This window comes from Camelus bactrianus, chromosome 22, assembly GCF_048773025.1.
Source record: "Camelus bactrianus isolate YW-2024 breed Bactrian camel chromosome 22, ASM4877302v1, whole genome shotgun sequence".
Lineage (NCBI taxonomy): Eukaryota > Metazoa > Chordata > Mammalia > Artiodactyla > Camelidae > Camelus > Camelus bactrianus.
In genome coordinates, this window is record NC_133560.1 from 21,564,247 (window position 1) to 21,848,260 (window position 284,014).

General features: G+C 49.1%; 7 protein-coding genes and 2 non-coding genes across 15 annotated transcripts in view; 3 read left to right on the forward strand and 6 right to left on the reverse strand.

Annotated features, from left to right (window-relative positions):
- The first annotated feature begins 720 nt into the window (after nt 1-720).
- On the forward strand, nt 721-76,834 carry CPAMD8 (C3 and PZP like alpha-2-macroglobulin domain containing 8). 5 transcript variants are annotated; one of them, XR_012501623.1, is made up of 42 exons: nt 721-1,036; nt 3,996-4,147; nt 5,818-5,840; nt 10,847-11,012; nt 11,089-11,141; nt 13,904-13,921; nt 14,316-14,370; nt 15,437-15,550; nt 16,643-16,727; nt 19,219-19,327; nt 21,520-21,747; nt 23,519-23,689; nt 25,735-25,863; nt 29,402-29,585; nt 31,173-31,345; nt 31,957-32,106; nt 32,502-32,663; nt 33,979-34,121; nt 37,387-37,449; nt 39,619-39,850; nt 41,901-42,054; nt 42,370-42,500; nt 47,074-47,125; nt 51,015-51,313; nt 51,977-52,202; nt 53,785-53,961; nt 58,127-58,208; nt 62,006-62,162; nt 62,285-62,359; nt 65,225-65,390; nt 66,491-66,577; nt 66,670-66,806; nt 67,141-67,296; nt 67,406-67,468; nt 68,193-68,377; nt 70,124-70,211; nt 70,986-71,060; nt 71,817-71,922; nt 72,011-72,121; nt 72,809-73,018; nt 73,304-73,416; nt 75,769-76,834. XR_012501623.1 is itself a non-coding variant. In XM_010972108.3 (42 exons), the coding sequence occupies exons 1-42, from the start codon at nt 789-791 to the stop codon at nt 75,788-75,790; spliced, it is 5,535 nt and encodes a 1,844-aa protein (XP_010970410.2). In that variant the 5' UTR covers nt 722-788; the 3' UTR covers nt 75,791-76,834. The 5 variants fall into 5 exon arrangements, 4 of the variants coding, with proteins under 4 accessions (XP_074206600.1, XP_074206601.1, XP_010970410.2 ...); XM_010972108.3 differs by having other exon boundaries at nt 722-1,036; nt 73,299-73,416; XM_074350499.1 differs by lacking the exon at nt 66,491-66,577 and having other exon boundaries at nt 73,299-73,416.
- Nucleotides 29,824-29,896, reverse strand: TRNAT-GGU (transfer RNA threonine (anticodon GGU)). Its single transcript has one exon. It is a non-coding gene; the product is annotated as a tRNA-Thr (tRNA).
- TRNAA-GGC (transfer RNA alanine (anticodon GGC)) lies at nt 56,601-56,672 on the reverse strand. The gene has a single exon. It is a non-coding gene; the product is annotated as a tRNA-Ala (tRNA).
- Nucleotides 76,835-77,263: 429 nt separating the features above from the next.
- Nucleotides 77,264-79,137, reverse strand: F2RL3 (F2R like thrombin or trypsin receptor 3). Its single transcript, XM_074350502.1, has 2 exons — nt 79,008-79,137; nt 77,264-78,741 (listed from the first exon to the last, which is right to left on the reverse strand). Exons 1-2 carry the CDS (start codon nt 79,114-79,116, stop codon nt 77,693-77,695), a joined length of 1,158 nt encoding a protein of 385 aa, XP_074206603.1. The 5' UTR covers nt 79,117-79,137; the 3' UTR covers nt 77,264-77,692.
- A 3,407-nt stretch (nt 79,138-82,544) lies between these two features.
- SIN3B (SIN3 transcription regulator family member B) lies at nt 82,545-118,361 on the reverse strand. Its single transcript, XM_074350503.1, has 19 exons — nt 118,225-118,361; nt 117,877-117,983; nt 116,450-116,603; nt 109,756-109,956; nt 106,306-106,449; nt 101,462-101,584; nt 100,257-100,346; nt 99,697-99,815; nt 96,176-96,383; nt 94,646-94,762; nt 93,315-93,553; nt 92,400-92,583; nt 89,530-90,133; nt 89,172-89,341; nt 86,568-86,741; nt 86,195-86,287; nt 84,997-85,091; nt 84,565-84,769; nt 82,545-84,427 (listed from the first exon to the last, which is right to left on the reverse strand). Exons 1-19 carry the CDS (start codon nt 118,327-118,329, stop codon nt 84,197-84,199), a joined length of 3,363 nt encoding a protein of 1,120 aa, XP_074206604.1. The 5' UTR covers nt 118,330-118,361; the 3' UTR covers nt 82,545-84,196.
- A 2,912-nt stretch (nt 118,362-121,273) lies between these two features.
- Nucleotides 121,274-186,479, reverse strand: NWD1 (NACHT and WD repeat domain containing 1). Its single transcript, XM_010972105.3, is given in 22 exon segments — nt 121,274-127,275; nt 128,207-128,312; nt 130,036-130,586; nt 132,316-132,592; nt 133,882-134,036; nt 136,773-136,863; nt 141,390-141,662; nt 144,134-144,342; nt 150,221-150,343; nt 153,082-153,279; nt 157,752-157,910; nt 158,825-158,942; nt 159,738-159,897; nt 161,194-161,397; nt 168,456-169,728; nt 170,327-170,624; nt 176,802-176,918; nt 178,674-178,708; nt 178,711-178,759; nt 182,657-182,754; nt 184,424-184,535; nt 186,049-186,479. Coding segments are annotated over 20 exon segments (4,710 nt in total). The 5' UTR covers nt 182,669-182,754; nt 184,424-184,535; nt 186,049-186,479; the 3' UTR covers nt 121,274-126,973.
- Nucleotides 186,480-199,914: 13,435 nt separating this feature from the next.
- On the reverse strand, nt 199,915-221,491 carry TMEM38A (transmembrane protein 38A). Its single transcript, XM_010972104.3, has 6 exons — nt 221,276-221,491; nt 206,621-206,777; nt 206,211-206,395; nt 205,351-205,438; nt 204,211-204,328; nt 199,915-203,263 (listed from the first exon to the last, which is right to left on the reverse strand). The coding sequence occupies exons 1-6, from the start codon at nt 221,397-221,399 to the stop codon at nt 203,039-203,041; spliced, it is 897 nt and encodes a 298-aa protein (XP_010970406.1). The 5' UTR covers nt 221,400-221,491; the 3' UTR covers nt 199,915-203,038.
- Nucleotides 221,492-222,415: 924 nt separating this feature from the next.
- Nucleotides 222,416-232,138, forward strand: SMIM7 (small integral membrane protein 7). 2 transcript variants are annotated; one of them, XR_006720746.2, is made up of 6 exons: nt 222,416-222,529; nt 222,612-222,653; nt 223,144-223,196; nt 226,365-226,455; nt 226,548-226,870; nt 231,050-232,138. XR_006720746.2 is itself a non-coding variant. In XM_010972103.3 (5 exons), the coding sequence occupies exons 1-5, from the start codon at nt 222,504-222,506 to the stop codon at nt 231,063-231,065; spliced, it is 228 nt and encodes a 75-aa protein (XP_010970405.1). In that variant the 5' UTR covers nt 222,426-222,503; the 3' UTR covers nt 231,066-232,138. The 2 variants fall into 2 exon arrangements, 1 of the variants encoding a protein (XP_010970405.1); XM_010972103.3 differs by lacking the exon at nt 226,548-226,870 and having other exon boundaries at nt 222,426-222,529.
- A 9,297-nt stretch (nt 232,139-241,435) lies between these two features.
- Nucleotides 241,436-284,014, forward strand: part of MED26 (mediator complex subunit 26) — a 44,264-nt gene continuing 1,685 nt past the window's right edge. The window contains exons 1-3 of one of the 2 annotated variants that reach the window (XM_074350513.1): nt 241,436-241,802; nt 282,282-282,356; nt 282,959-284,014. The exon at nt 282,959-284,014 is cut by the window's right edge and continues 1,685 nt beyond it. In XM_074350513.1, coding sequence (XP_074206614.1) covers nt 241,731-241,802; nt 282,282-282,356; nt 282,959-284,014 — 1,203 coding nt within the window. In that variant the 5' untranslated portion in view covers nt 241,436-241,730. Of the gene's footprint in view, nt 241,803-272,910; nt 279,454-282,281; nt 282,357-282,958 lie in introns of those variants that run through there. The other variant, XM_010972102.3, reaches the window with a different exon arrangement.

Sequence of the window (284,014 nt, forward strand, 5' to 3'; positions counted from 1 at the left end):
GGGAGGGGCAGGAGGAGGCACCCCTCTCTCAGAGAAGGAAGGGAGCTAGCTCTCCCTTGCTATTTGCCAGAGGGTAAAGGGAGGCTCAGAGATGGAGGGGCCTGGCCTAGGGGATCTGTGGATGGCGAGGGTAGGGAGAGGGAAGTGAGGACTGGCAGTCAGGCGCCTGGGAGCAGCTGCGGGTGTGGAAGTTTCGCCTCCTGGCCAGCCTCATTTTCCCCAAAGGGCTCAGCTCCTCAAACCACGTGCACTGTATAGGTTGCTGGGTCCAGGCTGGGGCAGCGGTTGTGGGGACGGGGGCGCCCTGCCGGGTGTGGGGTGAAGACGGCCCGGAGACACAGCGCGGCCCAGGGTGGGGCGGGCGGGGCTGGTCCATGAAGGGAGGGAGTGCGAGGGGAGGCGGCCAAGCAGGGCGGTTGGAGGGGGGCAGTCCAGGGAGGAGGCGGGTTCAGAGAGAGCGCTGGGTCAGATTGTGGGGGTGAAGAGGGGTACAGGTTGTGTCGGAGAAGGCGGAGGGGGATGGGCCGGGTCCCGGGATGCGTCCAGGCAGAAGGCGGGGCGGGTCCCAGGAGGGAGTGGAGGAGAGTCCGCGGAGGGAATGAGTCCAGGGAAGGGAGCGGGGGCGGGGCAGGGTCCGCAGAGGGGGCGGGGCAGGAGGCCGGGGAGGGCGCGGCCGGGAGTGGGTGAGCGGGGCGGGTTCGGGCGGGGGCGGGCCCGGGGACAAGGCGGGTCCGGGGAGGGGGCTGCTCCCCGGCTGCCCCAGCCTGGCCGGGCGCGGAGCGGGGCGCATGGCGCCGGGCTCACGGCGCGGGGGCTGCGAACAAAGGGCCCCCGGCGGCGCAGTGGCGACGGCCGCGCTCGGACCCCGGCCCTGGCTTGGCCCCGGCCCGGCCCCCTCCCGGGGCGCGGCGCCCCACCAGAGCCGGAAAATGTGGGGCGCCCTGCTCGGGCCGCTGCTCCGGCTCCTGCTGCTGCTGCTGCTGCTGCTGCTGCTGTCGCCGCGGGACGGCGTGCGCGCTGCGCAGCCCCAGGCCCCGTGAGTAGCCCCGGGGCGACCGAAGAGGCTGGCTGCCTCCGCGGGGTGGGGGTCGCGGGGACTGACTCAGAGAGATTCAACGACCTGTCCAAGGCCACACAGCCTCCGAGCTGGGCGGCGCTAGAGCCTTGACCCCGCAATCCCCGTGGGTCAGACTGGGAAGGGGGAATCCTGAGGCTTCAGAAGTGGCCCGTTGAGGTGCAGGGACTCCTCAGCGCTAAGGCTGCGGGGCCACCCCACCCCGCCTCGCCCAAGGCTGTCTTCTTGGGTGGCAATTTCTAGTTGTCCGTGGCATGAAGGTAAGAGGTGCGTGTCTTGGCTGAGAACTGAAAGGAGAGACCTACCGTTCCGTTTAACTTGAGAGGGCGTGGTGGTGATGGGGGGAGGGGGGAGGGAATGCTTGTTTTGCTTACACATTTTTCTTGAAGTTTGCTTACACAGCTTCTGGTGGGTCGACACAGCGAGGAGGTGAATTAACTGGCTGCTAAGGAGAATTTCCCATGAGTTGGCTTCCTAGGGAATACTCCCAGACCTGCCAAGTTTGGGTGAGCCCTTCGGGGTTGTGGGGCTCAGGAGCCCTGCCTCCGGCTTCCCCAGCTTAGCCGCTGGGTCCAACCCCGCCGATATGAGCCTTGTTCAAGCAGCCCTTGTATAGGAGTTCCCAGAAAGCAGGTCAGCAGTAAGACTAGGTGGGCGGAGGCATCTCCAGCGCTGCTCCTTTGGATTGCAGTTTGAAAAGTTGGGACACCATGCTGCCATTCCAGCCATGGGATTTACCTCCCTGGACCTTGTGAAACTGAAATGGCCAATTTTTGTCCTGATGCTTTCCAAGCTGGCATTCTGTTAGAATAGCAGTTCTAAGCCAAGGGGCGATTTTTGTCTCCCTGGGGTCATTCAGCAACGTTTGGAGGCATTTTTGGTTGTCATGTCTAGAGGGAGGCAATGCTGCTGGAATCTACTGGGTGGAGGTCAGGGATGCTGTTAAACATCCTGCCATGCCCAGGATGGCCCCTTACCACAAAGCATGATCCTGCCTGCAGTGAGAGACCATGCCTGATAAGGACCAAGTTCAGAGTCCCTGTGTTGCAGTGTTTTAAGCAGTTCTCAGGAATGTTTGTCTCTGACTAAAGTTGCCCTGGGATCTTACCTACTGTTGAGTGAAATAGAATCCCCAGTGATGGGAGACACACAATGATCAACCCAGGGTTCCAGATTAGCTGGCCTCTAAGCCAGAGCTGTGGCCCACCAGCCTGTAGGATCCTGTTTTAGGAATAGCCCTGCATACCCACTTCTCTGATCCATGTGGTTTTTATGTGAGGACTCCCTGGTGCCAGAAAGTCCCGTGGCTTTTGCATACTGTTTTAAGACCAATACTGCCTACACTTTACCAAACACCATCTTTCCCAGGATGGGACCTCCCAAGACCAAAGGAGAAGCCAGTGTCAGCCCAGATGCCAGGGGGTGCATCAGGTAGACAGTGATCGGCTGGTGAGCGCTCCAGCGGCTGCAGTTCCTGAGCTGCAAGGAAAGTTAATTTGGTCCCGTCAGGTTCTCTGGGCCTTTGGGTGGACGCACTGACTCGGTTCTGTTAAGGGCTTTAAAAGTGCCCAAGGAAAAGGCAAACCAGTTTAGTGTATTTCCTCCAAATGTTCTTCCACGCTCAGCAGGTGCTATGTGGGAGGCCCTAAGGGTCAGCTGGGAGCCAGATGGAAAGATTCTGTCCTGAAGGTGGCCATATTTCAGTGCTGTGGTGGGACAGGACACACGGGAACTTGGGGTCATTGCCCGTGCAGGGCAGCGTTGGAGTCAGATAGTGCATAACATGTGCCTGGGGTGGTTGCGTGCTCCGGACAGTACAGTTACGTACCCAGGATCATTGCACGCCCTGTGCACTGCTGAGGCTAGACACTGCACGGAGGACCCTAGGGGCGTTGCCCCCTCTGATCAGTGCTGGAGCTGGTGCTGCACATCATGTATGAAGCATGGGTGTCCCCACATGTTTTCCCTTTCTCCTGTTCCCTTCTGGGGCCTGTAGTTCTGCACCGTTGGAATCATGCTGCCTTTTCTGCCAGGCCCTGGGCATCTGCCATTGCATTGTGAGCAGGTCACGTGGTTCTGGATGAACCTTTGTGATTTTCCACTGGAGGCTGCAGAATAACAGGAGGCAAGTCAGGTGGGGAGGACCTAGGCCTCCAGGTTAGGTACCTTAAGGGGACCCCGGGGCCCTCTCATACCTAGTTGTGTCATCTGGTGCATGTTTCTTCTCCCTTTGCAAGGTCAGCTTTCCCACCTGGAAAGTGGGATAATGACACCACTCTTTCAGAAATGTCTTCACAGTCAAGCTGAGGATTTTCAGAAAGAGTGGGCTGTTTTGATTCCATTGTACGTGGTGCTTTTCCTGTTTCAAGCCATTTAGTTTGTTTTCAGGGTCTTGGTCTTAAAATTAATACTGCAGGAAGCTCCTTGCTTCTTTCTACTGGGTTCCAGAGTCTAGCTGCCTGGGTTTATATCCTAGTCTCTTACTGACTCAGACACATGACTTGGCTTTTTTGGGGCTTCCTTTCTGACTCATAAGTGAGAGATGTTAGCCTTTCTCACAGGGTGTCTTTGAGGATGAAGGGGGATCCTATCAGTTACTCAGCCTACAGGGGAGTGTTTTAGTTTGTGGGTGTGGCATGTGCAAAGGTCCCGTGGCAGAAGGAGCTGAGAAAAGAGACCAGAGGCCATAATACAGAGATCGAAGTGGGGTTTGGTGTTGGGTAGATCCAGAGAAGCCAGATTCTTATGGGGGTCTTCCGAGGTAAACAGCCTCAAGGACACACAAAGTGGCAGTGCTGTCAGTGTGATTGGGCATAGGTGGGAGTCCACCCAGGGTGCACCCTGATTCAGCCAGGTGATAGTGAGGCTAGGGGTGGGTCAGACAGCCTTTGGCCTTCACTGTGGTTCTCCTCTCTTGCAGGGGCTATTTGATCGCCGCACCCTCTGTCTTCCGCTCAGGAGTGGAGGAAGTCATCAGTGTGACCATCTTTAACTCCCCAAGGGAAGTCATGGTCCAGGCTCAGCTGGTGGCCCAGGGCGAGGCGGTGGCGCAGACCCAGGGAGCCATCCTGGGTAGGTCCCTGGGGTGCCTGACCAGGGCTTCCTCTCCCTTTGCAAAGTGGTTTTTAAGGCTCAGGCAGTGTTGGAATTGCTTTGCTTCCTCCCCACCCAACATCCAGAACCTTGGCAGGGGTCAGAGGGCGGGTTGCATTCTCCCCACTTTGTTGGTGGAGAGAGTAAGGCCCAGGAGGGACAGCCACCTGCCCAGTCTAGGAAATCAGAGTGCACTGTTAGCAGCTCAGGTTCAGTGGGCGCAGATCTGGGCACCCTTTCACATCAGCTTTGGCTGGAGGTGGGAAGGGGGCCCAGAGGGAATCTTGTGACCTTCCCAGACCTTTCGTTGAGCTTCTAGCACTCCTGTGGTGTTAGACCCAGATCTGGGCTCACCGCCAGCCTGCCACTGAGTTGAGGTCAGGCGCTGAGCCAGCCTCTCCCCATCCCCTCCGTAAACTTCAGATAACAACAGCGCTGGCCTCCTGGACAAAAGTGCCAAGAGCAGGCCCCTGCCTCAGGGCCTGTAATCTAGCAGGGCAGGTAAATCATGCTTCGTGCAGAGTGTGGTGTGGCCACAAGAGGTGCCGAGAGAAGATGTCAGGCCTTCAAGGCTTACAAGGCAGCCGTTGTCCCCTGGGGATACGTCGGTGAGACCAGCTTGAAGGGAAACTAGAACGACTTAGGTACAGGAGGAGTGTAGGCAGTCTCGACTCCCCGGGCCAGTCCTGAAACCCAAATCAGTTTGGCTTCAGCAACAGAGAGTTTATGGGCTCTCATAATTAGAAGACTCGACTGGCATAACTGGCCGAGTCTCCCAGCTCCACTTCTGGGTGGGCCTCTGTCTCCTCAAAGCTCTGAGGGAGTCGCAGTTGTGGGACCTCTGGGGAAAGTTCCAGGATTCCTTCTGATTGGCCCCGGTTGGGGCATGTGCTCAACCCTGAACCAATCCCTGTAACCAAGGGGAAGGCCTGTGCTGATTGGCCCATTTTGGATCACGTGCTTGACTCTGACCCAATCACTAAGGCTAGGGGCAAGGTCTGTGTAGGTCTGCACGGAGTCCCAAGAGAGATGAGCAGAGCCCCACCAAGACTCATGAATTGGGAGCTGGGCAGGTGGCTCCTCCAAGGAAATTGGCTTATGTTAGCAGGAAATGGGGAATAGACACAGGGAGGCAAAAATAGTGGATTCGTAATCAAGTCCTGGAGGCCAAAGAGCCCGGACAGGTGTCAGAACAACAAATGACTCAGTTTGGGTAGACTAAAAGGTTGATGGGAGACGAGTTAGATCCACTGGAGTGAGGTCCACTGGGGACCTCAGTCTCCTCTTCTTTCTCTCCACCCTCCTCCTTGTTCTTCACCCCCGGAGTTTTCTCTTTGCTCCCCTCACAGCTTACCTTGGACAGGGGCCAGGGGTGAAGTGAATTAAGTATGCAGGCTGGCCAACTTTCCCCTGAATAGCTCGGCTTTGTCCATCCTCTCTGGTCTTCAGTCCTGGCCAGCTTGGAGGAAACCTCTCACTTCTGCCAATCCCAACCCAGCCCAGGCCAGACCAGCACGACCTAGGGTGTGTGTTTGTCCACAGAAAATCCTTCTGGCTTAAGAAAGCCCCAATTAGTAAGGCTGCAGCTCATGGAGGCAGGAAAACACAGCTCCTAATTTAACTGTTCTTGTTTTGTTTTCATTTTTTAGATAAAGGGACAATTAAACTCAAGGTAAGCTATGAATTTTTAAAATCAGAAACTCTACCTTGGAAGTAAAGAATTGAATTGGAATGGAACAAGAGAAGTTGCATGTGTTGCGAGAAAAATCAATAATGGTGATGTAAAAAAAATGAAGAAAAACTTTAGAAAAGGGGAAAACTCACCCATAATCTCATCGCTCATAATTTTCACTTTTTCATGTTTCCCATAAATCCTTGTCTGCATAAAGACATTTTCTTTCTTAGTTGCAATTAATGAGTATATTGTGGTCTTTCCTGGGATTTTCTCGTAACACATTGCATAAATATACTTCCATGTGTCCAAGTCTCTATATTGTAATTTGCATCTTATTGTAAGAAGCATCCTACTGCATCTTTTTTATATACAAATTTACTAACAACCCTCCCACCCCACCACACACACATCACTTGTACACAATTAGATTTTTGTTTTCAGGGTTTTGATAATGTAATCCAAAAGTTGACAGCATCTTTGTGCGTAAAGCTGTATTAGCATTCTGGATACCTGCCTCAGGCTGAACACCCTGAAAGAGGAACTACCAGGTCAGGATCCAATCCTCTTGCTGGGTCCTGTTTTGTCGTAGAAGACACAGCATGGCACCACCGGCTGTCCATTAGAAACCAAATTTCCCACAGCCTCGTTGGCATTGAATATTATTACTTGAAAATTATTTTACATCCCAGACTGCATGTAGGTAATTCTATGACATGGGTTTTTAAACTGGAATCCTTGGATTTCAAGGCGGTCGTAAGCCCTTAAATTGTCTGTATTTTCTGGGTTAGCTAGTCCTTAACGTTTACCAGATGCGCAAAGGAGTCCCTGCAATGATGGGCTAAATGGACAATCATTTAAAATTATAATGTGTCCTACCCTGGTAATCAGACTGAAGTCTGAGGCGGTTCCTCTTCCACCAAATGGGATGTTTCATTAGTGGCTAATTGCTGTAGGGTGGCGGTCTTCCTGCCCTCTTGTCAATGTTAGAATTCTTTCTCTGGAACTCCCTCCCAGAGGTGGTTTTTACTGTGTCTGGAGACATTTTTGTTTGTCATAACTTGGGAGGGTGGGGGTGGGGGTTGCTACTGGCTTCTGGTGGATGGAAACCAGAGATGCACCTACAGTGCACAGGACGGCCCCTCCCCATCCAGCTCCAGATGTCAACAGTTGGGAAACCCGGGGTAAACAGGCTAGAGACACCCTTGCCGGCTTCCTATGAACAAGTCTCTTTTCTTGTGACTCAGAAAGCAGGGCTGCCCCAGACAGGAGTTAAGATTATGCTCTATCTGGGGCCACGGCACATGAGGGGGAACTCTCTACAGGATAGATGCTGTGAATTTGTGTAAGAAACCAATGAGGGGCCGTATAACTCTGGGAGAGGGGTCAGGGGATCTTAACACTAGACTAGAGATTCTGTAAAGGGTCTTGGGATCCTCAGCGTTTAGAATAGCTCTGGTTAAGCCTATCTCAGTGCTGGGGGTGGGGTGGGGAGGGATTCTACCCCCCGCCCCCAGGGGCCACTGGCAGGATCTGGAGACATTTCTGATTGCTGTGATTGGGGGTGAGGGTGCCACTGGCATCTGGTGGGTGGAGGCCAGGGATGCTGCTCAGCACCCTGCAGTGACAGGACGCCCCCCTCCCCCACCACTGCAAAGGATGATCCAGTCTGTTTAACATCAGTCGTGCCAAGGTTGAGAAACTGCTTGTGGAACCATGGTGTGGGCATCAGACGAGAAGCTGCTCTTGTGGATGTCGGACCCCCCCCCCCCACCAACCCATTGCCTCCCCCTGACTCCCCAGACCTACCTGCCTTGGGGACCTGAGCACTTCTGAGTACACATTCTGGAGGCCCGTGCCGTGGGGACCCAGTGTTGGCTGCCACGGGTGGTCCACGTCTAGTCTGTGCCTCACCCTTATTATCTCTGCAGCGAAGATGGTGGGTAGAGGCCCATGGTGGGACTTTCAAGAAAGCCTAACTAAAACCTCGCAGGGTTTGTTTTATTCAGATTTTTTTCAGACTTACCTGTGCATCTTGGTAACAAATGTCTTGAGCATCTATTAAGTCCCAAGCACGAAGTCATACACGTTCCCTGCTCTCAGCCACCAGCCTTACTGGTGACAGGCAAAGGGTGGGTCAGACCATAAACCCCCGATTATGTGAATATGATCCCCTCAGAGAGTAGTAAGTGTTCTATTTTATTTTAAAATATGTTGGAGAAAGCGAGTGCTGAGGAGGGCAGGTAGAGCCACATTTTATACAGCAGGAGGGCCCCCTCTGAGCTGAAACCAGGAGGAATAGACATGCAGGGATCTGGCGGAAGGGCATTCTAGGCAGAGGGAACAGCCAGTGCAAAATTCCTGTGATAGGAAAGTGGCAACAAGAGACAGCCAGTGGCCTGGAGTGGAGTCAGCCAGGAGCCATCATAAGTGATGGGAGGGAGAGTTCCAGGGTGTGGGGTCAGCCCTCACCTGAATTCCTCTGCTTTGGGTGGTCTCTATTTCTGAGAGAAATCATACCATTCCCACCATCCATGGGTGTCTGTTGCAGACCATGCCTTTAAGGTCACAATCACCCACCTGCACAATAATGTGTTGGAAGCTCAGAAGGTCCCGTGAGTCTGGTGGCTCCTCTCTCGGGTATACTTGGATGCCCACGGAGTCCAGTAGTCTGGGACCCACACCCAGAGCCCCAGGGGCCTTCCTGGCCTGGAGGGGCTGGGTGCTGAGCGTTCATCTGGGTGGTGGACAGGCCTGTGGTGGCACTGGCCCCACCACACGGCCTTTCCCAGAGGGCAGCTGGCCCCAGGGAGCCTCTTGCTTTAGCTGGGCCCCCCCACCCAACCTTTTGCTCTGAGCTCCCAGAGACGCCAACTTTGCTGGGTCATCTCCCCAAGGGATCTTGGTCCCCGAGCCCTTGGCTGTCACTGGTGCTAATGGAGTGAACATGAATCACTGTGATCGGGGGTAGGGGTGGGATCAGCTCAGGCTAGAACATTCCGGAAAGACCTGTAGGAGCTGGCAGGTGCAGGACCGGGTAGGACTGCCACTTTGCACTAAGGAGACTTGATTAGAAATGGCGGCTTCGCCGCTTTTCAGACCTGGGGCAAGTCACTTCATGTTCCCAAAGGTCACATCTGATCCTTCCGGTTCTCAGGGGCAGCCTCTTGTCCCCCAGCACCCTGCCCCCCAGAACACGGCCCCCATGGCCCCCGCCAGCTCCCTCCTACCTGCCCATGCCCCTTTCCTCTCAGTGGCCTGAGACTTTTTCCTCCTTGAATGAAGGCCTTTGGCCGATGCTGAGAGGTTTCCAAAAATAGGGGCAGATAAGGATTTTTTTTTTTTTTTTTATCAGAGTAAGGGGTTTATCCTCCGGTTGGTCCTGAAGGTTAACTGTAGTTAGGAGGGACCCCACAGGCCTGAGAAGTCCCATCCTGAAGGTGGCAGGGGGCAGGCAGGGTCTCTCTGATGTTATTCAGAGCAGACAGGAGGAGACAACCAGAGAGAGGCGCTACAGGGATGGAGGGTCCAGGCACACCCCAACCTCATCCATAAAATGGGCACGTGGGTGTGAGGACGGGTCAGATAAGTCAGCAGAACACTTAGCATGGTTGTTCACTGTGATGGTGACCAGGGCCTTTTCACCTCTTGGGGAACTGCATGGGTGGATGCTGACAGACGACTGGAAGAGGAACACCCCACATTTGGATGGTCTTAGGAGCTGGGGGCACATGTAGCTCCCATGTGAACTGTCGACCACATAATGTCCACCTGCCAGGCTTCCAGGGATGACCTCGAGCATCACATTGGTGGCAGGTGTTCACATCTGGGGAGCTATGAGTTTTGTCTGCTTTAATCCCAAAAGGAGCTGCTGTAGGTTATGACTCACACACGGATGTTCTGCTCACCACCTAAAAAAAATAAATAAATAAAGGAGGGGAAGTTATAGCTCAGTGGTAGAGCACATGCTTAGCATGCTTAGAATGCACAGGGTCCTGGGTTCGATTCCTAGTACCTCTATCAAAAATTAAATAAAATAAAATAAAGCTAGTCGCCCCCCTCCCCCCTCAAAAAAGAAAAACTAATAAGGTGGTATTATATAGGGGAGCTTCCATCTCCTGAATGTCAGAAACTTTGCCCTAGAAGCATCTGAACTCTGGGGAGAATCCTTAAGACTGCAGTGGGGTTTCTTTTTGGTTTTTTTCCATCTCTGTGGCAAAAAAAAAAAAAAATTTACTACTTTAACTATTTTTAAAGTGGACAATTCAGTGGCGTTTAGTACTTTCACCATGTTATGCAACCACTACCCTTATTTAGTTCCAGAATATTTTCATCACCCCATCCCGGTGAGTGGTCACTCCCCATGCTCCATCCCCCTCCAGCCCCTCACAACCACTAACCTGCTTTCTGTCTCTAAGGATTTGCCTGCTCTGGACATTTTGTAGAAGTGGGATTGTGTAATGTGTATGCAGTGTTTACAGGGGGACAAAGCACAGAGGCATGTATATCTATGTATGATGTATACACACATGCACGTACTCATATGTCTGTATGTATGTGAAGGAGCTGGGGTCTCCATCGCTGCCAGCTCCCCAGCTGTGGCTGCATTTGGGTAAGACGGGAGATGGTTCTCGTAGCTCTGCAGTGGTGAGAACATCTTTGCAAGCTTGCAGTGTCAGGCTCTGTCATGTTAGGCTAGACCAGGTTTCTCTGTCTCGGTGTTGCTGACACTTGGGGCCAGATCATTCTTTGCTGTGGGGCTGCCCTGTGCCTCTCAAGGTGTTGAACATCATCTCTGGTCTCCACCCACCAGATGCTGGGAGCACTTGCTCCCTGCAGCCATAACACCGTAAAACATTTCCAGAAACTGCCAAGTATCCCCTGGTGGGGGGACGCAGTCGCCCCCAGGTGTGCACCCCTGTCCTCGACCTCCATGCTGCCTTCACACCCCCTGGGTCCCTTCCAGGGTGACACCTGCTTCCCAAAGCTCTGTGCTCTGCCTGCAGGTGCCTACCGGCCTCCGGGGCCAGGCACTCCTGAAGGTGTGGGGCCACGGCCTGCGGGCGGAGGAGGGCCCCCTCTTCCACAACCAGACTTCGGTGACCGTGGACAGTCGGGGCGCCTCTGTGTTCATCCAGACTGACAAGCCGGTGTACAGGCCCCAGCACCGAGGTGGGCGGCCGGTGCGGGCCGGGGGGAGGGCCAGTCACGGCCTGGAGCTGCCACACGCCTCTCTCCTTTCTTCCAGTGCTAATCAGCATCCTCACCGTCACCCCAGACCTGAGGCCCATCAACGAGAAGGTGAGATCAGCTTCTAAAACTGGGTGCCTGAAACTCACACACCTGGGTCTGCCTGGCCAGGGCCACCATCAGAAACTGGCCTCTCTCCCCTGCCTCTTCCAATTTCTACTTTTATTCCTAGTTTCTTTCTGGGGCTCCATGTTCCCTGGGGGGGACCCAGGTTGGGGGGCATCTTTGTGACAGAGAAAGGCAAGAGTGGTTGTGCTTCCACAAGGGGTACCAGTGGCCCCTGCCAGTGGTCAGCACCCCTCCGTGCCCCGCCATGGCCCCTGATTTGAAATCCTAATAGCCTTGCATTTATTTAATGTTTATTAGAAAGATACTATATAATCACTACTTCAATTGGCAGTAATTTCAAATGTACAGAAAAGTTGGAGGAACAGTACAGATAGCTTCCTGTAGACCCTTCATGGAGTCCAGGGGTCGGCAAACTTCCTGTCAAAGTCCAGGTAGTAAATATATTCGGGCTTGCAGGCCAGAGGGATTCTGGTGCAACTTGAAACTACTCAGCTACAGACAATTCGTGAATGAATAGGCTGGGCTAGGTGCCAATAAAACTTTATTTACACAAGCAGGCAGAGGGCTGGATTTAGCCCAAGGGCCATACTTGGCCAAGTCTTGACCTGAAGCCGTGGTTCTTAAACTGGAGGGGGCAGCAGAGTCACCTGCAGGGCTTGTTCACACACAGATTATTGGGGTCTCCCCAGAATTTTTAATTCAGGAGCTTCGGGGAAGGGGCCCAAGGATCTGTTCAGGTGGAGTCTTCCCTGTTTCTTCCCCAAAAAGTCATTGTTTCCCCTTGGTAATCAGTGAGTAATCTGTGGGGGACGCTCGAGACTGTGGGCACCCTGTTACCAGTCAACGGGCTCATTTGCTACTCTCAGCATCCACAGATGAGTCCAAAATTACGTGAATCAAAACTTGCTCTGATGGTTGCAAAGTGGTGATTTTTCCAACTCTGTGGCTTCTTCTGTATTTATTAGTTGGCATTCTGCTTCAAAGAGGTGCTTTCAGAAGTTGTTGACTGTAAAGGAAGAGATTTAAGTAAACTATACATGTACATAGCAAAGATGGGAGCGTGGTCTGGGACGACTTCAGTTGAGGGAACCGCGATGGGCCACGTGTACGGTGCTTAACCGTGTGCCAGACACGAGCACGCTCTGGCACTTGGGGAACATGACTGAGCAGAGCAGGCTCGGACCCCACCCCCAGAGGGCCCGTATCCTGGAAAATAATCCTGCAAAGTTCCCTGGTGGGTCCCAGCCTAGAGCACAGTTCCGATGGGTACTGTCTCGCTTTTATCATCCCAAGTTTCTGCGCTACTTTTTCATTGCATATTTTAATGCCCGTGTTTTTGATGCATCCTTGCAAACTCCCCTTGGTGCCCATCTTCCTTCTGTCCAAGGAATGCTTCGTACCCAGCCACCCCCTCCTGGTGGATGTTTGCTTGTTTCCAGGTTTTGGCCATTGTCAGGGATGCTGCCCTGACTGTCTTTATGCTCGAACCTTCTTTTCCACTGGCCTGTCCTTCCTCAGGCTCAGTTGGACCCCAGGAGTGGGATACTGGGATCCACGGCCCTGACAGTGTTGAGGTCCTGAATGTGTGTGTTTTTGAGTGGACGGTGCCTGGATGTTGGAGGGGGCTGCCTGCCCACAGCCCTCCCCAGGGAGGGGGGGTTGAGGCTCAGTCACTGGACATCACCCCCTGCCCAGTGTCCAATTTTTGCCAGAAAGGGCTTCACGCAAACGATGGGAGGAAAGGGACCTGGATCTGTATGTGCAGCTGCTTATTTTCCTCTGGAGGTTGGTTGAGGGCCCAAGAAGGCTAAATCTCAGGATGCTGAATTTAAAGTGCAGAGCTTCCTTTGGGCTCAGCATGGACACCCTTGGATGCACAGGGACCGTTGAGCTGATGGGTTGGATCCCATGTTTACAGGGTTAGCCGTGCGTGAGGGCACAATGCTGGGATCAGGAGGCACAGTTGTGCAAAGTAGACTCCACTGGAGAGTTCTGCATCTCGGAATCAGTGTTGACTCTTCACTTCACTTTGTTGATGTTCACTGGGTAGAAGCCAGGCTCTAGGCAGGTGCTGGGAGTTTGGGGAGGAACAGGTGCGTTCCAGGCCTCCTGGAACCTGGCGTGCGCCACCTGCCGAAACAATGCGGTGGCAACCTGGGTGGTCTGCCTGGAGGAGTTGTCCTTAGTTGGGGTGCCGGGGAGTCTGGAAGGGAGGGCAGGGCTGTGATGGGGAGCAAGGAACACAGAGGCCCCAGGTGGGACTCAGCCAGCCTCATTGTCAGTGGCAACTGTATGAGTTTGCTGGCTGATTTAAAGGACAGAAATGTATTCTCCCCCAGTTCTGGAGGCCAGAGGTCTAAGATCAAGGTCTGGGCAGGGCTGGTTCCTTACATGAGCCAGGAGCAGAGGATCTGCTCCAGGTCTCCCTCCTTGGCTTGTCACTGGCCGTCTTCTTCCTTCTGTGTGAGTCTGTGTCCAAATTTCTCTTTCTCATGACACCAGTCCTGATGGATTGGGACCTACGCTAGTGACCTAGTTATTTTAACTAATCACTGCTATAAAGACCCTTCTATACGGTCACATTCTGAGGCACTGAGGGTGAGGATGTCAACATATGAATTTGTGGAGGAGGGGGACGCTGTTCAACCTCTGACAGCACCTGTCCCAAGGGATGAACAGTCAGTGCGCATGGAGGGCTCAGGACTCATGGGAAGGTTTGCTGACCACCTCTGTCTCTGTTGCAGCTGGAAGCCTACGTCCTGGTGAGTGGCCTCCCCCTCCACAGCCTTGGCTCGGGGATAGTTAGCTTGCTGTCTGCAAGATCTGGTCTGTCTTTGCCCACCACCCACTCTCTGGGTTAATCCCTGCTGGCCCCTTCGCCCTACAAGTCTGCGACTGGGTTGAACCCTGGGACAGACCGAACACATGTCTGTCCATCTCTTTGTAGATTTGCACACAGCTCCCTAAACCAGGAGGCAGGTCTGCCCCTCTGTCCCCTTGTCCTCAGACAAGTCCCTTCTACGCCCTGAGCTTCCGTTTGCTCTGTATAAATAGCTGATTTTGGGGTCTGCCCTAGAGAGAGGGCTTGGAAGGTCCCCATGCACGTGGGGCACACATGGGCTGCCCTGAGTTTACGGTGGGTCTGTCCCGCTGCAGGATCCCAGGGGCTCACGGATGATGGAGTGGAGACATTTAGAGCCCTTGTGCTGCGGTAAGTCTCTTTTCCAGTCCTTTCTCCTAATTCCTTCTGCGCTTTGAGGGCTGTACCTTTGGGTGGCAGATGCGAAAAACTTCCTGGGAGAATTGCACGTGCTGTCTGGGCACCTGCAGCTCCTTCACGGCAGCCTTGGACTCTCTGCCACGTTTCTCTGTGCCTAGGATCCAGCTGGGGCTTCTCCCGTAACTCAAGACCTTTCTGGAATATCAGGACTTTGTTTGTTGGCACCCCGACCTTCCTCCCACTGCAGAACTTCCTCCTCCTCCGCCCAGCCTGAGACATTTCTTTTCCAGCGAGGAGTCAGAAGGCTTTGCTTTGGCTGAGAAGCTGGCTTTTTTTCTATCTCTATGACAGTAAGGGCCGTGTAATTGACATCCTTCTGTGCTTTGGCCCTAAAGGAAGCGGAGCCCCATGAGAGGGGAGGTATAGGGGCGATCTGGGGAGACTGAGGACAGCTGTGCACCCTCAACCTGGGAAATGCACAAACATGACAGACCCTGAGTCCTGCCTGGGGGCTCCTGGACCCCGCATGCCTCTGTGAACCAGGGGCCAAGTAGGGGGTCTCTGGCCCATACGTGGGCCATGGTGGATTGTGCCGTGTCACCCATGCCTCTGGGTCCCCTGGCCTGGACTTGATCCTTCCCCATGTCCGCTTACCTCTTCCCAATTCTGAGATCCCTGAGGAGGGCTGCCAAACTGGATCAGGGTTCGTGCAATTCTCCAGCACTGAAGGAATGACTAGCTGGGGAGCAGAGTGGATGAGCTGGGTGGCCCGTCTCCCTGTCTCATCCAGCTCACCACCTGCACCTGGCCTTGGCCTCAGGGCTCCCCCAGGAACTCAAGGTGCAGTCTCTCCCAGCTTCCCCGCCTCAGCCTACGGGAGTGCTGCTTCTGCGCAGACCCCCACCAGCCTGTGGTCTCTGGCTTCCCCGAGAGGCTGCACAGGGCAGGGGGAGGCACAGGGTCCCCGGGGCACCTCTGCCCTGACCTCACCGCCCAATGCCGGGCTCTCTGCACATGCACCTGCCCCAGGATGAGTGGGGCGTCTTTCTTCACCCAGGCATCACCAACATGACCTTCCCCTTGTCCGACCAGCCGGTACTGGGAGAATGGTTCATTTTTGTCGAAATGCAAGGCCATGTGTACAACAAGTCCTTCGAAGTTCAGAAGTATGGTAAGTCGGAGAATCTCAGGTTCTAGATTTTCAGATAGAGGCAGACCACAGCCTCAGTGATGACACGGATGACACGGGGGGAAATGACAGACACCTTATTCACTGAGGGCTCAGTAGGGCCAGGCACCTTGTGGAGGGCTGGGCTTTTGTCATGTCCTTAAAAAAAAAATTGTGATAAAACAGATGACCTTATATGAGTAGAATCATACAGCTTCTGTCTTTTTGTGAGTAGCTTATTTCACTGAGTGTAATGTCTTCAAGATTCATCCCTGTTGCAGCAAGTGTTAGAATGATCTTTCTTTTTAAGGCTGTCATTTTTTTATTCTTTAATCCTCATCCTGAGCCGATGAAGTATCTCCTTTTACAGATGGGGAAACTGAGGCTGAGAGAGCTGTTAAGGAAATTGCTCAAGTAACAAGAGCTGGGGGGTGACCCTGGGCCAGAGCTACGTACTCTGCTTCTGTGCTGAAATTCTCCCTCATGGGGTCAAGGGTTTCTCCCTCTTTGAAGAGGAAGGCCCTGGAAGGACAAGCCGTAGAAGTCAGGGTTATGGGCTGCAAGCACCGGAAGCCTGGTGCAGACTGAGCGGACAAGAGGAAAGGGATTTATAGGCTCGTGCTGTAAGCGCTCAGGACCAGGGTCTTCACGTTTCCTCCATTCTGCTCCCTGGTGTCCATCCCGGGCTGTGCAGGGTGACGAGATGGCTAGACTCGCCCAGGACAGCAGAGAGTGACCCCCTCCAGCCACAGCACCCTCAGAATGCCCCTAGAGGGTCCAGGAACCTGACCACTTGTGCACCCCTGGGATGGGCTGGAATTGGCTGCGCTCAAAGCAGGTGGCCTACGATGAGACATGGCCCCCTGAGGAAAACGGGGTGCTGGTCCCCCAAAGATAGGAAACAGATCTGGTGGGCAAAATCCCCAGAGAGCCGCCTGTGCTCAGCAAAGGGTGATGTGGATTCTCATTGTGTCAGCAGCACAGAGGTCCTGGACTTGACTTTGTGGTCCTCCCTCCCACACCTCTGGTACCTTCTGAGGCCACCCCAGTGATGGAAGTCACCCCACCTCCCTCTTCTCTGCTCTCTCCCTTCAGTGTTGCCAAAGTTTGAGCTGCTTATTGACCCACCGCGGTATATCCAGGACCTGGACACATGTGAGACTGGCACTGTGCAGGCCAGGTGAGACAGAGGCGGCTACTGTGGGAGAGCCCTCCATACCCTCCGTGGGCATGCCCCTCCCCTAGGGCACACTCTCAGGGATGCCCCTCCCTGGACATGCCCCTCCCAGGCTATGCCCCTTCCCTAGGACATGTCCCCCCAAGACATGCCCCTCTCCTAGGACACACCCCCAGGCCATGCCTCTTCCAGGCAGGCTCCCAGCTCCACCCAACTCCCGCCACAGGTTGCACCCACAGTTAGTGGGCTGACCCGAGAGGGATTTCTTGAGGGAGTTGCTCACCTAATGACCAGGCTCTTGACTGAGCCCGACATGACGGTCGACCGGAGGGTGCCAAGAGGTGCTGTCCCTTTCTGGGGCCCCTGGGAGAGCCCTAAGGGGCTCGAGTTCCCCTCCTCCAGCTCTGCCACCTGCCGCAGATTCTGGGGGAGACGTTCTCTAGCAGGTGTCTCCTCCAGCTGTGTTTTAAAATCCAAGGATGTGCTGGATACACACATGGGTTAGTCTAGAAAGTACTATCAAAATTCCAGCCATTATTGTTTTATTCACTGTGGTCTCCCATTTTGCTCCTGTGTCTCAGGTGTAAGGAGGTGTCCGCTCTGCATCAAGCCTGACATACACACATTTAAGTTTCGCCAACATGGTTTTAGTCCCATTCTCCGGGTGAGGAAACTGAGGCTCAGAGAAGTCATATCCCTGGTTCAAAGTTGAAATCCCTGGGCACTTAGTTCCAGGCCTCCCTGGTGTCCACAGTTGCTCCATCCTTTGTGCTGCCCTGCTCTATCCTGTGGCCAGCCCCAGTGGTTGTCTCACATATCCTGCTGTTTCGGATCCAGAGTTCCTCTCTGACCCTTGGTCTCTTTTTCTTTCTTTCTTTTTAAGATTCCTTTTTTAAAAAAAAAATTGAAGTATAGTTGATTTATCATGTTGTGTTAGTTTCAGGTGCTCAATACAGCGATTCAGTTATACACACACACACACACATATAAGTCTGTTCTTTTTCAGATTCTTTTCCCTTATAGGTTATTACAAGATATTGATTGTAGTTCCCTGTGCTATGTAGTAGGCCCTTGGTTTTTTAATCTATTTTACATATAGTAGTGTATATCTGTTAATCTCAAACTCCTAATTTATTTCTCCCTCCCTTTCCCCTTTGGTAACCATAAGTTTGTTTTCTATGTCTGTGAGTTTATTTCTGTTTTGCAGATAAGTTCATTTGTGTCATTTTTTTCAGATTCCACATATGAGCAATATATGTGATATTTGTCTTTCTCTTTCTAACTTACTTCACTTAGTATGATAATCTCTAGGTCCATCCATGTTGTTGCAAATGGCATTATTTCATTCCTTTTATGGCTGAGTAACATTCCATTTGTATATGTATATACCATGTCTTCTTTATCTAGTCACCTGTTTATGGACATTTAGGTTGCTTCCATGTCTTGGCTATTGTAAATAGTGCTGCTATGAACGTTGGGGTGCATGTATCTTCCAATTAGAGTTTCCTCTGGATGTATGCCCAGGAGCGGGATTGCTGGATCATATGGTAATTCTATTTTTAGTTTTTTAAGGAGCCTCTTTAGTGTTTTCCATAGTGGCTGCACCAATTTACATTCCCCTCAACAGTGTAGGAGGGGTCCTTTTTCTCCATACCCTCTTCAGTGTTTATTATTTGTAGACTTTTTAATGGTGGCCATTCTGACCAGCGTGAGGTAATACCTCATTGTACTTTTGATTTGCGTTTCTCTAATAATTAGTGATGTTGAGCATCTTTTCATGTACCTGTTGGCCATATGTATTTCTTTGGAGAAATGTTTATTTAGGTCTTCTGCCCATTTTTTGATTGGGTTGTTTGTTTTTTGATATTGAGCTGTATGAGCTGTTTGTATATTTAGGGAATTAAGTCCTTGTCAGGTGCATCGTTTGCAAATATTTTCTCCCATTCTGTGGGTTGCCTTTTTGTTTATCGTTTCCTTTGCTGTGCAAAAGTTTAATTAGGTCCCATGTGTTTATTTTTGTTTTTATTTCCATTCCTCTCAGAGATGGATCCAAAAAGATATTGCTGCAATTTATGTCCAAGAGTGTTCTGCCTATGCTTTGCTCTAGGAGTTTCAGAGTATCCAGTCTTACATTTAGGTCTTTAATCCATTTTGAGTAGATGGATTTTTCATTTTTGTAGATGGTGTTAGAAAGTGTACTAATTTCAGTCTTTTACATGCAGCCACCCATTTTAGTTTTCCCAGTGCCATTTATAAAAGAGACTGTCCTTGGGTCTCTTTTTCTGTCCAGCATGAGGCTTGGTGGATGATCTGTCCTCTCTCAGGGCTGCAGGGAGGGCTGTAAGGGTGGAATGTGGCATGGGAAGTGTTCCTGTATTAGCCGTTCTGCCAGTGACCACATCCTAGGGGACTTTTGTGAGACTGACCCCTCCCCCGCTGTCCCATGGGGCTCTCCTGCTTGTGAAACTTACTCCCCTCTGTCCTTTTGTTCCAGGTATACCTTTGGGAAACCTGTCTCAGGGACCTTAATGATCAACATGACTGTAAATGGCGTGGGGTACTACAGCCAGGAGGTGGGGCGCCCTGCCCTCAGGACCACCAAGGTGAGGAGCAGGAACCCAAGCTGTCACCTGGTAGGTCCCTTCCCACAGGGCCTGCCCCCACCTTCAGCTCTGTAACGATGATAAAATTCCTGCGGGTCAAACCTAGAGACTTTAGAAAATATAAAAAAAGAAGAAATAAAAGTGATTTCTCCTCCAACAGGCAGACACAACCTCTGTTGATATTTTGCTGTGTTTCTTCCTAGCACAGTGCATGTAAAGTTTAAAAAAAATGCCATACAATTCAAATACCCATATTGAGTGTATGATTCAATAGTTTTTAGAATATTCACAAAGTTGTGCAACCACCACCACCACCATCCAATTATAGAGTATTTCCTCTGTCTCCACAAAATCTCTTATCTTCTTTTGAAATTAATCCTTGTTTCCATCCCCAGCCCCTGACAACCACTTACACAGCTTACGCCTCTATGGATTTCTGGACATTTCATATAAATGCAATCATGCACCATGTGGCCCTTTGTGTCTGGCTTCCTTCCCTCAGCATGAAGATCTCAATGTTTGTCCACCTTGTAGCATGTATCAATGCTTCCTCTCTTTTTACGACTGAGTAATGTTCCATTGTGTGGATGGACCACATTTTGTCTATCCACTCATCAGCTGGTGAACATTTGAGTTGCCTCTACTTTTTGGCTGTTACGGATAATGCTATGAAATTCATGTACAAGTTTTTGTGTGGCCAGATATCTTCACTTCTCTTGGATATGGAATTCCTGTGTTATGTGGTGTGCATTTAAATGAAAATCACCAGAATAAGAATGAGCAAAGGCCATGTGTTCAGAGCTTGCTGTAGCAGGGGAGTCAGCTGCCATCGTTTGTGTTTGGCTGGGACTCAGAGGCAGGTGGAGAAGTGGAAAAGCTTTATAGTCAAAGAAAAGGAAGGCTCCAGGTGTGCTGTGATGGGACGCTTTTGGCGTGGGGCTATCATGGGCGGGTGACTAGAAGCAGGCGTCCAATGTGATTGGTGAAGGGTGCATATTTGGCTTTTCCCAGTTGGTCCAAAGATGGAAGTGGGTGCAAAAATCAGGGAAACTGTTAGTTATTAATCAAGTCCTGGCCATTTGGGGCTGGTTGTTATGGAGATTACTGTTTGGTTGCTATAGAGATAGGGGTATGACTTCCTACAAGTCTGAGTTGTAGATAAAGTCAGCCCTCCGTGTCTGCAGGTTCCGCTTCTGTAGATTCAATTATTCGATTTGCAGTTGGTTGAATCCGTGGATAGGGAACCCGTGGATTGGAACCCGCAGATACGAAGGGCCAGCTGTACGCATTGGCTTCTTTTGCTGGTGACTGTGGACGGGTCCGAATCCTCTTTTTCTGTATTATCTGGCCCTTGTCCGTTTGTGTATTCAGTCTCTCAGTGGTGACCATGGGTTGAGTTGTTTGAGGAACTCACAGATTATTTTCCAAAGCGGCTGCATGATTTTGCATTCCCGTGTGTGTAAAGTTTGATCACCTGGTTTTTGTTTTTCTTCTTCAACTTAACGTTACCTTGTGAGTGGCCTACGATGTAACGTGTGCACACGAGTCCTGGAGATTCTGCGCCTCTGTAGGGCCTCCAACACTGAACCTTGTCAGCACCACCTCCCTCCTGCCTCCACCCGAAGCTGCTTCCTCATCCCTTTGCTGCCTGGGATGTGTCCTTCCTCTCTGTCCTCGCGACTTCTCTTCTGTGGAGTGGACACCCTGGCCCCTCACCTCTTCCGAGGCTGGTGCTGGCGTCCTTGGTGTCCCAGCCGTTCTCCCTGGAGGCTATGCCTGGTGGCCCTTGTCTTAATTTTCTCCTTTATGGAATAATTCACTTCACAGCTGTTTGTGGACTTGGATCATTTGCTAATTATGCAGATAGGGGATATATGGGAGGGTTCCATGCCCCGGGCGCGGGAGGGGAGCCAGTGCTCCAGAGTTCAAATCCCGGCCTCACTATCTGGCCCATGGGGTTGCCTCACCTTCTGCTCAAGGAGCCACCCCTCCTCTTCCTAGGACATGGTCTATGTCCAGCGAGCCATCCAGTCCCAAAGCAGTGACCTATGGCGTAGGTCGGGTGGGTCACTGAGTGTCCCCCTGGCCCTCTAAGCAGCCAGAGAGGCACCTACTCGAGCCCAGTGTTTGAGACTGTCCTTCAGAGCCACTCCATCTCCAGGTGGGCACGACCGTGTGTTTCCTGCCCCCAGATCCACGGCTCCCAGGACTTCAACATCTGCGTGAAGGACATGATCCCGGCCGACGTCCCCGAACACTTCCGGGGCACAGTCAGCATCTGGGCCATGGTGACCAGTGCGGATGGGAGCCAACAGGTGGCCTTTGACGACTCCACACCTGTCCAGAAGCAGCTGGTGGACGTCCGATACTCCAAGGACACCAGGAAGCAGTTTAAGCCGGGTCTGTCCTATGTGGGGAAGGTAAGCCCGGGGCCTGATGCCCAGCGGGGACTGTTGAAATCACTGCCTCCCACCCCAGCTCCCGCCTGAGGACCACTGAAACCACTGCAGTGCATGCCATGGCTCGGCTGCAGACCGCGTGCTTTGCGCCTGCATAACTTTTGCCCTCTTGACACCAAGGGGCTGCTTTGCTGAGCGTGGTGAGAGCTGCTACCCGGGGTGAGAGGCACCGAACGTTCTGCTCCACCTAAAAGCCTGGTTTACTTTATTCCGTATGGTTAGACATTCCGGTACCTAGAGCATTAAACCAAGATGCTCTGTATCCGTTTACTAAATCAGTTCCTCGAAAACAGTGCCTCATTTAATTGGGTTGATTTATCTCTGGATGACCTAACATCCAAGTCCCTAGAAACAGATCCCTGTCTCTAAGACAGACTGATTCAGATCCTCCTTGGGGAGGAGTATTTTGAACAAGCCCCTGCTTCCCTCCCATTCACCCCATCATTTTTGTATACAGTAAAGTTTGAGCTGACCAGAAATCTGAGATCTTTATCTTAATTACTAAACTGGGGCCTCTGGGTTTTAATTGAAATTGTAGGGTGCAAGGCCAGTGGAGCCGACTATCACCCTGGGGGACTCTGGCCATGCCCTCTGACCCCTGCCTCCACCCTGCACCCACACCCTGTGCCCACTTGCCTTCCATGGGTCACCCACAGGATCCTGGTGGTCTGTCCTCATGCTGTGTCCTGGGACTTCCCTTCTCTCCTCCGTGCTGAGGTCTCAGTGGGACTGCCCTCACTGTCCCATGTACAGAGACACAGCTTGTGTGCCCCTGGCTTTGAGGGTCCCAGTTTGAGTAGCAGCTAAGGCTCCGTGTGTCAGAACATGTATGAAGGAGGGGCTCCAGGCTGTCCATTCAGTGAAAGGGGAGTGTTTCACCTACAGCTGAGAAATGATCCACTACCTGCGTTGAAGAATGGAGCTGAAGCTGGTCACACCATTCCCAAATACCTGCACAGTTGAGGGGTGCTCCAGGGTTCTTAAGGAACCACTGACCATATTTCTTTCACAACATCCCCATCTTCTGAACCCCTCACGCTGACCACTTTTCTTACTGCCTGAGCAAGTGAGGTCTAAGAGTCACATGGAACCATCTCTAACACTTCCCACCCCATTCCTACCCTAGGATGCACCAGGCAAATGGCAGCATCTGGTGATTTGTACCTTGTGACTTCTTGGCCAAGTCTAAGGTCATAAAAGTTGCCCACTCTGTTTTCTTCCAAGTGTTTTATAGTTCTAGCCGTTACCTTTAGGTCTCTGATCTGTTTTGAGTTAATTTTGGTATGTGGTGTGAGGTAGGGGTCCTGCTTCATTCTTTGGCATGTGGAGGTCCAGTTGTCCCAGAACCATTTGTTGAAGGAATTATTTTTTCCCCACTGAATGGTCTTGGCAACCTTGTCAAAAATCAATTGACTATAGATGTGTGGGTTTATTTCTGGACTCAATTTGATCCCCTTGGCCTCCATGTCTATCCTTATGCCAATATCACACTGTCTTGATTACTGTTCCTTTGTAGTAAGTTTTGAAATTGGAATGTATGGGTTCTTGGTTCTTCTTTCTCAGGATTGGCTTTTCAGGGCACCTCACAATTCCCTCTGAATTTTAGCCTCAGATTGTTGATTGCTGCAAAGAAGGTGGCTGGGATTCCCGTGGGGCATTGGGTTGGGTCTGTAGATCAGTTTGGGGAGTGTTGCTACCCTCAACTCATTGAATCTTTGGTGACCCCTTCCAGGTGGAGCTGTCCTACCCAGATGGCAGCCCGGCTGAGGGGGTGACAGTCCAGATCAGGGCAGAGCTAACGCCGAAGGACAATATCTACACCACTGAATCTGTTTCCCTTGGTGGGCTGGTGGGGTTTGAAATCCCCTCCATCCCTATGTCAGCTCAGCACGTGTGGCTGGAGGTGGGTGAGTCGCCTAGACCCTTGTGATTCAACCAGCAGGTGGGGACTTGGTGCCTCCCCCAGGCCCGCCCTTGCCATAGGGAGTTCACAGTCTGATGGAGGAAGCTGATTGGGGATCAGATAACCCAGCAATCCTAGAGTGAAGGGGAGCTGAGAAGAGGTGAGGGGATCTGGCTCCTCAAAAGGGATCTTCCAAGTGGACTCCTGACGAGGGGGAGGTTCAGCCAGGCTGCTTCCAGGAAAATGGAACAGCATGTGCAAAGACCCGGAGGTCCACAACCAAGGACACTTGTGGTCACAGTGCTCCCTGTGGGCAACATGTCCTTAAAGATTTTTAATAACCAGAGATCTCCAGGCCACCCAGACTTTTTATCAACTGGCTACAAATTTGAGGGTTCCCACTACCCTACTACCTTACAATTAAAGATTTTTTTTAATGATTGAAAGACATCCCTTAATTTCCATGGTCTTTTAGTGACAACAAACTCCCCAAATGACTACCACTACCAGAATTAGCTGAATAATTTTGTCTTTCATAGATAGCTGACTAAAAATCAGCATTTTCCAAAAATGTTACTTTGATGGAAAGACAGTCGATTTCAGTTACCAAATACTGCTTAGAAAAAGGTTTTTAATTTTTTTTTAAAGATGAACCAACTTTAAACTTTATTTTTAAATTTATGTATATAATTAACATGTAACATTATATTCATTTTGGGTGTTTAGTGTGATGAGTCAGTGTATATATTGTGAAATGATCACCACAAGATGTCCAGTTAGCATCCATAGTTACCATTTTTGTTTCTTGTGATGAGAACCTGTAAGATCTATTCTCTTAGCAACTTTCTCAAATGTACGATGCAACAATGTTAACTATAGTCACCATGTAGCACCGTGACATCCCCAGGACTGAGTTTATAACTGGAAGTTTATATCTTTTGCAGTTACAGTTTTATTATAGCAAAATAATGCAAATTGGAACCAACCAAAGAGAGAGAGATGCATACATAGGGTGAGAGCTGGGAGGGGCCCAAATCTGAAGCTTCCTGTGCTGTCTCTGAGGAGTCGGGACCCATCACCCTCCTGACAATACACACAGAGAACTGCCAGTGGGGATGCTCACTCATGCTTTGGGGTCCCCAGTTTTTATTGGAGTTTCACTGCATAGGCTTGATTGATGAATCATTGGCCCCATTGACAGAACTCAGTCTCCAGCCACCTCCCCTCCCTTGAGGTCAGGTTGCTATCACATCACGTGGCCTCACAGCCCCAACCCTCTAATCCCATGGTTGGTCTTTCTGGCATGGCTGTCCCCATCCTGAATCATCTTGTTAGTACATATTATCAGGACCCACTGTGAATAGCAAAGCCATTCCCATCACTCAGGAGATTCTAGGGGTCTACAGGCTACCAAACATGGGCCAGCTGCTTTATTCTTTATCACACAGAGGTCTTAGCTACCCCATCCCTGCTTTTGGTGTCTCCCTTGTGTTAACCACACTTTTCCAGCAGCAAATGAAGGCAACAGATTCGAACTCCCAAAGGAGTAAGATTAATATAACCACCAGTCCCTAGGGGTTGCAGGGGTTGGTTGGAGAGTTCCAGGTGGAGCTGCATCCAAAGCCTCAGGGATGCTGTTCAGCACAGCTACTCCCTCTCCAGACTGCCATCTCCTCTGAGTTTACATTCTAGGCAGGTTGTTCCCTCCCAGAAGCCACCGGGGCTGCCGGCAAGCCCAAGACATGGGGTTACCTAACATGCTCGTGATGGAACTGTTTTTCAGCGGCCATGTGGGCCACCTGTCCCTGCCTGAGCCAACCCCCAATTCTCTGTGGCCAGTCTTGGACACTTGCTTCCCGTGGAGCTGGAGAGCAATGAACTAGTCACACTGGACCCCATTCTCTGAGAACTGGGGAGGGGGTTCCACAAAGGGAAACTGGAGCACGGGAGGGTCTTGCTGCAGGGCAGGGCAGACAGAAGCACCCAAGAGACCCCCTTCCTACACCAAGCGCCTAGGCCTTGACCAGGTTCTCTGTCTTCTTCAGACCAAGGTGACGGCCCTCAGCGGAAAGCCCGTGGGGAGCCAGTACCTGCCCAGCTATCTCTCCCTCAGCAGCTGGTACTCCCCCAGCCAGTGCTACCTGCAGCTGCAGCCGCCCTCCCGCCCCCTGCAGGTAAGACTTCCAGGTGTGCCCTTCCTCGGCAGGACGGGGTCCAGGAAGCAGCAAGCAGCACGCACGTGCCGCCAGGAGACCTGCACGGGCCCCAGCGGGGCTGATGCTGATGCTGGACGCTGGGCTCCCATCCCTCCAGCAAAGGGGGTATTCAGCAGATTGAATGCCCATGACTTATTTACAATGACCGTTTAGGCCTTGGCCCATGTGATAAACATCACAACTGCCCTCAGGGTGCCATCACTCCCACACCTGAGATAGGACCCCGGCTGTTGGCCCTGGTTCCCCACTGTTTCGAGCTTCTTATGCGAAGGCACCAGAGTCACCCACCAGACACTTGCAGACACCCTGGGTGCAAAGATGAGATGAACTGAGAGCCGGGTCTCCTCTTAGTTCCTCCCGAGTCTTTTACTCCATGATCCTGATTTAAGTAAGATGCGCAGAGATGTGTGTAGAAATATGGATCTGTAAATGCTGCGCAGAAAGTACAGAGAGTTCCCACGTACTCACCTCCCCTGCACACCGTTTCCCTGGTTATTAGCATCTGTTAAAATTGAGGAGCCGTGATCAACACGTGATTATGAACTAAAGTCCACAGTGTTCATCAGGGTTCACCTTGGTGGTGCCCATTTTATGACAGGTGCACAGTGTCACGTTCCCACCATTGCACTGTCATCCAGAATAGTGTCACTTCCCCCCAAATCCTCTGTGCACCACCTTTTCCTCCCTCCACCCACCCCCGACCCCTGGTGACCGCTGAGCTTTTCACCATCTTTATACTTTTGCCATTTCCAGAATATCATAGAGTCAGTGTCGTACAGTGTGTGGCCTTTTCAGACTGACTTCTTTCGCTTAGCAATTTGCATCGAATTTCTCCTCTGTGTCTTTTCATGACTTGAGAGCTCCTTTCATTTTCGTGGTGAATAATACTGCATTGGATGCTTTGGAGAAACTGTGGTTTGTTTGCTCGCCTGTTGGACAGTATATATATATATATGTATGTTTTATAAAAAGCAATCCATTAACCCTCCTTATTGACAGTGCGGAGGGTTGAGCCTGGCGGCCATGGGTGGTGACAGGCTTGCCAGCATTGCTTCTAATGGAAACCACTTGCTGGGGTCTCCCAGGCCCTACCCGCCCCATAAATCTTAGATACTCCCTCTCTGAGAGCGCTGCCCAGACCCGAGGCCACGAGGGGCCCCCGGGATGCAGCTCAGAGGAACTGAGGCGCCAGGCTGCCTGTCCCCGAGTCTTAGTGGCCCTCCGTGGGGGTTATGTGAATGAGAAACTCCGAGATCATGCCCAGCTTGGCTGAACATGCTGTTCTTGTTTTAATGCTGTTCACCAGTGGTGCAGCGTGGGGATGCTGGCATTGGCCGCCTTCCCATGGGAGCAGGAAGGAGTCCTGTGTCCCAGCTGCCAGCTGCAGTTCCCAGGAGGTGAGGACTTGGCTGGGCCACTCAGACTTTCCTCTCGGAGAGACACCTCCATCCTGCTTGAGTCAGGTCAGCAGGCTCCAGCTCCCCGACCCCCTGCCCCAGACTGTCATCGAGGGGCCCAAGGTGTGACCTCAGGGCATTGAGACAAGAGTGGCTTGGTCTACTCCAGGCTCTGTGTTGGGGCCTTCTCCTCTTCCTCCAGCACCAAAAGACATGAAGGGAGGAGTTGCTCTGTAAATGGAGGCTGTCACCCCAATTTTTAGGGTTGCTCTAATGCTACAAGGTAGTTCATGAGAAGAAGAAAAAGGTTGGTACTCTTTCCTTCTTTCTTCCAACATCTCAGACAGAAGGGGACTTTTGTTTGGATGTTGTTATGAGGAGGATATTTACAAATTTAGAGAGAAATGAAAATAGTATGATAAATAACCACATGCCTTTCATCTAGATTTATGAATTAATATTTTGCCTTCATCTCTATACCCACCCAGTCATCCATCTACCTCTCCACCCACCCATCCACCCATCCTCCACCCACCCATCCACCCATCCACTTACCCACCCATCCATCCATTCATCCACTCACCTATTCTTCCATCCATTTCTCTCCATTTTTTTTGATTGCAACATTTGAAAGTAAGTTACAGATACCATGATGCTTCACTTTTAAATATTTGAGCATAATATGTCTTAAAAATAAGGACATTCTTCAACATGACCTCAAGGTCATTGTTACATCTAAGAAAATTGTATTCACTCAATCATATTGTTTAACTCACAGGCAATATTCAGATTTTCAAAGGTCTCCTCAAGATAGTTTGTATATTGTGTGTACACACCTGCACAGTCATGTGCACACGTGTGAGTGTGCATGTGTATGCATATCTTGCATATGCATGTTTATGCATGTGCATATGTGTGTGCTCACCTGTGTGTGCATGTGTGCGTGTTTCACTCGGAATCAATTTTTGAGTTGCATTTGGCTCTTCTGTGTGTGTAATTGCTCTTGATCTGAAACAGTCCTTGTTCCTTGTCATAATCATGACCTTTGTCAAGAATCCAAGCCTGTGGTCTTGTAGATGATCCCACATCTCACTGATGTTGGGACGGGACCAAGCCCCAGTTTCTCCCTCTGAAAACTTGGGGATTATGATAAAACCCAACTCACTGACTATACATTCAATGAGAAAGTCCAGCACACCGCTGGCACTGGCATCTACGAAGTTAGGGAATAGTCCCCAAGACCATCTTCCAGCCTGACACCAGTTGCAGAGTTTGGGGTCACCAAACCACTCTTAGTTTCTTTCATCTCTAGAGGGATTCACAGAATCGCTGGAAGCTGTCATACTCACAGTTACAGTTTAATACAGTGAAAGATACAGATTAAATTCAGCCAAGGCAAGAGAATCATAAGGCAGGGTCCAGGCGACTTGTCCTCTTTTTCACATAGTCAAGGACAGTTTTACTTTGCCAGCAACAATGTATGACTACATACATGGTGTACTGCCAATCAGGGATGCTCACCTGAGCCTCAATGTCAGCATTGCTTCTAATAGAAACCACTTGCCGATGGGTCTCTCCGGTTTTTATTGAGGGTCAGTCACAGACATGGCTAACCACCTGCCTGGCTGACCTCAGTCTCAGCCCCTCCAGAAGTCAAACTGACACAGTGTGGCCCAAGTCCCCACCATAAATTATACTGTTAGTATCTAGTGTGGCCCCAGACCCCAGATAAACAAAGACTCATTAGGCAAGACATTTCAAGGCTTTAGCGATCACCTCCCAGGAGCAGGGGGAGAAGGCCAGACCTCTCCTTGGACGAAGTTCAGTTCTTTACAACACCTCGCTGAGAGTTTCCATACCCTTATCACATTTCAGCCACATCACAGCCCCATTTACAGAGCATCAGCTGAGGCTGCCATGGGGATATGGCCACAGCCGGGACCACATGCTGGGCACTCTGCTCTGAGGTCGGCGCTCGTCCCTCAGCTGTCCTGGTTTCCCTGTGGCCCCAGAGTGGCCTTTTCCCCAGGACAGGCTGTGGTATTGGTGCCGGGCTGTGGGTGCCAGGCAGGGCTCCCCATGCTGCCTATCTCTCACAGGTTGGGGAGGACGCCCATTTCCCTGTGAAGTCCACTTGTCCCTGCAACTTCACTCTGTACTATGAGGTGGCTGCGAGGGGCAACATCGTGCTCTCAGGCCAGCAACCTGCCCACATCACCCAGCAGAGAAGCAAGCGGGCAGCCCCGGAGAAACCTATTCGCTTAATGCACCTTTCCGAGACAGGTGAGCCAGACCACAGGCTGGAGGTGGGCATCTCAGCAGGGAGGGATGAGCAGGGCGCAGCCAGGTGGGGAGACTGCCTCCAGGTGGAGGGCACATATCCCAGAAAAGATGGGGCTAGGGCCAGGAGGGTGGGCAGTGACCAGCAGCTGGAGGCAGCCCCTCTTTTTCTTTAATGTTTATTTTAAAATATTTATTTATTTTTTGGAGGGTGAGGTCATTAGGTATTTATTTATTTTAATGGAGGTACTGGGGATTGAATTCAGGACCTTGTGCACACCAAGCACACGCTCTACCACTGAGCGATACCCTCCCATCCCTGGAGGCAGCTCCTCTTGAGACCCTCCTCACTGCCTCTCTGCACGGGATGGAGCAGTCCAGCCATGGCTAGGCCCCTACACGGGCCCACAATGTACCATGTTGCCATCTGCCAGCCCCGCTTTCTGCCTTTGCTCAGACTGATTCCCCAGCTGGGAGTCCTTCCCCTCCCTCTCCTTGACTCCACGTGCTACTCACAAGACCCACCTCCTCCCCTGGGTCTTTCCAGCCCCTTCCTCTTCACAGCCCCCCTGCCTAAAGCAGGAAGGTGAGGACTCTGGACACTTGAGAGCAAGATATTCTTTGTGGTGGGGGCTGTCCTGTACACTGTAGGGTGCTGAGCAACATCCCTGATCTCCACCCACTAGATGTCAGGGGCCACCCACACACACACAGAATGATGACCTGAAATGTCTCCAGATATCGCCAGTGTCTCTAGGGAGAAAGGCGACCCCTGGGTGAGAATCACTGAGATAGGCAGAGAAATAGATGAATAAATAGATACATTCGTGGAATCATTAATAGATACATTGATAGGTGATGGATTGATAGAGGCATGAATGGATGGATAGATAGATAGATTCACAGATAGATTCATCAGTAGATAAATTGATGGATGGGTCAGTGGATGGGTGGATGGATGGATAAAGTCACAAATGGATGGATTGATAGATAAATAAATTCACAGATAGAATCATCAGTATATAGATGGATGGATGGATGGATAGATTCATAGACGAATCATCAATGGATAAATTGGTCGGTGAATGGACAGAGTCATGGATGGATGGATAGATAGATGATAGATGGGAAGGCAGGCAGACAGGAAGCCAGACAAGGTCTTTCTTGTTCTAAGTCACTTTCTCACCCTCAGCACTCCTCATGTTTGGGCTGGATTTTTCTGCCATTGTGCACTGTAGGGTGTTGAATAGAATCCCTGCCCCCACCTATTAGATGCTGTTAACACCCCCACATTGTGACAACCAAAATTATCCAGGGTCCCCTGGGGAGCAGCATGGCCCTGACTGAGGACCACTGACCTGAATGGTGCTTTGGACATCATTGTGTACCCACGTCCTCTTGGGTTTATCTTTCCTTCCAGGTGAAGTAGTAGAGGATGTGAGTATCCATGGAGCACTTGCCTTGGGCCAGCCCCGGGTTGGCACCTCCTCGTGCTACATCCCATGAACCCCCGGGGCGGCTTGGGGCATTGGTGGTCCCTATGTGGGATGCGGAGTTTTCATGTCTTTCCCCACCTTTGACTTGTCCTAGAGCCCCCTCCAGCCCCAGCAGCCGAGGTCAGTGTGTGTGTGACCTCTCTCCGGCTGGCCGTGACCCCCAGCATGGTCCCCCTCAGCCGCCTGCTGGTCTTCTACGTCAGGGAGAATGGAGAAGGGGTGGCTGACAGCCTCCAGTTTGCTGTTGAGACCTTCTTTGAAAACAAGGTAGCGCATCGGGAACCAGCACGGGAGGGAGGGGGGACGGGCAAGCACCACTGAGGCTTGGGGCTCCAGGGTGCCCAGGCTGGCACGGGCTGTGCACAGCTGTAAGTCAGACTCCACATGCTGTAACAGGCAGGACTTGTAAGGGCCGCCCTACCTTCAGGAATAATTGGAACCTAAGTTGTATCTTCACTGGAGATCCTCTAGAAGTCACCCAAATGGGAATTGCATTCATCTCACACAGGGAAAGCAGTCAGCTGTTCTCTGTCCTTGCTGGGCTCCAGACCTAAGGGACACTGCTGATGTCCCCAGAAGTGGGGCTCAGCCTCCCACACCCTCCCCCTGCACCCTCCAAAACTGGCTGCAACATGTCCTCTGCTGCCACCCGTCTCCCCGTCTCTCCCTCCCCTCCCATCTTCTGCATGGAGTGTTCCAGTTGCACCAGCCTACTTCCTGTTACTTTGCCTCCCACCCTTGTCCTCACCTGGACACCAAGGCCAGGGTCCCAGCTGAGCTGGCGAGGACCGACTCTCATCGGAAGGCGGGGAGGTGGGTGGGTGGGTCTGGAGAATTTAGCCAGGCTCCCAATCTCTCTGTTATATATTTGGGTCCAGGTTTCACTGACATATTCAGCAAATGAGACCCAACCTGGGGAAGTCATCGACCTGCGGGTCAGGGCTGCAAGGGGCAGCTGCGTGTGTGTCGCTGCGGTTGACAAGAGCGTCTACCTGCTCAGATCTGGCTTTCGGCTGACTCTCGCCCAGGTGAGCAGGGCCCTTGGGCGCTGGGGTCCGGCATCTATGTGGTGGCCTTTTCCTTTACAATAACGGAAAAGCCCTGTGTAAATGCAGATTCTCTCCCTCCATTGGGCTCATTCTCAGTGAACTCCATCCTGTCGCTGCTTTGGTGCAGTTGAAAGATCTCTTGTTATCAAACCCATCAGACCCTTGCAAGGTGTTGTTGTCCAGGTCCCACCTCTCCTTTCCCCAGTCTGCCCATCTTTGAAATGAGTTAATGCCCCTGATGCCCATCTCCTAAGATTGGCTCCAAATGATAGACATGAAGGGAGGTTGAGATGGGAGCATGCCAGATCCACAACGGCCAGTTTGGGTTGAAAAGAAACCCTCAGTTGAACATCCCTGCTCCCCTTTGCCTGTAGGTTTTCCGAGAATTGGAGGATTATGATGTTTCCGATGCCTTTGGGGTGTCCAGGGAAGATGGACCCTTCTGGTGGGCTGGGCTGACAGCCCGACGACGCCGGCGCTCCTCCATCTTCCCATGGCCGTGGGGCGTCACCAAGGACTCCGGGTTTGCCTTCGCCGTAAGGAGTGATGGTCTTGGACCCCGCTGTGCCCTTCTGAGCATTTCTTATTTTGAAACAAGGGGTCTCGGGGTACAGAGATGGGTCAGAGGGGAAGTTTTCAAACTTCAGTGCTGCAGAAGTCTTCTTTGGTTCTCCCCAATGAAAGCTCATGGAGGACCCTCTGGAGTTGCAAAACAGAGGAGAGCAGAAGGAGTGTCCACTGATAACTTGAACTTCTGCAGCAATGACTTTGAAGGTGCTTTGCTGGAAGGAAAATCCCCATATTGGGTGCAGGTGGCCGTGTTCTCAGGTGGCAGCCTCACCCTTGCTGACATAGCTCACATCTGTCCCCTTCCTTCCTGGCTCCAGGGGTCAGGGGGACGCCGGGGGTGGGGACAACATACACAAGCATCATTCTAGCCCACATTAGCATGCTGGTGGTCTCCACTCGGAGGCATGTCCCCTCTGAGGGCACTTTTCATCTCAGATTCAAAATAATTTAAAAGGCGTCCTTTTTCTCCCATTTTGATTATGGAATATTTTCAAACATACAGAAAAGTTGAACAAATTAGTGAACATCTGTAGATCCACCACCTAGATCCCACAATTAACATTTTGCTGTGTCAAATATTTATACACACACGCATATATGTAATAACAGTAATAATTTGCAGCTCACAGTCGTTGGCCCTTGATCTGAATTAGGCACTGCTGATTTTTTTTTTTTTTTGATGGAGGTGCTGGGGATCGAACCCAGGACCTCCTGCATGCTAAGCACGCGCTTTACCACTGAGCTATACCCTGCCCCCGATTTTTTTTGATTGAGATGAGAGTCACATAACAGAGAATTAACCCATTTTAAAGTGAACAATTTAGTGGCATTTAGTACATTCACAGTGTTGTGCAAACCAGCACCTCTATCTAGTTCCAGAATATTCTCATCACCCCAAAGGGAGAACCTGTTCCCTTTAGCAGTCACTCCCCATTCTCCTCCCCCAGCCCCTGGCCACCACTAATCTGCTTTCTGTATCTGTGGATATGCCTATTTGGGACATTTCATATAAATGGAATCATACAAGATGTAGTCTTTTGTGCCTAGACCACAAATGGACTGGCCTCTCCCTCTGCCTGCCCTGGATGGGCACTGGGTCCCCTGACCCCCTAAGCCTTCGTCACCAAGCCAGGAGCAGAGGACTGATCCCCCAAGGCCTACGCAGCAGCAGTGTTGGGCCAGTGACCTTAGGGTGATAAGGACTGTTATTCCTTCCTATTTGTCTCTGGGACCACCACATCCACTTCCCTACTGTGGGTCTGGGTGTTGTCTGTTGCCTAGGAAACAGGACTGGTGGTGATGACAGACCTGGTGAGCCTAAACCACCGGCAGGATGGTGGCCTGTACACCGATGAGGCTGTCCCCGCCTTCCAGCCCCACACAGGGAGCCTGATGGCAGCGGCACCCTCCAGACAACCCCCCAGGTAATTGCTGCTGCCTTGAGGAAGTTTGTCTTAACTCCATACTGTTGGCATTTGGAGCTGGATTATTTTCTGCGGTTGGGCCATGCCATGCCTTGTAGGGCGTTGAGTGGCATCCCTGGTCTCCACCAACCAGATGCCAATAAGACCCTTCCCCCAGCTGTGACAACCAAAAATGTCTACAGACATTGCCCAGTGTCCCTTTGGGGCCAGAGTCACCACTGGCCTACTAGGCTGGGGCACTGAGCACTTTGGCCCTGCTCCCCCCAGTTCTTGGCCCCACCCAAATGCACAGGGATGGGAGTGCAGAAGAGAGAGGAGGGTGTATCAGGGGAGCAGATCTACCTGGGGACAGAGGAATTGGCAGTGGGGTGGGAAACTGGAGCTTGATCTTCTCACTCCCAGAGACTCTGCCTAGAAAATTCTATTACCCTTTCTCCTTCCTCCCACCATTCTTTCCTTCCTTCTCTTCCTCTCTCTTCTCCCTGTCTATCCAACACTTTACCTTTTGGAGTTAGACACCAAGTAACTACTTTTCAGTCTTTCTTATTTTAACTCAAACATTTAAGCCTTTTGAAGGTTATGCATTTCCCTCAGAGTGCTACTTTGGCTGCACCCAAGTTGTGCTGTGAAGTGTTTCCATTATTGCTCAGTCCCAAATAGGTTCTGACTTGTGGAACAATTACCTTCTTGAGCTGTGGCTTGCCCAGACATGTTTTACATTTTCAAGTTATTTTAAAATGATTTTAAAAAATGTGTTTTGTAAATTTGTGTCAGATGTGCATCGTGGCCAATGAACATGGTCTGTATGATATCCATAGTAGGCAACAGATGTGGTTTGTATGATATCCATTGTCTGGTTTTTATTTTGGAGCCTGACTATATGGTCAGTTTTTATAAATATTTATGTCTACTTGAAAAGAATGCCCCAGTGCCCGTCATTGGATATAGAAGTCTCTGTGTGTACTTTTGGTCAAGGCTTTTGATGGTGGTGCTCCTGCCCTCCATGTTCTTGCTAGTTTTTGCTTGTTTGTTTGCTAACTTTTCAATTAATGAGAGAGAGAGGAGTTCACATATCTCTCTTAGATTTGTAGCTTTGTCCCCTGGAGTCAAGGAAATCTTTGTTTCACAGGAGGTAATTTTTCTTCCTCTCTTCCTTTGTCCCTTTGTGTCTGCTCCCCCATCACTCACCTCTCTTCTTTCCCATCCCCTTCATTCTCTGCCTCTCCCACTAGCTCCTCAACTTCAGGTCTTAGCCAACCAGGGAAGGGGGAGGGTGTTTTGAAGATCTTGCCTCCTTACTGTCTCAGGGTTTAGGGCTATATAGGCTGGGAAAGGAGAGGCAGGCATTGGATGTAAGGTCTCTTGCCAAATCGTCCAGTGGGAGGCACAGAACAAGTGGGCCAGGGACGAGGTCAGTGTGGTCAGCAGTGCCTCAGCATCTAGGCCTCTCTGGAGACCTTGAGGGTGGCACCCAGACTCCTCAGCCCTTGTTCTGAGCCAGAGGGTCTCCTGCCTAGTGGGCCTGTCCATGAAAACCTTCTTCTTTCAAGTCCTCCCTGCCAGACTGGGAGCCTTCCCAATCCCCCCAGCCCTTTCTGCAGTGGTTTCTGGGTACCTGGATCCGTCTGGGATACACATTTGGCAGAAATGGGTCCTAGTTTCCAAACTCCAAATCAGGGTATGGGCACACCAGGCTCCCTTTGTGGTACTTTGGATGCACATGAAGACATTTCCAAGATGTAGTTGGGTGAGGGAGGTGGAATACTGGCCCCTGTCTCTCAGCCAGACACCAACCTGGGAGCCCTGCTCCTCCCATGCTCATGCCTTCTGAGAGTTTCGCCTGGAGTAGGTATGCAACCCTTAAACCCCATACCACAAAGGCAGTTGGAAATCCCAATGCAGGAAGGCAGAATAAAAGCCTAAAAAGCAAGTGTTCATGCCTTTTTGTAATTGGATAATGCATCCTTTTCCTGAAATCAAGAAATTTTTCTTAACCATAGGCATGTGGTTAAAATTTTTTTTCAAACAGTATAAAAGTGTATATAATGAAGTGGAAGTTTCCCTCCCGCCTCAAGATCCTCTATTCCCTTTTCAGAGGCAGTAATGGTCAATAATTCCTTAGATATCATTCTAAAATTTTTCTTTATATACCCAGGGATTTAAAAAAGAACACAACAGGGGAATACTATAATATTGCTCTGTACCTTCCTTGTTTAAGTCAACAATAAGTCTTAGAGACCATTTCATATCAGTATGTATATGCATACCTTACTCTTCTTTTTCACTGATGTGTAATATTCCACTGAGTGAATGTACTGTCATTTGATTAACCTGATGCCCTATTGATGGAGATTTTGGTTGTTTATTAATTCTCACGGTGCTGTGGTGACTCATGCCCTCTGTCTGTCTTTGCACATGTGTCTGTGGTTAATTTCAGGGTTCATTCCTAGGAGAGGTATCTCCAGGGTGCAAGGGGTGTGAGCATTTTTAATTTTGAGAAGTTTTGCTAAATTTCAAGTAGGGCTTAATTTTTTTTCTTTTTAAAGAATAGGACAGTCCTGGAGGAAGGTGGGCTATGAGGCTTCTGAGGATGAACCAAGAATGAAAGGCACTCTTTAGAAACAGAGGAAGGGGGTTGGGGGAAAGGTCATGTGATGATGTGGAAAACCATGGCAAACCCAGGGAGGGAAATTAGCAAAGGGGAGGACATGGGGTGGTCCCTGTGGCCCCCTCTTACCTTCTAAATTCAGGATCTGAGGCACCACTGTCAGTTTAAGGAGACTCTGCCAAGCCTTTGATGCCTCGCTTTTACTAATCCTCATCAAGTAGAATATTAACCTTGCCAGGTGAAAGAATTAATACGTTATGTCCTAATCGAGTAGAATGCTAACCTTTCCAGGTAAGAGAATTAAAACGTGTAGAATGTTAACCTACTATGTAAGAGAATTAACACGTATATCCTAATCAAGTAGACTGTTAACCTGCCTGGTAACAGAAGTTACATTCATGAAACTTTAGTCACTTCTCTCTTTCTCTCTCTTTCTCTCTTTCTTTCTTTCTCTCTCTCTTTCTATCTTCCTTCCTTCCTTCCTTTCTCTCTTTCCTTCCTTCTTTCCTTCTCTCTTTCCTTCTCTCTCTCTTTCTTTCCTTCTCTCTTTTTCTTTCTTTCTTTCTTTCTTTCTTTCTTTCTTTCTTTCTTTCTTTCTTTCTTTCTTTCTTTCTTTCTTTCTTTCTTTCTTTCTTTCTTTCTTTCTTTCATTTGCAGAGCAGAGAAGAGGAAAAGGACCTTTTTCCCTGAAACATGGATTTGGCATTGTCTCAACATCAGGTACAGTAAGATTTCTTTCCTTCCTTGCCTTTGTGGGCTGACTCACCAGTACTCATGAAAGTCCAGATTGTTCCCAGTGGGTTTGTCTGGAGATCTGACACCAACATCTGAGTAAGACCTCGGGCATCCTTTTCTAACGCATAAAACTCAAAGCTATGAAGTCAGCTTCAAATCCCACTGCAGCCCCGGACATCTTCCCATGAAATATGAAATTCAAGGGCTCTGTGCCTCTTACAACTCTCTCTTGGGGTAACTCGATCTGGTCTGTTTACATAACGAGCTCATTAAAATGATTACAGTTCCCTGGAACATGAATTCAGTTCCACCCACCCACCCTCCTCCTTGCTCCTCAGGGGCCTGGAGCTCCTGCCCGCAAAGCAGGCTGCTTTTCTCAGCACATTTCCTTTCTACATTGTTTTCTCTTTTCAGTTAGCCTTGAGGCAGCAGCTCTGTGCCAAGTTCTTGCCAGATGCAATTGGCTTTTTTCTTTCAAGGCTTGATGTCAGAACACCAGGGGGACTAGTAGAAGGTAGCGGTGGCTGCCCTGGGAAACCAGTTAGGCATGAAAGTTCAGACCCCTGGGGCCAGCAGGTGGGCCAGTGGGTGGACTCGGCACAAGACGTCACAGTGTTTGTGGACAGAGAGATTCCCATAGCGCTCGCTTGAGTGGGGAGCCTTCAACCAGGTAGCCGGTTGGAACAGCTCCTGCACTCGATTGGGCCAAGGGGTCTTTTTTTGGGTTGTTGTTAGAAATTTATGTATTTTATTTTATATCAAAGGCAACTTTTCTAGTTTTTCTTTTCTTTTTTCTTCCTTAACGGAGGCACTGGGGATTGAACCCAGGACCTCATGCATGCCAAGCACGCGCTCTACCACTGAACTACCCTCCCCCCTCCAGGGGTCTTTTATTGGAAGGTTCTGCTGCCATTATCTCCATTCCAGTGGTGCCTGTCACCTTCTCTTACGGGCTTTTTGCTCCCGTGGAGCTCAGCCCTAAAACAGAAACTTCGGTGGGAGAAACAGAACAAAGAAAGAGATACTGGGGTATGTCCTTGGGATTGACACCACGGTTGTCAGACACAACACATCCTGTTCTAGGACCTTGGAACCAAGGAGCCAGCTGCAGGATAGGAGAAAACATCCTGTTTTTCAAACAGCCTGGTGTTTTCTTCCCCAGTACCTCCATTAAAGATAAATTTAAGAACCTAATTACCAACCCGCAACCAAGAAATAAATAAATAAATAAATGGAGGGAGTGAGGACTGAAGCCAGGACCTCGTGCATGCTAAGCATGTGCTCTACCACTGAGCTCTACCCTCCCCACTTCTTGAGTGTTTCTTGAGCAGCGCTGTCCCATAGAAATATAATGTGTGCCACATATGTCATTTCAGAGAAACAGATGGAGTTCATCTGAATCAGATTTTTTATTTAACCAAACACAGATCCCGAATATTATTGTTTCAATACATGATCAATATAAAAATATTGATGAGACATTTTATTTTATTGGTACTGTATTAGTTGCCAGTGGCTGCAGTCATGACCATAAAGTAGGGGGGGCTTAAAATAACAGAAAGAGGAGGACCTTCCTCGCCTATTTCAGTTTCTGGGGGCTCCAGGGCTTGTGGGCACATCACCCCAGTCCCTGCCTCCATCTTCGCCTGGCCTTCTTCTCTCTGTGTCTGAATTTCCCTCTTCTTATGAGGACACCTGTCATTGGACTACCCCAATATGATTTCATCTTAGCTAATTACATCTGCAAAGACCATATTTCCAAACAAGGTCACATTCACGGGTCACCGGGCATTAGGACTTGGACATACCTTTCTGGAGACACAGTCATCAGTGACCAGCCCCCTCAATTCAGTGTCTTTCTCCTCTGACCTGGGCAGAGCACACACTGTCAAAATTTGCCTCTCTGAACCCATGTTTTGGATGGTCCTGTGTTCACAGTGGTCCTAAGAGATGCTCGTATTTTTGATTATGGCAAGTCAGGGCCAAGGGATGACTTTCTCCTGTCCCACGCTGTACGGTGCCTTAAATGCTTATTTCCAAGCTGTGTATGTGGAGGGGGCATCTCTCTGGGCCCCAAGGCAATGTCCTCCATCCCCACCTGGCCGCTGCAGTATGGCCCTGGGGAAGGGCCCACGCTTGTCCATTTTTCTGCAGTGACCCATCCGGCGAGGAGACGCTCAGCGTGCAGGTCCCCGACTCCATCACCAGCTGGGTGGGCGAAGCAGTGGGTCTGTCCGCCGAGAGGGGCCTGGGCATCGCCGAGCCCACTCTGCTGAAGACCTTCAAGCCCTTCTTTGTAGATTTCACCCTGCCTCACCACGTGGTCCGCGGGGAGCAGGCCAAGATCCCACTCAACGTCTACAACTACATGGACGCCTGTGCCGAGGTACCGAACCCGCCCTCCGTATACAGCCTTTCCCGTTCCCTGGGGAAGATGCTGGTGCCCAGGACGGGGAGTCCGCCTGCGCTTAACCTGTTGCTCTAGTGCTTCTAACTCGGCTTTCTTGGGCACACGTCCCTGTGGCCAGTGCTGGGTTGATGACTTTACCTGCATCATTATCAAGTGCCCACAAGAGCCAAGGAAGGGGAGGCTGTGATGGAATTGTCCCGCATGGGAAACTCAGAGAAGCATTGTCATATGTTTGAGGTCCCATACAGGGTGAGTGACCTGCATTAGAATTAGATGTCTGTAGGGTAAGGGGGGCAGGAAGGGCAGGTATAGCTCAGTGGTAGAGCACATGCTTAGCATGCACAGGTCCTGGGTGCAATCCCCAGTGCCTCCATTAAAAAAAATAAGGTAAAAAAAAAAAGAATTAGGTGTCTACAGGGAGCCAAGGAACCCTGGGAAGGGGGCAGCTTCTCTGAACTTGAGTCTTCAGGCGTTGTTTGAACTGGGCACTAGACCTGGAAGGGTGTTCTTGGAGAGCGAACAGCACACATAGGTGACAGAACCAAGAGGCAGCTTGATCGGTCCCAGGAACTGCCTGTAACACAATCTGGCTGGGCTTCAGGGTCTGGCTGGGAAGGCTGGAGAATAGGAGAGGGTTTGTGCAGTAGTCTGAGTGAGAGCCACTGTGGCGGGAACTATGGCAGTGGCCACGGGGCAGCCTGGAGGGGGCCAAGGAGGACATGTGAGGGACAAGCTCAGGACATTAGCCAGGAGCAGTGCCCCAAATCCCAGAACCTTTATCATCCGTCCATTTTGTGTAGTTCATAAAACTGGGAGCAATAGGATCCCACTTTCAAAAAGCCAGAATAAGTGTAGACCTGGTCCCTAATCACAGGATGGCCCCTGAGGGAGGGTCCCTCCTGAATCTGCAGGCAGGACCCCCAGGTCCCCATTTCAGCTCTGAACACACGCTGGTGGCTGGCTTCTCGGGTGAGAAGAAGGCAGCCATTTTGGGAGCAGGTGTGTCTAGGGATGGCCACACGCCAGTTTTAGGAACATCTCTGCCCCATGTGCCCATCCCAAGGTTCCAGGAAAACAGGCCTATCCAGACCCCTCCACGTGGACAGCTGGTTCTACTCAGGACCTGGAAAATGTGTCTCACTGACACAGCGCTTGAGTTTCTTCTTTCCTCACTGAAAGAACTTTCTGGAAGAATGCTGTCTTAAGGAGGATGGAGAAGCCCCGGAGGCAGCCTGCACCAGCCATTCTCATTGGAGTCTGGCTGGGCCTGCCCTTGGACAGGATTCAGATACTGCATCACTCTTGCCACTGTAGGTCTTCGTTGTACACACCTATGTGTGTGTTTGACTTAGGTGTGTCGACCGTCTGAGGCCCAGGGATCACTCATGTCTTGTTCAGATTTGTTTCTTTAGCTCTTATCAGGGCACCAGAACACATTAGGTGCTTCATATGCGGGTTGGACAAATGAAAATGTGGAGCAAAGAACCTGTTGTAGATTAAGGGTATAAAACACACTTGCACACACACACGCACATGGAGACAGCATGCACGTGCACGCACATGTACACAGCTGTGCTCACACATGTGCACATGCCGTGCCTGCACACATGCACATAGGTGTGCACATAGAGATGCATGTGTGCACAGGACACACATGCACACACATGTGCACACAAAGCTCTGTTGTGACACGGTGGACCTCAGTCGTTGGAGAGGATCAGAGGAAGTGCTCTGCGGGGCCTGCATGTGGAGTGGTCCCTCCTATTCCAGACAGGGCTGGAGAGATAGCCCTTGAATCAACCTTGGTCCCAAGGGGTACCTGTGAGGATGCAGTGGGCTGAGGGAAGGAAGGGGTTCCCGGGTCAACAGTGAGTAGTTTGTGCTGATCAGAAATGGAAAGGGGGCCTCCCAAGGAGTGTGGCTTTGGGGGAAGGCTGCCAGGGTGGGCGGAGTGCAGCGGGCAGTGGGGTGTGCTGGGAGGGTGCACAGATTCCGGGGTATCGTGGACACTTGCCACCCTCCCCAGGTGTACGCGAAGATCTCAGTTCCCAAGGGCATCCGATTTGTCGGCCATCCTGGCAAACGCCATCTGACTAAGAAGACGTGTGTGGCCCCTGGGGAGACCGAGCCCACCTGGGTGGTTCTGTCTTTCAGCGACCTGGGGCTCAGCAACATCACAGGTGAGAGCCACGTGCTTCTTCCAGCATCTCCCCTCTCCAGGCCACCCAGGGCTCCAGGCACTGAAGCCAGGCACAGGTGAGGGGTCAGTGGGGCAGAAGGCGAGGTTGAGGAATGGGACAGCCACTGGGGAAACAGTTGAGAGGGAATGATCAGGAGGTAGGGGGCTTCATCTGGGGGAAACTGGGCTCTTAAGGTGCGAAACCAGTGTTGTACACACATGCATGCACACGTGCACGCGTATGCATGCACGCACACAGAATAGTGCTGGGGGAACCTGTTCTGAGAGTCAGCACTGAGTACTCAAATCTCCACAGCCAAAGCCCTGGCTTACAGAGAAACAAGCTGCTGCCGGGATGGGAAGTCCGTCAGATCCCCAGAGGAGAATTACACCGACAGAAGGATTCCCATTGGGAGGGATCACGTCCGGCGCAGTGTGGTGGTGGAGGTAAGCCTGTGTCCTCACCTGAGGCACTTGGCCAGGGCCTGACTCCCTCAGCGGTGAAGTGGGGGCTGGAGTGTGTGGTCCCTGTCCAAGCCAGGACCAGGGCAGCCCCCACGGGCCCTGCTCTGGGGCTTGGGGCAGGCGATGAGGCTTCCCCTTTGGAGGACTGTGACATCCAGCACCTCTCCCAGGAGCAGAGCAGGCTTTGATGGAGCGGCCTGGGACTCGCAAGGGCTGCAGGGAAGTGCCCTCCTGACCCCCAGATTGACCACCTTGGAGAGTGGCGTTCCTCTGTCTCTGGAGTCCCCGTTTGTCATAGGCAATTGTAGGGACTGTGACCCGGCATTTGGAGGTTGTCCCTATGCAGGAAGTTGGCAGAGCCTCCAGCAGAGAAGCCCAGACCACACACACCCCGCCCCCACCCCCGTGCTGTGTATCTGGGGTCTGCCATTCGTGCACGGGGCTCAGCGAGTGTCTTGTTATTCCAACCCTGGTTCGTAAGACAGGGGTTCTCACGCTCACCCCACAACGTGGGGAGGACCAGAGAACACACGGCATCTCACAGTGCTGGGCTTTTAATAGCAAAGGTGCCCTCTCTTTCTGGGGCTGCTCAGATGCATCTGAGCCCAGAGCTCTGGTAAGACTCCCGTTCAGGGCTGCATGGAGAGCACGCAGCAGCCCCCTCCGTGATCTCCTCACAGTGGCTCTGAGCATCTGCCCCTCCCCAGCGGCCCAGCTGCAAACAGCTGCGCTCGCTCCCAGTGTGGTCCTGGCATTGCTGAACACAAATGGTTTCCATCAGCGCCTGGAGTCACACACTCGCTGGGTGGATCTCCTGGAGGTGTATGGGTCATCGCTGCTGCTTTGTTGACATGACGTGATAGAGTCCTCCGGGACAAGTGTGTCATCGAATGAGGCATGCGATCTCCGTGAGCCAGCAGGATGGGATGCGCAACAGGAAATGCAGAGACCCCTGATGACCCTTTGCTCAGCGTGAGCACACACCCTGGGCCACAGCCTGCCCTCCCTTGGCCCGAGGAGGAGGCAGCAAGCCCCTGGAGCGGTCAGCCCAGTCGGGAGGCCTGGAGCTCCTGCCTCCTTCCTCTTCAGGAGGAATGTCTAAATGTGCAGAGAGGAATTCTCCTGTCCCCAAGCCTTTCCTCCAGTTCACACTGCTCCGCAGTGTCCTACGTCTGCAGCACCCGCTGGTCCAGCTTTGTGCAGACAGCTCTGGGAGACAGGTGGTATGATTGAGGCATCAGAAGACTTGACATATCAATACTGAAAAATGGAGCATGGATTAGAAAAATGGATTTATGGAACAAGAGGCATTGGTTGTGTGGTTTGATAAAGCAGCCAAACATTCCTCCCACCTCGTCCCGCTGCAGAACTCTGGGTACGTGGTTTGCTCGCTCCATCAGTTATTCCGTGGACCCTCCTGAGACGCCGCACGCCCCCTGCTGGTCAGGAGGCTGAATACACCAGAAAAGCCACTCCTGAGAGACACTTGGCAGGGAAGCAGGTGACCAGTGAGCCATCGCGGGTGCTGTATCAGGCAGAGGAGAGATCAACACCATTCCATCCGGCTCACCTGCTATCCCAGGGGGCTGTGACCTTCTGCACTTCCACTGGAAGGCTAAGAGCCTTCGATCACCCCAGCGTGTCTCAGTGAATTTCACAGGAGTGAGGAGGAGGCCAACATAGTTCAGACCTGTGAGAAGAGCCTGGTGGGCACCACAAGAGTGAGGGGAGGTCTGGCTTCTTGGCTGGAGGTGGGCTCTGGAGCCCTGGGTTCAAACAGGGACTGCTGGATGGTTAGATGAGAGTGTGCATGGAAGGCATCTCCTCAGTGCCTGGCCAAAGTGCTAACAAAATGGGACCTGTGGTCATCCAGGCATTTATAACAGTCAACTGGGGGATCCTGGGTATAAGCCAGGGATACTCTTTCCATTTTAGGAAGTGTCCACCAGCAGATAAATAGATAAATGTGATACAGGGGGATACAGCTCCCTAGTACTGTGGAATATTACTCAGCCCTAAAAAGGAGTGAAGCACTGACACACGCTACAGCTTGGATGAACCTTGAAAACATCATGCTAAGTGAAAGAAGCCAGACTCAAAAGGTCACATTGCGTGATCTCATTTATACGAAACGTCCAGAACAGGCAAATCCATAGAACAGACAGGAATGAAGCACTGGTATGGGCTACGAGGTTGCAGAAAAGTCCTTGCTGAGGGAGTAATAATGGCATCACATAGGGACCATGTTCTGGGACCTGGCCAGGAACCAGCTTGAGCACAGAGGTGAAGGAGTTAGAACCTGGGATCAGCTAAAACCCAGGGCAGCGTGAAGGAGAGAGCTGGCACTAGGGCCCCCTGTAAACTGAGCCTGAGGAGGAGACAGGGTTGAGCAGCCACAAGCAGCCCCATTGGCTGCTTCGGAGGCCATGCTGAGGCTAGGGGTGTGTCCAGGAGGTCCTGATTGGTCAGTCAGAGCCAGGGGGCCTGCTTACTGCCCGAAGGAGGGCTCAGATTCTGTCTCTATGGATTTGCCTGCTCTGGACATTTCTTATAAATGGAATCATACACTGTGTGGCCTTTCCTGGCTGGCTTCTTTCACGTAGCCTGATGTTTTGGGGGTCCATTTACGTTGTAGCATGTATCAATGCTTCATTCTTTTTTGAGATTGTGTAATACTCCATCATCTGGGTGTACCACATTTTGCTTGTCTGTTCATCCATTGACAGATATCTGAGTTATGAATCATTTTTATGATTGATAGCTATCAAAAGCCACCATGGACTTCCAGTGGCCAAGCCCTAGCCCATGACCCAAACCCTTTTCCAAAGAGGGGCTGAGCTGGTAGGTCAGTGGGGGCCAGTGCTGAGCCCCATGCAAAGCCTCGGGGACTCACCCTGGAGCCCGTGGCTGAGCGAGTGGCTTGTGGGCTCCACATCAGGCCTGCTGGGCACGAGATGATATCACGGCTGATGGAACTCAGTATCATCGGGAAGGGTGTGCTTGGCCTCTCAGTGCCAATCATGGCCAATTTTGCTAAAGGTCTGCCAGTGAGGTGCCCAGTGTGGGTGTCAGGTGGCTTGTGTGGGTGAGGCGGGACCCTGGTGCAGGCCCCCGGGCGGGGCAGTGGATTGATAGCAGGAAGTGGACATGATCCAGACAGGTGCCTCTTGGACTCATCAGTACGAACCCAGGGTGGACAATGCCCTTCTTCGCAGCTTCAACAGAGGACAAGGGGGCTGGAGGGCATGGGAGAAAGGGGATGAGAAAATATAACAAAAGCTGACTGTTCAGTAGCACTGAGAAGACGCCAGGCCCTGTCTGAAGTATACCAGAGGTTGGTGCCTTCACCACCCTCGTCTTAGAGATGATGAACAGAGGCCCAGAGAGGTTAAGTGAGTGGCCCTGGATCATCCAGCAAAGGGTGACTGTACGCATCAGAATTCTCCAGAGAAACAGCCAATAGGACATACCTCTGTCTCTAGGAAGAGATGTATTGTAAGGAATTGGCTTCCTTGATCATGAAGGCTGAGAAGTCCCGCAGTCTGCTGTTTGCAAACTAGAAACCCAGGAAAGCTGGCAGTGTCATTTGAAGGCCCAAGAGCCAGGAGCACTGAGGGCAGAGAAGATTGGTGTCCCAGCTCAAACAGTCCGGCAGAGAGAGAATTCAGCCTTCCTCCACCTTTTGTTCAGGCCCTCAGTGGAGTGGATGGGACCCTTCCACACTGGGGATGGTCACCTGCATCACTGTTCAAATGCTGACCTCTGTTGAAGATGCCCTCACAGGCACACCCAGAAGTAACATTTGATCAGGTATCTGGGCAACCAGTGGTTCACTCATGTTTTACAGATAGAATGAACCATCACAGTGGGGGAAGTGGGGACCCTAGGAGGCTGCCTGGCTGCTGGGACCAGGCATTAACCCTTTCGGGTGTTACTTCAGGACAGGTAGTCCCAGCTCACCAGTTTGTTGCTGCTGCTAAAGGAGGCCTGGAAAAGCGAGAGCCCCACAGGGGCTTGCTGTTCAGATGAACCCCAAAAGGTGTATGGGGTTAAATTCTGGGTGCCCCCTTTTGAGAGAACAAGCCAGCTACCTTCTGTTATTTGGAGGATGTCGTGGAAGGGGCAGAAGCAAGCGCATGATGGGCAGGAGACGAGGGATGCGTCAGAGAGTGGGACACAGGCCCCATCCTTGGCAGACACTGGTGCCCCCTTCTCAGTGTTCTTGGACACGTCATGGTGTTCGCTGCCCAGAGGGAGAAGCCAGATTGGGAGCTGGGAGGAAGAGGTAGCCAGGAGGGCAGTATGGGGGTGTAGGAAGCATGATAAATTTAGGAGCAGTTGGTGAGTTTGGCTAGAGCCCGGGGGAGGGGAATGAGCCTTTGTTTCCCTCCCTGGGCTCAGGACGTAGGTGACCTGGTCCATCTTTGTGTACCTGTGCTCTTGGCATCACCTTGCAGGGTCCAAACTCAGAGCTGCTGCTGTGGGAGGATGGCCACCCTTTTGTGCTCACTGTCTGCCCCCCCAGCACTCGGTTCTCCCCGTTCCTCTGTTTCAGCCTGAAGGAGCCCCCCGATCGTACACATACAGCGCTTTCTTCTGTCCCAATGGTGAGTCCCTGTGCCTGCCCTGCCGAAGACTTTGGCCCTTACCCTTGCACTGTTGAAGCTCTCTTGCTGCTAAATGAGCACTCGCCTTCCCTGGGGGCTGAGGACACAGCAGCAAAGCACTGAGATATCCCAGCTGGGGACAACCGTAAGACAGAGTGAGGACCGGGCATTTGCAGGAAGTAAGCATAAATGATGGTAGACCACAGGCGCCAATGAGAAAGGAAACCGTAGTTAGGGGTAGGGCTGTCCTTCAGGCCCCAGGTGAGGAGCCCAGGGTCTGGGGAAGGGAGATCTTAGAGTCATATCAGGGGAAAGCTGTGGGAATGAGGATGACCCAGAACCTGGGGGCAGCAGAGGAGGATGTGGGAAATTAAGGTGGGTTCTGGAAAGTGTGAGATCTGGGATCCATCTTGATCCCCTGAAATCAACATTATACCTTCATCATCTGTGAACAGGAAATGAGTACAGAGAGTGCCCAGTGGGAGGAGTGGTCAGATAAGGGCCCATCCATGCCTCCGACTTGGTGCGGTCAGGGCAGTGCTGGGTGGAACACGAGCCTCAGCTGCCTGTGGGAGGGTCTGCCCCTCTCTTATCCAGCCCCTCCCCAAGGAACCCTTCAGCTTGGAGCTTGGGCTGTGCCTGGCATTGGGCAGTCATGTGGCAGGTTTTGCCAAGAGGCAGAGCTGAAGATGTGAGCTGGAGTCCCAGGGTGATGTTGACCCCCCCAGGTGTACCACCTCCCTGTTCTCAAGGCATTCAGCATTGCAGGTCCCCTGACCCATAGCACACACTGGACTCAGGCTCCCTCTTGACATCCCCTGCCCCTGTTTCAGTAAATAGCTCACATATATGCTGAAATGATTTTTGACGACGGTGCACAAGCAGTTCAGTGGAGGACAGAGAACCTTTTCAGCAAATGATGCTGGAGCAATTGGACAACCATTGGCAAAAACATGAAATTTGACCTAAAGATCACACCTTATACAAAAATTAACTCAACATCAAGCATGAACTTATGTGTAAAACTGTAAAACTTCTATGGAAAAAATATGGGAGAAATCTTTGGAGTCTAGGGCTAAGTAAAGAATTCTTAGACATGATACCAAAAGTATTTACTGAACCATAGAAGGAGACGTTGATAAATGGACCTCATCAAAACAAAAAATGTTTGCTTTGTGAAAGATGCTCTTAAGGGGAGGAAATGTTTCCGAATCCAGCTCTAACAAGGGACTGGTATCTAGAATATATAAAGAGCTCTCAAAATTCAACAGTAAATAAAACAATCCAGTCAGAAAATGAGCAAAAGAAATAAACAGTTCACCAAAGAAGATGTAGAAAATAGTCAGAATCATAGAGACAGAAAGTAGAATGGTGATTGTCAGGCGCTGGGAAGAGGGGGCAATGGAGATTTATTATTTAATGGGTATAAAACTTACTTCAGTTCTAGAAGATGAAAATAGCTCCTGAGATGGATGGTGGTGATGTTTATTTACACAATGTGAATATATTTAATGCCACCAAACTGTACACTTAAAGATGGCTAAGAGGGCAAATTTTGTGTTATGTGTATTTTACCACAATTTTAAAAATTGAGAAAAAGGGAATATCTATGTATGAGAGAAAATTTAGAAGGATAGAAAGAAGAAAACTTTCTCTTCTGGTTCTTATCCAAAGATGACCTCTTTTGACATTGTGCTGTATTTGCTTTTGTAGGACTCATTATTGTTTGTTTAGCATACCCGTGACTCCTGAGCTATATAATTTTATATCCTGCCTTTTTCACTTAACACATCATGAGCACTTTTCTTTGTTATTGTGAAGTCTTTACAAATTGCATTTCAAAATAGCTTCAGTATGTTCCATCACATCACTGTTCCGTAATTCGATTATTATGGAACATTTTGAAACATTATTAGACATCTATTTGTTGTTTGCGTTTTTTATATCATAGTCAAGAGTAGGCTGAATAAATTTGTATTCAAAGTGAGGTCAATAACATCACTGAGATACAACTGACATACAATAAATTGGACATATTTTAAGTGTAGTTTGATAAGCATTGATACACGCGTACATCTGTGAAGCCATCACCACAATTAAGATAATAGAGATGACATTAACCCTACAGTCACATGCCTTTGAAATTCCTTACCCTTGTTCACTTTTGTCGCTAAGGAACCGCTGATCTGCTTTCTGTCTCTATAAATTATTTTTGCATTTTCTAGAATTTTGTATAAATGGAATCATACAGAATATTTTCTCTTTGGCTTCTTCCACTCAGCATAATAATTACGAGATTCAGCCATATTGTGTGTATCAGTAACTTAGTCATTTTAAGAGCTGAGTAGGATTCCACTGGATGGATGTATCACACTTTGTTTATCCATTCACCTGTCGATGAACATTCGAGTTATTTCCAATTTGGGGTTATTTCAGATAAATTTTCTATGAATATTTGTGCACAAGTCTTTGTATGGGTAATATGTTTTCCTTTCTCTTGAGTTAATCCCTAGGAATGGAATTGCTAGCTCATATAGGAGGTATGTGTTTAACTCTTTAAGAAACTGTCAAATTGTTTCCCAAAGTGGTAGTACCATTTTGCATTCCCACCAACATTGGATGAGAGTCAGTTCTGCCTCAGCCTTACCAGCACTTAGTATTGTCTGTTTAATTTTAGTCATCCTAGTAGGCGTCCAGTGGTATCTCATTGTGGTTTTAATTTGCATTTCCATCACGACTAATGATGTTAGGCATCTTTTTATATGCTTATCTTTTATTAGTATGTCTTTTTGGTGAAGTGTCTGATCTTTTAATCTTTTTAAAAATTAAGTTGTTTGTTTGGAATGAGTTTTGAGAGTTTAAAAAAATTATATTCTGGATACAATTCCTTTATCAGATAAATGCTTTGCAAAGGCATCTCTCCTAGTCTGTGGCTTGTCTTGTCATTCACTTAATAGTGTCTTTCAAAGAGCAGAAGTTTTTCATTTTAATGAAGCCCAGCTTATCACCTTTTTCTTTTATGGATTATTTTTTGTTGTTATATCTCAGAAATCTTTGCCACACCCTATGTTTTCTTTGCAAAGTTTTATAGTTTTAGGGTTAACATTTATGAAATGGCTATGATCCATTTTGAGTTAATTCCTGAAGCCCATGCAAGGTATGGATTAGAGCTCCTTTTTCTGCACCTGGAGACCCAGTTGTTCCTGCCATTTTTGAAAAGACTTTCCTTTTCCTATCGAATTGCCTTTGCACCTTTGTTGAAAATCAGTTGCTCATACTATTTGAACTAGGTCCATTTCCGGACTCCCTGTTCTGTTCCATTGAGCAATTTATCTATGTTGGCACCAATGCTACACTCTCATGATTGCTATAGCTTTAGAGTAAGTCTCAGTGTCAGATGGTGTGAGTCCTTCAACTTGGTTTTTCTTTATCAAAGTTGTTTTGGTTCTTCTAGGTCCTTTGAGATTTTATGTAAATCAGCTTTACAGTTTCTTCAAAAGACCCTGCTGGGATTTTGAATGGAATAGCATCAAATCTATAGATCACTTTGGGGCATAATGAACATCTTTACGATACTGTCTTCTGACCCACAAACACGGTCTCACTCTCCATTGATTGGAGTCTTTAGTTTCAGCAGTGTTTTGCAGTTTCCAGAGTATAGGTCTTGCAGATCTTTTGCAGGACTTTTCCCTGGGAGCGGGTCATCTTTTGCATGCTGTTGGCAAAGGTGTCATTAAGCCAGCTCCGTCCCACCATGCCTCCCACAGCTGCATGCGGAGCTACTGTGAGACCAGCCCCCTGAGATCTCACGCTCAGCTCTGGGCACGGGCAGTGTGAAGTGGGATGCCTCAGTGTCCCCTCAACACCTCTTCTCCTTCCCTCCATCCAGAGAGAGTCCACATCTCCACACCCAACAAGTACGAGTTCCAGTATGTGCAGCGGCCACTGCGCCTCACCCGTTTTGACGTGGCCGTGCGAGCCCACAACGACGCCCGCGTGGCCTTGTCCCCGGGGCCCCAGGACACGGCGGGCATGATCGAGATCGTTCTGGGGGGGCACCAGAACACCAGGTCCTGGATCTCCACCAGCAAGATGGGTGAGCCCGTGGCCAGCACACACACAGCCAAGATCCTCTCCTGGGATGAATTCAGAACATTCTGGATCAGCTGGCACAGCGGGCTCATCCAGGCATGGCTGGGCTGGCCTGGGGTGGGCACGGGAACCTGCTGGTCTTCTGGCATTTGCTGCTTCCTGCTCTGTGTCTGCCAGTGATGTGATGGGGGTGGGGAGGACGGGGGGAAACATAAACCCCCCCCTTAATTTGCTCACAGTCTGCTTAGAGTCACATTAAAAAAAAAAAAAAAGTAGTAAGATCTGTGGCAGAGGAAGTGCCCAGGGATCCGGGAGCTGAAGGGTGGTGAGAGGTCGGGAGAAACTGGGTATGAGCAGGTAGAATGGGGGCTGTGGACACTTTCTGAATCAAGTAAAGGGGACAGAAAAGAAGCAGCTGGCACAGCTTCCCAGAGGAGGACACAGCCAAATGGGGTTTTGAAGTAGGAGTAGGAGTTCATACATTCATTCAGGCAAAATGAAGCAGAGGATGTTTCAGGCAGAGGGAACTGCACATGCAAATATCCAAAGGTTTCATGGGGCCCAGAGACTAGAGCCTACAGATACCCTGCTTGTGTCTCTGCTGGGTGTTTAATGAACAGTGTGGTCTCTAGTTTCTCTCATCTCTGACTCCCTGGGAACCCCACCCCATCCCATGAGCATAGCCAAGGCCTCCGATCATGTCTGAGCACAGCTTCATGCTTCCTGCCAGCGCCCAGCAACCTTGGCCTCTTTCTCCAGGTTGGCCATGGTCCAGAGCCATCCAATGAGTCTGTCATCATGGCCTGGACCCTCCCCAGGCCACCAGAAGTCCAATTCATCGGTTTCTCCACTGGCTGGGGTTCTGTGGGCGAGTTCCGTATCTGGAGGAAGGTGGAGGCAGATGAGAGCTACAGCGAAGCCTTCACCCTGGGTGTCCCGCACAGCGCCATTCCTGGGTCTGAGCGTGCGGCCGCTTCCATCATAGGTGCGTCTGCCTCGCAGCCTAACTTGGGGAGAATGGGAGCAAGAGCCCAGGCCGAGGAGCAAGTGTCCATTCCAGACTTTGCTGGGGATCTGTGCTGCTGGGGCCTCCAGCTACACATCTACTCACCTGACAAGCAGCTTCTAGTCCTTCTCTGTGCTGGGTGCTGGGGCCAGACTCAGATGACCTCAAACTTGCCCTTGAGGGGCTCCTAGTCCAGCTGAGAAGGCAGGTCCTTGCCCTTATGTGGGGCGACCCTGAGGGGTGGGGGTGGACTCTATGAGGGCAGTGGGTCTGGGGTGATGTGCATGAAGGCAGAAAGATCAGGTGAAGTTAGCTAGGTATAGAGTGGAGGGAGGGAGTCTTGGGGGTCCAGGTGAGAGGGGCAGCACTTAGAGCATTTGCAGAAGCAAAGGCAAGAGGCTGTGACCGTGGTTCTCGTGGGCTGTGGATTGTCTTCTGCAGCCCAGACGTGGGAGTGAAAAGTGGGGAGTGTGTGATCCATCTAGTGCTGGGAATTGGGAGGATGGGGAGAGGGTGAGAAGCCAGGGGGAGACAGACAGATCTGAATGAGGGGGTCTTGGGTCTCTCTGGGGCCTAGTCAGGTTGTTGGTGACCAGATCAGAGGATGCTGGAGTTTATGGTTTCTGAGGAATGAGATCAAGTCCAATGTGGCCTTGGGGGCGAGTGGCACAAATGGAGGTGAGGGGCATAGGGGAGAAGGCAGATGGACGGAGATGGAGAGGAGGTACAGGCAGGGACCCATGTGCTAGTCAATGCCTTCAGCACAGTGGGATGGAAAGGTGGAGAAGCTGGAAAACCCAGGGGAGGGTGATGAGAAAGTAGCCAGTTAGGCCCCATCACGGGAGGAAGCTTCAGGAGCAGTGGCAGCCTCAGTGGGGCAGGAGGAAGGCCAAGGAAGGAAGGGAGGGGCAATCAGGGAGCAACAGGGATTCCAGAGGGCCCATTGGCAATGCCCGTTGGGGCAGAGAAGCCAAGGAGAGGGAGACAGTTCTGAAGGGATGAGAGCACAATAGAACAGAAATAAGAGGGGAAAAAAAGGAAGTTAAAAAAAGGTACCAATGCCACACATCTATGAAAACTTTTATTAAAAATCTAAATACTCATGGTTAAAGAGAAAATCACATTTCATATTGCAAGTTAGAAAAAATACTTAGAATGGAACCACATGGCTGGATTGACATCTTATCATTTGTGGAATGCAGCCAAAGGTGTACTAGGAGGGGAAATGAATAGCCTTAATCACACCTGTTTAAAAAACCAGAAAGGAAAAAGCATTTAACAGAATGAAAAGATAGAGGAGGAACACCCGAGTTAAAACTAGAGAACACAGAGGGAGGCTTGTAGGAGAGGGCCAGCAGGTATCCACCAAAGCCAGGAGATCAGGCAGGCTGGGGGTGCAAGGGTGCAGCCCAGTCTCAAAGGCAGCACCCAGCAGTCAGAGGGCGATGGGTTGGTGTTAGGCCACAGGTGGGCTCCCACCTCCGAGGCAGGCTGTCCCTAGGATAGCCAGGGCACTGGAAAGGGCCAGCCCCCAGCCCAGGGTTCTTTTCCTTCCCACCAGGAGATGTCATGGGGCCAACCCTGAACCACCTCAGCAACCTCCTGAGGCTGCCCTTTGGTTGCGGAGAGCAAAACATGATCCACTTTGCACCCAACGTCTTTGTCCTGAAGTATCTTCAGAAAACCCGACAGCTCAGCCCTGAAGTGGAGAGAGAGACCACTGATTATCTGGTACAAGGTACTGGGGGGAACTGCCTGGGTGGAGGATGTGGGGAGACAGGCAGCCTTGACTGGGCTGGGGGCAGCCCACGTGCCAGAGGTGGTGGATGGGGAAGAAGGAAGGAAGTGGGTGACAGAGGCCACTCTGGGTGGATCTGTCACTGTCAGCAGGAGCCTGGCATCTGTCCCTGTTAGGAAAACACTCTGAGTGCTGGTAATCAGCCATGGAGAGAGGAACAGCATCTTTTAAAAACATAGATTTTTTTTTCTTTGGAACGACAAGAGCAATATAATAGCATTATTTAAAAAAAAAAAAAAAAAACTTCGAAAAGAAAAAAATTTCCGGTAAGTTCCCTGTCATTGCTGGCTCTGGGTTTCCTCTGCTGCCCTCCAAGAGCACAGATTAGCTTTGCCATCCTTGGTGTCTAACAGCATAGCATCCTATGGCATGCCCTGTGTGTATAAGATGTGTCCACCGGGCTGTAGGGAGCTGTGGTCCATTCACCTCCATTGCTGTGTGGAGGGACCACAGTCAGCGTGTCTGCTGATGGGTTTTAGGTCAGTTTCAATTCAGGGCTTTTAGAACGGTGTTGCCGTTAATTGTCTTGTTTGTGTACTTGGTGAAAACGTCCAAATTTCTGTGGGGTGAATTTGCTGGGTCTCAGGAGGTATTCAGTTCATAATCACTTTTGGGGCCACACTGGCCATCATACACATCAATGGAGCACAACATATTGAACTCTCCTCTTGGATGTCTTGGGGTGTTTCTAGTTCTCTTTTCCCTAAGTAATGCAGCACTGAACAGCTTTAGAAATAAATAACACAGTACTGAACATCTTTGGAAATAAATAACACAGCACTGAACGTCTTCTGTTGCCATGAATCAGGTCCCTAGGGTAGGAGACAGCCCTGTGTTGGGTGACAGAGCCCTGAGTGCCCTGGCCCACCCCTTCTGCACATCTAGGCCCCAGAGGGAGGGGGAAAGGCGGGGAAGCTGGAGGTGGAGCTTCATCTCTGTCTCAATTCCCACTCTGTGTCCCCGGGTAGGGCCTGCTCTACTCAGCACCTTGGTTTCCTATCTGTGTAACAAGGGCATTAAGTCAGTCGATCTCAAGGTCCTGGGGTCTCCTGGGGTCTCCTTCTAGCCTTGGGCCGGAGCTGAAGTGAAAGGGAAGCATTGAGGGGGCAGGACCTGGCTCTGAAGCTGGCATCCGCCTCATGCCAGGCACGTGCAGCTCTCCCAAGGCCGTCCCAGCAGCCCCCACACTAATGGTCCTCATCTCCCAGATGAGCAAGTGAGGCTCCTAGGAGTGAATAGGCCCAGGACCACAGAGGGGCAAGAGATGGGGGCATCTCAGACCCCAGGGTCCCCTGGGTTGGAGCATGAGGGGCAGCCTGAGCACTTAACCCAGCCAGAGGGAGATGATCTTGGAGATTTCTGCCATTGAGAAGGACCCGCAGGTACCTGGCTCAGATGATGCTGGGCCCCTCTCCGATGGGGAAACTGAGGCAGATGAGCACCTCGATTCCTGAGGGGAATGTGGGGTCCTTTCCCCCTGACCCATTAAGGTTCCTATAGTTAATATGCTCCAGAGGTAGTCCTGCTGATCTAGTACCATCCATCCTCATGGATGAGAAAAGGGTAAAACTCATGATGAGGAATGTATGACTCTCAGGTGGGGAAGGGGGAGGGTATAGCTCAGTGGTAGAGTGCCTGCCTAGCACGCACAAGGTCCTGGGTTCAATCCCCAGTACCTCCATTAAATAAAGAAATAAATGAACCTAATTACTCCCCCCACAAAAAAAAAACACACGCACACAAACAAAACGAAAAAAGGAACATACAGTGCTTAGATGGAAAGTCAGGGGTTGCCACAGGCTGGAGATCTGGCTTCAGGAAGGCTGACCACCAACTGCTGGGAACCCCAAGTTCACATGGTGGGGGTGGGGTAGGAGTAGGGGCAGGGTGGGACTCAGGTTGGTGTGTTGTGAGGGTCCGGGGTTGTCCGGGGCCAGGCACACCTCGGTGAACCCCTCTGGGTTCAGATCCTTAAATGCCACCCAGAGTGTAATGACCTATACTGGTGAGCGGCAGCCGCCCCCACTCCCTGACAGCCAGACCTCGTGTCCATCAGCCAGTTGACATTTCACACCCAACAAACCCCCAGTCAACCCTCACCTCCTCGTTTCCCGCCAAACCTGCTGGCATTAGTGTCCTGGGGCTGTAACAAGGTGCCATGAACTGGGTGGCTTAGAACAGCAGGAATTCATCCCCTCACTGTTCCGGAGGCTGGAGTTCCGAAGTCACATGTCAGCATGGCTGAGTCCGTCTGGAGGCTCTGAAGCAGAATCTGTCCTGGTGGAATTCTTGTGGCTCTGGGTGGGTTTTTTGGTTTGTTTTTGGGTTTTTGGCTGTGGACAGATCACCACACTCTGCCACCATCTTCAAAAGCCGTTTTGTGTCTGTGTGTTTCCCCTTCTGTTCTCTGAGGACACCCGTCGTTGGATTTAGGGGCCAGCCTAACCCAGGAATATAATTCCATCTGCAAAAACCCTGACTCCCAATAAGGTCACATTTAAAATTTTGTTTCTCTTTTTTAAATATATGTTTATGTGTATTTTTATTTTGTTTACTTATTTTTTAATTTTTCCCTTTAACGGAGGCACTGGGGATTGAACCCAGGACCTTGTGCATGCCAGGCACACGCTTTACCACTGAGCTATCCCCACATGCCTCTAATAGGGTCACATTTTGAGGTTCCAGGTGGACATGAATTTGGGAGGACGCTGTCTACCCAGTTCGGTTCCTGCCTCTCCCCACCTCCACGGGTGCAGCTCTGTCCTTCCAGCGGATCGGGTGTCAAACCTTGGTGCCCTCTACATCCTTCTTTCTTTCCTTTGCATCTTGTTCGGATAAGGCAGCTCTGCCTGCAGAACCCCTCCCCGCTGGTCACCGCCACCCAGTCCAAGCCCGTCATCATGCTCACTGAGACTGTCCCCACCTCCCCAATTTCTCTGCTTCCTCTCTGGACCCTACAGTCCATCCACTACATATGTCCCCTCACACCCCTCCCCTGCTCCCCTCACCCCTGACTCATACCTCCTTCTGTCCTCACTGGAAGACCAACCACCCCATCCAGCCTTGGTAGCCCACCTGGCCTCCCTCCCTCTCGTCCCCTTCCTTGCTCCCCTGCCCCAGCCACTCTGGCACCTTCTGTGTTCCGAGCACACCAAGCTCTGGCACCAGCGGATGGAGCAACACCCCCTCCCAACCCCAGCCCCGGGGGGGCAGAGTGCACTCCCTGGAGATGGTACATTTCATTGGCCCCCCCACCCCACCCCCTAGGGATTACTGAGGGCCAGCGTGTGACCAGGAGTCACGTAGGGGCAATATCAAGAAACAAGAGGGGGAATAAAGTAGAGGTTTCAGTCACCCCAAATGTGGGTGTGGGGCAGTTTCAAGGAACCCAGAGGGGGTGTTGTTACCAAGTCCAAGTTCATACTGCTCACCACACGACAGGCCAGTAAATCAAGGGACAAGTTGTGGGGGCAAGGAATAGTGACTTTACTTGGAAAGCTAGCAGATGGAGATGGTGGCCCAAGGAGCCACCTTGCCTGAGTTAGAATTCAGGCTTCTTTTATACTAAAAGGCGGGGGGGAGTCAAACATTCCCTGGTTCCAGACGGGATGTGTTAATTTTTTCCTTCCTACAGTCATTCCCAGGTGAGCCTGGTTAGGATATTTTCTGTGAGCTAAATGAAGGTATTTTAGCTTAACGCTCATTATCTGGGAGGCAAGGTTCCCAGCGATGGGCCATTATATATAATTTAAGCTTATAGGCAACATCCCTTTTGTGATTAACTTGTAGCTAAAGCAATAGAACACAAAGGTTAAAGTAAAAGAAATAGATTCAATATGGAGTCAGATTTGTTCTTTGCTACTACAGTGAGAGGCAGTTTCAAGGGCTTCAGATGTGAATGTGGGGCAGTTTCACGGTCCCTGAGTGGGTGGGGGTCAGTTTAGGGTCCCCAGGTGGATGTGGGGCAGTTTCACGGACCCCAGATGTGGGTGGAGACAGTTTCAGGAACCCCCAGTGTGGATGTGGCATTGTTTGGGGATCCCAGGGGATGACGTTGTCAGGCTAGTCATTCACCAGGGTGCTGTCCCCTCTATTTGAACCACAGGCTACCAGCGACAGTTGACCTACAAGCACCAGGACGGCTCCTATAGTGCATTTGGGGAGCGGGACGCGTCGGGAAGCATGTGGTGAGTCCCCATGTCCCAGGCGCGGCTACTGAGGTCCCCCACCCAAGGCCACAGCCTCAGGTGCAGCACAGTGTAGCCAGGACACATGGGGCCCAATCCCCAGGGCGACTAGGAGCCTGCGTGGGAAATGGAGTCAGCGTGGTTCTAGCTCCTGGGTTTAGATGACTGGATGTGGGGGGCACTCTGCCTGGCCTGGGTGTGGTGGGGCTGGCGGCGACAGTTACTATTACTCCTTCTGCTGTTGTTGTTGCCGCAGCAGCCGGGAACCAAACCCCTGCTCTGCAGCCCCTTGGGAATGGGACCTGGGTGCTCTGGGGTCCAGTTTCCCTTGTGAGTGGCTCCCTCTGGCTTTCAGGGTCAACTAGGGCAGGGAGGGCCTGGATGGATCTGCTCATTCCTTGGGATCCTTGGACCATAGCAGTTCTTGGCATCATCAGGGATTTGTCCACTTTGGGGCTTACTGAGAAAACGGGGTGCCCCCAGCTCCTGTCCCTAATGGGGCTTCCTTCTCAGAGCAGCACCCTGATGGCACCTGCAGCAGCTGTGGGCATGGGACGTGCCCGGTCCTCCAGGCGGCAGTGTCCACTGCACAGCGGCAGTGCTGGGGCTGGGGGACAGGGATGTGCCTGAGTGAGCCCCAGTGTCACTTCCTTGGCTCCAGAGAGGCCCAGCCTGGTGACCTGTTCAGCACCCTGGCCCCCAGTCCTGGTCCCAGGACCCTGCCTTGCTGACAGCCCATGAGGCAAGGTCATCATCACGCCCTAGCAAGCAGAGGCCCCCACCCACCCGCAGGGATGGCCAAAGCCACTGAGTCACTCTCTGAAAGCTGTCCAAGTCCCAGCAACTCCCAGAGGTCTCCACCAGTCAGAACTAGAGAGCTGTGACCTGTTGTACACTCTCCCACGGTGCACGCACGCGCACACACACAGCACGAGCAAGAAAAGACCAATTTCCACTGTGGTGGCGGAAATGTGACACCCAGCATCTTTGCCTTGTGAAACCCCTCTATGGCACAAAGCTGCAGGAACCACAGGCCGGTGACAACAGCATCCACCCTGGAGCTGGGCAAACCCAGGCTCTATCTTGTGTGAGCTGTGTGGCCTTAGACCAGATGTTCAACTTCTCTGAGCCTGTTTTCCTCACCACACATCTCTCTAAAGACTGGGATTCAGGAGGCAGTGGGATAAGGGCGCAGGTATGCTCATTGCAGTGCTGGGTACCCACTGGGATGGATGCTTTGTTAGCAGCTCTCCTTAAATACTTGGCTGGGAGGTCCAGGATCCAGCCTGACAGTCTTGAAACTTAGAATCTGTTATAGGTAGGTTCCTGTGCACACGGGCAGCTGAGTTCTATCTTTGCCCCATGTCCACAGTGTTTGGAATTTCCCTCTGGCTGCTGCGTGCAGAGTGGGCTGTGGGGCAGGGACGGGCCCAGGGGCAGAAGCGGTGGGGTGGCCTGGCTGATGCAGGGGCCGTGGGGGTCAAGGGAAGAGGATGGATTTGAGGTATCTGGGTGGGAGAGTGGCCAGGACGAGCTGAATCCTGGGCTTTGGGTCTCTTTTAAGGTTAGTTTCAGGTTTGGGGGATTCATATAAACAGCTGGGAGCCATTTTCTTTTCTTTGCTTTCTATCTTTTTTATTTTTTTAAAAATTGTGTTGAAATACACATGATACAGATGAGGAGGAGGGTGCAGCTCAGTGGTAGAGCACATGCTTAGCATGCACAAGGTCCTGGGTTCAGTTCCTAGTACCTCCATTAAAAGAAAGAGTATTCATGCTATAAACTTTACCCACTTTTTTTCTTTTTGGTTTAACAAATAAATAAATAAATAATAAATGAATTTATTTATTTATTTAAATGGCAATACTGGGGATTGAACCCAGGACCTCATGCATGCTAAGCACACGCTCTGCCACTGAGCTATACCCTCCACCACCAACCTAACCATTTTTAGTGTACAGTTCAGTGATATTAAATACAATCGTATTGTTGAGCAGCCATCATCACCATCCATCCCCATAACTCTTTTCATCTGGTAAATCTGAAACTGTGCCCATTAAACACTAACTCCCCATTCTCCCCTCGCCCGGCCTCTGGCAACCATCCTCCTACTTTCTGTCTCTGTGATTCTGATTACTCCAAATGCCTCATATAAGTGGAATTGCACAGTGTCTGTCTTTGTGTGACTGGCTTATTCCACTAATTATAATAGCTTCAAGGTTCATTCATGTTGTAGCCTTTTGCAGAATTTCCTTCCTTTTCAAGGCCAAATAATATTCCATTGTGTGGATACACTGCATCTGACTTGTCCTTTTCTCTGTCAGTGGACACCGGGTTGCTTCCATGGTTTGGCTATTGTGTATAATGCTGCTACAAACATGGGTGTGCAAAAAACTCTTTGAGACCTCACTTTCATTTCTTTTGGGGATATATACGCAGAAGCAGACTTGCTGGATCATGTGATAATTCTGTGTTTAATTTTTTAGGAACTGCCGTGTTGTTTTCTACAGGGCAGCACCATTTTACATTCTCACTAGCTGTGCACAAGGGCTGTACTTTCTTCACATTCTCACCACTTGTTGTTTTCATTTTTTTTTTAATTAGTAGCCATCCTGATGGATGTGAGGTGGGGGAGCCACTTGATTTTGAAGAGGATGGATTACTCTCTCATCCTGAGTTGGGGCCTCCCCTGCCAATAGTTCTGCTGTTCGTCCCATCCCTCTTTGTTCCCTGGTTTCCATCCGGTAGTTCTCCTCAATGTTCATTCGTTCATTCATTCCCAGCCCCACCACCTCTCACTCAGGGTGCACCGTAACTCTAGCAACAGTTGGGCTGGGGGATGGTGTGGACAAGGGACAGGCTGCAGAGCTATGGACAGACAACAGTGACACAGAAGCAGGGCTGCTGAGGGTCCAGAGGCAGCATTTCCATCCCAGAGTGGGGGTGTCTGGGAGGCTTCCTCTGGGGAGAGACCTCGGGTCTGAACATTGAGAGACAAGTAGAGCTTCTTCATCCTGTAAAGAAGGGAGGTAGGAGTCACTAGTGGGTTGGTGGGATATTTTCAGCTTCAAGCAGTAGAAAACTGGCTGAAAAAGCAATTCTGAACATCATCCCACACCACCGGGTTGGGGAGACCCCAGAATTGGCCAGTCTGGCAGCCCCACAATGCATAGGGGTCCATGGTTCTTTCCCTTGGTCCCTATGGACTTCCTCAGCTCAACAACTGATCTCCTCTTGGTGGCAAGATGGCTGTAGCTGCTCCCATGATCACTTCATGTGCCCATTCCCAAGCTATTACAGGCCTGGGGCCCGGAATGCCCATGACTGTGGCTGGCTAGGGTTACAGAGGGGTCCAAACATCCAAAGTACCTTTTTGCCCATTCCCCTTGGAATCTCTCAACAAGACAGGATCTCTCAGGGAGTGGTTATGGAGGGGCAACAAGCAAGGTCTTCTGCACATGGCAGAGGTTGGGTGGGACTGAAACAGCTCACAAAAGGGCCTTGAGTGCCAGGCAAAGAGCAGACCTGGATGCTTCCAGGGTGAGAGGGAGCAAACGGGGAGGCTGAGCTCTGTCATCAGGCCCTGTCGGGTGCCCACAGACTTCCACTGAGTGCTCACAACAGGCTGCGGGGGCAGATTGGACCCTCCTGTCTCACAGAGGAGAACACAGAATCTCGGGTGATGTGAGGAACCAGCCACAGTCCCTCGGTGGGGGCAGGGGGACACATGGGAGGTGACTCCGTTTTGCAACTCCCCAGCCGACGGCCCTCCCAGTCCCCACCTCCTCCTATTTCAGGCTCACAGCCTTTGTCCTAAAGTCCTTCGCCCAGGCTCGCAGTTTCATCTTCATCGACCCTCGGGAGCTGGCAGCTGCCAAGGGCTGGATTGTCCAGCAGCAGCGGGCAGACGGTTCGTTCCCGGCAGTGGGCAGGATTCTGAACAAGGACATCCAGGTCGGCAGCCTCACAGGCCTCCTTCCGGGGTCTTGACCTTGCTCCCTGGTGGCATCTGGGGCTGGTGGAGTTGGGGAGCTGTCCCCTCTGGCTTCGGGTGAGGCCTGCATGTCCTCTTCCAGGGTGGGATCCATGGCACTGTCCCACTGACAGCCTACGTGGTGGCCGCGCTCCTGGAGATGGACCCGGCCTCAGAGGTGAGCACGGGGGAGCCCGAAAGACGCAGAGTGGAGGAGCGAGCGGGCGCTTTGCCCCCTGCAAGCCAGGCTAGCCCCTTCTTCTGGCCAATTTCAGCCTCTGTTTTTCTGCCCTTTCTGCTCATTAATGAGGCTTTTTCAGGCTTTTAACAGTCATAGGACATCCAACTTCTTGTGGCCCGATCCCCGATCAGAAGAGTGAGAGATCCCAGTGGTAATCGTGGGGGGCATGGGTGTGTTGGGGGGGTGTACCCAGAGTATGAGCCCTCCCAGGACTGTCCGCAGCCCCCAGGCCCCATTCAGAGAATCATCTGGGGCTCAGGTTCCTGGCCGCTGACCCGTGGGCTGGCCTCAGGGAACTCTATTTAGAATATTGGACTCATGACTGCTTTTGGAGGGTCTAGAACTTTCAGGGACAGTTACTGGACCCAGACAGGACTTAGGTGTCCCAAGGAACTCAGGGCCATCATCACTGCTATGAGGCTGTCCCAAGTGTGAGCGGCATATCCCCCTATGGTGAGAATTCCCACGATAGACGAATCTCAGTCCTTAGGGGAGGGACTCCGCCGTTCTTACAATTCCAAATCATCTGATAATGAATCGTGAGTTGGGTGCTTCTCAGGATTTTCAGGCTCACCATCCGCATCTAACTGCTGTGTCTCGAGTTGGCTATGACCGCAGACCCTCCACATCCTGCACGCTTTGCCCAGAGGGCGCCTTGCTTGCTCTGTGTTTGAGGGCTGAATTGGGTCTGCCCCCAAATTCATATCCTGAAATCCTAACCCCCATCTTAGTTAACTCGGGCTGCCATGGCAAAATACTGCAGACTAGGGGCTTAAATAGTAGACATTTATTTCTCATCATTTTAGAGATTGGAAAATCTATGGTCAAGATTCTGGATGAGTCAGTTCTTAACGAGGGCTCTCTTCCTGGCGTGTAGGCAGCCATCTTCTCTCTGTGGCTTCACATGGCCTTTCCTGGGAGTGTGACCACAGAGAGAGGTGGGTGGGGTTGGCGGGGGAGAAAAAGAGAAAGCTGTGGTGTCTCTTTGTCTCCTTATAAGCAGCCTCATTGATTATAGGGAGTCCACCCTCTGCACCTCATCTAAACCTAATAACCTCCCAAAGGCCCCCCCACCTTAAAACCATCACTTTGAGGGATTAGGGCTTCAACACATGAATTTGTCAGGGAGATACAGACAGCCCCAAGACTGCAGAATGTGATTGTATTTGGAGACAAGGCCTTTAAAGAGGTAATCATGTTAAAATGAGGCCATTGGGGTAGGTCCTAATCCATTATGACTGGCATCCTTGTAAAGGGGGGAAATTAGGATACAGAGACGGGGAAAGAGGGAATATGATGTGAAGATACAGGAAGAAGACAGCTACAAGCCAAGAGTATGGCCCGAACAGAGCCTTTTCTCTTGGCCCTCAGAAAGAATCAACCCTGCTGACACCTTGATCTTGGACTTCTGGCCTCCAGATCGATGCAACGATAAATGTCTATTTTTTTAAGCCACCTGGTTTATGGTTCTTTGTTACACAGCCCCAGCGGACTCAGACACCCGCCTGCAGGGTGACCAGCTGTTCTGGTTGGCCTGGGATGGAGGGATTCCCAGGATGCAGGTCCAGTGGGGCCTCTCCTCCATCCTCTGGTTCTGGTTTTTGTTTTGGTTAAATTGACATTTAGGTCATTCTGACCATATTATACTTTTCTAGAACTGAGCCACGTGTTTCTTCATTAACTCTAGAATGTAAAGGCCCCTGGCTGAATAATGGTCCCTGGGCTAGTGTCCTGTGGCTGTTGTAATAAAATACCACAAGCAGTGGCTTCAAACTATTGGAGTTTATTCCCTCCCAGTTCTGGAGGCCAGAGGTCTGAAGTCAGGTGTCAGCAGGGCCGTGGCTCCCTCTCAAGGTCTAAGGGAGGATGCTTCATTGCCTCCTTCAGCTTCTGAGGGCTCCAGTGCCGTTGGCTTATGGCCACATCACTCCATCCTCTGCCTGTCTTCACATGGCCTTCTCTCTGTGTCTCTGTGTTCTCTCTTCTTGTAAGGACACCAATCCTACCTCTGCGATAGTGTGCAACCACTCCCACCCTGACCCCAGGCTCTGGGCTTGCGTGGCCCAGGCTTGGGGTCTGGGTAATCTGCTCTGTCATCCCTGGCACATGCCCCAGGAGGGAGATGGTACATCTGGACTACAAGCTGTAGGGGAGGTTCCTGTGCTTTTTCCTGATCTAAAGATGGAAAACTTTGGGAGAGCATTCTTTTTGTAATCTTAACAACCACTAAGGAGAGGTAGCTTAACTCCATAGCTCCACTGGGGCCCGCCCGCAGGAGCACTGTTGCTCATTTGCTAAATTCATTGATGCTTTGAATCACTTATTTTTCCATTTAACTAATATTATTGGTCAAGCTTCTTTGAACCAAGCCCATTACTGGACAGTGGACTTCGTTTATGTCCTCCAGCCACTCACACTGTGGGGCAGGAGCATGATCAGGACTGGTGGGCTTTCTGGAGGAGGCGACAATTGAGTCGAGGCTAAGAGGATGAGGAGGGCCTTACCTGGCAGTTTTAGAAGCCAGCCTGGTGATGGGGTGGGTTGCAGCGGGCAACCAGGTTTCTGTCTGCTTCCCCTAGATCACCTCTGGGTTGATCTGTTGTGCTCGAACTTCATTTGAAACAGATTGGCACCAACATAGAAGAAAGGGGATGGAATTTTGAAAGCTGGGGCTGCAGGCAACGGGGCCCCAGAAGGATGTGAGCTGTCCAGTGCTTTCCCCAGGCATGCTCCAAGAACCTTTGGGAGGGTGGTGGGTGGAGTGAGGACAGAGCAGCCTCCACTTCCCACCTCACCCCGCAGGAGGAGAGGGGAGCCATTGCCAAAGCAAAGCACTTCTTGGAGTCCAGCGCACCCCTGACTGCAGACCCCTACAGCAGCGCCCTGATCGCCTACGCGCTGACCCTACTCCGCAGCCCCACAGCCCCCGCGGCGCTCCGAAAGCTCCGCAGCCTGGCCATCACCCAGGGTAGGTGTCCCCTGCCCGCCACCCCAGTTGACGCAGTGTGGGGCTGGCTCACCGCGGGCCCTAGTGAACAGCTCATGAACACATACATGGAACGAAGGAGGCGTCCTTTGCTCACTCTGTTTTGTTTATTAGATTATTCATTCATTATCGCATCTCCCAGTGGCTTCATTTGATGAAGTGTCTTGAGCCTGAGCATCATTTTCTTTCCTTATGAAATAAAGGATGCCAGGGAGGGAGGGCAGCGCTCAGGGGTCATAGGGAGTGGATCCCCCAGGCTTCTTAGAAGCCATCCCCGGGCAGGGAGCTGGGAAGCTGGGAGGGCTGTGGCCGGCCCCCATCCTGCCCCCATTGCTGAGTGAGCCTTAGAAAGCCATTTCCACCTTTGGGGTGTCAGTCTCCCCTGCCACCTAATGACTCCCCACTGTGTTTGGGGGGCCCCAGTCACCGAGCTGTGACTTCTCAGAATGCCCCCAAACTCAGTCCCCATCCCTCCCACCCGGGCCTTCCCCAGCAGCTGCTCTGGGATTCCATCCAACCTCTCTGCTTAAGATGTCACCTGAAGAATTGCTTTCACTGATTAAGAAGAAAAAAAAAACTTTAAAAGTAAAATTTTGAAACAACCTAATTGGATGACGGTGTCCATTTAGGACTAAACGCTCAAGATCTGAGACAGGGAGGTCTGAGTTCTCTATGATTTGAGGGCCTTTTATACCTCACATGAGCTCAGAATCCTTGGAGCCTTTGCAAGTAGGGATTGGTTTCCTGGGCCCTGAGTGGGGACGACTGGGGCCTCCATTCGGGCCCTAGCTAGGAGGGAAAGCATTGATTATTGATGTCTGCCAGGAGTGTAGAAAAGCATCCATTGATTAGGGATGTCTGTCAGGGGTGCAGGACAGGGCTGGATTTGTTGCTCTAGTTGCAGATCTGAGACACAGCCCCAAGGTCCTTCCTGTCCCAGCCATCTAACCCTGGTGCCCTCTTCCATTGGGGTCCAGTCCCCTGATGTCTTTTCTTGAGACCACATACACTGACACTCAGCACAGGTCACCAGGCTGAGTGCTGAGAGGAGTTGTGATCCCTGACCTGTGCTGGCCTTGCAGATGGGGTCACCCACTGGAGCCTGACAGGTTCTCGGGATGTGGACAAGGATGCATTCCTGAGCTTCAGTGATGGGGTCTATCAGTCAGGTACTGGCCACCTCAACCCCCAGTGCCTGCTTTGGGCACAGGGTCCTGGGTCCCAGTGTCCAAAGGGCCCCAGCTGGCCTCTTCCGTTGCAGTGGTCTCAGCCGAGGTGGAAATGACAGCCTACGCCCTGCTGACGTACACCCTCCTGGGAGATGTGGCCACCGCCCTGCCCGTGGTGAAGTGGCTGTCCCAGCAGCGGAATGCTCTCGGGGGATTCTCCTCCACTCAGGTGAGCCAGGCAGGCTAAAGGGAGGGGCTCAGGTCTGGGCAGGGGCACAGAGCCAGCTAGGAAGCCATCGAGTGCTTCAAGTCTCAGGATGGCTCCTTGCCCGCAGCCCCTCTGGGACAGGGACCCAGCCCTTGCCCCCGTGGAGTTGCCCACCCAGCTATCTGGGGCCCCCAGCTCTGTGGGTGTCTGCTCTCCGTTGCAGCTGCATGGGTCCATGGTCTCCAGAGAGGGTCTGTGATACCCCCAATTTGAGCCGGACCTCCCAGGATGGGGCAGAGGGACGGCTGGCCATTCCATGCCTGGGGCTGACCATGGCCTCTCGCTCTGTCCCCAGGATACCTGCGTGGCTCTGCAGGCCTTGGCAGAATATGCCATCTTGTCCTATGCGGGCGGTGTCAACCTCACTGTCTCCCTGGCCTCCACCAACTTGGACTACCAGGAGACCTTCGAGCTGCACAGGGCCAACCAGAAGCTTCTGCAGACGGCGGCGGTGCGTGTTCCAGGGACCAGGGCTGGGAGGGCAGTAACAGCGGCCCCTCTCTGTTGCCTGTCTGCCCGTGTGTGTCCGCGGGGGAAACCACGGCGTCTTCTCTCCCCAGATCCCCAGCCTCCCCACAGGGCTGTTTGTGAGCGCCAAGGGCGAAGGCTGCTGCCTGATGCAGGTGAGGCTGTGGGGGGAGGGGGCGCTCACAGAGGGACCCCTTGAGGGGCGGGGTGGGGGAGCTGAGCGTCCGACCAGACTGAGTGGGATGGTGTGTGAGAGAGACCCCAGGGCAGACTGTCAGCCCCCTGAAGTGTCCCCCACTCTGCCCAAGGGCAGATGCCAATGTGTCTCCTTGGGCTTAGGGTCCCCCCGGGAAATCTGTTTCACCCTCATTCTTGTGGTCTCTGACCATCAGATCTCCCTTGGTCCTCCCACTGTGGGACTTGCCCAGTGGCTCCAGGTTACTCTTCCTGTCAGGGCCTGAATGGGGACACCCAGCCTGGACTCAGCCTGGTGCTTCCCGGAGCCCCTTGGTCACCAGGCTCAGGATATAGTCACTCTCTGGGCAGGGGCAGGCTGGCCTCGTGGGCTCTGGCCAGCAGTCAGAGGGCTAAGTCTGCCTGGAGACCCCTGCAGCCTCAGCTTCTCCATCTTGAAAACTGGAGCCCAGACAACCCAGTGGATAGGAGGGGAAGCCCTGGTGGCCGCAGACCTGGACTTGAGACTTGGAAAAATGGAATGATGGTCGTACCTACACCATCAGGGCTAAATTGAATGCCCATAGTCCCCGGAACAGTTGCCAATGTCACTGTCATCATGGTTCTAGCTGTCCCCACCTTCCCCTGCCCTTTTCTTCCCCATGTCTCCTAAGCCTCTGTCCTCCCACACCCACCCACTCCTAGATTGATGTCACCTATAACGTGCCAGACCCGGTGGCCAAGCCGTCCTTCCAGCTGCTTGTGAATCTCCAGGAGCCCGAGGCTGAGCAGCAGCGACCTCCCGCGCCCGCCCCCTCTGCTGATGATGACGACCCAGCAGCTGACCAGCATCACCAGGAGTACCAGGTGACTCTGGAGGTGTGCACCAGGTAAGGCTTCCTGCCCTGCGGGCTGGCACCCCCGCCCTGGCGGCGTTCTGTATCAGTCACAGCTAATCCATAGTGATGCTAGGCTAGGAATGCCTGGGGCTTGTACAACTTGTGGGAGCCCCCACAGACATTCCCCTGGCCAGAGTCAAAGCTGTGGCTGGACCAGCCCCTGTGGTTCTTATTATGATTATAAGACGCACCTCAGCAACAACCATAAGGGAACTTTGAAGAGCAAGATTTCTTACTCATGGGTCCCGGAGGGTACGTGACCCTCCCAAGGGCCACACAGCGAGGTCACAGGTAGAGAGAAAGAAGGCACGAACCTGAGTTTCTGCCTTTATTGAGGTCTGAGGGTGGAGTGCCTAGGGTTTTGCAGATTCACTTTTTATTGGCAAATTTCAAATGTAATGACAGGAATTAGGGCGCGGGAAAGGGAAAGGCAGGGCCGTTCTCACGCAGCCAGTTATCTAGTTGCCCAGGGCTTTCTAAAAGAGGGATCTTCATGGCGGGGAAGCCTGGTGTCTTATCTGGTTGATTATCTAGGAGCTTGGATGTCTTGGAATGGATGCCTTTGCAATCAAAAGCTTAACATCAGGCACTTACACCACAGAGGACTTTTGAAATGAGTGAGGGAAATGGAAGTCCTTCTTACTGTATGCAACAGACCCCAGTGACAAGCCCCTGTGTGACCCACCAGTTCCAGGTCTCTCAGTTTCCCAAAGGGTGATCCTGAGACCAGGCCACAGAGGGTCCTCAGGGCAGGTGCATGCAGCTGCCCTTAAAAGATGCTTGTCACCATGACAATCATGGGGGATCCCAAAGATGGGTGGGAGCTATGGTACCTGAAGCCCATTGGAGCCGCCCGGGCATCTTTCTCAACTTTGACCTTCAGCCCTCTCATGTCCAAGGCCCCATCTTAGGAAGTTTGGAAAAACAAGCTCAATTTGGCCCAAGCCCCTCCTGGGCCAAGGGGCTCCCTGAACCTCCAGCTGTGTTTCCAGCTCCACGGTGAGACTCAGGATGGTGACACTCAGCATGGCCGTGACCACTGTCTTGTCGGGTGAGGGAGCAAGATGCAGGTGGACTGGCCCAACTGTCTGGCCCCAGCAGGCCTGCTGGAGACATCTCTATTCCCCTCTTTGATGTGTTAGGGGGAACCCACCCTGTGCCACATGGATATGGGCTCTCTCAGGCCTTACCCTGGCAGAAAGCCTCCTCCACCCATCTCAAGGACGCTGGCCACCCTGTCTCCTTGGGCCCACAGTCTGCAGGTTCCTCTCTGAATATCAGCTTCCCTCTCTGTCACCAGCACCCAGCACATGGAGGGCCTGGCATGTAGCAGTCCTCAGGGGACAACTTACCCTCCAGCTCCCTGCCGCATGTCACAGAAGGGGAGATGGAGGGCTGGCACTGGCGAGTGACAGGGTCTCCTCCAGTGGCCTGGGCTCCCTGGACCGCATGGAGCTACTTTCCATACTTGGGTCACAGCATGAGGTTCGGAGCAAAACATAGCCCAGAGTTGACAGACCTGACTCAAGCCCAGAAGCCTTGGCAAGGGCTCTTCCATATGGTCTCGGTGTCTTAGTTGTGATACGGGCTGACCAATGACCCAGCTAAGGTTTTTTGTGCAGAGGGGCTGCCAGCCAGGCCCGGATCAGGCTCGGGGGTTGTGGGGACAGAGGGGGCCATGAATTCCACTGTGGGGCCTGAGTTCAAGGACCTTTCTCTCTCTCCTCTCATTGGAAGATGGCTGCATGCAGGGTCCTCCAACATGGCAGTCCTGGAGGTCCCCCTGCTGTCAGGGTTCCGGGTGGACGTTGAGAGTCTGGAGCAGGTGAGGTGGTGCTGGTGGGCCGGGGCCAGCAAATTCCAGGTTGAAAATTCCCAGCTCTTCATTAAATGGGTTTTTGTTTTTGTTTTTGCCTTTCTGGGCAAAGTTGGTGCTTTGGGGCTGGCCACTTGCTAAGGGGCAGGTGGGGAGGGGTGGGGGCTCTCTTGCTAGGTGTCACCCACTGGACCACCTGTGCTGTTATCCACGGGGCAGAAGAGGGCTTCCGCAAATCTGCATGCCCCATGGGGACGATGTAGGGATGGCAGGGAGTGCCCCCAGCCCAGGTTCTCCAGATACTGGTCTCTACCCTCAACTTAAAGAGAGACCAGTCCACTCTCGTGGGGGTGGGGGGAGAGGCTCGGAAGGGGGTCACAAAGAGGGGGTGCTGCCTTGCCCAAGGAGGTCTGCAGGGTGGGGAGGATGGAGCATAAAAGTGGGGGCTCTTCTGGGGGGGTGGTTGACTGGTGCAGGGGAGGCAGGAGCAGGTGGCAGGGCCAGCTGGGCACCTGGGGGGCCACAGGGAGGCCTAGGGCTGGGGCGGGATTGGGGGAGACTGCAGGGAGGAGAGGGGAGGCAGGTGCTCGGGACAGTGGTAACCAGCCTTGAATGCCCTCTCCTGGGTGCTGACCGCCAGCCCCTGGCCCAGCCCATGGGGACTTGCTGGACGACTGTAAGCAAACCCTCAAGAACCCACCTGGGGCCCTTGGAGATGAGGGAGGAAGAGCGCATTGGGGGCAGAGGGGCTGGGAGGGTCTTGACCTCTGGCTTCTTCTCCAGCTGCTCCTTGACAAGTACATCACACTGAAGAGGTACGAGGTGGCTGGACGCAGAGTGCTGTTCTACTTTGATGAGGTACTGCCGGCCAGGGGCAGTGGGCGGAGGCCTCCACAGCAGCTATGTTGGCGAGGGCACGGCCATCTTGGCGCAGTGTGGTTCCTGCAATGATCTCATACCCAGAAAAAGAAACTGGGAGAGTAAATCCAGGAGGAGTTGGCGCGGCTGCTGGCTCTGTGCCCCAGCCAGCTGGCTTTGGTGGAAAAAGTTGGGAGGGGTGGGGAATAGTATTCAGGCATCAAAAGCAATGAAGCACTGATGCACTGAACCTCCCAAGACATGCTGAGTGAAAGAAGCCAAACACAGAAGGCTGCATAGTGCATGAGCCCATTCATGGGAAGTGTCCTGAACAGGCAGATGCAGAGACAGAAAGTAGACTGGTGGTTGCCAGAGGTTGAGGGATGGGGAGTGACTGCTAATGGGGGTGGGTTTCCATTTGAGGTGATGAAAATGTTCTGCAGATAGATGGTGGTTGCACAAGACTGTGAATGTACTCAGTGACACACACACACACACACACGCAAAGGGAAGGGAGAGCACCTGCCATGGGGGAGTCAGGGGTGAAAGGCCAGCTGAGATCCTTTCCCCAGGTGGGATGACAGGACCCAGAGAATTGACATGGGATCAGGTTTCTGTGTTTCATGCCTCCTGGGCACCCCAAAATCTGCCAGTTCTGGGCCTACATTTTGGGGCGTCACAGAACATAGAGGCGGGAGCTCAGTGCCTGACCCTAGTGGCCCCAGCTAAGCTTGAGCCCGCCTGCTGCCCCCGCAGATCTCCAGCCGGTGTCTGACGTGCGTGCGGTTCCGGGCGATCCGTGAGCACGTCGTGGGCAGGACGTCCGCTCTGCCCATCTCCGTGTATGACTACTACGAGCCTGGTAAGCCCGCGCCCGCCGCCCGCCACCCCAGCTCCGTCCCTTAGCCTGTCACCCATCACTTGGTCACCATTCTCCCCTCGTCCCGCAGCCTTCGAGGCCACGCGCTTCTACAATGTCAGCGCGCGCAGCCCTCTTGCCCGGGAGCTGTGCGCAGGGCCTGCTTGCAACGAGGTGGAGCGCGCCCTGGCCCAGGGCCCCGGTGAGTGCGCGCGGCCGCTGCCCCTTCCGACCACCCGCCACCCCGACCCCACCCGCGGGCTTGGGGGAAGGCGGTTGTCTTGGAGGGGAGTCGCCAGGCCGAGAACGGTACCAAGTGTTAGAGGCGGGGAGGACCCGGCACGGCCTAGGGCGCGCGGCCGGAGCGGAGGGGCGGGGCTGAGCAGAGAGTAGGCAAGCCGTGAGGAGGAGGCGGGGCTTAGCTGGGCGGGGGGGAGCAGTGGGGAGGGGGCGGAGCCGAGCGGAGTGGGAGGGGGGCCGCGTTGTAGAAGTTGGAGGCCCAGAGGAGTGCCCTAGCCTCCCCTGTCCCACAAGCCAGAGAGTGTGGGGACACCGGGGTCCAAGCCATGAGCGCCGAGTGACTGCAGCGAAGGGAGGGGCTGGGGATCCCTCAGGGCCCTTTCCTTTATTTTACAAACTTCTTGAAATGGGTTTAGATTGCTTTTAACTTAAAAGTTTTCTTTAAAATTGTTTGCATAAATATTAGGCAATTTCTTGCCTGAAATTCCAACAGGTCAGCTCTCAGGGCTTCCCAGGAACTGTCTCCGGTTGGGGCGTGGTCCCAGCCCTCAGGGACTTCTCCACCCGAGGCCCAGTGGGAGGCAAGGGTCAAGTGGTGGGGTGGGGTTCCCGCGGCGCTGCCGACTTTTTCGCCTCGCCCCCCCCCCAGGCTGGTCCCCCGGCGAACGAGGTCTCGTGGCCGTCCCAGAGGAGGGAGCGACAATCACGCGCTGTGGCTGCGCCCGCGACTGCGGCACCAGCGAGGACCCGGTGTGCGGTTCCAATGGCATCGTCTACGCCAGCGCCTGCCGCCTGCAGGAGGCCGCTTGCCGCGAACGCGTGAAATTGGAACCCGCGCCCCCTGGCCGCTGCGCCCTTGGTGAGGACCCAACCCGTGCCTGGCCTCCGGGACCCGACCTCGCTTCGGAGTGCATCGCCCCATCTTCTCCAACACGCTGTCTCCTCTCCATCACCTCTTTGAGTCTGGGTCCTTCTGCATCTCCTCAGTCTTGTTAAATCTCTCCCCAGACCCATCCCACCCTTGTGCTTTTCTGCTTCTCCCCATCTCTGACCTCAGTGTCTGTCGCTCCGGGCTGTTGGTATTCCAGATCCTCTCCCTGCAGTGCCTTCCCTACCGACTCAGTCCTCCTTCCTTCCAGAGCAGCCGACATCGGCCTCTGCCTTGTACAACTATGACTATGACCTGGACCCCCTGGACGTGGGGCACCTGGCAGTCAGCCATGAAGCAGTGGACTTGGACGGGGAGGCAGAGGACAGGTGAGAGCTGGGCCCGCCCCCAACCTCCATCCACTGGCCCTGGAACCTGGCCAGGAGTGGGAGTGACAGAGGGGTCAGCCTGCAGGGTTTTGGGGGATGAGGTGGAAGATCCCTTCTCCCTCAACCCACCCCCCTGTTCACCCAACACACATCGAAGAGCAGCTTGTATGTGCAGGGTGAGCTGAGTGAACCCTCCCAAGGACTCGACCTCAGGACAGACTTGTCCCTGAGACTCACTGGGGCCTGCAACCCCTGATAAAGAAGAAATTATTCATGATGCAAGGAATATTTTATTCAAGGGGGGGGGTGCTATCAAGATAGAGGGAATCTTGCAGTGGGGGTAGAGGTCATACCCAACTCCTAACATAAAAAAATAAAAGTGGGAATTTATATCCAAGGAGCGGAGTGGGGGGCAGTGGTTGGAAAATTACTAAGAGGAAATGTCAGGGGTGAAGGAGGGATATTTTAGCCAAAGCGACCGAAACTGATTGTTGCTGAAGGCAGGCCAGGGTGATAAGACCACACGAGGTGGGGAGTGGTGGAGAATGAGAAACCCCATCAGATATCAAGAGTGATCAGTAAGGAGGATAGGGGATTCTGGCTAAATTGATATATTAGCAAGATTCTTGCCATAATCAGACAGTGCTGAGATGGACGTGGAAGCCTTAAACTTGAGACCAAGATGAAAAAGAGCTCAGAGGAGCTTGAGTGGTGTTTGGTCAGGGAGAGAATCTTTGTCCCCCCGAGGGAAGGATGGAGGAAATGGTCAGGGGTAAGGCTGGGAGACTTCCTGGAGGAGGCAGATCTTTCAGGCTGAGCAAACTCAACTCAAAGGCTTTTCATGACAGGTTGATCTATCAGCTAAGGTAAGTGCCAGGTTCTGGAGACTGGCTGCGATGTTAGATCTCAGAGCCCTGCCTTCCTGGGTGGTGAGGGTTTCTCTATCCCATGCAAGTGCCAAAGACTGGTTTGTATCCCCACCCAGCAAACCCAGTAGGAGAGATTTTCCACCAGCACCCACCAAAGTCCCAGAGATTTAACAGTGCGTCATCTGGCACCAGGCACGGGGTTTGGTCCACATGCATGAAATAGAATTATTGATAGATCTGGGTTCAGGGCTACTGTTGCGATTTTTTGTTTGTTTGTTTTGTCCCCCACCCCCTGGTGTTTCTCCTTCCATGCCCTCTTGACTTAATTGACTGTTCTTTAGAATTCTGTTTTGATTCAACTGTTGTCATTTTAGTATTATTTTTTTAGCAGTGGCTCTGGGGATAACATCCTTAAACTTTTCAGTCTACTTGGTGGAAATATTGTACCACTTCACCAAAACATAGCAACTTTGAAGGCATTTATGTCCATGTGCTGTCCTCTCCCACCCCTCACACTATAAATACCATGTATATAGCTTTAAACTCTCCCAAGTGTTGCCCACCCTGTCCAGTATGTGCCAGCTAAGCTGTCTCTAGTGCCTTCGGAGAGAAGTCTACTTTTGTCTTTGTTTTGGAGGGGAGGATTTTTTGAAAATCAGACTTCTAAATTTGAGATAACCATAGGTTCACATGCAATTGTGAGAAATAACAGAAAAATCTTAAGCGCCCTTCACCCGGTTCCCCCAGTAGGCACATCTCTCAGAACTCAAGGACCGTGTCACACCAGGAAATTGACATCAGCACAGCCTACCCATCTTACTATTTTGCTACTTTTACATGCACTCTTTTGCAACTGAGTCCGCAGTTTCCCCCAACGTGCAGATTTGTGTAGTCATGACCACAATCGAGACACAGAGTAGCCCAATGTCTCAAGGATCCCTTGAGCTGCTGTATTGTAGCCACACCCACCCCCCTTCCCCCACTCCCACCTCCACCCCTGCTAACCATTCATCCGTCTCCACTACTCTGCAATTTTGTCATTTCAGGGATGCCTTGTAAACAGAATTGTGGAGTCCATGCCCTTCTGAGATTGCCTTTTTTTCCTTTTTCTTTCCATTCAGCAGAGCTCGCTCGCTGTCCGTCCGTGGTGCTGTGTGTATCAGCAGTTCCTTTCTTTTTACAGCTGGCTGAGCTCCACAGATAGGGTTTTGATTTTGTTGGTGGCCCGGTGCAAGCTGCGCCCGTTCTTACCAGAACTGAAGCCCCCTCCCATCACTGTGGCCCAGCGAGGGCTGGCATAGGTCCTGAGGGGCCTGGCTGGACCATTACCCCCCACACACCCCTGCCCCCAGAGGGGTGCTCCTGCCTCAGTAGGCAGAGGCAGCCAAGCTGAGCTACTTGGAGGCAGGATCCGGGAGGGGACACAGCCCTGCCCCCAAGGCATGGCAGCCCACAGGCATTTTCCCCCTTCTCTCCCCATCAGTCAGAGTGGCTTCTCTTCCTAAAGCTCCAAGCAGGAAGACATCATCTGGCTGTGTATCCCTTTTCACCCTGCCGGAAGGGGGCCACTGACGGGAGACTTGACCGGGGGCTGGCGGACCCCACCCCAGGTGACCCCTGCTTCCAAATGCACCTGATAAATGGATCGGCAGAGACTTGTCCTAACGGATGGTGGGCTTCCTGGGGGCCCAGCCCCTGCTTCAACAGGAAGGATGGCCAGCGGGGTGGCTGGAAGCCCCCTTTCCCCCCACCTCCCTGGCTGCAACTGGAGCTCCAGGTGCCCCACCCCCCAAACCTAGGACTGGGCGACCAGAGCAGCTCCGACAGCCTGACCTTCTGCTCCCCAGAGAAGGGATGTTTCTGGGACGAACTCATGGCAAAAAGCTTGTTTCTGAGAGGATATGACTGGCCAAATCAAGGACCTAGCGTCCACCCCCTCGTCAGTGAAGCGAAATGGGCAGCCTTTCTCGAAAATGTAAAAGTCCCGGCCTCTCTTTGGGCCACCCAGGCTGCTGAGGCCCTGACCCAAACCCCCAGTTGTCCCAGAATCATCTCGCCCCAGGGTCCCTGAATGTCTGGTCTTGACAGCATCGGGCTCTGCGGGGAAAGTTCTGGGCTCCAGGCAGATGCACCTTCACCTTTCTGCTTCCGGGCCTCGCCCCCTGAACCCCTGATCTCCCAGCGCCCCACCTGGAATATTGGCCCCCTCATAGTCGCCTGGGAGGTTATCCCAGCTCTGGGCCAACCAAAGCCTGCCCCCATCTCTGGACTCTTCCAGCTGTCTCTTTCCCCTCTTGCATTCGCCTGTCTTCTCCCTCCACGGTGGTATTTATTTCAGCCAACCCTGCTCATCTCGGGACAGCACGGAGACCCTGAGGGGGTGCCCAGCCTGTGGGTCCCCGTCATGCAGCACCAGCCACTTTCTGAGCCCCTGATCCCCCCACCCTCCACCACCAGTCTATGAGGTACAGTTCCCTCGGCCAAGGCCCTGTTTCCCGCTTGTCATAGAGGCTGCTGGTGTAATAAAAGCTCATTTCTATTGAGTCACACACAGGCTTGGGCCTCCTGCGGGCAGGGGAGCCTGGGGGGCAGCTCCAAGGCCTGGAGCCCAGCTCCCATCTGGCCCTTCACCTCCATTCCTTCATCCACAGCCAGCCTTTCAGAGCAGGGTGGGGAAGAGGCTTTCGAACACCTGCACCTCAAGATAATCAGATTCCTGTGCATCTGTAAGAAATTAGACCAATACAGAGAGGTCCCAGGCACCCTTCACCCAGCTTCCCCCAGTGGTAACTCCTTGTGAAACTCTAGTGCATCCTCACACCAGGCTATTGACATGACGGCTTCGCTCACTGTTCATATGGCCCCAATTCATGTTCTTGTGTGACCTTGGACACACGGGAAGTGGCTGGGCCCAGGAACCTGCATTTAACCCCATCTTAGTTTCCTGGGGCTGCTGTAACCACGTACCACAAACTACATGACTTAAAACAACAGACATTTATTCTCTAACAGTCCTGGAGGCTGGAAGTCTGAGGTCAAGGGGTGGGTGGGGTTGGCTCCTTCTAGGGGCTGTGAAGAGAACTCTGCCCCAGGCTGCTCTCCCAGCTTCTTCTGGTGGCTGCCAGCAGCCTATGGCATCCTTTGGCTTGTGGCCGCATCACACCATCTCTGCCTCCATGGTCACATGGCCTTCTTCCCCTGTGTGTGTCTCTGTGTCCTCTTATAAGGACACTAGTCATGGGATTTAGGGCTCACCCTACTCTAATGTGACCTCATCTTACTTACACCTGCAAAGACATTATTCCCAAACAATGTTTGGAGGTTCCCGGTGGACATGAGCTGGGAGGGGACCCTATTCAACCCAGTCCAACTCCCTTCCCGTCTGCTCTGCCTGTGGAGGGACTGTCTCACACCAGCGAGGAGGACCGGGTGCCCATCCCTGGGCTGCCCCCGTCCTTGGAAGCTGTCGCATTGCCAGGCGTCCGGCAGAGCAGCCCCTCCTGCACCTTGCCCCTGAACTCAGCTGACACATAGTAATAGATGAAGGGGTCTAGGCAGCTGTTGAGGGTGCTGAGCGCCAGGCTGGGCACGTAGGCGGCGTACAGGTTCCCCCAGGCGTCTGGGCCTGGGTTTGAGTAATGCAGCAGCAGCAGCACATTGCTGGGCACGAAGAAGGCCACGGCCGAGGCCAGCACCAGGGCAGTCAGCTTCAGCGCGTGGCCGTAGCGCCGGCCACCGGCCGCCAGCGTGCACAGGGTGGCCCCGTAGCTCAGCAGCATGGCCAGCAGCGGCAGGAAGCAGCCGAGCACGGCCAGGCAGATGAAGGCCGGACGCCAGTAGGAGGTCTGGGCGCTGACGGGCAGCGCGTCATGGCAGAGCACGTGGTCTGAAAGCGCCAGTCGGAATGTCTGCGGCTGCAGCGCCAGGGGCAGCGCCAGGGTGGCCGCCACCAGCCAGGCTGCAGCACAGAGCCCGATGGCCAGGGCCTGGCCTCGCAGGGCACGGGCCTGCAGCGGGTGCACCACGGCCAGGTAGCGGTCCAGGCTGATGGCGGCCAGCAGCAGCACAGAGCCGTACATGTGGCCGTAGAGCATGGCTGTGTCCAGGCGGCAGGCAGCCTCGCCAAAGGGCCAGCGCTGGCCCCGCAGGTGGTAGGCCACGCGAGGCGGCAGAGCCAGGACCAGCAGCAGGTCAGCGGCCGCCAAGTTCATCAGCAGCACCGTGGAGGGCAGTCGTGGCACCCGAGTGGCCAGCACCCACAGTGCCAGGCCATTGGCGGGCAGCCCCACCGCCAGGGCCAGTCCGTAGAGCGCGGGCACCAGCCTCGTGGGCACCCAGCCCAGCAGCAGTGCCCGAGAGCTGACCAGGAGCTCCAGAGTGTTGCTGTCATTGGCAGAGGGCTGGCCCGGGAAGCTGCGTGGGCGGGGCCCTATGATGCCGTCTGGGGGAGAGAGACCTAGAGGGAAGGGGGCGCTGAGAGCCCAAGTGTCGATGCCGCCTCTCAGCCGTTTCCCCCTACCCCGCTGGATGGTGCTACCCCCGAGAAAGTGCAGTCTGGGCCCCAGCTCTCACAAGTTCCCAGGCTCGTGGGACAGAGCTGAACACAGACTCCATCAGTCCTGTAGACTCAGGGTAGGGGTGGAGGGTCCTCTCCAGCTCCCTGTGCCCCCATCACTGGCTCTAGGGCCCCCTAGTCCCAAGACAGGGCCCGAGTTCACTCACCATCGCCTCCTCCCATGGACTCCACCTCGTAGTAGGCAGCAGGGGTCAGAGTGACATCCTCTGGGCTGAGCCCCCGCACCAGGGGCCACAGCAGCAAGAGCACCCACATGCTGCCAGGGCTGGGGGTCAGCTGCTCTGGGCTGTGGCCGGCTGACTTCAGGCTTCCTGCCTGGCTGGACGCCCACCCCCAGCTTCCTGAGCACCGGCGGAGGATTGGACAGGACCCAGTGAGATAAACCAGCCCCTGCCCCCACTAGCCCGTGGGAGGTCCATAGCCTGGCCGATGGAGGCAGGGCAGCTGGGGTTACTCTGTTTCACAGAGGTGGCTCTCAGGCTTGAGGCGCTGGACCAGCAAGATAGGGGAGGAGGTGCCAGGCTGCAGCCCCCACTCCTGACCCCTGTCCAGCCCAGGAAGCCTCTGTGAGCCAAGTGGCTACTTCTTGCTGGCCAGTCACATCTCGGCTCCATCCTCATGACAGCCCAGCCCTCCGCACCACGCCCCCATCAGGAGCTCTTGGCTCTTCCTGAAATCTTCCCCCCTACCCCCACAGACCAGAGGAGAGTCCTGCTTCCTCAGGTCAGAGGTCAGAGGCCCTCTGTGGGGACTGCCCCACCTTATTGCGGCCTCACCCAGAGCCCTGATGCTGACCATGTGCTGTCCTGGGAGGTGCCTCTTTCTGGTTCTCAAAGCCTCTTCTGCTCTGGACCTAGCCTCACCGTCAGCCTGGGACCCCAGGTGTGACCAGGGCAAGGGACTGTCACAGCTATATCTGAGCCAGAGGGAGGCCAGGCCAGGCCAGCTCAGAGGGTTCCCTGAGCCACCTTCTTGTAGGGGGTTCCTTCCCCCTTTGACCCCTCCATGTCCCATCCAGAGGGGAGGGTCTCATCTGCACACAATGCCCCCGATACCTCTCTTCAGGGAGGCTTCACCGCCCCACCCTGGCAGGTCCCCGCACTGGGGGTTCTTGGCCTCTGTGTGGTCAGGGCTGGGCCACAGTGGGGAGGTCTGGGAGCAGAAGGACCCAGAGGGGGCAGTAGGGGGGCAGGGAAGAAGAAGTTAACTAGGGGTGGGGGAGGGGGTCAGATGCAGCTGTGTCCTAGAGTGGCAAGCCCTAATCTAGACACACACTTGGGAAATGGGGACCAGCCAGGAAGTGACAAAGCAGCCCTGGACAGAGTCAGTGCAGCTAGAGGCTGAGATGCTAAGATCCCTGCCCCCAGTCCCAGAGTTGGGGGTACTGAGGCCTGGAGAGCTCCAACTGGGGCAGGGGTCTCAGCCAGGAGCCTCTCATCCATTTCTGAGCAGTTTCCACCAGCATCAATGACAGATTCAGGCCCCTGCCTACGTGTCACAGCTCCTGTGACAGATGATGGCCTCAGTGTACAGGAAAACCGGGATGTAGACCTCCTGCCGCTCTCCAGGAGAGAGCAGGAAACCTGTGCAGGGGAAGCTGGGGCTGGCTGCTCTTTGCTTTCGGGGCAGGGAGGACTGGAGCCCAAGAAGGGTGGTTTGACTCAGAAGTTCCATGTCTAGGAATTTATGCCAGAGACCCTCGTGTAGGAAGACATCTGTACAGGGAAATTCCCACTAACAACCGCCGCCCCACCGTCCCTGCCATGGAAACAGCCCTGTGCCAGCAGGAAGGCCGCCCCCTAGACACAGCACGTGGAGGTGCAGGGCCACTGTCCCAATCTGGAGGCAAGCCATGTGGGGACACCTCCTAGGGGACACTGGGAGCAGCTGCGTTTGGAGAGAGGGACTTGGGCACCTACTTTTCTCTGTGTGCTTTTTTTGTGCTGTTGGAATTTTCTGTACCATGTGTCACTTTCCATAAAAACTCATGTTTAAAAAAAAGTATAATAATAGCTTTAAAAAGGAAGGAAATTCTGACACAGGCTACAATGTGGATGACCCTGGAGGATATCATTGTAAGTGAAACAAGCCCGTCACAAAAGGACAAACACTGCATGATGACATGATGTCCCTAGAGTGGCCAAATTCATAGTGACAGAAAGAAGTAGAAGTGTGGGTGCCAGGGGCTAGGGGACGGGGAACGGGCAACTAGTGTTTAAGGAGGACAGAGTTTCAGTTTGGGAAGATGAACAAGCCCCGGAGACGGATGCTGGGGATGGTTGTACAGTCATGTCAATGTACTTTATGTCACTGAACTAGGCACTAAAAGTATGGTCAACATGGTCAACTACGTTATGTGTATTTTACCACAAATTCAAAGAGTGGAAAAAACGGCAAACAGACCTAAGCCAGCAGCTAGTTCTCAGCTTGCTTTTTAGAACAGTCTCGTCCTCCGCCAGGACATCAGGTACAATGTGCTAGTTCTATTTTGCAAATAGCCAGCAAGACAGACACCTCGCTAGTCACAGAATGAATGTTCCACTTAACTCCCACTGCCCAGCGGGAGGCCCTCCCTCTAGTCTCTTATCCAGGAACCTCATTCCAGGCACAGGCCCCACCTGCTCAAGGGCCAGCACAGGTGTCCCCTGGGGCAGGAATCCTGGGGCCACCTTAGAGTTCTGCCCACCACAGATGTCTCCTGGGACTGGGCGCCCCTCCTGGGAGTTGCAGCCGCCACCACTTGCACTCCAGGACTCCCCGCCCAGTGCTTCCAACAGAGGAAATCCAGTCTGGGGGCACAGAGGGGGCCCTGGGCACCCCTGGACGTAAGCTTGAGGCAGGAGGAATCTGGAGTAGCACCAAGCCTCTCTGGGAGCCCTGACCCTCTGGGAAGTTGAACACTGCCAGGGGCATGTGTGGGGGTGCACATGGGTGGAGGGGGTCCCTGGGATGCACCAACAGCCCCTTGGGGAAGTCGGGGACAACTCCTGGGAGAGGACTGGCCAGGTGGCCAGGGCAGGCTAATGGGTGAGGCCTGGTGGCAGGCACTGCGTGGGGATGAGGAGAGGGGCCAGCCTGTTGTGCTGTGGGAGCCTCAGGGGGTAAAAGCTAAGAGAACCCTAAGCAGAGCTGAGGGCTCCCACTGACCTGGAAGCAGGTGCAGGGCTGGAAGGAGGGGGTCCTGGAGGTGTTCAGGGGACACAGGTGAGAGGAAGGGTGGCAGCAGGGGGCAGCTGGGAGGGGGGACCAGCGAGCCTGGAGGATGGTTTTGTGGGACTGAGGAGGGAGAGATGCCACGTCCCGCGGCATCTGCAGGCTTTTGGACCTAGTGTCAGAAGCAGGTGGGCAGGTGCATAAAGCTCACAGAAAACACCACAGTCTTCAAATTAGGTTTTGCACGTGCAGCACTCCAAGGAATACTTCTCATTTCTACCGAATATAAAAACTCAGTTGGTAATGAACATAGAAAACACTCTGGGGGCGGGGCCACACCCTAGAGGAAACAGGACCCCGCTACCCTGCTGCGCAGGCCCAGGGAAGTCATAGTAGGAGTGGTTACCCACGTGGGGCTTGAGAACTTCCAGGTGCACACACGTAGACACTCCCTTCGGGCACCAAGTTGCCCGGCAGCAAGAGGTCACCTCCGGATGGCTCGCAAGAAATGACTGACTGAACCTCACAGCTCTAAGTCAATATTTAATTTTTAACTTTAATGTGCAAATAAATAGAAAAGGAAAACTACATTCAAAACAGCTGCAAAGGAAGTACAAGCCCCAGAACAGAAATTCTTCAAAAACAGAAGAGATGCTCCCTAGAAGCATGCAGGGTGGGGGCTTGGTGGGGTCTGGCCCGCAGCCCAGGCCCAGTGGAGGCACATAAGGGGCTGCGGGCTCCCAAGGACGGCTGCCGGGAGGGTCTGGTTTAGGAACTCTGGTAAGTTTCCTTCTTATAAAACAAGGATGCGTACAAAGTGCATGGATTACACTTGAGAAAACATGGGCCAGGAGACACCCGGGCGGACACACTGGCCTTGGAATCACCCAGGCCTGGAGTCAAAGGCTTTGCAAACCTCGAGTTCCACAGGTAACTTCTAGAAACATGTTTCCATTTCCCAGAACCTTGGGTTTGGCACAGCTCAGCTGCGGGAGGGTGAGGGCTGCGGCTGGGCGGAGGCAAAGGGATTCTGCCAGGTCCACCTATCGGTTGAGCCCACTCTCAGTCTGATGGCGCGAGGGGCCTGGCCAGAGCTTCTCATGGGGCAGGAAGTTTAAAGAGCTGGTCCCCAGCCCAAATAGCCTGGCATTCTTGGCACAGAAAGCCTTTGCCCCTCACACCCAGCCCCGCCCCGGGTGGTGGCTACAGAAATGGAGGCGTCAGGGCAGGTGTGTGGAATTCCGTGAAGAGGGCTCTTAGCCCCAGAGAAGCCGTGGGACTTGGCCGTTGTGGAAGTCACAACCACTAAGAGAGCATAAAGGAATAAATATGTGTGCATATACATACTTCTAGAATGTCCATCTTAGGTACACAACTGCACCCCAGGGCCCTCCCAGGGTGGGGTCCCTCGAGCTCCGTGGGTGCGGCAGGCCGGGCCCCCTCCCCTCACAGGCCTAGAGTCCAGCTGCTGGATCAACATGGGGTTTGGCATCTCTTTTTCCAGAACAGGGTCTCCCCGGCAGTTCCGGTACCGCCCGCCCACCCCGTGTCTGGATGTCAAAGCGTTTGGGTGACAGGGCGCTTCTCACTTTCAAAGTGACCAAGGAGCCCGGGCACCGGCTGGGTCAAGCTGATGCCGAACCGTCAGATGTAGGTGTCACCCAGCTTGGGAAGTGTTTCCAGAAGCTCTCAGAACTGCCTGGAAAGGACGTGCTTTTCAAGCAGGTCCACCCGGGCCCAACTCCTTTGATGTCAGGGTCTCCCAAACGCTGACCACCCTCCCGAAAGTGAGCCCTCGGGCAGCTCTTCAGGACCAGCGGTGCCCCTGCCTGGGGGTTTGGCACGCGTGACGGGAGTGGCCCAGCAGGCGTGTGAATACAATCACCTGTGCCCTGGCTGGTGTGCTGGCCCCTCCCTCTAGTGGGGACTAAGCCCCCAGAGTTCAAGTGCAGTGGGGTTCAGGTTTGGCACAGGATGGGCCCAAAGGAAGCGGGGAAGCCGAGAGGGACGGCAGCATCGGGCTGCAAGCCAACACAACCTGCCTTTCCCCGGAGCTCACAGCCCGTAGCAGCAAGGCTGGGGGACGCTCTGCTCCCCTCACGTTCATGAAAACGCCCAATGGACACAAAGGCCAAGGAAGCGACCGCGCCAAGCTGTGTGTGGTGGTGCCTGTGCAGGCACGTCAGGGCGAGGCCGGGCGGCGGCTGTACTGCACTCGGTAGCGGGTCACTGGCAGGCCGTGCACGTGCACTGTCTCGCAGAGTGTCTTGCAGGGCACCATGTCCTCGTCCTCCTCGCCCATCAGCCAGTCCTGCACCAGGCCAGCTGCCTCCACTGTCACATTGTCCTCCAGCCAGCGGCTGTGCCACTCCTCAAAGTGCTGGTGGTGGCGCAGCAGGACCAGGGGCTGCACCTGCAGGGGGGAGTAGGGAGGGGAGTCAGGGTGGCCCAGTCCCCCCAGGTGGCCATGGCTGGCTCTCAGGGCCCCAAGCACCCCAAATGGCTGTGGGCCGGAGCCCAGGTTCCCAGGTTGCGGGCAGGGAGGGGCACCTGCTTGGCCCGGCAGAGGGTCCCGCGGCGGTACATGTAGTCCTCAGAGTTGACGATGAACATCATCTTGTGGCTGCTGAGCTTGAAGCGGCAGTCCACGTTGCAGGCACTCTCCACCCCGACCAGCCGCTTCCAGGAGCTCTTGGCCTCACCGCGCAGGGCGCGCACCTGCTCGCACTGCCACCTGCGGAACTTCTTGAGGTTCCTGGGGGTGAGAGGAGGATTTGCAGACTAAGGAGTCCTCATGGCCCAGAAACACTGGGAAGATGGCTGACTTCCCAGGGTCAGAGAAATGCAAATTGAAGCAATGGAAACCACCACCCAACCCCTTCAACCCAGGGAGAACTAAAACCCAGTCATGCTGGGTGCTGGCAACAGTGGGGGAGACCTCCCTGGGCCCACAGGAAGGAACTGCGCTGTGGGTCCTCTCACCTCTGCAGGAACACAGGCTTCAGGAGGAAGCCCTCAGTGGGCGAGCTGGACGCGCCCTCGGTCCCCACGTACTGCTCCACGTATCGAGCCAGGTGCTGGAGAGACAGGGAGACATGGCCCATGTCATCAAGGGTTCCTGTGGACTTGGTCCCCACTCCTCCCCAAGTGTTAGGAGGACGGCAGCTACTGCGGACCCAGATGCATGATGGAAACCAGCAGACTGCAGCTTCCTATGAAGGGCCCAGCCAGAGCAGGACATGAACATCCAGACCACGATTTCAACTATCTATGCCAGTTTGTGCTTGGGTGGACAAATCCCTGCTATGTGACAATTCTGCTGTATCCATCGCGTTGTAAGTTCACACTGGGAATGGGAGGCTTCTGACAGGGAGGGGAGTGGGGTCCAGGGCATGAACAGACAGGAATGGACATCAGGACATGAACAGCGGGTAGGAAGAGAGAAAGCCAGGTAGGGGTTGGGGGTGAGTAAAAGGTGGGGCTCCAAGGGGCCACCCAGGGGCATAGCTTATACCATCCAAGCAACCCTTCATCCACTTACTGTCCTGTTTGAGCAGGAGGCTCCTCCAGACTCAAGCTTAACAAAACCACATTTGCTGGAAACTTCTGCAAAGGACAGAGTGTGCAGGCCTCCACCCTCGTTTGTCTTAGAAATCACTTCCAGTGAAGTGGGCAGGGGAGAACACTGCGAGGGGAGCCCCCGTGGCTGTGGTGGGTGGTGCCCCTCACTCTGTGAAGGTGGCTTGGGACTTACGGGCCCTGCTCCCAGTGGCTTGTGGGCACCAAATGGAATGTGCACCTCAGAGTTTGGGCCAGGGAGGTTTTCTCCTGGTACCTGGGGCATCCAGAGCTCTGAGCTTCTGAATCTGAGTGATTGGGCTGGTCATGGGCACCATGAGGATGGCAGCAGGTGGCAGGGCCAGGGTTTGTGGGGAAAGCTGGCCTGGCTTCCACAGGGCCCTCCTGCCCTAGGACACACACTGGCTCCTGAAAGATCACCTATAATTCTCACCTCCTTCTGGGGTTCCAAGGAGGGCATTCAGCCTACACAGAGGCTTCTCTGGTGGACATTCTGTGGCCTGTGCTTGGCCAGCGTGTGCACGGGCTCCCGGGATGGGAGCCTCACGATGCTGCCCGCGATGGTGCCCTTAAGGCGCACACACAGGGCTGCGGTCCTCACCTGGACCTCCACAGGGTCCTCCGTCTGTGCCTCCTCGGTGTCCAGGAGCTCTATAGTCATGATCACCTGCCCTTTGCGCTGGAGGAACATCACCTGGGGAAGGAGGCGGATGGATAGGTTGAAGCCAGGTTGAAGCCCCAGGAGAAGCCCAGGTTGACAGAGGACGAGGTCTAAAGGTCATCAACGACCCCCTTCCACCAGCCTCCAAGCCCCATCTTTCCTCCAGGGACCACAGGTGGGGCGCCTGCTGGGGCCGGGGCCAGCATCCAGAGGCCCAGTGGAAGGAGCACACACAACTGGCCAGCCCTCCCCTGCCGTGGGCAAGCCCCTGTGCACCCCAGCCTTGTGTGGGGCTGCGCAGGCCTGGCCTCACCTTGAAGCAGTTCTCATCAGCCATGCACCGCTCGGCTTTCCACTGGTAGCTGGTCTCCCTGGCGGCACGGACACAGCGGGAGGACAGGTTCCCGCCGGCGGCACCCCGCTTCTTCTCATTCAGGTAGAGCTCCACCACCTTCAGACAGACGTCGTCGCTCACGAGGTGGTGCAGCTGCCGGGGAGGGTGAGCCAGTGGGTGCCTGGTGTGTGTGCCCCCAGCAGGGGTGAGACATGCCCCAGCCCCACACAGTGGGGGTGGAGGCCAGGATCCAACCTCCATGCTGGGTGTGGGCCAGGCCAGACCAGACCAAAGGAGACCAGATTATGGCAAACCAGAGCAAATTGTATCAGACCACAGCAGACCAGACCAGACCAGAGCAGACCAAACCAGACCAGATGAGAGCAGAGCAGAGCAGCAACCTTGCCTGGGTGAGAAACACCCAAAAAAAATACACAAGAAAATGTACCAAAATGGGGGTGGTAATAACCTAAAAACAGTGCCATGGCAGATGGTTATTTCCTCCTAAATGTTCAGCTATAAACACAATTAATTTCTTTAATTTTTAAAAATACATTTAAAACCTTTAGGTTTGGGAAGAGACAGGTATTGGAAACAGCCGAGGCTGCAGGGTTAGACTGAGCTGGTGGGAGTCGGCCCCTCCGTGCACAAGCCGTGGCCCCGACAGGCTGCAACAGACTCAGGGCCTCGGGCTTTTCTCTGTGGGTCTCTTTGCTGAGTGAACGCCGTGACGTGGACACACGTGGGCCTCATACGGTGCCTGGCACACAGCATGTTTCCAGTCAACACTAGCTGCTGTTACTGAAAATGAGAAACGCTGATTAAAAAAATACACAAAAAGGCATAAGGAGTGTGGACACGACCCTGCAGGTGAGAGCCGTCACGTGGAGGGGCCCTGGGAGCCCTCACTGTGGCTCCAGCTACACAAACCCACTTCCATCGCTGTCTCTTTTTAACAGGTTTGTATTTACAAGAGACATTAGTGAAGATAGGCAGCTTTTCTTTAAAAAAAAATTGCATGAATCAAAGTATCTGGTCCAACCCCTCTGGTGCTACAGATGGAGCCTCTGTCCTGGGTGGTGGCCTGCTGAGGGGCTGACTCCCTCAGCCCAGGAGACAGATGAGAGAGATCACCTACTGGGCAAGAAGGGCAAGATGCAGAACGCGCGAAGAACCTGGAAACTGCCCCCAAAGCTGGCTGTGCCAGCCTGAGTACCCCTCCAACCTGGGGGAGAGGAGGAAATGCACACAGGTGGCCCACGGTGGATGCACAGCACTGCTCCAAGGGCCCAAACGGGAGCTCGTCCCTGGACTCCCAGGCAGATGATGAAGGAGCCACGGGCATCACAACAGAGAGGAATCTCACAGAATCACGCTGCCTGGATGCAGCCAGATGCTGCCTTTACACACAGCTTCAAAACCACGACTCTTTTCTCAGCGTCAGAAATTGGCCGTGGGTGTCCATGAGTGGGAGTGGCTGGGAGGGGGCACGGGTGGGACATCTGTGACGACCCACCGAGCTGCATGCTCACCATTCAGCACGCTTCTGTATGTGTTTTATTGACATCAATAAGAAATCTTTAAAACCTGGACGGAAATGCCACTTTTAGAATGTTTCCAGTGACCGTATCTGGCTGGGAGAGTAATGACGTTATTCTTTCCTTGGCGTCTTTTCCAGTTTACAGTGAGCAGCCTTACTTGATAATCAAGAAATGAAACTCACACTGAACAACAATTCCAGTGGTCACCAAGCGGGACCCATGTCCCGGAACCACCTCTGACTTATCTGGGCTCTGCTGTTTATGTTTATACGACCAACTTCCTCTTGCTGACCTTCAGCTGTAGGCGATGCTGAGGAACGTCACCAATACTCCCCCTCCAGAAGTGGGCTGAGGCTCTTCACATGTTGCCCAATCACCCTCACGGAAGGTTTGTCAACAGGAGCTCAAACACGCACATCCACACGCACATCCCTGCACACGAACATCCACAGCAGCACTAGCCATCGCCAAAAGATGGAAGCAACCCAAGTGTCCATCAGCGGATGCGTGGAATAACAAAGTGCGGTCTATCCACACAGTGGAATATTATTTAGCCGAAAAAAGGAATGACGTACTGACATGTGCTACAATGTGGAGGAATCCTGAAAACATGATGCTGAGCGAGAGAAACCACCGAAGTCCATGTGTTGTATGATTCCACCTACGTGAAATGTCCAGAACAGGTAAGTCCACAGAGGCAGAAAAGGGCTAGGGGAGAAGTGACTGCTAATGGGGATGGGGTTTCTTCTTGGGATGATGGAAATGTTCTAGAACTAGACAGAGATGATGGTTGCACAACACTGTAAATGTACTAAATTCCACTGAATTGTTCACTTTAAAGTGGTGAATTTCACACTACATGAACTTTACCTTAATTGAAAAAAAAAAAGGAAAGGTGCCAACCATGGGGCCAACCACAGGCATAGGAGCGAAGGAAAGGCTGGTTTACAACCCAGGGACTGGCAGGGACTTGCAGGGAGGTCCCGCCCAGCCCATAGTTCCAGCCTCCTGCCACCTGCTCGCTCACCCCTTGCCCACTCACCTGCCGGGCAATGCTCTGCACCAGCTTGTCCATGGTGAAGCCCACGTAGGCGTGGATGGTGAACATCTCTCGGAGGGTGTCCTCGTACTGTGTGGGGTCGATGCTGCCCTCCAGGAGGCTCCGCACCATGTCCAGGAAGGCCGGGTAGTACTCCTCCAGCTCCACCTCACCTGGAGGGGTGGGGACCGCGGTTGCCGAGGGCCCAGCACGCACAAGCCCACACCCAGAAGGACCTGGAGTCTTCACTGAACACGTCCACATCTCCCGCCACAGGCTTCCTAACGGCTCACCTGGCCCATCTCCCCTCCCGGCTCCCAGAGGCGAGCCTGGTGGTGGCACCCTGGGGCCCAGGGCTTACTCGGCTGCTTCAGCCGCAGCTCCATGGCGGGGTCATTGCCCTTCTCCCGGCGGCCTTCACAGAGCAGCTTCTCCCTCTCCTTCTCTGTCCGATACTCCAGGAGCTGCTTCTGCGCCTGGCGGTAGATCTTCAGGAGCCTGGAGCACAGGGTCTGATGGAGGCGCAGGAAGAAGTACCAGTTGTTGTTGGCGAAGAAGAGGCTGTAGACATCGTCCAGGGGCTTGTGCTGTGGCGGTGGCTGCTCGGTAGCCGGCGCTTCGCCCGCAGCCCCCTTCTCCTCTGGGGGGCTGCTCTGCGGCCCCGGAACTGGCTTCTTCCGGTCGCCGGGGTCTGTGCTCTGCCCCTGGGGGCTCCCCCGGCCCTCGTCGGCGGAGTCCTCGGATGCCCCCAGGTCCAGCTGCTGGGAGAAGAAGAGGCTGGGCACGAACTGGTGCACCAGCTGGTGGATAGTGCCCTGGTCCTCCTTCTGGATGGCCGGCTGCCGCTTCACATAGTAGCTGATGAGGGCGGCCGCATCCTCCAGGATCTGCCTGTCCTCGTACACGAAGATGAGGTGCGGCTCGCTGGAGGGGGCGCTGCGGCCCTCCGAGTGCTGCTCCTGGTGCTGGGGAGACGGGTGGCTGTTAGGCGGGAAGCGACCTGCTGGGAGAACTCCAAGTCGGGGGCCCAGGGCTATGGGACTCTAAGGGCATCATACCCTGGTCTGGGGCCCACCCCAGCTCTGGGACCAGAATGGCGCCAATCTCACTACCAAGGCCTGCAGCAGTGCCTCGAGGCTGGGGAAAACAAAGGGAGCAGCACCCCGATTACCGATTCCAGCTGACCCAGGCTGCCCAGTCCAAGCTCTCCCTGAGGATGAGGAAGACTTAGGGAGGACCACAGGCCCCTCTGCCCACCATCATTCACTTACAGACACTCAGCCAGACCCCAGAAGACCTGTGACTGCTCACACTTAGCCCCTCCCTGCCAGATCTGCACACCTGACACATCACCACCCACTAGTGTCCCCTGCCTCTGTCCTATCCCCACCTGCCTCCAGCCCCTCCATGGTCCTACTGCCACTTGGGCCAGCACAAGTCTCCCACCTGCCAGCTCTTGTTCTCCAGCCCATTCCAACCACTCTACTCCCTGAGCCCAGAGCCATTTGGCCCACAGGAGCACGGTCAGCCCCAGTCACCCCTCCAGGCCTGCCCAGGCTGCGCGGGAGAAGGACCTCGACCCTGGCACACAACCCTACTCTCCTCTGATGCCGTGGGGGTGCTGAGCTTGTCCTGCTGTGCACAGGACCCTTGCGTGCGCCCATCTGCTTTTCCTCCCTGGAAAACCGCATCCTTGGACTCACCCCTCCCCTCCATCTTTATCCAATGACTCTTCTTCCTGCAAACCTGAAGATAAATACTACTTCCTCCAGACTGCCTTGAGCCGCCTGCCGATGTCAGCCCCACACAGCGCTCTCTCCTGGTCTCCCGGCACCAGGCACAGAGGCAGACGCACCCAGGTCCTGGGGAGAAGTGTGTGGTCACCGTCCCTATAGGCAGGGAGCTCCCGAGGGCAGGACCAGGTCTCCCTGTTGCTCTCAATGACCAGCCCAGGGTGCAACACCGAGGGGCCTCAGATACCCACAGAATGAGTGACCAGCGGGAAATGGCCAGGGCCTCCCAGGCTGTCTGCCTGGCCAGGGCCTCGGCTTCCCGGGGTCAGTAACTCATGTTTCCTTCCATCAGAGGTCACGCTCCTTTATTAACTGTGGAATCTGCAGCAGCCAGAGATCTGTCCTTCTCACTGGCGGGGAAGGGCAGAGTCTGGGGGGTCCGGGCGGGGAGAGGTGGGGCATGGACGCTGCAGCTCAGCCCTGCTCCTGGTTCTTCAGTGTGATCTTAGTCCTACTGCTTCCTGAGTCCCCTTCTCATTCACACCCTTCAAAAACTCCTTTTTTGGAGCAAGTTCTGGTGCACATAACACAGACTGTCCTCTGCTAACCACACGACAGTGAGGGTCTCACTTCCCAGAGCATAAAGGACCATGCAGGCAGAGCTCACTAGGCCACCAGGCCACTCTACTGTCCCCTTTTCCTCAGACCCCAGGGAAGGACCTGCGGGACTCAGTGGTGGCAGTGGCGGGTTGATGCTGACCACAGATTCCGTGGGGGTCTTAGGCCTCGAGGACCCACTGGAGGACTAGAGCAAGGAGGCCAGACCATGGAGTGGAGCTTGGGGCTGAGAGGTGGGCACTGCCTGGGGGAGGGAGGCAGGAGGGAAGGGGGTCTTGAGGCTGCCGCCTTAGGTGGTCTCCACAGCCATGTGGAGGAACACGAGCTCTGGGCAGGACGGGCCCTCGGCTGTGTCGCCCCAGAGCCCGGAGGCCTTGGCCAGCGGCCTGGCTCCTCTTCCTCCAATTTCCTCAATGTAAGAGGAGGCACGACTGCTGACTGTGCAGGGCTCTGGGAGGAAGTGGGGGTAGTGAGTGACCCTACCAGGTGGGCACGTGGTCAGTGATGCTGTCCCATCTGTGACCTGGGCTCTGCCCAGGAAGTAGTGACCCCTCCTTCCCTGACAGCCACATCCAGCAGCCACTGCCTCCCTGCCAGGCTTCCCACCTTGGTCTCCCACAACCCTGCATGTATTTTTTAAAGCCCAAATCCTCAAGCCCGAGAGCCTGGCCAGCCTCAGTTCAGGCCATGAGCCAGATCACGCCGAAGCTGGGAAGAAGGCAGTGTGGCAGCTGGAGGCAGCGCCCCAGGGGTTGGAGTGGCCACGTTTTGTGCCACAGTCCCCGCATTGCCACAGAAGCAGCCATCCTCACCCGCACGCAGCCCTGCGAGGACAACAGACACAGAGGGCTGGCCGTCTGCCCGAGGCGGGGAGCCTCACCTCGTCGTACACGCTCTCTATCTCGTTGAGTAAGCTCTTGGAGCGAAGGGCCTTGGTGTCGTTCTGCTTGAAGTTCACGGCCTGGTGGTCCAGGGACTTGAGGTATGCCTTCTCATACTGCTCCCGCCAGATCTTGTTGAAGCCCTGCTGGGCCTCCCGCCACTCCTCCTCTTTGGCCTTGAGCCTGCAGGGTCAGAGGGGCTCAGCACAGGGACAGCCCGGGCGCCCACCCGACTCATCCCTGCCCACACCAGCCTGTCTTTCACCCACAGACCCGCCGAAAGCGTTCTAAACTCGGGCCTGCCAGCTCCTGGCCTATGCAGAGGGTTCTGTGCTGGCTGGAGGGAGGGGAGCAAGGGCCCTTAGAACCCACACAGACAGTTTAAGAGCTTCTCAAATAGCGCTGTCCTGGGACCTCCTCCCTGTCCTGGCCCACAACACAGACTGCACTCCGTGCAGCTGTTGGCTAGACCGCTGGGCTCCCTGCTCGACTTTTGAACCCCATGAGGAAAGGGACTACATTGGGCTTGTTCAGCTCTGCAGCCCCAGGGCTGGGCACAGCCCCTGGCCGAGGGCAGACACTTAGTATCTGTTAACCAGCACAGTAAGGTTCCCAAAATGTATGATTAGATAAAACCATGATATAGAACGGTCCCATTTGTGCCTTAAAATGGTTACTTTTCACGTTTAGATATGGTTATGTGCATGGCAGAAAGTTCTAGAAGGACACGAACAATCGTAACAGTTGTGCTTTCCTCTCGGGAAAGGAACAGGGAGGTGAAGGAAGACTAGAATACACAGCAAAGCAGGCTGAGACCCCCGGGACCCCCTCACATTACACCTGTGACAAACAGCACCAAGGAGCTCCTGGGGAGCTCCCTGTGGTGGGCAGGGTGGTCAGAAGCGTGAGGACACCTTTTTAGGACAACAGGGACAGCGGTGACAGGGTTCTTCTTAAGGCTCTCGATGATCTCTGGAGCCTTGTCGCCATAAATGCGGTGGATGGCGCGGCGTTGGATCACCTCCGATGTGCCCCCCAGACAGTCGTCCAGCCGGAACTTCTCCTGGTCTTCCGGCGCCATCCGGGACAGCTTCTTCTGCACGCTTTCCAGCACTCGGATAGTGGCCAGGTTGGTCTCCAGGACAACGTCTAACTATGGAAAAGAAGGCAGAAAGGGGTCAGCTGTCAGGGGGTCAGTGTGGCCCTGGGGACAGGCCTGGGCCGGCAGAAGGCATGGGCAGACAGAGCTGAGGAGAGGATGATGGACATCAGGATGTGGTGGCCCTGACGCGGGTCCGGGGATCCAGAGCGAGCACAGCTGGTTCCAGGGGTGTGGTCCGGACCTGGGCAATGGCACAGCCAGTAGAGGTGACGCAGGACTCGGCACCCACAGACTTGAGACCCATGGGCCGCTCGTCACTAGTGGACCCATCTGAGGGGTACACTTCCTGGGCTGACACTCTTCACAGGCTTCAAAAGCACGTTACACTCAGCAATAAAGAAGGGACGCATGGTACACACAGCCCCTGGGGTGACTCTCCAGAATACGTGCTGAGGGGAGCCAATCCCCCAGTTACATCCCACATGACTGATTCCATTTAGGACAAAGTGAATGAGGTGGAGGACAGGTCAGTGGTTCCTGGGAACTGGGGAGGCAGGAGAGTAGGGCTGTAAAGGGACAGCACAAGGGATCCTAGCCGTGGGGAAACTATTCACTCAGTGTCTTGCCTGTGGTGCTGGATACACAAAGGATACGCGTGCACACACTTATGCACAATACTCCCACCTCCACCAGGAGTACAAGTCCAACTGGGGAGATGTGAATATTACAGGCTGGGTCAATGTCAACCTCCTGGCTGTGACACCGGGCCAGAGATCCACAAGCTGTTACCACTGGGGAAGGGATACTGGGATCGCTGTTATTCTTCACGCTGCATGTGAATCTACAATGACCTTAGTACAAGTTTTTATTAAAAAATTAACTTAAGCGAACCTAATTTTAATGAACGAAACAGACACACACACTCACACATACTGAACAAGCAGAAAGAGAAAGCAGCGTGACCTAGAAAGCCCGGCGGCCGGTGAGGTGGGAAAGGGCCGCTCTCAGGAGCTGCCCCTGCTGGAGAGCACTGGGATCCCCGATACTCTGAAGGGGGCTAGAGGGGTGAAGGACCGTCAGGATACGTCCCCGGGTGCAGAAGTGGGGCCGGCTGGGAGGGCCCCGCAGCACCCACACACGCACCTCGAAACGCTCGTCCTCACAGCGGTGCAGCTGCTCCTCGTAGGGCGTCTTCTTGGAGCTGACAAAGGTGGAGTCCTCTGACCAGGAGGGGAAGGACACCCAGGTGTCGTTCAGCACCTGCGCCAAGAGGAAACGCCATCACCGGCGTGCCAGGGCCCTGCAGCCACGATGGTTTACAGGGTGGTCCCGTGTAGAAGATATAAGGATAAGTAACAACCCCTAATTTTACAGGAAGTTACCTTATCATACAAATAAAATTAAGTTTAAAGTGGTTTTAAGAGAAAACACGACTTTGGTCAAATGAACAGATCATACTATTTCAGAGTCGGCAAACTTTCTTTGTAAAGGGCCAGGTAATAAATCTTTTAGGCTTTGCAGGTCATCTGGTCTGTCAGGTCTACAGGGATGCCTCATTTTATTCAGCTTCACAGATTCGGCTTTTTAAAAAATAACATGGAGGTCTGTGGCAACTCTCATGGAGTAAGACTATAGGTGCCATTTTTCCAAAAGCATTTGCTCACTTTGTCTCTGTGGCACATTTTGGTAATTCTCACAATATTTCAGACTCTTTCATTATTTTTGTTAGTTATAGGGATCTGTGATCAGTGACTTGCTGAAGGCTCAGATTATGGTCAGCATATCTCAGCAATAAAGTATTTAAAATTTTTTTGTGGGGGGGGTAATTAAGTTTTTTCTCTCTTTCTTTTTTAGTCTTTAATAGAGGTACTGGGGATTGAATCCAGGACCGTGTTTATGCTAGGCATGTGCTCTACCTCTGAGCACCCTCCCCCAGCACTACAGTATTTTAAATTCAGGTAGGTATATAAGGTGTTTTTAGACATAATGCTATCGCACACTTAATAGACTACAGTATAGTGTAAATGTAACTTTTACATGCACTGGGAAACCAAAATATGTGTGGCTGGCTTTACTGTAATATCTGCTTTTTTGCAGTGGTTTGGAACTGAAGCCACGATATCTCCAAAGTACGCCTGTACTCAACTCTGCTTTTGTCCTGGTAGAGCAGCCACAGGCGGTGTGTAAATGAATGGGCATGTCTGTGTGCCAATAAAACTTTATTTACAAACACAGGCAGTGCGCCGGATTGGCTCATAGGCCATAGTCTTCTGACTCCTAGATGACATATCCTAGAATCCAGCAGGCACTCTTGAATTCTGGCAATGCAGTAACAGCCTATCTACTAACTTTGAAAAAGGGTTCACTGGTCAAGCTTAACAGAAACTGCTGAGGGCAGCGAGCCACGGCAGAAATAACTCTAAGTCTACACGATGGAGGAATGAGCCAACTCCTACGCTGGCGCCGTGTGCTCTGGGGCTGGCAGGAACCACCAGGAGAGTAAGAAACCACCACCTCTGGTCAGGCATTTTGTTTCGCCACATCCCCACACTATCCATTATTCAATGTCTGGGGGATCAACATTCAGTCTTCCATCCAGAACACTGGGTGCGGGAGGCGTGGGGTGAGGCACACGCACCACATAAGCTGACATGAGCCCCTGGGGAGTGCTACCTCCTTGCAGATGGCTGTCCTCCCGCTGCACTTGGGCTGCTGGTAGGTTTTGGGGAGTGCCCGGTAGCTGGATCCGATGCGCTTGCACGAAGCGTAGTCGATTTCCCGGCTTATTCCGTCCCCGGATCTGTCACTCATGGGGGGCGCGAAGGACAGCTCTTTCACCCCCAGGAAGGACTTGAACTGTGCAAAGAGTTCTGGAAATTTCCTTTGGAAATAAAAACAAATGGTTAAGTCGGCATCTAGAGATTTCAGAATGGCTTCATGTAGCCGGTTAAAGGTGGTCAGAATTCAACATCGGGGAGGAGGAGGGAGAGGCAGAACGAACATCAGATGTGTGTAAAGCCACTATGTGTGTGAACCTGCCCTGACCCCGTTGTCAATGACCAGGCCCCACCACTTGCAGAAGGTCCTTGAAACACGCCAGAGAAGATGACCAAGACTGGCAGAAGCTGGGGTAGTGATGTTCCTTGACTGAAAGAGGCTGGACATTAGGCCAGGGGTCAGTAAGCTATGGTCAACACACACACATCTGTCTGCAAATGAAGTTTTATTGATGCACAGTCACGCCCATACACTTGGTACTGCCTGTGGCTACCTGTGCACAACACCAGGAGCTGGGTAGCAGTGACCCTTGGCCATGACAGATAAAGTCTGCCATCCCTGCTCCAGAGCCCTCCTCTCTCGTGAGGGAGACTCCTCCCCAGAAAATCCTCCGTGGACAAATTCTCAGGAGTCATAGTGTAATGGTTGTGCCTGTCGACGGGAAGATTTTAATGCAACTGACCCCCAACGTCACCTGGATTTACATTTAAATAAATATCAATCCTACGAAAAGGGGGCAGGTGTTTGGACAGCTGCGGTGGTGATCTTGCCGTGACTAAGCCAGGTAGTCTGCCTTCATTAACTACATGCCCTCGAGGTGGCTGTCTGCTGCAGCCTGCCTGCAAGGACCCCATGCCAACCCAGCTCACAAGGAAAACTCACAAGCCAACAGAAATGCAGGGAGGGAAGCCATCAACAAAATCAGTGCAGAGGACGCCCAAGGTTACACTCTGAAGGGGAGGCTTACCCTGCAGTCCCTCTCCAGCCCCAACTCCAGCCATGCCGTCACCAGGTGGCAGCTCTCTGGGCCACTGTGCTAAGCCTCCCGTAGGTGTGCAAACCCAGAAAGAAACACACATGTGCAAAGAGGGAGCACCAGACTCTGAGCTCCAGAGACAAACTTCAATATGAGCTCGTGTCCAAATCCATGTAAAAAGCCAGCCACGTTTTAGCCAAGACTGTGTGATGCCGCCATCCTGCTCTGGGTGATTTTTCAGTGTTTACAGATTTTTAGCAGCCCCAGGAAGTTAGTCCAAGTGAAAAGATCACCCTGACCCATGTACACCCTCAGGACCACCAAGAAGCACTTCCTGATGACCCTGACTCAACCGCTGACGATCCCAGCACAACGGGCAGGAGCTCAGCAGTGATGACAGGGAGAGACTGGAGACAAACATCATTACAGAGCCTGCTGAGAAAACCGCGCTACACGCAAGTCAGGCAGTGCTGTGCGGGCGCTAAAAACGGTCACGTGGGTCTAAGAAATGCTGGGTCAGCGGCGGAGGGTGTAGCTCAGTGGTAGAGTGAGTGCTTAGCATGCATGAGGTCCTGGATTCAATCCCCAGTATCTCCATTATAAATTAATAAATAAAAGCCTCCCCCCCAAAAATGAACTTGCCCGTTACCACGCAAAGCTGTCTTACGAGAGCTTATCCCGGGGAAAGTGAGAGGCATTCAGTATCTTTCAGCTTTAAAATGTACTGAGACACATAGAATGTATTTAAGTCCATGAGTTCATACAATGCCCCAAAATTCGTCCTGATGAGACAAAAAAGCGACTTTTTACCCTGACACTGTAATTAAGGGAGAAATCAAGCATCTACCCTGGGCCACTGAAAGGTGAGAAATATTGCTGAGATGCTCTTCTGCAACCCCCAGTGGATGAAGACAAATGAATGCGCCACAAAGAACTCAGAGAATATTGCCTCCTGACGGACAGAAGGATGTGGGGGACCGTGGAGATGCAGTCAGCAAAGTGCTCCTTCACTGGGGAGGCGCCAACACAGAAACAGTCAGGAGTAAGTTCAGAGGGGGAACCCAGAGATGAAGAGGGACTTAGAGATATAATACAAAACAAAGCCCAGACGACAAGGGGAGACTGGGCTGTGTATCTGGTGGTGTCCGCCTGGGTGGCTACACCATAACTGGTGCAGGGAGGTCGCTCCCTAGCTGAGGGAGGGAGCATGACTGGGATGGCGCGTGGAGGGGCGACTGGGATGGCGTGTGGAGGGGCTCCTGGGGACCGGCAAAGGTCCATTTGTGACCTGGGTGGTGGGTGCAGCGGGGTTTGCCTAATAATGACTCACCAAGCCATTCTTCTGTTATGTGGTTTCCCAGATCTGTGTTTTATTTTACATTAAAAAAAAAAAGTTTAAAAAGTGTTCTTAATTAATAGAAAGGGGCTCGGATAGCACCTGCCTCTGGGGTTTTCTTGGGGGCTACACAGGATGCCGCACACAGTCATGAATAAAGTGAGCTCATGATGTTCGAGATGTTATTTTAAGGGTCTTGCACACAGAGCCCACCTGGAGCTTTCTGAAACCCTGTGTAGGTATGTTTATGACCCCCGTTTGATGGCATGGAAACTGAGGCTCAGACTGGCTAAGGAACTTGCTCGGCGTGACAGAGCTGGTGAGTGGGAAGCATACTGGAAGCCAGCAGACTCGCCTTCCCAAAGAACAGGTGCGGGAGCTGTGCACGCACCGCCACCTCCGGGGGCGGCCCCCACGGGGCGGCGGGCCAGGCTGGGAGCGGGCGGCTGAGCTGCTGATGGGGCTTTCACTCGAGCAGCAGGGATGCCGAGCGCTCATGTCACCCTTCCTGGCAATTTCTCATTGTTAGAATTTTAAAAACCATAACGAATGTCCAGGGAATTATGCTGGGTGAAGAGAGCTGACCCTGAAAGGTGACATACTGTATGATTCCATTTACATAATCCTTTCGCTCTGTGTGCTTTAGAGATGTAGCACAGGTTAGTGGCTGCCAGGGGCTTGGGGCTCAAAAAGGATGTGGGTGTGGATATCAAAGGCCAACATAAAGATCCTTGTGGTTCTGAAGCTGCTCGGTATCCGGACTGTGGTGGACATATGAGCCTTCACAGGTGACAGAGTTGTACAAACACACACATGCACAAGTAAAACAGAAAACCTGAGAAGATGGGTGGGTTGTGTGAATGTCAATGTCCTGGCTGTGATGCTGACTACACACATGTCACTGTGGGGGGGACGCTTCCCAGGGCCTCTCTGTGTCCTTTCCTACAACTGCAGGAGAACCTGTGTGACCTCCATAACAATTTCCACTAAAACATAAAATCGAAAAACCACATATACCATTTTCCAAAAACAATAGCAAAAGAAGGGTGAAAGGAGTTTACAGAAACAAAACCCACGTGGGGAGCCCAGGGAAGTGTCACTCACCCTAGAAACGGGCTGACCAGCTGCAGGAGCTCGGAGCCAGACACGAGTTCTTGGTTGAAGAGTGCGATGCAGCGGAGAAAGTTCTCATAGACCTCCTGGCTCTTCAGCACCCTGCGCACCTGCGGGGACAGTGAGCGAATCAGGGGGCCCCTGCCAGGCCCAAGCCCCACTCCTGAGCCAGCTCAATTAGGTGCACAGAGCCACCAACACAGGCATGCTCTAAAGGGACCGGCTGTGGTCTGCAGGGGACCGCTCTTGGTGCGGCAATTCCCGGCTCAGCACGTGCACAGGGCCATCTGGCTGGCTCTGCCCGCTGACTCCGGGCAGGACCCCCAGGACCATCCCTGCTTTAGGAAAGCCACACAGCTTCCAAGTGACTGACGTATTCTCAAACTTGGCATGGGCTTTGAGCTCTTCCTTTCCCACCTGTTTGCTACCTCCCGCCTGCTGGCTGCCACTGGCCACCTGCCACCTGCTCCCACCCCACCTGCTCAGATGTGAGCTGGGTGAGGCCAGCCTGGACGGGAGCAGGCCCAGAGGTCATCGGCCCTGCCGCTCACCTTGTCAAAGAAGGAGAACTCCTGCAGGGTCCCGTACTTCCCCACGGCAGCGATGGACAAGTCTTTGGTACCACGGAGTTTCATTTTCTTCTGTGGAGAGAAATGCTGCGCCATAGATGCTCTGCGCACCCGGCGTCCATCTCTGTTAGAGTTACAACATCGGCGACACTGAGCCCTCCCGACGAGAGCCTGGCAGGTGCGGGGTGAGATCTGCCCGGGACCCCTGTGGATACACTTCTCAGGACCACCCACTTTAGCCCCCATGTCCTAATTAAGAATAAAGGTCATACAAGCACCCTGCCAGCAATCCGAGTTCTAAATCTCAGCAGTTTAGGGCTTTTGATAACAGGCAGAAGCGTCACAGAATAAGAGTAAGGGAGACGTGCCCCTAGATACAATATTAGAAACCCCTCCCCTGCCTGTCTTGTCTTGGGGGCTGTGATGGTGACGGGAAGGGGACAACATAACCAGGATCCTGCAGAAGCCCAGGTTTTAAATCTCTGTGAAAACTTATGATTCTATGCTGGACTGAGACCTGAACTTGGCCACACTCCTGAGGCATTGAGGACGCTACAAAACCATCCCCCAAGTGTCTGAAGAATGATGGGGATGTGTCAAAAGGACACAAGAGCCAGCCCAAAGGGACCTCATTGGCCAAAGCCAAGACAGTTTAGGTATCTAGATAAACACTGAATGTTCTGGATTATAACCTGGAGTCCAGACTGATGTACATAATTAAATAAATGGAGATGAAGAAAAGGCTCTTCCTTATAGTAGAAAGACAATTACTAAATGCACAGAGAATGAAATAATTAGAAAATCATAGGATCTCAGTGCCTCTCACCCCTTAGTGGGGCACCCTGTGCAGTGCCAATCTGCACAGCTGTACGTGGGGCCCTGCCGTGGAAGAGCTGTGATGGTGAAAAGGAGCAGACTGAGCAGGACATCCTGTTTCTGAGGGAGAAGGTAACACTCCTCTCACACAACCTTGTGAACAGGGAAATAGGTGAGCGGCCACCTTAGAGGTGAGCTGACTCCCCCCAGGTCCCACAGCCAACAGATTTCAAGCCAGACCAGAGCCTGGACTCAGTCTCCTGCCTCAAGCCTGCTGCTCAGGGCCTCTGCGGGCTGCTCCCCAGGTCAGAGAAGGCCAGGATGCCAGATGCCCACACAAGCAGACGTCTCAGTACACGGCTGACGGTTACCTTTGCTGGCGCAGACACAGGGCGGAGGAGTGAGGGCCGAGAGCGCTTTTTGCTGTGTTCCAGATTCTTTTCGTGCTCACCCTTTTGGACACTGTTCATTTCACACGGCCCGTTTCCTGTGAACTAAGGACACACACACACACAGGAGGTGGTCAGCGGTGGAGACAGCTGGACCCGTCAGTGCTGGTTCTCGTTGTATCTGAGCACATGGAACCACCTTTGGCTCAGCCCCTGGCCCCAGGGAGCACTGTCTGCCACAGGCCAGGGGCTCTGTCTCAATGTGAGGTGATCATGGCCCTTAAGATGCTCACGTTTACTGGAGGAAAGACCCACGTACCCAGATCATCACAGTCCAACGTAGGGAAGCTGGGAGAAGGCTCACAAAAGGTGTCGATGGACAAGGGTCCTGCCAGGTGAGGAGGACTCAGTGGGGAGACACTGAAGTTGGGCCTCGGGGTTGGGGGCTCACCCAACAGACCACTGACAAGGTCTCTGACTGTGTGTTCGAGTGCACCACAGAAAGGGAAAGCATTTCGGGTGAGAGGACCCACATATGCAAAGCCCTGGCAGCAAGAGAAAGCAGCTGATAGCCGCCAGGTCACTTGGGGGGCCTTGCAGCCAAATTTGTATCACTTTGTATGAATGAGAAAATGCATCTTGGGGGCAGTATCATCACTTGGTGGGGAGCTTGTCGCTAGTCCTGTGAGGCTCTCTACACCAGGCATTGAGTAACAGGTCCGAGTGTTGGCAATATTTATGAAGAATGCTTCTGAAAGGATCTATTCAGCATTTGTATCCATATGAAAGTCAGAGCAGCTACGGTGGACAGACTGTAGCTTTTCTGCAGGACGTGGGCAGGGCTGGGGAGGCACCCAGGGCTGGGGAGGCACCCCGCAGTCAGCCCCACCACCCTGCCTGCACCCACCCCATCACGGGACCTGTACGCAGAGACACTGCACGAAGGACATGCTGTTGGCCTGAAGCATGGGCTGGATGAACAAGACATGGTGCATCCAAACAAAACAGGGGCAACCATCAGATGTGTTATTTAGCTCTGTGTCTCTGTGTCCCCTGCGTCACTGCTAAGGGTAGGCACACCCGATACACTGTTATGTGAAATGAGGGAAAAAAAAAAAACCCAAAACCCTAGGGGCAGAACAAATAGGACACTGTTTTTAAAAAAGAATAAACATTTGTTTGCATATTCAGATGACATTTTTGGAAAGATACATAATATAAGACACTTTTAAGTGCTTAACTCTGAGGAGAATGGGAAACTGAGGCAAGGAAGGAGGGAAGTCTACTTTTCATACTGGGTACTCTTACTAATGCTTGATTTTTTTCATGAATATGTACAATTTTTATAATAGTAATCATAATAATAAAGACCTTTTGTTTAACTACAGGCAAAACCTGTCCCTTAGGGGATTAAACTTCTTTAGAGAATCAGTTATCCGAAGACTCAAAGCTACTCCAAGAACCTAAAGTGGAAAAATTCTCAACTGGTATTCATCACAGATCCCAGAACAGGTGCAGACACCAATTCCTAAAGGAGGCGGGGGTGGGTGACGATACTTGCTGAGTAGGACCTGGGGTGGGGGAGGCCAGGGGAAGGGGGGAGCCCACCGCTTGCCCAGCCGAGCTCGCCCAGCTGGAAGGCAAGCGCAGCATCACTGATCTTCCCCTAATAGCTCAGACAGTTCTTATGTTTTAGTTAAATGTCCCAGTGTGCAAAAAACGCCTAAGGGAGAAGATCCCTCAAAGATCATTCAGGTAAGGGCTGGCAATTCGCCGTGCTCAGCTTGTATCTGTAAATAAAGTTTTACTGGCACACAGCCACACCCATCCGCCACCACATGGCCTGTGGCCAAGGACACTATCTGCTCCGCAAAACCTAAGATACTTACTATCTGGTCCTTTCTAGAAAAACTGCTGATGCTGATCTAGGCCAAACAGTCCAGTTTAATTAAGAGAATACCAAATTTCACCTTTAGTTTCTTTTTCCTGCAGTTTAAATAGAAATCTACAAATTAATATAAAGATCACTTTATACGACAGATTTCTATACGGACATTTTATTAATTTTTAAAAGTTGATTCAATCTTTTAAAATGTACATGACAGCTCTAATCCCCCAATGTACACAAAAACACTGCTGAATTGATAACAAATATCATTTAAAGAAACTGTGTGGGCAGGTGCTTTTCTGAGAGAAATACTCATTTTTCTAGGATGGGCTTTGCCAGGGTCCAATTTCGTAAATGCCGAGTTATGTCCACCAGGGGGCACGCTACCACAGCCCTTGGAGGACAAGCGGCTGTACCGGAACCCCACCCTGACCCCAGACTGTAACTCATGAATTCAGGCTGCTCTTGGTGCAAAGCTGCAGAGCCCCTGCGAGCAGCGCAGACTGCCAGCACTACCAGTTACCACAGGTCTGCTGTGCACTGTCCCCATGGTGCGGGGAGAGGGGGCTCCCCACCCGCCCCCAAAGCGGTTCCGACGTCTACAGAGGTGCACGACTCAGCAAAGGCAGGAAGCCGGCTGAGGAAGCTTCCGATCAGCCTAGGGGGCCATCCTCATCACCACTTCCTAGACGAGGTAGCTGAGGTTTGGGGAAATGGCCCCTGCAGTGGGGAGGGGACAAAGCAAGATGTGAACCATGTGTGCAATCGCGAGCCCCTGTTCCACGTGCCATACCCACCACCAGACAAGGGCTTCGATCACCCCTCCTCAGGTTCTCCCCAAGGGCAACCGGCAGGCCAGGTAGCAGGCTGGCCCTGGAGATGCAGAGGGAGGCCCTAGGAGGAGAGGACGAGACAGCAGCCTGAATCTAGGCCTGCTTTCCCGCACACCCGCAGCTGCTCTTCCCAGATTACTGAGCAACAAGCTGGGCCCCGCAACAAGCATTTAAAGGAAAACAGTTCTCTGAATCCCCACCTGAGCAGGGCTGGTCAGTCCCATGCGAGCAGGGAGGAAATGAGGTCCGGGAGGTGACACAGCCAGCTCAAGCCTGCCTGCAGCGCCCAGCGCCTGAGGGGACCCAGGCTGTGCACTCTCGGGGCTCTGCCCAGCCCCCGACCCCAGGATACCCAAGGCTCTGGGCGGGTGGGAAAGACTGGTTTCAGCTCTCGGACTTGAGGTCAGCCCACAACGGGCACAGAGCTTCCATGGCTCTGAATCAGGTGCTTCTGGGTGGAATCCCCTCTTAGGGATGGTGCTCTGTGTCCTGGGGACAGTAATACGGGGACAAATCCCAACCAGAGGTCCGCTTGATTAACCAAGAGTCTTGAATGGCACTCAAGCTCAAACTGCTGTCGCCCCCTGTGTCCCTTCCTTCAAGACCTGCTGCCCCCGTGGCCTGCGCCTCCAGTGCATCTTCATGACCTGGGAGAGGTGGTGGTGACTTACGAAGGTGGGGAGAGGGGGGACTCGTGTGCTCACATCCCAAGTTGTCATCAAGGGCAAAGAAGGATGAAAAGAGGAAATGGAGCACCCAACAACCTAGGAATAGAAGGACCTTCCTCAAGCCCTTAAGGGGTTTTTCATAAGCAAAGGCAGGCGCCTATGAAAACCTTACAGTTTACATCACGCTCAGCAGTGAAAGACGGAAAGCCTTTCCTCTGAGATCAGGAAGAAGATGAGGAAGCCTGCTCTCACCACTTCTAGTCACCATACTGCTGGAATTTCCATCACAGCAATTAGGGCACACTGTTTTTGTGGAAAGCAGTTTGGCAATTACTCAAAACTTCAGCATAGAGCTACCATATAATTCAGCAATTCCACTCCTAGGTATAGACCCAGAAAAATTGAAAACAGAGACTCAAACAAACCCTCGTATATCCATGTGCACAGCAGCACCATTCACAATCGCCAAAAGGTGGCAACAGCCCAAGTGTCCGTCAGTGGAGGAATGGATGAACAAATGTGCTTCATCAGCACAGCGGGGTTACTGGTCAGCCACAGGAAGGATGAAGTTCTGGTCTGACAAATGCTACATCATGGATGAACCTTAAAATCATTCTGCTGAGTGAAAGAAGCCAGATACCAAAGGACACATGTTGTATGATTCCATCTACGTGTGAAATGTCCAGAACAGGCAAATCCATAGAGACAGAAAGCAGGCGGTGATCGCCAGGGTCCAGGGGAGGAGGGATGGGGAGTGACTGCTCATGGGGACGAGGTTTCCTTTTGGGGTGATGGGAATGTTCTGCAAGTAGACAGAGGTGATGGCTGCACAATGTTGTGAATATGCTAAATGCTACTGAACTGTACATCTAAAAATGGTGAATTTTATGTTACGTGAATTTTACTTCAGTATTTTAAAAACTGTAAGTTCATAGAAAAAAAAGAAAAAGAAGAAATGGAAAGGGCAGCCCAGCAGGCCTCTGGGCACAGCAAAGGGAAAAAGGCTGATGACGGTGCAGTCTGTGCCCCCAACTCCCCATCCCAGGTCCCTCCCTCTGCTCTCACTGCCAAGCCTCAGCCCCCACCCCACCCCTGCCACCAGGACCCTCCAGAGAGAGAGGTGGTGGGCCTGACCCCGACCTGCACCTGCCCACATGGCCCTGGTTATAGGCAGGTCTCCAAGGGTGGACACTCTCTGCCTCCCAAACCACCAAGCCAGCCCTCACCACCCGGCTGTCTGTCCAGAGAAGCCCTTTTGAGGATCTGCTCCAGCTCAACGTGGAGGTGGAGCCTGCACTGGGGTCCCATTGGTGTCTGTGCCCTGTGTGGCTTCTGGAGGAACCCGGCACACGTGGGGAGTGGACAAACCTGGCCCGGCCCTGGGAGCCGCACTGCTGAGGAAGCGGCCTGGGACTGGGGCAGGTGCTCTGAACTCACCAGGGAGCGCTTGGCTTCGGGCAGGAACTGTCCAAACTCGGAGAGCAGGTCCTCCTGGCCCCGGAAGAGGTTGGCCACCTCGGTGAACACCTCCTCCTCAGACATGCCTCGGAACGGACGGCCCTTTGTGCTCAGCTGCTCCTTCTGCCGATTTTCAGGAAAGGGAAAATGAGTCATTAGCCAAGCAACCAGGAGGCACCCCAGGCTGTGACATTCAGGCATCCCACTGTGGAGGAGACAGAGGGACAACTCACAAAAGAATCGACTGGCAGACCCCATGACTGCTGCCACCAGGAGGGGCTCAGCCAGCTGCCCCGCTGACAACTCAGGGTGTCCCGCACCAGCTCCCACCCCCACCCTCTGCTCTAGAGAACAGTCCTGTGTGCTTGTGTCTTCACCCCACGGCACAACTCAGCCTGAGCCCCGGTCACGGATGGGGCCTGTGCTGGGAGCGTGGAGAGGACGTGGGATGGGCACGGTCATGGAAGGACTTGGCCCCGGCCCGTGCGCCCCTCGAGCAGAGGATGAGGAAGTGTGAGGTCAGGGGCAAACCCACGGTCCTCCCGAGGGCAAGAGGGCTGGTTCTGCTGGGTTGGGGAGCGAGGAGCTAGCATTGGGTCTGGAAGGCGAAGAGGGTGAAGAGGGAAGGCAAGAGACTTACAGGCCAAGGGACCTGTCTGCCCAGAGTCAATAAGACTCTGGAAGGAAGACAGACTGCTCTGGACCCTAAAGCAACAAGATGAGGACCAGAGGGGACTCAGGTCCGGAGGGCAAGAAGCGGCCTTGCCCTTTGGAAGTTAGTCCCCCTCAACTGTACACCCAAGAATGTGAGGAGAGAGAGGCGTTGGTGTCGGGCCCTCCCAGAGGGCAGGGCAGGGCAGGGCTTTGACACCACCCGCCCACAGCTGCAAAGGGGAAGAGACAAGGCGCCCTTGGTGTGCCCTCCCCTTCTGGTACCCTGCGGAAAGCTCATTTCTAATCCGGGCACACAGAGCACCTATTTAGGAGGGAGAAAAAACTGCCTCCACCCTCATCCGCCCAAAGTTACTGGGACACTTGAGAGCCAAAGAAAAAATCGGCAAAGACCACTGAGTTCAGAGAATAAACACAAATCATCTCTATACAGATGAAACAATGATCAGACTGAGTGATGCCTGAAGAAATATTATTTAAAACAGCATCACAACATTTCTACTCATCAGACTGACAAAGAGGATGAGGGCTCTGCCAGTCGATTTCTGATGAGGGAGTGAGGAACTGGGCACTCCCATGACAAGGCGGAAAGAAACGCCGGTGCCATCGGCAGAGTGAAGTGTGGCACCATCTATGATGCTGTCACAGGCACACATGCTCTGACCTAGGGACATACCTGCTAGGAGTTTCCCCACAGAGACAGTCAGATGCTCTAATACCTGTTTTGAACACAAATCTGAGACATGTACTAGGGAATGATTTGAGCGTGGTGTGGATTTTGCATTTGCTGATGCAGGATTCTGTCCGGGGCACCATGGGGTGACAGGGGAAAAGGGCACTTGGCAGAGCCGAGACACACAAACCCCCCACCCCCACCCCCCCTCAGATGTTAAGAGCCACGCCACTGTCTGGGGTGACAACATCCAGTCTCATTTCAGGAAGCCTCCTCCTGGTACCTCACGGTGACCCACAGGCTGCAACCTTCCCAAACCCACATCCACAGCAAACCTCAGGTCTTCTCCAAGGTCAAGTGCCGGAGGTACTGCAGCATTCACGTCACGCTCAGCCATTTGCTGTGTGTACAACGGCGCTACCGGTCTTTAGCAGGTGCCTATCTTTTTCTAATATGGTGCCAATAGTTTCTGAATGTCGTGCCCAGACCCCATTTTCCCATAAGTCCCGTGATGGGTGCGGATTTGCAGAGAGCGGTCATTTTTAGGGACATCAGGGCAGAACTGGCTGTGCTCATCCAGGTGCACGACATACGCATGAAGCTGTAGAAGGGAAAGGCTGCCCACGGCTGACCCAAGGCAAGCACTGTGCTTAGATCAATGACCTCAGTTAACCACATTTAATTGGGGTCGGCACCACTAGCATTACAGCCATTCTATGGATTAGAACCGCAAGGTTCAGGAAGGTGAGGAAAAGGGCTCAGAAGGGAGCGGGGCAGAGATTTAAAACATCAGTAATTTGTAGCCAGGTTTATTCAGAGTCTTTTAAAAATCTGAGCCAATGATCTAAAATCAGGATAATTCACACAGAAATTCAGATTGTACAGAAGATTTCATTTTTAAAAGTGGGTTCCGTTGCTTAGAAACATAAAAGGCACGGACACTGTACGTCTGGGTGAGGATGATGTCCAAGCTCTCTGCACAGACACCCTTGCTGCCGGCCTGCCTGTACTCCCTGTCAAGTTCCCTGAAGCCAGCTTCTTGCTCCAGCCCCTGGGCCTTTGCCCAGGCCATCCCGGCACCAAGAGTCCACCTTTCACCTGATGGCTCTGACCCCTGGAGTCTGATGAGGCTGGCAACCATTAACTCTGACACACCTCTCCTACACACGCCCCTTCTTTTCCTCCCTAATCATTTCTAAGTTCCTTCCACCCCTAAACTGAACTAAAGAGCAACAGCAACCATTCATCTCTGTCCACCCAGCGCCTGGCACCAAGCCCAGTTGTAATCAGCATAGATGGAGGGTAATTCTATTGTCTAAACAATAACAAAGCCATCTTACAAAAAGAAAACTTCCTGAGTTCTTTCTTAATCCTTTAATGTGTTTCCCCTAGTGAGGGTGCAGAGGTGCCTCAAAGAGCAAATTAAAATCAAAACAGAACTCCAACAGGCATCTGTACACCCATGTTCACAGCAGCGTTATTCACAACAGCCAGAATGTGGAAGCAACCCAAGTGTCTGGTGACGGTTGAATGGATAAACAGAAGGAGACATATCTGTATGGTGGAACATTATTCAGCCTTAAAAAAAAAAAAGGACATTCTGACACCTGTTATAACATGTATAGACCTTGAGGGCGTTATGCCAAATGAAATAAGCCAGTCACCAAAGGACAAATCCTGTACAATCCCACTCATATGAAGTCCCTACAATAGTCAGATTCATAGACAGACAGTAGAAAGGAGCTTGCCAGGGCCTGGGGAAGGGGGCGAGGAGTTAGTGTTCAATGGGGACAGTTTTGGCTCAAGGTAAAAGAAGTTCTGGAGGTGGATGGTGGTGATGGTTGCACAACAATGTGAATGTACTAAGTGCCCCTGAACTGTACACTTAAAAATGGTTAAAATGGTTACATTTTACATTATATATACTTTACCACAGCAGAAAAAAATTTAATGCAAAAAAAGAGCTAATCAGAATTTTACAGGATTTCGTGAATTCAGATGAGAAAATCTGAATGTTTCTGACACACCTAATATTGGATGATGCTACAAACACCCACAAGGAAGTGTGACCTAAGACTTCTTACCTGGTAAGTGTGCAGGATCTCCAGGAATGACCTGTAGATTTCTGGGTGGTCTAGAAAGCGGGTCTTAATCTTGTTCACGTAGCTGATGGCATTGTTGAATTCCACGGAATCTGACTCCAAGGGCACCTGTGGCTTGTCCTCCTTATACAGCATCTGCTGCTTGAAGTTCTCGGCACAGTCGCTGTGGTTGTGTGAATTCTCCTGACAACAACATCACAGTGAGTTACTGGCGGGTCCAACACCGGGAACAGACAGTGAGAAGCACCAGACTGAGCCACTGTGCATGGGGACAGGCAAAACTTAGCACAGAGCCAAGTTTTTCAACTGGATGCAGAAAAAGCTGACTTCTTGAGGCCTGGAGAGAGGGAAGCGGGGTGGGGGCACCTAGAACACGGAGACAGCCCCTGCTTGGCATGCTGAGCTCCCGTGCGTTCCTGGGAGGGTCTCATGAACTCACCTCTGCCTGATCCTTCTAGTAGATTCAAAGAACGTGAAACTGTGACTGACACACACACTCTACACTTCCAAAAATGAGCACTTGGGAGGAATTTACAGAAAGTGAGTGGTTTAACTCTTTTTGGAGCAGAGCTTTGGGCTGTTTATAAGAGAAGTCTTCCCACACCTCTTGCCAGCCAGCCCATTTCAGCAAGACTTTAACCTGCTGTCACAGCAGGTATGGAATGGGGACCCCGTAGTGAGGAGGGCCCACTGTCCAGGGCTGCGGGACTTTTGGTGCCAAGCAAGTCGTGTGACAAAAAGAGGTGCCCTGAGCAGGCATCGAGCTTTCCCTCTGTTTATGTGGTTTTCTGTCAACATAAACAGAAAACAGACACAGTCTCTCTCCCGGGAAGTCGGCACCCTAATTCACAATGAGACACGTCCCAAAGGAGGTGATATTTATGCTCCTAAACTGGTATTTTTGTTTGTGTGTTGTGAGGATGGCCTCCCTCTGCCACTGCCCACGGCTGTGCTGTCAGGAGAGACCCTGGCATCTTGCAGGTCCCCGCCCAGGTCTCGGCAGGTCGGGATCCCTCAAGTTCAGCTTGAGGTCTTTGTTTACTCAACACCTTCTCAGTGAGTCTTCCAGAACCATCCTGCACCAAAGTAAAATGATCCCGTCTCCCAGTCCTCTGAGCCCCTTTCTTGCTCTATTTTTCTCCGTGGCACATATCACCTTTCTACACATAACACATTTTACTTATTTTCCTGTCTGTCCAACCCTGATCAAAAGGCAAACTCCAGGAGGGCAGGGATTCTACTTTGGTCACTGCTGTATCCCTGGTGCCTGGAACAGTACTTGGAACAGACTGTGCTTCATCCACATTGGGATGATCAGAAGGACGGATGAAGGAAAAAATCGAGCCTACTGTCTCCATCCTGTGGAACCTGGCACTGCATCTGGCACCGACAGCCGACCCTGGGACTCCAGGGAACCCAGGCACGCTGCCGCCCACCGCTGCAGAGCTGTCATCACCACAGACACCTCTGCCAGGCACACCTGCTGTCATGAGTAGGTCTCCTACTGTGCTGGGGCTGCCATGACAAGTACCACAGACTGGGCGGCTTCAATGACAGACTGATCTCCCAGTTCTGGAGGCTGGAGTTCATGATCAAGGTGTCAGCAGGGCTGGCATCTCCTGAGGCCTCCTGGCCAGCAAACAGGTGTCTTCCTGCTGTGTCCTCGCATGGTCGTCCCTTTGTTTCACACGTATCCCTGGGGTCTCTCCATGTGACCAAATTTCCTCCTCCTTAAGGACACCAGTCAGACTGGATTGAAGCCCACTCTAATGGCCTCATTTCACCTAAATTACCTCTGTAAAGACCCTATCTCCAAATACAGTCACATTCTGAGATACTGATTAGGACTTCCAGATATGAACTGGGGGGGCAGGCCACAATTCAGCCCATTAACAATGAGTGTAGAGGCAGCTCTAGAAAGTCTGAGCCAAGGAAAACAGACACACAAAAGATCCAGAGTAGTCACAACTCTAAAGACGATTTCTCCCTGGCACTGGAATTTGTCCTAGGACACTGGGGATGTTCCTGCTGACTGCCTCGGCTTAAGCTCAGAGGTCTGCACTTGTGTTCCTTCAGGGAACATAGGCTTGGTGGTGGAAGGAGCTGGGCAGGGGTGGTGGCGGGGAGGGAGCAGCCTTGGAGCCAAGATTTGCTTCAGAGGAGGCTGTGTGCTCACTGGGAGCTCCCCACCACTATGAGAAGGCATTTGCAAGCACCGAATGCTTCTTCCAATTCCCTGGAGTGAGTCACTGGGATGAGATGGAGAACCACCCCTGGGGACCAGGGCTCGGCAAAAACTGCCAGACAATAATGGTGCAACCACGGTGGCAAACACGCTGGCGATTCTTCAGGAAGTTAAACACGGCCACCACGTGACTGAGCAATTCTACTCCTGGATATCCGCCCAAAGAACCAAACACAGGCTTTCAAATAACCCCTCAGACATGCAGGTTCACAGCAGCCGTGTTTGCAACAGCCGAAAGGTGGAAACCACCCACATGTCCATCAACTGATGAATGGATGAACAACATGTGTTCCATCCACACAGTGGAGTATTATTCAGCCTTAAAAAGGAATGAAGCTCTAGTACAACGTGGATGAACCTGGAAAACATCATGTTGAGAGAAGGAAGACCAGACAAAGAAGGATATAATGGTATATGATTCCATTTACATGAAGTATGCAGAACAGGAAAATCTACAGACAGAAAGGGGATTCGTGGCTGCCAGAGGCTGGTGGCAGGGGAGAACTGGGAGGTACAGTTTCTTTTAGGGGTAATAGAAACGTTCTGGAATTGTAGTAGCAGCTGCACAGGGTTGTGAATATACTAAAAGCCACTGAATTGGACACTTTAAAATGGTTACAATGATGAATTCTATGTTATGTAAATAATACCACAATTAAATTTTTTTAACGTAATCTGAAAAATGTAAAAACCACTGGCCAAACAAAAATAAGCTGACTTTGTTCCATGGGCCATAGTCTGCCAGCCCTAGGTCTAAACTTTCTAGAACAATTCAGGCTTTTGTCTTCTCTGTCTGCACTGGGTGTCCTGGACCAGGCAGTCAGAAACGACTTCTAGACACTGACGAGCCGCCTTATGTGGCCAACATGGCTGCCTGGGTGTCCACACACAGCCCCACCTACTTAACACCTTTCAAACAGACATTCCAGTCACACAACAGCCCCCACTCCCAACTCCCCACCCCTCCAATCCCCAGCCTGGCTCATCTTGCCAGGTGCCACCTTCACCCAAAGGCTCGGGCATCCTGGAATCATCCTGGACTTCTCACTCTGACACCCCACCCTGGTCCACATCACTCTCTACTCCAAATGGATCACACGGAGCCCACTCCTGGTCTCCCAGATCCTCTCCTGCCCTCTCAGTCCATTTCTAGTACAGCAGCCAGAGCAGCCTTTTCAGAACTCTCCACTGGCTTCCCACGCTCCTGGCTCTCTCTCTCCCACACTTTCTGCCTCAGGTCCCAACTCCACGAGTTTCCTGGCTGTTTCTCAGGCACAGTCACTCATCCCTACCTCAGGCCTTGACGCCCCCACTGGGAAGACTCCCCCGAAGACACAGGCCGGCCCTGCCTCCCTCATTCAGCATCTACCCACAGCACCCCCAAGCCCGGCCCCTGCTGTCTTCCACGCGCAGCACTCAACTCCCTCCTGTACTTCTAGCTGCCCATACGTGACCATGCAAGCACCCTGAGAGCTGGGACTCTGAACGAACCCCAGGGCCTGGCACAGAAGAGGGGGTCTACACCTGCCCCGTGGAGCATGAAGACACAAACACAGGAGGTGACCTGCCAGGAACTGACTGATCTTCCAAATGACCCTCCCCGAGGGAGGACGGCAGACCCCTCCCTGAACGTGCAGGGGTCACTGTATTACAAGCTGCAGCTGGTGGTTCATCTCTTTCCCTCTGTCCAAGCAGCTGTCGTCCCAGCCAAGCACAAAAGGGCCAGCCCCCTGAGAGGCAGGGTCCGTCCTGAACGCAACCCAGGAGCCAAGATGCGTTACTTTCCCACCAACATCCAGTATCTTGTTCCTCCAATGTCCCAGAACAGGGGCACAGTTGTGAACAAGACAGACGCGGTCTTGCCTGATCTGGAGGACTCATTCTGCCAGGAAAGGCAAACCAACAAGAAACAGTGTATTTTTTAATTCCTTAGCTTAGCTATGCTACCTTGAAATACATAAAACAGGGTGCTATGAAAATGACTTGGGTGGGAGTTGGGGGCTCTCTGAGGAGCTGACGTTACAACTGGGGCCAACCAGATCTGAAATGATGCTGACTCAGGAGGCCGCAGCTGCGGCAAAAGGACATTCTTCCCGCCATGGTCCCCGCCCCTCTCTGGCTCCTCCACCCACGTCACGGCACATATTTGTCTATCTTCCCCTTAGACTAGTGTTCTCTGCTGAGGCGATTTTGCCCCCTGGGGACACTTCACAATGTCCAGAGACATTCTGGGTTGTCATACTTGGGGTTGGGGGGGTGCTACTGACATCAGCTGGATGGACGCCAGGGATGCTGTTCACCACACTACCCGGGACGGACCCCATCAGAAGGAATGATCTGGCCCCAGTGACAACAGTGCTGAGGCTGAGATACACTGCACAAAAGGCTCCCCCGAGGCTAAGACTCACTTCTCTTCCTCAGCACCTAAGAACTCCTCCCTCCCTGTTGACAGGACTCATGATGAAGTGAAAAAAATGAAAGGAAAAAAAAAGAAAAATCACATAAACACAAAGCTGTACTTCAAAACAGTGAAACCAGAAAAACCAATTTAAAAAAATAAAGCCCCAGGGCACTTGAAAAGGACTCTTGGCAGCTGAGAGGACACCTTGTTCGCACCTGGTGTGACGCAGGGCTGGAAACTGGCAGGTCCATGGATGTGACTGAAAGCAGGTGGGTGGCGTGTGCCCCAAGGGAATGAAGGACGGGGACCTCTCCAGCTGAGGAAGGGCCCTCCGTGTGGCTGCTTCCAGGCACAGCAAGACTGGGAGGCCCCGGTAAGCAGCTCTCAAGGTATCAAGGGAAAGTTCGCATCCAGCCTTTCTTCAAGTTAATAGACCTGCGGTCACCAAACCGCCCAGGGCAGGAGCAGACAAGACTGGTCCGGTCTCCTTATCTCTCCAACAGTCCTGGAAGCTGTGTGTGGGACGGCAGCGGCCCCGTGGCTATTTAAAGGAAGGTGAGGTTCATGTGGAGATCCAGCCCCGAGAGCAGTTACTCCAACAGGGGCTGAGAAAGGCGAATTCCACACATGAGGTGCAGCTTAGGTCTCGGAGTCCCTCCTCATGAGTGATGGCAAGGACACCAGCAATTACGCAGCGCTCCGGATTCAGCAGACCGCTTCCGCGCACACTGCTGCAAATGAGACTGCTTTCCTCCCAGCCGTGAGCACTCTGCTTTTTTAATCCCTGCTAAGGCTTTTATCATCTGGAGGCAGGAGCGCTACCTCTGCATCCTGGCGCTCCATTTGCAAACATGAAATGGAAGCTCTGGGCTTCCAAGTTCCTTTTTAAAACTGAGGCGCGCTGAGTTTTGTGCTGATGGTGCAGTCTGCCTTGCGTAGAGAGAGAGCAGAATGTATGTGCCAGCTCCCCTCGGAGAGGGTCCAGCCACCACCACACTGCCTCTTACTGTTCTCTTTTCAAATCCTGACGCCCTAATGGATAGGACACTCTACAATCTCCTTCCTCAGAGGAGAAACCTACCAAATGCTTCTGGAGTAGATTTTATTGGTAACCTTCCCTGCAAAAACCCCTGGGGCAGAGATGGAGAAGGTTCAAAGAGCTGGTTCACTCACACCAGAGCTTCTCAATGCTGTGATTTTTGCCCACAGGAGACACTGGGCTTTGTCTGGAGACATTTTTGGCTGGCTCGACAGGGTGAGGGCCCAGTGGGTGAAGGCCAGGGACACTGCTGAACGCCCCACAGTGCCCTGGAGAGCCCCCCCGTAACTAAGTGTTAAGCCTTCAATGGCAACAGGGCCGAGAAGAGAAAAAGACAGTGGTTACTTTATAAGAGTAAAGCTCAAACAGGCTTTTTCTCAGGGATTTTGCTGAGCTCAAACAAGAAGAGACTGCAGAGACAGAAGAGGCACGAACCTGTCCCACGAGAAAGAAGAGACCAAAGCCACAAGCCTGAGCTGAGTCAGTGATCCCGTCGGCAGGTAAATGAGGCACAGCAACGATAAAAATAGCAAGTCACACATGCATCTCCACCGCTTTACTGTGTGGGCGGCACCGAGGGTGATCAGAGGGACCACATGCCCAGGTACAAGTGTGGCCTGCTTAGTGTGCTCAGTGGGAAAGCCTCAAGCCAAGACCTCAGTGACTGCGGATGTGATTATTTTGACTGGACATAAAACTGTGTTAGGAGAATGCCTCCTTGGCACGCATACACGCACACACACACACACATATACACAAACACATCCACTCTTGATTTAAATCCACCAAAGGGATCAATTTGGGATCAGAGGCTGCCTGTGTAGGTGTTTCCATCTATTTTGATTTGACTACAAGCACTTGAAGAAAAAGATGGGATCTTCACCAACTTTCCAGCAATGAAACCCACAAGGCGCGCTGCCCAGCCTGAGTACCTGAGCACCAGGGCGGGCTGCGCTAAGGTCAGGTCACTCAAACCACTGCAGCGGCGTACCTGGTTTGACAGGGGCGACTGTATGTTCAACTTGCCATTCTTGGGAATGTCTATTCTGTACCCGAGAGGAAGGAAAGCGTTGAATCCAACAATGAGGTCAGGGTGTTCGTGGAAGAGCTGTGACACCCGTCGGATGACTCCAGGGGTATCGATGCTGGAACAAAGAAGAAGAAGAGTGGGCAGGAGTGTCTTGCAGAGCAAATTCAAACAAAAGCCACTCCTGACTCCCCTAACCACACCGCATCACGGGCTTCTCAATGGACAACAAAGCACCCTAATACGTGACTGGTATGATTCTGCTGATGACGGTGATCCACTTCAGAGGCAGCCACATCTGGGTTCCCTGTGCCTTCCTGGCAAAAACCAGAGAATATGTGCACTGCACAGCACAGCTCCCGAAACACTGCAAGCAGCTGCGCTCGGTTCCGAAAATGTCAAGACGGCCAACTGCGAGTCCTGGGTTCCAAGAAGTGAGAGGAGGTCAAAGTCCTCTAAACATGAGATAAATTCCTCATTCTGGATGAATTAAGGATTGACTATGACAAATGAGTTGTTCCCTGCAACTGACTGTAATGCCTAAAAACCAAAGGCCCTGCAAGTAAAGAAGTGGCATTAAGAATTCAAGGGGGGAGAGGGGGTCCCCCTGAGGGCTGCACTCAGGGCCAAAGCCTTAACATCCTGCTTATGGAAGGAAACCAGGCAGGCCCTGCCATGTTTCCTCAGATGGGGAAGCAGCCCCGTAGGGATGTGACATGCAAGAATCTAAGTCAGAGGTATGGAGTTCTGGTCCCACCTCTGCTCCTACTATGGGTCTGGGCAAACCCCTGGCCCACTCTAAGCCTCAGTGGGCCTACTGTCAAACAGTGTATGATAGTGGGGTTCCCAGATCTACCTTAACTCTCTTGATTCTGTGCGGATGCAAACTGCTAATGTGTTTTAAACGCCTTCTAAGTGCTAGGTTCCTTACTAAGCACATTTTATGCACATTATTTCCAAGCAGGCCTGGGACTCGGTTGAGGTCAGGAAGGCACTCACCTTGGGAACAAGAATTTAAAGGGGAGAGAGTGTCAAAACATTCAATAATCAAGATAAATAACATTTTCGTGCAGGGCTTGAAAAAAATCAAAATTAATTTTTAAAAACCCTCAATGAACGAAATTCATTTAAAAATCAACATTTTGAGTAAAGGTAGGATGGGACCCTGTGCTTGCTAGACTGCCTCCCTCACCTCACCCCATCCCTGCCGTCGTTCCAGAAGCCCCTCAACAGCTCCACCAAGGGGTCCCATTTTCTGAGGTTCTAAGAAGTTCCACGACCTGCGCAAGGTCACCCTGTTGAGGGGCAGCCGGGGCTGGGGACTCCCACTCTTTTCAGGCAGACTGCGGCCCACGGCGGCCCCCCGGGGTGGGTAGGGGCCCCACAGGTACCTCTGGCTTTTGAACTCCTTCATGATCTCCAGGAAGCCGTTGTAAGTGGCTGGGTCGCTACCGAATCGGATCTTCACCTGGTCCAGGTAGGTGAGGGCGTCCTCCACCTGCGGGGAGGGGGAGGGTCCCGGTGGGCTACGGTCGACCGAGGAGGGAAAGGTGCAGGGGTCCCTGGCGGGATAGGGACGGGCCGGGCCCCCGAAGGGCGTAGGTGAGGAGTCGGGGGTCCCGGGCCGCGCATAGGGGAGGCCGAGGCGGGGCCGGGGCCGGGCGGGGCCCGGGTTGGGGGCGTCGGCCTGTGGGGGCTGGACAACCGAGTCCCCGAGGGAGGGCTGGGGCACGACTCACGTGCACTGGCAGTTTCTCGTGGCCGGCAGAGCCCGAGCGACCCCAGCGGGCGCCGCTCAGCCCCCTGCCCGCGGGGCCACCGCTGCCGCCGCCAGCGTGCGCCATGTTGGAAGTCGGAGCCGCGGCCCGCCCCGCCCCCGCCCGAGGGCTGGCCGCGCATGCGCGGGCTCCGCCTAGGGGGCGGGGTCTGGCGGCTCCAGGGAAGGCGGGGTTCCTTGAGGGACTCACTCTAGGTTCTTACTCCTAAAATTGAAACGTGAATAATGCTTTATATACCACGGATAAACCAACCAAGACCTGCCACCTGCTTTTGTCCCACGTCACAAGCAAGCTCAGAGTGATTTTTACAATTTTAAAAGTTGGGGAAAATCCAGGAAACAAGACTATTCCGCGACACGTGAAAAATGTATGAAATTCAAATTTCAGTGTTTGTAAAATAAAGTCTTACTGGAACGCAGTCACGCCTACTTGTTTATCTATCATCTATGGCTATTTTTGCACTACACAGCCGGTGAATAGCTGCGACAGATGCTAAGATCTACACAGTCTGATGTATTTACTGAAAAATGTTGTGGACCCCAGCTTTAAAGGGTTGATGTGACAACTGTGTATGGCCACACAGCACCCTAATGTAGGGCCCTGCGGTGAACTTCTGCTAAATTGCTCTTGATTAGTTCTGCTCCTCCTATCTTCACTTCTCTAGTCCTGACCCCATCAGTTCCCCCACTGGATCAGTTCAGGAGCCTCTTAACCAGTTTTTCCAGTCCCAGGGCTATCAAGAACTGAGATCATTCCACAGCTGTTTTCAAACCCAAGGCCTTCCTTTTTTTGGTAAGTAGAATCCAAGCACCTACCTGCAGCATTGAAGGCAGTAAGAACTTGGCCCTTACAAACCTTTTCTAGGCAGAATTTTCCACCCAGGCAAGCTGTCCTCTATCTGTACAGCGCCTCCTGACAGTGCCTGCCTAGCCTGGCTGCTTACTGGCCCCGTGCATTGGCACATACCATTTCCTTTGCCAGAAGCCCTGCTGTATCTCTTCATTACACAGAAAACACCCTACACATCCTTCAAACTACAACCCAGATGTCCTGTCTTTCAAGAAGCTACGCTCCTCTGCCAGAGGCAGACCCCTTCTCTGCCATCTCACAGTCCCTTGTACACCATCTTCGTTTGGTATCTCTTTTTATATGTGAAGAGGTGCAGGAAAGCTGAGAATACATTGGCAATGAATGCATCATTTGCCAGTGGTCAGGAGTAGAATGGTGAACAAAATCTACAAGGCTTTTCTCTCCCAGAGCCATCAGTCCTTCAAGAAGGATATCAATCAAATAATCACACACGCAGAGGGAGGGTATAGCTCAGTGGTAGCGCGCATGCTTAGCATGCAGGAGGTCCTGGGTTCAATCCCCAGTAATCTCCATTAAAAATAAGTAAATAATCACATATTGAAATATAAAGTTTCAGCTGTAACAGATACTTCAAATAGAAGGTACAAGTGTAATAGTTACTCTGTTCCAGTTAATATGGCTGTATAAGAAGCCATCTCAAGATTTTAAGGTTTACAATGACAAGAACATTTGTTTTGCTCTCCAATCTGCAACTTGGGCAGGCTTGGCAAGGATAGCTCATCCCTGGCCCTTCAGTGTCAGCTGAGTGGCTGGAAGGCTGAGGCTCGAATCCTCTGAAGATTTACTCACATGTCCATCAGTTGCTTCTGGCTGTAGGTTGAGGCTGGTGCTAGGGCTGTTGCCAAGAATACCTACATGTGACCTCCTTATGCAGCCTGAGATTCCTTACAATATGGCAGCTGAGTCCCAAGACCAGTCATCCTGAGAGGAGCAAGTTAGCCAGGTGGAAGCCTTGTAGCCTTTTTCTGATCCACCCTTGCAAGTCACACAGACTCAAAAGTCCCTCCCAAATTCAAGGAAAAGACAAACAGCCCCCAGAACCTGGGAAGTAGCCAGATTCTGCAATAACATGGGGGATAGGAAATAATGCTATGACCATTTTTGGACAATATCTTCTGTCACCCAAGGGACTTAACCCAGTCTGGCAGGGGATGAGAAAGTCTTCCAAGAGGAGGTGGCATTCTAGTTGAGTTTTGAAGTACATGTAGGCGTTCACTATGAAAGTCAGAGGGACTGGCTGTGCAAAGGCCCTGTGGTGAGAAAGAGTGTGGCACATTTGAAGAACTTAAAAAAAAGAAGAAAAGACCGGTGTTCTTGGACTGCAGAGGAATTGGAGGGAGAGAGAAGGTGCAGAATTAGAGTGGAGAGGACAGAAGGGACAGACCACTTATTCTTATGGGATGAGGAATGACTTAAGGCTTCCAGTCTTGACGTTTAGTACTGGTAGAAACTGCGTATGGGTTCTATGCAAGGAGCTGTTTGAGCAGCTTTGAAATTGGAAGCAAATGTTCTGACTACTACTCTGCAGAGAAGTGATTGGAGGGGAGCCAGGGAAGATGCAGGGAGGCTGTTTCAGTGTTTCGGCAGGCAAGGATGATGGTGACTTAGGTCAGGATGGGAGCAGTTGAGGTGGAGAGAAAGGGGTGGAAGGAAGTGATATTCAGAACGTACAGTAAAGAGGGCGTGGTGCCAGGTGGATATAGGGATGAGGGGGAAAGAAGCATCAAGGATGCATGGCTCCCAGCCCACAAGGGAATTCTGTTCAGTCTCAGTGTATTCCTGTCTGAACCAGACTCTGAGGCCACCAGAATCTGGGCAGTCTTTTTCACAACAACACCTCCTGGCAACAATCGGCATGTGTGGGCTTCTGATATGCCATGGAGTCCTCACACAATGCTCCTCTCCCACAAGCATCACTTTCACTATTCCATTCTTTTAATAGGTCTCATAGAGTCAGAGGAAATCCTCACTCATTTGGCGAACAGGCAACCACAATCCAATCCCACCTCGGGTATGTATGAGTTCTGAAGGATGCATGGATTCAGGTATGCGTGTGTGTGAGTGCATGTGTGTGTGTGAGTGCATGTGTTCAACATGTGGCCAATTGTATACGTACATCTTTTCATTTTTATTTTTATAAAGCATAAAAAGTTGCTAAGCTGATTTTTTCTTTACCATTCTCGTCTACACAGATTAAATTGAAATCCTCACAGATAAACAACAAGGACCTACTGTATAGCACAGGGAACTATATTCAACATCTTGTAATAACCTATAATGGAAAAGAATCTGAAAAAGAATAAACACACACACACACACACACAAATGAATTCACTTTGCTGTAGGCCAGAAACTAATACAACATCGTAAATTAACTATACTTCAATAAAAAATTTTAAATGGTTTTTATAAAAATTAAAAAATCCTTAAACATTTTTTTAAAGTAGAAGAAAATGAAAACCTTAATGTTGACTGTTTAGATAGACAGTTCAGATAAAATTGGAACACAAATTTCCTTACCATTTGTCTAATTTAGTGGCATTAAGATAAGATTCTTAGATAGGTCTTGGGTTGGGTAGTGTTTTGGCAAGGTTAAGAAGACAAGATCAAATGATCCTATTTTGAATAAATCTAAGTCTTCTCAGGCGGCAAACTTCAGGACTAAAATCTCTAGTGTTGTGGCAGAATTCTAAGGCTGCCAGAGATTCTCACACCCTGGTATGAGCAACTTGACTTATCTCCCATCCTGGAGTGTGGGTGGGCCTGGGAACATAGTGGATGTCATGCCTACATTTAGGTGATGCTACATGGCCAAGGTGAAGGGAATTTGCAGGTGTATTTAAGGTCCCAAGTGAGTTGATTTTGAATTAATCAGAAGGCAGATTATTCCTAATGGGCCTGACCTAATCAGTGGCACCCTTTAAAAGATAATCTGTGGGGGGAAGGTATAGCTCAGTGGTAGAGCGCACGCTTAGCATGCATGGGTCCTGCGTTCTATCTCCAATACCTCCATTAAAACTAACAAACAAACAAACCTAGTTGCCTCCCCCTCCCCAAATTAATTAATTAAAAAAAAAAAGATAACCTGGAGGTCAGAGCCTTGAAGCAGTAGAGAGGTGTGATGATGCTGGCCTTGAAGGAAGAACCAGCCACGTTGTAACTGCTTATGGACCAGGGCTCTGAGCCTCTCAGTGAGATCTCAGCCTGGCTGACACCTTGTGGGACCCTGAACAGAGAACCCAGCCACACTGTGCCCAGACTCCTGACCCACAGCTACAGTGAGAGAATGAATGACTGTTAGTCTCAGCTGCTAAATTTGTGGTAATTTGTGGGGCAGAAACTGATAACTAATTACCAGGAAGTAGTCTTATTACAGCCGTTTACCCTGTGATGATGAGGTGCCAATGCTGGTTCTTCAAGTGGAACCAATGTACCACTCTGGTGGGGTATGTTGACAATGCAGGTGGGGCAAGGGTACAGCTCAGTGGTAGAGCGCCTGCTTAGCATGCACGGGGTCCTGGGTTCAATCCCCAGTACCTCCATTAAAAAAAAAAAAATGAATAAACAGATAATGGAGGAAATGACACATGTGTAGGGGCAGGGGATATATGAGAAATCTCTGTACCTTTCACTCAATTTTACTGTGAACCTAAAATCACTCCTGAAAATAGTCTATTTTTAAAAAATTTACCCTAAAAAAAGAAAAGAAAAAAAAACCACTACCCTAGATCTAATCAAGCCTTTTAAGACGAGGGTTGGCAGATTGTAAATATTTTATATTTTAAACAAATAAATAACGATATAATAAAAGATAAAAATAATATTATAAATGTTATATGTAATATAAAGATACATCATGTTTGCTATATAATATATAATATATGCAATATTAATATGTATAGTGTAAATGTAAGTATATATAATATAAATAAATATAAAGGGCCAGATTGTAAATATTTTTGGCTTTGGAGCCATACATGCTCTGTCACTGTAGCATGAAAACAGCCATAGGCAATATGTGAATGAACAGGCATGGCCGGGTTCCAATAAAACTTTATCTATAAAAACAGATGCATGGACTGTGGTTTGCTGACTCTTACTCTAGAATATATAAGACTGAAGAGACAAAACAACCAAATGTAGTGCAACGCGTGAACCAATCGTGATTGGGTCCTAGTTTGAAAGAAACAGCTAGTTGGGAATGTTTTAGCACTAATTAGGAAAGTTGGGGATGCCTATGGAAAGCTTTAAATAATGACTGTTAGTTTTGGTAGGTGTGTGGGGTTATATAGGAGAATGACCTTAATCCTTAGAGATGCCTCCTGAAGTTATTTAGGGGGTGAAGGGTCTTAAAATCTCCAGGACTGCAATAAGGGAGGGGTGAGTGAGGAAAGTGTGCAAATGCAAGGTCAGATCACGCTTTTATTTAAAATGTTGATATTTTGTTCATCATGCATTTTTATTCATTTTGATTTAAAAAGTATGGTAATACAATGTTTATCTTGAAGGTCGAGGGTTTGTTTTGGTTTTTTTTTTGGCGCCTCTTAAACTTTGTGTCTGAGTTGAGTGACCCACTCTTCTCACCCTTGTCCCAGCCCTGATCTTGAACTGATTTAGCAGGAGATTGGCTGTGACAGGGCAATTGGGGAATCTCGAGAATGAGTAACTGTGTGTTTTTTGTCCTCAATATTGTAACTTTGCTGTGGGTTTGAATATTTTTAAGCTTTTAAGTCAACAAATTTAAAAATCTCTAGAATTTAAAAATAAAGTTAAAGTTAAAAAAAACCCAAACTCATAGATACAGAAAACAGTATGGTGGTTGCCAGAGGCAGGATGTGGGTGTGTATGTGTGTGTGTGTGTGTGTGAAATGGGTGAAGTTGGTCAAAAGGTACATTCCTAGGGGGAGGGACTGGGGAATGTAAGAGCTGTTTGGGTGACCAGCTGTCCTGATTTGCCAGTGACAGAAGGACTATCAGGACATAGGATTCTCACTTTTAACTGGGTTAGTCCTTGGTACACAGGGTCACTGTGATCACCCTACTTCTGATTTTTCCTTTATGCCCTTATTCTTCTGTTCTATTTGATTTGCTTACCATGAATGTGTATTATATTATTTAAGTATTCACCTAATAAAGAAGCTGATTTCTCCCCCCGCCTCCCCAAAAAAAAGTTGTAAGATAAATAAGTCCTGGAGATGTAATGTACAACATGGTGACCATAGTTAATAATATGTACTGTATATTTGAAAGTTGCTAAGAGAATAGGTCTTAAAAGTTCTTATCACAAGAAAAAAAATGGTAACCATGTGTAGTGATGGATGTCAACCAGACTTATTGTGATCATTACACAATACATACAAATATTGTATCATTATATTGTATGCCTGAAACTGATATGTTATACGTCATTTATATCTCAATTTAAAGAGTCTCAAGAATTTAACATAAATGAATTCCTGCTGTAGCTAGAGGGGCTCTATATTCCACTTGTCTTGGGACAGTCCAGTTGATTGAAGTTGTCTCGGAATAATTGTTAAGAGCTCTCCCTTTCACTCTCAAAAATGTCCCAGTTTGGACAGTATATGTCAGTACAGTCCTGTTAGCACAATAACCATGCTCTCACCCTGTCTCCGTCAGGGCTGGGAGATCTCAGGCAAGTCACTCCACAGCAAAGCACGGTGCTTGTCAAACAGTCATAGCTACCAAACTCCTTCTCAAATGAAAACTCACTACAAAAACCCCACCCAACGTAAGCAACAGTATAGAGTAGACTTCTATTAGTAAAAATGTCTCTCCTATGTTCAAATTCGTATTTACGTACAAAGCAATTGTACACACATTTTAAGCCAGAAGTTGTAACTGAAATCATACTCAGTCACATCCACTTTATTTCTGCGTTGGGTAACTCCCTGATTCACAGAGACATGATGGCAGAGTGGCTGTTTTTGTCAAGGGCTCCCCTCACAATCTAAGTTAAATGCAGATGGCAGGAGAACCCTACGTTAGTTATCTCCAACACCTTAAAACCTGCTGCCCAGCGTGCACTTTATTTTTTTTTTAATTGTTGTTTTTATTTATTTATTTACTTTTGTTTTTGTCAGGGGGAAGTAATTAGGTTTATTTATTTATTTATTTATTATTTTTATGTGTAATGGAGGTACTGGGGATTGAACCCAGGACCTCGTGCATGCTAAGCCTGCGCTCTGCCACTTGATCTAGGCACCCTCCCCCAATGTGCACTTTAAATTTAAAGTTTAAAATATTTTTAAAAATGGAATTTGATGCTAAAATTTGCAGAACTACCAAAGCCCTCCTTGGAACCCTAGTTTGAAAAATGACTGAATGAGACCGTCAGTAGGGTCACATCCAGCTCAAAAGCCTCTATTTCTAAAGTTGCTTTTTCTGAAACTCTATCTGGAATTCCAATGAAGAGGAAAAGGAATAGCACCTTGAAGGTTTGGACTCTCTGGGGCAAAAGCCCCAGAAGCAAGCGGTGCTTGTAGAAGGCAGCACGCAAAGAAGAAAGAGCCATTTAAGCAGAACGGAAACAGCTGGACTGTTGAATTTGCACAAGGTGGAGATGGTCCAAAAGCATGGCAGAGAGATGTCGGCAACTCTTCCCATCTGCTTCCAAGAGCCTCCAGTTTTTAAGATAAAAAGCATCTTGATCCTCCAAGTTTGGGAGCCAGGGAGTAGAGATGGAAGAATGATAACAGGTTTCCTGTTTTAATGCCAGCCTGGGTCATGAGTCAGCTCATGAACTAGAGACACACAGGCCAAATGTGCCTATAGATGTAAATCTGAGCCAATCACCAGCTTTAAAAAAAAAAAAGTGGTGGGGGAACATTTCTCATAAAAGGCTGGATTTCTGGCTTTACTTACGACAACAGGAAGCTCTGGCACTGGGATGCTTTCCCTGTGGCGGATCTGAGGAAGAGTCAGGATACCCATGTCCACCCAAGACAGAGCAGTGCCCTGTTCCTATTGTCACCATCACTCTCTGCTGCCCACCCAGGTGCACAGCAATCATCTAGATTACTCACTGGCCCCTAGGAGCATCTGAGTGTGGTACCCGTGGAATAGATGGTCATGCTTCTGAGTCTAAAATCGGAGCGAGGTGGTCCAACAAGGATCGGGACAGGGAGGCTCTGGGCTCTTATTTCTCAGAGCTCTTGCACCTCAGGCTCGTGACTTTGAGCAAATCACAGCTACCTCTGCAACGTTCAGTTCCCTTGTCTATAAAATGGACACAGAAACTCCTGCCCTCCCTGAAGTGTGGGCTGTGAGAAGGATCAGGCCATAGCACCTGGCGCTTTATAAACTGAAAAACTCTGTGGTCCATGTTTGTGGTTTGGTTGGTTTCACATCCATCTTTCCCCCTTTGGCCTCCAGATACCAGCACTCCAGTTTCCCCTCTGGGAATAGCCTCTCCCATTCTCAGTCCACAGAGTTGGGCGGTGTTGACTCCATCCTCAGCCCTAACGGGAATTGGATCAGGCCCGCCAATCAGAGTATTGCATTCTCCCCAGAGATAGCTTTGTGTTCCAGGATGTGTGTGTAAGCCAGCTGGAGCTAACAGACTCAGCCAGGACTTTGGTTCAAACTGTTGGGTAAGGGAAACTCTCTTTTCTACTGAACTTGGCTGTCATGTTGTTAACCTGGGGATGGAAGGTCTGTGAATGGAGCTGACAAGGAGGAGAGAAGAGTAGAATGATGGTGGGAAGCAAGGTCTGGATCACATAATTGGAGGCTTTGGGTCCAGATATACAGCAACACATTCATTCCCTTTTCTTCAGCCAGATCGAATGGGGCGAACCTCACTGGAGCCCATGAGGGGTTTCTACACTAGCAGGCAGACTTGTGAGCGTTTGTTTGATTTGGATTCGTTTCCCTGGGCACTCCCTGATCTCGAGTCCTGGAGTGCTCCTGCAGCAGCTGCCAGCTCTTCTCTCTGCCTAGATTTGACCATCCGCACTGCCTTCTTGAAGTTCTTGAGAGGGTCCTGTTGTGAGATTCTTGATGAAGGGCACTGGAAACGTTCACGGATGAGATAGCCATGTCTGCTGGGGGCAATGAAGCCATTGGAGGTTGGGATGATTCTGTTCACCACGGCATGGACAAACTGGACCGCCAGCAGTGCGCCTGTGGGGGGAGGGGGAGGAGGGGAAGGCACAAAGGATAAAAAGGGGGCCACAGATATCTAATCTCGCATATTCAAGAGTTAGCTGCATGGGGCCAAATCCCTGCTATGCCCCTTACTAGCTTAGGCATGATATCTAACCTCTCAGAGTCCCTCTTGCTCCATCTGCAACATGGGAACGATAACTTAACCTCCCTGCTGAGGGGAATTCTGAAGATCTGAAGATATCATGCATGTCAGGTGCTAAGTATCAGTTTCAGCCTAGAGTGAACTGAGTAAATATTATTTTTATTGGAGGAGGAGTAGGAAGAGAGGTTGTGAACCTGCCCAGGATGGGCTTCACGGCCACAGTTCACAGACCTCACCTTCTTAGCCATCTGTGACTTTTAGCCAGCACCTTTGTTACCAAGTTTGGGTTGAGGATTCTTGGGCTCCTCGGTTCCATACCAGAATGTAATGGTGAGGGATAGCCAGCCCCTAGCTGTTTGTAGCTTGCCCCCTTCTCTTTCACATCCAGCTCCATCGTACACCCCTAGGGGCTTCAGATACATACGTGTGAACCCCCACCCAGCTCACACATCCAGACTCCACGCACACTACTCTTTGCCCACCCTCTGAGCTTGGGGGTGTGCACACTGTGGACACAGCCCACTTTCAGAAGGATAGATCTGGGGAAGAGGCCTACACACACCTGAAAGAGGGCTCTGAGCCAGATGGGGAGGGTGTTCTGGAGTTCTGGGTACCCAGAGCATGGGTCTAGAAGAGGAGGTATAGCTCCAATTGGGCCTGTTCCTGGGACTGCAGATACCTCCCTAAGAGGAGGGACCCAGCTAGGGGAGGACAGAGCAGGGCCCTCTAACAGCCAGGACCCAGAACAGGGCCCTTCATTGTCAGATCTAAGTTCAGTCCTACCCTCAAAGCAAAAAGACTCACCATCCAGCACACTCCAGACGATTATGGAGCGATCCTTCAAGCCTGCATAGACATACTTGTCATCCTTGGAGAAGGAAGCACATTGGACTCCTCTGCAGTAAGAATTCTGTTGAAAAAGGCAACGTGAGCTTGATTTCAGACGGAAAGACTCCCAGGAGTCCAGCCCCAAGGCGTGTGTGTAGGAAGCCAAACTTGTAAGCACCCCTTGGGGAGATGGATGAAGTTAAAATCTGGAGAGATGGGTAGCACTGATATTCCCAGGACCAAAACATATCGTCAGAGAGATTGGATTGAGCGAGTTAGTGACATTTTGCATTGGAGAGTGGGAATTACGGGATTTAATTTCACCAATGAGCTCGGTTATACAAGTATTAGCTCCAATTGTGTTTAATGAAAAGCTAGATGCTAAATGCAATTTGGGATCCTAGATTAGATCCTAGACAGAAGAAGTTACTTCATTGAAAAGCGTACAATCCCAATAAAATTGATAGTGAACAATACTGTTCCCATGTTACGTTCTTAGTTTTAGCAGACGTACTCCAGTTAGTATATCTAGTCTAAGATGTTAACATCAGGGGGACCTGGTGAGTGGCGAGTAGGTGGAAACCTTTGTACTATCTTTGCAATTTTTCTGTAAATCTAATATTGTTCCAAAATTAAGTTTTTTTTTTAAGCTATGTATTTAACTTCTGTGGTGACAGTTCTCATCTCAAAAAGGCAAACGATTACTTACCTCTCAGCTTTATAGTGGCTTCATAAAAAAGAGTAAGTCAGGTGGGATGAAGGCTTTTTAAGCTCAACTACACATATTCTGTTCACTTAGTTACAAGATTGTCTCCCTTAGTTTATTAACAATTTTTATGTCTTGCAACCTAAAATGCTGATCTTTGTTTTGATTCTGAGAAACTGGAATAATAGCATCAATTTTACAAGACTGTTGTGAGGATTAAATTATAGAATGATATTTTAATATGTTTATTTTTCATAATATATAGTGTGAGTATGTAAATATATAACATAGCTCTTAATCACAATGATACAAGAATTATAATAACGCCTTAAGAGATGAATAGTGCAAACTCTTAGTATGCAAAGGAGTCACCGGTTTCCCTTTTCAGAACCTTCACAGCTGCTGTTCCTTCTACCTACAATGCTGTTCCACCAGACTTCCTTGGCCTTCTTAAATAGCAGCCCTTGCCACTCTCTACCCCCTCTGTCTTACCCTATTTTTCTTCAAACACTTGTTGCACCCCAACTCATCATATATTTGTTGCTTTGTTTTTATTTCACAAAACATTTATCAGGCAGGGGCTCTCCTAGGGACTGGGGCCATCTCAGTGAACAAACCCACAAAAATCCTGCCTTCACGGAGCTCAGTGTCTCCTCCACTAGAACGTGGCTCCGAGATGTGAGATACCCTGTTTACAGCTGCTTCCTCAGCACTAGAAAGAAGCCTGGCATAAGTTGGACCATCCAAACCTTTGGGTGAAAGAATGGCCAGTCAGGATTAGGGTGAGGAGAGTGAGGCAAGGCTGTGCCACGGAAGGATTTGGACCTTGCCTTTATTTTAAAGGTTGATGTTTTGTTCTTCATAGGTTTTTTGGATTTATTTTGATTTTTTAAAACATCACGCTAAAATATCATTTCTCTGGATTGACGAGTATTTTGGCACCCCCTAAAACTCTGCTCTGGAGGGGAGGACCTCTCATTTGACTCACCCTAGTCCTGACCCTGGTCAGTGGGACATGGTGGGCACTTAATAAATGATGCCTGTCATCAGTGTCTTAACGCCAGGGCCTAGCATGCACGTGGTGTGGCAGGCCACGCACCGTGTAGCTCATCTCGAATTTCCACTTGCACGCCTGCAGGTCCCAGAGACACAGAAGGGCTTCTTCGGACCCACTGACTGCTAGCTGCTCCTTGTGGCTGACCTCCACGCAGGTGACTTGGCTCCCGTGGGCCTCCAGTGGGAACACCTTGGAATTCACACACTCGTAAAGGAAGAGGTCCCCATTGGTCATGCCGTAGATCACGCGGTAGTCAGCCAGAACGGCCACGCTGGCGATGGTGTCGGGCAGCTGGGTATAGAAGGTGTATGTTGGCCCGTCAATGACCAGACAGGGGTCCCCAGGGCTGATGTCCAGCACCAGGACCATGCTGTCATAGGCGATGGCCAGGTGCCCTTCGTCCTTACTAAGAGCCATGCAGTTGATGGCTTTCCGGGCCTCCGGAGGGGGGATGCACATCACATCCTGTCTGGAATTCAGGGGGAACACCAGGACAATCCCAGAAACGAGGCCCGTGAAAAGGAGATTGGCCTGTTCCGCGACCTCCAGGCACCTGACCTCATTGGAGGTGTCCAGGACATCTTGCTCCTCACCTGTCATGGGGAGAAAAGCACATCAAGAACAGATCATGGAGGGTGGGGAGGGTGTAACTCAGAGGTAGAGCACATGCTTAGCGTGCACAGGGTCCTGGGTTCAATCCCCAGTAACTGCATTAAAAAAATACAAACAAACAAACAAATAAATAAATAAGTAAATCGAATTATCTCCTTATCCCCTCCCCCCCCAAAAAAGAACAGATCATGGGAAGGCTGATTCCTATTTTTAAGGATTTTTAAAAATGCTTTCATCACCCATACTCTTCAACTCGGTGACTGTTAGTTTCCCTGCTTCCCCTCCTGACCTCCAATTATCCAAGCTTTAAAAAATGAAAACTGCAGCATCTCGCTGCCAGGCCTAACACCCTGGGAAGACTTCTCACTGCCCCCAGAACAGATGTATGTGCCTTTCAGTGGGCTTCATGGCCTCACGTGACCTCTCCTCCAAATCGCTTCCTATACAGACTTCTATAAAGGGCAGAAGGGCGATTATTTGTGTCTTGCAGGCTGTCTGCTCTCTGCCACAACCACTTGACCCTGCTGTTGTAGCCCCCAAGCAGCCACAAGTAATATGTAAATGAATGGGTGTGTCCAGATGTGGCTCACTGGCCCTGGCTTGCGACTCCTACTTCATTGCCTCCACATTGCTCTATTTCGTAGGATCCTGCTTTGCCCCAGGACTAGCAGTCAGGCACTTCTGTCTTGCTCACGGCCAACTCCCAGAGCTCCGCCCGGTGCTAGCACTGAACAAATGTCTGCCAAATCCCTGGATGCATGAACTTGGGCGTGCATTTCTTTTCTCATATTATTTTATCATTAATGAGGAAATTTTACACCTTCATCCACCCAGCTTTACCAGATCTAAGGCTTCCCACAGCCACTGAGTGAAGGAAGCACCTCATTTGGAAATGCCTGGGGGATGGGGGCGTGCCCACCACCCAGGATGGCACCAGGCCAGTGACTGCCTGATATGGGAGTTAAAAAGGCTGACCCCATCGCTTCAAGATGGGACAATCCTGAGGTACAATTCACGCTCCAGGGTTCCTCATGGGACCAGGCTGAGCCTCCATCCTTGCACAGTCCTGCCCCTGCTCAGCCTGCTTCTCTTACTCCCTCTTGGGTTTCTCCTGGGGGCTCCGTCTACACACCACTTGTACAGGTATCTTCATCACACACCCTGCCTCCAGGGGAGCCTCAACTAAACAGGGATTGACAACCAGACAGTCAGTTACCATCTGCGGGAAATTAATAAAATCAGATGGTCTTATTTTCTATTGGCCACTTTCAACATGACCGGAGTTGGGGTGTTAGAGACTGAATGTGTCTTACCCCAAAAGGCATGTTGAAATCCTGCTTCTTAATGTGATGGTATTAGGAGGCGGGGCCTTTGGGAGGGGATTAGGTCATGAGGGTGGAGCCCCCACGAATGGGATTAGTGCCCTTGTAAGTAAAGACAGGAGAGCTTGCTTCCTTCTCTGCCCTCTGACACTTGTGGATACAATGAGAAAGTGGCCAACTGCAAACCAGAAAGTGGGCTCTCCACAGACATCCATCTGCCAATACCTTGATCTCAGACTTTCCAGCCTCCAGAACCATGAGAAACATGCATTTGTTTAATCTCCCCACCACCTCCTGTCTATGGTGTCTTGTTATAACAGCCCAAACAGACCAAGAGAGGGGCTTCAATTCCTACCCATACAAATGACTGTGCTTAGATCTTACAAACCTTCTGCCAGGTCCCAAATGATGACTTTGTTTTTGTCCCCAATTTTAGGGAAGTAAATGTAGCTTCCATTGTGTGACACTGCAGTGAGGCCTGTGCGGTCCAGAAATGGGGTAGAGGCCCTCGGCTTCTGAGTATAGGTGAGATCCCAGACTTTAAAAGATGAGGACTGATGGGAAGCAGATGCCACCAAGGCCCCACCCTGGGCCAGCAGGCTCACAGGGGCCCCAACGCCTTCCAAGATGTCTAGCAGAGTCCCCTGCTCTGACAGACTCCACACCTGAGGATGGAAGCAGAGGGGCAGAGCTGTCTTCTTCTGGAAATAGGCTTAAGCTCATCTGTCCACCTAAGGTAATCTTTTAGGCTGCAGTTCCAGGGCCTTCACATCTCTTACCCCCTCAAGCTTCCCTACATCTCACCATCCAGCTACCATGGCAGTTCTCAAAGTGTGTTCTGGGGAATCCCTGGAGGGTACCCACCAGGTGGTTCTGCAAAAGGGGGTTTTCAGGGAGTTCCACAAAAGCAAATAACTTTTGTAATAATTTAAGAGGTCATTTGCCTTTTCTACTCTCACAAGTGAGCAGTGGCGTTTTCCAGAAGCTATGGAACACGTTATCACAACAGATAGGATAGTGCAGAATTGAATATGAGAATCCAATTGTCTTCTTTTAAGCCAGACAAGAAAAAGATTTGCCAAAATGTGCAACGATGACACTCTTATCACTATTTCTGTTTGTTGGTTTCAGACAATGTAGCTGTTTTCATAAAAGTGTGTTATTCTGTTGACATGTTATATTAACGAATTAATGGAGAAGTATTTTGAGGTCTTGTCATTTAAAACTTTTTATATGGCAATTATCAGCAGAGACTAAATGCAATACAGGATCCTGGAAAAGGACATTTGTGGGAAAACTGGTGAAATCGGATCTGAGTCAGTAGATGAGTCACTAATATTGTCCCCATGGTAATTTCTTGGCTTTGATAATGGAATCGAGGTGATGTGAGAGGTTAATGGGGTGGGCAGCTGGGTGAAGACTGGATATATGCATGGGAACTCGGGGCTCTCCTTGCAAAGCCCTTGTAAATCCTAAAACAATTCCAAAATAGATCATTTGTTAAAAATATACAAATCATATTGATATAACCCCCATAAATAGAGGCTCCTTGGGGTCTTCAATAATCTTTAAGAATCTAGAGAGGTCCTAAGACTAGAAGGTTGGAAAACTGCTACTTTTTCACGTGCTTTTCTCCCCAGCCTCAGGAACTTTGAGCTTAACAGAAATTTTCCTTCCCTCTCCCAAACCCTGCTCCACACTAAAGGCCAAAATCCTCCCAGTTTTTGAGGTTCAGTGGGAATTCTCCTTTGTTGACTATGTTGGTAATTCCCCCCAGGTCTGTCTCTGGGTCCCAGGGGATCCCTCCCCCAATATCCTCCCAATGACCTGCCCTGTTCTGCCTACACTAGTTGTTGAGGGATTCTGTGTTTTGAAGCCAGAAGATCCCTAAAGATTCCTACTTTTTGTTCCAGAGGTGGAGGTGAGGCTGATGGGCTGGGAATCTCCTCCTGACCTGAATGAGTGCATCCCGGGACCCAGTGACAATCAGATTATTTTCAGGACCAAAAACAGCCGTCTCCACTGTGTCTTCATGTTCAAGGTCTGTGGCCATGAATCGATGAAACCCCTGTGAGTCTGCCAAGAATATCCGCACGGATCTCCCAAAACCTAAAATGGCAGGGACTTGGATTATACCTTTTATTCCTTGAGAATAATGCAATCCCATCAACAAAGATTTTTTCTGAGCACCTACTATATGCAGGTGGAAAGAAAACAATGGTGAATAAGACAGACAAGGCTCCCATCCTCAAAGAGCCTCCAGTTGGCAGGGAGGGCGGTGCAACAGTGATCAATGATCTCCCAGAAAACAGTCAAGTTATTTATTATCACAAGACTGTGAGTTTCCAGAGGGCTGCTTCTGCCTCTCTGGGTTGCTCATGGTCCCCCAGAACCTAGCGTAAAGCTGGACACAGAGTCAATGTATTTTGAAGATGGAAAGAAGGGAGGGAGGGAGGGAGGAAAAGAAAGTGATTTACAATTGTAATAAAGGCAATGAAGTCAGGGACTGGATGCCATTAAAAAAATGGCCACAGAGACACAAAGAGCAGAGAAGGCAACGTGAAGACGGAGGCATAGACTGGAAAGATGTGGCCACAAGCCAAGGAATCCTGGCAGGAGCTGGAATAGGCAAAAAACCCCAAAAAACCTCTCTGGAGACATTGGAGGGAACCAGTCCTACCATCACCTTGATTTTGTTAACTGTGAATGGGACGGCTTTCCTGAGTTATGTGAGTCCTAACAAACCATCAAGCCTGAAAGTGATCTTGGGGACCCCCGAACTGCAATTCTATTTATGAAACTTCAGTGAAATCCTTGCCTGATCTTAGCTAAGTTAAGATCGAGGTACAGCTCCCAAGCAAAGGCTGGTTCCCAAAACTGGTTGGGGAAACTGCTGAGGCTCCTTTTTCTCACTGGCTGCTGGAAAGAGCCACCCTTTAAAATCAGCTGTAACAGGTTTCTAGGTCATTGAGATCCTCAATGTCTTTCGTCTCAGTCCTGATTCTATTTTGTGCTTCTATCCTCGTTGTCATTTGTCTTTTCTTCCTGTTTTCTGTGCTGCTCTATTTTACACGTACTTAAGCCACCTGAAATTCTTTCAGAAACAGGATGGAGGGTATAAATTACTCAATCATCCATCAGTCAATCTTGGAACATAAGCACTCTACTGGACCTGCACTCTCCCGTGTGGTCACCGTGAGCCATATGCGGCTATTAACGTGGCTGGTCCAAACTGAGATGAACTGTAAGTATAAAATACATGCCAGATATCAAAAACTTCACACAAGAATATTAAAAAAAATAATGTGAAATATATAATTAAATTTTTCATACTGATTTCATGTTGGGTTTGGGGACCTATTGGATTAAAGAAGATATATTGTTGGGGGGTGTGCATAGCTCAGTGGTAGAGTGCACACTTAGCATGCATGAGGTCCTGGGTTCAATGCCCAGTACCTCCATTAAAACACATTTTTTTTTTTTACTTAGTCCTCCTATACATCAGACACTATTCTAGATGCTAGGAATTTGGCAGTGAGAAGGATAAACAAAACTCCTGTTGCAAGAGCTTAAATTTCAAACAAGAAAATAGATATTAAATAGACAAATTATCTGTATATATAAAAGCCACAGTGGTGTTAGGATAAAAAAAAGATATATTATTAAACAAATGCCACCATTTCTTATTACCTTTTAAAATAGGGTCATGAGAACATTCACACTAATAAACATGGCTCACGTTTGTAGTTTGCATTACTGGACAGTTCTAGTCTGGAGTGTCTTTGGCCCCTGGAAATGGCTTTGTAAAAATCAGACTGATTAAGGGCAGTGAAAGTAATCTGTATGATGCTATAATGATGGATACGTATCATCAGACATTTGTCCAAACCCACAGAATGTACAACATCAGGAGTGAACCATAACGTAAACTATGGACTTTGAGTGAGGATGCTGTGTCCAATGCAGATACATCAGTTACAACAAATGCCCCACTCTGGTAGGGGATGTTGATACTGGGAGTGGCTGTGTGTGAGTGGGAGCAAGGGGGTACATCGAACTCTCTGTACCATCTGTTCAGTTTGGCTGTGAATCTAAAACTCCTCTAAATTTTTTTTAAAATCAGGATTTGAAGCATCTGTGGGTCACCTCCACCAGGTAGCCTTCCCTGATTGCTTCAGACTAAGGAAGGGAACCCTGTCACATACTCCTATAGCCCCTGATTCTTATCTTGTCATAGTACCAACCACTCTTTCTTGGGGCTACCTATTTGCCCATCTTTCTTGCTAGCCTGGAAGCTCCTAAAAGCAGGGTTTGTGTGGGCTGAGTGTACTCCATCCTCTCCCCGAGCCCCACTCTATCCCTATGACTATCCAGCAGGGATAACTACTCTCATTTCAAAGAAAACGGATCAGAAGCCCCAAAAGGTTAAGAGATTTACGCAGAACAGGGGTTGGCAAGCTACAGCCCCAGGGGCAAAAGTTGGCTGATCACCAATCTTTATAGGTGAGCTAAGAATAGTTTTTACATTTTCAAATGCTTGGAAGAACTCAAAATAAGATTACTACTTCATAACCCATAAAAGTGATATGAAATTTAAAATTCGGCATCCACAAAGAAAGTTTTATTGGCACATAGCCATACTCACTTTAAATACTCTCCATGACGGCTTTCTCATCACAAATGCAGGGTTGGGTAGTTGCAACAGAGACTGGCAATGATGCTTACCATGAGGCTTTTGGCAGAAAAAGTTTACTGACCCACTTCTCCCTTTCCCCAAGCCCCTCTCCACTTCCAACCTAATCCGGAGTTGCCGCCTCATGACTCCCAGTGAGATCCAAACTCTACCTGCAGCGAGAAGGGACTCATCTTCGGAGACCACCAGGAACTCCACAGCTTCTGGAAGCTTTTCCAGCAGGCTGTCTCCTTCAGAGGAAACCTGTGCAGAATCAAGGATGCCCATCAAGCATTCCACAGGGTTAAGGGTTCAGGGTCAAGAGCTTGAATTTGACGCAGGGCTCTGCCACTCAGCAGCTCTGTGATCCTAAGCAAATTCCTTAGCCCCTGGCTGCCTCAGTTTCTTCATCTGTTAGATGGGTGATAATATCAGAACTGCTTCCCAGGGTATCGTGGGCTAAAAAGTGCATAGGATGATTCCCTCCAGCACATGGTCAGCCCTCCCAAAGTGGCAGCTACTATTATTACTGTTGTTGTTGTTGTCCTAACCAACTCAGGGGCCCAGAGAACATCCCAGCGTTCTAGTTTTCTGCCCCTACAGGGGTGCTGGAATTTCAAAGAAGATCCAGAGATAGGTTGGAGCCGGGGGAGGACAATACCGTTCTCCCCATTCCTGAGTTGCAGAAAGGAACTGATTTTGTTCAGACCTAAGAGGAAGGTTTTTAGGGATTTTTTTGTTTTTGCTATTGTTTTTGTTTTAAGCAGGGGAAGGAGGAAATGAATTTCTACATGGCTGTTATTGCTAATTTTTTAAAAAATTGTGATTCTTTTAAAGCTTTAAAGTATTAAACAGTAATACGGTATACAATTAAAAAAATAAACATCCAGAGTGTGCCATGAGCATCTCCCCACCTTCCTCGCCATTCCTCCTTCTCCCTGGAAGGAACTGTTGTCTGTTTGCTGAGAATCCACTTGTGTAGATGAACATTTACACAAGCCTCCTTTTCTCCACCATCCATCATAGGTATTGTTCTGCAAGTTTCTTGCTTTTTCACTTAATGTGTCTGGGGCAGTGGTTCTCAAATGGGGCAGGGGTGATTCCACCTCCACCACCACCCACCCCTCGCCACCGAGGACACTGGGCAATGTCTTAGAGACACTGTTGCTTGTTATGATGGCAGATGCTCTGCATCTAGTGGGTGGAGGCCAGGGATGCTGCCAAACACCCTACAATGCACAGGACAGTCGTCACAGCAAAGAAGGACCTGGCCCTGGATGTCAAGCACTTAGAAGCATAGATCCAAGAGCCAGATTGCTTGAGTTCAAACCCTGTCTGTGACACTTCCCAGCTGTGTGACCTTAGGCAAATGACTTCACCTCTCTGTGCCTCAGTTCACTCACCTGTAACATACAAATAATGGCAGCAGCTACATTTTAGTGTTGTTTTGAGGGTTACCCTAAGAATAACTGCACACCAATGTTTATTTCTCTCAGCACGCAGAATTCCTTAGACTATTTAAGTCAGATGTCAGAGGTTAGTATTGCAGACATATATCTCCAATTGTTGGCATAACTGATCACCATATTATCTGTAAAAATTCATCTAGTTGTTTGTTAGATCATTTAGCATTGCTCCGTAATTCTCAGGTGTTTTGTTCTTTCCCCCATCATTGCTTTTTTTCTGTATATCTAATTTCCATTCATTTATCTTTAATTCGCTATCTTTCTCTGCTGCGACTAGTCTTCTCTGAAGTCCATCAGATGAATTCTTGATTTCTGAAATTCTATTTTTTTGTTTCTAGCATTTCCATTTTTCCTTTTTTTCTAGTTTTGATTTTGAAATTTTGAAATTTCCCATCTGTTTACACTTGTTATTCACCTTTTCTATTATTTATCCTAAATAATTTAAAGTTCTTGCCTGATTATTTAAACATCTGAGTCATTTGTGTATCTGCTTCTATTGGTTGCTTTTGTTCTTGATTGTGGTCCTGTTTTTGCTTCTTTGTCTATGTCATAATTTTTGTAACATGATGTATATTGTATATAAAAGGAGAGTAAAGCCTAAATAATATTTCCCCTTAGAAAAGGAGATGCTCCTTCTGTTGTGCCTCTAATGTGGAGGAGTCTGAGTCAATTCAGTTTGTACTTCAGGTGGGCCTGGGTTTGATCGCATCTTTAGTTGAACTGATTTTACCACTGTCTTCAAATATTTTGAAGGTGGTATCAAGTCTTTCCGCCCAGTAGGGCTGGGATCTGAGCACTGGTGAGATTCTAGAGACCCCTATTTCTTACAGCCCAGCCACCAGTTTCCAAATAACAGGACTGCAGTCTCTGCAGCCTGAGCACCAGTTTCTTGGGGTACTGTGGATTATCGTTCAGTCCTGCCTGTAGCTTTCTGCTCCAATTTACATTCTTGCCAGGAATCTGGTTTGAGTTCTGTCAGAAACAGACACTGAGAATAGTATTTGAGGACAACTAGTTTATTTGGGAGTTGATCCCAGGAAACACTGGCAGAGAATGGAGAATTGAGACAGGGAAGGGAAGGCAGCCAATAACATGGCTAGTCAAGCCAGTTACCAATGTGGGCAAACGGAGCTCAGCCCTGCTGGGGATGCTCTGGGGGAGAGTACACAGCGTGCATCAGAGCCTCCCCCACGGAGGGCCCAGGAGCTGGGCTTTTATCCACCACCTCCATTAGAGGTTGGGTGTAGGCTGCTCTCAGGACCACTGACCCAAAGGCGAAGTGTATTGGTAGGGGAAGGGGAGTCAGGGGAAAAAAAAAACCCAACCAGGTGGAGAGTCACAGGTGTGCAGCTGTAATGCAAGTGCCTGACATCAAGCTTTTTACAGTGAGGCATCCATTTCAAAAGACGTCCAGCTTGAATAAACATGCTGGCCGCTGCTAGCAAAACAACTAGATAAGGAACCAGGCTGCCCCACCCACGAAGGTCCCTCTTTCAGAAAACCCTAGGTAACCTAGATAACTAACCACTTGAGGGATCCTGCCTTCCCCTCCCTGCACCCTAATTCCTCCTCATATGTTTTAAATTTTCTAGTTAAAAGTAAATCTGCAAAGTGCTAGGCACCCCACCCTAGATCCCAACAAAGGCCCAGCCCCCAGTCTATGTTCACTCACTCCCTCTTTCAGTCTCTGCATGCTGTTTACCCTCCAGGACCTGTAAGTAATAAATCTTGTTCCTCAAAGTTCCTGATGCTTTCTTGCTGAAGAGCATCCTCTGACCATAAAAAGAACCACAAGATATGCCCAAGCCATAAATAGGGGCTCCAGTGGGAGAAAAGCCTGTGGAGCCCCCTACAAGTGATGTGTGCCCAGGTGAGCACCACAGGCATTCCTAACCAACAGGCATTCAGTAGGCTTGGGACCAACAGACTGGCCTTCAGGATTGAGGGGCTAGGGATGGGGCAGCAAAGGTAAGTTACATAAGGAGAAATCTGGGCTTAGCCAGCACCATATTTCCAATTCACTCCAGTGTTATCTTAACACCCCCACCCTGCCCCTGCTGCTTGGAAGCCTGAACAGGTGGCCATCTGTCCATCCTTTCTTGTGGTCCCAGATGGAGGTGCCATACTCCCTCCACTTTACAGATGGAGAAACTGAGGCTCAAAAAGGGCTGAGTAGCCCAAGAATACAATTAGGTGAAGGCAGGACTGGTATTTTCAAACTCAAGTGCGTCTGACCCTGAAGTCCAAGTTCCTCACGAGGCTGAAGTCTATTACTGAAGACAATCAGTGGATGAAGGAGTAAAGGGAAGCAACGGAGAGGTCTGATGAAAAGACTTGGGTTGTCTTTCATGATCGTCTTTGGTGCCTTGACAGCTCAGGGAGGCTACGAGGCATGAGGTCCAGAAATGTAGAGCTTTGGGAAGATTCTTTCGTGGCCATATTCCTCCCTTCCGCCAACTCTCACCTACTCAACAGATCATACGAGATTTCCATGCTACCTCTCTGTTCCCAATAACTCCAGGCAAGTTCCTACCTCCCTACCACAATATCCCTCATTCCCTCAGTCTTCCCTTATTCATCTTGGAAATCCTTCTTCTGAGGCTGCCTCCCTGAGGGGAGGCTTCCCAGGTTGACTCTTTCAGAAGTGTTTGTTCCTTCCCCCAACCGAGAACACACTACTTCTACTTTTACTGAAAACACTCTGATCCTCTTAGTGTGGCTGTAGTTCATTGGGGAGCCTGGCTCCCTCCTTAGATTGAGTTCCTTGAGGGTGTGGTTGAACTAGTACTTCCGCAGCGCCTTGAGTGCCTGGCGTGGTGCCAGTGTTCCTTCATCTAAGACTCCCGTATAACTCACTCTTGGTGCCCCATCCATATCTCTTCAATGTATCCTCTGTTCCTGAAGCTGCTTACTGCACCCCTGCAACTCTGCACTGGGTTGTTTTTTCTGACCCCATCCCTCCAGCACACTTGGTCCCTGTGTTAATGCTCCTGGGAGCAGCCCTCACCCATCCTCTAATGGAGGTGGTGGGTAGAACCCCAGCTCATGACTCTTCATAGGGGACAGCTCTGATGCATGGTCTACACTTTTGCCCAGAGCATCCCCAGCAGGACTGAGCATCAACAATTATCCACATTGGCCAGCCCCCAGGAAACACCAATAGATGTTTCCTGGGTGGCACTGAACTGCAAATCCCTACAATTATGAAGCAAAGTGTCATTTATTTAAAAGATCAAAGATGAGATGGTTTCTCCCAACTTCTAGGACATCTGAGCACTTTGGGGCTGAGCTAAAGTTGACATCACATTCAGTCAAGTTGCTTACCAAAGAGATGGAGCCCTTGCTGAACCCAATCACCATCTTTCCTTGTTTCTGAACCGAGACCCCACAGGTAAGTGTTTCTTCTTTGACGCTGGACAAATGTTGATTCTTCTGCAGTTTTCCTGTGGCTGAGCTCCACAGACTGACCACGTCACCCCTGGACACGGTCAGCAGCATGGCCTGGGAAGTCAGCGCTGCTGTGAACATCCAGGGGTCAGAGGCATCTCCCAGGATACGGAAAATCAGCGCTGCAGTTTCCAGATTCCAAGCACTGACCTAGTGAAATGCCGAAAAGGAAGAGACATGACCTAGGCTGCAAGTTTTCCAGAGTCGAATGCAAGACCTGTTATTTTTTTATTTTTCTGTCATTGCAAATTTTTAAAAAATGTATGCAATTTTTAAAGGTTGCTTTCCATTTAAAGTTATTACAAAGTATAGGCTATATTAAGATCTGTTCTTTTTATATTTCATGAATTTTATTGCCAGTCCAAAAAAAGATGGGGAAGGTATCCTGGATTGATTCCTGGAATGGCAGAAGGACATTCATGGAAAAATTGATAAAATCCAAATAAAGCCTGGAGTTTAGTTGATAGTAATAATCAATATTAATATCTTGGGTTTGACAAATGTACTCTGGTTATGTGAGATGGTGACATTAGAGAAGTCTGGATCAAGGGCATACCAGAAATCTCTCTAGTATCTTTGTAACTTTTCCATAAATCCGCAATTACTCTAAAATAAAAAGGTAAAAAAGGTTTTTATTGAAGTATAGTTGATTTACAATGTTGTGTTAATTTGAGGTGCACAACAAAGTGATTCATATATATATATATATATGTTCTTTTTCAGATTCTTTACCATTATAGATGATTACAAGATATTGAGTAGAGTTCCCTGTGCTATACAGTAGGTCCTTGTAAAAAGTTTAAAAAAATAGAAAAAAAAAGCCATGCCATGTGCATTCATTTATATGTTCATTCCAAATAATTACTGATTAATAATTAAAGTAAGTTTCATCTTTAATCTAATCCCTCCAAACGTATCTTTTTATCAGCAGTAACCATCTAAATGGTAAACATTTCCCATTAATTCTATTTGTGGAATTTACACTAAAGAAATAAGGAGAGATACAAAGATATATGCATAAGAAAAGTTACCTCAGCTATTTGCAAGTGCAAAGAACTGGAAGCAACCTATTGGACCAGTAATGAGGGATTAGTTAAATAAACTACAGCAGAGCCATGCAATGGAATTTTATAAAATCACTAAACACGCTGTTTTTGAAGAATGTTTAAGGTTGTGGGCAAATGAAAATAGTTTATAAAACTGCATTTATGGTCTTATATATAGTTTTATCCTCATTTTGTTTCATGCACACATGCACAAACACACCACATAAAGCAAAATCATATAAATGTTAATAATGGTTACCTTTGCAATTATATATTATATATTATTTCTTTACTGTGTACTCCACACTTTTGCTGATAACAAAACTGATTTTTGTAATCAGTTTTGAAATTAACCAACACCTCTGTAATATTTAAGCCCGTGCTATCCAATAAATATATAATGCAAGCCACATGTGACTTAAATTTTTATTAGCCACCTTAAAAAAGGTAAAAAGAAACAAATGATATCAATTTCAATAATATAATGTATTTAACCCAATATATCCAAATGCTATCATTTCTACATGTAATCAATATGCAATTGTTACTGAAATATTTTATATTATTTTTATGATATTGAGTCTTTGAAATCCAGTGTGTGTTTTGTACTTACAGCAAATCTTAATTCAGAATAGTCATATTTAAATGCTTAGTAGCCACATCCAGCTGGTGGTCCCCCATACTGGACAGCATAGTTTATAAGCTACCAATATTAGTTATGTTAACAAACACCAATAATTAATAAAACAGAATAATTAATAGCTATTGATTATTTGGTGTTTACTATGTACCAAACACTATGCCAAGTGTTTTATAGTCATTACTCATGAGGTCGATGAAGAATTGAGGCAGAGACATGAAGTGATATGATCAAGATTACTCAGTTTGCAAATATGTCATCTGGGAGTTAGAAACAAATTTTTCCCTGTGCCTTAGTTACTATGCTTTAACCTACTATTCTATTGCATGCCTCTATTTGTAAAGTGATCAAATTACAAAGTTATGATTGACATAATGGAATAACCCAGCAGAACACATACTGTTTTCAGATGCATGTAGAACATTTACCAAGAGAGACCATAAAATAAGTCTCAACACATTTGAAAGGATTCACATCCTATAAATGGAATTAAATTAGGGGGAAAAAATAGAATGTTATTTGGGAACATCTCAAACATTTGGAAATGAACATCACACCTCTAAATAGCCCATGGATCAAAGAAGAAATCAAAAGGGAAGTGCTGAAAGTATTTTGAACCAAATGTAAATAACACAATATATCAAAGTTTATGGGATGCAGGTAAAGCAGTACTCCAAGAGAAATCTATAGCACTAAAGTGACTGTACGAAAAAAGATGAAAGGTCTCATATCTTAGGGTCAGAAAGAACTATCAAGATCATCTAACCCAACTATGAGGTTTGAAGCTCCTTATAGCACCCTCTCAAGTGGTTGTGTACCTCTTTTTACAGCCCCTTGCCCTGCAGGAGGGAGAGCCTCCCTTTTATAACATTCTATGCCATCTTTGAATGCTCTGGTCTCAGCTTTTCTTTGCAAACAGGGCAAATGCTTGTTACCTTTGAGCTAGATGCCAAATACACAACCTTCTTTGCTTCATCCACATGAAGGCTCCAGACCTGTGGTTCAGTGGGATCTTTTGAGCCTCCATCCCAAATGGTGAATTTCTCCTGGCCAGAGAGTAAGTTCCACAAGCGCAGGGTATGGTCCTTCGAGGCAGAGATGGCGAGCATCCCTTTGGCAAACACTTTCACACATCTCACCTCTCCTGCAGCAGGCCAGGGTGAGGGAGAATATATTAGCTGGGAACATTTTGACCTTCCAACTACCAAAACATCTATTGGCTTGGAAATTCCCTGGTTTACCAAAGAAAAGATGGATAGATTCGAACATATCTAGATTACAATTCACGGAATGTGGCAAAGCTAAACTGAATGCAACAATTGGTTGGGATTAAATCAATTGACCAAATGTTGAATTGTAATAAATAGAGATCACTCAGAGGTACAAAATTTCAACATCATCCAAGGAGTATTTAAAGTTAACAAACAAAAAAACAAGGTAAAGTTAGAGGAGAAGACGTCATAATCTTGGAGAGATATTTTTTCTAAGCAAAACTTGAAATTTAGAAGCCATAAAGGGGAAAGATCGACCAATTGGATTACATAAAAGTGAAAATTGTCAGGAGGATAAAAATGTATTTGAAAGATACACATTGGGAGAAAATATTTGCAGTGTATAACAGATGAATGGAGTCCCTCCTTATTAAGCAAAGAGTTCTTACAAACAGGCAAGAAAAATCTAAATAACCTACCCACAAATTGGACAAAGAATATAAACAAGAAATTTACAGCAATAGTACAAGTGGACAATAGGCATTTGAAAAAGATGCTCAATCTCAGTAGTAATCACAAAAATCCAACATGGAACACCAATACCATATCACCCATCATATTGACAAAATCTTTATGGATTGACTACTGGAGTACTGGCAAAGATACAAGAAATCAGTTACTTTCATATCCGGCTGATGGGATAGAAGTTGATATAAATTTGTAAAAGGGTGATTTGGTGACATTTATTGAAAGTTAAAATGTGTACTCTCTGGGTTTTGACAATATGCTATAGTTAGGCAAGACATTGTTATCCTGGAAAGGTGGATGAAGGATACACGGGAACTCTCTGCATGGTTTTAGCAACTTCTGAGTCTACAATTACTTTAGAATAAAAAGCTAAGAAAAAGAGGGAAAATGAAAAATGTGTATACAATTTGACTCAGAAATCCCATTTCTAGGAATGTGTTTTACAGAAATTATACTGTAAGTGTGTGAAGATGTAGAATGACTTAATTTTTTTGAGGGGGGAGGTAATTTGGTATTTATTTATTTATTTTAATGGAGGTCCTGGGGACTGAATCCAGGACCTCGTGAATGCTAGGTGTGCACTCTACCACTGAGCTATACTTTCCCCCTAGAATGCCTTTAACTGCAACACTGCATAAAATGAAAACTGAAAACAACTTACTGTCTATGAAAAGGGAGTTGGTTAAATGTGCTACATCCATGTAAAGAATATTATGCAGGCATTAAAAATAATAAGACAGTTGTACATACATATACATTGACCTGATCATCATAATAATAATTAATACAATAGCAAATACTTACTGAGTGCTTTCTGTGTGCCAAGCATAGTTGCAAGTGGTTGACATGCATTAGCCTCCTTTAATCTCATAACAACTCTATGAGGTACTACTATTCTCCCATTGTATAGATGCAGAAACTGAGGCACAGCTGACTATAGTAACTATCCAAAGCCACATGGTTAATAAGTAATAGAGCCAGGATCTCAGCCTAGAGCCCAGGCTCTCAACCACTACATCACCTTGTTACAATCTATTGTAACAAAAGCAAGTTGCAGCCCGGTATAGGAAATAGCATGATGTGATTTTTGGCAAAATCTCGAAGTGCAGAGCTGTGTCTGCATAAGCCTAGGGGAAAGCCGCCAGTAGCATATAACAGACTGTGAGCACTGATCACTTCCAGGGGGAAAGACTGAAGGGTTAGGGGAGAGTAAAGGAAGGGAATTTTACTTTTTTAGAATTCATACACCAGCAGTATTGGGGGTGATCTTTATTTCTTGCGATTTGGGTATTTTTTTAACCAAAATTTCTATAAATGGTAATGCTTTGTAATATACCCCCATACACAGGATGCTCTATCATTGTTAAAATGAATTAGATATATACGTACATATGATATGCAAGGAGGCAAAATGTGATGTTAACTAAAAAAAAAAAAATAGGTCACACACGCTTACATGACTATATATAACCATATATGTACACGGAGTTAGGAAGAGATGGTCAGAGAACACCACTTCCATCACACGGATACAGTAGCCAAGAAGAAAGAGAAGAATGTGGTACAAATGAACTCATCTACAAAACAGAAACAGACTCACAGGCATAGAGAACAAACTTACGGTTACCAGGGGGCAAAGGGGGTCGGAAGGGATAAATTGGGAATTCGAAATTTACACCTCTTGGGGAGTGGTGGCAATGTTAGCTATCTTGATTGTGGTAGTGGTTTCATGGGTATATACATCTATCAAAATTCATCAAATTTTATATCTGAAATATGTGTAGTTTACTGTATAGGAATCATACCACAATAAAGATTACATTAATTAATTAAAACTCAGGGAAAGAAGGAAGAAGAAAAGAGTAGAGTGTGGTAAAATAATTAGAAAGTGATGAGCTTTGAGTATTTATTACTTTTTTAAATGGAATTGATTTAGTTGTATGTTTCTACAATTTAAGGCTGAATAACAGCTGTGTGACATTGTGGCTATCGACAACCACCTCACCAAATTCCTGAAAATTTCCCAATTGGCTCTGAAACCTCAGTGCTAACCATCGCCAACACGCTACCACGTGATTGGAAACCTTTCATATTATATAGGTTTATAGCACGTTCAGTGTTTTCAGTAAGTTGAGTACTGAGTTTTTCTGATTACAAATAATAAGAGTTTCAGGACTTTGAAAAATGAGTCAAGGTCACCGTCGGTAGGTGGGCTCAGGCATTGAACAGAAGGCTCACACCCAGATACAGAGATTGACTAGACCTCTGGGAAAACAGCCATCCGGATAATGATAAAACAAAGTGAATCTTTTTTTAAAATTACAAGTAAAGTTTATTTTCCCAAAGGAACTTTATTCAGGCATACTATTAATTTAAAAAAAAAAAGAGCTCAAGAGGGGAATTTATATCCTGTTCTCAAGCACTAAACTTTTATAAACTAAAAATTTCTCTAAACGATTTATCATTGGAAGGGGCAGTATACCTTTCTTAACGTTCTGAATCTGATGTTAATGTCCTCAGCTTAGACTAAGGTGTTGTTATTATAAGACCACGCCATCATATTCCAATTATTCTCAGTTGAATGTTGCCATGAGTTTTTTTCCCTCTGAGAGACTGCATGACTTAAAAGTACATCACATTCACTGTGGGGAAATGTGGGGAATCTTATTTGACAGATAGTCTATCAGGACTCACCCCACTCCGACCCCTCAGACAAAAAGAGTCAAATGAAAACACCTAATGCTGGGAGCTTTGGGGTTGGGGAGTGTTTTAATCTGCTACAGTCTGTTTGAAAACAATGACATGATGCTTCACGAAACCCATAGGAATCATCGCACCTTCCAATTCAAGGGTGCCACTCACTGAAAATAGTCAACAAGATGAAAAAAATACTGCCAGAGTAAAAACAGATTCATCCCAGTGTCATCCAAGTAGCAGATAATTAGAATTAGCCTAAATAGCCAAATGTTTTTCTAATAGCTTAATAAATTCTGGAACATGATCTATCAAGGAAAATGAAATATTTTTGCTGCATTTAAATATTACAAAGATGAAGATTCGATGGATCATAGCAGCATTATCCATAACAGCCCCCAATTGTAATTGTCCTTCAAGGGATGAATGGATGAAAAGCTCTCTTCCTTCCACACAATGGAATACAACTCAGCAATGCAAAGGAACAAACTCTCAACAAATGTAACAATGCCAATGTATTACGTGGAGTGAACGAAACCAGATGCAGAAGGTCACCTAGTGTACAATTCCTTTCGTATGAAATATCCAAAGAGGCAAAATTTGTAGACTCAAAAACCACATCAGTGGTTGCCATGGAGCTAGGGGTGGAAGCGGGGATGGACTGCAGAGGCAGCAGGAGGGAATCTCCCTGTGTTGATGGAAAGTTCCACAGCGGGATTATGGTGATGGTGGTACAACTTGGTAAATTTACTAAAAATTTACTGAATCGTACGTTTCATACATAACTTGTATGGTATGTAAATTATACCTCCATAAAGTTGTGTTAAAAAAGATTCAGTGAAAACAGATGAATGTTTATGGTACAACGTTGAGAAACAAATAATGAAATAGTGTACATGCTTAGATTGCCATGAGAAAATATTTTAACATCTTTATTGAGATATAATTCACAAGCATGAAATTCACCTATTCATGTACACTGTTTTTTCTTCTTTTAATGTTCCCAGAGTTATGCAACCATCACCACGGGCTAGGTTTAGAATATTTTCAAAACCTCAAAAAGCTGTCAATCCCTCCCCTTCCTCTCCTTATCATTTAAACCATCTTAAAGTGTATAATCAGTAATATCTAGTACATCCATGATGTTGTGCAAACATCACCTCTGTCTGATTCCAGAACATTTTCATCATCTAAAAAGGAAGCCCCACCCTTATCAGCAGTCACCCTTCCTCCTACTGCCCACCCCAACCCCCGCCCCCGGCCTCTGGCAACCACTAATCTGCTTTCTGTCTCTACGGATTAACCTGTTCTGGATCTTTCATGTAAATGAACCATACATGTGGTCTTTTGTGACTGGCTTCATTTGATAGCATGTCCCAAGCCCCAGCCTCACAGCTTCCTTGCTATTCGGTAAATATGCCTTTTTCCTGCCTCAGGGCCTTTGCACTGGCTGTTTTCCATGCTTGGGATGTTCTTCCCACTCTCCTGCCCTTTGCAAGCTTATTCCTTCATACCCTTTGTATCTTGGCTGAATGTCCCTGCTTAGGGAAATCCCTTCCCTAACTGCCCTATGTCGGTCCCTTTGGTTATTGTAGCTCACGACACTGAAAGAGTAGGAAACTAACAGAATGGCTTCCCCAATGCTAAAGCTGTTTGCTGATTCACTGTGACTTAAAATTCTTGCAATCTGTTTTCCTCTTTTCTCTGACAAAACCTCATCTCTGCTTCACTTGTTCAACTGCATTTGTGCTAAACAGTCCTCAACCTTCCTATTACACTCTCCACTCCCTATACATTCTTTACCCAGAATAGCTTATCCTTTAACCCAGAAGCTGTATTCCAGAAAAGTGCTCATGGGCTGATAGCCTCAGAAGAATGAACAGACTCTGGAGTTTCTCCATGATGCCAAGTGGATTCATCAAGATTAAGAGGTATATGGCCCCCTGGAAAACACCCGGATTGTTGTCGCCTTTCTGTTCCAACCAGTTTTTCTATAAAACCTCAGGACACCAACCCCAAGATGGATTCACAGTCTTTGAGGCATTAGCCTCTGCAACTCCCCTTTGCCTGGCAAAGCAATAAAGCTGTCCTTTTCTAATTCTCCCAAAACCCTGCCTCTGAGTCTCAGTTTGGCTACTGGGATTCAGAGGCTGGTTTTTTGGCAACAACAGCCTGTCTTCCTCATTAAGTTATCACAATTTGTGACTACATTTTTGTCTGGCTTATCTTCCCAAACACGTGGGCCTGACTTGGGGCTAAGATTAGTATAAGACAAGTGAGGTACCTGCCTTGGGTGCAAAGTTTAAGGAAGTGCCAAATAACTGAGTTTCCCTTTTGTCTCTAGGTAGAGTATGGTTTGACACAGCACTTTTTTTGCTTTTTGTTTTGTTTTGTTTTTTAAACAGTTATTGTTCGAAGCTACTGTGTTTGGGGTGTTTTGTTACACAGCTATAGCTAGCTGATGCAGGAACAAAGACCAGGGTTTTGATACAGAGAAGTGAATTGGTGTTGAAGGGACTCTGGGGACTGACTGATGACTGTGAGACACGAGGAGGAAGCTGGTCATGAACCTCGCTTCCCGAGCTTCACCTGTGTGTCCAGTTAGCATGTGGATCACCTGCTGCTCTTCCATGTCCCACACAGCCACGATGCCCTCCTGCGTGCCCACCACCAGCAGTTTCTCTTCCAGGCTCCACGCCATGGCAGTGATACCTGCAGTCACACAGAGACAAGAGCTCCTGGGTCTGAGTATTGAACCACAAGTACTCTCATGGGTCCCCACTTCACAGATAAAGAGATTGAAGCATAGATAGAGAGGGTTCCTTGTCTAAAGCCATACATCTAGAAGGGGCAGGACCAGGATTTCAAGGCCAGTGCTGTCAGAGGCCAGATTCAGATGCTGGGCTCTAATGTTTACATTGCTCTGTGGTAGGAAAATGGACTGAACCACTGCTCAGTCATAAGTGTGGCTAGCTCACCAGTTCCTTCTCGGGGGCAATTCTGCTCCCCAGGGCACCCTGGGAAGTGTTTGGAGACTTTTTATTGGTTGTTACAACTGGGGACCAAGGTGCTACAGCATCTGATGGGTGGAGACCAGGGATGTTGTTCAACATCTTACAGCACCCAGGGCAGCCCCCACCAGACAGAATGGTCCAGCCCCCATTGTCAGTCATGCATGGCTGCAGGTACCTTTGGAGAAGACTCAGGAAGGGGATTATATTGGCTGAGAATGAGGACCCTGCTTTTGACTTCTCTTTGAGTTCAGTCGGTCTGGAAAAATAAGAGCTGGTGCCCCAAAGAGAAAATATTTGCCAATAGTTTGAGCAAACACAGCCCAAGGTTCTCTGTTGATTAGTCCCTTGCTGAGGAGAGAGAGGGACCGAGTTACACGGAAGAAAACATCAGCCCAGATATCAGGAGACCAGACTTTCCCAATGTCCTCGAGTCAGTCCCTTTCCTGCTGAGTTTCCCCACATGTAAAATGGTGGGAGAGATGTTGAAATCAGAGCCAGTCCAGAGAATCCAGGATTTTGTTTCCACTTCATTGGGACAGGGCATGAGGAGATAGTTTCGTTTTTCTTCTCTTTTCTTTCCATCTTTTCCCCTTCATTTTTTTGTGACTCACTCACTGTGTGACCTTGGAAATGTGAACTCAAACTTCTCACTTTGAAAATGAAATTGAAGCCCAGAGTGGGTGAGAACTTTCTCAACTTCAGCATGACTAGAGCTCAAACAAGTGGCACAGTGGGTCTGAAACACAAAACATCTCCCTGCCCCAGAGATACCAAAACCCAAAAACTCCATTCTGAGATATAACTGCCTTTGCCTCTACTACGGCAGACATCACTAATCAATCACCATACTATCTGTGATTTGTCCATGCCCCTCTTTCCCCTACCTCCACTGCCATAGCTAGTCCATCATGCTTCCTCTAGCAGTAAAACGCACAGCCCATAGATTTGAGCTGAGTATGTGGTTACTCACACAAAGGCCATATTTCCCAGGCTCCCTTACAGTCAAAAATGGCCAAGTTCCCACTAGGGAGACATGAGCAGAAGTAGCAAGTTCTGCTTCTAGGCCATGCCCTTGAAGGGAAGAGGTCTTCCACCTACTTCTTCCCACTTCCCACTGGATGGAATGCCACTGTGGTGGTCAGAGCTAGAGCAGCCATTTTGGGCCATTAAATGGAAGCCTCACATTGAAAATAGCAGAGCCACAAGACTGAAAGAGCCTGGGTCCCTGACACCCTAAAGACACCGTACGGCCTTTACTTATGCCTGGACAGTTGTGTGTGAGAGAAATGAACTCCTGTTTTATTTGAGCCAGTGCTACTTTGGCCTTTGTTACAGCATCACAACATGTCTCATAACCCATACACATTCTTTCCTATTAAACCAAGTACAGTCTCAGAATCCTCCTCACCACAGCATTCCAGTAGCTGACTCTAAATCAACTCTTCCATGCATTGTATTTAGCGGCCCTTAGAATTTCTATTTTGGCAGCACTGTGCCTTGGAAGTGTAGCTTTCCCTACAAGGCCACGTGGCACAGAAATGGCCTAAGTCATAAGAACTAGCATTTGAATCACAAGCTGATTGTATTCAATGGCCTCAGGATTAATGTGAGAGATTGTGGGTGGGCAGACAAAGGGATGGATAAATGTAGGTGGACTGGTGGATAAGTGGACAGAGAGAGGGCTGGTTGGATGAGTGCGTGAGTGGATGGATGGGTATTAGATGGGTAGGTGGATAAATCATCTGATAGGTGAGTGGACGAGTTGATGAATGGCTGAGTTGTGTGGATGGGTGGCGGGTAAGTGAGTGGATAGAAGATGGCAAGATGGGAGAAATGGAAGGATGAGTGGTGTGGAGAGAGGGGTGGAAGGAAGGATGACTAAGGAAGTATGGATGACTGAGGGGTGGACGGATGGATGGAAGGGAAGGAAGGAGGTGGATGAAAGGACAGAGAGATGGAAGGAAGGAAGGAAGGAAAGGGAGGAAGAAGGGATGGATGAATGGATGGGTGACAAGTGGATGGAGAGAACTAAACCCTCTGGTCCCTCTGACATCTGGTGTCCCAGGGAGGACCAACAAGTTCCACCAGCTTCCGAGGGGCCAGTGGGGCACCAATCCCTGGCTTCCAGACTTCCTAGCTGGAGCCTATAAACTGCAGAAGCCGTCGGTCAGATGGGCACGGTGCTCTTGGAGCCAAGACCCCAGAGGCATCCCCTCGCTCTGGGCTCATTAGCAGTATTTACACAAGTAATCTGAAGTCCCTAGGGGGCAGAGGGAGCTGAGTCAGCATAAGACAGCAGGGGCAGGCCCTGATGGCACCCCTGGGGCTTCCCGGCTGGCAGAGGGGAGCCCCAGAGAGCAGCCCGAAACACCTGCGAGCCACTTGCCCCCGGCAGGCAAGGACTGGCAGGATTTTTGCTAAGCTGGGGAGACCCACCTTTGTGACAGCCAGTGAGGGTGGCCCGGAGGGGTCCTCCCGGGGGCTGGAGGAATCCTCCGAGGGGCACCAGCACGGGGTGTGGGCACACCCGGAACCAGCTCTGCGCCTGTTGGCATAGCTGTCCCACCAGTGCTGGGTGTGAGGTGGCGAAGTAATGGAGTCTGGCCAGGAGTTCTGTATACAGGACACTTCTCTCTGCAACAGAGGGGATGCCGGTTAAGGGGAGGGGCACTGCTTCCCCAGGATCAAGCCCCCGTCCTGTCGTCCACTCCTGCCCCTTTTTCTGTTCTCCAGACACACTGGCTCCTACTTCAAGTGCAGGTTTCCAGCCTCTAGGCCTTTGCCCGTGCTGTTCCCCCTTTTCTCATGCCTATCACCTCGTCATCCTCATCTTAACTCAAAGATGACTTCCATAAAAAGCATCCTTCAGCCCAACCGTCCGATCCCCTCCCTCCTCTCCCCCAGATCAGTTACAATTTGACATTTCTTTATGGGTTTATTTGATGGCTCAGCCTCTCCCTGCCCCAACCCCTCCACACTAAGCGCTAGACCTTGGGTCTCCCGAAAACAGGGGTGATGCCGGTCTTGTTCATTGCTGTGTTCTGAGTGCCTGACACCCTACAAGTGTCTGTTAGAGAAATAACAATCATTTCCCCAGCCCGTCATAGTTACGGAGTGGGTTAGCATCCTGTGGCTGCTGTAACAAGACAATCTGAGGGGCTTCAAACAACAGAACTTTCTTGCGCAGTTCTGGAGGCCAGATGTCCGAAATCAAAGTGCTGGCAGGAGGCAGGGCTGTGCTCCCTCCAGAGGCTGTAGGGAAGGATGCTTCCTCGCGTCTTCCAGCTTCTGGGGTCTCCAGGCATCCTTGGCTTGTGGCCACATCCCCCCGACCTCTCTTTTTTTAACTTTTAATTTTTATACAACTGTAAAAGGTATGAAACCTCCCTTTACAGTTATTACAAAATACTGGCTACATTCCCTGTGTTGTACGGTACATCCTTGTAACCTATTTTACACCCAATAGTTTGTACCTTGCACTCCCCCCATATTGCCTCTCCCTCCTTCCCTCTCCCCACTGGTAACCACGAGCTTATTCTCTATATCCAGAGTCTGCTTCTTTTCTTGTTATATTCACTAGTTTGTTGTATTTTTTAGATTCCACATATAAGTGATATCACACGGCACTTGTCTCCCTCTGTCTGACTTAGTTCACTTAGCATAATGCCCTCCAAGTCCATCCATGTTGCTGCAAGCGGCAAAATTTCATTCTTTTTATGACTGAGTAGTATTCCATTGTGTATCTATCACATCATCTTTATCCAGTCATTGGTTGATGGGCAGTTAGGTTGCTCCCACATCTTGGCTATTGTAAACAGTGCGTCTATAAACATTGGGGTGCATGTATCTTTTCAACTGAGTGTTGTTGTTTTTTCGAGTAAATACCCAAGAATGGAGTCACTGGGTCATATGGCCGTTCTATCTTTAATTCTTTGGGAAACCTCCGCACTGCTTTCCACAGTGGCTGCATCAATTTACATCCCCACCAGCAGTGCGAGCAGGCATGGCCCCAATCTCTGCCTCTGTCTTCACGTGGCCTTCTCCTCTCTGCGTTTGCTCCTTTTCTGGTTCATGTCTCCCTCTGTTTCCCTCTTATAAGGGCACTTGTGATTACACTTTGGGTCCAGTTAATCACTTTTTTCCCCCTATGAGGTAACAGTCACAGGTTCCAGGGATTAAGAGGTGACTACATCTTGGGAGGGGAGGGCCAAATTTTTCTGCCTCCCACATAGAGGTGTTCTCATTATTACCCCAAGTGTATAAAGGGGAAAATTGAGGCATGGAGAGGTTAAGCAACTTACACAAGGTCACACAGCCAGTTAAGAGGCAGGAATCTGACCCCAAAAGTTTGATTCCAATCGCCAGTGAAGAGCAAGGACACTGGAGGGAGACAGTTCATTTTGTCCCTGTTGTTGGAGTGTCCTAATGTGGTGCCTGGGGCAGCGGTGACAACACCCTGTGCCTTGGTTTGTGGGTGGGTGGAATGGGGCAGGGCCAGGACCAGGGGCAAGTGCTCCACTGACCACGGGTGCAAAATTTAAGGTGGTGCCAACAAACTCAACTGTCAAGATAAATACTATCTTACAATGTAATTTTTTTTAAATCAAAATGAACGCCCCTCAAGTCCATTTTGAACAAAATGTCAGTCTTTTAAACAAAAACAAGGTCTGAAATGGCACCATGCCCAGGCATCCTGGAGCCTGAGGCAACAGGAGAAATCAGGAATGCAGATCTGCTCTCAGGAGCTGGCTGAAAGTGCTGGAATGAGGCGAGAGTGCGTGGTTGCTCCGCTCCGCCATCTGGCGGCAACATTCATTCCTACACCTCCTCCTTGAGCTGGGCAGCCCTAGGTTGTCAATCAAGGGATAAAGCAAAGAACCTACTGTGATTTGCACGTTTACATCTTCCCTTAAACTGGGCAGTTGTGCCCAACACTGTTTTCCTGGGAAATCACTCCCTTCGAGCTTTAAAACTCCTGGGGAGCGTGAATGCACGAGGAAGGTGTAACTGATCATAGGCACCCCCATCTTTCACTGGGGCGGGATCCTAGACACACTTTAACTCTGTCCCACATTTCCAGATGAGGGAAGCAAAGGCTCAGTGCAGAAATGGCTCATCCAACACCGTTCTTGTCAACAACATCAGCGCTGTCACGTGACAGTAACAGGTTCCTTGGATGGCGACAGGCTGTGCATGAACTGACTTGCAAATCTTTCCCAGCAGCCCTGGGTAGGAGGGTCAGCTAGCAGCCCTGTTTTGCAGATGGGAGAACTGAGGGCTGTAAGGTGGCAATGGGGGTGGGGTAGGGGTGGGGATGGTAAGGGACTTGAGAAGTCACACTGCTGGTAAACGGCAGAGCCCAGGTTTGAACCAACATGATGAGGCTTAAAGTCCATGCTCATGGACTGGTTTATGTGGTAGGGGTGAACATTTGGCCAGGAGCAGGTAGATGACATCCCTCCCCTTCTGGAGTTCAGAGTTCAGTGGAACAGACAAATGATGCAGAAGAAAGCCAGCAGAAATAATAATGAAGAGTTAAGCTAGATGGAAGCAGCGTGCAGTGATGGGATGTGCAGGGGCTGGTGGCGGCCGGGGCTGTCCAGCTTCAGTGGTGGCCAGACAGGCTTCTCTGACAAAGTAGCATTTGGCAGCTCTGACAGAGCTGCGGAAGGCATCTCGGAATTAAGCACCTTCATAAAAACCCTCAAATCATAACCAGCTGGGAAATGCATGATAAAAACCATCCTGACCACTTCACACTCATTAGGATGGCCATTATTCTTTTTTTATTCAGGAAATAAGAAGTGTTGGCAAGGATATAGAGAAACTGGAACCCTTGTGCTCTGTTAGTGGGAATGTAAAATGGTGCAGCCATTATGGGAAATGGTCTGGCAGTTCTTCACAAATTAAACACTGAATGACCGAATGATTTAGCAATTCCACATCTGGGTATATATCCAAAAGAACTGAAAGCAGGGTCTCAAAAAAATCAGTGTATACCCACGTTCACAGCAGCATCATTCCTTATTAGCAAAAGGGAGAGACAACCCAAGTGTGTATTGACTGGTGAATGGATGAGCCAAATGTGATTCATCCACACAATGGAATACTATTCAGTCTTAGAAAGGAAGGAGACTCTGACCCAGGTGACAACATGGATGAACGTTGAGGACATTATGCTGAGTGAAATAAGCCAGCCACAAAAGGACAAATACTGCACGATTCCACTTATAATGAGGTCCCTAGAGCAGACAAATTCATAGAGACAGAAAGATGGTGGGTGCCAGGGGCTGGGGGAGGGGGAATAAGGAATTAGAATTTAATGAGGACAGAGTTTCAGTTTGACAAGATGAAAAAGATCTGGAGATGGATGTGGTGATGGTCGCACAACAACATGAATGTACTAAATGCCCTTGAACTGTGCAATTCAAACAGTTGATTTTATATTACGTGTGTTTTGCCAGTTTTTAAAAACAAAAACAAGCAAACCAAATACCATCCTGGACAGAGTATTAACGGAAGACTCAGAGACTCTTCTAGCTCTAGGGCAGAGGGTGGGTCAAACCCAGCTCAACGACTTGCCCTGAGAACTAAGAATGGTTGAATCAATGTTTGTCATTGGTGCGATGACCGGAAATAACTTTGAACCCCAGCTGAGCAAAATGTTATCCCCCAGAACAAGAATTCCCTTCTTCTTTCTCATGAGTCGACCCAACTTACAAAAGAGTTGTGCTCAGTTATTAGCAGTCTATTTTGAATTTCATCAATAAAAAAGAGATCTGTGGGAACATGTTTTCTTCCTGGTTATATTAAGTGGCGACATAATTTCCTTGATTTTGTCTGAAATACCTGCCATCTACCCCTTCTAGAATAAGATGTTGAGCTGGGGCGAGGGTGGGCACTGCCTTGGTAGTTTTCACTCCTAAGCACTCCCAGCTTCAATTCAGAATTCTAGAGGCTGGAGCTGGAGGAAATCCCTCAGGTGTAGACAGGAAAGATGTGTGAGTTAATGCAAATCCAGGTGGCGCCTCAGTGAGGAGAGTGGCCTCCTAGAAGGTGCAGAGTGGACCACTCCCCACCACCCCTGCCAGGCCGGTTGGACTCACCCATGCCTCGGAGCTCCACGGCCGGGCGGCACAGCTGGAGGGCTTCCCGGACCAGGCCAACCTCAGGACAGTCCATGTGAGGGGCACACAGGTCAAAGTCATCCAACAGGCCCTCAATGCCCCCGGAGATGCCTCGGCAGGAAATCCAGTTCATGCTGCCTGTGGGGAGAAGGGGGCGCTGTGGGGAACACGCATCTCCCATTCCTCCCTGGGGTTCTCACTCTTGGCACTGCTAACTTTTGGGGCCGGATCATACTCTGAGGGGGGTGAGAGGGAGCATCTGTGCACTATAGGGTGTTGATCAGTGTCCCTGGCCTCCACTCACTCAATGCCAGTGGCATCCCCCAGCCAGGATAATCAAAAACACAAACATTGCCAAGTGTCCCTTGGGAAGCAGAATCACCCCTGGTTGAGAATCACAGGAATGAATAGATGGATGGATGGATGGATGGAGAGATAGATAGGTAGGTAGATAGACAGATAGATAGATAGATAGACAGATAGATAGATAGAAATGGTAGATAAACAGAGAGAGATTATAGACTGATAGACAAATGGATGGATGGATGGATAGATATAAAATGAAAGAAAGATAGATGGTAAATAGAAGTGATAAATATGATAGGTGAGATTTTTATATTTATATACACATATAGAGAGAGATGATAGATCATAGATAGATGTGGATAGATAGGGAGATAGACAGACAGACAGACAGACACAGTAGGTAAACAGAGAGAGATGGTAGATGATAGATTGACAGATAGGCAGACACTGGGTCTCTCTCATTCTAAGGTAGAGTTTCTCACCCTCTGTACTATCTGCTAGCACTCGGTCCAGCAGCACCTCTCCCCCAATCATGACAACCGAAATATCTCCAGATATCACCAAGTGTCCCCCAGAGTGGGGGTGGGTGATGGTGGCGCAGAACCGCCCTCGGTGAGAACCAGTGCCTTAAAAAGAGCTGAGGATTTTGACCTTCGACCTTCCCCGTTGTCAGGCTCCGGAAGGTGGGAGCACGGCAGAGGGTCAGGGACCCGCTCAACCCACTCCAAGACTGGGATGGCCCTTACCCAGCACCTCCTGCTTCAGCTCCTCTATGCGGCCCGAGTGGAGCAGGTGATAGGGTAACTCCTTCAGCTTCCGCAGGTTTGCAACCGTGTCTGAGAACCACAGGGGCTGAGGGGCCACCTGCAGAGGAGGAGGGGGCTGGCAGCCAGGCCACTAGGACACAAGCTTATTCATTTGCTCCACTAACATGGGCCGGGCACCAGGTGATGCTGGAGGGGACAGGGATACAATTCTAGACAGAGATGCCTCCCCCCAACAGGCTAGGCTGGAAAGGTGGAGCTTGGGGCCAAGGGAATCCAAGGGGCATTGAAGCTGGGTCTCGCAGGATAAGTAGGACCTGGTCTGGTGAAACGTGTCAGAAACAATGGCATTTCAGAGCAAGAGAACACCACGTGCAAAGGCCCGGAGGGAGGACACTGGTGTCAGGAGGAATGGGAGCATGAATTAAAACTCTGATGGGAAGTGCGAGGTTATAGCTTGGTGGTAGAGCACGTGCTTAGCATGTACACGGTCCTGGGTTCAATCCCCAGCACCTCCATTAAAATAAATAAATAAATAAACCAAATTACCTCCCCCGCAAAATAAAAGCAAACAAACAATAAATAAAATATTTTTAAAAAAATCTCTGGGACCTTGGGAATATGCTTCTGAATGTCATGATTTTGTTTTCTCTGGAAAGTTGAGGAGGGGATGGAGTTGTATATCCCTCATCTGCAGCTCCCCACACCCCAAATAATTCTCAGGGGCTGAGGGGACATCTCACCCTCCATGGGAAGAGAAGAGAAGATCGGAAGGGTGTCTAGGGTGGAAATGAGGGAAGGAAGGAGACGTGTGGTCCTAGCCAGGCCGTCCCTGCCTTGTGGGCCCAGCAGCGTGGAGGCTGCGAGTGGGGACCAGGGGTCTTGAACACCTCACCTTGCGGTCCAGGTTCAGGGGCTTTTCCACGAGCGGCAGGGTGATGAGTTTCTTGGTGCCCTGGCTCCAGGCCCCTGAGAAGAAGTCGGCTAAAACTCCATGATACTTGGCTTTCTCGGGCCCGGACAGGTAGCGCTCTCTGACCACCTCAGCCAGCTGTCTGCAGACAGGGGACATTGGCTGATGGATCTGGGGCGCCAGATGAGCTCAGAGGTGGTCACTGGCCTTCCAGGAGGTGGTTCCCAAATGCAAGTCCATCCTAAATCACCTTCCAGATGCTCGCTGGCTCAGCTGACCACAGGTACGATTTTTTTACCTACCATTTCTCCCTAAATTGGCCCATCTTTCTTTTTTTTCTTAAATAAATGTACTTTAAAAAGGGACACTTGGAACTTATTTACAAAACAGAAACAGACTCACAGACATAGAGAACAAACTTACAGTTACCAGGGGGGAAAGAGGGTAGGGAAGGATAAATTGGGAGTTTGGAATTTGAAGACACTAACTACTATTTATAAAATAGATAAACACCAAGGCCCTACTGTATAGCACAGGGAACTATATTCAATACCTTGGAATAGCCTATAATGAAAAAGAATATGAAAAGGAATATATATATATGTATAACTGAATCACCATGCTGTATGCCAGAAATCAACACATTGTAAACTGATGATACTTCAATTAAAAAAAGTTTTTAAGAAATATTTGAGTTCCTCAATAATTTAAACATAAAATAAGTTACTGTATGAGCCAGCAATTTCACTCCTGGGCACATACCCCCGAATAACTGAAAAATAGGTGTTCAAACAAAAACTTGTCTTCGCACATTCACAGCAGCACTCGTCATAACCACCAAAAGGTAGAAACAACCCACGGGTCCATCAGCGGATGCACGGATGAATAAAATGTGGTCCATCCCTACAGCAGAATAGTATTCACCCATAGAAAGGAGTGAAGCACTAATACATCCCATAATGTGGATGAACCACAAGAACGTTATGCTGAGTGAAATAAGCCAGACACAAAAGATCACATCGTGCGTGATTCCATTTATATTGAAATGTCTGGAACAGGTAAATCCATAAAGAAAGCAGATTGGTGGTTGCCAGGGGCTGGGAGAGGGAGGATGGGGAGTGACAGCTAACAGGGCTGGGGTTTCCTCTTAGGGTGATGGAAACGCTCCGGAAATAGAGGTGATGGTTGTACAACACTGTGTATGTGCTAAATGCCAGTGATTGTTCACTTTCAAATGATGAATTTTATATTATGTCAATTTCTCCTTAATTTAAGAAAACAAGTTAACTGTGTTAGAGCGGGAGGTGTAGAGACGCTTGAATGCTGGACTTGATTCCCTGGGAATGGGGAGCAAAGAAGGATCTGGAGCAAAGAGAAGGCCAGGCAGTGAGTCCTTGCTCTTGCATCTCACCCAGGATCATCAACCTGCTCCACCCACCTGTAGGCGATGGCCAGGAGTGTGAAGCCATCCACCGGCCGTCTGGCCAAGCAGTTACCCAGATCCCGACGCAGCCTCACCCACAGCAGGGGTGGGAACCGCAGCAGCTCTTTGCTGGGCGGGGTCCAGTCCTGATACACAGTCTGCAGGACCTCATCATCCAAGGACAGCACGTCCTTCAGCTCCGCCTCCGAGAGCCCGTGCCTGAGGGGAGGAGGGATGGGCATTGGAACACACCTGTGTCCCCTGGATTTGGAGGATGCAGAAGCTGAAGGAGGGACAGACATGGCAGGCTCTGTGGCGTCTTGTACATCGGTCACCAAAGGGTTCACAGTGGGGATCGGTATATGGACAATGCCCATGCCCAGCTGGTACCAACACCCGGTTACCACCGTACCCATCAAGTAAGATATTTCCTGGTCTTTCCTTCTCACACACACCTACAGAACCCTGAACCATCCCCTCCTGCATCTCGGATGAGTCAGGCAGCACAGGAAGGGAGAGGGGAGGTAACTTAGGGAAATAATACAGAAACCAACAGTGCCCACCCCATGTTTTCTTACCTGAGAAAGGAAATAGCTTTAAATAGAATGAGCAACTGAAGTTTTGGTGCTGGACTGAGAGAGCTCCCTTGTCCATTCTGCCATGTGAGGTTTCAGTGGAAAATGACTGTCTTTGAATCAGGAAGCAGGCTCTCACCATGCACCAAATACGCTGGTGCCTTAATCTTAGACTTCCCAGCCTCCAGAACTGTGAGTAGATTGTTCAGAAATCCAACCAGTCTTAGGGCATTTTTGTTATAGCAGCCCACATGGACTAGACAGAGGTGTAGCCATACAGTGAATATTATTTGACCATAAAAAGGAACAAAGTACTGGTACCCACTTCAACGTGGATAAACCTTGAAAACATCATGCTAGGTGAAAGAAACCAGGCACAAAAGACCACATTGTATGATCACATTTACATGACTGTCCAGAGCAGGATCCATAGAGACAGAAAGTAGATTCATGGTTGCCAGGGGCGGGGGGAGGAGGTATGGGGAGTGACTACTAATGGGGATGGGGTCTCCTTTCAGGAACGATGGAAATGTTCTGGAACTAGATAGAGGTGATCGTGGTACCACACTGTGAATGTACTAATGCCACTGGATTGTAGCATGTTAACATTTTAATTTTACCTCAGTTAAATCATCTCACTCTGCTAAATGCAATGAGGAATCCTGAATTGGCTCCAGGACCAGAAAAATGACATTGGTGGAAAAATTGGTGAAATCCAAGTCAAGTCTGGAGTCAAGTTCATAGTCACATACCAACGTTAAAGTCCTGGTTTTGACAGCAATGCTATGGTTATGTTGGATGTTAACCCGAGGGAAAAATTGGGGGAAGGATCTAGAAGAACTCTATATGATCTTTGCATCGCCTCTGTAAATCCAAAATTATTCCTAAATAAAGGTTTATTTAAAAAAAATTCTCATTCTTGCCTCCTGGGAGAAGGAATTTGATGAGGGATGAACACAGAGGCATGGAGACAAATCAGGGGCTGGGGCATTTGTTAAGGTGGAGAGGGGGATGACCTGGAACAAGGTGAGGTAGGTGGAAATGGAAAGAATGGTTAGTTCTGGGTGTTTTAGAGGCAGAGCCAAGAGGACTTGCTGACTATGGAGGGAGGTGGGATGTGGAAGGAGAGGAAACGAGAATGATTCCTGGTTATGCAGAAGGTGATTACATTACTAAACGGGAAACCATGGATGGGAGTAGGTTTGGGGGTCAAGAACCTTTGCTAGACACATGCTACCATCATGCTTGGGAGAAATGCGCCCTCTCAGGTGCTGGCAACTACAAACCTGCTTTTTTGTCTCCTTGGGTTTACCAATTCTGGACATTTCACATAAGTGGGATCATGTCATACCATCTGCGCTCAACACTGACAACCATGCCTGGGCACGTGCCTCAACCCAGTCTGTCCAGGCTTCAATAGCAGGAGTCTACAATAGGGGGCAGGAGACCCAAAAGGGACATAAGAGCAGGTGAAGACCTGTGAACAATCCTGGGGGAAGGGTGGCGCCATTTTTCTGTCCTCCCCAAAGCTGCTCACTGCAATCTTAGAACCTGCCCCTCTTTGCACCTTCTCATCTAAGTTTGCAGCTGAATCTCCAACCCAGCTGGAGGGAGGCAGGGCAGAGAGCATTCCTCCATTTGTCAGATGGGGAAACTGGGGTTTCTATATTCATGTCCCTGAACGGCCAAGAGAAGAGGAATTCAACTTCGTCCCTGCTCTTGAAGATTTTGTGTCTCATCAAGTCTAGATCTATGATGTCCAATACAGTGGACACCAGCCACACATGGGCACTTAAACTCATTAAAATGAATAAAATTTAAAATCTAGTTTCTGGGTTGCATAAGCTCCTTTCAAGGGTTCAATTGCCACATGTGACTCATGGTTACTGTGTTGGACAGCGAACACAGAGCATCGTCCTCACTGTCAATGTTCTATTGGATGGAACTGGAAGATTCTCTCTGTTGGAGAGACTGGAAGATGTATCCACAGTCACAGCCAAACCACTAAGTTGAGAGCCTTTCTCTGCCCCCAAAGACATCTCCTTAACAATGTGGACCCAAGGGAGGCACCTCACCGGCTCACCACATAAGACCCACCTTGCCTGTATTGCAGACCTGCATTTGATCCTGGCTGAGGGATCATGGCCAGTGAGGTACCTTCACAAGCATGATCTCATTACTGCTTCCAGCAGCCGTAGAGAACGGATGCTCTTCCAGTCATTCCCTCTGTAAAGAGGGGGACTGGCGAGGCCACAATGCGTCCCTGGCACAGCATTTCTCAGCCTCCCGCTGTTGACAATAAGGGTGGGATGGCTCTTTGTCATGAGGACTGTCCTGTACTTTGTAGAATGTATAGCAGCATCCCTGGTCTCCACTCACTAGGTGTCAGTAACATGATAGGGACACGACAGATAGACAGATATGATAAATGATGGTATATAGACAGATGTAGGGGGTGTAGCTCAGTGGTAGAGCATGTGCTTAGCATGAATGAGGTCCTGGGTTCAACCCTCAGCACCTCCATTAAAATAAATAAATAAATAAATAAATAAATAAATAAATAAATAAATAAACAAACAAACAAACAAACAAACAAACAAACTTAATTCGTCCTCTGCCCCCCTCCCAGGAAAAAGATAGGTGTAGATAGGTGGATGGGTGGATGGACAGACAGATATAATAGATTATAGATAGATATGACAGATTATAGGTAAATGTAGATAGATAAATAGCTGAATGGATGGATAAATAGATATTATGATAGATGACAGAGAGACAGGGAGACAGAGAGAGAGACAGCCAGACGGGGTCTCTGTCACGCTACGGCAGGGTTTCTCATCCTCAGTGCCACTGACATTTGGGGCTGCATCATCCTCTGGCGGGGGCTGGGAGGGCATCTTGTGCACTGCAGGGTGTTGAGCAGGGTCCCTGGTCTCCACCCACTAGATCCCAGCAGCCCCCCATCCCCTAGTCATGACAATCAAAATGTCTCCATTGTTCAGTGTTCACCTGGGGGGGCACAGAATGTCCCTGGGTAAGAACACTGGTCTAGAAGAACTCAGATCTGCCCCGAGAGCCAGGTGCTCAAGCATCACTCTAGGCTAACTCCATGTGTAAACATAACATATTTTCATGGAAGAAGAGGCACCGAAATCACTCACCCTTCATAAATCACCTCCCTTGCCAGCCCTGGAGGACAAGTGGTTCTCCACCCCAGGGGACTCCTGGCTTTACTAACTGAACCAGACATGCAGCCAAGAAGGCCAACTGATGTCTATATCCCTAGATTTTGCAACCAGGACTCAAGAAGGAGCCAGCACGATGGTACCAGATCTCCGAAATGGGAACTCATGATGCCAGCAGAAGCTCATGGCAGGCAGGCTACACTTACAGAGGAGAAAGGAAGAGTCTGGAACAGAAGATGACGTGTAGAGAGGACCCAGAAGGACAGGGGATGAGAAACCTCCCCTGATTCTGCAGCTTTCCAGTTCCCATGGCAACCCCACTTTCCATGTAGACTTCATCAGTTTGGCCTGATGGCCCACTCTCTTATTCTGGAGCATTCCTCGGTCTGTCTTTGAGCTCCCTGTAGAGTCCAGGCCAGTCCCCCACTCTGGGGGCATCAGTCACAAAATCTGGGGTGCAACATGACATCTGAGGTATGTCCTCTGGAGCTGGCTAAGGTGTTCGTCCTCCCATCCTGCATTCCTTGGGCTTCCCCCATGGTTTTGGCATAAACCCTTATTCCTTACAAGATAGCATAAGTGGGTTTCTTTTCTTGACAAACAAAAAGACCCCCTCACTGGGCTGATCGCTGCCTCTTTGACTGTTTTGTGGCAAAAGACAAAGGTCTTAAAGAGAAAACTGCCCCCTAAACTAAGAAGAAGCAAAACTGCATTGTCTGGCATTTCTGAGGATGGGCTTGAGTATCTTCTGACAGCCATTTGCATTAAGGCAAAGCTTCGTTGCTTGGTGTGCCTGCTAATTGGCTCCATCCCACCCTCCTGGGGGATGCTGGGTGTGTCTGATGAACACACTCCTCTCTCCTGCTCATTATTTCTGACTCACCTTCCACACCTGGCATCTCTGACCATCATGACCCAGGTTTATTGGAGTTTGAAGCCCTGAGACTTTCCCTGAGCTGGAGAAACCACATTTATTATTTTTTTTAATTTTGTTTTTTATTGAAATGTAGTTGATGTACAATGTTAATGTCGGGTGTACAGCAAGGTGATTCAGTTATGAGGAGCAACTGCATTTAAATATTCATTCCTTTACACAAATGAATTTATTTACAAAACAGAAACACACTCACAGAGAAAACAAAATTATGGTTACCAGAGGGGAAAGGGGGTGGGAAGGGATAAATTGGGAGTTTGAGGTTTGTAGATACTAACTACTATATATAAAATAGATCAACAAGCAAGTTTCTTCTGTAGGCAGGGAACTATATTCAATATCTTGTGTAAGCTATATGAAAAAGAATATGAAAACAAATGTATGTATGTATATGTATGACTAAAACATTATGCTGTACACCAGAAATTGACACAACATTGTAAACTGACTATACTTCAATAAAAAAGAAAAGAAAAAATAAAAATAATAGATATTCATTCCTTTAAATTATATAAACACATTGGAATCGGATTTTTCCTCTTTACTTTTTGCTGAATCTCATGCTACAAAGCCTGAAATTGAATGTAGGCCCATGCTTGTGGTCAATTCTTCAGAGAAATTTGCTTTACTTCTTTTTATTTTTTTGCAGGGGGGTAATTAGGTTTATTTATTTTTAATGGAAGTACTGGGGATTGAACCGAGGACCTCATACATGCTAAGCACGCATTCTACCACTGAGATATATCCTCCCCCTTAGAGAAATTTGCTTTAAAACGATTTTTCTGACATCTCCCCACACTTTGCTTATTAATTACAAAGGGGAACGTTGCAAATTTACAGTAGGAAAAAAAATCCGTGCCCAGGAATGTCCAAACATCACCTAGGTTTAACCTGAACGTCAACACGAGGAGACAGACCAACCCAGATGGAGCAACAATGTACCAATTCCCCTCCACCCCAAGTGTGGTCCCTGGACCAGAAGCATCAGCACCGCCAGGGAGCTTGGGAGAAATACAAGACCTGAGGCTTCAACCCCAGACCTGCTGAATCAAAGTCTTGATTCAAAACCAAGACCTGAGATGTGCATACCCATGGAGGGTTAAGGAGTGCTCAGCTCCAAAACAGCTGGCTTGGACTCTTCAAAGGGACAAAGGCAGATGGTAGAATGTTCCAGATTAAAGGATGCCAAAGAGACTTGACAACTCAATGCAACATGTGATCCTGATTGGGGCCAAGGAGAGGGGACAGTTATAAAGGATACTTTTGAGACCACTGGCAAATTTTGACTATAAACTGTGTATTAAATAATATTATTGCATCTATGATACATTTCCTGAGTTTTATCATTGTCCTGTGGTGATGCGGTGTTCTGATTGTCCTTGTTCTCGGGATATATGTGAAGTACTTAAGGGTAAAGCGGAGTGGTGCCTATGATCAACTCTCAAATGGTTCAGGGAAGAATTACATGTGTGTGCATGTGTGTACATAGAGACATGATAGATAGATGGGAAAAAAGAAAGAGAGAGAGAGAAAAGAGATGGAGAGAGAGGAAAAGAGAAAGCTAATATGGCAAATTGGTGATTTCAGGGGGAGGGTGTATGGTAGTATTTCCCAACTGGGACCTATTCTGCCTGCAGGGGACACTTGGCAATATCCTGAGATACTTTTGTTGTCCCAGCTCGGGGCTACTACGAGCATCTGGTGGGTAGAAGCCTGGGATTCTGATCAACGTCCTACAGTGCACAAGACGGCCCCGCCCACTGCAAAAACTGACCTGGCCCCAAATGTCAATAACACCAAGGCTAAGAAACTGATATATAAGCGCTCTTCATGTTATTTTTGCACTCTGGGAGTTCTTCTAGTCTATCACTTGAAAGCATTTCTAAGTAAAACGCTTGCCAAACAAATATCCTAGACAAATGCATAGAGACAGAAAGCAGATTAGTGATTGCCAAGGGCTGGGGGAGGGGGAGTGATGGTTAGGGGAAAGGGTGTCCTGGTGGGGTGAGGAATTGTTCTGGAGATGGCTCGTGGTAGCGCCACACTGTGGATGTTCTAAATGCTGAACTGTCCACTTTAAAAGAGAGAACTTGATGATATGAATTGTACTGGGTTGCATAGTGTTCCCCCAAATTCATGCCCATGGGAAACCTGAGAATATGATCTTATTTGAAAGCAGTCTTTGGGGAAGTAGTCAAGTGAAGATGAGGTCATACTGGATGGAACAGAGCCCTAATCCCACGAGTGATGTCCTTCCAAGAAGAGGAAAATTCAGATAGAGAGAAGGTCACAAGATGATAGAGGCAGAAATTGGAGAGATGTGTCTACAAGCCAAGGGATGTGGAGGGTGGCCGGCAACACCAGAAGCTACGAGAAAATTCTAGAATGGATTCTCCTCTAGAGCTGTCAGAAGGAGCATAGCTCTGCAGACAACTTGATTTCAGACTTTGGCCTCCAGAACTGTAAGAGAATAAATTTCCATTGTTCTAAACCACCCAGCTTGTGGCTTGTTATGACAGCCCTTCGAGAAGAGTGCATGCATTCTATCTCAATGACCAAAAGGTGAAAATAACAGAGACTCACCGGGAAGACATGATGTAGCCCAGCACATGGGCCACCAGGAGCTGCCCGTGTGTCTGCTCCAGGCGGGCACACAGTTGGTGCATTGCTTCCTTAGCGGTGGAGGCTAGTGGGGCGGGCACGGTGAAGGAGGCCCATTTTCGGGCCTCCTCGAAAGCCAGCCTCAGCCGCCCCGGGTGCCCACACTCTGGGAGGCTGGCCCAGAGCAGGTCCCTCTGCATGGGGCTCAGTGTCCTCCTCGAGGCTGCCAGCAGGAGCTGGATCATCTCTTGCCCTTGGTTTCCGGAGAGGGGTCTCACCTCCCAGTAGGCCCCTGGGTCCGTAAGCACCTGCCGCATCGTGTCTAAAACCCCCCGCTGTCCTGAGCAGGCTGAGAGGATGAGGTGGACCCTCGGGGGGCACTTGGGAGGCAGCCAGGGGACCCTCCGAGCACGGTGGACAGAGTCCACCTCATCCACTGAGTCCAGCAGGATCACAAGGGACTCGAAGTTTCGGCAGGAGACGGTGTGGAGGAGGGTGTGGAAAAATTGGACCACCCTGGTGTGGGCCTCCAGGACCTGGGCAGGGGGCAGGGGCAGCCCATAGGCCAGGCACACCTGGAAGCAGATGCTCTGAAGCAGGCCGCGGGCATTGGAGCTCATCTGTGACGTCCCCAGAAGCCGCAGCATGGTCACCGTCTTGCGCCCGAGCAGCACCGGCATTTGCTCAGCCAACTTGCACATCAGAGCCGTCTTTCCGATGCCTGGGGGTCCAAAAATCACCAGAGGCGGGTGAGGATGGCTGTTGCTCTCCCGGAGCCACTGCCCCAGCTGGGCCAGGAGCTCCTGGCGCCCACAGAAGGTCCGGGTGGCCTCGGCACTCAGCCCCAGGTGGTGGCGGATCTCCTGGTAGAGCCACGCCAACTCCTGCCTGCCCGCCTCTAGCTCCCGGAGGCACTCGAGGACCTGATGGTTAGCTCTGGCCACAAACTGCTCCCCAAGCTCCTTCAGGTACCGGGCATGAGCCTTGTTTTTGGGGTTCACCAGGTCTCGACTCCATGCCAGGTGGTGGGCCTTGAGAACTCCAGGCTGCATGTCGGTGATGCGCCCCTTAAGGCTGCAGAGAAGGTTCTGGGCATCCATGTCCAGGCAACCGTCTGCGAGCCGGTCCACCATCTTGAGGGCACAGTCTTCCAGGATGTGTTTGTTGAGGTCTTGGATCTCTCTCAGGAAGACGGTCACCCCCTGGTCCCTGTCTGTCGAGCTCAGCAGTCCCCGTTCAATTTCCCACTCAATGACTGCAAAGGTGGAAGAGATGGGAAGAGAGTGTGGTCAGCTTTACGTCATCAGCTGGCTCGAACAAGGACCCTTAGGAGACACATTCCTGGGATGGGAACATTGGTTCTCAAGCTTAACGTGTGCCAGAGTTACCTGGCATAACCGTAGACAACATGCAAACGAATGCGCTCGAGTGCGTTCCAATAAAACTTTATGTACAAAAACAAGCCGTGGGCCGGGTTTGGCCTGAAGACCGCAGTTTGCCAGAGTCTCCTGGGGGCTCACCAAAACCCACATGACTGGGCACCGCCTCCAGAAGTTCCAATCCCGCACGTCCGGATGGGGACCCCTGGGTTTGCATTTCCAGCACATTCCCAGGCAATGCTGAGGCTGCCGTTCCAGAAGCCACACTGGCATAGCACTGATTTAGCTGTGATTAATCAATGAAACTGGTGTAGGCAACATAGAGATCGTGCGTGAGCAGCAGCTCCGTCATAAAACAGTGCCACCAAACTCAAAAAGTTAACATGGCGTTACCATAGGACCTAGCAATTCTGCTCCTAGGTAGGAACCCACAAGAGCTAGGGAGGACCCCAGGGGGAGTCCTGGCAGCCTCACCTGACCGGTGGTAGCGGCGCCACTGCTCCTGGGTGATGAGGCCCAGCCTCCAGGCCTCCTGGGCTCCGGAACGCAGTGCAGAGTTCAGGGTGGCCTCCTCGGGCCCACGGGCCTCCCTGATGCCCAGGGACTGCAGCAGGTAGGTAGGGGGCACAGCATTCTCGTCCTTCCGGAAGTGTCGTGCCACCAGCTCCAGGTCACGTGGCCTGGCAGTCAGCTGAGCCCTCAGTGCCTCCCACTCCTTCTCATCAATCAGGGCGGGGATGGGACAGGGGCCGTACTGATCACCTATGAGGGCCTGGCAGAGAGGGGAGGGGCATGAGTTCAAATCTCGGCTTGGGCACTCAGCTCTGTGACCCTGGGCGAGGCACACCGAGCCCCTAAAACAGGCCTGCCAGTCATGCCATGGAGATAATTATAGTAATGTAAGCAGATAGGTTAGGAGGTCCCCAGAGAAGGAGAACCAGAAATGGCTTTCTTGATGTAAGCGAAACCATTTTGGCCTAAACCATTTTGTGATCTCAGCCCAGCCACAGTGCTGGTCCTTCAACGGGTCTCAGTAATCAGTGATCTTAAGGGAAGTGAGGCAGTGCAGGAACAAAGGAAAAGCAGTCAAGAAACAATAGTTCAGCAATAAAACACAATCCTAATTCCTCCTCAAGTGATATACATAATAATCTGTCTTTGAGTTCTGCAGGAATTAAGACCCCACACCCACGTAGGGGATGGAATGATGCTGTTGATCCCCCAGACTTCAATCAACTAAAGCTTGGACTCTGTCGACCTTTGCCCCAATTCTATGCTGAATTCTATTCTACTCAAGCCCCTTCATGAATATGCATACCCCCTTCACTTAAAAATTCCCCAATGTTGCTGTTCAGGGAGACAGTGCTTTGGGAAAGGTCCCCAGTGATCTCCTTACTTGCTGCAAGTAATAATAAATCCTTCTCCTGATCTTCGGCTTGGTTGTGCCCCTTGGGTCACCACCACCAAGAGGCGAGCCCAGGTTTCAGATAACATTAAGAAGTGCAGGCAGAGCCTTAGAGGACCTGCATACAGAGGCACCTGAGAGCATGGGACATGGGACAGGTAAATTTTGAATCTGATGGAGCACCAAGTATCACAGAACATTTTGCTGGAAAAACTCCTGTGGTTTTGTGGGGCTGAATAATGGCAGAATGGAAGTGGTTCGAGGTCGTGGGTTTAAGAGTCAACCAGGAAAGGGAGATGGTTAGATCCGAGGATAGAACCTCTGAGTTCTCAGCACAATCATCCCCCAGATCTACACTGAGCCAAGCCCATGACAGCTGCTCAACAGACATCAGAACATCAGTGACCAAGACAGTCTTGGTCCTAGACCAAGGAGTCTTTAACAGGAAAAGCTGGCATCAATCTAAGAGTTGCACCAGTGTCAAAACTGCAGCTGTCAGAGCACTAGGAAGAGATGGTAAGGTGGGTTACAAGTGGGCTGTGGAGTCAGAGAAATTCCCCTGAGGGCATGAGGATCAAGCTGCAGAATAAGACATGAGAAGGAGTGCCCTGGGCAGAGCAGTTGGCAAGCAGGGGAACAGCACGTACAAAGACCCTGGGGCAGGAAGTGTGGCAAAGGACCAGTGGGGTAGCTTAAGCACTGACAAGGAGGTGGCAGTAAAGAGAGATAAGGCCATCTGCGGGGAAGATTTTGTAGGGCTTGGTGAGAACTTAAGATTTTGATCTTACTGCTGAGAACACTAGGAGGCTCTCTTTCTGCCCCAGCATGCTTGGAGAAGGTGCAAACTGGAACACCAGAGAATTAGGCTGGAGGAGGCCAAGGACCTCGGGCTCAAAGTCTTGAGTTTCCTCATTATGTAAAATGGAAGTGTTGCAGGAAAATGGGGCTCAAGAGGATAATCATGTCCCAGGTCTCAGGCGAGTCCCCGGGATGCACCTCACCAAGTGAGGGTCCTTGGCTTCGTGCAGGAAAGAATTCAAGAGCGAGCCATAATAAAGTTGAAAGCAAGTTTATTTGGGGAGATACACACTCCACAGACAGAATGTGGGCTGTCTCAGAAAGCAAGAGAGGCCCCGGGAGATGGAGTTGTCTTGGAAGTTGAGAGCAGCTTAGGAGATACACATTCCATAGGCAGAATGTGAGCCATCTCAAAAGGAGAGGGGCCCCAGGGTGCGGGGTGGTCAGTGTCTATGGGCTGGGTAATTTCACCTGCTAACAAGTGGGAGGATTATTCTGGGGAAGTGGAGGGGATTTTCTGGAATTGGGCTACCACCCACTTTTTGGCCTTTTACGGTCAGCCTTGGAACTGTCATGGCACCTGTGGGTGTGTCATTTAGCATGCTAATGTATTATAATGAGCATATAATAAGGCTCAAAGTCTACTGGAAGTCAAATCTTCCACCATCTTGGACTTAACTGGTTCTAATCAATTTATGTCTATCCTCAATGACTGTGTCATTCTTTTAATGGTTATGTCCTGCCCCCTTCCCTCCTGTCTCAGAAGCAATCACCCCTCCCCTCTTCATTAGGTTGTTTCAGAATATTCAAGGTGTGTGCACCCAGGAAACTTGGATAAATAGAATCTATGATGATGGGATGTTGAAGAGGATGCTACTCTCCAGGGGCCCTTTCCTGCAAGAAGAGCCTTAGAGGAGCAAAAGGAGTTGAAAAAGGCTTAGTTAGCCAGCCAGCCACAAACCAGAGATCTCGAGGAGACAGATGGTACAAGGTGCTCCTGTATGTGGGACAAGAGCAAGGGGAATGGGAGGAACTTGAGAGAAAATCAAGAAGCTGTAACTGAGCAGGACCCTACAGGGCTTTCCTGGGACAGAGCCCCCCCCCCCCCGCCCGCCACCTCTGACATCCTCTGCCTGCCTCTTGTCTGTAGAAGTACTTTAGCCAAAGAATAAATTTAATCAGAGAAATGAGAAAGTGCAGAAGCAAAGGAAAATAGCCAAACAAGACAAAATAATAACAGTTCAGCCCTTAAGCAAAGTCAAGGAATTTAGCTCCTCCTCAAGGGCTATGGATAATATTCTAAGCCACATCCTAAGGGCTGTTCTGCAGATAGTGAAACCCCCACCAGGTGGAAGAAGTTATCTATGTGATGACCAGACTAGTGGTGACATAAGCTGCTCCTCGCACAGTTCAGAAACGTGGCCTCAAGGGAATGGGAACAAATTGACCTGGAGTTGAAGATTAACCAGACTTAAAACAGTCAAGATGACGCTGATCAGACCACTGCATGACCAGTTTCAAGATGACTGTCAGAGCTAACTGTGCTGTTCTGCAAGTAGCCTCCCCCAGCCCCCAGGCTTGTGCGCCCCTGAAACTCCCCTTTAAAAACTCTTGCTCCCTGAGCAACAGGGAGTGTTGGTTCTTTGGGACATGAGTCTGCCTTCTCCCCAGACTTCCTCAATGAAGCTATCTTTCCCTTTACACACCACTTGTTTCTCAGTATTGGATTCTTAAATAATGAGCAATGAAGCCTGAGTTTGGTAACAGAGCCACCAGGAGCAATTCTCTGGAGATGCTGGAGTTGCAGGTGGCCCGAGAGACCCAGAGCCTCTAGAAGGAAATGCCATGGGGAGCTGTCCCCTGTTGCATTGCCTAATGACTTATTTACTGGAGAGATACCTCTCCAAGGGGCTCCACCACATCTCTGATTTTTTGTGGAAAGCACCCCAAATCAGAGCCACTAAAGGAGAATGATGCCATAACTCTTGGGAGATAGAGGGGAGATGTCTGCTTCAGGAGGAAAGTAGGAAGTGGGTAGAGGTCAGCCTGCAGCCCAAGGAACCCTTCTGGAAGGATGTGCAAAGTCCCTGGGCCGGTGGGGCCTGGCGGATGCTCAGAGATCATCCTCCCTCCTGTCCCTCATGCCACCAGGAAGCTGCGTTGTGCTTTTGGCCGCCTGCAATTTGGGTTGCAAAATCAAATTCCTCCTGGAGTTCTTTTTCTCCCCATCTCCTCTTTTTCTTTACAGTTTTTTTTTTTTTTCCTTTTCTTTTTCCCTTTGACATTCAACGAAATGATCAATCCTCAGGTTCATTTGAAAAATGAAATTAGCAGGCTGGAAACAAAATTTTGTGAAGTTGATGCACAGGGTATCACCAGAGGGTAGAGCCTTTCAAACATTAGGATGTATTTTAAAGCAATAATAATTTTTAAAAAGTGATGCAAACTTCCAGTTACAAGATTAATCAGTCCTGGGATGTAATGCACAACATGATGACTGTAGTTAACACTGCTGTAGGGTATATTTGGGTGTTTTTGTTTGGTTGGGTGGTTTTTATTTGAAGTATAATTGATCTACAATGCTGTGTTAGCTTCTGGTGTACAGCATAGTGATTCAGTTATATATATATATATATAATTTTTCATATTCTTTTTCTTTATAGGTTATTATAAGATATTGAATATAGTTCCCTGTGCTATACAGTTAAAACCTTGTTGTTTATCTCTTTTAGATATAGTAGTGTCTGTGAATCTCAAACTCCTAATTTATCCCTTTCCCTCCTTCCCCTTTGGTAACCATAAGTTTGTTTTCTATGTCTGTGAGTTTGCTTCTGTTTTGTAAATAAGTTCATATGTGTCATTTTTTTAAGATCCCACATGTAAGTAATATCATGTGATATTTGTCTTTGTCTGTCTGGCTTACTTCATTTAGTATGACAACCTCTAGGTCCATCCATGTTCCTGCAAATGGCATTATTTCTTTCTTTTTTATAGCTGAGTCATATGTAGGGTATATTTGAAAACTGCTAAGAGAGTAGACCCCTAATGTTGTCATCACAAGGGACAAAAGCCTTTTTTCCCTTTTTTTTTCTTTTGTATCTATATGAGCTGATGGGTGATAACTAAACATACTTAATAATCATTTCACAATGTACATAAGTCACCATGCTGTACACTTTAAACTCAGGCAGTGCTGGATGTCAATCATATCTCAATAAAATCGGAAAAAGAAGAAAAGGTGACACCAATAAAGAAAGAAAAGTGTAGAAGAAAAGAATGAAAACACAAGCCCGATTGTACAGATGAAACTTGATACGGAGTGAAGAAAGAAAGTCTGCTGCCCAGGTTTTAGTATTTTTTAAGGAGACCTAATCTCTAAGGCAGCGCTAAAACCTTCGGCAACGCCGGAAGCGATCTTACCCATGCTGTCCAGTGCGGTGGCCACTTGACACGTGCGGCTACTGACCCCCTGCAGTGTGGCCAGTGCAACCAAGGAATTGAACATTTTAATTCTACTTGATTTGCATTAATTTAAATTTAAATCACCACATGTGGTTCGTGGCTACCGCATGGGACAGTGCAATTTTTCAGGCCAAACAGATTTCGCCTATTTGTCTTTAATTCCCTAGAAAACAGCTCTCATAATGGGGACCACTCTCGCCTACTTCCCACATTCTTATCTCCAGGAGAGGTTCAAGAGGATTTTTCTTTTTATTGGGAACTTGCTAAAAGCTTCTTGGTGACTAAGCAAGTGTGTTTGAGCAGAGAATACTTTGACTTTTTCCCTCTTTACTTTCTAGGACAAGGGTGGACAAACTTTTTCCATCAAGGGCCAAACTCAGTATTTTCAGCTTTGCAAGCTGGAAGGTTTCTGTAGCAACTACTCAGCTCTGCCATTGTAGCTGGAAAGCAGCCTTGGGTGATATGTAAATGAATATTTACTATTTATATATTTGTGTGGTATCTACATATTCATGAAATATTTACATGTTCATGTATATTTACATATTCATGTAATGTGTGGTTGTGTGCCAATGAAGCTTTATTTACAAAAATAGGTAGGGGGCTGGATTTGCCCCCATGGGCTATGGTGTGCTGACCCTTGCTCTAGGATTTATGAGCCAAAATGCCATAGTTCCTGGTGTATCTGGAACTTGACGGTGTAATAAATCAAAACTCTGGAATATCATTTGCTGATCATAACTCAGACTGTTCACTGTGAGCTGGGGATTGTTCTGGTGTCAGAGGGAGGGTAGCTGAGGAGGAGAGAAGACCCCATAACGTGGAAAAATTGGCCTTGCCTGGGGTCAGAGGAAGTTTTCCCTCAAGGTAGGCTCCAGATAGGGCCACAGAGCCTGCTCCCAAAACCATAGGGCCCATATCCTGTAGATTTCCACCTTCTCTACAGTTTTCTATGATGTCAAAGTTACCCAGACAAAGTAGAGGAGGTGGGAAAGCTGAGGAAAGGTTCAGAGCAATTCTAAGATGCCTTTGGGCTTCAACATTCTGCTCTCCAACTTACCTGCTGCTTCCACTTGACTGCTAATGTTTGGATCCCAGCTAGCTCTGCAGAAAAATGAGTTCTGTGATCCATTAGCAATGCCTGCCACAGGCAGGCTATGGAGACCGGGTATGATAGCAGAAATGCCACCCACTTCCCTCCACTGACAGGTCTGGCTGAGAAGTAGGGGCCATATCCTGGTGTTAGAACAAGAAGAGCTAATCCATCCCTCCCAGGAGACTCACAACAAAAGCTGGCCCTATGGACGTTTTCCGACACCGGTCAAGCTCCTCCAAGCAGAGTTCCGTGGTCATGTGGTCAGTGGCCTCGCTGTTCCTAATTCCCCACCTCAGATCAACCACCTGGAAATTGCAAGCATGGGTTTGTCAGGAAGGTGACAGGATGGGTGGGTTGGTTTGTTTGTTTCAATTCCCTTTGACAAAGGCAACGTTTCTTTTAATAATTTTTGACAGCCTCTCCCCAAAGAAGGATGTCTGGATTAAAAGAACTTGAATGACACCCATAATCTCAATGTAATCATGAGAAAAATATCAGACAGATCCAGACTGGGGACATCCCACAGGACACCTGAGGAGACCTTTCCAAAACTGTGATGGTCAGGAGTGCAAAGGAAAAAAACTGAGAAGCAGTCTCAGACCAGTGTAGACTGGGAAGCCTTGACAACTAAATGCAACAGGGTTCCCTGGCCAGGGGCCTCGACCAGCGAGGACATGAATGTTAGACCTGGTGATAGCCAAGTATCACCTGGAGGTTGGTTATTGGTAATGCACTGATGTCCATTCTTAGTTATGACAAATATACCCTGATAATGGAAGATGTTCACAATAGAGGGAAAAGTGGGGCATATGTAAGCAACTTTTCTGCAAAACTAAACTCCAAAATCCAGTTTTCTTAAAAACATTAAAAAAATTTTTTAAAAAAACTTGGGCATTTTCAAGCTGTTCCTTTTTAAACAAGGACATGTCCACACTTGTTTGCAAAGCTTTCTTTGCAAAGGAGTGTTTTTGTTTGGCTAAAATCAGACGTGGCAAAGTCTCCTTGGCAACCGCACACTTGCAGTCCAATTTTGCCTGCTGGCTGGAGGGGACCCAGGCAAAATGGTCCAATTCAAGTAGTGAAGCTGACCCCGTGGAAAGCTGGGCTGAAGAGAGGGGGATGGGATTCAGAATGGTCCCTGCCTCCTTAAATTCTTTGGTCCAGAGGGAAAGACATAAAATTCTTAATAAACTACAGCGTGGGGTAAAAGGACTACAATTCTGCAGGTGGCTGGAGGAGGAAAGGGAGAAGGGGAAAAAGTCAGCCACCAGCCTCGGCCAAGAACCTTAGTCTCTCCCCACCACTGTCTTGAGGATGTTTACTGTGTTTGCCACACAGCACCAGGTGGATATTAACGGAATGAGCATGGGGCATTTCATCTGTTCTCAGCGCCTATGTTTTCCTTTTTAGTCCCTCTGCGTTGAACTATGTCTCATGATCAGAGGCAGGCAGAGTGGAATTCCCATCGCAGCCCTGCTGCTTTCTTAGTAACATAAAAATGATGGTGGGAGCTGTTGATGCGATGAATCACCATCATAAATGGCAAAGAGGCAGCGTCAGCTGAAGCCGAGATGCCAAAGATGGTTTGTCAGTTTCGGCTTTGAGCCGTGGAGGCAGTGGCATTCCCACCCTGGGACCAGTGCACGAGTCATAGGAGACTCTGGAGCCAGTGGTGACTGCTCAGCTGGTACACCATTTGCGTCCCAGAAAAAAGGTGCGTCTCACCTCCACGTCCCTCTTCCCCCCACCCCAAGAACATCCCAGGGCCCTCTTACACGCCCCCCTGAAGATGCCCCAGTGCAGGGAGAGTGGGGGTGCAGGATAAAACAACAAAAGTGACATGTCCACGGAGCAGGGTCTCAAGGCATCCACTCCTAGCACTGTGTCACACCGCCCCTGCTGACCACGATGCCCATGTGGCAATCCCTCCTCCTGTCTTTTACAGAGACTTTCATCTCCGTGGTGCATCACCAGCTCGGAGCCCCTCTGAGCAAAGGGTCCTCCCGTATGACACCCTTGTTCCCTGACAGTGAGGCAGTGAGGGGCCAGCAGGCAATTACCTCGAACATTAGGCCGTGCTTCTGGCAGAAGGTCTGCACTTCGGGGTAGGCAGAGCTCTGTAGGGCTTCCCTCTCTGCATCCATGTCTGCAAGGAACAGCATGGAGGATGAATTGGAAGAACCCAGAACTCTTCCCTGGCCCACAGCTCTATTTTTAGCTTCATTTGCTTCCACCAAGGCTGCGCCCCTCCACTGGCAAATCATAAGATACAAAAAGCACGAGGTCAACCACGCCAGGGACTTTGCTGGTGTTAGTGCTAAAACCGACATTCCAGGAAACCCCTTAAACCCAGCTAACCAGGACGGTTGGTCATTTTAGGTTAGGGCTACCAGATAAAATACTGGACTCCCAGTTGATTTGCATTTCAGATAAACAGTGAAAGATCTGATAGCATAAGTATAGCCCATTCCATGGATTCCAGAATTTGCATTTCTGATAAGCCCTGTTCATTTTGCATTTGAGATAAACAACAAATCATTTGTTAGCATAAGTATGTCCCTTTCTGCGCACTGTTTGGGATATGCTTTTTTAAAGTTTAAAAAATTTTTTTGGTGGCAGTGATTAGTTTTATTTATCTATTTTTAATGGAGGCACTAGGGCTTGAACCCAGGACCTCATGCATGCTAAGCACGTGCTCTACCACTGAGCTATACCCTCCCACCTTGTTTGGAATATACTTATACTAAACGATTACTCGTTGTATGTCTCAAATGCAGATTGAACTGTGTGTCTTGGTTTTGTTGTTGCTGTTTGGGTTTGGATTTTTTTTCATTTTTTTTTCTTTGAAGTATAGTCGAGTTACAGTGTTGTGTTAGCCTCTGGTGTATAGCATGGTGATGATTTTTTTTTTATTTTTGCTAAATCTGGCGTCCCTATTTAGGGTAAACCTGGACTCTTAAGACTTTTTCCCATCCCTGACTTCACTGTGCCAAGTGTCAGGCTAGCCTCAGTTTCCCTTCTCTGTAAAATGGGGTGCTGCCCTTGCAGGTCTGCAAGCTCTCCAAAGTCAAGAACCTCTGCTCATCTAGGTCATTGCTAATTTCTCCACACTCAACACAGGTGCTCACTAAATGTTGGTGGAACCACTGAGGCTTACAAGTAAAAGCATTTACTGCAACATAGGTACTCAAGAGGCATTTGTTTTCTCCATGTAGCCAGGGAAAAGTCACTTTAGTGTCCATGCAAGGGCTCCCAAAGCCACTGGTACAAAGAAATTTCCCAGTCCCCAGCACAGGACCTGATCTGGATGCCAATCTTTGGATCTGTCTCCTACCCTCTTCCCATGGCTGTCTTATAAATTCCACAGATAAGTTACACTTGACCATAAAATATCAACTTGGAAGTTACTTTATGCCCAGACACTGCCCAGTATCAAGGGCACAATGGCAAACAAGACCTACGTGGACAGCACAGTATATCAGAGCCGGGCCCCTGCTGGCCTGGGAGAGCTGATTGCTAAATCATCAGGAATTTTGTTCAAACCGCCACTAAGAAAAATGAAACCACCTGAACTTAGGATGGAACACATTACAGTAAAAGTGGAAATCACAAATACTCAGAACTCATCACTTCTACATTATTTTACTACGTTTGACCATGAGTTTGTTTACAACTAGGGACTTCGTGTTTGGAAAATCTCAGAGAATGGTGAGCTACCACACATCTCTGCCCTGATTCTGTGTTTATAAAGCCACACTGGCAGCTGGAAATTGACCATGGTGGGAGAATTTACACCACGGAAATTGGCAGACAGTATGAGTCAGGTGTTTTGGTGGTTTTTTCTGTTTAATTTTGGAGGACAGATTATTAAAAATTTATCAGCACACATCATGTCTTCTTTCTCTTCATGGAACTTACAGCCTGATTGGAGGACTCAGGCATTAAATAAACACTTAAACTGAATAACTACAGCTGATGGGGCCTGGGGCTTCATGAGTTCCAGGATCTGCTGGAGCCCAGTATGATGACAACACGTGGTCAAGGTGAGAATCACACCAGGTGAAGTTGGGGAGTGAGGAGGGTCCAGTCATGCAGTTTTGCAGCTGTAGGAAGACTCTGGGATTTTTATGCCTAGCATATAGAATGCTCATCATTAATAATAGTTGAAATATTGTTTGCCACTCCCAACAACTCTATCAAGTCAGGCTCTGAACCTGCCTTATCGAGGAGGAACAGAGGGTCAGGGAGGCTCTCCACCAGTCCCTAGCATGGGTCACTGATCAGGCTGCATTCACATCCAGGTCTCTTAGAAGACCCTGCGAGCCCTTCCCGTTACCCTGGCACTCCCTGAGCTCCCAGCCCGGCCCTGCCCCTTACCTGAGACCGTAGAGCTGATGAAGATGGCCACGCTGCTGGATGGAGGCGCCGGCAAGGGGCCTGCCTGACCCTGGAGAAGCCGCCGGCGGGTGCCCGGGCTGAGGGGGCTGATGATCATGCTGCCCGCCCACCTGGACAATCCTTCCCAGGAACGGGCCTGGACCTCAGAGACCTCACACCAGCGGCCAGATGGCCTTCCTGAGAGGCCAGTCGGGCAGGGCCATCTGGAGTGGGGCACCTGTCTCACCCTCTGAGGCCCCCTGTCACCTCTAGTGCCCCTGGGGAGCTGAACCAGCAGCTGTCCGCTGATCTGCTTGGTCTGCCAGCATCAGCAGGGGGATGTTGGATAGTGGCCACCCACCCAAGGCCCTTGGATGTTGGCTCCTCCAGGCACTAAAGCCTTTTACCCCTCAAACAACAGCTCCTCGCTCCGGGAGCTCAGCGCTCACCACAGCAACTGTGGTTTCCTGGCGCTCGGCATTGGGGACCAGCCAGCCTCCCGAACACCTGCGTCCCCAGGGGCTCCATGAAAGTTGAGCCTGGGCCCAGGTGTGCAGAGGGAGGCAGTGGGATGCTGGGAGCCATGCCCAGCTCTGGGCCTGAAGGATGAGCACTTAATGGGAGCCCCTACCCCATCTTGAGCTCACTGTCCCCTCCAATGACCTTCTGGCCACCAGGTGTACTAGTTAAGCCAGCAATTCTCAGCTGGGGGCCATTCTTCTCCCCTACCCCCCAGGGGACATTGCAATGTCTGGAGACATTTTTGGTTGTCACGACTGGGGGAGGGGGAGCTACTGGCATCTACTGGGTGGAGCTCAGGGATGCTGCTTCACACCCCACGATGCACAGGATGGTGCCACCACAGAGAATGATCTGTCTCCAAGTGTCAGCAGTGCTGAGAAACCAACTTTAAATTAACCCTAGTCGAATCTCCTCGCCTGCAGAGGTGTGGAGCCTCTGATAAGAATGGAGATTAGCCAGTCTTCTGAGGAGCAGTTAAGGACCTATCCAATCAAGGACCAAGCAGTTAAAGACCTATCCTATCCTGAGATGTGCTCTTTGACATAGTCAAAAAGTACCACTTGCAACAACGTGGATGGACCTTGATGGCATTATACTAAGTGAAATAAGTCAATGGAAGACAAATACTGCATTATCTCATTTATACAGAAAATCTAAAAAAGCTTAACTCATGGAAACCAAGAGTAGAATGGTGGTTGCCAGGGACCGGAGGGAGGGGGAAATGGGGAGATGTTGGCCAAAGGGTACAAACTTCCAGTTATAAGGTAAGTCCGAGGATATAACGTACAGCATGAAGATATTAACAAAACTGTATTATATACTTGAAAGTTGCTAAGAGAGTTAAATGTTCTCACCACAAAAAAAGAAATGGTAATTATGTGACATGATGGAGCCATGGTAGCTAATGCTATGGTGAGAACCATTCTGCAATATATTAGTGGATCAAACGGACACGTTACATAACTTAAACTTACACAATGTTATATGTCAGCTATATCTCAATAAAGCTGGGGAGAAAATAATCAAAAATATGACCAGGGAAAGACTTTCTCACAATTCTACCTTATTGAAAATGCTTTGGCAATCTGAGTCCTGCCCACCCGTCTCTCAATGTTAACAAACCACAGAGAGGAGGAGTGTATACCTTGGTGTCCATGGGCCTGGTTGGAATGCCAGCTCCTCCACCGCCTTCCTGGAGGACTTAAGCTAGAGGCCTTTCTCCTGGGACGTCAGCTGCATCATCTGTGAAATGGGAGTGAGTATCACCAGGGGTGGGCTAGGGCGAGGAGAGAGAGGCACTCACCTCCGGATTAACACATAAGGAAGCATGGTGTGCCTGAAAATCAAAACGAATGCCATCTATCCAGAGAAAACTATACTTTGAAAAGACACATGTCCCCCAATGTTCACAGCAGCACTATTTACAATAGCCAAGACGTGGAAACAATTTAAATATCCCTTGACAGGTGATTGGATAAAGAAGATGTGGTATATATACACAATGGAATACTACTCAGCCTCAAAAGGAATAAAATAATGCCATTTGCAGCAACATGGATGGACCTGGAGATCATCATTCTAGGTGAAGTAAGCCAGAAAGAGAAAGAAAAATACCATATGATATCGCCTATATGTGGAATCAAAAAAAAGACATGAATGAACTTATTTACAAAACAGAAACAGGTTCACAGACATAGAGAACAAACTTATGGTTATTGGGGGTAGATGGGGTGATAAGGGATAAATTGAGATTTCAGGATTTGCAGATACTAACTACTATATATAAAATAAACAACAGGTTTATACTGTATAGTACAGGGAACTATATTCAATATCTTGTAGTAACCTATAATGAACAAGAATATAAAAACAAATATATGTATGTACGTGTATGCCTGCAACATGCTGCACACCAGAAATTGACACATTGTAAACTGACTATACTTCAATAAAAAAGAATGCAAAAATAAATAAATAATTTAAAAAAAAATTTCATAACAAATTAACAACCAAAAAAAAAAAAATGCCAACATGTCCATGATGAACAAAATGTGAACAAAGCATTTGGGAGAAAGCTATGTAAAGTCCCCACTTTATATACGTGCACTCGACGAACAGTTCCATCTAACAGTCTGAACTTTTTCATCCCTTTTTCTTCTCTGCCTCAACTTCCCTTCCCTGCCTTACCCACCCAGCAAAGACTTTGCTGTTCAGGGGTCCCCATGAGCACCCTAGATTTGAAGGATGCACTAGAAGGCCTGGCAGAATTCACAAAAGCTGTCCTACCCACAGTTGTGGTTCATTACAGTGAAAGGACACAGGTTAACAGTGGTTGCCTTTGGGCAAAGAGTTTAGAGGCCTTGATTGGAAGGGAAACGGACTTACTCATTATGTAAGTTTTTATACAACTTAAGATTGACCATTTTAAATGTTGCATTTTCCATACTAAATGCCAGTAAATAACAGAAATGATGCCGTCCCGGTAGGACGTCCTGGTTGGAGCTCTTTCAGAGCTCCAAAATGTCTCTTCTAAGTAAGAGAAAATCAGCTATACTCAAGGTATCTTTGATGCTCCCTCCCTTTTGTAAATGTTTTATTGTTAAAACAGTGAGCTGAAAGGAGACTGTGAATGTAAGAATATTCGTTCCGTGAAAAAGATTAACAAGCAGGTTCTACTTGAGATTGGGTAGTTATGAGGGCCTTTTTGAGAAAGCCACCAAAAAAAAAAAAAAAATTAAAAGATACAGATTAGAACAGCCAAGGGAAGAGTCGGTGCATGGGGCAGTATCCAGGAGAAACCTGCGTGAGCTTCCGATTGTCCCCTCCCAGCGGAGTCACATGGACAGCCTTTAATTCTACAGCAGCAATGTGCAACAACATGCATGGTGTACTGCCAACAAGGGAAACTCACCTGAACCTTGGTGCCCAGGGTTTTCACTGGGCGTTGGTCACAGAGACGTGGCTGACCTCAGTCTCCAGTCCCTCCAGAGTTCCATCTGATACCACACGGTCCAGGACCCCAACTGTAAGGCACATTGTTAGCATAGACTATCTGGCATATCCCAAGGGCCCCAGGTAAACCAAGACACTTTTATCAGGCAGGGCATTCCAAGGGCTTAGAGGTCACCTCTCAGGAGCAAGGGCCTAAACTTTCATGTTCAGAGTGTGGACAACTCAGGCCTGTTGAGTTAGTCCTTTCCTGCACAGACCTGATAAATATTGTGACACTGAGTTTGAGAAGGAAAAGCCGGGCTGGGCTAACAAGCTAACTCACAAATCTAAATGTAACAAGTGTCGGATTACTGATCTGAGTTCTGCTGGGCTAACTCGTAAATCTAAGTTAATTAGTGTTGGTTTGCTGATTCCCTGTTCATGTTTTTTTTGCTAGCCAGCTGGATTTTCAAAGAGACATATCTGGCCTTGAAATGTTGGTTTGCTGCCTCCCTGCCTCTACTTTTGTGATAATGATGCTGCTAAAGCTGTTCCATGCCTATTGGCCGAATACCCCAAGCTTGTAATTAACCCTATAAAACCTCACGCGCACGTCTTGGAGGTGCTCAGAGCTTCGGAGCAGAAGCCCCTCTGAGCCTGCCGGCGTAATAAATCTGAGCACTCCAACTCTCCAAGTGGTGCTTGTTTCTTGCTGGCCTGTCATTTCCGTAACAAGTTGACTGTCACCATTTTATGGATGAAGAGACTGAGGCTTAGAGTGAGAAATTTCTCACTAACCTGGAAAGGCAGAGTCTGTAAGTGAGTGCTGGTCTGGTCCCCTGTCTTCCAAGGGCCCCCAAAGCCAGCCTGGCGATCCAGCCATCTTCCCACAATCCACTGAACCTGCTGGTTCAGACACACCCTGCTGATCTCACCCAGGCCCCAGCTCTGGAAGACAGCTTTGGCCCTGGCCTTCTCTTAGCACCTCTTTACCAGTCTCCTGACCTTGAATTTGCACCCCCTAAATCTCCCTTTCTTCTCTCATTTCCCTGGGACTCCAGTGCATGCCCACATTCCCTTGGTTACCAAGGTTTTGATCTTGATGCTCACACTGGGCTTGCTTTCTATTCTCTAGCCCAGAGTTTGCCAGTCTCAGCAGTGCTAAAATTTGGGACCAGATCATTCTTTGCAGTGGGGGCCATACCGTGCATTATTATTATTGAGGAGCATTCTGGCCTTGACCCATTGGATGCCAGGAGCAGCCCCTCCCCCACCAAGTTGTGAAAAAATCTCTCCAGACATTGTCAGTGTCCCCATGTTGGGGCAGCATCTTGCCTGGTTGAGTACCCTTGGTCTAACACAGCCAATTTATTTCAATCTCAGAGCCTTTGCACATGCTATACCTGAACTCTCCATTCTGGTTTTTTTTTTTTTTTCCTTTTCTTTCTTTCTTTCTTTATCAATTCTGCGTCCTTTCATGTCATTCACATTTCAGCTGAAATGCCACCTCCTGAGAGGCTCTCCCTGACCACCCTGTTACTCAATGACCTCCCAAATCACTCCCAATACCATCCACCCTATTTTAATGCTCTGCACTGTACTCACCATCGGCTGATGTTTCTTCTTTGCTTGTTTACTGCTTGTCTCTCCTGCGAGAATGTGACTTCCATGAGGGCAAAGACCTTGTCCGCCAAGGTCAGTGTGCTTGGCACATAGCAGGTGCTGAGTAAATCATTATCACATCAGCAAGCTCGTCCACAGTCGTCCATCTTTCTTGACTCCTGTTTGTCACCGCAGACAACTAAGCAAGACTGGATTCCCCAGGAAGGACAGGGGTTTCCCCTGGGGGCTCCAGCCTCCCTCTGGCTCCTGCTGGTGGTGGATGGGACAATATAGAACATTCTGGGCAAGTAGTTTGGAGAAGGAAGTTTTCTGGGCCGGTGCTGCCCGGAAGGCAAGCTCCCGGCAATAATCCTAGTAACTTTTGTCTTGGTACTTCACAGGACTCTCCCTGCCAATTCTCCCAGCAACTGGGATAATGAAAGAAATTGTTTGGCCCTTGGGCCCCCGACTTAGCTGGGCACTTAGCCAGACTTGGTGGTTAACCATTGTGTGCCTGGTTAATAGGCTCATCCCAGCCAGATGCCCTTTGCGGAGGGCAGTCCTCACAACAACCTTGAGAGGCGGACATCACGATCCTCTCCCACCAGGGAAGGAAATGAGGTCCAGAAAGATAAACCCCCCACCTGGGCCACTTGGCCTCCCTGGGCTTAAGTTTTCTTAACCACCTCCTGGGTGGGTGAGAGGAGGAAATGCATTTACAAAGAGAGTGAAAAGAACCCATGAAATGTTGGCTGTAGTTAGTTACTGTTTTTCAGGTTCACTCAACCAGTGGCAGAGTCAGGAATCAAAGCTTCCAATGTCATTGTTTCAGCAAGTGAAACATTGAATGAATGAATGAATGAATGAATGAAATCTAAGTCCCTAGAGCAAGTTTTCTCAGCCTTGGTTCTGCTGATACTCGGGGACAGATCACTCTTTGCTGGGGGCCATCCTGTGCACCTTTGTATGTCCAGCAGCATCCCTGATCTCTACACATCAGATGCCAGTCGTGACAACCAACAACAAAAATGTCTCTGACGTGGCCAAGTGTCCCCTGTCGGGGGGAGTAGAATTTCCACCTCCTCCCCCTGGTTGAGAACCACTGCTCTGTCGTGTTACCATATTCACGTTACCATAATCATGTTTTTATATTTCGAGGTACTCTGAAGTTTCAGGTGCTAACATACATACTGTCTCCTGTATTCTCAGCCACCTGGGGACTTCAGTTTGCCACCTTGGTTTCCTGATGAAGAAAATAAACTTCAGGGAAATTCAACAATTTGTCCAAGTTCTCTAGGCAAGGGAGTGACAGATCTAAGAGGCAAACCCCATTTGTTGGCCACATTGGAATCTGTGGGTATTTAAGAATTCCTGGCAAAATTTTTAAAGCGTGATAATGGTATTGTGGTTAGTTTTTTTCCCCCCAAGTCTTTAACTTTTAGTGACTCAGAATAAAATATTTACAGAATGATAAGATTTATAAAATGACTGGGATTTGTTTCAAAATAATAATCCCAGATGGTGAGATGGATGGAGTGGGGTTGGCGGGGTGGGGTGGGGTGGGTGATGGTGGTCAGGGCTGAGGCTGGAGGCTCCTTATACCACTCTGCCTACTTTTGTGAGTGTTTAAAATTCTCTGTAGTAAAACTGTAAAATATTCTTCCATCTGTGTTCTTAGGGAATAGTCGTAATTATCATTATGTGTTGAGAAGGAGCGAAGTTCTAAGCCCAGGGATTTCCAAACCTCCTCTGCCTTCTCCGAAGCCTAACGTTATCATGCTCACCTTACAGAAGAGATGTGGATTAACCCAATTCAATTCTTAGCCTGGAAGGAGGAGCCTGGGGGTACCATGAGTAGGGAAGCAGCGCCCTCTGGAGGCCATGGCTGGGTCTGCCGCGTGAGTGAGCAGAAGGGGCTTGAACCAGGGACGCGGTGGGAGGGCGAGGCAGCAGAGGTGCTGGCTGACCTGGGGCGCAACGTTGGAGGGGGGCGCCCCAAAACAATCCAGCGGTAAAGATAAAAACTAATTTTACACTTTTAATTGTCATAAGACGATAAATAACGCTTTAATGCAATCTTTCAAAAAATCAAAAACAATGCAGAAAAATCCGCAGCAAATTAAGTATCACAATTTTAAATACAGTGAGGTGACTATGCAAATACAGGGTTGAATCCTGTTTTTATTAAAAATTTTGATACTTTGTTCATCATGCATTTCTGGCATTGATGTTGATTTTTTAAATATTACTTTAAAAGATTATTTATTTGCAAATCAAAACCACAATGAGATACCACCTCACACCCACTGAGACAGCTATCATCAAAAAGGTAGAAAAGAACAAGCTTTAGTGAGCTTGTGGGAAAATTGGAGGGTGTGGGGAAATTGCTTGGTGGGAGTGTTAAATGCTGTAGTCGAGAACACGTGGAGAACAGTTTGGCAGTTCATTAAAAATTTAAACACAGAATGACCATATGATGGGGCAATTCCACTCCTAGGTATAGACCCAAGAGATTGCAACAGGTGTTCAGACAAGTCCTTGTACATGCTTATTCAGAGCAGCACTAGTCAAAATAGCCAAAAGGTGAAAACAACCCAAATGTCCATCAACAGCTGAATCCATAAAAAAAAGATGGCAAATCCATATGCTAGATTATTCAGCCATAGAAAGGAATGAAGCACTGATATGATACGAAGTTGATGAACCTCAGGAGCATTATGCTGAGTGAAAGAAGCCCAATATTAAAACATCACATATGGGGGGGGGGCGGGTATAGCTCAAATGGTAGAGCACGTACTTAACATGCACGAGGTCCTGGGTTCAATCCCCAGTATCTCCTCCAAAAATAAATAAGTCTAATTACCTCCCTGAGCCAAAATAAACTAAGTAATACAATAATAAATAAAAATATTTTAAAATATATATAAAAAAGAAAATGTCCCCCAAAATTTTTTTAAAAAGGTCATATACAGTACAATTCAGTTTATATAAAATGTCCAGAACAGACAAATCCATACAGACAGAAAGCACACTGGTGTTGCCAGGGGCTGGGATGAGGGGATGGGGAGTGACTGCTCATGGAGACGGGTTTCCCTTCAAGGGAGATGGAAATGTTCTGCAACTAAACAGAGGTGCTGGTTGTACAACATTGTGAATGTACTAAATGGCACTGAATTGTACACTTTAAGATGATTGATTTTATGTTATATGAATTTTACCTCCATTTTAAAAAATAGATTTAAATAGGAAAAAATATTTATCTTGATCACTAGCTTTTGTTTTGTTTTGTTTTGGGGACACATTCTGAACCCTCCAAGTGTTGCCTGGAGGTGAATGTCTCTCCCCAGCCCTGGCCCTGCTCCCCTCTCCCTCTGGGTGTGGCCACCATGATCATTTCCAGTTTACAGACTGGGAAGTTGAGGTCACACAGCTAGTATCAGTGGGAGTAGCAAGTCAGCCCTCTTCATCGTGGCTGCACATCTGCAGATTCAACCAACAATGAAACGGCAAAGAATTCAAAATTCGTCGCCATTTTACAGAAGGGACTTGAGCATCTGTGGCTGTTTATATCAGTGGTGGTCCTGGAACCCATCCCCTGCGGATATCGAGGGATGGTTGTATTTGAGGTCCACTATCATCTGTATTTTTAATTAATCATTTTATGTGGTCTGTAAGCCACCAACCCTTCCTGATAGTTACATCTAGCTGCCTGTGTCCGGGGCTGGTCTGCGCCCCAGCCTGGAAGTCTAGCACTTAGCCCTGGACCCAGCCTAGCAGAGTCCAGAATGACTGCCCAATGGAAATCAGCAGGCGGCCTTATTTTTTTTCCTCAGTGATTTGTAAGCTTTGGGGAGTCACAGACCACACCTCAATAAAAGCTTTGGTACCTGTTCTAAAAAATGACAGGGGCACACAATTTTGGCTACAGTCTCAGGGATTCAATTCAAGAGGGACCAATGAAGATCAGGTTAAGCTCAAAGTCAGACATAGAAAACAAATGTATGGTTACCAAAGGGGACAGAGGGGGTGAGGGATAAATTAGGAGTTTGCGATTAATATATACACACTACTATATATAAAATAGATAAACAACACAGTCCTAATGTATACCACAGGGAACTATATTCAGTATCTTATAATAACCTATAATGGGAAACAATCTGAAAAAGAATGTATATATGTATATGTATAACTGAATCACTTTGCTGTACACCTGAAACTAACACAACACTGTAAATCAACTATACTTCAATTTTTAAAAAGCTCAAAATCAAACAAATACTCTGAGACTCAACCATTCTTAAGCCACCAGCATAATTGCTACTAAAGAGACACACACCCACAGGCAAAAAAGACACTTATCAGGCACATATAACAGCTGTCACTACCTGATTGCTTGCCTGATGACAGATAACCTAGAGCTGTCACTCTTACTAACTTATTTAATACTCAGGTGCTAGGTTTTATCTCCATTTTCAGCTGGAGAGATGGAGACAAGGAAGGCAAAATAACTTACCCAGATTGAGTGTGATGGTTTAAAAAAAAAAATCAACCTATAGAAAAGCTCACATGGTGAGGAACTGAGGCCTCCAGCAAACAGCCATGTGAGGGAGCCAGTTTGGAGATGGAGTCTCCAGTCCCAGCTAATTCCACGACTGCAGTCACGGCTGTCATCCAACTGCAACCTCATCAGATACCCCAAGCCTAAACCACCCATCCAGGCTCTCCAATTTCTGCTCTCCAAACTGTAAGATAACATTTGTTGTTTTAAACTGTTATGTTTTGGGGGGGAGACATTTGTTACACAGCAATGAGTAACTAATACAACAAACTAGGAAGCGGCAGAGATGGGATTTGAACCCAGGTCATCTGGTTCCACAGCCCAACATGCATCATAATATAGAAAATGAGAAACAATGTGGACGTCCATCAATAGGAGATTGGGTAAATAAATTATGGGCTATTTATTTGGTCATTAGAATTCTATACTGATTTCTAAGCAACTCCTTACAAACAACAGCAATATTTTATATATTTTTACATACCTATCAATAATTTATTTTTTATTGAAGTTTAGTTGATTTACAATGTTGTGTTAATTTCTGGTGTGCACCATAGTGATTCATTTATACACGTATATATAGTCCTTTCCATATTCTTTTTCATTATAGGCTATTAGAAGGTATAGTTCTTGGTGCTATACAGTAGGGCCTTGTTGTTTATTTTGTACATAATAGTTAGCGTCTGCAAATCCTGAACTCCCAATTTGTCCCTTCCCACCTCCCCCAATATTCTTCAAATAAAATCTCTGAAAAAAAATGTTTTAAAAAGAATTCTATGCTGCCATGAAAATGAATGAACTAGATCTTCAGGGCTTTGCCATGAGGTGTTCGTGTTATATGGTTATGTGACAAAATCAAGGTGCCCAAGGGAGCCTGTGGCATGATTCTATTTTGGTCAAAACAGACAAAAGCTTTTTCCCCCCACGTGTGTTTATATCTTCATAATAAAAGGACAGTTATAGTGGTTACCTCTAGGAAGGCAGGTTATGGGTGAGAGACAGCAAGTCTCTGTCTCTCTTTTTTACTTTATATACTTCTCCAAAGTCTGCATTTTTAGCAGTCAGACTGTATTACTTTGATAAAAAAAAAAATGTGAAAGCTGCACAAACAGAAGTCGTTGCCTCTATAGGGTCTGGAAGAGACGGGCATCCCGCCGGGAAAGAGTCTAGAATGCTGGGTCGGGGAAAGTGCCCATCTCTACATCCAGACAGAATGAGCCTTGTCATTCACTCATTCAGTGGCACGAGCACCTTGCTGGTGCCTTAGCAGGAATCCAGACAACAGCACCAAATGCACTAGGAATCACAGAGTCCACCGTTCACAGCAGCACATGCACAGAGAAAGAAAAAAGAGGTGGGGAAAAAAGCCAATGTCATTTGATATTATTGCTGAAGTTTGGTGAAACAGTAAAAATATATATATATTAATTTTTTAAATTTTCAACCCTTGAGCATGTGTTTTTCCCCCTCATTCACTTTCTCACGTTATGCTATAATTCACACGCTGTAATAGTGAGTCTGGTCTGGGGGCGGGGGGGGGGGGCGCTGATTTTGGCGCATGCGCAGATTCCTGTGACCGCCGCTGCAGTCAGGATACTGCGAAACAGCTTTATCAGCCCCCAAAGCTCCCTTACGCTGTCCCTTTGTCCTCACATCCCTCCCCAGCCCTTGGCAACCACTGCTGTGTTCTCTGTCAAGATAGGTTTTTCTTTTGGAGAATGTCACATGGATGAAATCATACGGCAGGTGCAGTTCCGAGACAGACTTCTTTCACTCAGAATAACGCCTTTCAGATTCATCCGCATTGTCACGCGTATCAGAAGTGCTCTCCTTTTCATCGCTGAGCAGGATTCTATTGTACGCAGGTATCAGTCTCTGTCTACTCCGGATATTTGGGTGATGGATTAGTGTCCTGGGGCCGCCATAACGAAGTACCACGAACCGGGTAGGGGGGCGGGGGGGGGAGGTGCTTAGAACAACACAGATTTATTCTGTCGAGTTTCTGGAGGACAGAAGTCCAAAGTTATGGTGTCATCAGGGCCATACTTCCTCCCAAGGTTCTAGGGGAGGTTCCTTCCTTGCCTCTTCCAGCATCTGGTGCTGGTTGTCAGTCTTTGATGGTCCTTGGCTTGTAGGTGCATCGCTGGGGTCTCTGCCTCCATTGTCACATGGCCTTTTCCTCTTTATGTCTGAGTTCAACTTATCCTCTTCCTGTAAGGACACCAGTCTTAGTGGATTAGGGCCCGGCCTGGCGGCCTCATCTTACCTCGATGACAACTACAAAGACCGTATCCCCAGATAAGGTCACATTCATAGATACTGAAGGTTAGGGCTTCAACATATCTTTAGGAGGTCAGTGTATCTTTTAGGGGGACATAGTTTACCCCATAATAGGTGAGTCCATGTTCTTTCAATATTTTGTGTGACAGAATAGGATGTAGTCATCAATCCCTCCTACTGAGCATTAAGTTCGATGGTCATCTCTAAAAAAATTTTTGAGTCCAGCTGGCATCTTTTTTCAGGGAACACGATTTTTATTTGAAGCCTCTAACAAGCTATGATTCAGATTTAGCTGTTTGGCAGACATTTTCTCCAAAATGAACAAAAGGGAAACAACTGTCAGTTCTGTTGCCAATGATAAGATTCAAGCTTTCAAGGGAAAAATCAAAACTGGGGGGAAACCGTATCTGTTACAGTGAGCTTGACCACTTCCTGACAGTTTTTAAAGGCTTTTCTGATGAGACAGATGGGTGGCGATATTAACAAGTGTAGCTTTCTGACGTTGAATGATGAAATATGACAACTTCTCCATGACTCAGGGAACCACTACTTTCCAAATGACCAATGTTACAATCATTATGGGGGGATCCATTCAGAGTGCAAGACAGACTTATAGATCTTTTAAAGTTTTTTTGGGGGGAGGGGTAGGTAATTAGGTTTATTTATCTATTTAAAGGAGGTACTGCGCACCTTCCAGTACCCAGGACCTTGTGCATGCTAGGCATGCACTCTGCCACTGAGCTACACCCTCCCTGCTCAAGACAGACCAATAGATTTTAAGTGGGAGCTACCAAAAAGATACATTCATGCCCTAACCACAGGAACCTGGGAATGTGACCTCAGTTGGCAAAAGAGTCTTTGCAGATGTAACTAAATGAAGATCATCCTGGATTACCCAGATGGGCCCTAAATCCAATGACAAGTGTCTGTATGAGAGACAGAAGAGGAAAAGACATGGACGTAGAGGAGAAGGCTACCTGATGATAGAGGCAGGGTTTGGAGTGATGCAGACCCAGCTGAGGAGCGCCTGCAGCCACCGGAAGCTGAAAGGAGCAAAGAGGGATTTTTCCCCTTAACGATGATGGTACATCTGAACGCCTGGGGATGAGGGAGATTGTGGCGTGTCCTAGGAACCACAGTTTGGTGAGGCTCAATATTATACATAAGATGTAACAGATTTCAATAAAAGCTATAAAAAATAACAAAATGTGCCCATGATCTAGCAAACTTTTTCTATAACGTGTAGTTAACTTTTTCCACCCAGTGGGGGTTTCAGTATCTATAATCAAGGCAAAAAACCCAGAACTGTCCATGACATACCTTACAGGTGGGAAAAGACCTTGATTACTTCATACTAGCTTTGCTCTGAATGTGCTGTGTGACTCTCGGCAAGACTGTGCCCTCTCTGAGCCCCAGTTTACCCACCCTCTACTGATGATCATACACCCCAGGCTCAGTATCCTTCTGAAGAAGATTCCAGAAGCAAAGAAGCTGCTTCCTTGGGAATTCGGCCACATCAAGGATATGGCTCAGAATATTATCTACAGCCCTTGAGGAGGAACTAAACATCCTTGCCTTTGTTTAATGGCTCAGTTATTATCATTTTGTCTTGCTGGACTGTTTTCCTTTGGAGGTGGGGCCTTTAGGAAGTGATTAGAGTTAGATTAGACCATGAGAGTAGGGCCCTCATTATGGGATTAATGCCCTTATTAAAAAAAGGGAGAAGATACCGGATCTCTGCTCTCTGCCATGGGAAGGTACCTGAGAAGACAGCCGTTCCCAAACCAGGAAGAGAGTCCTCACCAGACACTGGGTCTGCTAGCAACTTGATCTTGGGCTTCCAAGCCTCCAGAACTGTGAGAAATAAACGCTATTTAAGCAGCCCGGTCTGTGGTAATTTGTTTTAGCAGTCTGACCTAAGACACCTAATTATGGTCTGTTTTTATTGAGGCAGCATGAACACTTGAGGCGCGGTGAGATGCCCGTTTGTGGAATGGCACAGAGTTTGATACAACTATCTTGGTTTTATCTAGTTAATTGTCCTCTTCCTTTCTGCTATCAATTATCAGATTTTTAGACTTAGAAAGAGTCTTAAATCATCCAGTCCAGGGGTTGGCAAACTTTTCCTTCAAAAGGCTAGAAAGTCAATATTTTCAGCCACACGGGCCAGCCTCTGCTGCAATGATTCCACTCAGCTGTTGTAGCTTGAGAGAGGCCACAACAAAGTGTAAACAAATGAGTATGGCTCTATGCCAATAAAACTTTATTTGCAAACACAGGCAGTCGACTGGTTGTGGCCCTGGGCTGTAGTTTACCTACCTTTGACCTGATCCAACATTTTCATTTAACAAGGAGGGCGTCCCCGGGGTCAGGGGGCAAGTGAGAAGCAAAACCAGAGCTCACTCTCAAGCCTGCCAACATCCCGTCTTGTGCCTTCACTTTGACCTCTCAGCTGGCTTCCGTGGGCTCAATTAGATGCTAGTATCCTCCGCTAATTAAGCTGGGATTTTTCCCAGATGCCTCCAGGCAGGTACCAATCAGAAAGTGCAAAGTAAACACAGGTACAACCACCCACATCTGTGGTAACTCTTGGACGATGGCATTACCTTTGCTCAGCACCTGCTCAGCGTCAGAGACTCTGCCAAACTCTTCCCATGTATGTATCTTATGCTTCCCTAGAGGGACTCAGAGAAGTGAATATAAAGAAGACTCTCTCTTGCAATGAGGGCATGGATTTCAATTCTGCCCCACTGTTAGCTGTGGGACTGATGTCACTTCACCACTGAGTCTAATTTTTTTTCCTTAAAGTGAGTGTGAGAGCCCACTTCAAAGCATACTTTTTTAAAAACACCTGCTTGTGTGTTTAGCATGTTTCAAGTGCTTGATAGAAATTTCTAGGTGCAGCGGAGGTCTGGATTTGCTTACCAGACATAGTGGGCAGCTTCTAAGGTGGTCCCTGTGGATCCCTTCCCTTGACCATAAGGGATTTTGAATTTACTTTTAATGAGCATAATACAACAAAGGTGGTGGGATGTGGTTCCTCAAAAAATTAAATATAGAATTACCATATGATGCATAAATTGCACTTCTTGGAATATATCCAAAAGAATACAGGAGAAAACTTTGTAGGTGATGAAAATATTCCGTATCTTAATTATGGTGGTGACTATGTGGGCATATACATTTTTCAAAACTGATTAAACGGTACACTTAAAATGGGGACAGGGAGTAATGAAATGTCATTTCCAAGATAAGGTTGTAAAAAATCTATGACCCAGAAATTCCACTCCAAATTATACAATCCAAAGAATTGAAAACAGGTATTCAAACAAATGTTTATAGCAGCACTATCTAAGTAGCCAAAAGATGGAACCGCTCAAATGTCCATCCATGGATGAATGGATAAACAACATGTGGTATACAGATATTATGGAATATTATTCAGCCACAAAAAGAAATAAAGTTCCAATATATGTTACAACATGGATGAAGCTCAAAAACATTATGCTAAGTGAAAGAAGCCAGATGCGAAAGGTCACATCTTGTATGATTCCATTCACATGAAATGTCCAGAACAGCCAAGTCCATAGAGACAGAGCAGATTGGTGGTTGCCAGGGGCTGGGGGCAATTCTGAAAGAAGTTCTGTGGGTAAAATGCCATCAAACAGTGTCACAAGCTACAGAGAAATTGTGCATGAAAGGAAGAGTCGATGGATACAGCAAACTTCATTGTTGTCTTAAGAAATGGTCATACCACCCCAGCCTTCAGCAACCATCAACCTCTTCAATCAGCAGCCATCAACACTGATCCAAGACCCTCCACCAGCAAAAGGATTATGGCTCAGTGAAGCCTTAGATGATGGTTAGCTTTTTTGGCAAAGAGGTATTGTTAAATTAAGGTATGTACATTTTTTAGACATAATGCTATTGCATACTTAATAGACTACAATATAGTTTAAACATAACTTTTATATACACTAGGAAATCAAAAATCTCGTGTGACTCACTTTATTGCAATAGTCAATTTATCGTGGTAGTCTGGAACTGAACCTGCAATATCCCTGAGGTATGTCCCTATGAATGTGTGTGTGTCAATATTTAGACACATATTTCAAAGCTCTGACCTCTGGGTATGGTAGCTAAATTGGGAATTGGATGAAAATGTTAACTATCTTGATTGTGGTAGTGGTTTCATTGGTGCATACATCTATCAAAATTCATCAAATTGTACATTTGAAATATGTGTAGTTTACTGTACAGGAACTATACCACAATAAAAAAGTTTTCAAAGTCTGAAAATAATGGGGGAGGGTATAGCTCGGTGGTAGAGTGCTTGCTTAGCATGCACAAGATCCTGGGTTCATTCCCTGGTACTTCCATTAAAAAAAAAATAGCAATTTAAAGATAAATAAATAAACCTAATTACCCCCCCCAAACAAAACAAAAAGTCTACAAATAATAAATACTGGAAAGAAGGGAACCCTCTTATATTGTTGGTGGGAATGCAAATTGGCGAAGCCGCTATGGAGAACAGTATGGAGGTTCCTTAAAAAACTAAAAATAGAGTTACCATATGATCCTGGGCATATATCCAGAGGAAACTCTAATTCAAAAAGATATGTGCACCCCAATGTTTATGACAGTACTATTTATGATAGCCAAGACATGGAAGCAATCTAAATGTACATTGACAGATGACAGGATAAAGCAGTTGTGGTATATGGCTATAACAGAATACTACTCAGCCATGAAAAGGAATGAAATAATTTGCAGCAACAAGGATGGACCTGGAGATTATCATACTAAGTGAAGTAAGTCATACAGAGAAAGACAAATATCAGGATATCACTTCTATGTGGAATCTTAAAAAATGATACAAAATGATACAAAAATTTTAAAATCTTATTTACGAAGCAGATATAGATTCACAGACACAGAAAACAAACTTGTGGTTACCAAAGGGGAAAGGAGTGGGGGAGAGATAGATTAGGAGTTTGGGATTAACAGATACACACTACTATATATAAAATAGGTAAATAACAAGGCCCTACCAAATAGCACAGGGAACTATATCCAATATCTTGTAATAACCTATAATGGAAAAGAATCTGAAAAAGGGTATTTAAAACTGAATCACTTTACTGTACACCAGAAACTAACACAACATTGTAAATCAACTATATTTCAATTTTTTAAAAAGGAAGGAAATTCTGACACCTGCTACAACATAGATGAACCTTGAGGGCATGATTCTGAGTAAAATAAGCCAATCACAAAAGGACAGAAAGTGTATGATCCTACTTATGTGAAGTCCCTCAAACAGTCAAATTCTTAGAGACAGAAAGTAGAAGGGTGGGTGCCCAGGGCTAGGGGAGGGGAAATGGGAAGTTAGTGTTTAATGAGGATAGTTTCAGTTTGAGAAGATGAACAAGTTCCGGAGATGGATGGTTGTGATGGTTGCACAACAGTGTGAATGTACGAAACTCCACTGAACTGTGCACTTAAAAATGGTTAAGGTGGCAAATTTTTCATTATGTATTTTACCATACCACTACTACTACTAGAACCATGTTGTGTATTTTACAATAAGAAGAAGAAGAAACTTTCTCTCAACTCAAGTCCAAAGAAGCTACTGAGCAGGACTCCTGCAGCTAAAATTAGGCTAGACTTGACAGCTGGCCTTCAGCCGGCTCACACCTACACGGGAGGGCAAGGTCAGCCTGCCCCGTCAATCATGCCCCAGCCAGCCAATGGCTTGCCCACTCAGTTCCCAGAATAGGCTGGGAGGCTATTTTGGTACAATCTGTTCTCTCATAAAATGAGATCCTAGAACATTCGTGCTGGAAGGCTGGGAGCTGGCTTATTGACAACACCCACCAGGTGCTAGTTGAGCCCAAGCAGAAGTGCTCCAGGCACTTACCGAGCTGGCTTTGTAATCCGACTCCAGACGCTCCCGCTGGTCTGGTCCTCCTAGGAGGAAGGGGCGTTACCCAACACCAGGCATCTTTCAGGTGAAAAAGCCAGCGTATGAGAAGGTTCAGAGCCTATTCTGGCTTCTCTTTTTTGTTCGGTTGGTTGGTTGGTTTGGGGTTTTTTTTTTGGGGGGGGGGTAATTAGGTTTATTTGTTTATTTAATGGAAGTACTGGGGATTGAACCCCGGATCTCAAGTGTGTTAAGCATGCGCTGTACCACTGAGCTATACCCGCCCCCTCCCTTTTCTTTTTGATTAAGGTAGAATTCTCAGCACAAGGTTCTGTGAGTTTTGACCACAATCAAGATTTAGAACAGTTCTTTCACCCACCGGCCCCAAATTCTCTTGGCCCCATTGAAGACCATCTCTTCTCCCACTACCAGCCCCTGGCACTCACTGATCTGTTTTATGTCTCTATCATTTTGCCTTTCTTAAAACATCCTATAAAGAGAGCACACGGGATGTAGCCTGAGTCTGGCTTCTTTCAGTTTGCAAATGCATTTGGGATTCATCCGCATTGCCATGTGTGTCAATAATTTGTTCTTTGTGGGAGGTGAGTATAGCTCAGGGGTAGAGTGCATGCTTAGCATGCACTAGGGCCTGGGTTCAATCCTTAGTACCTCCATTAAAAACAAACAAACAAACCTAATTGCCTCCCTCTCAAAAAATTTTTAAATAAAAATCCATCCCTTTTCTCCACTGAGTAGTATCCCATTGTAATATGGGGTTACTATATGATGTCCATTCATTCACCAGCTGATGGACATTTGGGACATTTCCAGGTTTTGGTGATTACCCAAAACAGCTGCTATAAAGATTTCTTGTGTAAACATGAGTTTGTGTTTCACTTAAGAATGGGATTGCTGCATTATATGGTCAGTGATGTTTAATTTTATATGAAACTACCCAGCTCTTTTCCACTAGCAGTGTGTGAGTATTCCAGTTCCTCCAAATCCCTACCAACACCTGGCATTGTTAGTTATTTGTATTTTACCCATTCTAAACAGTATTGTGTTCGTTTGCTAGGGCTGCTGTAACAACACACTACAGACTGGGTGGATTAAACAACAGAAATTTATTTTATTATAGCTCTGGTGGCTAGAAGTCCGAGATCAAGGTGTCGACAGCACATTTGGTTTCTTTTGGGGTCTCTCTGTTGTTTGTAGGTGGCCATCTTCTCCCTGTGTCCTCACATAGACTTTTCTCTGTGCATGTCTGCATCCTAACCTTCTCTTCTTGTAAGAACACTAATCATATTGGATTAGAGTCCACCCCAAAGTGTTCACTTGGCTTAATCTCTTCTTTAAAGATCCTAGCTCCAAATGTCGTTGCATTCTGAGGGATTAGGACTGCAACATATAAATTTGAGGGGATTGCAGTTCAGCCCATAACAGACAGGCAGTGGCATTGTCTTGTGGTTTTAATGTGTATTTCATGTTATTCATCATCCATATATTCTCTTTGGTGAACCGTCTGTTCAAATCTTTTCCCCAATTTTTACGGGGTTTGTTCTTATTTAAGGTTTTTTAACAGCTTTATTGAACTACAGTTGACATACACTAAACTGCACGTATTTAAAGTATACAACTTGACAAGTTGTGACATGTATATAGACCCCTGAGACCATCACCACAATCAGGAGGGTGAAGATAACCATCTATCACTCAAAACTTTCTTCTACTCCTTTGCCATCCCTCCCACCCGCCCCTCATCTCTCCCTCCCCAAGCACCCAGTGATCAGCTGTTGCTATAGATGGATTTGCCTTTTCTAGAATTGTATATGAATGAAATTATCCCATATGCATTCTTTTTTATATGTCTTTTTTCACCCATCATGATAGTATTTGAGGCTCATTTATTCATGTGTTTGTTCCTTTTTATTGCTGAGCACTATTCATTCACCTTATGATGGACATTTTTTTGTTGTTTCCAGTTTGGGATTACAAACAAAGCTGCTATAAACATTCATGTACCTGTCTTTGTGTGGACACATATTTTCAACTTTCTTGGGCAAATACCTGAGTGGAATGTCTGGGTCACATGGTAAGTGCACTGTTTAACTTTTAAAGAAACTACCAAACTGTCTTCTGAAGTGGCTGCACTATTTTACATTCCTGCCCACAATGTAGGAGAGTTCCAGTTGCTCCACATCCTTGTCCGCACTTGGTATGGTCAGTCTCTTTAATCTTAGCCCTCCTAGTGGGTGTGAAGAGGTATCTTCCCATCCATTTCCCTGATGGCCAAGGATGTTGAGTATCTTTCATGTACTCGTTTCTATACCATCTGTATATTTTCCATAGCGAAGCGTCCATTCAAATCCTTTGCTCATTTTTATATTGGGCTGTTTGTTTCCTTATTATTGAGTTTTGAGAACTCTTTGTATATGCAGGATACAATCCTTTTATCAGAGGTGTGATTTTTCAAAGGTTTTTCCCCTAGTCTGTGGTTTGACTTTCATTCTCTTAACAGGGTTTTTCACAGACTCTTAGCTGCAAATCCCAACCACCCCCATTCATTCACCCCCCTATCTTTGAAGAGCAGTGATAATCATCATCCTCTTTTTCCCAAGAAGCAAACGAGGCTTAGAGAAGGGGAGGACCCAAGATCTGTCAGTGGCGGAATGAGGCTTGACCCAGGTCTGCTTAACCCAAGCCCCACAGACTTCACCCAATGCCTTCACCTCCCGCTGGTAATCAAGGGCTGTGGTGAGCCTCTTTCGTCTGGAAACTCCATGTATCTCTAAGGACACAGACTCCTGCTGAGTCCTGAGGCCAAAAGAGCAAGAATGAATCAGTCAAGCCATCAGGGTTCCTTCACAAAGAATTTGTTTGCTGACCCTTCACACTGAGCCTTGATGGACATGCAAGAGGAGGAATTTGGGGGCCCTATAACCTCAGGACCCACCCAGCTCCCAGGCATCACCAGATCAAGGCACTTCCCACTAGCTGGGCAACACCTGGGACCGCCAACCCCACGCCGATCTTGACCCAGATGCAGGCTGATGCCCTGAGTGTGTTCTGAGCACCCATATGCAGAGAGCAACCCCAAGCAGGCCCCGTCTGGGCCCAAACCCCACCTGAAACTGGGCCGTGTCCAACTTACCCACCCACCCCTCTCAGATGTCTTGGTGACATAGGCTGAGATGAAGGTGGCCAGGAGGGTCAGCTTCAGCTCTCAGCTCTCATTCCCCCTTGCTCTCCCTGAATCAAGTTCCTAGCCCACCCAACAGCAGAGGGTTTGGCACAGAGTAGGCATGTTTGTTGAATGACTGAGTGAGCAGCGATGAAGGATGCCAGCATGAAGGAGGTCTGGTGCTTCCAGGGTCCAGCAGTGAGTGCTCGGAGCCCCTAGACAGAGCCAGATCTAAGAACCCCTGTCCAGCCCACTGCATTTCTTTGGTTTAGGGGCAACCTGAAGACAAGGATCAGAACAAGCCTTTCCCACCCTCCACGCTTTCAAGTCTGGCCTAGACATGTCTACTGGAGGCCTCCTTTGTGCCAGGGTAACTTTTGGGGTTCTCCGATCCACAAATACAGAAGATCTAAAATGCAAAGCCATTTTTAAGCATGATGAACATGCATCAAGTCCTCCCCTCCTGACTGCTCTGTGCTTCTGAGCTTATAAAGCTGGTTCCCATCCAGCCTCACATCAACCCTTGCATACAGAGGGGGGAAGGGGCCGCTCTACAGATGGGGAACACAAGGCTCAGAGCAGGAGGCAACTTGCCCAGGGATGCCCAGGAGAAGTTGGCAAGAAGACACGTGAAAATTACAGCAGTTACCTCACAGCAGATTCTTAGTAAATGTCCATCAAATGAATGAGCCCCAACATGGCTTAAAATTCACTTGGAGTCAAGGTGTAATTTTAGAGAGGAAATAATAGAACCAAGAATGTAACTGCCAGGGTTTCTGGCTGGAGCTGCTGCTGGGATTCGGTGGACTCCGCCCCCCAAAAGCTGTAACGCTATGGGTACCTGGAAAAAAGAGAGAGGGACCCTGCATTCCTACAAATGCCCTTCACCCCCAAATCTCACTTAACCCCCTCACATCAGCCCTGGAGGGTGGACTGATGGCCCCACTTTGTAGACGGGGAAAGTTGAGGCCTGGAGAGGGGAGAGCTGAGCCCAGGTCCTGGGTCCGGGTCCTCTCCTTGGTGCCCTGAAAGCCCCCTGGGCTGCCCCCTAATCTGCCTTCTTGGTCTTCTTCTTCCTGGAGCCCTCACTCAGCTCCTCCTTGGACTTGGTGGGCAGGGAGTGCGGAGAGCCAGGCCCGCTGCCGCCCTGGGATCCACCATGGTTGTCATGGTGATGGTCGCCGCCCCAGTCCGACCCAAACAGCACAGGGCAGATGTAGCCTTCCAGAACATCAAAAGGGGAGCTGTGGGAGTGAGTGGCCGTCAGGAACACCTGAGGTGGGGTGACAGACAGGGAGACAGTGAAGAGCCAGAGGGAGACAGAGGCAGAGGGAAAGTGGGGAGAAGTAGAGAGAAGGGTGGTCAGGTCAAGGGCAGAGTAGCCCTGACCCAGCCTTCTGGCTACATGCACCCCCAGGAAGGTGACCAACTGTTCTGGGTTTTCCAGGATGCAAGACTTTTGGTGCTAATGGAGGGGGAAGGGTATAGCTCAGTGGTAGAGTGTGTTCTTAGCGTGGACAAGATCCTGGGTTCAACCCCAGTACCTCCATTAAAAAAAATAATAAATTTGGGGGGATGGGTATAGCTCAGTGGTAGAACATATACTTAGCATGCAGGAGGTCCTAGGCTCAATCTCCACTACCCCTATTAAAACTTTAAAAATAATAATAAATAAATAAACATAATCCCCCCCCCAAAACCCAGACAGCTCCAGGCAAGTTAGTCACCTTGCCCCTAGGAGTCCCCCAACAGACACCTGCGCTGAGAGAGGAGCCGTGCTTGGCCTGGGGTCGCTCACTCCCTTTCCCTATGCGATGGCCTGTGGTCCCCTCCCAGGGAGCCAGCAGTGACGCTCCCCTGCTCCACGGGGAGGGAAGAGTGTATGGCCCCATAAGACCTCTCCTGGATAGGGGTGACCCTATCTCAAAGCTTGAGGATCAAACTAGCACCATTCCTGGTCCAGCCGGCTGTCCAAGACCAAGGCATAAGGCTCCGATACTCCAAACAGACTCCGCACACTCCTGCCCCCATCTTGGTCTCTGCCCCAAAGACCTTGTTCTGCTCACCCCGCCCCCAGCTGCTGGACACTGCTCTTCTCACACCCTCCTCCCCTGCACGGACCCGCCGGTAAGCTCCCCTCCCCTACCCCTCGACCTTAAGGCTGTCCTTTCCCCAAGGCTCCCCATCCTCGGCCTGGGACATCAGGACAGGAAGGCTTACCTTACAGGACACCATGAACATGGTGAAGATGAAGATGAGGGTAGCTTTGGACACTGGGAGCCAGCGGGTCTGCTGGAGGGTGAAGAGGATGGCTCCGTACAGGCTGGCCTTGGTGGGGCTGGAAGGGGCAGCTGTGGTTACTGGGAGGTGCTGCACAGCTCAGGCCTTTGCACCTTTGGCCCAGATCCCCTTCTCTGCCCACCCCTGCCGGCTCCAGCTCCCACCCCAGCATCTTCGCAATGTGAAGAGGAAAAATATCCATGTGAGAGGTCTGGCCTTGGCCCTGCATCTGGAAGGTATCCACTAAGCCCTGGGAACGTCCTGCCTGATAGGCGTACTTCTGTTTACCTGGAGACTTTGGGTCACACCAGATCATCACAGTGTGATTTAGGGTGGGGTCTTGGGCCATGTGGTATCAGCTGAAGCCCTAGAGAGACTGGAGACTGAGGTCAGCCCTGCATGCAGTCAACTATATCTGTATGACCAAGCCCCAGTGAGACCCCCGAACACCAGGGCTCGGGGGAGCCCTACTGGTTGGCAACCTTCAGCGCAGTCACACATGCATGCCGGGAGAAACAGGTGCTGTCCACACAAAGCCACTGGGATGGGGCGATTGGAAGCTTGCGCCTGGTCTCCCCTGAATGCCGCCCCATGCAATTTGCCAATTTTAATCTGTATCCTTTCGTTGTAATAAACTATAACCCGAGTATAATGGCTTGGATGAGTTCTGTGAGTCCTTCCAGCAAGTCATTGAACCTGAGGGTGGTCCTGGGGGCCCCTGAACAGTGTACTCCCCTAGAAGATGGGATTACAACCCACCTTATTGTAGAGTGGAAGAGAATATAACTAGCCTGAACCTTTCAGGTCTTCTCTGACTTGGCAAAGGTGCTGGCCTCTGTCCAGAGGCTTCTTCTTTGCCAGAAAACTCCTACTCACTCTTCAAAACCCAAATCAAGTATCTTTTCATCCTGAAACTCTGCCTGCCCATGCCCCCTAGGCAGTGTCATGGTCCTCCTCTGGGGTCCCCCAGCCATGGCCTCTGGAAACTTCTGGAAGGAGAAGCAGGGGCTGAGGCTGCCAAGTTACCAGGAGTCTCCAACCTAGGGTCAGGCCCAGAGGGTGGGGAGGATGGGTACTCACAAGGACATGTGCAGAATCTCGTTGGTCTCTGGCTTCCAGACCCCTCGGAGCAGCTGCTCAAAGTTGGACATGAGGGCGACACCAGAGCCTATGGGACAGGATACATCTGAACAAGCCCGCCACCCCCAGCTCCCTGTTCTCCTTGGCTGAATTCCCAAGGAAGCAGCATCTTTGCTTCTGGAGTCTTCTTCAGAGGGATACTGAGCCTAGGGTGTATGATGATCAGCTGCAGGTGGGGAAACGGAGCTTCAGAGAGGACACAGTCTTGCCAAGGGTCACACGGCACATTTGGAGCAAAACCAGCATGAAGTAATCAAGGTCATACCCCACCTACAAGGTATGTCTTGGACAAATCTGGGTTGTCGGCCCTTCTGCCCCCAAACCAGGACCCTGAGCTGTGCAAGAGGCTTCCAGAGGGCTCCCCACCCCCAGCCTCTCTCCTGTGAGGGTTCTGAACTTTCAACTTTTCTCAAGCCGCTTGCCCTCTGGAAGGCACATTGCACCCCTAGGGGATTTGCTCTGTTGCACAGGAGACCCACATTAAGACTTCTGGTTAAATTTCTAGAAGAATCTTCTCATTTACCCCAAATATATTGGCTAAAAAGGCTTGGACACCCGCTCCAGTAGCGTTGGCTGCGCTAACCAGAGTGCCTGATATGTACCACTGCACCACGGGTTTGCATCTGGGGTGATTTTGCCCTAAATGTATCAGCTAATGAGGAGGCTGGACTCCTGTAGCCATCCTGAGACTCCTTAATCCAGAGCAATGGCTGTGCCAGCTGGGGTGCCCGATAAGTACCACTGAGCAGGGGTTGTCAACTGGGGTGATTTTCCATCGTTCTCATCATGGCCCTGTTTACCTTTGACCCAGCCAGTGGCGATCATGACAAACCACCCGTGATGGTAGTGGTGGTGAGCATGATGAATGCCCACGGCGATCTTGCGGACTCTCACCACCTCCTTCATGGCCACGAAGATGAGTTTCACCGGCAGGAAGCAGACACACTTGTAAAAGAGGTCCAGGGGGCAGAAGAAAATCAAGTACCTTTGGGGAGAGAAGGCCAAGCATTAGGGGGAGACAGACCCTCCTCTCTCACTTGCCAGGCTCAGGACGGCTGGGCAGTGGAGAGTGGTGAGTCAGGGCCACTGTGGAGGCTGTGCTGGTGGGGTCCTTGTTCCTTCCACCTCCCTCCTCCCACCTCCCAGGTAGCCGGGTCGCCTCGCCCGCCTGCTCTGCCTTCTACCCCTCACCCAGACCAGCGACACTTACCAGACGGCTGAAGCCAGCAGGATGCTGGAGTTGTTGCTGAAGTAGTCGATCAGGGGCTCCCCGAGGAGCAGATCAGCCAGGATGTAACTCCCGAAGCAGTGCAGCATGGCGCACAGCCAGGATGCCATGGGGTGGCGCCGGGATAGCTCAACAGCTCCTGAGGGGCATGGGGTGTCCTCCACCGTCAGCGGGGTGTCAACAGCATGCTTAACCTTCGCGCCCTCTGCTCAGCCCATCCTAATTCAGCTGCCTTCGCAGCTGCCCACCCAGTGCCTCGCAGTTCACCCATTTCAGAGGAAGAACCAAGGCTCAGAGAGGCTGCACACATGTCGGAGTCACACAGAGAGAAGGCAGTACCAAGTTGGGGCTCTCTCCTCTGAGCTCAGAGAGGTGGCAATGACTTAACACCATCTCCCATGTAGCAAGCATCCCCAGGTCTCAGACACTGGGTTTAGCATTTATAGGAAGGACTCATTAAATCCTCATTGATAACTATATCCAAGTGATCGTGCTTATTATCTGCACGAGGAGACAGACTTGGAGAGACAGGACAAGGTGCAAAGGGGACGCTTTGATGCAGTTACTCCTGCTTGGGCTGATACCAAGATCTCTATAAACTTATCCCTACATTTTTGGTCTCTCCTTTAAAAAGTTTTTTTTTGTGTGTGTACTAAAATATACATAAAATGGGCTTTATCCATTTTTAAGTGCACAATTCAGTGGTATTAAGTACATTCACGTTGTTGGGCAACCATCCTCACCATCCATCTCCAGAGCTTTTTCACCTTGCAAAACTGAAACTCTGTCTCCATTAAACACTGACTCTCCATTCCCCTTTCATCCCAGCCCCTGACACCCACTGTTCTACTTCCGTATCTATGAAACTGACTCCTCCTCTAGAGACCTCATATGAGTGGAATCATACAGTATTTGCCCTTTTGTGTGTGGCTTGTTTCACCCAGCATAATGTCCTTAGGGTTCATTCACATTGCAGCCTGTGTCAGAATCTCTTTCCTTTTTAAGGCTGAATAATATTCCATCACATGGATCTACCACCTTTCACATATCCATTCAACCATCAGTGGGTACTTGGGTTGCACACACCTTTCAGCTACTGTGAATAGTACTGCTAAGAACATGAGAGTACAAATATCTGTACGTGTTCCTGCTTTCAATTCTTTCGGGTCTATTCCAGATGTGGAGCTGCTGGATCAAATGTTAATTCCATTTTTAATTTTCTGAGAAACCTTCATACTGTTTTCCACAGCCACTGCACCGTTTCCCATTCCCACCAGCAATGCGCAAGTGTTTCAACTTCTCCACATCCTTGGCGACACTGGTTGTTTTCTGTTTTTTGGTAATAGTTATCCTGATGGGTATGAGGTGGTCTTTTGTTGTGGTTTTGATTTGCATTTCCCTAAGGATTAGTGACATGGAATGCCTTTTCATGTGCTTATTGGTCAGTTCTATATCTTCTTTGGAGAAATATCGATTCAAGCCCTTTGTGCATTAAAAACAAAACTGAGTTGTCCTTTTGTTGCTGAGTTGTGTTCTTATGGAGAATATTCATTTGCTGGGAAAAGAACTTTCATTGGCCCCAGATAGGAAGGCACAGCAGAAGGAATTTGAAAGGTGAAACCGAAGAGCTCCTGAGCCCTGTCTTGCTGGAGGAGTACCAGCAGGGCAGAGGGAAGCCACAAGGTATTGGTACCAATGGGGCAGCGCGGGGCATGCCCGTGCGTGTGGAAGGGTGCAGAGGGAGCAATAAGCAAAGCCAGATGAGGGAGTCCTTGAGGGCAGAATTATACATACAGAGGGAGAGAGGGCATTCTGTGCCAGCAGCATGGGAGGAACAAAGATACGAAAGCAAAAATGGCCAGTCACAAATGCTACTTCCTCCAGGAAGGCTTCCTTGCTCTGCTGAGCCAGTGACTCCTGATTCTGGGCTCCCAACACCCCATGGACACTACCCTATCTTTTACAAATACACTTTTTGTTTTGTTTTGTTTTTTAGTGGGTTTTTTTTTTTTTTTGGTAGGAGGAGGTAATTAGTTTAATTAATTAATTAATTATTAATGGAGTTACTTGGGGGAGGTAACTAGGTTTTATTTACTTACTAATTTTTTAATGGAGGTTCTGGGGATTGAACCCTCAGACCTCATGCATGCTAAGCAGGCACTCTCCCACCGAGCTGTACCCTCCCCACCGAGCTGTACCCTCCCCACCCCAAACTTTACTCTATTTTTGGTCTTGTTATTTTATTCCATTTTTCACATCAAATAACAAAAAGCAGATTAGTGGTTGCTTAGGGCTGGAGGGAATGGGGGAGATGGGAGGGTAATAGCTGAAGGATTGGGGTTTCTTTCGGAGGTGGTGGTTGCACAATTTTATGAATATACTAAAATCCAGCGAATGGGATGCTTTAAATGGGTGAATTGGGTGGTATATGAATTATATCACAACAAAGCTGTTAAAAATAAAAGAATAACAAAGAAAATATGGAATTTAGTTTCTGCAACTGAGGATATACACTCCCAAATGATACTGAATTGAGTCTGATAAAGTCAAGGCAACAAAATACAGAAGAATGGCCTTGCTTAACAAGTGGAAATAGGGAGCCCATCATTTAAGAAGATGGGGCAGGGGAGGGTGTAACTCAGTGGTAGAGTGTGTGTTTAGCATGCACAAGGTCTGGGGTTCAATCCCCAGTACCTCCACTAAAAAGCTAATTATTATTACTTTAAAAACACATAAATAAACCTAATCACTTCCCCCCCAAACAAACAAACAAAAAAGATGGTGCAGATCATTGCTCTCCAACTTGGCAGTACACCAGCGTTACCTGGGGACTTTACCAACACCTGACACCTGTGCCCCGCCCAGAGTGTCTCAGTTGGTAGGTCTGGGATGTGGCTGGGCTTGTGGATTTTTTAATAACTCTTCTCAGTGATTCCTTTGTGCAACAAAGTTGAGCACCACAGAGATAGGGGAATGAACTGGCCAGTGTCCCGACACCCAGCAGCCCTGATAATCCAAGACCTTCCACCCACGGCTGACAGGATGGGCTCCCAAGAGCAATGGTTTTCAAACTGTGTTTCTGGGAACCATGAGGGTTTGCAGGAGCAAAGGAGGGACCAAGTGGGTATGTTCTGGGTCCTTCCCCCTGTTTCAACCAGAGCACAACTTCCTTTACTGCTTCCTCTCAGAGTTCAGCAGAAGACTTTGTTTGAAAAGGAGAATCTGGTATTCACACAGTCCTGCATGCAAATGTTCATAGCAGCTTTATTTGTAAACAACCCAAATGACTTCAGTGGGTGAATGGATAAACAAACTGTGGTACATCTTTACCAAGGAATACTACTTGGTACCAAAAAGAAATTAACCAGGGCTACATGACACAACCTGGATGGATCTCAAGGGTGTTATACTCAGTGAAGACAGCCAATCGCAGAAGGTTATGTACTATATGATTCCACTTATATAACATTCTCCAAATGACAAAATCATGGTGATGAGTGTGGCAGAGAGGAGATCCATGGTCACCAGGGGTTGAGGTTCAAAGGAAGATCTAACCATAGAGGGGCTTCATCGGGAAGTTTCTTTGAGATGCTAGAACCATTTTATATCCTGATTGTGGTGGCAGTTACTCAAGTCTACACAAGTGATAAGGTTTCAAAGGACTGTATTTAAAAAACAGTGCATGTAAAAACCGCTGAGTCAAGCCTTTAGCTGGTGTTAATGGTATTACACCGATAACAATTCCCTGGTTTTAACAATGAGCGACCATTATGTTAAGATGTTGTCACTGGGGGCAGCTGGGTGACGGGGCCTTGGGAATTCATACCACTGTTGCAACTTATTAGTCTTAAACTCTTTCAAGATAAAAAGTACTTTAAAATCCCAAATTAAAATAAGGAAGGGGCCTAGTTCTTCAAAAATAACTTTACCAAAGAAACTAGAGGCACAGGATTAATGTCAATTAGTTAAATTCTACACTTTGTACTACCCACTTGAAGTTTTTAGAGTCTTTTTAAATAGTTGAGTTCTGTCTTTATGCTAATATCATCCCTTTACAGCCACACCCCTGAGTTGGAACCTGGGTGTCTCCTGGTGTGACAATTTATTTCATTATCTTGATCCCTCCTTCCCCCACTAATTTCATTTTCCAGAGAATGAATTTTGGATTAAGTTGTAAGACACAGCTACTTGGCTCTCATGGCCAGAGCTGGTACCAATGACTCTCTTTGAACAATTTATTTGAATCCAATGAAAATTCCATTCAGTGGGAACATGAGATGACAAGGTTACAATGTGTGATCTATTAATCAAAAGACAAATTAAAAGAAATCATCAGTTCAGATTTGTCGGGTTTGGGGGAAATTTTTCTCTTCATTTCTAGAGACTGGATGTCTTTTGTCTCAAAATAGTCAAAACTGGATGCTTGGCCTCTTTATGCCAATGTGTGTACTATGTGTGAAGCTATTGACATAAACACGTATATATACTATTGATACACTCAGTAAGTTGATTTGATCTGAATCCTTGGGTGAGTACAGAGGCCTCGTCAGTCTTACCTGCTGTTGGAGCCCCAGTGCGCACGGCGCTTCGCCTGCCACTTGGTAGCTGCTCTGTAAATAATTGTGAGTGAAAGCACTGCTGTCCTTGTGAAGCTTACATTCTAGCAAATGTGGACCAAACACTCTTAGGCATTGAGGTTGTGTCGGGCACTTTGGGTTACATTGTAACCACAACCTCCCCTGCTCCATTTATTTATTGAGTTACTGTTGTATCCCAGGCAACTAGGTATCTTCACATCATCCTCAAGGCTTCAGCATCAGAGCCCAGGCTTTTAGCCACAGGTAAAGTAGGGATCAATATCCCTACCTACAGTGAATCCCTACCCTGAATTCAGGTCGACCAGAACGTCAGGACACAACCTCATGTGGTGTAGGGTCTTTGCAGATGTAATTAAGGTAAGGATCTTGAGATGAGATCAACCTGGAGCATCTGGGTTATGTCCTGAATCCAATGAGAGTGTTTTTATAAGAGACGAAAATGGAGAAGGTCTTGAGTTGAATTCATAAGAGGATATGTTGTTGAAGTCCTAACCCTTGGTACCTTATTTGGAAATAGGATCTTTGCCGATATAACGAAATTAAGATGAGGTCATTAGGTGGGCCTTCATCCAACGTCTTGTGCTCCTCATGAGAAGAGGAGACGAACCACAAGGAAGAAGGAGGCAGACTGTGGCCATCCAGCTATAAGCCAGGGAACCCCAAGGATGCTAGCCACCTCCGGAGCAAGGAAGAGGCATAGAAAGAGTCTTTCCTAGAACCATCAGAGAGCATGGCCCTGTTGACACATTGATTTTGGGTTTCCAGTTTCCAGAATTTCAAAGTTCTCTTTCTTTCTTTCTTTCCTTTCTTTTTCTTTTTCTTTTTTTTTTTTTTATTATTTTTTATGTATAGTTGATTTACAATGTTGTGTTAGTTTCAGGTGTATAGCAGTGATTCAGATATATATATTATATCCATATATCCTTTTTCAGATTCTTTCCAATTACAAGTTACTACAAGGTATTGAATATAGCTCCCTATGCTGTAACAGAAGGTCCTGTGAGAGAATACATTTCTGCTGTTTTAAGTCACTTAGTTTGTGGTTATTTGCTATGGAAACAAATATAGAACCTGACAGATGAGGCAACAGAGTCTCCCCAAGGTCAAGAGGCTTCTCCAAGATCACCCATGCATTCAGTGAATAATTTTCAGCTCCAACCATGTGCTGGGCCCTTGCTAGGCACCAGGGATGCAGCCACGAGCAAGAGCTGGTTCTGGCATTACCTGTGCGGGGTTCATAGACTGGTGGGGAGCCAACGTGGTTAAATAATCCCACAAATGAAGGTTAAACCTAAGGGAGAGGCACATGATACTTTGAAGGGTCTAATCAGGGAACTGCCCTAGCTGAGGAAGTCAGACTTCATTTAGGAAGTGGTGCTTAAGCTGAGATCTCAACAATGAGCAGGATTTCCTAGGAGGTGGGGGTGGAGGGAAGAAAATGAGCCAGGCAAAAGAAGAGAATGGGAAAAGGTGGGAGGGAGAGGAGACAGGATACCTAAGAATCAAGGGGCATCAGTGCAAGATACCCTGGGCAGGTCGGCATGGGCTGAACATCCAGCAAAGCAAGTGATCAAGCCAGGGCCATGTGGACCACATACCTTTCATCACAGCATCCAAGTCTTTCTTGGGTCTGATGTGCAATGTTCTAAGCCCATGTTGGGGTAAGAAACAAGAAGTCCACTCCCCTCTGTCAAGGGAGCTGCCTTCTTTTCAGATCAGTCACCCTCACAGAGAAGTGGGGAAGGGAATACCTGCCCCTCCTCTGGTGAGAAAAAGCCCAAATTGCCCTTGTACACACACAGTTGGGAGGATCAATAGGCATACCAGCTTGGAGGCAATCTAGCAACTGAAGAAATGTGAAACTGCAGGTCACCAGTGCCCCAGCAATTCCACTCCTCCTTATTTGTCCAAAGAAAGCAGTGCGTGTGGGTGAAGAGACATGGGGAGGGGGATGTCACTGCCACATTGTTACAACAGGAAAAAAGTAGAGTCTACTGTTTCTTGCTAAGGAGGTAGAGTCATGCAAAATGGAATACCATGGAGAAGCTATTTAAACATGAACTAGATCTTACTCCTGGCTCCCCGTCCTCAGCGCTGCTGACACTCGGGGCTGGATCATTCTTTGCTGCAGCGGGGGCTGTCCTGTGCACTGCAGGGTGTGGAGCAGCATCCCTGGACTCCACCCATTCGAGGCTTGTAGCCCAATGCCACCCTGACTGTGACAACCAAAAATGTTTCCAAATATTGCCAAATATCCCCTGGGGGCAAATTCCCTTCTGGTTGAGAACCTCTACTCTAGATGCAGCAACACAGATAAATCCTAGAAGGTTACTACTGAGTGAAAAGGTTAGGTTGCCAAATGATATATTTGTGTGTATTTTATGTATATATTTAAAACAACACAGAATGCTCTATGTAGTTCATAGATCTATATACAGTGGTAAAGGTATAAATACAAACATGGGAATGATACAGGCTGATTTTAGGACAGTGGTCACACCTAGGGAGGGAGGGAGGGAAAGGGAGAAGGTCGGCTGTGTCTGTCACCATTTCTTTATTTTGTTTGGGGTTTTTTTTGGTGGGGGGTAATTATGTTTACTTTTTTATTTTTAGAGGAGGTACTGGGGATTGAACTCAGGACCTTGTGTATGCTAAGCATGTGCTCTACCACTTGAGCTATACCGTCCTCCCTCACTGTTACTTTAAAAAAAAAAGATCTGAAGCAAATCTACGTTCCTATCTGGTAAGTCTGTAAAGAGTACAGAGGTACCTAAGATAGTTATTCAGTATGTCTGAAATATTTAATCACCCAAACTAGAAAAACAAAATCAGCCTTAAAAAGTAACAAAGTCCTGATACAGGCTACAACATGGGTTAACCTTGAAAACATGCCGAGTGAAAGTAGCCAGACACAAAATGTCATATTCTGTATGATTCCACTGATAGGAAATGTCCAGAAAATAAACATGCATAGGGACAGAAAGGAGATTAGTGGTTGCCAGGGACTGGGGAAGAAGGGAATGGGAGTGGCTGCCCATGGGGACAGGGCCTCCTTTCGAAGTGATGAAAAGGTTCTTGAACTTTTACATTACATACAGGTGTAATCACATCATATGGCCTTTCGCATCTAGCTTCTTTCATGGAGCACGATATTTTCAAGGGTAAAATTCATTTTCAGTACCGTATAGTAGCTCATCACAGGAATAGATCACAAGTTACTTATCCATTTTCTTGTATATTCTACATTTTCTAATCAGGAAACATGCCTAATAAAAGTTATCTCAGAGTAAGTCAGCAACTCACTCCACCTTCTCTTCACCGTGTGTTCTTGGACAAACCATTTTTTCCTTTCTGCATTCCTTTCCTTCTGTCAAGTGGCACCCTAATCCCTCTTTGCCCAACTTCTGCCAGGGGCTGGAATCAAATTTTCTGTTCTCAATCTCACTCTAGAGTCACAAGCCCAAAATGCATCTTCTCCACTGCCCTCGAGGTTGTCCTAAGTCTCAGCATTCACCAGGTTCCTCCATTATGAAGCAGAATGCCCTCTTCTCTCCTCTGGGACATCTATTTAAAACGCTGCCAGCTGAGAGTTAATCCTTTGGAGCAGCTGGTGGGTCCTGCAGGGACCGGGTCAGGTGAGGCACCCGTGTTTTTGCAGAAATGGATACCTCTGCAACTAAAAATAACCCCCAGGGGTTGAATTCTATCCAGGGTCTTTCTTGGGCCCCCTGGAACCATATGGCCAGTGCGGGTGGGGCAGGGAGCCTGGGTTTTGCTGGAACAAAGTAGGCTCCTCACGATGGGTGAGGACTGGTAGAAAAGCCACACACTTGGGTTTTGACTCTGCTGTTCACTCTGGTATGGCTTTGGTCAAAGGACTGCCCATCCCTCACCCCTAGCCTCACTTTCCTCTTCTGTCAAAAGGAGAATATGGGGGTGGAGAGGGTATAGCCCAGTGGTAGAGCATTTGTCTAGCATGCACCAGGTCCTGGGTTCAATCCCCAGTACCTCCATTTAAATTAATTAACTAACAAATAAATAAATAAATAAACCTAATTACCTCCCCCTAAGAATGAAAACTAAATAAATAAAATTTAAAATTTAAAACAGAGGGACTGAGAGCACCCCCCTCCCCAGGTACTATTGATGACTCAGTACTGGGTGCATTATCATCACCAGGCTTTTTTTTTAAGTTGAAGTATAGTTGATTTACAATATTGTATTAGTTTCACTGCACAGCGAAGTGATTCAGTTATATATACATATATATATATTCTTTTCCATTATAGATTATTAGATGATATTGAATATACTTACCTGTGCTACACAGTAAATCCTTTCTGTTTATCTGTTTTGTATATAGTTGTGTGTATCTGTTACTCCCAAACTCCTAGTTTATCCCTCCCCCACTTCCCCCTTTGGTCACCACAATTTTGTTTTCTCTGTCTGTGAGCTTCTTATCATTATCAATGCCCTCCCAGCAACCCTAGGACAGGACGCATATCCCCATCACCACAGATGAGAAGACTGAGGCTGAGGGGGACAGCCTGCTCCGAGGATCCGCAGCGAGGTGGTAGCCAAGAAACTGTCCCCCTGGCTCTTTCCCTTTGCTGTGCTGCTCCTGGGTTTCTCTTGCTGGGTCTCGGGGCAGCACCAGGAAGCAGGAGAATGTGGCTTTCAATTCCAGGTTTGCCACCAAAGCACTGCCCTCTTACTCATTGAGCTTTGGCTACTCGCCCTCTCTCTGGACCTCAGCTTACTTGTGTGTATAAGGGAGACGCTGTTCAGAGTGACCAGCTGTCCTGGTTTGCCTGGGGCTGAGGGGTTTCTGGGACATGGGACTTTGGGTGCTTGTCTTGGATGAACCTGGGCAAGCTGGTCACCCAGTGCTATCTATCGTTCATTTCAAAGGGAGCCTGCGAGGATGAAAAGAAATTGCCTAGGGCTTAGTAATTATGTGAGAGTTATTTCTGGAACTGGACTAAAATGGAAAGAACCTGTGGGTGGAAATTTTAGTGGATGGACTTAGAAAAATCAGCTCTGGTTAAGGAGGGAGGAGGAAGCCCCACCCGGGACCCTAGTTCTAACCTGTGATGGGCTCTAAAACATCCCCTCTCTGGGGTCAGTGTGCTGCCTGTGGATATCGGGTGAGTGCTAGAAGGCTCCCCAGAGCACTTTTAGCACTGTTACCATTCTGAGCTATTTAGTCTGAGGTCTAAACATGGGAGGTGTGTTAACGGAGTCTCTCAGCGACTCTAAGTCAAGTCATCCTCTCCCGAGCCTTTGGGCTCAGCTCTCTTCCTTAGTTCCCTCCCTATAAAATGGAGATGGCAACCCCTGCCTCGAAAGGTTGGAGGATGAGCAGCCCCCAACCCTCAAAAAGCTTACAGTTCAAACCAGAGATCAAGGAATGGTTTTCTTTGGCTCCCATACTAATTTAAAAAAGTGTTCAAACTGCAACCAAGATGTCCTTCAATGGGTGAATAAGAAAACCGTGGATTACCCATATCATGGAATATTACTCAGCACTAAAAGAAATTAGCTATGAGGGAGGGTAACTCAGTGGTAGAGCACGTGCTTAGCATGCACAAGGTCCTGGGTTCAATCCCCAGTACCTGCATTTAAAAAGTAAGCAAAAAAATAATAAATAATTAAGTAATTTTCAAAAACTATTTTTAAAAATGAGCTACCAAGCCATGAAAAGACACAGAGGAAGCCTTAAATGCATAATGCTAAGTGTGAGTAGCCAGTCTGAAAAGGCTACCTACTGTATGATTCTAACTCACTGACATTCTGGAAAAGGCAGAACTATGGAGAGAGTAAAAGGATGAGAGGTTGTCAGGAGTTTGGGGAGGGAATAGAGGGGCGAAATGAATAGGCAGAGCTTGGGGGACTTTTAAGTTAGTGGAACTCTTCTGTATGATATTATTATGATGGATACATATCATTATATGTTTGTCAAAATCCATAAAATGTACAACACAAAGGAACCCTTATGCAAACTGCACTTTAGTTGACAATGATGTTTATAATACATGATAATAATGGTATTAGGACAATAATGACGTTGATAACAATGTTTGTTGATTGACTATAATAAATGTACCACTCTGGTGCAGAAAGTTGATGGTGAGGAAAGCTGTATTTGTGGAGGTGGGTAGTCAGAGTATATAGAAACTACGTTCAGCTTAATTTTGCTGATCTAAAACTGCTCTAAAAATTGTCCATTAATTTTTTAAAAAAGAAAAAACATGTTCAAGTAGCCAACATACAAACATGGGAGCTGCAAGTCACATTTCTAGCTTCCCTTGAAATATTAGTTCTGTTAGTTCTAGCCCCAGCCAGGTGGGGATGTGCATGGCTGGATCCGACCTGGGGATGGTCCGCACCTGGCTGTCTTATTGCTTACCTGCCTGCTGTTGGAAGCATTAGAGTTTGAGACTTAGTCTAGATCAGCTTCTTTTTTTAATTTAACTTTTTTTATTAAAGTGTAGTTTGATTTACAATGTTGGTTTCAGGTGTACAGCAAAGCAATTCAGTTATACATCTGCATACATGTGTTCTTTTTTTCATATTCTTTTCCACTATACATTATATGAGAAGTTGAATATAGTTTCCTGTGCTATACACTAGGTCTTTGTTGTTTATCTATTTTATACATAGCAATGTGTATTTGTTAATCCCAAACTCCTAATTTATCCCTCCTCTAGATTAGCAATTCTTAACTGGCAGTAACTGTGTCCTCCCAGGGACACCAGCAATGTCTGGGGACATTTTGGGTTGTCACAACTGGGGTGTGCTACTTGCAACTTGTGGGTCGAAGCCAGGGATGCTGGGAAACATCCTGAAATTCACAGAACAGCCCCCCACAGCAGGGAATGACCAGGCTCTGTCACTTAGGTTGAGATTGGGAAACACTGGTGTGGAGAGCCGTTCTCATCTGGGAAATTAAAAAAAAATACTGATGCCAGTACCCTGCAATTCTGATTTGAATGGTGAAGGAGTGCTGCCTGGACAACAAGTCTGAAAAGCTCCCCCAGGTTGAATCTAATGTGTAGCCATATTTGAGAACCACTGGTCTGGAAGGCTCTTTGCATGGGTCAGGGCTTAAGGGAGCCAGGATTATCACTTAGCCATTAATTTACTTGCTCCTTCAATCACGCAACCAGCACCCAGTACTTCGTCCAATCTTCTTGCAGAACTAGGGGTCCTAGAGGTAAGCCAGACCTGGCCCTCCCCGCCCTGTTAAGGATCTCCAGCTTCTTTCAGTCCAACATTTCTCAAACGGTAGTGTGCTTATGGGGATCTCGTTCAAAGGCAGGTTCTGTTTCAGCAGGTCTGGGTGGGGGGCTTTCTTAACCTGCTCCCAGGGGTCACAGATGCTGTTCACTTGAGGACCACACTCTAGGCTTCATCCTCATTCAGGATTCTCACAAAAGTCTGACCCAGAAGATGCATGCATCTTAGGAAACTCATTGCCCCACACCTTACAAATAATTCTAACTACCCCTTGAAAATGCCTGAGACCTGACCACTGACAAAGTTCTCAACAGATCTTCCCAATAGCCAGGAAAGGGAGTCCAGGATTATTTTTACCAATGAGCCCATTTCACAGTTCAGCAAACCAAAGCTCATGTAAACCAAGCAACCAGCTTGGTTGTTTCCTCACTGCTAGAGGCAGAACTGACTCCCAATTTGAAGATTATTCCTTAAAGCCAGCTTGGATCTCAGGTTCACAAAATTCTTAATTTCTGAACAAGGGGCCCTGCATATTCCATAGCTGGTTCTGCAGTCAGCACACGGATTCTGAGAAGAAATCTTTAGGAACACCACACTAGGGGGGCCAACAAAAAAGTCCTATATATATATATGTATGTATATATATATATACACACACACACACACATACATATACATACATATATATACATGTACATTATATATATATATACATATTTTACAGTTTTCATGTAGAAAAGAAAATGGAAAGTCCAGATCAATTTTTAGAAATAAAACAATCGATACAGCAATAAATTTTATTATTTTGATAGAAGATACACATGAATAGGGTACCTCCAAATTTTAAGTGAATGGTATTTTTTTCTAAGGGGAGGCAAATACCCCAGAGCAATCATAGCGATTCTTGGGGTCAAGCAGATCTGGGTTCAGATCCCAAGGCTGCCATCTACCAGGCTCATTGCACATGTAAAGTAGCTTAGCCTCTATTTCCTATTTCCCCAGTTATGAAAGGAGGGAGTTGAACTGGCCAGGGGGTTCTCAACCTTGACAGCACACAGCATCACTGGGAGAGAGAAGCTTGAAATATGAGCATGCCTGGGCCCTATCTCAGATATTCTGGTCTGGACTAGAGAGGAGGCAGGGGTTTAAGAACCCCCAGGAGCCTCTAATGTCCAGCTGGCGTTCAGAATCACTGAACGCTCTCAACCTTCAGGCTCCGCACTTCAAGTTCAGATGATTTACTCTGTGACTCCAGCAGGAATGTCCCAACCCCTTCTTTGTGTTCCCAGCCCAGAGACCTCTTTCATTCCAGACACCTGTGTCCTACGGCCCTATGGGGCTCCTGCCCTCCACAATGTTAGATTTCCCAATGTGTGCTAGGTTCTGTACTTGCCCAGAGGACGAGCCTGATCCCCCAGGAATTCTGCAGACAGTAAATACAGCCCCCTGTTCAGGCTAAGACAATACAAAGCTTATTTTGCTTTGCAAAGTAACTGCTTTCCGGAAGAGCTTTTAAAGAAATAGACTCTGGCATGTGAATGAGCTAAAATAAAACAGAACAAAAACACTTGGCAGGCAGAGTAGGATCGTATTTGCATAAGACTGTGCATTTACATCCATAACTTCAGGGGTATAATGCAGAGAGGTGAGGTATGGAAGGGTGGCCATGACATTAAGTGTAATTATCTTTGTTTTCCTTTGGGCTGTTAGCTTTATTTTTCAAAAAATATATACATGAGCACCTATTTTTATCATCTTAAAAAAAGCTATTTCCACTGAGAAGAGAATATAGGGGTAATTTACATCTAAGTGGGAGAAAGGGTCACAAAGTTTCAGGTGATTGGTGTTTTTTCTAAAGCTAAATTCTAAATCCTATTGTCTGTTTAGTTTGCTGGTGTGCTAGAATGATTCAAATAGGAGGAGATGAACAAGAAACACTCCCTGAACCTTGTATAAAAATAGAATACATTCTAAGGAGGCCATTTGCCATCATTTAAAAAAAATGGTTTAGAAAAAAATTCAAGAAGCTGGGTCTTCCCTGTAGCCATTCTCCAGGAGGGTCTGGAGCTGGTGGAAGGAGGCTGACCCCAAATCACCCCGTCCTAGGGCCGGTACTGCTCAGTAAGTGGAAAGGATCCGGGCCAGAGCTGGAAGAACTCCCGCCGGGCTCGGAGATCCAGCACAGCCTCGGCCCAGGGGAAGGGAGAGGAGCTTGACCCGCAGCCACAGCGGGGAGGGGGGCACCGGTGTCACTTTCTCTGAACCTGATCACAGCCCCCAGCACGGCCGGCCCTTATATAGACACTCAGCTGCCGCTCCGGCTTCCCGCGCCAAGAGCAAGGAGGGAGGTCACGGCTCCAGGCGGCCAGGACATCTGGTCCGGCCGGCAGCGCCGACCCCAGTCTGCGCCCTCACCACGACCTACGCCCCTTGCCCAAGTTCATGAGACCTTACCCTGCGGGGATCCCTGACCTTCTCTCCCTGCTTCCTCCCCAGCACCTGCTCCCTCTCCTCTGAACAATCATGTTCCTTTCCTTCCCTCCAGGTTACATCTGCTTCCCCTTCCCCAGCCCCACAATCCCAGGGGCTTTTCGCTCTCCTTGCCCTCCCTCCCGTCTCTCCTGTCTGCCAGCCCCCGTGTGGGAGAACCCTATGATGATAGCACCTGGCAGGTCACCCGAACTGGTCCCTGGGACTATCCCCTCACGATCCAGGCCTTTCCCCTCCTCCAGATCCCTAGGTTTACCCCTGACCCCTGCCCCGCAATGCTAGCCCCCTCCAGCCCCCGGCCTTGACTCACCTGGCTCATACTTGAGGTAGATAATGGAGACGATGAAGTAGCTAAGGTCGAAGACAGGGAAGAGGGGCACCCGAGAGAAGCTGAGGGCAAGCTCGCCCAGGCTCAGTGCCGAGAGCAGCTCCATGGCTCCCGACGGGTCCCACCCCAGCCCCCGGCCGGGTGCGTCCCGTCGCCCGAGGCCAGGCGACTGCGCCCCCGCCGCTGGACCCGCCCCCACCCTCCAGGCGCCGCCCCCAACCCTGCCCCTGCGGGAGAGGAGGGGCGACCGCAGGCTTCGGGGCGGGTCGGGAGACTGTCCTGTCCCATGGAGCGAAGACGGTCGAGTGTCCCATACTCTGTCCCTCGGGCCATCACGACCCCATTCAGCCTGGCAAGGAGGGATAAGGGGTCCCTGTAGAGTGTGAGCTGGACAGGGTATCTGTCCTTGGAGTGGAGCGGGATCCGTTCCGCACCTAGCCCACCCAGGCCGGATGGATCATTCAGGACCCCGTCCTCGTAGGGCTAAATTAGGACCCACGTCCTCTGTAGAGCCCTTGGATCGGGACCTCCATCTCCTTGGGGCCCAATCTGTGTGAATCCCAGATTCCCGTGCCCCATAGGCTCCGTTCCCCAGGACCTCGGTCCTTTATGGAGCTGTCATGATCCAAGCCCTCTGTAAGCCATGACTTCTGTCCCCTGCACAGAACACCATCCTCCAAGGGAACCTCTCAGTCGGGGATCGCGCCTGCCGTGGGGCCCAGGAGCAGGCCCTTTTGGAGTTCCATCAGTCGGAGCGTCCATGCCCGGGAAAGCCCACTGCGTCAGGACCCACTCCCCTGTTTAGTTCAATGATAAGGGGGCCCCGTTTCTCCAGAAGGCCCATCCGAGACCCTAGCCCAGCAGAAGGAAAAGCTGCAGCACTAGTTCTCCGGCGCGCAGGTCCCTTATGCAGGTGCGACCCGCTTCCAATCCGTGATTCAAACTCGCCCCCACGTGACTCCGCCCCTTTCGGTGACGTAGCGTTCTCGCCCCGCCCTTCCTTGACTAGGCTCTGGGCCTCCAGAGCGAGGAGCGGCGCTCGCTCTTCCTTAAGGGGGCTTGGCCTGCAGAAGGCGGGACCCTGCCAGCCTTGGCCTTTGATTGGTCCAGCCCTCACCAGAGCTGCTTCGACATTGGTCGGCTCGTCTTCCTCTCCTCTTCCTCCCCGAGGCTTCCGCTTCCTATTCTGACGGACGCTCCGGCCGTAACGATGATCGGGGACATCCTGCTGTTTGGGTAATTAGGGTGACCAGAGGATAGGGCGAGAGGGCCCGATGGGATGGGAGGAAGTTCACATAACCGTATTCTTCTTTCGCAGGACGCTGCTGATGAACGCCGGGGCGGTCCTCAACTTTAAGCTGTGAGTAGGCCGCCCTGAACCGCGGCTCAATCCCTGGGGCCCGTAGCCCCGCCCTGCGAGAGTGAGCCCGCCCTACGCCGCCGGCCCCGCCCTCAAGTTCCAGCCCTCTGGCCCCGCCTCCACCTTGGCCCATCCTCCTGTGACCCTCTGCGCCACCGCATCATGAAATCCGGACTCTCGGTTCCCCCAGGATCCTTTGTTCACACCCACGAGAGCCTCAGGCTCATCCCCCAAGAATCTCTTAGCCCTAACCTGTACCCTCAGCCCCAAACCTGGCACCTTCGGACCACCCTCTCCACCCCGTCGGTTGCAGGCATGGCTGTGATTGGCGGGGCACTTGGTGGCCCAGGGAGGATCACTGAACCGCCTGAGGTCACTCAGCAAATCAGCGGTAGAGCTAGAGCTTCCCTCTGAGCTGGGGGTCAGGGCGAGGGGACTAAGTGGTTTGTGTGTCCCATTGAAAGTGGACGCTGTCTGCTTCTTTTTGTAGGAAAAAGAAGGACACGCAGGGCTTTGGTGAGGAGTCGAGGGAGCCCAGCACAGGTAAGGCCTCCTTTCTGGACTCTGGGATTGATACATGTCAGAGAGGACAGTTCTTTTTCACCAATTTTCTTTTTAAGTGTGTGTGTGTGTGTGTGTGTGTGTGTGTGTGTAAGAGAGATGGGCCTGAGTTTGTGCTGTTCCTTCTACCCACCTCTGTCACCCACTTTTCTCCTGCCGGACATCCTGCATAGGTCAGCGCTCTTACCACTTCCTACAGTTATAATTTTCCTTTGTGTATGCTATCATCTGGCTAATATTTACCCCTCACACTTGACTTTAAGCTCCAGAGAAGAGGCTCCGATGTCCTTGCATCTCTGTTCTTGCAATGCCAGCATTCCAGCGTAAATGAATGAATGAATGAGTAGCCTCACAAGTAGCTGTTATTTTCAGAATGCTGTAGGTCTGTTTGTTTAATTTTCAGTTAGATTAACTTTCAGATAAATCAGGAGATGTCATATAAAAATTCAGATGTCTGATTTTTCAAGAAAAATCAGAACATCCTACAAGTTGGGATGGGTTCAAGTGACCTTTTGGCTCCTGTTGAATGGGAGTTGAGAAGCAGGACCTGGTTAAAACAGGACTTGTAGCCTCTACCTCATCCCAGCCCCAACCCCCTTATTTTTACATTATTTCACCTGCCCGGCCCCTGGAGGCCCTAGAATTTATACTTCCTGCTAAATTGATTTATGGAACTATATGGAGTCTAATGAGACCTGTACATGACTATTGTGTCCATTCATTCATTCATTCATTCACTAAGCATTTATTGAGTACCTACTACATACCAGCCACTGTACTGGATGCTGGAGGGACAGGAGGGAGCAAGACAGATGTAATTCCTGCTTTGGGGTTATACTAACATGGGGCAGGACAAACAATTCCTAAATGAGAAACAAACAGTGACAGAGAAGATGTCAGATGAGAGCGATGGGCTTGCTTCCCCAGGCTGGGCTGCATGGAGGGGAGGCCCTTGGAGGAGGTGGCATTGCAGCAAAGATTATGGGTGCTGTGATGAAGCATCGCACCAGGAGCCATGAATCTGAAGGCATTCTGACAGCTCCCCTTTATTGGGGAGCCTGCTGGGTGGTGGCTGCCTTGTTAGGTGCTTCCTATGAGTGTTTCACTCCATTTCCATTCCTAAAAGATGAGGAACATTGTCCCATTTTACAGATGAGGAAGCTGAGGCTCAGAGATGTAGCTCACCTTGTTCATGGCTGCACAGCAAATCAGTGACAGCATCAGGATTGGAGCTTGGGTTTTTCTGACACCAGAGGTTGTCCTCTGAATCACTATACCATCCATCTGTTCATTCATTCATTCATGCATTCATTCCAAAGATGTATATATTGCTTACCCACCATGTGGAAGGCACTGTACCAGCCCCTGGGGCTGTGGTCCATAGATCCGAATTGGAGCTGTAGTGAGTGGGAGATTGGGCATGCAGGCTTGGAAGTGGCAGGAGCATAGGTGACAAGGATGGTCAGAACAGTGGCTCCCCTCTGATCAGGGGCTCTCTGCAAGGCTCCTTCAAGCTAGGAGTCTGTGCTGGCTGCTGCCCCTGTAGAGGATGCTCCTCTCCCTCCATCCTCTGGCTGACCCCTAATACCCTAGTGACTGCATTTGTTGAGAGCATCCTGTGTACCAGGTGCTGTGCAGGTCTTCCCAGTCCCCTATCATCCCCATTTATACAGGAGGAAACTGGGGCACACATAGGCCCAGGTGACCTGTACAGAAGGGCAGTAAACCTGAGCCCATATTTAAGGTCAGAGCGCACGCACTTCCTCAGTGAGATGTCTTCTGACCCCACCCCCCTCCTGACACCTGCCAGGTTGGGTTCCCACACTGTGGCTCCCGTGGCACTTGTCATAGTGAATATTAGGTGTGTGGATACTTGTTCAGTATTTGTCCTCCTGTGAGCTCCTTAAGTCAGGGATACCTGTCTCATTCTTCCCTGTATACCCCGCACTCAGCTACTCCCTGGACGGAGCGGCCTTTAGTCAGCATTTGTTGATGGTAAGAGAGCCCATTTTTGTGATCCTGGGCTCAGAAAAGGGCCTTTCCAAGCAGTGTCTAGCAGGCATTCTGGAGATGGACTTGTCTCTGACGTTTGTAGTCCATGCTGGGCCAACACTTGCATAGGCTGTGCTTCATGTGGCTAACCCCGTGGGTTGGACAATAGTGGATTCCCATCTAAACCGTGTTCAACAAGACTATGTACTGATCATATACTTGGATGGAGCAGCAGTGCCAGGTGGCTGTCATGTTGTGTGCTCTGGAAGTTTCTGAGTTCCTGCCTGGTATTCCATACTTAGCAGACAGCCCTGTGGATGACAGTTCAGGTAACGCCCTTGTAGATCACCTAATCTGGATCCATTCATTTTACTCTGGAGGCCTGAAGAGGCTGCGTGATCAACTCAAAACCCCAGAGGAAAGTTCTGGATCCCAGGCCTCTGGAGTCTTCACATACCAAATTGCCTCTTCTTGGAGAGGTTTCTGTTCCTTGGCATCAGAGGGGACCAGAGTAAGTCGTCACCAAAGCAAAACTCCCATTTTGTTTGCCTGAATTAGAATGCTTTTTCATTTGTAAACAGCTGAAAACCAGCTCAGAGTGATTAAAACAAATTGAAACATCCAAGGGTAGAATTGTCTTCAGGCACACCTGGATTCAGGGCGTAAGCCGTCCCTCCAGCAGGTGACCCTCTCCACCTCTTTTTTCTTCTGGGTTGGTTTTACTATCAGGGTGGCTTGTGTTGACAAAAAAACAGGTGTCAGGGGCCACCTTTGGTCCATGGGCCATGGTTTGCCAACCTCTGCCTTAGAGGACTGGACTTACATCTTCCCAGCCCAGCAACCCTGACAGAAAGCAAGTGCCTCTCTCCCAGTAATTGGGGAAAAAGTCCCAGGGCTGACTCATTGATCAGCCTTGGGTCACGTGCCCTTCCCTGAGCCAATCAGAGGTTGGGGGCCCGAAATTCTCAGGGGGTTGGTCAGTGGCAGCTAACACTTGAGTGCGCAGGGCTGGGGAGCAGTGGCAGCCCAAAAGAGAAGCCATGCTGCCACTGGAACATGGGGACAGTGGGTGCGGAGCAGGCAGAGGCCGCAGGAGCACACTGCAGCTGGGACAGAAACGTTAGCACTGCTTGTGCAAATGCTTTCTGACTCTTCCAGGAGACAACATCCGGGAGTTCTTGCTGAGCCTCAGATACTTCCGTATCTTCATCGCCCTCTGGAATGTCTTCATGATGTTCTGCATGATTGTGTAAGTCCAGCCCGCCTGTCCCCTTCGTGGTCATTATCCTCAGCATTGTTCTCCAGAATGACCCACCTGATGGTCATTCTCTGTCCTCTCAGTCTGCACTTCGGTGTCACGCTTTCTGCTTTCAAAGTAAGAACTCTCCACACGAGAGGAAACCGGGATCTACAAGAGTTAAACGATGTCACCTCAGTCCGGGCTGGAGCTTCGATGGGAACATGGCATCCTCCAAGTCCTGGCTGTGCCTGGTGCCTTGGCAGAGGCTGCCAAGAGTTGCCTTTTCCCGAGCCCATGGCCCTGTTACCTCTCACCAGCTGTGTTGTGCTTAGCCTATACTTGGCATTGGCCAGAATGGAAAATATGGCTTGAAGGGCCAGTGTGTTGCTGGATCTTGTTCCCACCCTGCTGGAAGCCAGTAGAAGTGAGTTCAGACTTTATTTCTGTTTTTTTCTGCCTATTTTTATTTTCTCATTAGGCTTTGGTTTTCCTTTCAGTGTCAGGGCACTCACTCCAGTGCTGCTATTAATGAATTGTGAGACTCAGTAAACAGACTCAGGGGAAAAAGCCAAAGGAGAATCTGGGATTCTAGGCCATGCTGGGCCCATCCCTGTATGCTTCCCCCAAAGAGGAAGAGAATGAAAAGCTGGCTGTCCTGAGTAATTGAGACTCTGACTTCGGGGTGGCTGAACAGTCCTTGTGCCAGCCCAGTGGCTGTTTTGAGGCGATGATTCCAGGACTTAGGAGATCGGGGGGGAGGAGAGATTTCTATGTCACTGGAAAATATTTTGGAGCCCAGAATGAGGACCATAATGTATGCCCAGAGAAAGAGCCTTTTTGGGAGCTCGGATAAGGCCTGCCTAGGTACAAAGAGGGCTTGTGAAGAGATCAAGGAGTTCACAGAAGGGTGTGGGAAGTATACCTAGTCCTCACAGGAAGTGGGAGTGTTGAGGGGCTTCTCCAGCCTTTGACTCTCTAGATTCCCACATGTTCATTCATTCATTTATTTACTCACAACTGTCTCTCGTGGGCTGTGCTCTGGGCTTACAGTTGAGACCAAAACAGTTATAGTCCCTGCCATCAGCGAATGCACAGTATAACATGGACATAAAATAAGCAAATAGTAAAAAAAAAAAAAAAAAATGTTAGTTGTGAGGTGAATTGGAAGGAGGTTCCCAGTTTAGGAGGGTCAGGAAGACACTCTCTGAGAAGGTGTTGTTCAAATCATGACCTAAAGAAGGAAGCCTGCCATTGACAGAGCTGGAGAGAGGCACAGTAGCTCTCTCTACTGGAAGCAAGATGTGCAAAGGTCCTGGGGCAAGGAAGAGCTCTGTATGTTTTCCTCATTTTGTTCTTTTCTGTCTGTTGGCTTCATCGTCCTCTCTTGCCCGACTAGCTTCCTTCACTGCTCATCTGCTGGCCTGTTACCAGGATGGTAGCCTCAGGCTTTGTGACCTCCCAGCTCAGCCCAAGTCTTAGCTTAGCCAGTAGCCCATTGTCCTGATTGTGATTTCTGGAAGCACCTCGCTAGCTACTTGTTACCCAGGGCCACTTGGATTGGGGGTTCCAGGTCAGAGATCAGCAAATCATAGCTCATGGGCCATATCCCTCCTCTGCCTGTTTTCATGAATGAAGTTTTCATGAGTGGAGCACACCCATGTCTGTGCCTACTCTTGCACTACAGTGGCAAGGTTGGATCATTTTGACAGACTTGCAAAGCCTGAACCGCTTACTGCGAGGCATTTTACAGAAAGAGTGTGCTGATCCCTGACCTAGGCCAGCTCTTTCAGCACGTGCCAAGAGCGGGGGATGCTTCTCTCCAGAAAGGGCTTTTTCAGGATATAAAAAAATGGAAATCACCTAAGTCTCCAAGAACAGGAGGAGAGTCAGGTAACTCGAAGGATATCCGTATGACCAGCTGTCATGCTGCCATCACTGATAATGTGCCGGAAAGTTCCGTCTACTCAGGAGAATATTTTGAAAGTAAAGGTCAAGTGTCACCTGTATGCACACTCTGGCGTCACTTGTGACTTGCACACAGTCAGCATTGAATAAATGCTGAGTGCATGAGGGAAATAACTTCCAGTGAGGGAGCTGGAAGGATCTACCCCAGCCTGTCCACGAAGGTGACTGTGCTGTGACTGCTGAGGAATTTTGTGGGCCCATGGGGTGGTTCGCTATTCCCTGCACTCACTTTTGTCTTGTTTGAGCTGAGCTCAATGGGAAATTTTTTTTAAGTGATTAAAAAAAGAAAAAAGAAAAAAACCTTGAAACCACGTGTCTGAGTGTTTAGAGACCAAGGGCACTGATACCTGTGACTTTGAAACACATCAAAAATAAGGTAGATGGGGGAACAGTATAGCTCAAGTGGTAGAGCACATGCTTAACATGTACGGGGTTGTGGGTTCAATCCCCAGTACCTCCTCCAAATATAAATAAATAAATAAACCTAATTACCTCCCCCTCATAAAACAAACAGACAAATAAGGTGGACAGATACATGGATAGATACACAGTAAAGGAAAGCGTTAATTGCAGAATATAGGTGGTGTGTGTGGCGCTGTTCTCTGAACTGTTCTTATAACTCTCATATGTTGAAATCTTCGTAATAAAAATGGGTGGTGGGAAGATAGAAAATGAGGGTGTCAAACCATGGAAAAGGGCCTTAATAAGTAAAAAGTGGAAGTCAGTCTTCACAATCCAAAATTTTGTAGGATTTTCATAGGGTTGTGTAACCCTATGAAATAGTTCTAGATTATTTTAATCATCCCCAAAGGGAAACCCAGTATCCATTAAGCAGTTACTCCCCATTTCTTTTCTTTTTTTAAAAATTTTTTTCTTTTTCTTTGTATTTTATTTTTTTTATCCCCATTTCTCCCTTACCCCCAGCCTTGGGCAACCACAGATCTACTTTCTGTCTCTATGGGTTGGCCTCATCTGGATATTTCACACTGATGGAATCATACAGTATATGGCCTTTTGTGCCTGGCTTTCGTTCAGCATCATGTCTTCTAGGTTCTTCCATGTCGTGGCGTGTATCAGTACTTCGTTCCTTTCCATGGCTGAATAACAGTCCAGTGTGCATTCCTGTACAAGTTATTGTGCAGACTTAAGTCTTCAGTTCTCTGGTATATACCCAGGAGTAGAATTGCAGGGTCACGTGGTAACTTATATTTATCTTTCTGAGGAACCGCCGGACGATTTTCCAAAGTAACCGCAGCAATTTACATTCCCACCAGCCGTGTATGAAGGTTCCAGTTTCCCCACATTCTTGCCAACGCTTGTTATTGTCAGTCTTTTTGAGTACAGCCATCCTAGTGGGTGTGCAGGTTGATTTGCATTTCCCCGATGATTTAGGACATTGAGCTTTCATGCGCTTATTGGCCATCTGCATATGTTCTTTGGTGAAATGTCTATTCAGACCCTTTGCCCATTTTTGGGTTATTATTGAGTTGTAAGAGTTCTTTTTATGTTCTGGATCCCAGTCCCTTATCAGATATATGATTGGCAAGTATTTTCTCCCATTCTGTGCATTGTCTTTGATGGTGTCATTTGAAGCACAGAATTCTAAAATTTCTGTGAAGTCCAGTGCATTTGTTTTGTTTTGTTTTCATTACTTGTGCTTTTTGTGTTATAGCGAAGAAATTTTTGCCTAACCCTAGGTCACAAAGATTTACAACTAGGTTTGTTTCTAAAAGTTTTATAGTTTTAATTGTAATAGTTGGGTCTATGATCCATTTTGAGTTAATTTTTGTATATGGCATGAGGTAAGGATCCAACTTCATTCTTTTGCATGTGGTGTCCCAGTTGTTCCTGCATGTGGTGGCCCCATCTGTTGTTATTTTTTCAAATAATCTCTTTATTTTGGAAAGAGTTTAGATTTATAGAAATGTTGCAGAGATAACATACAGAGTTCCTGTATACAGTTGACCCTTGAACAATATGGGGGTTAGGGATGCCTACCCTCTTCGAAGTCTAAAATCCGAGTATAAGTTTACAGTTGACCCTCTGTATCCGTAGTCCTGCATCCACAGTCAACCAGCCTTGGATGGTGCTGTACTTCAGTATTTGCTATGGAAAAAAATCCGCGCGTAAGTGGGCCCAGGCAGTTCAAACCTTTGTTCAAGGATCAACTGTGTATCTTTTTAATAACGCTATGGTTTTCCCCTTTAGGTCTGTATCATAACCTGTGTATCGATTCCCAAACTTCCTGGACATTTGTATAATTTTTAGGCCTTTTCTATTCTAGATTTTTTTCAATGAGCAGAGCTAGCTCTAATAGTTTGCTTACTCAAAGGTCTTATTTTATTTATGAAAGTTACTGCCGACCTGCAGTAATTGAGAATGGGCTAAAAGAAAATGTTACAGATTTGTAGGGAGTAGATACTCTTTTAAAGAGTTACTTTTTTTTTTTTTTTTTTTAGGTGTATAGTTTGGGAGCCTTAAGAGTGTTTACATGGTTGTATAACAGAAGAGTTACTTCTAAAATCAGAAGATGATGGAAAATAATCTTAATGATAGTAGTGGAGAATATGTCTTGAAAGTGCTTTCAGAATAGTAGCTTCCCATCCTCATGGGTATGTCTGTCCTCTGACTTTTCCAGGCTCTTTGGCTCCTGAGCTCCAGATATGGAACCAGGAACACACCTTCTCAGATGCCGAGTCTCCCTGCCTCCGTTCCTGATGACTTCAAGAATGTTTTTGACCAGAAGAATGGTGACCTTCGCAGAAAGCCCAAACGCTTGGTGGGTGGAAAAAATGTTCGCCACGATGCACAGCCACACTACTGTTTTCTTTTCAAAGATATTTTCACTCTGATCCCTGCATTGAAATGCTGTCAACTTAAGGAATTTGAGGAGGGTTTACGCAAGGGGCTGTGATAACATTGCCTTCCGAAAAGATAAAAGAACCTACCTAGATTGTTGAATCAGATTAGAATCCCTCTTCTGCCAGGCTTTCACTGGAAACCCGTTTCTGGGTGTTGCTTGGTTTATTTTTAGTAACCATCCTTTTTGATTCAAATGATACAGGTTTTTAAAAAATCTTTTTTATTCAGGGATCTGAAGCAGAAAGGTTGCCATTTAAGTTTGATGCAGCCTCTTATGGGACTGCATTTATGAGGAATGAGCAAGTTCATTGTTGCTGAGTCTGTGTCCAAGTTCCTTCCCATCCCGCTGGGCTCTGCTCAGCCACTCTGTGCCACTGAGGGTGTCCCCAGGTCTTTAAGGGTGAAGTATTGCTGATTCCCATGGAGGAGAGGTGCAGAACAATTGACGAGGCAGATGGAGGTTTTATGAGAAATTTTGTCTTGCCTTGAAACCCTCCAGTAAAGTAATTTTGGGGGCCAGTAATTATACAGTTTCTAGAACAAGAGTGATTTACATGGTAATATTGGGACCCAATTTGGAAAGCTTGGGTTTTGGGGTCTGCTTTTTAGGTGGGTGATTTCAAAGTTGAAAAACAATAAGACTCATTGGAGGAAGTACAGCATTTTGCACAGAAGCCTCTTTGAAAGGGAGTCCCAGATGAATCACCAAAATGACACCCTGAGGGTCAGCTCCCTGACCCCACTGTGTTTAATTTGTGGTGGATTTTCAAATCTTGACTTGTAGGGAATGTGGGGGAGGAAAAAATAAATATGCAGGCTTTTAGAACTAAACAGCATTGAAAATAAAAGCTCATTTCTAAAAGGACCTTTGGTTTATACATTTTTTTTTTAACCTAGAAGTTGACTTGCAATTTGAGTTGTTTCAAATTATGCCATGGGAAACACCTAGGATTCGTTGATTGTGGGGGCTGTTGAAAAGTGAGAGAGGAGGCAATCTTAGATGTTCCTTTTTGGATTTTGTTCAATAAATGTTGGGCAGGAATTGGGCAAATATGATCTCAGGCTGCCCCTGAGAGACAATAGTTATATTTTTCTCCAGAGTACTGTTATCTCATTGTTAAGTTCTTATAAGCAATGGAGCTTTGAGGGATGCAAATCAAAGGCTGTTCACATTTTTAAAGTTGCATCTCATGGATGTGTATCTTTAGGAAGCTTTTCAGGAACCCTCATTGGCACCAAAGTTTATCTAATTTTGATTTTGGGGTGCAAAGGGTCCCATAACATATAAATTCTGGGTCAGTTAGATGTGGGTTCAAATCCCATCTCTGCTTCTTGCTGATGGGGCCTTGGCTGATTGCTTCTCCTTTCTAAGCCTCAGTTTCCACATCTCTAAAATGGGACCGAAGGTCACACCTGCTGGGATTTTTGTAAGGTTCAGTGAATTTGAAGGTGGCGCCCGGTAAACACTCATAACTATGGGTGTCCTCATGGCCCAAATTGTCTCTCGTCTTGCCTCCATTCATTCCTGCAGTCTGTACACAGACCATTAAAGAGCAATCACATCATTTTTTAAAAGTGGAAACAATTTCCAGCATGGAAAACGTTTTCCTGTCTTCCCATTCTTTTTCCAGCATCTTCTTTATATGTCATGATATATACGACATAGTCCCAACAGTGGATGAGGCAGTTTGGGTTTTACTGTTGTCATTTTGGCATCACTTCCTTCATATCTTCTGGACTGCCAGAGAGGCTTTGTGGTTCTCATTTTTAATTACCACGTGGCATCAATAAATCTCTCTTTAACCTTGGCCTTCTGGCTGGCCCTCTCATACGTACTTTGAACTTGTATTCTGTATATATAAATGCCACTGCGGTCACCGTTGTTATGACCTTTGCTGGCTTCCCTCACTAGTATTTCCCAGACTACCCGGTGAGGCTACATCTCTTTGTACCACCACCGTAGCTTCAGTTTGTTTGTTTCATTTTGTTTTAAATTAATTTTGTGCTTTTGTCTTACTACCAAGACACATTTATGGTAGAAAGATTACAAAGTACAGCTTTGCTGGAAGGGAAGAAAATCACTCATAATCACACTCACCCAGAGAGCATCATTCTTGGTACACATTGTTCTGACTTCTTCTCTGTACGTGTGCATTGGGTATGGTAGATACCCTTTTTTCTACGTAAATTGTATCTTTGTTTCTTCTAGCCTGCTTTTCTTATCTGATAATATGAACACATTTCTATATTTTTTTCCTACAGTTCCATTCTTAATAACTGCAGATAAGCCATTGTCATGACACACTATAATGGATTTAGCTAGTCCCCAGCTGATGGAGACTTGAGTTATCTCTAGTTTTGGGGTTTTTTTTTTGTGGATGACAGAGTCCTTTTTTTTTTTAGTTTAATTAAAAAAATTTTTTTAATTGAAGTATAGCCAGTTTACGATGTTGTGTCAATTTCTGGCATTCAGGATAAAGTTTCAGTCATACATACATTCATTTTCATATTCTTTTTCATTGTAGGTTATACAAGATACTACTAACTGTAGTTCCCTATGCTATACAGTGACTTAAATAAACTTACTGTTTATCTAGTTTTTGTCTATTGTGAATAACACAGCAATGAACATCTCAGTGTATCATCCCTAATGGCTTTTTGGGATCACGTTAAAACAGATCCACCCTGACAGCTTTAAGGTATGAACTCCCCCCAAATGTATCTTAGACTGCTTACTTCCTTGTCTTTATTTGCTTAATGTTCATTCGTTCTTATGCACACGTTTATGCAAACATACATACGTGCATACATATGTATGTACATACCAAAGGAATTGGTTCTAAATCCCTGTCATCTCTGACCCAAGCGATGTTCAGCCACTTGAGTTTGCTTCATCTGTGAATAAGGACGAGGGTTTTCAGCTCCACCCACATAACTGTTTCTTTGTGCAAGCAACAGCAGTTGACAAGCAGTTGACTTGTCACACAAGCTGGCTTGCCACCTTGGCCTTGGTGGTTAAGAATCTTAGCCACTATCTAATTAAAAAATAAATGCCCACTAGTACTCGTCCTGGAACATGTTATATAGAGTTGCTGCCAAGGTAAGAAGCTGCATGTGAAGGACAAAAAGAAGGTCGCAATTTATGGCTCCTCCCCTGGCTGCAAGTTTTGGGGTTCGTATTGGGTACCTCCTTTTCTTCCTCCACCCTTGCCATCTTGAGGAGTGGACCCTGTCTCTCGCTTCTGTGGGTTTCTCATCGCAGTTCAGTTCCAGATGCTCTAGAGCAGAACTTGGAAACTATAGCCCGCCAGCCAAGTCCATCCCACTGCTTGCCCAGCCACACCCCTTTAGGTATGTATTATCTATGGTTGCTTTGGCCGCTTTCCTGCTACCATGACACAGTTGCAGCAGAGACTGGCTGGCCCACAGAGCTGAAAACATTGCTGATCTGCCCCATTTACAGGACAAACTGGCCAACCCCTGAGCTAGAGGAAGATGGAGACTCAAGATGCCCCTTCCTCTGAGAGCCACTCAGGCGAAACCATCTGTGCGCCTTGTGGTCTGGATTTTAATAAAGACATTTGCAAAATTGCTGCAAATGGAGCTGGCCATTTTCCAGTGATGTGGTTAATAGACCAGACCCAATTTTATTTCTCCCGATAGTTAGGGGAGAGATCCCTCCTGGGCTCCCTGGGATTCCTCTTAAGCAGCAGCAAGAGATGTGATAATGAGATTGGCTCTCCTCTGAAGTGGTTGTATTCGAACAGCCAGCGAGGCATTTCCTTTTCATGTCAACTGCTTCATTATCTCCTTCTTAACCAAATTTGAGTTGATGAAATATTTGACAAACCTCCTGATGTTTTCCTGCGTTGCTGAAAGATGTGTGATGTCTGTGTATAAAGCAAAAGACATGCTATTTTTTTTAAAGATGTAGATTCTACTTGGTTTGTTTTCACCATTCCTTTGATTTACATTATTATGCAGAGGAAAGCACTTTAAACGCTTCAAGCCCCTTTCTGTTCCTTGGGAGTTCCTGGAAATGAGTTTGGTAATAGTGAGTGCTCCTGGATGCGAAATTGGACAAAAAGATCTGTAGCAAATTGAAAATTCAAAGTCCACGTTTTTCAATAAGAAAACAGCAAGAGTTCATCAGCGTCTGGCTCTGTGGTGTTCTTTTTGACCAGTTGGGTGGTTTTGGATGAGACCAGGGGTTGGCACACTGCTGCCCACATCTGGCTCCCCGCCTGTCTTTTCACAGCTCGCCACCTGTCTCTTCATGGCCCAGGAGATGGGATGGCGTTGATGTTTTTAAATGGTTGGAGAAAAAAATCAAGATGAAAATGGAAGGAAATACGCATTTCTGTGTCCATCAAGTTTTATGGTAGGGGTATAGCTTAGTGGTAGAGCATATGCTTAGCATGCAGGAGGTCCTGGGTTCAATCCCCAGGAGCTCTATTTAAAAAAAATTGATTGATTGATTGATAGGTAAGTCCTAATTACTTCCCCTCTCAAAAAAGTTTTCTGGGAACTCTGTCACCCATTTGTGTATATCACCAGTGGCTACTTTCAGGCTGCAAGGACAGAATTGATTCCTTGCAATAGAGACCATCCAATCCACAAAACTGAACATATTGACTGACCCTTTACATAAAGGTTTGCCATCCCCTGGACTAGACAATTTTAAAAAAAGGACATCTTATAGGTAGATCTTGTTCATCTGGGTATAGTTTCATTATTGTTGTGGCTGTTAGTGGTAAATATGGGCCACGAGAGCGTACAGACTGTGCTGGGAGGTGGTGGGGGTTACTTTGGGGGGAATAAAGCTCGGGTGGAAGAGAGGGTCATGGCGGAAAGCAGGTTGGAGGTCTGGCTCAGACCTGGTCTCTGTTGCTTACAGTGTGTCACGTGGGGCAGCATCTTGGCCTCTCTGTGCCTCCACGTCCTTGTCTGTGATGTGGAGACACTGAAGGAAAGAGCCTTGCCCCGCGTCTATCCTGTCTGACATGGGGTGGGCACTCAGTAAGTGGTGGTATTTTCATCAGTGTCATTACTTTTATTAAAAGTCATTCTTAGCAGGGATTTGTGAGGCTTAAATGAGATGGTGTCTTAGTCTCCTGGGGCCGCCATAACAAAATGTCACAAACTGGGTGGCTGATACACAGACATTTCTTTTCTCATAGTTTCTGGAAGCTGCAAGTCCAAGACCAAGGTGCCAATAGGGCTGGTTCCTGGGGAGGCCTCTTTCCTCAGCTTGCAGTGTGTTGCATGTGGTGTGTGATGTACACGTAGTGTGGAATATGCCTGTGTGCAGTGCACTCTGTGTGTGTGTGTGTGTGTGGTATATCTGGCATGTGATGTCAGGTGTATGTGTCTGATGTGTGTGGTGAACATGCCTGGCTCCCACGTGTGCATGCAGCATGTGTGTGTGTGTGTGTGTGGTGCCCTTGTGTGTGGCATATGCAGTCTGTTACAGAAGTGGGGCTGGGGTTCTTTCTTGAACTGCACTTGATCTCTTACTACATGAACAGAAGTCAAAATCATTGTGTCAGGGCTTTCTATGAGTCACCTCTACTCTTGGGTACAACCAGAGGCATCCAAAGTATTACTGTCATCCTTGTTTTCCCATTGAAGAAATTGAGGCTGGCCCAGGGAAGTGATATGCCCACAGAGTCATCAGCAGAGCTTGTGTGAAGCCAGGTTCCCCCTGCCCCTTCATGTGTTGCCCTGTGAGTCTGGGAACCCTGAGCTCTGGACCAGAGTCACCATCCTGCCCCAAATCCAACCACATGACTTTGGCCAGGGCCTCTGAGGAGCGAAAGCCAAGTCACCTGGTTGGAGAGCTAGGCGACCAGTGTGACAAGAGTGGAGAAAACCCACCCAGGGGTGACAAGGAACAAGGCTGACCAGGACAATGGGCAGTGTGTGTTATGGCATGTGTCGGTGTGTGACAGGGGGACCTCAAGAGGCCAAGGGCTTAGGCGAGATGAACTAGACTACCTAATTTACACATTAATAGTTTATCCTGAAGTTCCGTCACTGAGGAAAAAAATAGTATTTTCTTGGGGGAGGGTAATAGCTTAGTGGTAGAGCGCATGCTCAGCATACACAACGTCCTAGGTTCAATCCCCCAGTCCCTACATTAAATAAATAATAAACCTAATTACCTCCCCCCCAAAACAAACGAACAAAAAAAGTATTTAAAAATATATTATCCTCTTACTTTACTTCTGTAGACACTTAAATAAAATGTTTATCAAAATAATTCACTAGAGGGGGGAGGGTATAGCTCATGGGTAGAGCACATGCTCAGCATGCATGAGGTCCTGGGTTCAATCCTCAGTACCTCCATTAAAATAAACAAGTCCTAATTACCTTCTTCCCCTAAAAAATTTTTTTGAAAAACAACAAAAATTAAAAAAAAAAACAGATCATGAAGCCATCATCAGATTAAATTCTAAAAATTCACTAGAGAATTAAAATAGTGATTGATTTTATTTCTTTGCATCATGAGAGTAATTGAGAGAACATAAAACTGCATTAGGCAAAGTAACAGCCTCTAATCCAATCTAATAGATTTGATCATTGTGATTAAGTGATTGGATTATTTGGGCATTTCAAATAGATTGCACAGTATTTTAGCAAGTTCTTAAAAAATTCTTATATAATTTTTAAAAGGTTACTTCCTATTTACAGTTATTGGCTATATAACATGTGTTGTACAATAAATACATCCTTGAAACTATCTCATACTCAACAGTTTGTACCTCCCACTGCCCCACCCCTGTTTTGCCTCTTTGCTCCTTCCCCTCCCACCACTGGTAACCACTAGTTTGTTTTCTATATCTGTGAGTCTTATCAAGATTTTTGAGGTCTTTAAAAAAAAATCGAGAATAATTTTATGAATGTATGCCAAATGCAGACAGACAATCGATTTTACAATTTCCATAGTCTATTACCTGGTCCATCTTCTGAAGAATTAAATATTTAAAAGGAGATTGATACAAGTATTCCTCTAACTTCCAGAAAAAGACTAGAGAGCAGAGGAAAAGTTGAAATAAAAGAGAGATTAATCTTTTATTTCCTTTGTGTGTGTGTCTGTGTATGTGTTAGGATTATGTGTACTGTGTTAGGATTATGTGTACTGTGTTGTTTTTAAGTACAATTATTCTTTATCCTGTACTTAACTAAATGAATAAACAATAAAGAAGATAAAGCTTAAAAAAAATGCCTGGATATGTGTGTTCAGCAGATCGAGAGAGAGAACGGTCAGCAGGCAAGAAGAGTAGGGCAGAGGACAAGAAAGCAGGAAACACATGGCCAAAGACAAACACAATGCAGGAGAGATGCAGGGGTTAAAGTAGCCATGAAGACTGGAGAGCATGGTTTGGAATCAGAAAGATCCAGCCTGGAATCCAGCTGCATCATTTTGGGCTAACTGGCTGTGGGCAAGGCTCCTCACTGTCAGCTTCAGGCTCTTCTTCCTGTGACATTTGAGGAATGTACTAGCAACTCTGTATCAGCTAGCACTGTGTAACAAATGACCCCAATATGAAGTGGCCTAAAACATGTATTATGTAGTTACAGTTCTGTGGCCAGGAAATTGGACGGGGCCCAGTGGGGCTGTCTCTGATTCCCTAGGGGGCTTCTCAACTCAGATGTCTACCTCCTCAGCCAGAATGGCCCAGCTGATGGGGTTAGGCATGGGGGGCTCAGCATTCTCGATCTCCTGGTTCCTTATTCTCCATGGAGGTCCCAGGTCACTCCCTCTTGCCACTTGGCCCTCCAGCACAGTCACCAGATTCTGACATGGCAGCTTGGTGCTCCGAGGACTGCAAAGGCAGACACTGCCAGGCTGCTGCCTCCCCTTTTAACAGTTTTATTGAGATATAATTCACATACAGGTTACCTGTTGAAATTGGATGATTCCGTGGTTTTTGGTATATTTCAAGAGTCAAGTAACCATCACTAGTCTGATTCCAAAACATTTTTATGACTTCAGAAAGAAACCCCGCACTCTTTAATAGTCGCTCCGAATTCTCTCCCACCCCCATCCCTGGCAACCAGCAATCTACTAAAGTAGGGCCATAGGGAAAACAAACTGTTAGATCGACAACCTATATGGAGTAAGATACCTGTATGTGGAATAACTGCATACAGATATCTGTGTCTTTGTGTGTCCATATGCATCCTCACGTGTATATAATATTTAATGAAATGCTCCATTTATTAAATATTTTTGAGCTCCTGCTTGTGCCAGATCTGTGGAACTGAAATGCGTGAATAGGTCTGGATGTGTGTATACAGGTGCCGTGTATCGGGATGAGACATTCATTCATTCACTTACTCACTCTCTCATATATTTAAGAAGCACTTTTCTACCTACTGGGGACAAGGAGTCCTTGCAGAGCTCAGTCATCTTAATGTTTCTCCTCAATTTAAAAAAAGCAGGTAAATGGATTTCCTGATTAATTTCTTAACCTGACCCATGCGAAACAAATCGGTTATTTCTATGTAACCCTTGATTAAAAAACTAATATATTGTATAGCTGAGTTAGAAATTAAAGAGAGGCAGGACTGGAGTATACTTGGCGGAATACTTGTTTATTTTGCTTATCTTCAAGTGAGATACAGATTATCTCCAAATGGGCTGGTTTCCAATGTGGACCATGTACACAAAGCACGTCATTCTAGGAGGGGGAGTGAGTAAATTAAAGAGAAGTATTTTGCCCATATTTATTCTCCCCTACAAGTGTGATGTAACACTTTTCACACGTGCAGAAGCAACCAACCAAACCACGTGCGGAAACAGCCGTTTGTTCAAATAAAAATGCTTCCCAGAAGCATGACAAATGCAAGACTAACAGGTGTAGCACAGACCCAAGGCGCACATGTGGTTCTCATCAGCTGCCTCTCTACTGTTTTAAATCTAGGTCTTCCTGTAACAAGGAAAGAAGTTAATTCCCCTGAGGCTGTGGCTAATAATCCACGCAGCCTGCCTTTTCACCCCTTCGCATAACCATATTTCTAACAGAACTGAGAGAAAGAGGAAGTGAAAGACAGCAATGAAAGAAGGTAGCGAGGTGGGAAGTGAGGGCGGGGAACACTTAGATTTGACATTTAACAATTCTGGGTTTTTGACCTGTAACTGGGTGACCTTGGGCCTCAGTTTCCTCCTTTGTAAAGGAGGTTCAGAGAACGAGGGGTTTCAGCATATCCACACAAAGCAGGGAAACCAGAGGTTCTCAACAGTTGTCGGTTCTGCCAGCCAGGGAACCTCCGGCAGTGACTGGAGATATTTTTGGTTGTCCCGACTGGGGAAAGGGTGCTACTGGCATCTAGTGGGTAGAGACCACGGATGCTGCTGAACATCCTGCAATGCACAGGGCAGGCAACAGAGTGATTCAGCCCCAAATGTCACTGAGGCCCAGGGGGAGAAACCCTGGTGCAGGCACAGATTTCAACGTTGGTGTCAGCTCCTGCGGTTGGCTTCTGCGGTTGGCTTTGGGGCTTTCCTAGCTGGGGTGGAAGCTCCTCTGCGAGGCGCTTTGCGGTCTCATGTTTTTGGGGTCCCGGCCGGAGGCGCTGCAGACCCCCAGCTCGCACCCGCGCCCTCTGGAGGGGCGGTGGCGGCAGTGTTTCTCGCTGCTACCCAGTTGACCCTTCCGCGCACAGAATCAACTTGGACGTCTGCCTTCCCTGGCCCCCAGGAACGCAGATAGAGGAGCTGGGAAGGACCTCCGGACTAGGAGAACTTGGCAGCTTCTCCCACCCGCGACTCCCGTCACCTACGTCAGAACGGGGAAAGCTTTTCTATCCGAGGAGGGGTCCTTCCGCTGCCCTCTCGGCCCCGGGGCTAAGGCTACCGCTCAGAGCGCCCGGGTTCAAGGACTCGGCGCGTACCGAGCGGTTGGGTCGGAAACCTCCACCTCCGGGTCTGGGTGGGGGCGGGGCCTCCAGGCGGCGGCCGTTGTCCCGCCCAACCGCCTCCCAACGGCTTCCTTGGCCAGGCAACGGGGAAGGGCAGCCCGATGGGGCGAGTGCGCCTGCGCACGCATGCGTAAAGGGGCGGGGCGGGGCGCGCGCTTGGCCCCGCCCAGGCCCGGCGAATTTGCCCACCCCATCTCCCAACCTCCTCAGCGTGGCGCCGACGCTGCGTGCGGCGCGGGTTACCCAGAGTGCTCCGCGCGGGGGCAGCTCACTGGAGTTTGGTTCTCGAGGCGGCGGCAGCAGCGGCGTCGGCTCCGGCGGCTCCCCCTCCTCCTTTGGTGGCGGCGGCGCCCCGGGCCCGAGCCCCTGCCCCGGCTCCCCTCTCTGCCACCCCGCGCGCCCCCTCTTCTCCTGGCGCCGCGGGGAACATGAGGCTCCGCTCCCGGAGGCCGGCGAGTGAGTGACCCCCGTTCCCCGCCTCAGCCCGCCCGCCCGCTGGCCCGGCCGCTCCCCCCCGCCTCGCCCAGGCAATGACAGCGGCTCCGCCGTCTCCGCAGCAGATCAGGGACCGGCTGCTGCAGGCCATCGACCCCCAGAGCAACGTAAGTATTCACCGCACGGGCTGAGGTGGAGGCCGCGTGGGCCTGGGACTCTCCCCCTCCTTAGTGCCCCTCGCCCGCCGGGCTCCAGGGCACCCGCCGGACACCCACCTGCCCTCGAGGTCCGCTGCCATCCTGGCCTCTCGCCCCCCGGGCCCGGGCCGGGGTCAGGTCGGGCAGCCGGGCGGCGCTCGGTACGGGAGGCCGAGGCTTCCGTGCGGCCTGGGCGGAGAGAGCGGACGGGAGTTAAGACCAGAGCTTTTCCTCCTCTCTCGCTTCAGCTCTACGACCCTTCCTGCTCCTGGCAGAGCTCACCCGCCTCTCCCTTCCCGGGGGACCCGCGACCCCCGGGAAGCCTTCCCGGCGAGGGGGGAGGGGAGGGAGAAAAGCTGTGGAGCAACTGGTGTCCGGGGTATGACTCGGGGAGCCCGTGCCACCGGTGTCTCGGCTTTCTGGGTGGTCCAGGCAGTCCTCCTTCCCTTTCCTCCTGGCTGGAAGCACCTTTCTGGCTTCAGAGGGAACCCCCCCCCCTGCAACCTGCTTTGCCCCTAGCCCGGTACCCAGGGCGCTTGGAGAGTCCCCTTTGGTTCTGAGAGTGGACATGCCTTTGCCGGATCCCTCTTGGGGTCGTTGCCGACGGAAGATATCTTGTGCAGGGTGGGATTCTTCCTATACCTGTCTGGGCCTGAGTGCTCATTGCGTCTCTGACCAAGCCAGAGCTACGCTTTTTGGTAGTGAATTAGATGTGATTGTTTTCTCTCCCCTCCCCCTCCCCCTCCCCCACCACTCGCCCTCCCTCGCCTGTCTTTTCCCCCTACCTGGGGTCCCAGCCTGCGGATTGTGACCTAGACCATCAGGGGTAACCCCAGAGTGTCTCACTCTCAGATGCTCTTCCACCCAAGCTACAGTTTGTAGAGGGATCTCCCTGCCCCTTCCTTGTGTGTTCTCATATTTTCTCCGAGGGGTTGTTGGCTATTGGGTTCATTTTCCCCTGTGGCAGGAGCAGGTTCAGCAGTAGGAAGACGCAGTAGCATCCAGGTATGAAGTGAGCCCCTGCATTTCCTGGGAGACCAGGAAGTGGCCGTTGAAATCACTTTTTAATGTGCTGAGGATAGAAGAAAACAATCATCTTGGGCTTGGCCAGGTAACTCAGGTTACTCTCGCTATGGGGGCTTTAGCTTTTCCTTTACATGAGTTTGGCTGATTACTTTCGGCAGTAGGCTTTAGCCTAGTATTTTTTGGAATAATTCATGTTGGATTGTACAATTTTGGTAGAAATAGAAAAGTTATGATCTTTGTGATTTTTTATTTATTAATAATTTTGTCATTTCTGATCTTCAGACCCCATTAAGATGGACTTGATGGTAATTGCCTTTAACAAATGTTGTATACGTTTTGGTTATGGCTTTGGGGGTGGAGTAGACACAAGCTATATAAAACCTTGTAGGATTTTTGCAGTAACTAGTGCTACTGCAACTCCCAAGACTGAAATATTAGAGGATAAAATAAGTGACATGAAAAATGTAGCCTTGGCGACTTTTGCATCTTTTGTCGAGTCAGAGTTTAATTTCTGGAATTCTACGTGCTTCCACGAGCTTGTCCAGAGAATCTGAAAGGTTGCTGAGACATTAGCACTGATCCTTAATGCCACCTAGGAGAGCTTTGGGATCAGGAAGCGCTTTGATGGGCAATCGCCTTGTTGTAGACTAGGTGGGGCAGTGACCTCAGGGGTTCTAGTGTTGTGTAAGGGTCTAAACTAAAGGGTTCCTAGGAGTACAGGGGAAGAGGGGCCAAGCCCACAGTTCGGTTACCTGTCATGGAATTCACGTTTCACATGGCTAATTTGGGGGACTCTTGTGATAGATGTGTTTGGAACCCTTCTAATGTAAGTGTGGTGGATGAGACTGGGAAACTGTCTCTGAATATGAGTGATGAGAAAGTGCCTCCTTTAAATGCTGCCATTGTCAGGAACATCCCTGAATGTTGTTAAGAGCCATTTGACAGAAGTGTGGCTTGAAGCAAACCCCATATAGAAACTCAGAGCCGTGGAGGAGTAGGTTGCTGGCGGAGTTGGTGTGAGACTGTATTTCATATTTTGCAGTTTCTGTTAATTGACCTGGGCTCAGGTGAGAGCTAGATGGCTCCAACAAGGCATTGCCAGCCCACAGCTGCGCTTCCCTGCTTGGCCCAAGTAGGAACTCCACTTCTGCGTAGTTAGTTGACACATATTTAAGATGCTCCTGGAAAATAAAAATGGGGACAGTGTTGAAGAGCCAACACTAAAATTAAACCTCTTCTGAGAGAGGCGACAGAGAATCGTGTCATGAAATGCTTACCTTTATGTGCCTGCAATTATGCTTAGCAATCTTAGCTTTTGCTTAAAAAATCAGTATCAGGCAGCAGACCTAATATCCACAAGTATCTGAAAAGTTAGTACCAAGTATCTGAAAAGGAAGTAACAGAGTAACGCTTACTGACCACCTCCTTGACAAAGGAGTTCTTAAGAGGAAAGTTGTTTCTTTGCTCTAAATTCTAGCCTCTGGATATTTGACTATCTATAGCATCAGGCTCTGAGTTAATAATTTCAGCCAACTCTATAATAAAGTAAATCCCGTACACTCCTATTCAAAAAGCAACTAACAGTTTTTCAGAACAGTTGAAGCCTTACTCTTCTTGTAGTGTTCGTCAGCCCAGGGTGCTGAAACTCTTTCTGAAGTGCACTGTGTGCCTTTGTTCCAGCTTAATCTTATTTTGTTATGGATAAAGTTGAAGACTGTCTTCCTTCTGCCCAGAAATTGAGTCAGTCCACCCAAGCACAGTCTCCTCAGCAAGTGATTACATTCCAGTTTATATTGGACATTCATTGTTTCACCAGAGTTCGGGCTTTGTCTTCCTGACCGGAGTGCAGCGTCCAGGAGCATGGCTTGTTTCGTCTTCTCTCTCTAGAGCAGAAGCTTTAGGTGTAGTTGCTAAGTCTTGGTTAAACTGACTGAACCCTAGAGTCCTTCTTGGGCCTCCATTTGAGCCCCCTTTTACCAGAAAGCCCTTGTGACTGCTCTGTGCCCCAACATTGAGTCATGGAGTAGTTTAAGACAGAGCTCTGGAGAACCGCGAGGAACACAGTGTTAGTCTGGCATCTGAGAAACAGTCTGAGATGGTGGAGCGGGTGCTGCAGCCCCATGACAGGTTAAATAACAGTACAGGGCAGGTGAGCTGCCCTGTATTCACAGCAGGGAGAGGCCAGGGAAGGTGCTTCGGGAAGAGACTTGAGCTTGCACTGGGCATCTGTGCCAGCGCCTTCCCAGCAGGAAATCTCCGAAACTCCTTTCTTCCTCACTGTTCTGCAGACATCAGGTGCTAAAAGGAGGTGACCAAGGGGCCTCTGCAGAGAGACATATGAGAAAGATAATTTTTCCACCTAGGAATTTGAGGGTTAAGACACTGCTGAAGTTTCCTCACCTGCAAAGTGGGGCTGGGAACTGGTGTATTTGCTCCATAAAGCTCCTTCCAGGTCCAGGGTTCAGATTCTAGGAGGGGCAGCAGAGGCTAACGTGAATTATTCTAGAAGTTTTTTCTTTTGATGCAATTATATGGTATGAATTTTCTAAATAACAAAATACTAACATAGTTCTACACTGAGATGTATGCTTTACATGACTTTGTGCAGCACTTTGATGGAGTCTCGTGCTTCCAACAGCCTGTAAAGAGAGGTAGGGTGAGTAGCCAGTCTCCCCTTTCTGCAGGTGCAGAAGCTGACATCATGACAGTAGGTGCTGTTTAGTGTCTCCCATGGCCAGGAGAGGACAAGATGTCTTTGTTTCCTGATGACTTAATGTGAGGTGACTGTCCTAAAGCTAGGGACTTACCCAGAGTTATTAAGTGATAGTGCTTTTGACTCTAAACACCACTGTACTGCTCGCAAAGGTGGACAGACGGCTTCAGAAGAGGCGACGAGGGCAGCTTTCTTGAGCTGGTAAGGAAAGATGTGGGAGCTGCTTCTCTCCCACACAAGTTTATATGAGATTACAATTTGGGTTCGATTTACCTGTGATAGCTCTAACAGGTGGATGACATAGGCATCCTGTCCCGGAAACACCTTAAGGTTTCTGTCAGGGACACACAATCCTGGGCCAGACCACACTGTGGTGTGGCAACTGCTAAGTGGTGTGGAACTTTTCATGGGTCTTATGTTCCAGCTTCTTTTTCTGCTTCAGGATGACAGCACTTTTGATGTTAATTTAAGATGCCATCAGTCCTGTAGAAAAGAGAAATCTTGTAAACTCTAAAATGGAAGAGTGTTATTAGTTCTGATTCTCACTATTAGAAGATAAGAAATCTAAACATGTGGATGCTTCCTTATCACACTGGTTGCCCAAATTCAGTAACCTTCCTGCCTTTGCTCTTTGTGTTGTGGCCAGGATGTGTGAGGATAGCAGTGTGGCATTTTATGACTTGGGGAAAGAGGCAGGTAACAAGTGTTGGTTGTGAAGCAAGTGTAAGTCCTTGTTGTGACTCACTCTTTCCCTCAGAAGAAGATGGACTTTACATTCTGTCTTCACGGAGGTCCTCAGAGGCGACTCTTTTAGGAGTATGGTGTCCTGGCTGGAGGTCACAGAGGCCTGGAGGACAGTCTGAGATCAGTTTATGGGAAGGGGCTTTTGTCCTGATACAGATATAAAAAGGCACCACGGTCACTTGGGCTCAAGATGCAGCTTCGTGTGGCAGGACATGCCCTCAAGGGTACCAGGCTTGGGATTGGGTGAAGGAAGATATCTGTACTCATTTTGCCTCAGTTTTGGTGTTCATGTAGGTGTCTTCTCAGACGGAGACAGTTTAACTAGAACTGACTTAACCCAGCCCAAACTCTAGGTGACTGCAGTCTGGTAGGTGGGTCTCCTGCCCAGCCCTCTGCTGTAAACCGCCTTCTGGAAGCTGGGGGCTCTGCCTCTGTCTGTAGGAGCCGTGCTTTTTCTTTTTCTTTCCAGTGGTGGCTGTCCTGAGTCCACCTGGTCCCTGTAGGGCCCACAGGCTGGTTGGCAGAGTGGGTGACTGAGTTTGGGGCTCAGTGGCTAGGTACGCAGGCAGTGCGCTTTCAGTCCAGCCTCGTGAGTGCCCACGCTCAGATCCCTCTTAGTATTGCAGCTTTTCACTCTTGGGCACGCGAGTAGAGCCCAGCAAGTATTGACACAGGGATTCCATGGACACGAGAGCATTTCCTGCGTAAGGAGGATCTACCAATATTCTGCATGCTGTGTTTAAAAGTACTCTGAATGAATTCCAGGTCTTGGGAGGCAATACACTTACATCTGAATCACCAACTGGTACATGCTGTTTATGGAAAAATATTGTAAAACTGAAAAAGGTGGTTCAGCAATCGAATAAACATTTCTGGCAAGTGCTTGTGGTGCTGGGTGTGGAGGGTGCGGACCTGGAGATGCCCAGCCGCTACCCTTGAGGGAACTGAGCAGGCATAGAGTGTGCATATGGATGATCTGGGGTGGGGCAGCCTTACAGGGCTACAGGTCTTAGGTCCAAGTGGAACAGTTCTTCACGTGTCTTACTCAAAGATTTAATTCAGGATTCTTAAGAATGTGAAATGGCTTTCTAGAGTTTCTTGAGTTTTCAGAGTGAAGAGTTTTATAGTCAGGTGCAGGAAGTCAGTTCTTCGTCCCTCTCTGACTTGAGAGGAATGGAGAGTTTGGAGGAATAGCTGGCAAATCCTTGAACAGTTTGCCCTCTCAGCAATGGGATAGGGAGGGGGTGGGTGTCAGGCTCCGTGAAGGGCCTGGGGGCTGGTGTCAAGTACCGGGGTTAGGTTTGCTCCGTGTGGCTTCTGGAGGCCATCCTAGAACGCGGAAGGCAGGAGTTCCTGCGATGTAGGTGCTGTTGCGCTTGGGAAAGCTCTTGATTATCATCAGAGTTGGCTCGAGAGTCCAGGGCTACTGTGCCAGGTGGGTGTTCAGACACACCTCCGTCTGGGCCCTCAGACTCCCGACTTACGAGTTCCTGGAGGTTCTGTTTGCATGGAGCCTGCTAAGAGGAAGGGTCATGTCAGCTGATGTGCCACTGCCAGGCGGGTGTGGTTAGAAACCTTCCAGTGCCCCTGGGACTGCAACAAAGTTTCCTAGATTCATCCATTGGAAGCTATAAAATGAAGAGCTGCGGTTTACTGAACACTTGTTATGTACGTAGTACATGTAGACAACTTTGCATCCTGGGTGGTTCTCTGAACTGCTCTTAGAGGTAGATACCCCATATTCATTTTGAAGGAGAGCAGAGGTTAAATGATCCATCCAGTGTCACAGAGGTGGATATGGGAAGCTCTGGACCCAAACCCAGGGCTAGTTGGCTCAGAAGCCAGTGGGCTTAACAGCAGTCTCCCAGTTCCCACATAAGCAGTACACAGCATGAAAGTTGAACTCCAGTGTATCTTCTGAGATTAACCTTAAATGTGAAGTGTTTTTAACTTTCAGTTTTGCATTTCCGTTTTCTTCCCATTTCCTACAACCTTTCCCCCCGTAAAATCTTCTAACCTTTTTAGGTGTCAGATTCCATTTTTATGATCAGAAACATTCAGGAACTTCCACATTACGACAGGTGTACTTTGAGTACTGTTTTTTTGAGAAAATTCAGGGACAGAAGCTGCTTCTAATCCCCTAATGCTTTGAAATGAAGTTATAGCTTGTCATCAAAACAGCATGTACTTAAACCTGCAAGCCAGCCTTACTTGTCTGTGTGTGACACCTAGTATCGGACCCTTTGTACTGCCTCTGTTTGGGGCTCCCTGTTGTCCCTACTGCTCTCCCTTTAGCAGAAACCTTTCCTGCTTTAATCCAAGACAATCTCCTTCAGGCACCGCACATAACTTAAAAATTCTACATTCCTACTGAGAACAGGTCTTGTTGATCATGTTTTCCATGGGATTGCAGGCTCCTTGGTAGCAGAGCATGAGTTACTCCCCACGTATCTAGAACTTGTATGGCAAGTGGGTGCTCAGATGCTGTGAAGAGGATCGGTCTTTGGAATTGGTTGTCGACACTTAAGGACAGGTACTAGGTGCCAGCACTTTTCACATGTAATCTGTACAGCAGCCTGGGGAGGCAGGTGCCAGTGCAGAAAGTGAGGCTCAGTGGACACACGGCTACAAGGGATGGCACTGGGGTTAGAACCCACTCCCTCAGTCCTCCCTCACCTGCTGCTGCCTCCCATGTCACTCGAGAGAGAGGGCAGGGAGTATAAGACAGGCACCCCACTCTCCTGCCTGGGTTTGCATCCTTATGCTGGGTTCATCTGTATGATATTTTTGTGCTTGTCCAGGAGGAAGGTTGTAACTGAAATACTTTCTGCTTTCTCTGGAACTGGCTGAGGAAAAGGAGTGAGGTGTTTTTTTCCTTTGGTTGGCATTTTTCACCCCTGACAGAGAAGGTGGCACTTGATGTTAGATCCCTGGCTGGCTGTGGTCCCTGTTGACACCGTTCAAATGCCACCTTGGGACCCTTTGGCCTTTTTTGGTCATGTGACAAACTAGACCCTTCCTCAATACCCTCCTCCCCCCGGTTTCATTTGTCAGGGCCAGAAAGTGGGTGATGCTTTCTCCAGGCCACATCCCGTGGTGGATCAGCCTTGTGGCTGCTGTGGAGACGCTGGCCACTTGTACACTGTGCACAGAGTGATTTTTCAGGTGGCTGGCCTTGACTCTGCGATGGGGATTCTATGGTAGCAGTTGGGTGAGTTACTGTTGGAGAACTAGCTACACATGACTGTGGCTCACACTGAGAGCCCATTGGTGGCCTGGCAGCCCTCTTCCAGGTGCTGGTGGCCCTGCTGCCCTGCTTGTACCTTCAGCCCCATTCCCTCCCCACTCCCCTGGTCATATCCGGCTCTCTGGGCCGTGCCTGAGCCACCAAGCTGTCTGCAGCTCCACCTGCACACACTCTGGGCTGGGTTCTTCTTGTCCCCTTGATTTCTTACTTGGCTCTCCCCTGCCCCTATTCCACCTTAGCTCTCTTGACCCCTCTTGCCATCAGATTCCTCTCCTAATCCTTGGGCTGGCGTGTGAGGAGATGGCCACATCCATTTCCCCCTGGGTCATCCCCAAGATAGCTGCCTGTCCTCCTTCTTAAGGCCAGTCCTTCTAGAAGCCGCTCCCAGTAGACACTCCCCAACTTTATTTACTTCCATGGTGCATCTTGCGTCTGTGCCAGGCAAGTTGGCAAGCTGGCTTTTTAGCGCTGTTGGGGGTGGGGTTCGGGTGCTAGTGACACTGCTGTCTAGGTATATAAAATAGGAATAGTTTACCCTTTTGCTCATTGTTTCACATTGTTTCCTTTGGGTTTTCATTTAGATAGTTGCAGGCAGGGCCGCCTTTACTAGTTCTGTTGGCACCTCTTCCCCAGAGGGAGGGTGGCACTGTGCTTATGACCAGAGCTTAAACTCGAGGGCCTCTTTGGCTTGTGTGGCAAGTTGGGTTCTGAGTACCCACTCCTTCTGGTTAAACAGCAGACTGATTTGCCTGTGGTCACACTTGGGTACCTTGCTGTTGCCTTGTCTTAACATACTTGCCAGGTTGTAGCTTCAATCCCCTCCTAGGTGTAGGAGTCCAGGAGAGCCTCACTATGGCACCGCTTGTTCTCCTGTCCCCATTACCTCCCTTGGTGCTGTAGGAACTGTGTGGACTAGTCTGAGCAAGAGAAGATGATGCCTGTGACCCAGGCAAGAGCTGAGTTCTCCAGACTACGGTCCTCTTGAGCTCAGAGGCATGGATGGTTACTGGGAGGTCTGGTTGGAGCTGATTGTCTTGTCCATTTCCTCTTGTTTGTCCCTTCCCCCTGCTTACCGGAAACTGGTACCTGCACTTCCGGGCTTGATTTCTTTCCCTTAGGTTAACTGAGAAGGATAGGGTCAGGTGATCTTTCATGGCCCTCCGTTTTTCCCTTCCTGTCTGTCTGGGGGCTGTCAGCAAGCACTCAAAGTTGGTGATGTCTGCTCCCCTCTGCTGGATGCTGGCAGCTTGGCAGTGAAAGAGATGAGCCACATGTTACATTTTAGGCGTGTCTGGAGGCAGGGAGGTTTGTGAATGGGTGGTTAGTTCACTTTCACTTCTATTTTAAAGGAGCTTCTTGAACATTTAAAGTTCTCCCTTTGAAGGTTGGTTGACAAGCCAAAGCTGCCCCTGAGTGCAGGAGCCTAGCTTTTCACCCTCCAGGTGTTGTGAGCTCATCCTGCATTTGCTTGTAACATTTCCCCTCTCACCGTGAGTCAGAGTGCTGTTTGGAATTTAAATTGGGGTGGAAGAACTAAGAGGGAAACTGTTCTCTTTTTTGTCCTCGGCACTGTATGTGTCTGCGTGTCTTGTGGACGCAGTTCTTCCACGTGGTAGGAAATGCAGCAGCTCTGGGGTTTGGACTCTTGAAGGCTAAGGCATGATGTGGAATGAATTCACTTATTTGCTTCCAGTTTGAAAACTGCTAGAGTCACTTTGGCTTGGCTTGGGGGTAGGGTGGAGGGGGCTTTGTAAGAAAATGGCAGTGCCCACAGGAAGTGGGGAGGAGCTTGCAGAAGAAGCAGGGTCTGCTGTGCAGACAAAAACAGTAGGCGTCCCCAGTCTTCTGTAGCTCTCCCATGTGGCAGGATAGAAACAGTGAGGACACTGATTTGGGGTAGGGGCTCGAGATTCTGTTGGGGTTTCTGGTGAACCTGCCTGTCAGCCCTGCTCAGAGTTAGGGAAGCTGGCATCTGCTTATTGCCCTGGGGATGATGCTCCTGTGTCAGGAGGACAGTGCATGTGGTTTTCTGTCCTGTCAGTGGTGGGCTCCCCCAAGTTGGGAAATAGGAAGTGGCATCATCTGCTTTGTAAGATGAGCCGACCTTAGGCATGAGGGTGCCCTTGTGCTTGTCACTCCAGGCTGTCTCCCCGGGTCACCATGCTGTTCTCAGTGGCCCGCCGCAGGATCAGTGCTGAGTGCATCTCCTTGGAAATGAAGGAAGCCTGAGGCATAACACGAGAGGTGCCCGTCGTCCCTGCCCCCTTGTACCTTACTGCATTGGCTTTTCTGCTCCCTCCAAACCTCCTGGCCAGGGTGCCTCCTTCCCCTTGAGTGTTTCAGCCTTGCCTGGGGAGCCCTTTCTGGTTATTAAGGCTTTCCCATGTGTTCTCACCATGGCTTCCAGTGGTACCTGGATCCTTGCACTCCAGGTGACTGCTGCCCCCAGCATGCTGCGCTGTTGGTTGGTGGTGCCACTATCCCCCACTCTGCTGACCGCCTCCCTTGGTTACTCCATTCCTGCAAGCAGAGTCTCCAGGGAGGTGCAGCCGCTTCCCAGCCAATCTCCTGCTTCCTGATCTCACCTCTGTGCCGGCCCCAGAGTGAGCGCCCCAGAACAGACTGGGACGTGTCATCCCTTCTCTTGGTGCCATGTGGCTGACGAGATTAACATATGAGCTCTTTAGGTGACAGAGTGGAGAAGGCAGTCTTTTTCCAGGTGGAAAACCTGGGCTTTAGAGTTGGGCAGAACTGAGTTGGACTCTTGACTCTGCTATTCATCATACAGCTTTGGACGTTAGGGTTGCAGCCTTAGTTTCCTTAGGAGGATATTCATATGCTGCTTAGGAAGGCTATTGAGAACCGTCCCGGGCCTGAAGCATCCTGAGTATTGACATGTGTGCGTGGTAGGTGACAGTTCACAGACTTGGTGATGGGCAGCCCACCCACCTCCCTTCCCCTCCATGCCCCTCCCTCCTTCTGGTTCATGCCCATTGGATGGTTAGTGACTGAGGACTAGCTAATCATAGGGCTACATCTTCCTGGCCAGTGATTGGTACAAGAATGGGCCTGTGGCCCAGTCAGAGCCAGAGCCCATAAAGGTTTTAGTGCTTTGCTAGGGTAGTTGGGGGAGACTTGAATGGGAGAGGATGTGAGCAGGTTGCTGCTAGGGTCTGCTGCCTGGGGACAGCCTGCCCAGGAGTGAGACCAGCCTAGAGGGATAGGGAAGAATAAGTTGCGTGGGCCTGACTGGCCCAAGGTGAGCCCTGCCCTGAACTTTACAGCTACATGAGCCAGCGGCTTCTTTTCTTAATGAAGCCCATTTGAGCCGATTCTTCTGTCAGCTGAGCACACTGTGCCCCCGTCTCTGGCTCAGGCTTCCTCTCCCTCCCCTGCTCCAGCCACACTCAACTGCTCATCAACTTCTGACCTGCTTGTGCACCTCCACCTGGATAGCCTGCCCTCCCTCTATTCTCCCTGCCTCCTTCCTTCCCTTCCTACCTACCTCTCTGGGCTCCAGGCCCAGCATGCCTCCCCCAACAAGGCCAGTGCCAGCTGTCCCAGGAGCACTGTCTTCTGATTGTTCCTGGCATCCTGTTCCATCCCATCTGGCCCACAGCACCTTTAACCTGTCTGACATGGCTGTGTCCGCCCCTCCTTAGTTCTTGTCTTGCTGGTGCGTAGTGAGCCTCTTTATTCTGTTAGGGCCAGTGACCAGTTTACTGTGGGTCTGTCTCTGATTTCAAGCTGTGGATGAGCACAAGCTGTGCCTAACCTGGGAGGACTAAGCTGGGTTTGGGATAAGAGTTAAAGTTTGGTTTGTACTGGGTAGGGCAGCTGCTCAGCTCACGAGTATTGAGGTTGGGGTGGCTGATTCTCTGGAGGACACCCCCCTTCCTGTGGTGGCTGCTTGGCCCTCTCCAGGGCTCAGCCCTTTGGGGTCTTCCTGTGGTACGTGGGTTCCCTCAGAGCTATAGTGGCAAGGCCAGCACTCAGGCATTGAGCCTGTCCTGTGTGTGCCACTCAGTTCCAGGGAGGCAGGAGACAGGAAGCGGGGAGGGGGCAGCCATAGGTTTTGCAGCACTTGCCTAGCCCTCCTCATGGTGTGGTGAATCCCTCGAGCCCAGAACCCACCAAGAGTGAACATGCAGGCCTGGGCCAGAACTCCCCTTAGAAGAGAGTTCTGAACACTGTGAGAGCAGCAACTCCATGTCCTACTTGGTTGCTTCTGCCTGGGGGGCCTGAGGGTGAATCACTTCATGTCTCTGGGCCTCAGTTTCTTTATCTGTGATATGTGGCTGCTGGTGCCTTCATCTGGTGGTGTCGTCCTGAGGGGTTGAGCGTGTTAGGTGCCTGGTGCAGTGTCTGGCTTAGGTTTAGCCACATAAATGAGGGAGCTGGTACTAGTTCTCTGCTAAAGGTGAGAAAAAGAGTCAGGGAGGTTGTCCTTACCTGAGGCCTTGCAGTTGGAAGTAGGAGAGAGGGATTTTAATCCTATTAGTAGGTAATAGACCCGCAGGTGGTGTTCATCCTGGAGGGGCTGACTCTTCTTCAATCTAGTGAACAACCCTACTTAACAAATCAAGTGTTCAGTGTCTTTTGGTGTCATCTTTTATAAAGGTTATCTCTTTGTAGGGACATTATCTTTGGACTATAACAGAAACAGGAGGATGGCAGCATCAACTCTTATTGTGTGCTCACTCTGTGCTAGGTGTTATCCCATTTAATAGGTAAGACAGAAGCTTAGCTAGGGGAAGTAGCTGGCCATCACCCAGCTGACCTTTACTTTTCTCATGAGGCCACACCATGCCCACTGCAGAGAGGAGAGTGTGGGAGATCCCTGCCGAGTTATTTCCTTCCTTGCACAGCACTGCTATTGATGGAGATGGTTTCTGTCTGCACTGCCCTGTATGGTATCCAAAGCCACGTGTGGATAGCCAGCACCTAACATGTGAGTGGTAACACCAGGGGACTCACTTTTAAATTTCCATTTTAATGCCCACCTGAATTGGACAGTGAGTGTGCTTCTAAGGCCTCAGATTACTTGTGCTTTGAGTAAGTGCTGGAGACTGTGCTGTCTTTTTCCTCATGGGGAGATGCAGAATGTGGTCCCTGTCCCCTCCGAGAAATCCTCAAGTCCTGGCCCTCCCCTGTCACACCACTTGGTTTCTTCTATATCTCTGGAGCCCCTGAGCCATGTCAACTCCATTCACGAGGTCTCTCGTCTTATGGAGAAGAAAGCTACCTTCTCATTTCTTAAGTGCAGTTTGATAAATGCAAATCCTTTGAGACTCCCCCCTAATAAAAAAGAAAGATGGACATATGGGCAGACAGACAGAAGGAAAGAAAGAAAATTATTTAATATGCAAGGTTTTTGGACTTAGACATGGGTTCAAATCTACACAGCTCTGTTTCTGAAATATTTGTCCTTGGACAAATCACATCAAATAATTGCTGTCAGTCTGTCAAGTTTCCTGTCGTCTATAAAGTGAGGATAAGCCTTACCCTACCAAAGGGTAAGTAAAGCCTGAGGGGAAATTGCTGGGTACACAGTAGACACTGAACACATAAAGTCCCCTCCCTAGTTTTCTTGGGGGTGGGGTGGGAGCGGTTCTTCCCCTGGATGAGTTTGTAGATATTTAACTTCGGTTTTCACAGATGCTATTCTTTCTCAAAGATAGTCTTCCTTTTAGTGTGAGCAGTTACCAGACAACATTGCATAATTTTGCACATTTCTAAAAGCTCCCTGAGGGGGAAGCAGGAAAAAATTGATTGTGGAACAAAATCCCTGACTTGTAGAAGGAAAGGCTTCTTTGGAAAAGGTGCTTGGGTTGGAACTGCCAATTGGGTTTATAACCTGCCTGAACTTTTCCAGATCCCTCTGTATTGCCATTGCAGACGGGAGAGGGGGGATCCGGATACACATTTGTGTGTGTGCAAAATCACCTGTAGGAAACAGTATCCTTTCAGTATGGAGAACTTACTCAGAACAAGCAATTAAAAGATCTCAGAGACATTACTGGACAAAGAAATGTTGACATGATTAATAATCAGAAGTACACCTTGTACTCAAACATGTGGGAAGAATGGCATTGGTGGGTAATCAAGACTGGGCATTAAACCATCCTGTGGCTGTTTTTATCTCCTAGCCTATCTCCCACCCCAGCCCCCTCAGCCCACTCCAGGCTGCTGGCAGGACCCAGGAGCAACTTCATACTTCACCCATTTGGAAAGTATTTATGTGGCAGGAGGTGTAGCCATGGTCATATCCTTTGATCTTGTCATTTTGCTCTTGGAAATTTATTTACATATGTATGATGATTTTTAATAACAATTTAATGGATATACCTATGTAATAATACTTGTTAATATCATTAATTAAATGGCATGAGAGAGGCTTAGGACACATGGTGCATCCAGAGTCAAACAGCATAGAGCCGTAAAGAAAGATCCTGAAAGCTCTGCAGAAAAACGGACAAGCTTTGCCATTATGAAGAAAAGGAGCATTTCTGTCAGCCCAGCACAACTAGGAAAGGCGCAGAAACTAGAGCTTTGGGTAAAATGGCAAGCACTTGTATTGGGGCAGTAGGAACAGTTTTTGTTTTTGTTTTTCTTATGCTCCATTGTCTTTTCAATTAAGCAGTTTTAAAAAGTGAAAATAAAAGTAGGCTGCTTTAGTCTGAAGAGCACTTGAGAACTGTTGAGAGCAATCAGTTGTGGAGTGGATTGCAGGGCTTCCGTGTACTGCAGCCAGTGGAGTGGAGAGGAGAGGCTGCTTTCCTCTCCCATGCCCTTCCGGGAAGGTCAGAGCAACTGTTTACCCCAGTCAAGTCCACCAATTGTGTTCTTCTTGCGCTCAGAGGACTGCGGTCCAGCCACCAGGGCAGAGAGGTTGTGTGTGGACTCTCAAGTTCTCTTCATCGCAGTCAGTGGAGCCGTGACTGTGGCTTTGTTAAAGTCCCAGAGTCAGCGTGCTTCCTGCTTTACTCCTTCTTACTATGCCCAGTCTGTCTGTAAGTCCTAGTCGCTCTCCTGCCAAAATGTATATTCTTCATTCATCCTCTTTTCTCCATCTCTTTTCCAAGGCTGGCCATTGCCCTCTTGGAAACCTTCCGTCTTACCCCTTCCAAACCAATGTCAGATCACTACTTTGTCGCTTAAGATCCTATACGCTTGGAATAGACATTCCCCTGCTTATTGTCATGGTATACTGGTGCTATATGGCTTGGACCCTTCTTTCCTTTCTCATTTCAATTTATACTTCCCTCTCCCTCATTCATGACTGTCCAGTTCTCCTCCCTAGATCCGTGACCTCAGACTCTTTCAGGCTTCTCTTGGCCACCCATTGTAAAGAGCCCATCCCCTCGCTGCTGTCACTGCCTCCAGACTCTTTCAGTTCACAGCACACATAGTATATATGGTGTCCAGGCAGTGCACTGGGAAACTAGGAGGGGAAGATGAACGAGCAATACATTTCTTCAGTATAGTTATAAGAAAAATGAAGTATAAAGGGTTAGGAAATGTATTAAATATTGAACTTCTATTGACTTTCCAAATAACATTATTGATTTTTATGAAAGGGAGCACCGTGTCCCTGAACATAACTTTTATATATTAGGTTTGGTTTTTTTAGGTTTTTTTTTTTTTTTTTTTTTTGCTTAACTTTGATAATCACAATGGAGAAATTCTGTTTGCATGCGGAGATGATAAACCTTAGAAGCATTTTTTAGTAAACAGTAATTTATAAGAGTTGGTATCTAAAGAATCCAGGTTCTTCCTTCTTTTCATTTATATATAATGCTGAATTACAGTAATGCAAATGGATTTTAGTTTCATTCAAACTTTATTTCAAACACTTTGAAGTAATGAAGAACTCTAATTTGCTCTGTGTGGTATGCCAGTAAATGTTTGACAGCTGGCTGGCTCTCCAGGAAAAAAAAAGTATTGCATATACATACATACATACATACATAATTCATAAATTCTACTGATAAAAAGGATAGGTAACTGACAATTTGCAAATAATAATGAAACATGACACTTATTGTCAATTCCATGTAGCCAGTTGTTTCCCACAGACTGCTTTCCTTATTTTTGCTGAGCTTTTGTGTCTATGGTCAACTTATGAGTGTAGTTCGGACTTGAATCTTAATTGATATTTTTATGTTAGTAAGTGAAGTGATGTCTTTGATGAAACAGATAATAGTTTTCAAATACTGGAAGAATATTTCCTCAGTGAGGTTTGTGCTATTCCTAATGTAACGGCTACAGGCACGACACACTTTTAAATTTAATCTGCATGGTTAACATTTTCTCACGTCTAAACCCCAGGGGTTGGTGAACTATATCTGTAAAGGACCAGATAGTAAATATTTTCAGCTTTGTAGACCATACAGTGTCTGTCACAACTCTGCCTTTATGCATAGCATAGAAACAGCCCCATAGACAATTTGTAAACAAATGAACGTGGCTGTGTTCCAGTAAAACTTTATTTACATGGTTGATTTTATGTTAGGTGAAATTTCATCTCAATAAAAAATATATATACAATGAAATTGTAAAATGCTTTACAGAAATAGGCATTGGGCTGGATACAGCCTAGGAGTCTATAAGCACACTAACTTGACAATAAATCAAGCCCTGATTTATAGTGTCTGCCAGTTTCCATGGTATAAATCATTCCAGTATGGCTGATTTCAAGCTACTAACGTGATGAGGCCTTGAGAAGACATGTCTCAGTAGCATACCATTTTCACATGCAGATATCATAGTCATGAATAAACTCAAAAACCTAGATAATAGTAAATGTGGGAAAATAAATAAGTGATGAGTTTTGAGTATTTCATCACCTTTGTTTTCAGATGTAACTCATTGTATATAATTTCTATCATTGCATTTTTTTAAGTTAAATTTTTTTTTACAGTGTATTTGTTCTCCTTTTTCTAAAATACCCAGAAGCCCAAACCAGCAATGCTCTTATCAAACACTCAACAACATGGTACAAAAGCAACTCATAGGACATTATTTCATCTTAATGCAACACTTTTCCAATGAAATTAACAGATACTTGAATTTTAATTAACACTTGGGACAAGTTCAAACAGTAGCTGAGTGTCTGCTATGTACCAGACAGTTTGCTGGGCACTGGGAGGGTGACCATAAAAACCATCTATTGAAGATGATTCAAAGAAATGGAAAGATATCCTGTGCTCTTGGATTGGAAGAATTAATATTGTTAAAAATGGCCATACTACCCAAAGCAATCTACAGATTTAATGCAATTCCTGTCAAAACCCATGACATTTTTAACAGAACTAGAACAAATAATCCTAAAATTTATATGGAGCCACAAAAGACCCAGAATTCCCAAAGCAATACTGAGGGAAAAGAGCAAAGCCCCCAGACTTCAGACAATACTACAGAGCTACAGTAATCAAAATAGTGTGGTATTGGCACAAAAACAGACATATGGATCAATCTAATAGAATAGAGAGCCCAGAAATGAACTCACACACCTACAGCTAATTAATTTTTGACAAAGTAGGCAAGAATATACAATGCAGAAAAGACAGTTTCTTTAGCAAGTGGTATTGGGAAAGCTGGACAACTGCATGTAAATCAATTAAATTAGAACACTCCCTCATACCATACACAAAAATAAACTCAAAATGCCTTAAAGACTTAAGTATAAGACGTGATACCATAAACTCATAGGAGAGAATATAGGCAAAACGTTCTCTGACATAAATCGTGGCAATGTTTTCTTAGGTCAGACTCCCAAGGCAATAGAAATAAAAGCAAAAATAAACAAGTGAGACCTAATCAAATTTATAAGCTTCTGCACAGCAAAGAAAATCATAAACAAAACAAAAAGACAACCTATGGAATGAGAGAAAATATTTGCCAATGATGCAACCAACAAGGACTTAATTTCCAAAATATACAAACAGTTCATACAACTCAATAGTGAAAAAACCAACAACCCAATCAAAAAATGGGCAGAAGACTTACATAGACATTTCTCCAAAGAAGATATACAGATGGCCAACAGGCACATGAAAAGATGCTCAGTATTGCTAATTATTAGAGAAACGTAAATCAAAACTACCATGAGGTATCACCTCACACCAGACAGAATGGCCATCATCAAAAATCTACAAATAATAAATGCTAGAGAGGATGTGGAGAAAAAGGAACCCTCCTACACTGTTGGCGGGAATGTAAACTGCTGCACCCACTATGGAGGTTCCTTAAAAAGCTAAAAGTTACCATATGATTCAGCAATCCCACTTCTGGACATATATCTGGAAAAGATGAAAACTCTAGAAAAAAAATGCACCTCACTGTTCATAACAGCACTATTTAGAATAGTCAAGACAGGAAGCAACTTAAGCTGCTCCACTGACAAGTGAATGGTTAGAGTGTGGTATGTATAAATGCAATGAACTATTACTCAGTCATAAAAGAGAATGAAGTGCCATTTTTAGTAACATGGATGGGCCTAGAGATTATACTAAGTGAAGTAAGACAGATAACATGATATCACTTATATGTGGAATCCAGAAAATGATACAAATGAACTTATTTACGGAATAGAAATACAGACATAGAAAGCAAATGGTTACCAAAGGGGAAAGTGGAGCAGAAGGGATAAGTTAGGAGTTTGGGATTAACATACACACTACTATGTATAAAATAGGTAAACATCAAGGACCTACTGTATAGCCAGGGAACTATCTTCAGTATCTTGTAATAACCTATAATGGAAAAGTATCTGAAAAAGAATATATGTATATATAACTGAATCACTTTGCTGTACACCTGAAACTAACACAACATTGTAAATCAACTTTAATAAAAAGCAAACAAAACTATCTAGATGAAGGAACCTCTTGAGAAGTAAAAGGGAGTGCTAAATATAAACTACGTTAAAAGCTTTTTTGACCACAAATGATTTATTAAAAAGCAATAAAAATTCCATTTAAGGAATATTTTTCATAAAATTCTTAAACTTTGTTATAAAGATGTAAAATCCAGGACACACGCTTAAACAGATATGACGCCAAGTTAACTAGGACAGTGGTCACCCCAGACATCAGGAATATGACAGTAGGAGGTGTCCATCCTCGCTGCTCAGAAGAACATCTCAAGTGATATTTATTTCAACCAGAATCTTTGTCAGATGAAATCTAACTCATTTCTACTCCTTAGACACTATGTCTGCTTATGCTTATCGGCACCTTTGTTTTCAGGAACTAGAACCCAAAGTTTACAGGCACCAACTCTGGAGCCAGACTGCCGGACATGATCCTGGTGTGACTTGCTATCTGTGTGGCCTTGGGCGAGTTACCTAACATCTTGGTGTTTCACTGCCCTTATACAGGAAATGAGGGATAGTAATAATAACTGTCTTCCAAAGTTGTTGTGAGGATTAAATTAGTTAATACACTTCAAGCATCTAGAACAGCTCCGGACACACGGGCCTGCTTGTGCAGTTTTATTGCTACTAGTGTCCACCGTGTACCTGATACTGAGCATAGTGGTGATCTGCGAGATGGGTGGAGCTCAAGGGTTTGTGGCATTTCCTAGTACAGTATTATTAAAACTTTAATTAGCCATAAAGACTACAAATGAAGGTTTCCTATAAAAATTCAGATATATGACTTTTCTAAAAAATTTAGAATGCTGCTAGGCAGGAGATAACTAGCTGCCCAAAACAGCCTTCAGCTGGTCAGTACCAGCCACTCCCTTATCGCTGCATTTTTAACAATGGCTGTTTAAACTGGCTCCCAGGATTCCTGAAAGTGTCACCACAGGCTCTCCTGGGCTAGTGTGAGCTGGCTCCAGCATACTCCTGGGTATCCTGCTTGGATCTGGGCTGCAGGCCACAGGCTCCTTGTCTAAGATGGCATCGGTGCCTTTGCAGCTGGCTGCTGGGATGGTTCTCTTGGTTTGTGTGTCTCGGGGTCCATGCATGGAGCCCCTTGTGGGTGCCCAATGAACCTGCTGTCCTGAAGGTGGGGTAGGGCCAGCTTTCTGCTCCAGGTCCTTTGCTGCGCCTGGTTCTCTCTGGGGCTTCAGGATGAGGTAACCACCTCTCCTGGCCCAGGGTTCAGGAAGAAGCCTTCCTCTAGCATGTCACACTTTATTTTCTTCATAGCTTTCAGGACAGTCACCTTGTCCTGTTTGCTTGTCTGTTAACCCTCTTCCCCTGACATGAATGTAAGTCCCACGAACTCCCTCTACTCCCTGAATTCCTCCTCAGTACATACACGTTTTTATTTTCCTGGTGAATAAATAGTTGCTGAGTGAACTCCAGTGTCTTTCCTCTGCTGGCTGCAGCAGTTACAGTGTTCAGTCTGAATGGTTTTGGCTCCCACGTCCAAGGTTCCCAGTTGTTGGAGACAACCATTCTTCTCGTGTGTGCAGAGCACCCTTCTCCTTAGAAACAACAGTTTCATCTTCTGGCTGCATTTTCCTCACAGATCTGAGTCGCTCTTGATAATCTCACCACTGGGCTAGAAAAATTGTTCTAGGTTTCAGCAAGGATAATGCCATATTTGCTCTTCCCCTCTCCCCCCTCACACACACAAAAAGAAAGAATGAAACCCACATGGATTGCATTGTGAGACTGCCGACCATGTGGGCCTCATTTAGGGGGCCAGGCAGTCTTCAGAGAGGTTCAGTGGTCTCTCCCCTGCCAGCCATGGGGCCCAACATTGCTGCTTTACTGAGAGTCAGGCTGTTCAGTCCATGAGATGGAAGGACTGGCTGAGCGGGCAAGTTTGTTTCATTCCCAATTAGATGAAGGTGTTTGCACTTTTGGGAAGGATCCAGACCAAAAGCCACACATCACTGATCTTGTAAGGAGCAGGGAAATAGTCCCAGAGAGGCCGACCCACTGCAGTCTTCTGATGCAGCGGGCCCAAGAGTGTGGATTCCGGTCATTTTAGGGTGAGGTGGAACCGTGGTTCACTCTGTCATGCTACCTGGTGGGCTGATGATCCGAAGCCCATCCCCTTGCATGGAGGCGGAACTGAAGAATTATGTGTGCCAGGCAGGTGACAGAGGAAAGCTGGCCTGACTGAATGACAGGTTTGCTGAGAGTTTGATGAGAAGACAGATGTGAAAAGGTGCTTTGTTACTGAGGGCTCCGTGCAGCCTTCAGCCTTTCCTCTCTGAGGGACTTCATTTGCAGGATGAGCCCTTTAGCCTCTTCACACCTTCCCTCCTGGCACTGTGGGATCCTCCTGGTGCCCTTCTCCCTTGGCATCTTCTACCTGCTCCCTTCTCTCCTGCCTTCAGCCCGCCAGTGCCTCCCCACCCATCATTCATCTGAGCCTCTCCCCTCCTTCCTGGTGTCAGTGTGGAGACTCTGCTCCTGGCCTCGGCACTTGGAGGTGTCGTCTCTTGGCAGGGTGCCCTGTGCTGGTCCCCTCTACTGCTGCTCTCACTGGGTAAGGGCAGCTGCAGGTGGGTGCCAGTGAAGGCTGGTGGAATTTCCTGCACCTCCTCCCCTTGGAGACAGATAGGCTCCTGGATCTCTCTGTTTTGCATCCATTCTTCCTTTCTTTGTGCTTTCTCAATCACCTGGTCATCAGGGCCTTCAGCCCGCATCTCAATCTGAAGACCCCATGGCCTTGTCGATGCCCTGCCCACGCTGGTGCCTTAGAGTCTGTGTTTCTAACATTTAAGGGCTTTCCTCCAGTGTTCCTTGTTTTGCCTCCACCTCATTTAAAAGTGACCTTTGTTGAGGTAGAGCTTATATATAGTAAAATGCACCTATTTCAGGCATACACTTTACAGTGGAGATCCCTCCTTTGTTCTTTTAATTGAAGTATAGTCAGTTACAATGTGTCACTTTCTGGTGTACAGCATAATGTTTCAGTCATACGTATACATATGTATGTTTGTTTTCATATTGCCATCCCTCCTTAAATGAATAACTGCTGTCTGCATAGTGCCGTATTGGTAACAGAGTGCTTTCACATTTGTCTTTTTATTGAACTCTATACTTCATTTTGATACAAGTTTTGATGAATTCATACACCTGTATAACTACTGCAGTCAAGGTGTAGAATATTTCCGTCGCCTAAGAAGCTCCTAATCCTCCCCCCTACTTAGGGGCCGCCATCTCCAGTCACTCCACCATTAGCGACCCCCACCGGCTGCTCGTAGGTGTCTGGTGTCAGTCTTGGTTCTCTCACCCTGGGAGGGTGGTGCTGTTATCCTCGTCCCCAGGGTTCATCCTCCCTCCTGTCCATTGGCTTTTCCGTCCCCCGGACTCCCCGTGTGCACACAGCCCTCCATTCCCACCAGCCCCATGTGGTGGTCTCCATGGCCTGCCACCCTGAGTCCTCCCTGTGTTCGTGTACTCCCCCCCCCATTTCACACTCACCCCATCCTGCTCCTTGCCATCTCGCTCCCTGAGGCTGGTCTGCATCTGCAGCTTTGCCTCCCTGCCTTAGCCCATAGTCCTCCACCAGGCAGCAGGAGCCAGCTATTTAAAACTGCAACCTGACCATGTCACTCTCTGCATCTGACCGTGTCATTCCCTACTCTGAGCATGGCACTACACCCATTAATGTGGCCTTCCCGTTTCCTCCTCCCCCCCAGTCTAGTGTTCTTTGCACTCGCCGTGCTGCTCTCTGCCCCTGGCCCTTTGCTCCTGCTCTGCCCCCAGCCTGGTGTGTCGTCACTGGTCTGGCCTGCAGGTCCTGCGTACCCTTTAGGCCTCCTCAGAAATGCCCTTCATCCCCCTTCTTAGAGGCCCCAGAGTGCTCTGAACCTCCCACAGCCCTGCCTGCTCACGCTGTTTGAAGTTTCCTAATCATGGGTCTGCCTGTCCAGCCAGGCCGAGAGCGCCTTCAAGGCCATGTCTGTGCTTTATCTGTGTATTTTTGTGAGAGGTAGCCAAGTGTGTGGTGAAGAGCCAGTGCTTCAGAGCCAGGCCGCCTAGGCCCCAACTTCAGCTGTGTGATCTCAGCAGATTAGATGACCTCTCTGTGCCTTACCTTCCTCCCTGTAAAAAGGGAAAGAAAGAGACTGTGTGTGTCTCTCAGACTCTTGGTTAGACACTCAGACACAGGGCCCCCTTTGGGTGTTGTTAGCAGGCATGTAGTTAGGGGGCCCAGGTTGGGGGAGGTTGCTGGTATAGCTGAAGAGGAGAGGCCAGGTTCCCCCTGCACCCAGTGCTCAGTGGTCAGCCTACCCAGAGCTCTGGGTTAAAGGGGATTCTGAGTTCCCAGCCCCGAACTCATACTGCCTCTCCCTTCTCGCCTCCAAGTCCCCTTTTACCTCCTTACATCCCGTGGCAAGGGCCGTGGGCTGACAGGCAGGACAGATAGGAATGGACATCAAGCCCTGGAGCCCCATCCATTGCCTCACTTTGCTTGAGACACCCGGAGGAGTCTCCAGAAACCCCACCCTAGCTCCTGGCGCCCCTGTTTCTTTTTGGAGGGGTGAAAGAGAGTGATGTGGAAGAGGGGCTAGATCTGCTCTTGCCACTCCTGCTTCAAGCCTGCTGGCTGCCTGGATTCCCAGAAACGCTCCCAGTCCTTTGCCATCATGTCCCTGCAGAGGTGTTAGAGCCCTCCTCAGGTAGAGTGACAGTTGAATTAATACTCACCTATCTTCCCAGAAGCCTCTGCGTTAGAGCCAGGGGTCAGGGGCCCAGTTCTTCTCTCCTGTCTTTGCAAGGAGGCAGCCCACACCTGCTCACGAAGGCCAAGGCTGTGGTCAGCAGTTGTGGGCAGTGTGGCCTCAGTCCTGGTCCTAGAGGCTTGTGTTCTCTGGGTCCTCTCTCCCTTCCCTGCTGGCAGACTCAAAGGATAGAAGACAAGGGCAGAATAACAGCCCTGACACCTGAGTGCAGTTTGCCAGACAGGTGGGCCCGCCTCTCTGGGACCCACTGTGGGGACAACAGATTTCACTTGCTTCCTTCCTAGTGGGATCATTGCATTGTGCAAGATGGGGGTGAAAAACAGCTGAGGCAGAACCAGTTATCATAAAAGTATTTGGACCTTTAGGTCAGAGTTTAACACCTGGGAATTTATTTCTGAGGAAAAAATGAGAGAAGGAAGCTGTACGTTTGAAGATGATCGTTGCAACACTGGTTGCAGTAAGAGAACCCGGAAGGAAGTGGGATGCCCAGCAGTTGGGGAAGGTCAAGGAAATTATGACGCGTTAATGGGACATTTAGCTGTTAAACAAGATCATTATGAAGATTATGTAGCAACAGGAAGAAGTGTTTAGTGAAAAAAGAAAACAGTGTCTGTGATGCAGTTTCAACTACGTAATTGTTGCAGGCTCTGAACAAGAGGAAGAAAGTGACCCAGAGAAACATTTCCATGGCCCAGGCTGGTAGGGGCTCAAGAGGCTCAGGGGAGATGATGCTGCAGAGCTTGGCCTCTGGGGTCAGACCTGAGCCATGATGTTGGTATCTGCCTCCTGTGGCTGTTGGGGTTTGAGGACACATGTGTGACAAAGGTAGTGGCCCAGAAGATGCTCTCAGAGGAGAGGAAAGACCAAAGTGGATAGAGGAGAACTCCAGATATTTAGGGCGAGGAGCTTGGGCACCATCAAGCCTCAGGCCCTGTCAGTGAGCCCGGTCGGCACTGCGTTAGGTCAGGTGTGGTCAGTCTACGCCTGTCACAAGTTGGCTAGGAGGTGGGCTCAGGTCCACCTTCCGTATCAGGAAGTTGGAATCAGAGTCCAAAGAGGACACACCTAATGAGATTAGTGTGAGTGGGAGTTTATTTGGAGGTGGGAGAAAAAGGGGTTTGTCCGCTCTGGGGGTCCTGCCCCACCTCTGAGAGTAGGGAGGGATGGAGTCAGCTGGTGGTCCTTAGACAACCCCGATGCCTTGGAGATGCAGAAGTGCTGCCAGATGGGTCCGCAGGTGACACCTGGGTCACAGATGCAGACATGGAGCTGCCTGAGGTGGGACTGCCCAGGCAGTAGAGAAGTGAGGTGAAGGGTAAGAGAAGAAAAGGGTCTGGGGTTGTACCTTGAAGAGCTCCCAGAGGAGGAAGATGAGGGTGTGGAGGGGTGCCAGGATCCGAGAGATGAGACCACAGGGCTCACAGGCTCTTGTCTTTGGTAAAAAGTTGCCCGGGCAGAGTAGTTCTGGTGCAGTGACAGGTAGGGATCAGGTAGAGCTTATTAATTTCCTTTATATTGTTAATGTAGGTTTTAGTAAAAAACTTGAGTTCTGTTTCCTTGCTTAGTTGCCATGGTCAGCTGTGTTTGGTACTCACCTGTATGGCAATGAAAGGGGAAAAAACAGACTTTAAAAGTTTTTAAAAATAGGTTTAAAATAGTGAGGAGGTAATGTTAGCAAATGATACATTGAGGGAAATAGAGTGAAAAGCAGAATCCTCTATGTTCCCAGCGCTCCTCAGTGTTCTTTGCCTGGTACATTTAAAACAAGGAAAAGCTGCTGTGGTGCTTCTCCCAGAACTCAGCTGGGGTCCCACCTTGTCTTGGACATTTGATGACTGAGACCTCAATGTGTCTCTGCAGGGCTGTCCTCCGACATTTAGCCATGGCCAGGCTCTCATCCTAAGAGTCGATTTTGCTGCCCCTTCCCCTGTGGGATACTGGTGGTTTGGAGTGAGGCAGGAAGTGCTGATGGGAGTCCACACCAGCCAGTGGGGGGCTGCTATTGGGTAGTCAGGCTTTCCCGAGGCCCCTAGCAGGGAAGGTTGGGAAAAAGTGGTTGATTTGGCTTTGGGTAGCAAGTGGCCTCAGGAGCCATGGTGGTCCTCCCCTGTGCCCTCATCTAGTACATTCCACTCATCCGCCGTGCCAGGCGGTGCTGCTACCTTGCAGTTAATGCTGTCACTGAGTTAGGACAGTGGATTGTGATGTTAGGTCTCCCGTTGGTTTAATGTTGGCTTTGCAAAAATCTCACCTGGCTTTCCTTCCTCCTCCTTGTGTAACCATTTGGAATCATTTCAGGGTGGACACAAAGGTAATTTGGAGAAAATATTTGTGGTTGTGGTAACTTTCTAGGACCACTGCACTGAAAATGGGAATCTCTCCCCAAAGCCATTGTGCCCTGCTGAACAAACATGTTTGCCTAGAGGAGTAATAGAGCCCATGCTGCCCTGGCCACAGCCTTCTGGTCCAGCCTCAGCTTTCCATCTGCCAGCTGCCCAGCCATGGTACCTTTTGCCTTGTTTTTTGTGGAGGGTGTGAAGGAGCACTGAGAGTCACCTCCTGGTTCCCAAGACCCTTGGGGGAGTGTTGGCCAGTGCAAGGGACAGCTGGAAATGGGATGAGGCTTGTTTACTCTTCAGGTACCAGCTTGGTGACTGCAGATCTTGACTTGCTACAGAGGGAGACCCCTGAGATGTTTGTAATATTGGAGTAAACATGGTGCCCAGCAGCTGAGGACAGTAAGATGGGACTTCATTTATCTATCCATCCTTCATTCATTCATTCACACTTGAGACTAGTAAGGGTCTAGCTCAGCTGTCAAGGGGGAGTCAGGATTTCAGACATTTCAGTCACAGGAGCTTACTGCCCACTGGAGAAAACCATGAAGAGTGAGGGGGAAAAGAAGTCATCAGATGCTCTGAGGCTATTTTCATGTCAGGATACAGGTTATCACTCACACCAACTGAAGGGAGAACAGACTGCTGTTTGCCTAAGACTTTCTGCAGATGTTTGTGGCCACTGGCCTTTCCTATGTGAGCATGGAAAGTTGGCTCCTTCTCCTGAGTCTCCAGATGAAGTATAACAAAACCCCATGGGCAGGCTGAAGTTGAGTCCTTGGTGGCTAGTGAGCCTTTCATTTCACATCCTATAAGACACTGTCACCCAGCTCCAGCCACAGCACATTCCTTGAAGGCTGGGATGAGGCTCTTAAGCCAGGAGTCACCTTCCCCAAGCCCGCAGTTCCGGTGCACAGTCTGTTGTTGGCACCAGCGTTGTGGGAGCGCACAGACTGTCCAGAAAGAAAAGCTGATGTTGACTGGTGCCCGCTGGAGCCCAGTCTGTTATGAGGAGTGCATTACACTAGTATCACATTTGTCACACAGTCCTTAGGGTGCCCCTGGGATGCCCAGGCATGACAGCCCTCCTCATTTTACTGAGGGGAGAAGGAACTTTCTGCCCCACCCTCCACCCCAAAGAGAGCTGAGCCCAGGTGGGGCATCTGATACCTAATTCCAGGCAACTGCTGATCTGCTGTCACTGTAGATTAATTTGCCTTTTGTAGAATTTTGTGAAATCATGAGTATGTGCTCTTTTTTGTTGTTTGCTTTATTTTGGTCTGAGCTCTTCTTTCATTCATACTTATTTTGAGATTCATGCATGTTGTGTATGTCATTCATTTTTGTTGCTGAGTGATATTTCATTTTGTGGATATACTATGGTTTATTTATCCATTCATGATGGACTTTTGGGTTGTTTAATAATCTGCCAGAGTGTCTTCCATGGTGATTATACCATTTTATGCTCCTACCAGCAGTGTAAGAGTTTCAGTTGTTCCACATCTTGGCCAGCACTTGGTATGGTCAGTCTTTTTAATTTTAGCTATTTTAATAGGTATGTAGTGGTATCTCATGGTTGTTTTAATTTGCATTTCCCTGATGACTAATAATGTTGAGCATCTCTTCAAGTATTTATTTGCGACGCCTATCTCTCATTTGGTGAAAGATTTGAATGTCTGTTAAAATCATTTTCCCGTTGTTTCCCCCTTGGGTTCTTTGCCTAATTATTAAGTTGAAAGAGGTTTTTGTATGTTCTAGAAACAAGTCCTTTCTTAGATATATGATTTGTGTGTATTCCCCCCCCCCCCCAGTTTGTGGCTTGCCTTTTCATTTTCGTAACAGTGTTATCTTTTGAAGAGCAAGTATTTTCAATTTTGATGAAATCCAGTTTGTTTTCTGTGTGTTTTGTGCTTTTCATGTCATATTTCTAAAGTCTTTGCCTTTTAAACCCAAGGTCACTAAGATTTTCCTACTGTGTTTTCTTCTAGATAGACATTTTGTAGTTTTAACTCTTATATTTAGGTTTATGGTCCATTTAGTGTTAATTTTTGTTTCTTGTGAAATAGAGATCAAGAGTTTGTTGTTTTGTCTCATTTTTTGTGTATGGCTATCCAATTATTCCACCACTGTTTGTTGAAAGATTATTCATTCACTGTTGAATTGCCTTACTGCTGTTGTTAAGAATCACCTGCCCATGAATGTGTGGGTCTGTTAATGGAGTCTATTCTGTCCATTGATCTGTTTGTCTTTGCTCCAATTCCACATTGTCTTGATTATATAATTCTTAAGATCCGATAATGTGAGTCTTCCAGTTTTTTTTTTTCAAAGTTTGTTAGCTATTCTAGGACCTTTGTGTTTCCATATGAATTTTAGAATCAACTTGCCAACTTCTCCCAAAGACCCTGCTCAAATTTCAATTGGGATTGCTTTGAATCTATAGATCAGTTTGGGGGAGAATTGATATCTTAACAATATTGACTCTTCCAATCCATTAACTTGGTGTACCTTTCCATTAGTTGATGCCCCTTTTGATTTCTCTCAGCCATGTTTTGTTCTTTTCAGTGTTGAGGTCTTAACACATCTTTTGTCATTTATCCATGAGCTCTTCAAATTTTTTAATTGCTATTATGAATGGAATTGGCTTTTAAAATTTCAATTTCTGAATGTTTGTTGCTTGCATATAGAAATACAGTGGAATTTTATATTGGATTTTTATCCTGCAGGCTTGCTAAACTCACTTACTCTTATTTTGTAGGTTCTGTAAGATTTTCCATATAGACTATTCTATTTGTGAATAAAGACAGCTTTACTCCCCGCTTTCCGGATGTTTCTTTCTCTTCTCTCTTCTCCTCTCCTCCCCTCACCCTCCCCTGTTTCTTTTTCTTGCTTTTTTGTACTAGCAAGAATCTCCTGATGAGACTGAATAGCAGTGGTGAGCACACGTCCTTGTCTTGTACCTGCTCCTAGAGGGAAAACATTCAGCCATTCACCATCGAGTATATTGTTAGTTGTGGGTATTATCAGCCTGAGAAGGTTCTCTTCTGTTCCCAGTTTGCAGAGAGTTTTTTATCAGGAATGGATGTCCAATTTTGTCAAAATGTTTTTTCTACATCTGTTGAAATGACCATGAGGCTTTTCATTTTTGGCCTCTTACTATGGCAGGTTATGTTGATTTTTTTAGTGTTATTTTCCTCCCCTACTTGAATTTCTAGTCTCTCTTTTTTTGCTATCTTCATTCCTGGTGAAGGCATGCAGAATTTTCCTATCCTAATTGCCCCACTGCCCTCCCTTGAGCCAGCTGCCCATTTCTGCCCTCTTCATCAATACAACTTGCTAATGGTCTGTTGCATGAAGGCAGTCATGGGCTAACCACACAGGATTAGCAGGTTGGGTTAGTAATGGAACTGTGCCCAGGTGTATAACGGACACCCTGGCTTCCTCCTTGGAGAAATGGCATAGCACCTACTTGGGAGGTCTGTGGTTTCAGGAGAGAACCATGATGTGGTAGGAGACAGAGGCCCACACATCCAGGGTGCTGACACGTGATGCCCAGGCAGTGGGTGCTACCTGACTGCCTCTCTCCAGTAACTTTAGAGCTTGCTCTTTCTTGGGGATATTCACCTACTCAATGCTTCTTCCGTGGAACCTTCAGGACGCTGTTATCCTCCCTAGACTGGCCCCTGCCCAGGGTAGAGCATGTGGACACCTTGCTCTGTGAGCTGTGAAGTGTAGTGCACGCCGCGTGTCTCAGAGGTAGCCTGGGCTCCTGGTGTGGTGGTTCTCACACCTTGTTCTGCAGGATCCTCAGAGGATCTGTGCCACCACCAGGGATTGAGGGGCTGGCTTGCCAACACCTCCCCCTCCTCTTCAACCTCAGCAGCTCTGGTATCTGCTTCTAGGATAGGATGGCCTCTAAAATCAACTTTTTATTAAAATATAGCATATATCCAGAAAAATGCACAGGTCGTAAGTTTTATGTCTTAGTGAATGTTTATTAAGTGAACAGATCTGAGTAACCCCCGCCCAGATCAACCATCAAGAAGTTTTGTCTGCTTTTGAGCTTCCAATTCAATACAGGATGTATTCTTTTGTGTCTGGCCTTTTCCCGGGACCTGTTTTGAAATTTATTTTCGATGTTGTGTGTAGCAGTAGTGTGTTCATTTGACGTTGAATGGATAGACCACGATTTAGTCATCTGTTCCACTGTTGGTGGCCATGTTGGTGGTTTTCAGGTGGGACTGTTCTGAATATGGCTGCCCTGACTATTCTTGGCACAGCATGCTCATGTTGCTCTTGGTCCCCACCCCAGAGTGGAATGGTTGGGTCATAGAGTATGAATGTCCATCTTACATGATGTTTGACACAGTGCACAGATTTTCTTCCTGTCCCATGGATGACAATGTCCTTGGTTCTCTCCATAGTGGCCCCTGTTGTAGGAATGCCCACTGAGAAGTCCCCCACGCCCACTGCTGTTTTTCAAGCTCCACACAGAGCCCAGGAGCTGTGGGGCAGCAGGTGGGAGAAGGGGTGGCCTTGGACCTGACCCCTCCCAAGTGTAGTCTCGTAACAGGCTCCGTGAGTTGAGTGCTTTCCTTTCCTGAGCGCTTACTGTGTGCCTGTAGGAAGCTTCTGTCATCTTCCCACTTGGTGGCTGAGGGAATAGCTGAGTGGGCTGGGTGGGTGGGCTCAGAGCTATCTGCTCACCTCTATGCACAGTCTTTTTTGGTGCCTTCTGCCCTGGAGCACGTGATACAGGGTTCACGTGTCCTGCCTGATGGCTTCTGTGTCATGTAGGACAGGTACACCCACCCTCAGTCACCTTTAGGGACCGGGGAGTTTGTGGATCTCACAGATTTCCTGTTCTGTGGAAGGGGACAAGAGCTCCTCCGTACTTAACTCTGTAACTTGCTGAATGACTTAACCGGTGTGGCCCCCACCCAGCCTCTGGCAGCTCCTGTTACTCTTTTCTTGTCCACCCAGCTCAGGATAGATGTTGGTGACCCTGTGTGGAGTGCCCAGGAAAGTGAGGGCAACTGGACCCTGTGTGCCATTCCCGTGTCTGTAACACACTCGTTTTGCTTACCACGTGTTGGTGGGTGTGGTCACTTTTACCCATCGAGGCTTGGCAGCCTCGGGTTCTGGGGCCAGTTCTGGGCTTGAGCCCCCCTGAGAAGGGGTATGTCCTTGGTTCTCTCCCCCATAGTCTTTCTCTTGTCCTGAAGGTGCCTTCATGAGGTTGCCACTTTGGTGCTCCTGGCCGCTCAGCTGAGCCTCAGTTGTAATGTTTCACCTGTTGCTTCTGTCTTTGCCTCTGGCCAGTTCTATCCCGTGCCTCAGGACTGGGCCATATCCAGCCCTTCCTGCATCCTCCAGGTGCTCAGAAAACATTTGGTGACTTGTTGAGGGGAATTCTAGGATGTTGCCTGTTCTCAGGACCCCATAGCAGTCCAGGTGAGCGGACTGGCAGACTCGTGGCACTGCACTGCCTTGAAGGGATCTTAGAAACCACAGAGCAGCCTGGAGGAGAGTGCACAGCGCCCACCCGGCCCAGCCTCTGTGGGCAGTGTCCCTGGATGGTGGTCAGTGTGCCATTCAGGGATCCACAAACATGATCTGTGGTTTTGCCAACACTCTGCCCAGGCTCCCCAGCTCACAGAGGAAGAGCTGGGCTCAGGTTGGTGGCTGGTATTAGCTTTGAGTCTGAGTTGGACCAGCACTGGAGACCACGACTGACCCAGCTGATTCTCTTTCCAGCCCCAGTGTCAGGCATTTTCACTGGCACGCGGAAGTGCACGGCTGTCACCTTGCTGTTTCACTCAGCATTCTCTTGGAGGTTGGCCCCATCTCTTCCTAAAAAGCTGGCACGCTCTTGGTTTGAATTGCCCATATTCGGCCCGCGTGTGGGTCGAGCACCGTGCGTGCCCCTCCCATGGGTGTTGGGTATTTCATCTTGTGTTTTCTAACTGGCTGTTCCCATTAGTGCAAGGCTGGGAGGGAGGAAACACCACCTGGCGTGCTGTCATCAGATGCATTGCCCATGGGACCCTTCTGGAGCACGGATGCAGAAAGAAAGTCCTCCGCTTGGCTTTCTGACTTTCCAGTTGAATCAGTGTAGGAATGAACCAACTCCCAGATGACATGTTGAGAACTCTCGTGCTCTCACAAAGGGCCGAATTACAACAAGAATTGTATGCTGACCTGATTCTGAGGTCAGGAGAGTTTAAGTTTGTAGTTTTGTCGGGAATTGCTGCTGGGACAAAGACAGTTTGAGGGCCAGCACTGGAGAGGAGTGCTGCCTCCCCTCCCCTTCCTCCCCCCTTCTCTGCCCCTTTTCATCTGCAAGCCTCTCTCACCTCTACAGGCCTCTCTTGCAGAGGCCCCGTGGATGGTGGCTGCTCATGCTCACTTGCTAATGGGGAGCTCCAGCTGCTGCCCTGGGCACTGGGCCTCCTCTTCCTGGGCTGCTGGTGGGGTGCAGGCAGTGCTCTGCCTGCTGCCTGGGTCAAGTTGCAGCTGCAATTGGCTGCTCTGGCCATGGGCGCTCTGTAGGCTGTCAGCGTACAGCAGTCAGGGCCACGCAGGCGGTAGCCACCCTTCAGCTGTAGACGCTCCCGGGGAGCAGATGGGCCCCACTGGCGAGGAAGTGCTTTAGCAAGTGGTGAGCTTGGTGGCTGCAGCTGAGACACAGCCCCTGCCCCTCTGTCATTCTTCCTCTGAGAAGCTGTGAATGAGACTTCAACCCAGTAGGTGCGAGACTCCTATGGGGTCCTGGTGGGGGAAGGCTCTTTTGCCAGGCCGAGCGCTGGTGTGGCATCTGCCTGAGGGATGTTCTTCTTGATCCTGCTGGGCTGTGGGACCAGGCAAGGCAGAACAGGGTCAGGAGGCTGCATCTTCCAGAGCTGAGAGGTTGGATTAAGGCACACTGACTTTTCTTTGCTCAGGGAGACAGGGTGGGACATGGGCCGGGTTCTGCCAGGCTCCCTCGGGGATGTGGGTGCCACCTCTTGCACTGACTTGTGGTAGAGGCATTTTGAGTCACAGAACGGCACCCACCTGGGAACATGTGTGTAGAGTTCATCAGAAGCAGGAGGACTTGCTGTGGCTGAAAATAGGCTGGAACCAAATCACAGACACACACTTGCCTGGCAAAGCCCCTTTCATTCACCCGTGTGCATGCCCTCGGCAGACACGACTGACGCCCACTGTGTGGTTGGCAGGACACGGTGACTCAGCCAAGGATGGCCTTACAATGCTCAGCACGTTGAAAGGCTGGAGGTTTGCTTGCTTCTGGGTGCCATCTGTGTCGTGTTTTGGTTTGGAAGGACAGCTTGCTTGCTGATGAACAGTTCCAAACTCTTTTAAGCTAAGTGGTTTTTGTAAATTCTAGTCTAGACTATCCTGCATTTAAATAAAAAAAAAAAAAGATGTGACTTCCACATGATTGGCTTTAAAGTGAACTGTTGACCAGCTTTTAGCCCACTAAGGAGTTGGTGTGGGCTGTGCTGAATAGATGCAGGGCCACAGTGTGATCAGGGGACTGGCTGGACAGGTGGGGCAAATCCATCCTCAGTAGGTCAGTGGGTGCCTTTCACAGGGCTTGGCAGGGAGCAGGCTCCAGTGCATCCTTGTTTACCAAGTGGCCTGCAGCTTAGGGCAAGTGTTACGGGTGGACTGAAGCCCCTGCTATCATGGGTGGATGTGGGATCTCCCTGGCTCTAGCGTACCCTGGGGGGAAGGCAGAGGCAGCTCGGAGACCATCTATAGGTGCTGCTGGGCATGAAGCCACTGGCCCTGTGTGGCTTCCAGGAACTCTTTGTAACCTTCGCATTTCCCTGCTATGGCCAGTCGGGGAGAGTATGTGGGCGGGGTACCAGCATCACCAGCCTGGTGGTGTCTGGGTGCCCTCCCTCCCTCACCCCACCTAGTCAAGCACTAGCTGGGCTGTATGCGGTGGGCAGACCCTGTGCCAGACTATCACAAAGCCACGCTCTGCTGCCTTCTGCTTTCTAGCTGCATGGTGAGTGCTGTACCTCCATTACCTTCCTTTCTTATCTGTAAAGTGGGATTGCAAGGATGAAAAGCTAGAGAGCTTTGCCTCTGGGGAGCCCAACAAGTGGTGGTCCTGTGAGAGTGAGGCTGGGTTGTGCCTACCCTGGCTGATGCCCTTGGGTCGGACTCAGGGAGTACAGGGTTTCCCCTTTGTCACCAGGGCTGCACAGGTCCGGCTTAATTACCGAGAGATTTGGGATTTTGGGTGACGTGGGAACCTCTGATGCGTGAAGAAAAGGGAGCAGTGAGCGAGGGGCCTTGTAGACTCCAGAGAAGTCTCAGTTCCTTGTTTCACGTCTAGGCTGGAAATCCCCACAGGGCAGTAATTACTCAGAGCCTGGGGTTTACCTATGCAGCCCTTGAATTACTGAGAGGAGGAGACTGGGCTGGCCCTGCCTCTGCACACGGATCCAGGGTCAGACCAGTGATCCAGTTCATAGAACAACTTTCAGATATGTGATGAGAGCCAGTTAAGATAGTTTTTCCAGTGGGAGGTTGGCTTTAAAGATGATTCCACATGCCTGCATAGGCAAGTTGTCTGAAGACAGCCTCCTGGACTCTGGAGAAGCCAGTGGAATGACTGCATCTCAGGGTTGACACGGGGCAGCGTGGCCAGGTGGCCTTGGGAGCGGCCTGGGAAGAAAGGTTCTGAGTGGCCGGGTCCTGCAGCTCAGCTGTGGCTGTAGGATGGAAGATCACAGATGTGCCATGCTAGGCAGGAGCTAGGATGCTGTGCTGACTAGAGGTGGGCCGGCTGTGAAGCAGTAACCTTCCCTGGGTTACTGTTGTTTCTTTACCATGTTTTCGCCCTACCCCAACAGGGTGGCCTGGCTGGCACCCCTCTGAGATGCCAGCAGACCCCGGCTGCCCTCTGTCCTGCTTCTAACCTCATCGTCGCATGAGCGCACATATAGTGGTGTCTGCAGGCGGATGAGGGCTTTGTGGCTTGGGGCCTGCCATCATGTCAGAAACCTGGGACCCCTCTTGCCAATTCCTCCCTCCGGGGCGCTCTCCAAAGGGCTGGCACATGTCTGGGTGGGCACCCTCCTGGACCCTGTGGTGTTTTCCTTAGCGGGGGGCAGAGAGCAGGTTTGGCCTTTCCTGCTTGAAGGAGCTTTGGAATCTGTGCACGGCTCCACTTCCGCCCTCTGTGGGCTCTTTGGCAGGGAGGCAGGTACCCACCTCAGAGAACAGACCCCAGGCCTCTTTCCACCCCAGCGGGCTGTTTTTGCACCTGATCTATTGAGCAGCAGCTCAGCAGCCTGCAGGGGCTTGATGAGAAGCTCCAAAGGTTGAGGGTCGCACCAGATGGAACGTGCCCTGTAGTTTGAACCAGGAGTTGGGGAGGAGACGGTGTCACACAGGTGCCAGATGGTGCAGCAGGAAGCTGTGGTGAGGAATTGGAAAACAGGTATTTGCTCACTTCACTTCCACATGGCTTTGGGCTCTCTCATTCCAGATCCAGTGAAATCTCCTACCTGAATGTTAGGTAATGGGTGTATTTTGTAACCTTTTAGATTTGTGGTGAATTTCAGAAACAAAGATAGACTAGTGTAACCATGCTCCCCAGCCCCCCCGCAGTAGATAGATGCCAGTTTACTGCCAGTCAGCACTGTTTCATCTCATCCCTCCTGCCACCCACACACGCACGTGGATTATTTTGTAGCAGATTCCAGGGCACATTATTTCTTCAGTAAATAGTCTAAATCTTGTCGTTAGAAGATGAGGATGAGCAGTGTACCTTTAAGGGTTCCCATAGCGAGCTGGGCTGTGGGGTTCTGCATGGATTCCTCATAGCTCCTGTGTGACCCCTCATGTGGAAGGACAGGGATGTCGCCAGCCTTGGGCAAGAGTGGGAGTGGTGGCACCCTACATTACATGGTCCAGACTCTTACCCAAGCTGCTTCTGAGGGGTGCCATCCTCTCCCTTGGAGAATCCCGTCACCTGTGTGTGTCCAGAACCCCAAATGTCATTGGGTAGGCTGTCTGGAGGAGTGAGTTAGTGAACGCTGAGGGGCTCTCTAGGAACGGAGCCTTTTTTGCTTCCTTTGTGCCTGCTCTTGGTTCTCATGTGGGGGGAAGGGCACATAAGAACCCTGGGAACGGGGTCAGTGGTGAGGAGTGTGTCGTTCCACTCCTGCCCCCCAAGCACATATCCCTGGGCGTCCCCGAGTGTGAGTGAGGATGTGTTCAGTGAGGGTCCTCTCCCCTTACTGAGGTCAGCCAGGAGGAGCCCAGTTTAGGAGGTGCCTGTGTGTTCCATGTGGAGACACCAGCTGCCTCACCTTTCTTTTAGTTCTTTATTTATTTTGGGGACAAGGTAATTAGGTTTATTTTGTTTATTTAATGGAGGTACTGGGGTGCCTCACCTTCTTTCTGCTTGAGATGGATGCTCACTTTCCCATCGATACCTGAATGTCCCTCACGAATCTCTAGTCTAGGATCTGAAGGCCCTCGGTGTGATAGATAGTGGAGTCAGTCCTCCTGTCATCAGCAGGTGACTGTGTGCTCACCTGGGCCACAGCCAGGGCTGCCTGCTGACTTCCCGCCCTGCCTCTGCTCCTCTCTCCCTGCTGCCTGCCCACCTGCCTGCTCCTGCCCTTCCAGAGTGGCCTACCTCTGCTCCTGGCACCTTCCCCCGCCTTGCCACCTTGCGCCTTCCCTGAGGACATTAAGGCATCCGAGTGTGCAGGAGCAGACATTACCACCCTGGAGGGATATTTACTTCCAATTGAGAGGCCACTCAAATAACAAAAATAAATGGGCTGGGATGGTGAGTTCACACAGGAAGTCAGTATTGGTAGAAAGGGGAGGTGACACTTGGCTTCACTAATTATTAAGGAAATGAAAATTAATCTGTATCTGTTGAAGGAGCCCTAATGAGAAGATGCTGCAGGCATTCAGCTGTCCCTCTTGTGTGAATTCTGCCTCCTTTGGGAAAGCCCTTTGGCAAATGGTTTTGGGAGGTGTTTTTTGTTCATTTGCTTGGTTTGGTTGATTTTAAACTGGGAATGAATCCCAAGGGAGATATACAAAGGAGGAAGGGGCCGCGGATGTGCCAGGCTGTTTTTGACAGCAGAAGGCTGTGCATGGCCCTTAGGCTTTCTGACCTGTTGAGCTTCCCCAAAGTCCCCCTTGAGGGCAGCGCCTGGGAGTGGCTCAGAGGCCTCCCCACCCGCAAGGCATGGCAGTGTGTCTGCTGTGATCTTGAGTGAGTGTATTTTCAGACAGACAGGTGCCAATGCTCAGTGACCTTGCCATTGCGGCTGGAGAAGGGGGCAGATCCAGAAGGATGAGACCCCAGGGCGGTCCTGAACATCCAGGCAGCAGGGGCAGAAAGAGGAAGGCAGAGGACATAGCATTTCCCATTGGGCCAAGAGCCTGAGAGCCTCCTTGAAGCTGAAGGTCTCTATGCACACACACCCAAGCAGGCCTTACCCACTCCCCACCCTTGTGCAACTTCCAGGAGGGTCTCCGGCTTTGTGAGGTCTATGGCGCCAGCTTGCTGCCAGCCCCCAGGGTTGCTCAGGTGTTCTGCTCCCCACCCCCACCACCCCCAGTCTGGCAGCAGGACAGTGTCTGCCCAAGGACAAGGACATTCTGTGCTGCCGGCTCGCTCTGCAGGGACTGCTGGTTCAGGAGTGTGTGAGGACCCAGGGCTCTAAATATACCAGGGTGAGGTCACTGGGGTGGAGACAGGCCATGTGGCAAACCCAGGACCCTGCAGGGCCAGAATCCCAGGGCTGGGGACAGGGAACGGGTGGCCTCACTGTCCCTGTGGGACCAGTCTCTTCACTGCCCAGTCTCATCTGCACTGAATCCCTGCCTGTGGCATGTATAGAGGTAGGTAGAGGACTGGTTGTGTCTTCTGTCAGACCCCCCTCCCTTGATGAAGCTTGCAGTAGGTTTTTAGGGCCATCTGGGTATGTTCGTGGACATAGCCCCAGACAAGAACATTGCATGAGGCAAGGCAGGCCTTGGTTGCCAGGGTGCAGATTAGCCCCCTGGCAGGAACAGCTTTGCAAGAGCCCTGTTGGGCAGGTTGAGGTCTACTGTTGTTGCTCTGTGGTCACTGTGCAGTTTATACTCAGAGGAGACAGAAAACCTGGAGTAGGGGTGGGGAGTGATGTCTGCCTTCAGCTGGAAATGGGGCAGATAAGTAAGGAAAGCTGGGACTACACATGGCTCCCGAGGATGTCCATATCCTAGGCCTTGGTACCTGGGTGTGTGGTACCTTACATGACAGAAGAGGCTTTGTGGATGTAATCAAGGGTGCAGACCTGGATTATCTGGGAGGGTCCAGTCTAATTAAATCTTTAGAACAGAGACCTCCTGACTGGGTCAGAGAGGTGCAATGGGAGGGCTCAACCCCATGGCTGACTTTGAAGACAGAGGGAGGGTCCCTGAGCTGGGAAATGCAGGGCCCTCTGGGAGATGGGAATGGCCTTCAGATGCCAGCCAGCAGGAAAATGGGACGTCAGTCCTACAGTGAGGAACTGAATTCAGACAACACTCTGAAGGAGCAGGAAATGGGCCCTCAAGAGCCTCCTGAAAAGGGGGCAGCCTGCCCACACCTTGATCTCAGCCCAGGGAGACCCGAACCAGCCTCCTGACCTGTGGAACCTACAATGATACACATGTGTCATTAAAGCTGCTCAGTTTTTGATCATGTGTGGTCATTTCAGTGACAACAGGAAACTGGTAACACTGCGGTGCTGGCAAGGACATAGGAAACAGGTTTCCCCACCTTTCTCTCCTTTGGTGGGCGAGGAGTGGGAGCAACCTCCCTGGGGGCTCATCACAGTCATTCATGGCCTTTTTTGCCAGAAGCCCCTCTAGCTGCTTTGTGTTAGCTCAAAGTTGCATCTTGAAAAGGTGACTGCAGCCTTGTTTGAAAGGGTGAGTGGAAACAACGAAGTCTCCCCCAACGCAGAGCTCAAGTGAGACCCTCCTCCCATGGGAAAGCTGAGCAAACGGTAGAGGTTTGTGATGTTGGGAGTTTCTGATGTAAGAAAAAGAAAGGCATAGAACCATATTTTGGTTTTTTATTGTTTGATACATGTACACAACAGCTTGTATGCAAGGAGTATTTTCGGAAAAATGCAGGGAACGCTGGAGTGGCTGGGTGGCGACATACCTCTTTGTGCCCTGTCCTGTGCCTGCATAACTTGGTTCTGGTGTGTGTGGGGACAGGGGTAAGTGATGTGTGATTTGGGAGGGGAGAGGGGGCTCCCCCCTCCAGCCAATGCACCAGAAACCTGCAGCTATGGGGGTTGTTGAGCTGCAGAAGTTCTATACCAGTTCTGGATCCAAATCCTTCCCCGGGTGTGCTTTGTCAACATGTCCTCCCAGGTTGAGGCTTGCCTCTTCATTACCAGGGTCATATTTTAATAAACAGAAGTTCTTAACTTTGGTGAAGCCCAGTTCATCAGGATTTCTTCTTGGACAATTGGTGCTTTGGGGCTCCTAAGAAATCTTTTGTCTATACCCGAAGGTTGCAAAGATACTCTCCTGTTTCTTCCAGAAACCTTAAGAGTTTTTGCTTTCACATTTAGGTCTGTGATTCATTTTGAGTTAATTTTTGAGTATGCTCTGATGCTTGGTGTAAATGGAATCAACAGTATGTATTTTCTGTGACTTTTCTTCCCCTGCGGTTGGAGTTTCATCTTGTTAATGCACTGAAGTTGCAGTGTGCTCGTTTCCAGGGTCTTGAATTTCTCAGTCTGTTCCTTCAATGCTTGGAAGATATTAGTGTCATTATAACATGTGACCTCATGACCTGCACCTTTCTGTGTCATCGTATCTGTAAAATGTGATAGTAATAGTACCTTCCCCTTGGGGTTGTGATAATTCAACAAAGTAGTGCTATATGGAAACAGACCTTGGTAGAAGAGGGCCGGGCTCATAGCAGGTATCATACAAGGGGCAGAATTGCTTGGTCATGAGATGTGCACGTGTTCTACTTGATTAGACACAGCCCATGGCTCCCCAGAGTTGGCTGTGCCCCAGAACTACCTGGTATTGTCAGATCACATTTCTGCTGGTTGGGTGTGTGTGCAGTGCAGCCACTTGTGGGTTCCAGTCTGTATCTCCTGATGACCAAGAGAGCTGAGCACCGCTGCACAGTCTCCTGTTCTGCCCAGTTCCCATTTGTGTCTCCCAGCCCAAGTTCTCTGTTCCTGTGGCATTGGTCTCCCAGTGTGTAACTTGTGCTCTCCTTATGGTGTCTTTGGATAAACTCTAAAGATCTCGTTAATGTAACCAAATTGATTGGATTATTATGTATTGCTCTTTTAAGCTTGGTGCATTTTATTTGTTGACTCCTTCAGCTTCCCCCATCCGCAGTCAGATAACAGAGTTGGGTGCATCTCCCGTATCAAAAGCTGATCTTGTTTCATAATCGGCTGTGAATTTCCGTTGTGTGACAGCCACTGGGGCAGGTGGGCGTATACACGGACAGACTCATGGTAAACTGTACACCATACACTAGAGAAGGCAGACGGGAGGGTGTGCACTGAGTGGCACGTTGGCCCCTGGGAGCAGGTAAGAAACTGCATGAAGTGGGGATTTTGGTGATCCTGGCTCCACTGGCTCTTGGGGAGGGAGAGTTCTGGAGCAGGCTGGGACGGGCAGAAGTGCCCAGGGTCTAACTAGCGGTTCTTGTTTTGCAGATCCGGAACATGGTGGCGGTGCAGGAGGTCATCTCCAGCCTGGAGAAATACCCCATTACCAAAGAGGCACTAGAGGTAAGTGTTCCTGGCCCAAGCACTAGGGAGGGCAGTGTGGGAGGGGCCAGGGCTGCTGCAACCTTTCCTGGCTTCTTGGAGCCTCAGAGCCTTTGCTCACTGGCCAAGTGAGGCCTTAAGAGGAGTGAGTGAGGGGGCGTGCCCTCCTGGCCTTCACTGTGCCAGCCCATAGCACATGCTCCAAGAGCACCATCTTCCCAGGGCACTCGTAGGAACTGGGTGGCTTTAGTCCCAGAGCTGGGCCTGCTTTCTCTGCAGGAGGCCCTGCACACTTGGGTGGTTCCAGTACGTGATGCTAGCAAAGCACCCTTTCAGTGGCTTTGATGATCCACACCCTCCAGGAGCTGGGGACCTGCAGGATGATGCTCCTGAGAAGGCCACCTGTGGCCCTGGGACCATTAGGCCTGAGGACTTGGGTTTGAGAATTTAAATGCCACAAAGGACCCAAAACCTCAATAGGTTTTCTGTGTGGGAAGCCAATGGTTTAGGGACAGTGGAGCCATTTCACAGATATGGGGCCCCTCCCACCATTTCTGGCTCAGCTCCCTTTTCGTGGGATGTCTCTGTCCTACAAGTGTGTCATTGTCTCTTTCTGTTTGTAGGAAACGCGACTTGGGAAGCTCATCAACGACGTCCGCAAGAAAACGAAGAATGAGGAGCTCGCCAAGCGGGCCAAGAAGCTGCTGCGGAGCTGGCAGAAGCTCATCGAGCCTGTGCATCAGAATGAGGCTGCGCTGCGGGGGCTGGCAGGCGCCGCCGGCTCAGCCAACGGGGGTGCCCATAACTGCCGGCCCGAGGCAGGGGCGGCTGGCCCGCCCAAGAGCATCCACGACCTGAAGAACCGCAACGACATCCAGAGGCTGCCCGGACAGCGGCTGGACAGGCTGGGCAGCCGCAAGCGCCGAGGGGACCAGCGTGACCTCGGCCACCCTGGACCACCACCCAAGGTCTCCAAAGGGAGCCATGACTCCCTGGTACCCAACTCATCCCCCCTCCCCACCAACGGAATCAGCGGGAGCCCTGAGAGCTTCCCCAGTTCCCTGGACGGCAGCGGGCACGTGGGCCCTGAGGGCAGCTGCCTAGAGCATGGCGAGAACGACAAGCACAGCGGCAAGATCCCCGTCAATGCCGTGAGGCCGCACACCAGCTCCCCGGGCCTGGGCAAGCCCCCCGGGCCCTGCCTGCAGACGAAGGCAGCAGTGCTGCAGCAGCTGGACAGGATGGACGAGACTCCAGGCCCCCCACACCCCAAGGGGCCGCCTCGCTGCTCTTTCAGTCCCCGGAACTCACGGCACGAGGGCTCCTTTGCTCGGCAGCGGAGCCCGTACACATACAAGGGCTCCGTGCCCAGCCCCTCGCCTCGACCCCAATCGCTTGATGTCACGCAGGTGCCATCACCGCTTCCGCTGGCCCAGCCGTCCACGCCCCCAGTGCGGCGACTGGAGCTGCTGCCCAGTGCAGAGAGCCCTGTGCGCTGGCTGGAGCAGCCTGAGGGCCACCAGCGACTCTCAGGGTCGGGCTGCAAGGCGGGGCTGCCCCTGGCGGAGCCCCTCCTGCCCCGGGCAGGCTTCTCCCCGGACTCCTCCAAGGCGGACAGCGATGCTGCCTCCTCTGGTGGCTCGGACAGCAAAAAGAAGAAGAGGTACCGACCTCGTGAC

Excerpts from the sequence above, each read along its gene's own strand:
- SIN3B (XM_074350503.1), bottom strand. The coding sequence starts at position 118,329 with ATGGCGCACGCTGGCGGCGGCAGCGGTGGCCCCGCGGGCAGGGGGCTG. Across the intron at positions 86,742-89,171 it reads TGCAGAGCATTGCCCGGCAG|CTGCACCACCTCGTGAGCGA; the intron begins GTGAGTGGGCAA and ends CCTCCCCGGCAG. Across the intron at positions 84,428-84,564 it reads CCCTCTGCCGGGCCAAGCAG|GTGCAGCCCCTGGTCCTGCT; the intron begins GTGCCCCTCCCT and ends TCCCCCCTGCAG.
- TMEM38A (XM_010972104.3), bottom strand. The coding sequence starts at position 221,399 with ATGGAGCTGCTCTCGGCACTGAGCCTGGGCGAGCTTGCCCTCAGCTTC. Across the intron at positions 204,329-205,350 it reads GAGATTCTGCACATGTCCTT|CCCCACCAAGGCCAGCCTGT; the intron begins GTGAGTACCCAT and ends TGCCCCTTCCAG. Across the intron at positions 203,264-204,210 it reads TGTTCATGGTGTCCTGTAAG|GTGTTCCTGACGGCCACTCA; the intron begins GTAAGCCTTCCT and ends ACCCCACCTCAG.
- CPAMD8 (XM_010972108.3), top strand. The coding sequence starts at position 789 with ATGGCGCCGGGCTCACGGCGCGGGGGCTGCGAACAAAGGGCCCCCGGC. Across the intron at positions 67,297-67,405 it reads AGCTTCTGCAGACGGCGGCG|ATCCCCAGCCTCCCCACAGG; the intron begins GTGCGTGTTCCA and ends TTCTCTCCCCAG. Across the intron at positions 68,378-70,123 it reads ACTCTGGAGGTGTGCACCAG|ATGGCTGCATGCAGGGTCCT; the intron begins GTAAGGCTTCCT and ends TCTCATTGGAAG.
- F2RL3 (XM_074350502.1), bottom strand. The coding sequence starts at position 79,116 with ATGTGGGTGCTCTTGCTGCTGTGGCCCCTGGTGCGGGGGCTCAGCCCA. Across the intron at positions 78,742-79,007 it reads GTCCATGGGAGGAGGCGATG|GTCTCTCTCCCCCAGACGGC; the intron begins GTGAGTGAACTC and ends CCTTCCCTCTAG.
- SMIM7 (XM_010972103.3), top strand. The coding sequence starts at position 222,504 with ATGATCGGGGACATCCTGCTGTTTGG. Across the intron at positions 222,654-223,143 it reads GCGGTCCTCAACTTTAAGCT|GAAAAAGAAGGACACGCAGG; the intron begins GTGAGTAGGCCG and ends TTCTTTTTGTAG. Across the intron at positions 223,197-226,364 it reads GTCGAGGGAGCCCAGCACAG|GAGACAACATCCGGGAGTTC; the intron begins GTAAGGCCTCCT and ends TGACTCTTCCAG.